Source organism: Myotis daubentonii, chromosome 9 (assembly GCF_963259705.1).
Source record: "Myotis daubentonii chromosome 9, mMyoDau2.1, whole genome shotgun sequence".
NCBI lineage: Eukaryota > Metazoa > Chordata > Mammalia > Chiroptera > Vespertilionidae > Myotis > Myotis daubentonii.
The window spans coordinates 41,023,227-41,311,584 of record NC_081848.1 but is presented as its reverse complement, the minus strand read 5'-3'; the positions used below and the strand labels follow the sequence as shown (position 1 = coordinate 41,311,584).

At 45.3% G+C, this 288,358-nt stretch overlaps 6 protein-coding genes, 1 non-coding gene and 1 pseudogene across 10 annotated transcripts; 5 read left to right on the top strand and 3 right to left on the bottom strand.

The window, feature by feature from the left end:
- Window positions 1-33,300: 33,300 nt before the first annotated feature.
- CHRDL2 (chordin like 2) lies at window positions 33,301-66,185 on the bottom strand. Of its 2 annotated transcripts, XM_059710992.1 has the most exons (12): window positions 65,463-66,185; window positions 53,915-54,027; window positions 49,727-49,820; window positions 47,503-47,645; window positions 44,784-44,877; window positions 43,820-43,875; window positions 42,010-42,178; window positions 40,943-41,137; window positions 38,608-38,781; window positions 37,707-37,761; window positions 34,140-34,232; window positions 33,301-33,449 (listed from the first exon to the last, which is right to left on the bottom strand). In XM_059710992.1, the coding sequence occupies exons 1-12, from the start codon at window positions 66,112-66,114 to the stop codon at window positions 33,359-33,361; spliced, it is 1,929 nt and encodes a 642-aa protein (XP_059566975.1). In that variant the 5' UTR covers window positions 66,115-66,185; the 3' UTR covers window positions 33,301-33,358. The 2 variants fall into 2 exon arrangements, with proteins under 2 accessions (XP_059566975.1, XP_059566976.1); XM_059710993.1 differs by lacking the exon at window positions 37,707-37,761 and having other exon boundaries at window positions 65,463-66,183.
- Window positions 66,186-81,937: 15,752 nt separating this feature from the next.
- RNF169 (ring finger protein 169) lies at window positions 81,938-140,185 on the top strand. Its single transcript, XM_059708441.1, has 6 exons — window positions 81,938-82,465; window positions 100,201-100,274; window positions 117,522-117,668; window positions 123,203-123,321; window positions 132,999-133,092; window positions 135,209-140,185. Exons 1-6 carry the CDS (start codon window positions 81,973-81,975, stop codon window positions 136,385-136,387), a joined length of 2,106 nt encoding a protein of 701 aa, XP_059564424.1. The 5' UTR covers window positions 81,938-81,972; the 3' UTR covers window positions 136,388-140,185.
- A 7,369-nt stretch (window positions 140,186-147,554) lies between these two features.
- XRRA1 (X-ray radiation resistance associated 1) lies at window positions 147,555-202,091 on the bottom strand. The gene is made up of 19 exons (XM_059708438.1): window positions 201,999-202,091; window positions 199,728-199,783; window positions 198,237-198,334; window positions 192,117-192,298; window positions 188,872-188,943; window positions 187,818-187,890; window positions 184,973-185,070; window positions 179,638-179,771; window positions 173,399-173,527; window positions 172,253-172,470; window positions 169,941-169,981; window positions 168,498-168,623; window positions 156,423-156,516; window positions 155,573-155,688; window positions 152,267-152,608; window positions 149,770-149,971; window positions 148,941-149,056; window positions 148,628-148,727; window positions 147,555-148,205 (listed from the first exon to the last, which is right to left on the bottom strand). Exons 3-19 carry the CDS (start codon window positions 198,328-198,330, stop codon window positions 147,964-147,966), a joined length of 2,379 nt encoding a protein of 792 aa, XP_059564421.1. The 5' UTR covers window positions 198,331-198,334; window positions 199,728-199,783; window positions 201,999-202,091; the 3' UTR covers window positions 147,555-147,963.
- Window positions 201,712-202,121, top strand: LOC132240796 (large ribosomal subunit protein eL32-like; annotated as a pseudogene).
- A 1,391-nt stretch (window positions 202,122-203,512) lies between these two features.
- SPCS2 (signal peptidase complex subunit 2) lies at window positions 203,513-222,506 on the top strand. 2 transcript variants are annotated; one of them, XM_059708439.1, is made up of 5 exons: window positions 203,513-203,660; window positions 208,197-208,324; window positions 208,852-208,903; window positions 213,330-213,413; window positions 213,984-215,705. In XM_059708439.1, exons 1-5 carry the CDS (start codon window positions 203,550-203,552, stop codon window positions 214,176-214,178), a joined length of 570 nt encoding a protein of 189 aa, XP_059564422.1. In that variant the 5' UTR covers window positions 203,513-203,549; the 3' UTR covers window positions 214,179-215,705. The 2 variants fall into 2 exon arrangements, with proteins under 2 accessions (XP_059564422.1, XP_059564423.1); XM_059708440.1 differs by lacking the exons at window positions 208,197-208,324; window positions 208,852-208,903 and adding an exon at window positions 221,764-222,506 and having other exon boundaries at window positions 203,528-203,660; window positions 213,984-214,144; window positions 215,571-215,705.
- A 5,636-nt stretch (window positions 222,507-228,142) lies between these two features.
- NEU3 (neuraminidase 3) lies at window positions 228,143-247,484 on the top strand. Of its 2 annotated transcripts, XM_059708435.1 has the most exons (4): window positions 228,143-228,261; window positions 228,578-228,702; window positions 233,961-234,172; window positions 242,393-247,484. In XM_059708435.1, the coding sequence occupies exons 3-4, from the start codon at window positions 233,966-233,968 to the stop codon at window positions 243,467-243,469; spliced, it is 1,284 nt and encodes a 427-aa protein (XP_059564418.1). In that variant the 5' UTR covers window positions 228,143-228,261; window positions 228,578-228,702; window positions 233,961-233,965; the 3' UTR covers window positions 243,470-247,484. The 2 variants fall into 2 exon arrangements, with proteins under 2 accessions (XP_059564418.1, XP_059564420.1); XM_059708437.1 differs by lacking the exon at window positions 228,143-228,261 and having other exon boundaries at window positions 228,304-228,702.
- Window positions 234,627-234,736, top strand: LOC132242362 (U6 spliceosomal RNA). The gene has a single exon (XR_009454567.1). It is a non-coding gene; the product is annotated as a U6 spliceosomal RNA (small nuclear RNA).
- Window positions 247,485-275,385: 27,901 nt separating the features above from the next.
- Window positions 275,386-276,350, bottom strand: LOC132242073 (olfactory receptor 2AT4). The gene is given in 2 exon segments (XM_059710991.1): window positions 275,386-275,486; window positions 275,489-276,350. Coding segments are annotated over 2 exon segments (963 nt in total).
- Between the last annotated feature and the right edge of the window lie 12,008 nt (window positions 276,351-288,358).

The following is a 288,358-nucleotide window of genomic DNA, read 5'->3' as shown; positions in this document are numbered from 1 at the left end:
ACAGACTGATGAATCTCTGAGGGATGGGGGCAGGGGGAGGGCAGGAAGAGATTAACCAAAGACCATATATGCATACTAGAGGCCTGGTGCACAGATTTGTGCACCGGTGAGGTTCCTCAGCCTGGCCTGTGGGGATAGAGCCCAAACTGGCAGTCCAACATCCCCTGAGGGGTCCTGAATTGCGAGAGGGCACAATCTGTGCACCAGGCCTCTAGTATTCATATGATGGACTACAACTCGGCAATAAAAAGAAATGAACTCTACCAAACACTTAAAGAAAATTTACTACCAATTCTTCACAAACTCTTCCACAAATTATAAGAGGAAAAAACACTTTAACTCATTTTATGAGGTTATTGTTACCCTGATACCAGACAAAGACTTCAGAAGAAAAGAAAACTACAGATTAATATCTCTTGTAAATATAGATGCAAAAATTATCAACACAATATTACCAAACGGAATCCAGCAACACATAAAAAGGATTATGCACCATGGCCAAGTGAAATTTATTCCTAGGAACGTATGATTGGTTTAACACCTGAAAATTACTTAATGTAACACACCTAAGCCACAGAACAAAGGACAAACCCATATGATCAGCTCATTAGAGTCAGGAAAAGCACCTGACAAAATTCAACACCGTTTTATGACTTTTAAGAACCCACTAAAAAAAATTAAGAATAGGAGGGAACTTTCTCAACCTGATAAAGGGCATCTATGAAAACCCACAACTAACATCATACTTAATGGTAAAAAACTGAAAGCTTTCCACATATGTTCAAGAACAAGAAAAGGGTATATGTGTTTACCACTTCTATTTAACATTGTACTGCAAGTTCTAGGAAGGGCAATTAGTCAAGAAAAAGCAATAAAAGGGGCCTATATTGGAAAGGAAAAGGTAAAACTATATCTATAGTCAGATGACATGATCTATATAGAAAATCCTAAGGAATCCACTAAAAAAACTATATGACCTACTAAACAAGTTCAGCATGATTTAGGATACAAGGTCAATATACAAAATCCACTTATATTTCTATAAACTAGCAATGAACAATTTGAGAATGAAATTAGAAAACAGTTCCATTTAGAATAGTATCAAAAAGAACAAATTACTCAGAAATGAATTTAATAAACGTACAAAAATTATATGCTGAAACACACAAAACATTGTTGAAAGAAATTAAAGAAGACCTAAATAAATGAAAAGACATCTCATGTTCATGAATCAAAAAACTTAATGGTATTGTTAATATGGTGATAGTTACTACATTGAACTACAGATTCAATGCAACATCTATCAAAATCTCAACTGGCTTTTTTTTTTTTGCAAAAATTGACAAGTTAATCCTGAAATTCATACAGATCCAGTGGTTCTCAACCTGTGGGTCGCGGCCCCTTTGGCGGTCAAACGACCCTTTCACAGGGGTCGCCTAAGACCATCCTGCAGATCAGATATTTACATTACAATTCATAACAGTAGCAACATTACAGTTATGAAGTAGCAACAAAAATAATTTTATGGTTGGGTCACAACATGAGGAACTGTATTTAAAGGGCCAGAAGGTTGAGAACCACTGATATGCAAAGGAACAAAATTTGTCAAAACAATCTTAAAAGGAAGAACAAAATCGGATTACTTATACTTTTCGTTTTCAAAATTTACTGCAAAGATACAGTGATCAAGACAGTCTGATACCAGCATATGGATGGACATACAGATCAATGGGACAGAGTTGATAGTCGAGAATTAAACTCTTATATTTATAGTCAATTGCTGTTCAACAAGAATGCCAAGACAATTCATGGGAAAAGAATAGTTTTTTTCAATAATGATAGTGGAACAACTGGATTTTCACATGCAAGGGAATAAAGTTGGCCCCTTTCTTATATTATACATAAAAATTAGCTCAACAGGGCCTGAGGGTAAAAGGAAATGGGGAGTTCTTCGAGTATCCAGTTTCAATTTCGCAAGATTAAAAGTTCTGGAGATTGGTTGCATAACAATATAAATGTGCTTAACACTACTGAACTTTAACATTGTTAAGATGGTGGATTTTAGGTTATATTTTACCATTAATTAAAAATTTTAATAAAAATATTTAACTCAAAATGGATCGTAGGAAAAAAACGGGTAAATCTTTGTGATGTTGGGTTAGACAAAGCCTTCTTAAACATCAAAATCATAAGTGACCAAAGGAAAAATAATTAAACTGGACTTCAAAGACAGCCTCAAAAATGAAAAGACCACCTATAGAATGGGAGAAAACATTTACAAATCATTTATCTAACAAGGGAATTGTATCCAGAATATATAAAGAACTATTACAGCCCAACTGAGAAACAGGCAAAGGATCTGAACAGACATTTCTCTAAATAATATATACAGCCCTAGCCGGCTTGGCTCAGTGACCCTTGGACCGAAGGGTCCCAGGTTCCATTACAGTTAAGGTCATGTATCTGGGTTGCAGGCTTGAACCCTGGCCCCAATAGGAGTGCATGCTGCATGCGGGAGGCAACCCTTTGGTGTGTCTCTCTCACATAGGTGTGTCTCTCTCTCCCTGTTTCTACCCCTCCCTTCTACTCTCTCTAAAAATCAATGGGAAAAATATCCTCGGGTGAGGATTAACACACACACACACACACACACACACAAATGGCCAATAAACACATGAAAAAATGCTCAGTATCATTAGTTATTAGGGAAATGCAAATGAAAATTACATTGAGAAACCACTTTCTACCTGCTGAAATGGCTACAGTAAAAAAGGCAGACAATAACAAATGCTGAGGAGGACATGGATAAATTGGAACCCTCATATCTTGCTGGTGGGAATGTAAAATGGTGCAGCCATTTGGAAAACTATTTGGAAGTTCCTCAAAATGTTAAATCTGTAATTACCATGGGGCCCAGAGAGTCTACTCCTAGGTATATACTTAAAAGAAATAAAGCATATGTCCACTCAAAAACCTGTACACAAATTTCCATAACAGCATTATGCATAAGAGCCAAAAAATAGAAACAACCCAATGTCCATCAACTGATGAGAAGATATATAAAATGTGGTATATCCATACAATGGAAGGTTATTCAGCCATAAAAAGGGGTGAAGTACTGGTGCGTGCTACAAGATGAATGAACCTTAAAACATCACACTAAGTAAAAGAAGCCAGACACACAAGACTACATATGATGCTGCAGTGGGAGGCAGAGTAGACCGGCACGGTAGAGCATACAATCAGTATGTGCTGGATGAGTAAGTGACTTAAATAAAATGCCCAGGACTTGGCCAACTGGATTAAAAAGGTGTAGGAGAAACGAAACTAAGGTAATGCTGAGTTCTCCAAGCTGGATGAGTGAAGGGCAGGAGGGAACATTCAAGAGGCCTAGAGAAGCAGGGTAGAACCCAAAGCTCTCAGGTCCCAGGGGGAAGCGCAGATGGAAGTCATTGGCTTAGAGGTGATTTCAGTTCACCAAGGGGACAAGTTCAGAAATGGAAAGAGCAGAGTCAGGGCCAGCTGAGCCCTCTGCCCTTTCGTGTTTTTAGAAGAAGGCGGCTGAGACCCTGGGCATTTCAGTGACACGAGGGGTGCGTGGGGCAGGGGAGAGAACCGAGGCCTTGAGTCAGATGGCCCAGGTTCGTTGCTTTAGCTTCATTCTGCTGCATCACCTCGGGCAGCGGATCTTCCTGAGTGAGTGAGGCTTACTGTCCTCACCTGTAATACGGGTGATAATGCCAGCCCTCCCTCCCAAAACTGTGACATGGAACCAAAGGGAGAATGCATAAGAAAGTGCTTTGTAAACTGTAAAGACTCATCAAATGTACGGGATTATTATTACTGCAGTGGGAAATTCAGAAGGCCAATAAAGTGGATTTGGTTGCAGTAAGCACAGGGCTTACTTTCTGTTTCTAAAAAAATAAAAATAAAAAAAGGAAAGAAAAGAAAACCCAGCAGCAGCGGCAAGTACTGCCAGGTGCACAGGGTAGTTTTTCCAACTTTGAAAAGCAAATAACAGCGGGGCCAACTGGCTCATCCCGGGAGGCCTGTCTTCACCAATTGAATCTGAAATCGTGACCCGGGGAATGGCTGCAGGCACAAGCCCAGGACAGCAGGCCCTGTCCTGGCAGGGTGGGACCCAGGGAGTGTGGGGCCAACAGAGGTTGTCCTTGGACCCCTGCAGCTTGGAGCTTCCCCCCAGCCCCCAGCCAGATGCACTCCTTGGAGTCCCGGGTGGCCCATGAAGGGAGCTGCCCAGCCCTCGGGCCACGTTCAGGAGCATCGCCTCAGGGTCTGGTGGTTTCAAAACAGGCCAGGCTGGGTTTCTGTGGCTCTCCAGGTGGCCAGGCTCAGTAGACCCGAGGGCCACATGGGCCTGCCAAACTGTGGGATAAGGTCCAGCGCAGGAGGCTTGGGGAAGCTGCTTCTAGTTCTTTCCAGGCCCAGAGACACATCCCCCCAATGCGTGGCTAGATGTGAGCCCCTGCAATGTGTGCCAGCCCGGAGGCAGGCCTCTCGGAGGCAGCCGCACACTTCTCAAACCTGCTTGGCCAGGACTAGAGAGGATCTTGACCTTCTAGTCCAGCCCGCCCACCCCCATTTTCAGGTAAAGAATCTGAGGCCCGGAGAGTCAAGAACTTCCTGAAAGGTCAGATCAGGGGAGATTCTCTGAAGCCGAACAACGCACTGAGAGCAGAAATCAGGCCCCCGGCCTCCCAGCTGTCCATCCCTGCCCTCCCTCCTTTCCCCATTACTGGTATTTTCCAGTCTCTGGCCCTTGGGGCCGCTGCCCTCTCACCTCTCTCTGAGCTTCCTGGCCAGCCCTGCCACCCGAGGTCTCCACCTGAGGCTCAGATTCTGCCTCCCGCATCTGCTCTGCCCTGGCCAGCTCACTGCTGCCCTGCGCTGCCCCAGGGACGCTCCCGGGACATAGGGGCTGGAGCACAGGGGAGGTCAAGGTGAGGTCAGGCACTGGAACACCAGGTCCGGCTCTGCCACTAACGAGTATGAGCAGGCAGAGAAAGAATGTCACCCTTTGAAAAACGACTCTTCCATTAAGACCCTGTGTTGGATGGAGCTTCAACTATCCCTCCTTCGGCCACCTCCCAGAGCATCCGTTTTCCCCTTCAACATGCATTCTTCATTCCCTGAAACCTTGCTGGGAACGTAGACTCAGCGCCCTGCACAGCTCAGGGCACCTGGACACAGACAGCACTTACCGGCTCAGTCCTGCCCTCGGTGGACCCAGTCAGGTGGGGGAGACCGCAGCATGGGCCTTTGCAACCCGTGTGACCAGCAGACGATAGCAGGAAGCGCAGGGCCCAGAGGCCCGCCTCTCTACCCCAGCTGTGGCCGCTCAGAGCAGGCCTGGAGCTCCAGTGGGTCTTGAGAAGACATGTCCTAGGCAAACAAGGTGGGGGAAGGGTCCAGGGAAGCCCACACTGAAGGGAGAAGGGGGGGAGGATGACAGAGCCAGGAGACAGTGCTAGCTTGGGTGGTTTGAACCGCAGGCTGTGCAGGAGTCAGGGCGGGTGAGGCGGGGGGTCGCAGAGGCCACGTGGGAAGGGTGCTGAAGGTAGGTCCCAGTGCGTTTTCCACCACCGAGCAATTAACTGAATGCTGACGCTGCAATAGCATCAGATGCCACAGGTGAAGGGCTCAGTCCTACAACACTGCCCCCACCTGTGCTTCTGACCTTGCAGACATTGTGGTTTTGGTTCCCGAGGCCCCGCCTAAAGGGAGTCGTAATCTTTTTGCCGGTGGAGGGTCTGGCCTGCAATCTGTAGAAACGCAACACCTGTGCAGCGCATAAAGCGAAGCACAAGGAAATGAGGTGTGTTTGGAAATAAACTGGAGGGTCCCATGACCTCCTCCCTGGGCTCAATTAATTGGCTAGAGTGGCTCGCAGAATGCAGAGAAGCGTTTACTTACATTTGCCTGTTTATTATAAAGGATATTATAAAAGAAACAGATGAAGAGACAAATAAAGAGGTTCAAAGAGTGATGTCAGATCCAACCCTCCCTTTTCCCTCTTGCCCTGGGCCTCCTGAGAGATGCCCATCAGGGCCAGTGAGCCCGCAATTTTGTGTGGCGCGCCAGGCCTGGTATTTCGTTTCCTTACCGAGCCCTACGCTTCCCATCCAGCCATGGAACTTTCTAAATGACAAACGCATGGGCCCCATCCCACCTTCCTAAGTCATCCTTTCATTCCACAAATATGTGTCAAGCCCACACGATGTGCTGCATGCAGTTCTAGGCAGTAGGGATACAGCACTGGGCAAAGCCCCCACCCTGCCCTCCTGGAGCTTACACTCAGAAGCTCTGGGAGCCAGACATCTGTATCTAGAAAAGCTCCCCTGGTGATTTTAAAGTCCAGTGTTTTAGGATGAATTGTGTCCTCCTCAAAATTCATATATTGAAGTCCCACCACTGGACCTCAGAATGTGACTGTATTTGAACGAAGTCTGGGGGGGAGCCTAATCCACTATGACTGGTGCTCTTATAAGAAGAAGAGGTTAGGCCCTAACCCATTTGGCTCAGTGGATAGAGCGTCGGCCTGCAGACTGAAGGGTCCCAGGTTCGATTCCAGTCAAGGGCATGTACCTTGGTTGCAAGCACATCCCCAATGGGGGGTGTGCAGGAGGCGGCTGATCGATGTTACTGTGTCATTGATGTTTCTAACTCTCTATTCCTCTCCCTTCCTCTCTGTAAAAAAAAAAATCAATAAAATATATTTTTTAAAAAAGAAGAAGAGATTAGGACACAGACACAGAGGCAAGACCAGGTGAAGACACAGGGAGAAGGCTGCCATCTACAAGCCAAAAAGAGAGGCCTCAGAGGAAACCAACCCTTGCCAACACTTTGATTTTAGACTTCTATCCTCTAAAACTGTGAGAAAATAAGTGACTGTTGTTGAAGCAACCCAGGCTATGGTACTCAATAATGGTCGCCCTAGCAAACTAGTACACCCAGCCTCGCCCAGTAACTACTGCTTAAAAGAACTGGCAAAGGATGAAGAATGCAAAGGGAGGCACATCTGGCCTTTGTGAGCCCAGTTACGCTAAGTTTCAAGATATCTCTGTAACTGAAACCAAGGTTCTGTTGCCTGCTGCCACGAAAACTGGCGAGACCGGTGCTGGTGGAAAAGGAAAGAGTCAGCCACCGAGAAGATGGGGGTCTCTTGTCCAAAGCCCATCTCTCCATCTCAGGGCAGGCAGAGGTTTTTATAAGGAGGAAAAGGCAAAGCAGAACAAAGAGATCAAGTGTGTGTGTGTGTGTGTGTGTGTGTGTGTGTGTGTGTGTATGAAAAGCTCTCTATGTGCAGACCAGCACAGTCCATTCTGATAAGGACCTTGAAACTGGCCAAGTCTGCTGTGGGTCATCCTGGCCTCCGTCATCCTGGTTCTATGGTTAAAGGTCAGCAATTCTCCTAGAGCTGGATGACGGCAGGTCAGAGTCTCTATCTTCTAAAGTTAGTTCCTAGGATTCTCATGCAAGCTACCTGTTAGTCAGGGGCAGCTTTTACAGAAACAATGGCAAAAGAATGGTGGGGTGGGTTACAATTGCCCACTGTTACATCTCTATAGGTTGGACCCTCATCCAAGGGAATGACCAGAAGGGCCCCAAGGTTCTTGCCCTCCACAAAGAGGCTCCAGTGGGAGCAGCTCTCAGGAATGGCACCAAGAACCCATGCTGCCCAGAGAGACCCAGAATGGACAAGGACCTGGCCTGCGGTCACACAGCATCCAAGCTGGACTCTTACCCCTTTCTGGTCCCAGCTGCTTTGTCCTCCAGCCTTGGCATCTTGCCCAAACCTGCTGCCACCCACTCTGTTTTCCCACCCTCTCCTCCCCACAGCTCAGCCTCTGACTAAGGCCAGGAGCATGGTTTCAGAATGAGGAAACACGCTCCTGAGGTCATGCCGGCCTCTTTGCAGTGGCTGTAATTTTGCACGGCCCCATCTCCCAACCCTACCCCCTGGTAGGCTGGGGAAGCTGCCAGGCCTTTGGCACATGTCTGGGGGAAATGAGACAACCAGAAGATATCACTTTAAGCCAGCCTGAGAGGATTTGCACATTACGAACCATCTCCTGACCCATCGCTGGTCTGAGAGATACACAGACCGATAACATGATCTTATGCTCACGTCATGCCTTCGCCTATCATCCCACTTAATCCTCACAGCATCCTCTTTACACTCAGGCTTTCCAATTAATACTCCAAGCTACTTGTCCCTCTGTCCCCACGCTGTGCTGACCTACACCTCTGGGGTCTGGCTTCTGCTGTGTCCTCTGCCTGAACTGTTCTTTCCTCCTTTCCCCTGTCCCCTTGTCTGCTTTGCCTGGCGATTCCTACTCATCCCTTAAGGCCCAGCTCTGGTTCACCTTTTCCAGGAAGCCTTACTGGCCATCTCCCCACCCCCAGCATGTGGCCTATACCTCTCTCTGCACACTCATAATAACCTATCTCTGTGTTCATCCTGAGCTTAAATTACCTGCTGACACGGCTGCCTGTATCCCTATCCAGAATGGAAGTGTCTCAAGAGCAGGGATGGGGTTGGGACTAAGTCTAAAAATCACACAGTCATATCGATTGACGCAGAAAAAGCATTTGACAAAATCCAACACCCTTTCAAAACTCTCAGCCAGGCGGGAATAGAAGGGTCATGCCTCAACATAATAAAAGCCATGTATCACAAACCTACAGCCAACATCATACTCAACGGGCAAAAACTAAAAGCATTTCCCCTAAGAACAGGAACAAGACAGGGATGCCCACTCTCACCACTCCTGTTCGACATAGGACTGGAAGTGCTAGCCATTGCGATCAGACAAGAAGAAGAAATAAAAGGCATCCAGATTGGAAAAGAAGAAGTCAAACTGTCCTTATTTGCAGATGACATGATACTGTACATAGAAAACCCTAAAGACTCCATCAAAAACTGTCCTGTCTGGAGCAAGGAGCACCTGAGCAGGGATACGAGAGGGTGCGTGAGGGCCTGGCAGCTGCATCTTTTCAGGAGAGATCAGAGCTGGTGAGGTCTCAGCGATCATCCAGAGTCCACTCCTTCCAGGCAGGAGGAAGGTAGAGCTCAGAGAGACGGGGCTTTGACCAGGGTAACACGCACAGCCTGTGGCTTTAAGTCGACTGACTCAGTGTCTGCCCACACCAGCATGCCGCGGGGGGAGCAGGAAACCCATGGGCCAGGGGAGAGCTGGCCTCCCCTCCCCTGCTCATGTTTCCCCTGTTTCTAGTTTTCTGAGACACCTTGCTCTCTTCCTCCCCTCCCAGCTCTCCCCCTCCTCAGCGCCCTCTCCCCATCCTTTATGTGCTCAGGATGGGGAGGAGCAGGGGGAGATATCCTGGTGGGAAAGGGTGTGAACAGGTGTGGGTGGGAAGGAACAGGCCTGCTTAGGCCCCGGAAGGAGTGAGACCTGTCTGGCTGATGGTTCTGAGGTCATCCTGCAAAAAGTCTTGAATACTAGGTGAAGAATTTGATCTTTACCCAAAGGCTGCTGTGGGATGCAGGCAGTCAAGAGACAGGATGGAGGCTCAGCTCCATCATTTATCAGCTGAATGACCTTGGGCAAGTCACTAAACTGCTCTGAGCCTCCATATCTGCATTTGTAAAATTGGATGACAATAATATTTAATGTGCAGATTAAATAAGATAATTCAGGGCGGGTACCCAGCACAGAGCCTGGCGCACATCTAGCTACAGGAAATAGCAGCTGCATGACTATCGCAGACGCCCAGGGCTCATACTGGACCGCTGCTGCTAAGACCTTGAGCTGCATGCAATTCCTTAGACCTTGCTAAGGCCCCCACCAAGGACTTGATCCCATAGAGCAGTGGTTCTCAACCTTCTGGCCCTTTAAACACAGTTCCTCATGTTGTGACCCAACCATATAATTATTTTCGTTGCTACCTCATAACTGTAATGCTGCTACTGTTATAAATCGTAATGTAAATATCTGATCTGCAGGATGGTCTTAGGCGACCCCTGTGAAAGGGTCGTTCGACCGCCAAAGGGGTCACGACCCACAGGTTGAGAACCGCTGCCATAGAGCGACAAAGGTGAGGGGGATTCATTGCAAACGTAGGGCTCACAGTCTTTCCTGGAAGCTGGCTGTGTGCACACAGGAGCTGCAATTCTTGCAGGTGAAGGGTCAGACGTGCTAGGGAAGGGGTGGGTACACTGGGAGGTGAGGGTCTGAGAGGCAGTTCTGGCCACACCATGTATTCTTCAGAGGTAAAAGCTCAGGGCTGTGCTGTAGATGTCAGTGCCCAGCACAGGGCCAGGCAAGAGCAGACTTCGGGAGTGACAGTGGGCAGCCCTTCCCGGTGCACCCAGATCCCACTCCACAGCATCCCCAGGCAGCCAGGGATGCGGCAAAGACCCCGGCCTCAGAGGTCGCTCCTCCTGGGCTCCGGCCCAGTGCCACTCACTGTGTGATGCTGCACCAGCCTCCCCAGCAGCTCACTGAACCTCAGGTTCCTCCTGTCAGACTGAGGCCAGTAGCTCCCACCTGATGGGATGTCTATTCAATGGCATGTCATGTAGAGAGTACGCTGCACCGCACTGGCATAGCGTAGGTGCTTCTGAGAATGGCAGCGATTATGCTCCGTGTGAACCTCATCTTCCCAGACAGACTGTGATGCGAGCCCTTGGAGGTATTTTTCTCTTGTGCTCCCCAGACCCAAGTGGTGCCAGGCACCCAAGTGGGGCTTTTTCTGTATTCACGGACCAAGTGGCTGAATAATATGCCAACCTAGGCCGGGGGTGGGGGTGGGGGTGGGGAAGGCGGGAGAGAGAAGGCGAGGATTTGCCATTTGGTGTTTTCAAGCTGGTGAGGTCATAAATGATGAATCACATGTAACTGGATGCTGAGTCTTGGTGTGGCTTCCAATTTGTGATCTCATTTCATTCGTACAACCCCTCCCCCTGCCAACATCATGTCTAGTGGGAGGATATGGACAGACTGGGATTGGTCTCCCCAATGTCCAGATGAGAAAATTGAGCTTGGGAGAGGCTGAGTGACCTGTCTGGGCCACCCGGCAGTTGATGCCATGGTTGGGGCTCCTCCCTTCCAGCTCAGGGGTTTTTGCAGGAGTCCCTCGGGTAAGTTTCTATTGCTCAGGTTGCAAGGAACAGGGACGCACCGAGGCACTGTGAGGGCACGTGGGGACGGCGAGGGAGCACAGAAGGACTTCTCTGGTGGCACAGCCTTTTCGATATCAGTACGTAAATGCAGCTCAGCTGGCCCAGCCTCCCCTCCAGCGCCCTCCGGGGGTGCATTCTCAGCTCCAACCTTAGCCACTCTTGGTCCCATGACTCTGGGCCTCCCATTTAAACCTCCTGAGAGGCAGAATCTATCAGCTAGACAAGCATTTTGGTTGAAAGAAGCACAGGCTCTCTCTCAGGCCATCTTAGGAATCCTTTCTGGGGGGGAGGGAGGGCACATGGTCTGAAACTGGGAAGGGCTTAAACAATAAGACAGCCCTCCACACACTCCATCCTCCTCCACTTTCACCTGCCCATTGCTTCGGTGGGCCTCAGTCCGGACCCCTGGAGGGAGCGTCCAGATAGGCTGAGCTATTCACCACTGGCGAGCTTATCACCTCACTGTGCCGACTCTGCCCAGAGGCCACCTTGGGAACTGTGAGCTGGTGCTCTCCCTACCTCCGGTCCCATCAGTGACCTTCCCTGGGCGAGCACCTGCCCATCACTGCTTCCTTAAAAGAGGGTGAGGCCCCAGCTGGTGTGGCTCAGTGGTTGAGCGTCAACATTTGAACCAGGAGGGCACGGCTCAATTCCCATTCAGGGCCTATGCCAGGGTTGTGGGCTCAATCCCCAGTAGGGGGCATGCAGGAAGTACCTGATCAATGATTCTATCTCATCACTGATGTTTCTTTTTTTAAAAAATATATTTTTTTATTGATTTCAGAGAGGAAGGGAGAGGGAGAGATAGAAACATCAATGATGAGAGAAAATCATTGATCGGCTGTCTTCTGCACGCTCCCCACTGGGAATTGAGCCTGCAACCCCAGCATGTGCCTTTGACTGAAATCGAACCTTGGACACCCTCAGTCCGCAGGCTGACGCTCCATCCACTGAGCCAAACCGGCAAGGGCACATGCTGGGGTTGCAGGCACATTGATGTTTCTATCTTCCTCTCCCTCTCCCTTCCTCTCTGAAATCAATAAAAAATATGTATTTTTTTAAAAAAGAGGGTATGGCAGTATAGTTGCCAGAATGAAATGTTGGCCAGGGAAGGCACATCCTTAGTGCCTTCAGATTGGGTTTGCTGCTACTTACCCTGGAGTGCCCTAGGGGGCAGCATTCCAGAGCGAGGCCATCTATAGAGCACCACTCTCTCTTAGGTCCAGCCCAGAGATGGGCGCCTTTGTTCTAGGTGTGGCTGGGGTGGAAGGGGGGATAGAACTCAAAACTGGCAATGTATGTGTCTAGACCAGCCATTTTGATCAGACAATGCTGTGTGGGTAGCAGACTCTCTGAGGCAGGGGATGCCTCGCTAGTATAAGCGGATCCCAGCCAGTTATCACCTGGGTCCATCCATGGTCAGGGCCCTGTCAACCCACAAGGTGTGTAATAGATGGGGACTCAAGGAGAGCACTGCAGCATGGTGTTCTGGAAAGTTCTAGGCAGCAAGTGGGAAGGTGCACATGTAAGAATGTGCCCCTGTGGGTGTGGGGGAGTGGTTGGAGTGAATGGCAGGCCTCAGATGAGCTCACCCAGAATGAGCCCATTGCAGAGTAGAATTCACTGTGGCATCAAAAGAGAAAGAAATGTACACAGGTCCCCACCCCGGGTGAGCCTAGGGATCTAGAGACCACAGGGGGGCAGTGGCCAGGGGCTGTTGTGAAGGACCCAGCACAGCAAGTCCCTTCCCCACCCGCGCCCCCCCCCACCCACCACCCGCCCCGCGAGAGAGGTCACATGCCTTCACATCTCCTGACCGCCCACCATAGAACCCGAGTGAGGCCTGTGTGAAGACCAGGAAGCTTACAGCTCTGACTCCACTTTCCCGTCCCAGGAATGGGCATTTGTGTCTGGTTGGATTGATCCAGGGGAGGGCTTGGGAGAGCAGGTAGCACGGCCCAGTAGGGAGCAGCCAGGCTTCCCAAGAGCTCTATGAGGGCCAGGAGCTACCTATGTAATGTGTCCAGGGGAAGTCACTGAATCCAGCCAGAAGCGATCTGTGCGGCGATCTGGTCACGGGGCCTCCCAGTGCCTCTTACCCTCATCCATGGGGGCAGCCAGGGCAGGAGGCTTCCAGGAGCCAGTGCTGGCCTCCTACAGGCCGTCCTCACTGGTTTAGCAGGAACCCGAGGCCCCGGAGGCAACTCGAGGAAGCTGTAGTCCCAGCGTTACTGGGTGACCTTGGACAAGTGACTGGCTGAGCCTGAGCCCGAGTGTCCTCGACTGTAGCCTGGGAAACACAGTGTATATTCTGTTGTGGGAGTTTAGGGGAAAGCACCTGGAGCCAGCAGAGCGCTGTGCACACCTGAGCAGTTCTTGACATGCGATTGTAACGGAACGTACCAGAAATCAGAAGCCTGTCTGTCCAGTTCACTTTCGTGTACCCAGTATCTAGCACACAATAGATGCTCAGAAAATCTTTTCTCAAGAAACCAACAATTTTGGGGCATTTTGAGACTCATTATTAATGACGACCATTCCATCAGCCAGCAGCGAGCGAGACCGAGGGGCCTGCTGGAATGGGCACTGGGCCAGCAGACCCAAGTCCCGGCCCCGTCCGGCCACTGGCTTGCTGGGGTGCCTGGGGCAAGTCATCGCCAGTCGGGCCTCACTTCATCATTTGTTCAATGACAGGCTTGGGTGAGAGGAGCGCTCAGCTAGCTTCTTGGCTGTCTGGTCCGGAGGATGTACCCTCCCCTGTCTGGGTCCATGATGGCCATGGACCCACTCTCCTGGCCCGCCTCCCTCCCTTCGTGTTTTCTTTCTTCATCCTCTTGGTATTTTTTTTTTTTTTTACTCTGATTGGGCTATTTTCATTTTCAGGAGTTTAAACCCTCTTTTGGTCTTTTTGTACATGTGGCTCCTACCCCCACCCCTACCCTATCTAGGGAGTTCCCTATGGGCAATGTTTTCTTCCCCCTCAGCCTGTACATCCCAGGCCCTCTTCGGATGGGGACAATCCTCATCTTCTCTCTGGGTCTCTCCTCTGGACTGGACTCATGGCTGTGACCGCCCTCATGATGGGTGGGGGGAAGGCAGGGTGACACACTTGCTGACAGACTAAGGCGGCGCTCTGAGGGGACCAGGCCAGCAGCCGCAAAGGTGCAGCCTGTGCCAGGTGGGTCTTGCCAGCGGAGCTATTTTTAGAAGCCATGTTTGCAAATTTTGTGTTAATAGTGTCTCTGTCCAAGCTCTGGCTCTCAGGGCTTAGGGAGGGAGAGAGTCTGAGAAATGCTCCCTCCTTGTTCTCCTCCTTCGAGTTCTCCTCACAGGTGGCTGGGATTAGTGGGAGATCCCATCCAGGCCCGATCCCTTCCCAGCTATCAGCCTGCAGACAGGGAACATAGCGGGTGGGGAGTGGGGGCAGAGGAAGCTGGAGAGGCTGAGAGCGCAGGTTGCTGGAGGCCCAGTGTCAGAGGGGCGGCAGGACATGCAGCCACAGACATCTCAGCATTCACGTCACTGGATGAGAGAGGGCCTGGTCTGTCACTGCCTTAGGCAGTGAAATGGGTCCCCAACCAAGGTTCTGTATCTCTGTGATGATGCCCACCCTCACCCCAAGTCCCCCAGCCAGGCCTTAACTGAGCCTATTCCAACCAGAGGAAATACTTCCCAATGCATCTTCCCCGCCCAATTCATCAAGAGGGTACTGGTGGCAAAGGTGAGCAAGACCCAGACAGAGGCCCAAGCCTGGCAGGGAAGGCTCCAACCTTGAACAGATCACTACCACTGCAACAGCTACTCCCGAGGTCGAATGGTGGGTGCTGAGAGGAGTCTAGCCTGTTCTGAGCTGACAGCTGCAGCGTGAGTAGAAGGCAGGTGAGAAGTGGGTGGGAGAGAGATTCACACGGCAGGAGCAGGTTCTGCTCAGGGAGTGTAAGGCCCGGAGCCAGAGCCTAAATGATTCCATGACCATGGAGGTCAGGGGATCCCACCGACCATGGGAGCGCCCAAGGAGGAGGCTCCTGTCTTTCCCTGGCTCCCATCATCCTGGCAGACCTGCACCCCACCCACCTCACCCCACCCCACCCCCAACTCCCATGCAGCCGAAGATGCAGGGCAGTGCCACTGTGGTTAGCCCGGGATCCTGAAGACCTGGGCTGAAGGGACCTCCGTGAACCATGGCTAGTTGTGTTTAGGGTATTGCTTGAATACCCCAGCGCTGGGGAGCTCACCCCAATGAGCAGCTTGATAGGTAATGAGCAGACTGTGATCAGTAACATTTTTCTGCTGAAACCCACCTTCCTGTGTGCCCCCCGCTGGCCCTCGCCTGCTAGAACTCTGCTAAGAGTCAGCCCCTTGTAGTTACTGAAGTGATGGTCTTGGAAGCCTCAGACGGTCAAACCTCAGACGGAAGGCAGGGGAGGGTGGGGGGAAGGGGGGAGAGATCGACCAAAGGACTTGTCTGCATGCATATAAGCCTAGCCAATGGACACAGACACCAGGGGGGTGAGGGCATGATTGGGGGGGGTCTGGGGGGGGGAGGGTAATGAGGGATAAGGACACATATGCAATACCTTAATCAATAAAGAAATTTAAAAAAAAAAGAAAGAACTGTGACCTTGGGCAAGGCACTCAACCTCTCTGGCCTTCAGCTCTAAAACGGGATAGTAAGAGTTGGGAGGACGAAATACAAGGAAGTGGGAAAAGCCTTAGCCCAGGACATAGGCTACAGCGAGCGCTCAATAAATATCACCTTTTGGTAATACTATTAGGTTGCCATCATTACCATGTAATACGCAGGGAAACTGAGGCCCCGCGTGGGAAGGGACCAGCCCAAGGGCGCCGGGGTGGGCGAGGGCAGCTGAGCCGGGAGCAGCGCGCAGCCGGCCGGGCGGAGGCGGACAGCCGTGGCCTCAGGGGCCCTCTCCCGGCTCGGCCCCCTTCGCCACCCGGGCACCGCTCGGCTGCTGCGCTTTACGAGCAAAAACAAACACGTCCCACAAGCGGCCCCTGTGCCGCGCGGCCCCGCGCCCGCCAGCGCCGCCGCCGCCCGCTCAAAGCCGGCTTTGTGCCCGCCCCGCCGCCCCCGCGGCCCAGGCGATTTTAATTAGCGTCTGGGTCTGCGCCGGGAGATGCGAATCAAAGCCCCCGTTCTTCCAGCGCCCCCGCCCCGACCCCCGCCTCCCGCCCCGGGTCCCGGGGCTCCGCGTACCCCTGCCGGCAGCCGCGGGAAGTGGCGTCCTCCCGGAGCCGCCGCCTCGGGTTCGAATCTCGCCGTGCACAGCGCACGGACCCGGGGCGCGCTGTGGACGCGCTGAGCCTCAGTTTCCTCGTATTATTCCCTCGTCATAGCACCGAGCTGAGGCAACCAGCCCTTCAAATGTCCCTGGAGGGTTGATGAGGTCTGACTTCAGCCGAGGCAGCCCCCCCCCCCCCCCAGGAATGGGGAGGGGGAGAAGGTGTTGGGACCGTAGGCTGCATCACGGGCAGCGCAACGGCCCAGATGTTGACCCTTATGCTCTGGAGGGTGTCCGAAAGGGTAGCCTGGCCCCCCCTAGTCCGCTCGGGGTGCTTGTTTAAAATGCCACGCCTGCCCAGTCAGAACCTTTGGGTTTCGGGCCCCAGAATGGACATTGCAAACAATCCCCATGTTGATCCTGGTGCAAAGGATGAATGAGCCATAGTCTGTAGGAAAAAAATATATATATATAATCTCTGGTCCCCATTCCCCCAGTACCATGACTGAAACGGGACATTTGACTCCCACTACTGAGCCTCATTCCCCTCATAAAGCATGATGTCTTTCGATGGACCTCAGTGTGCTTGCCCATAAAATGGGCACAGCCTTGCTCATCCACCCTCCCTCTTGGGGCTCTGGGAGAACCAACGGTGCCCTTGAATGGCCTTTGGAGGCAGAAAAACTCTGTTAACAGTCCCCTCTCCCACACCTGATATTAACTCAAAAGGCCTTTTTGTGTATGGCTGCTGCTGCTGCTGCTGCTGCTCAACATCCTTCTGTGGCTCCCAATTGCCTTCAAAATAAAGTTCTGGCTCTTTATTCTGGGGCCCACCAAAGGTCATCACCACCAATTTGACACCAACAGGAGGGCCCGATTTGGAGTGGGGTGAGTGGGGAGACTATTCAGTGAAAACAGCTCAATCAAGGAAGAGCACAACTGTGACCCAGCCCGGTGGATGTTGCAGCTGCGCCCAAAGAAACAGTCTTCAATGGAAACTGAAAATATGCTCCCTTGTGGAAGAGGGGAGCTGGCTTGATAGAGAAGAAAGGCTGCATCTGGTCCCTGATTGTCCCATTTCTATGCAAATGAGGGTTCCGAGTCCTCACAGCTTGATTGGTCCAAATAGCACCATCCCATTGGGCTGTGAGGATGCAAATGAAGATATAGCTGCACAGCTCCTGTTGCACAGGGAAAGTCTCAGTCTTATTGTTCGAATTTTGATCCTAGGAGGGGACTTACAAAGGTGGACAGATACTGGCGCCCAGTGCAGGTGGCTGGGCAACCCCTCTGTGGCTTTTCCCTGAGTTGCAGCCTGCCTGAGGAAATGTAGCCTGTGGGAGGAACCTCTGTAAACAATGTTTGCTAGATTCTGGTTATGAATCTGAGCCAAATTAACCATGAGGAGTCCTATGGGGCAGACAGCTTCTTCTCAGGGTCAACACTAGTGTTCCAAATTGGGTCCAGGTCATAGCTACAGCCTCCTTTCTCACAGTCCCCCATCCTGGTCTGAAACGAACTTCCTTCCCCACCCCATCCCAAACACGTGTGCTCTTCTGCTTCCTTGCCTTTGCCCAAGCTGTCCCCTCCTTGGATATATACCTTCTCCCCCCCCCCCCCCCACACACCCCATTTTCAATAGCCAGGTTCTGTTCTTTCTTTATGAACCTGTTGAAAGGCTACCTCCTCCGTTCCTGCCCACCTGCCCCCCTAGGCATGTTCTCTGTGTCCTATGAACTCCGTCAGCACGCCATTCCTCTGTTAAAGAACTGATGACTTTCTATACTGGTTAAAATCTTGGGTTTGCGAGTTTGTTAAACCTGATGTGTTGTCCTGACGCTGCCACTGTGAGACCTTGGGCAAGTCCCTTAACCTCTGTGAGCCTCCCTTTCCGCCTCACGATTATTGAGGGGAACATACACATGGGAACGGACGTGGGGCAGTGTGTAGTCAGTGCAGGCTCACAGTTAAGAGAGCAGTTCTGGACTAGAGTGCACGGGCTTGAAACCATAGTCTACCTCTTCTCATTAGAGGATGGCTTGGGGTAGGATCACTAAACCTCCTTTGCCTCAGCTTCTTCAACTCTACCATACGGGTAATAATAGTGTGGCCCCCTGAAGTTCATGCCCTGTATAATCCCTCTCTTTGAGTGAGGGGGGGCCTGTGCTTTGTTTCTGGCCAGTGGAATATGGCAAAAATGAAGTGATTTTTCAGATGTAACTAAGGTCCCAAATCAGTTGATTTGAGTTACTTTAAAAGAAGATTATCCTGAGTATGGATTTAATACTGTAAAGCGCTGAAAAAAGGAATTGGACCTTCCCTGGAGTCAGAGATTCCCTGTTTCTGACTTTGAGGAAGTAAACAGTTACGTTGTGAGAGGGCCTAGGAAAAGACCAAAGACCGTACGGTGGTGTCTAGGAACCAGAACACCAGCTAGCAAGAAAACAGGGACCTCGTTCTCTCTGGAAGCACAGGACACGAGTTTTGCCAATAACCCAAGGGAGTTTGGAAGTGGATCTTTCCCCCAGTTGAGACTCTGATGACCTACACCCCTGCTTATACCTAGACTGTGGGCTGGTGAGACCCTAAATTAAAGAAACCAGCTAAACTGTGCCCAGACTTCCGACCTATATAAACCGTGAAATAATCAATGTGTTTTAAGCTGCTAAATTTGTGGTTGTTTACTGTGTTGTTCCTCAGCATAGAACACTAATATAAGTAGTATCCACCTTATATGGTTGGTATCCACCATATATGGTACAGATTAAAGGAAGTCACTGAGGTAAAGCCTTAGCCTGGTGCTTGGCTCATGGGAGATGCTCTCAGTAATTGGAGGTAATTAACTGACATTGTTATTATGTTTAGAATCTGGCCCTTGACATAAATGCTTTTAATCATCAGCTTGTTAAGTAGCATGCTTAAAAGAACCATAGGTTTTGCAGGCAGGAAAAGCTACCTTTGGGCGAACTTCACCTTATTCTGCTATGTCTGTGAGGATGCTTTAGGCTGCACGTACAGAAACCCTGACTAGTGGTGGCTGTCTCGGGCTGGGATTCCTAGAAGCAGAACCTGAGATGAGGAGTCACGTGAGAGTGATGTCTTAGGAAGTGTTTCCGAGACACACCAGTCGTAGGGAAGTGGGGAAGTGGGACTGGGCGGGGGAGCATGATATCAAGCCAAGTCCCATGAAGGGGAACTTTGGCTCCATCCTACAGAGAAGGCCTAGGGACAGTGCGGACCGCTCCTCAGAGCTGTGCAGACCAGCGCAAGGCAGCTGGAGGACTCACATCTCCATCTCTGTGATTGGTGAAGGGGCACCTTTGGGGGGGGGGGGGCGTAAATTCCCAGGCCCTTCTGGGTTTCCGTGCTCACAGGCAAAGTGGGATCCAGCAGCTCGAGGGTGGTCCTCTGACAAAGAGAAGCAGGTGCTGGCTGTGGGGAGTGGAAGCACGCGGGGACTGGGAGCCGGTGTGTATTGAAATGTTAAAGTGATGAGAGGGTCGTTGGCAGTGCCTCCACGGTGGCATAGCTATAAGGACATCTGTTGTTTTCTTATCAAGAAACGTCAGGTTGGCCCCTGACCAGTGTGGCTCAGTTGGTTGGAGCCTCATCCTGTCCAGCGCACCAGAAGGCGGAGGTCCAATTACCAGTGAGGGCATATCCCTAGGTTGTGGGTTTGGTTCCCACTCGGGGCGTGTGCAGGACGCAACGGACTGATGTGTCTCTCCCACATCTCTCTCTCTCTCTCTCTCTCTCTCTCTCTCTCTCTCTCTCTCTCTCTCTCTCTCTCTCTCCCTCTCTCTCTCTCTCTCTCTCTCTCTAAACAACAGCAGCAAAAATAAAAATAAAAAAACCACAGCTGGTACCCAGACTGGTTATTAACGTCATTGAGAACTCAACCCCTTACAGCCTTCTGCCAGCATTACTGGCTTTCATAATCCTCAGCCTCATGGCCACAAGATGGCTGTCAGAGCTCCATGTCTCATGCCCTTAATCTAAAGTAGGAAGAACCAGGACCCGGGCAATGTGGCTCAGTGGTTGACCATTGACCTATGAACCAGGAGGTTCCAGTTTGATTCCCGGTCAGAGCACATGCCCAGGTTGTGAGCTCAATCCCCAGTGTGGGGCGTGCAGGAGGCAGCCAATCAGTGATTCTCTCTCATCATTGATGTTTCTATCTCTCTCTCTCTCCCTCTCCCTTCCTCTCGAAAATCAATAAAAATATATTTTAAAAAATAAAGTAGGAAGAGCAGAGAGGGCAGCAGAAAACAGGTTTTCTCTTCATGTGACTCCCTCCTATGAGGAGGAATAGCTCCTTCTCATCAACGCCTCACCAGAACTGGAGTCTGTACCCGGCCCTGGACCAGTCACCAGCAGAGGAGAGCTGTCACTAGCAAAGGGTAGCTTTGGTCAGTCATGGTTCGCCCCAAGTGCTGAACACTATTCAACTAGGATTCCATCAGCAAAGAGGAGGCAGGGAAGGACTCCTGGGTGGGCAGGCAACAATGTTGGCCACGAGACATCCCCTTTTATCACTTGTGAAGCAGGAATATTGCATTTGCCTCTGCGACTCGTGATGAGGATTAAACAAGCTGAGTTTAGTTGCCATGTGTGTCCATGCTGTCTCTTGTTGCACTGGGAGCTCACTGAAGGCCGAGGCCATGTCTGACTCCTCCGGGCTTCTGTTGATTCTACCCTCTCAATAGCGCTTAACCACCTCCACGTCTCCCCATCGCTGTTGCCACAACTTGGTCCAGACGGCCATCATCTCATGGAGAGCTGCTGTAATGTATGTATCACTCTGCATCCATTCTTGGCTCCCTCCAAGCCTTTCTCTCACAGAGACCTGAAAATTTTTGTAAAAAATCACAAATGTGTTGACTCACATACCTGCTTTAAAAAAACCACAAAAACTTCCAGCCCTAACTGGTTTGGCTCAGTGGATAGAGCGTCGGCCTGCGGACTGAAAGGTCCCAGGTTCGATTCCGGTCAAGGGCATGTATCTTGGTTGTGGGCACATCCCCAGTAGGAGGTGTGCAGGAGGCAGCTGATCGATGTTTCTCTCTCATCGATGTTTCTAACTCTCTATCCTGCTCCCTTCCTCTCTGTAAAAAGTCAACAAAATATATTTTAAAAAAACACAAAAACTTCCAGGTTCAAAAAAAATAGGGGTAATATTCAGAAAAACTACTGGTTTGGAACAGGCCCTGGGCAATCAGAAGAGGTGCCGGTATTGACAGCCATGCCAGTGCACCCTCTCTCAGCTTCACCCCTGCTCTGAGGCCCTGGAAGAGCTGTTTCTGCCCACCTCTCCAGGCTTCTCCCTGCTGCCTGCCCACCCACCTCCACTTCCCAGTTTGGCTCTCTGGCCCTGCTGTCCTGCTTGCACTTCCTCAAATGGACCGCTCTTACTTGTCACCAAGCCTCTGCACACGCCACTTCCTAGAACTGGAATAAGATTTCTCCACTCTTTCTGGTTACTTCCTTAAAGTCTCCATTTGGGTGTCCCCTCTCCCAGAATGCTTTCTCCGACACCCCTTCCCCCCACCATGGTCTCTCACAGCCGCCCTCTGCTTTCTCTACCAGAGTGTTTGTCACTCTCCATTTTTATTATGTACCTTTCTTCCTCACTGGACTGTTTGCTGTTGTCGTCATTTGTTTCATTTTTTGGTTAATCCTCACCTGAGGATATTTTTTCCATTAATTTTTAGAGAGAGTAGTAGAGGATGGATGGGAGAGAAAGAGAGAAACATCAATGTGAGAGAGACACACATTGACTGGCTGCCTCCCACACGTGCCCCAACTGGGGCCTGGATGGAAGCTGTAACCCCCTACATGCCCTTGACCAGGAATCGAACCCAAGACCCTTTGGTGCACAGGCTGATGCTCTAACCACTGAGCTACACAATCCAGGGCTAGACTGTGTTTTGAAGGCCCAGTGGACACAGGGGACAGCTGCATCACTGTGCCTGTAGCAATAGGTGATGATAGCGGTGGTGCTGACAGTGGAGAGCAGGACCACTCCGATCCAGGGAAGAGGGACCCCTACCCTGCATCTCAATCTGACTTGCTTTCAACTGCATCCCTACCCATAGCACAAGGAATCTGTGGGATCAATTGGATGTGTTCCCCTACCCCCCTATTCTAGACCAGGGAACCCAGGATCCTGGAATTCTCTGTCCAAGCAGCCCAAGCCGGCTTCCAGGATTGCACACTCTTCTTCCCCAGATCTGTTCTCTAAACTTGAAGAGTAGTTTGTAGGTGGCAGAGGTGCTTGGATGAAATTGGACATCGTTCCAGTTACTATCACTACCTAATTACTACAAAATTTAGCAGCTTCGAATAGCTATCTTGTAATGTTCATGACTCCTGCGGGTGAGGAACTTGGACAGGGCCCCCTGGGGATGGTTGGTCTCTGACCCGCAATGTCTGGGGCCTCCGCTGGGAAGACTCAGTGGAGGGGCCTTGATCCACATAGCTGAAGGGTGATGCCGATAGCTGGCTGGGAGCTCAGCTGGGGCCATAGACTGGAGCATCTCTGTGAGGCCTCTGTGTGCTCTGGGCTTCCTCACAATATGGCGGCCCCAGAGTTGTTAGACTTCTTACATAGTTGCCCAGGGTGCCAAGAGTAGTATCTCAGTAAACAGAGCAGTAGCTGCATTGCCTTTCCTGGCCTTGGAAGTCACCTAGCATATTTTCTGCTTCATTCCATTGGTTACCAATGACTTACAGCACAGCTAGTTTTAAGAGGAAGGGACATGAGCCATACCTCTCAAGGAAAGGAGATAAAAGCATTCATAGATATGTTTTAAAACCACCAAAGACATGCAGTCTGGTGTGTTTACAGTTGTGCCCCTCACAGTACAGGGCAGAGATGGAATGAGGGGAGAGTTGGGCCAAGAGCTGAAAGCCAGGGCCAAGGGTTGTCTCCCTGTGCCTCCATGTTTTAAAAAGAATTCAGAGAAGTGTGAAAATTTCAAATTTGGATTTGGCCTTCGAGGTTATTAAGAAGGTATATTTGTCAAGATAAGAAGATAGAACATATTTATTTAATAGTTTGGTTTATAACTTTTAAAAATATTTAGGCTATGATAGGTAGACTCCATTTATATTCCTACCTGGGCCCTGCAAATGTAAAGGGTGGTTCTGGTGGTGAAGGTGGCAGTAATGGTGGTGGTGGCAGTGGTAATGGCAGTGACAATGGTTGATCATTCAAGGGCTCAACAACTGCTTAGTGAGCACCTACTATATGTCAGTCAACTACATCTCACCTTGGTTGTATTCACCATCAATGTCACTCTTCCATCCCTCATTTCCTTCTTCACTAAGCATATATTGAATGCCTCCTGTGGGCTAGGAGCCATGCTAGAGGATGAAAATACAAGGATGACCACCCTGACTCAAGAAGCTTACTGTCGCCCTAACCGGTTTGGCTCAGTGGACAGAGCGTCGGCCTGCAGACTGAAGGGTCCCAGGTTCGATTCTGGTCAAGGGCATGTACCTGGGTTGCGGGCACATCCCCGGTAGGAGATGTGCAGGAGGCAGCTGATCCATGTTTCTCTCTCATTGATGTTTCTAACTCTCTATCCCTCTCCCTTCCTCTCTGTAAAAAAATCAATAAAAATATTTTTTTTTAAAAAAAAAAAAAGAAGAAGCTTACTGTCCCCTGGGAGCAAGGCTTAGGAACAGATCATTGCAGCACAAAAGGGTAAGTTTGATTACAGAAGAGCATACAACGTTGGGGTGGCAGAGAGGTCCAGGGAGGGCTTTTCTGAGGAGGGGGTGCTATAGGTAGAGAATAGGGAAAGGCATTCCAGAAAGTGGGAACGCTGGTTTAAGAGGACACTTGTTTAAGAAATGGTCTGAAGTTGTAGCTATGGCAGCCTGGGAACAGGGATCCCTTTCATGATCATCTATTTCTTGCTCATCCCCTTATTTGGGGTAACATCTCTCCCCCCGCCCCACACCCGCCACTCCAATCACATGATTCTAGTACCTCATCCCTGACCACTGAAGACTGATTGTGATGGGTTGATGGACTGATTAGAGTTAATCTTTCCACTGGAAGTGGAAGGGCAGATTCTTTATACCTCGTCTGACTGAGGTCTGTTAAGGCACTTGCTAAGCAGTGCATGATGTCTTGTCTGCCCTTTGAAAGAGTAGTTTGGAAAGAAAGTGCTGATATGCAGGGGGCAACAGAGCGAATGTCCTGAGGGTGTCAGTCTGTGATTCAGGTCTTCTTGGAGCCCAGATGCATTCCATCTTGGTCAGAGAGCAGCACACTGGCCCCTGCAGTGCTGCTGGGAGAGGTGGTGAGGGAGTTAGGGCTGAAGAGACAATGGGAGCCAAACCCTAAAGGGCCAGGAGAGGGAGCGTTGATGTTATCCTGAGGGCAGAGGGAAAGCATTAAAGGGGGGCCTTAATGAAGGAGAGACAGGGTAAGATTGATATTTTTGAAAGATTATTCTGGATTGTTAGGCAAGACTTTCTGGGAAGGGGAACAGGAAGGGGAGGAGGGGGAAGGCTGGCAGCAGGGCTGCTGGTGAGAAGGCTGATCTCATCCTCGGCCCAGGCATCGTGGGGTAAAGACAGGGGGCAAACTTGAGAGTCAGACCCTGCAGGTCCCAGTCCAGGCCCAACGTTTGCTGTTTGACTTTGGGCAAGTTCCATGAGCTCTGTGCGGCGGTGGGCAGAGGTGGGACTGGGGTGAGACAGCACATGTCATGTGTCCATTCAAACAGCCTTGAGCTGTGGGCCAGAGATCCAGGCCCTAATTCCCATTCTAGACGGTCTGAGATGATTCCCTGAACATAGATACTCATGCCACCCTTCCCCCTTCCAACCTCAGCCAACTTCCCACAACACTTTCTATTCATCTTCCATGTCTGACCTTGCGTGAAGAGCAGGCAGGAGGAGGTGGCTTCCAGGGACCAGGTGGGAGGAAGGAGGTGTCCGGACCTGCCCTGGAGATGCTATTGTGTCTGGTGGGGCCTCGGGCCTTCCCTCACCCCCAGGCCAGCCGTAAACCACAGGCCCTATCCGACTTCTCAGAAACACCACCATTTCCCAGAGCCCAGGGTTTGTGGGGGGACAGAGGGAGGTGGCCTCACAGCTGCTGGAGAAAGAGGAGGAAGCCTCCCCAGGAAACCTGGAGGCCAGGCTTGGCATTAAATAAGATGATCAAGGTTCGGGCCAGGAAGCTCCTTGGGAAGGTGAAGTGCAACAGAGGCTCTGAGCCTAGGTCCCAGGACCTGGCCCCGAGGCTCTGAGACCCATCAGAACTCCAAATCCCAGACCTTAGCTAGAATCCAACCTCTCTATTTACTAGCGTGTGGTCTTCATTAGATCTCGTCCTCTCCCTGAGCCTTAGTTTTCTCATTAAAAATCAAACATATTTTTTTTGATTTCAGACAGGAAGGGAGAGAGACAGAAACATCAATGATAAAGGAGAATCATTGATCAGCTGCCTCCTGCACACCCCTTCTGGGGATCGAGCCTGCAATCCAGGCATGCGCCTTGACCGGGAATCAAACCATGATCTCCTGATCCATAGGTCGACACTCAATCACTGAGCAACATGGGCCGGTTAGTTTTCTCATCTCTTAATGCAACAATCCCCACCTCACTGGGTTGTCTCAGGGATGAGATAACAGATTTCAATGTGCTTTGTTAACTAATGGCCTGGCACATGGGAGGGGACATGACTACTTCCTCCAGAGCCTGGTCACCAAGCAGGACAGTGGATCCCACAGGACTCCCTGCTGGAGTCTCAGGACGCCCCATCTGTGGAAAGCTGGGCCGCCCTGGGAGACCACCCTTTTCCTCTCCCTCCTCATATTCAGGGGAGACCCACAGCGAGTTAGTGGCTGAGGAAAAATGGATTTTAACTTGTCCCTTCTCTTCCTCCATCCTCATCCTGTTTCTTCTACTTTTCCCCTTTCTGTGAGGCCTCCTCATCCTCAACACCTGTTTGATTCAACCTAAAACTTGCTATTTTTAGCCTGCTTTAATCTCCTCTGCCTGAAAAGCCCTCTTCTTCCATCCCATGTCCCCTGCCAGCCATTGCCCTGCTTCTCTCCCCTTTACCACCAAAGTTCTTCAAAGACTTGTCTGTTTCCTCACCTCCCAAACACTGCCTCACCCCCAAACCTGCCCCTGCTCCCAGCTCTCTTGACAGCATCCACTGCCGCAGGCACCAGAAGCCCCTTGTCCTCAGACACTTGACCCTTTCCAGGCCTCATCCTTTTGGCTCTTGGCTATCGCACTCTCCTGGCTTCTCTCTGGCACACACGGTGGTGTCTTTGCTGGGTTCTGTCCTAGGGCCCCTTTTTACTCTACAGTCTCTCCCAGGCCAATGTCTACCATCTTCTCATTTTAGTTGCCACCCGCAGGTCAACAGCTCCCAAATCCCGATCTCTGGCCCAGCATTGTCTCCAGACCCATAACATACCGGAGGGTGCCTCTTGAGACTCACTGGGTGCTCAGCTGGACCTGTGGGCTCTCCCCAGTTACCACATGAGACACCAGCTACACACCAGACTCCTCCCTCTCCCTCAGCCCTACGTCCGGTCTGCCATGAGCTCTGCCTTCCCTTCAATCCCATCGCCTCTCCTGCCCAGGCCATTGCCATCCCATAGATTCCCAAGCAGCTTCCGACCTGGTCTGTACCTCACTCCACCACACCGATCTCCCCGCAGCAGGCAGAGCCAGCTTTCTAAACCTCAAATCTGACCCTTCCCAGGCTCCATGCTGCCCTCAGGATGAAGCCAAAGCTTCTTGGCTGGGTATCAGCCTCACCTCCTTTGCTTCTTGTCTCAAACTTTCTTATCCAGCAACACCACGCTGTTTGATTTGACCTATAACATGCTATTTTTCATCTTCCATGCATCTGTCTCTTCCTATGTCATCACCCACTCTCTTCCCTCCCTCCATCTTTTCTTCTAAGGCCTGCTCATCCTTCACAGCCTGCTGACATGGACTCAGCTGAGCAGGGCCGTGCTCCCCATGGCCCTGCTGTCACAGGCCTGAGCACTCTGGTGTTGTGATGCTTTCTCTCAGTCTCCAGTTAAGACTTGGCTCCCTAAGGACAGGCAGGGCCTATTGGTTCCTTACACTGTCGGTGGCCTAGCATATGTCCTACCCCAGAGTAGCTTGGAGAGTGTTTTATGAATGAATACATGGAAGAGACAACAACTCAGGTGTAACACCAGGGAGAGCTGCTTAGAGATTCCCAAGGCAAGCCTGTGTTTACGCCCTCAGAAAGGTCTGGACCAGAGTGAGGAGGTGCTGATGTGCTAAACGTGCCTCCCCTGGTGGAGGAGGTTTGGGAAGAATACCACAGGGTTCGGACGAGCCCATCAGAGAAACCAGGAAGGCAGCTGGCCTGCAACACCAGGAAAAGTATACAGGGAAGTCCGTTCCTGTCCTGAGGCCCCAGAGCTGCCTTTGATTACAGAGCCCTGCCTCCAACCTCATTCTCCAGCAGAGGGGAGGGGCCACTGTGCAGGGGGCAGGGGTGGGATGGGGGTGGCAGGGACGCCTTCAAGAGAAGAAGACATCTGAGCGAGGCTGAAGGATGACCAGAGTTCACCATGTGAATGGCCGAGTTTTCAGATTCCTACATTTTAAATGCAAGAACATATTCCCAGAGTTCCAAGTTAACCCCAGGTGGTGAGCAAGCAAGGCAGGGATGGTGTCTTCTCTAGGAGAGGCAGGCAGAGCCTGTGAGGAGGCTCTTCTAACTCAGAGAACGAGGGGAAGATTCAGCTATGTCCCTCAGACCCTAGACTCAAAGCAGCCCCTTGGATGGTTCGGGGAGGGTGACACCCGCCCCTGCTCAGTGAGGGCAGTACTGGTAGGATGCCTAGTATACTTCCCAGACCTCAGACACCCACATACAAGATCAGGCCCCAGAGACAGTAGCCAGGGCACCCGAAGTGGTGCCCGTGGCAGAACGCCAGCCAACCGGCCACTTTACGCCATCTTTCCATGGCTTCATCAGGCTTGGGGGTGGGGGGTGCGGCTGTACTGGGAGAGGCAGGGTTCTGGTAGTGAGTAGACCTGGCTTTAGTCCCGGCCTCACCATTCATCCCTGTGAGGCTTTGGGTAAGACACGGGCTGATCCTGGGCCTCTGTTCTCTAAAATGAGGGTCAGGGAGGCCCAAGATGGTGGCAGCTTCCGAAAGGAAGGCACTAAACTCGCCCCTCCCACGGGCAAACTCAAATACACACAGGTGTAGGGAGCAGGTATTCCTGAGAGACGACCGAGGGCCGGATGAACAGCTCTGACCAACAAACAAGAGAAAGAGACGGGATTGAGGAGGCTGGGAACCCCGGGAGCCTTCCAAGAGCTGCAAGAAGTCTCTGGCCAGAGGAGCCCTGGAGCACCACTGTTTACAGCCATTTCTGTAGGGCAGCTGGGAGCTCACTGGGTGCCTCACTGTGTGACTCCGGCCTACCTGCAAGGTCACCGCAGGCTGTTCTCAGCTACGATGCTGAGCTTTTTGCCTCTGAACCAAGGGAGCAAGCACAAAGGCAAAGCAGTGCCCCGGGCGCTGTAACCACCTGCTCAGCTCCAACCGGCTTCCCCAAACTGCCCAGCACAGAAAGCCTACACGGAGGCTGCCTCTACTCGGGACCAATTTGGTAACAAACAAGAGAGAGAATGTACAGCGGAGGCTGGAGAGCTGTGGGAGCTCTCTGAGAGCCGGGGAATTAGGCACGAGAGGCAAGTAAGAACCATTGTTTACGACCCCCTCCACCTCCATAGGGTGGGCAGAGGGCTCTATCCAGGTGCTCTAGCCTACCTGCAGGGTCGCTTCAGCTTCTTCTGGCCACAGGGGCCAAGCCCATTTTGGCCCCAAGCTTAAAGAGCAAGCGCAATCAATCAACAGGACACACCTGGCCTCCCCACCTGGAACTGCTCCAGCTTGGTAAGGCAATGCCCTGAATGCCTTAAAGCACCCGCTTGGCTCCTACAACCAGCCAAAACCACTGGCACACAACAGCCTACAGAGAGGCTGCTTCTACATAAGGCCACCTTATCAAGGTTGAGAGAGAGAGTTATTTTGTCTAATTCATATAAACAAATATAGAAAGTCAAACAAAATGAGAAGATGAAATAATTCCTCTCAAATAGAGGAACAAGAAAAATCCCCAGAAAAACCTAAGGAAACGGAAATAAGTAATTTACCTTATAAAAGACTGAAACAGCCATAGGGTGCTCACCAAACTTGAGAGTGGAATAGCAGAATTTAGGGAGAACTTCCACAAAGAGTTAGAAAGTAAATGTAGAACTAAGCATAACTGAAGAATACAATAACTAAAATGAAAAACACATTAGAAACAATCAACAGAAGATTAGCTAACACAGAAGAATGGAAAACAGACTAGTGGAAATCAACCAATCACAACAGCAAAAAGAAAAAAAAATTTTTTTTAATGAAGACAGTTTGAAGGACCTCTGGGATAACATGATGAGCTCAAACATTCACATTATAAGGATCCCAGAAGAAAATAGAGAAAGAGAAACTTTATTTAAAGAAATAATGGCTGAAAACTTTCCTAACCTGGGAAAAGAAATAGACATCCAGGTCCAAGAAGCAGAGAGAGTTCCAAAGAAGATGAACCCAAAGGGACCCACACCAAGACATATTGTAATTAAAATGGAAAAAAAGTTAAAGATAAAGAGACAATCTTGAAGGAAGAAAAGGAAAACATCAAATTATATACAAAAGAAACACCATAACACCTTCAGCTGATTTCTCAGCAGCTACTCTACTAGTATAGGACATCTTTAAAGTGCTGAAAGACAGGAACCTACAAGCTAGAATAATTTATCCAGCAAGGTTATTATTCAGAATTGAGGGAGAGATAGTTTCCTGGATAAGCAAAAACTAAAGGAGTTCTTCACCAGGTTTATAAGAAATTAAACCAGTTTTTCAAGAAAAGTTAAAGGGTCTTCTTTAAGCAGAAAAAGAAAGGCCATAACTATCACCTTAAATAGACAACTATAGGTATAGGATAATATACATAAACTCCATAGTAACCATCAATCAAAACCCTTAAAAAGATATATAAAGAACAAAGAGAAAGGAATCCAAACAAAACACCAAAAACAAACAAAAAAGCCCAGCAGAAGATGGTGGCATAGGTAAACGCCTATACTCGCCACCTCCCACAACCACATCAAAACTACAACCAAAACACAGAACCACCACCATCCAGAACCACTGGAGAGCTGGCTGAATGGAAGTCCTACAACTAGAGAAGTACAGAAGAAAGCACACTGAGACCGGTAGGAGGTGCAGAGGTGTAGGACGGGCTGGACGGCACCCACGTGTGCCACTTTTTCAATTGGGAGGGAGATCATCTCTGCGAAGGCCTCCCATGAAGAGCAAGGAGTCCCAACCCTACACCAGACCCCCAGCCCAGGGTCCAAGAGCTGGGAAAAGAAGTCCCTCTGGGCAGTAAGAACTACGGGCTATAAAATCCAGTGCGGATTGGGGCTCAGTGACACAGAGGCTGCTGGAGACTCAGCTGCTCCTCTTAAAAGGCCAGTACCACAAACTGAACTTACAAGGTCCTGCTTCCTTTGAGCTCCAGCACCAGGGTGAGGCTCTGGGGAACACAGACATGTATGAGGAGGAACTGGATTGTCTGGCACCAGGGCAGGAACTCGGTGGGAGGTTTTCTCCCAGACAGAGGTGCTCACTGGGATCATTGTTCCTATGCTGGGACCTTCCCAGTTGTAGGGCTGACTGGCAGCCATTTTTGTTTGCTCTGCCCTGGTGATTCCCTAAAACCCCGCCTCATCCAATTTACAATCCCACCCAAGATGGGATCCCACCATTGCATATGAATAGCCTGTCCTTGCTCAGGCTAAAATTTCTCAACAAACTGTAGCTGGGTCAGGGAGTCCCAACTATCAATAAAAGGCCCAAGACCCAGCACCAGCACCAGCCTGCCTTGCTTCATAATTGGGCCTCATCTGGGCACTTTCAAACCTGATACAAAGAGGAGGAATCTGCAGATCTCTCTGTAGCTCCTGCTGGATGGCCCCAGGTAGTGGCTGACTTTGCACCTCCCTGGAGACCCAAGAGCCAGTGTACCCAGTGGTCAGTGCCAGACCATACCAGATTATAACTCTACATCCATAAGTGACACATTCAAGGGGCAGACACTGTGAGCACCAAAGCCCCACTGAAGCAAGTCCTGCTCCATAGGGTATCTCCTGCATAGCAGCTCTCCCACTGTAGTCCCAGCTGGTCCTCACAGCCAATTGGTCTGGAGGTCAATTCCTCCCAGTGACACCAACAGTAATCAAGTCTCAACTACAACAAGATTGTGCTCACAGCCCTCAAAGGGGTGCACCTAGGTGCCCCGCTCAGGTGACTGGGGAGGCTGAGCCACTGGGCCCTATAGGACTCCTACTACACGAGGCCACTCTACCAATTCCAGGAGACATAACAGCTCTACCCAATACATAGAACAAACACAGGGAAGCAGCCAAAATGCTTAGACAAAGAAACATGTCACAAATGGAAGAAAGCAAACTACTGGAAATAGAGTTCAAAACCATGGTTATAAGGTTACTCAAGAAGCGTCTAGAAACTTCAAAAAAAAAAAAATGGAAAAGGACCAGTCAGAAATTAAGCATACACTGACTGAAATAAACAATAATATACAGGGATTCAACAGTAGAGTAAAGGATTCTAAGAATCAAATCAATGATTTGAAATACGAAGGAGCAAAAAATACCCAACCAGAAGAGCAAAAAGAAAAAAAAAATCCAAAAATATGAGGATAGTGTAAGGAGCCTCTGAGACAACTTCAAGCGTACCAACATTTGCATTATGGGGGTGCCAGAAGAAGAGAGAGAGCAAGATATTGAAAACCTATTTAAAGAAATGATAGAAAACTTCCCCTACCTAGTGAAAGAAATAGACTTACAGTCCAGGAAGCGCAGAGAGTCCCAAATAAGAGGAACCCAAAGAGGACCACACCAAGACACATCATAATTAAAATGTCAAGGGCTAAAGACAAAGAGAGAATCTTAAAAGCAGCAAGAGAAAAGCAGTTAGTTACCTACAAGGGAGTGCCCATACGACTGTCAGCTGATTTCTCAACAGAAACTATGTAGGCCAGAAGGGAGTGACAAGAAATATTCAATGTGATGAATAGCAAGAACCTACAACTAAGATTACTCTACCCAGCAAGGCTATCATATGGAATTGAAGGTCAGATAAGGATCTTCACAGACAAGAAAAAGCTAAAGGAGTTCATCACCACCAAACCAGTATTATATGAAATGTTGAAGGGTATTCTTAAGAAGAGGAAGAAGAAAAAAAGAGAAAACGATACAAAATATCAACAACAAAATGGCAACAAATACATACCTATCGACAATTGAATCTAAAAATCAAAAAAACAAATAAGTAATCTAATGAACAGAATAAACTGGTGAATAAAATAGTATCAGAAGCAAGGAAATGGAACAGACTGATGATTCTCAGAGGGAAGGGGGTAGGGGTAGGGAAGAGATTAAACAAGGATCTTATATGCATATATGCATGACCTATGGACACAGATAATAGGGTGCCGGAGGCCTGGGGCGGGGCGGGAACCGGGTGAAGGGAGTCAATGGGGGGAGGGGTGAAATGGGACATCTGTAAGAATCTTAACCATAAAGATTAACAAAAAAAAAAAAAAAAAAAAAAAAAAAGCTCAGCAAACTACAAGAGATCAAGAGAAGAAAGAAACAGAGAACCAACAATTAACAAAATGGCAATAATGGCATAGTTATCTATAATCACTTTAAATGTAAATGGATTACCAGGTCTGTCTTGCACTCACTGTGCCAACACAAACTCAGCAGGCAGGATTGAAGGGTAATGCAACTTATTTATTAATATATAACAACAAAAATAATAAAGCTCATATCTGCAACAGTTTAGGTCTTTGTTATAAGGTCTTGGTCCCTTTGTCCAGACTCGCCATGACCTTCAGCTCCGGCGTCTGGGCTAGAAAGACGTTCCAGTGACCTGCATGGAGGAAAGCAGAAGAGTTGTGTGTGTAGGTGTGTGTGTGCTGGGGAATGTGGTGTGTGTGTGTGTGTGTGTGTGTGTGTGTGTGTGTGTGGCTGTTGGCTAGTGGCTGGTAGAGAAAAAACAGGGCAAGGAGAACTGTGTGGACCTGGGTTTGGAACCCACAGTGAGGAAGGAGGTGGTATGTCCAACATAACCCCCATATCCAGATCAGTTCTGGCACATGACCCCACCTTCAACCAACCAACAATTGGGGGCTGGGCTTGTTTCCTGACACTTCCTGGTGACACTGCCATCTGTGACTTCCCCACCACCTGAAGCCCAGCTGGGCCCAGTCTTCTTCAGTGCCGTGTAGAGCGAATTCAGGGCATCAGAAGGATGTGGTTAAGAGACTCCAGTAGAGAGGGAAGAGGCAGCAAAAGGGTTTGAGGCTCAGACCTCCCTCATCTCCAGCCCTGTGTCCCCCATCCCAAGACCAAACTCAGCAAGGCTCTGCTTTGTCCTCCAGCTCCTCAGCACTGGAGTTGAGAAATCTCTGGCGCAGACACCCACTGGATTCCTGTGCCGGGAACTGACGTCTGTGGCTCACAACCCCCCTCCCGGCACCAGCAGCCTGAAACTCCCCGAGAGGCCCTGGCCTCTAGCCAGGCTCTCTTCCCAGGCCCCAGTCTCAGCCCCAGGGCCCACCTTCGTGGGTGCCGGTGAGCAGCCGGAAGTTCTGTGCTTCTCTCTGGAAGTCTTGCTTCCTGACTTTCTTGATCTGAATCAAGTGGAAGATTCCTGAGGGCAGAAACAAGGGCATGAGCAGGCAAGGCAGGGCTGTGGATCAGGGAAACGGGGTGACTTAGACTTGGGATGGACCCTGTCACCTCCCTCCCCTCCCCTATTCTGATCAGAACCCCAAATCATGTGGACTAAATTTCCTAAGTATTTGGAGTCTGTTCTCCTGTCCTCACTGTCTCTCTCCCCATTCAGACCCCCTCATGTCTTGCTTGAGTCACTGCACTAGATTTCTGACCACTTTTACTCCCCCTCTAACCTATGATCCTACCTGCGGTCATTCAAAAATACAGTTTCCCTGTCATTCCCCTTCCCTGACCTCCTGTCGCCTCTCTGCTGGTCCTGCTCTGGTTTCCATCACCCTCCTGCTCTCATACCACTCACATGTCCACGATACAGAAGGGAGGGCTGAAGGAGGGAGGGAGCAAGGGAGGGAGGAAGGAAGGAAGGAAGGAAGGAAGGAAGGAAGGAAGGAAGGAAGGAAGGAAGGAAGATAAAAATCAGGACCCCTTCTACTCAAAACACTAACAAGTGTCAGGATTGTAGGCCCCCTTTCAGTGCAGTTCACCAGACCCCCCGAGTGGCATTGCCTGTGCTCCTGCCCTAACCAACTACTTGAAGACCCCCGAGGGCCAAGCGTTTACATGTGCCACCCTACCTGTTGGAGCTCCTTCTCCTATTGCCACCAAGGGCACTCCTTTCTACTCATCCTCCAAGCCTTAGCTGGGAAGTCTTCCTTCACCCCCCACCCCCAGGTAGTTACAACTTCCTTCTGCCATTGTCTATTCTTTTTTAAAAGTATATTTTTATTGATTTCAGAGAGGAAGAGAGATAGAAATATCAATGATGAGAGAGAATCATTGATTGGCTGCCTCCTGCACAGCCCATACCAGGAACTGAGCCTGCAACCCAGGCATGTGCCCTGACTGGGAATCGAACCTCCCAGTTCATAGGTCGATGCTCATTGTGTCACAATTGGAGCACAGACAAGGCCACGCCGGCCAGGCTCATTGTGTCTATTCTTGCCTCCCTACCAGTCTGGGAACTTCTGGAAGGCTTTCCTCTCTGGGTCCCCTAAGTCTGGCCCACATTAGGCATGTAGAATGAATGAATGAATGAATGAATGGAGGGAAGGAGAGAGGGAGGGATCAGCAAATACATGTGTACTCATTCTAGGCCAGGCCCTGAAGGAAGATGAGGTCTTATTCTGGCTCTCCTACTGTTTGCATTCCTTGGGGAGCTGGCCACTGGCACCACACATGGTGCTGAAGCCCTGCGTACATGGGCTGTGAGGTCGCACCAGCTGTTACCACCAGGGTCAGTGGCCAGAAAGAACAGATGCGACAGCAAGGCCTCTGGTAGGCCAATACCACCCTCAAGGAAACCAAGAACTGGCCTTGCTTATGGGAATCGGAGTGGGATCTCACCAAGGGCAATGGACAGCACAGACTCTGAGATTAAGGTCTAGGAAGCCAGAATGGCCTTGGGAACCCGAGCCCAGATGTCAAGGACCGGGATGTGGGAGAGGCTGACTCCAAAGGCCCAGGCTACATCGTGAGCATGAGATGGGGATGGGTCTTTGTGCTCCAGGCCTGCCACTGCACCCCCCCCCCCCCACACACACACACAAAAAACAACAACAACAAAAAATAACAAAACGACAAATTGGAGAGGAGGTAACAGGGACATAGGCGGGTCTGGAGGTGGGTGGGCGTGTGTGTAGTAGAGACCATCAGAGAGACCACAGGGGGACTTCCCTCCTAGGTCGGGGAAGGAACTGGGACCCCTTCTACTCTGGAACCCCAGAATATAAAAGGCCCTTAACCCTAAGCCAACTCTGTTCAGCTTCTGGAGCCTGGGTCTCTCCACGGTGGTGTGGCCACACTTAGCCCAGGTTTCAACATCTACCTGCTCACTTTGTCTCCAGGCCAACCCTCCCCTCCCTCTCCCAGCCTCCAAGGCCCACAGCTTCCAGGCTTCTGCATGAGAGAACAGTGCGTTGCCCACTGACAGTCACACCTGGGGAGTGTTTGACTCCCATGGTCAGGGATAGGGAGGCAGGGATAGGGAGGTGGATGGGGCACGTGGGCCACCCAGGAGGTCAGGAGATGAGGAGGGGGAGGCTTGTTAGTGACAGCATGGTAGGGCCTGGCACTGTGAAGTTGAAAAGCCTCTCCCCCGCCCCTACCCCACCCCCCACCCGCACCATTCCACCTTGTTTTTTTCTGAGAGGCCTGGTGGTAATGAGATTGGCCTGGAGCTACAATGTCTCCCTCTGCACCATTCTGGGCACCCCTTGCCCTTCCTCAGACACCTCCCTCGAAGCATTAGTTCATCTCTGTGGAGGCAGCCCTGGGGACAGTCAGACCTGAGTTTGAGTCTTTACTGCTTAAACTGTATGCCTTTGAGCAAGTTATTTTACTTCTGAGACTCAGTTTTCTTATCTGCAAAATGGGGCATTAATACATACCCCTCAGGTCTCTTATGTGGATTAAATGAAGCACATTATACATAGTGCCTGCTACTCACCAATCATAGGGCATACAAGTGTGGGCTTTGCAGCCGTCGCCAACCTTTCGGACCTCACGGACCACCGGTTGGCAACCGTGGCTCTAAAGCCAGAGTTTAAGGCCATTGCTACCACCCTGCCTGCCATGTGCCTTTCTAAATCCCATCCAGCCCCAGGCCCATCTCCCACGAAGCCTTCCTTGGTCAGCTCAGCTCCCAGTGAGCTCTTGCTGCACCCAAGTCGCCGAAAGACTATTCTCTGTGGTCCCAGCATTTGGTGGGCTGAGGGAAGTCCCAGAATAAACATACAGCCAGCACCTGACCTGTCCAGGGACCGATGGAATCTCACGGTACAAAAGAATTGCAAGGGGTACTCGCCAGCTGCTGGCAGAATCCCCACCCAGCCCTTGCCCCATTCTGAGGCTCTGTGAATGGAGCTTGCTCCCTCCCTTCATTACAGGAAGGCTCTAAGCACGAGAAAGTGCTTTCTCTATTGGCTGAAACCTGCTTCACCGCAATGCTGACCGAGTCAATAAGGTACGAGGAGAAGGATAGCGACATGGTTAGCACCTACTATAGGCCAGAGGCTGTACCTATGTTATTTCATTAATCCTCCATACGCCCTCCTCCCCAATTAACAGAAGAGAAAACTGAGGCCCAGAGAGGTCAAGTGAATGGCCCAGGCTACACAGCTAAGAAATGGTAGGAACGGGATTTAAGCCCAGGTCTGATTCTAAAGCCCCTGCTTGTTGACCCTTGCGGTCAGTCAGAACACAGCTGCTCCCTCTGCCTGGAGCAGTCCTTCAGAGCCATGAAGCCAGTGGTCCTGTCCCCCTGAGTCTTCTCTTCTCCAGGCTGAACGGCTCCGCTTTCTTCGTCCATTCCTCCTACGACAGGGGGCAGAGTAGAGCAGGGAAAGAGCCGCATCTGACGTCACAAGACATGGGCTCTAGCTCCTCCACTTACTGGCTGTGTGGCCTGGAGCCAGGTACTTCACCTCTCTGAGCCTCAGTTTCCTCATCTGTAAAATGGGGATAATAATACCTAACTCTCAGGATCGCTGAGCATCAAATGAGATAATGAACGTGAAAGCACCTTGTAAATTCTAAAGTGCTACACACATTGGTTATTATCATGTCATTATTTTTGTTATCCCCTTCCTGTCCCCTTCTTATTGTCCCCTCTTTTTCCACCCCCCAACCCCCAGGCAAACCCATCAGTAGTGAAAAGTGACCTTAGAACTAATTCACAATTAAAGGGTTTAGTTTGTTTTACTCTACCCAGGGGATTTATTTTTCTCAAGAGAGTCAGAAAACAGAACTTTCAGCAATTTCCTTATGAAAACGTCTCTTGACCTTCATTTGGTGACATGAGTAGCCTGTTGAATAGGGTGAGTTGCTCACAGAATGAGAACTATATTCTGATTTTAATTTACTGTGGAGTGATAGAACCTACCATATAGAAGAGGCTGGATGAGACCAGCCTCTCTGAGGACGCTGGGTGGGCCCTCCTGCCTGAAAAGACGCTGGAATTCTACTTATATCTCTTTCATCAGGGTAGGCATTACTCTGCCCTGACTCCTTGCAAGGTGCAACAACCCCTTCTCCCCAGGAGAGGGAGCACTTCCAGGCCCTGGCATCTCAGAGTTGGGGAGCTTATCAGAACTGTCAGAGAATCAGACAGAAGCAGCGTCTCCCTTTATCTTGGAATCAGGGACTCAAACCTGGAAGGCCTGCCATAGGCAGGTCTTCCTGGGCCAAAGGCACTTGGTCAACAAAACATGCCCAGAACGCCCCTCAGGGGCCTAGGAGCCCAGGAAAGAGGACAGATTTGAGGTCTGCCCGGCTGGGAGGACGCCGATGCTCACCTTTCACCAGCTTCCAGAGGTAGATGTCCACCTGCTCAGAGGCCTCACGCTCCAGGGCAAAGCGGCGCAGGTTGTCTGGACTTGGGGATACGGACGTGTGCACAAGGACCCGGCCCGGCGCCTTCGGACACCGGGTGGCGCTGATCTCACGGTGGCCGGGCTCTGCCTTGTCCTCTGGGAGACACAAGCAGCGTGTGAATGCTCTGTCTCCCCACCCCTGTCGGCTCAAAGAGAGGGGCCACTGGTCTGAATCCCCCTCAGGGTCTCCTGGTCCTGGCGAAACTTCTGGTGCCCTGGGAGGAGAAGGTCTCTGGGGAAGAGAGGGGCATCTCCCCCTGTCACCCCCAGTGATTAGCATATCAGAAAACTTCCCGCCATTCAGGGCCCAGCTCATCTTCCACCTCCTCCAGGCAGCCCATCGTTTCCTCCCACTCACAGCTTTTAAAACGCTTCATGACTTCCCGGGACTCCCACTCGTGCCCTTAACCCCACTTTGCCTTGTAATTGTTTCACTCGGGCGTGTTTTCTCCTTAAAAGAGAAAGGTGAAGGGCGGGAACCATGTCTTTCAAGTCTCTTGAGTCGCTCACACCAAGCACAGGCTCTCCGTGGACACACACAGAATGGAAGGTGTGAGAGGGCTAAGTGATGATGGCGGTGATGACGATGATGGTTGTGGTGGTGGAAGAGAGGACGATGATGGTGACGGTAGTGGCGGAAGTGGGAGGGTGTGGGGGTGAGGATGAGATGGTGGGGATGGTGGTAATTTTTTTTGTTGTTGTGCCGAATTGGATACAGTCTTAAAGTTTTGACATGTTGGAATTCCAAGAACATTCTCCGGAGCTCTCCATGTACCAACATCCCCTGACTATTTTTCAGGGCCCGAAGGACTAAGTCCCCAGATATACTAGACTTACTAGTTACGAAGCCCTTAGAGATGTCCAGCTAAGAGCTGTTACAGTCTCAATATTTTTAAAAGGAGATAGACTGGATGCTGATGGCGGGGCCCAAGACCAGGTCTGTTTGTGACGGAGCTCAGAGCGAGCCTCAGCCCATCTCAGAGAGGATTCAAGTTGAACCCCCACCCCTCGTGTTCCGGGCACCATCCTGTCATGCTCCCCCGCTGAGCCTGTCCCAACAGCATATTATTCTGATAAACAATAGTTATTCCTTATGTTTGGGTTTGATTTACAGTTCATAAAGCATTGTCATCAACGCTGTGTCTGAAGCTCAGAAAGGGAAAGTAACTTGTCCAAGCTCACAACAGTAAGTTGGGCAAGTAAAGAAGCCAGTAAGCAAGCTAACGTAAACGCAAATATCCTGATGTTAAGTGCGGGGGGGGGGGGGGGGGGGTAGGCGGAGACTTAGGGCAATTGTAGCCACCCCCCTATCTCATTTGTGAAGTAACTGAGTTGTGAGAATTAAACGAAACGTGTGAAACCCCCTGGTGCGAGCAGGTTCTTGATGCATGTTTCCTTCCTCTTCTTCTCCTCCGTTCCTCTCCTTTCAGCTTTTCCAACCCAGCCCTCCAGCCAGATGCGGTCAGGGCACAACCTCACCGTGCACTTTCTAGGCTGCAGGGAACAGGCCTGCCCCTCACATCAGCTACTGCTGACACGCACAGGCTGTGCTTCTCAATGACACACTCCGGCCCAAGTTCCCTTCGGCACACTCATCAATCCTCGGGCCACAGGGCATTGTTGAAAGAACTCAGCCGGCAGGTCTGGAAGCCTGAGTTCTCGTTCAGCTCCACTACTACTTCGCTGTGTGACAGGGAAGTCCCTTCTCTTCTCTGGGTCTCAGTTTTCCCGTACGTACTAGTGGATGAGGGTTGAAGGAAGACAACAGAGGCCAAAAGTATGGTCTTTGGAGTAAAGACAGATGAGGGTTCAAATCCCAGCTCTGTCACTGAGTCAGTTGTGTGACCTGGGACAGGTATTTATCTCCTCGTTCTGTAAAACAGGGATACCTGCCTTGTCCGCTGTGGTGAGGGTTCCACGAATCCATGCATGCAAAATACCTGCCTGGCACATGGTAAGTGCTCAATAAACATTGGCTATTTCTCTTAAAAGTCCTAATACCCTAAGATGTGATGACTTCACAGAGTTGGGAACACTATTTGATTCTACGTATACATGTTGGAAGCCTCTGACTGTCTCTGTAACAGTAGCTGGTTCTACAGATAATACATTACAAGTCTGGCATTTGCTGCTGCTGAGCTTCCAGCACTCTGTGCACCTAAAACCCTGCATCCTGTGGCCCTGCGCCCACACCCCGTCCACGTCAGAGCTGTTCACTCTGGCTGGTGCCCTCCCTGCCCCCAGCATCTCTTTGTACCTGGGCAGATCTTGCAGCACTTTCCCGCCACTTTCTCCGGGTGATGGCAGGGGTACTCAGCGGGGCAGGTCACCCGCTGGCAGTCCTGGCGGCCGTCCTGACAGGTGCACAGGATGCAGGGCAGGGGTCCAAAGGAGCGAAAGGCTGGATGCCACACCTCCCCGTGTGAGTACGTCCTTCCACCGTGCACGCAGGCTGGGCCAAGGAGGGCAGAGAGAGGAGGGTCAGTGCCTTGGACTCCAGCCAGAGTCAAGTCATCGGTGGGGGTGGGGCCTTGGAGAGCCCCTGCTCCACAGTCTGGCTCAGCCACATGGACTACAAAGTGCAGGCCAGGATACAAAACCGGCCCCACATCCCCGACACCACCCCCTGAGCACTCAGGGCTGTGACATGCTCAGTAAGGACTTGCTGAAGATGGAGACTCCTCCTCCCACCCTCACGGGCCCCTGTGGTGGAGCAAGGAGGGCGACGGCTCACAGTGGGAGATATGACATCCAGTTCTGTCACTGCCTTGCTGTGCAAGCTCTGGCAGGTCCCTCCCCCTTCCTCAGCCTCAGTGTCCCATCCGTACAGGAAAGGGCTGGGACAGACGCCTCATCGGGTGCCTCCCCACTCTGCTGCCATGGCTGCCCAGGGGCCTCCTTCCCAGTCCGTCCTGACTGTCCTCCTGCAGCCCAGCTCTGCTCGCTCCTTTTGTTGTCAAGAACTTTCCCTTAGCACTTCCTTAAGTTAGAGTCATTGATTGACATGTCTGGAGCCCCTCAAGGACAGGGACCATTTTTCATCTCTCTCTGTTCTGTGTTCCTCAATTCCCAGCAAAGACATGGCAGATGCTGGTTCTACCCCTAACTCAATACTCTGAACCTCAGTGTCCTCATCTGTCAAAGGGGGGAATCAGACCTTACGTCCTTTAAGGACACCTTCATTTTGGTGTTCTAGGCATCGATAAGCTCAGAGCCAAATTGAGATTGGAGAACCACTGTGTCAGGGTATAGGACTGGGAGGCAGGAGCAGTTGGAGGCCCCCCCTTTCCCACCTCAGGGGTTGGAGGAGGTTCCCATCCCCACCTTTCTTATGTTTCTCCTTCAGGACGATCTTGACTGTGGTGCTGCCTGCCCCCTTCGGTCGGAAGTGGCGAGGGATGAAGCCCAGAGGGGAGCTGAGCCCAGTGGGGGCTGGGGTGTCCGGGCCTCTCTTTCTCCCACCGTCCCCTGAGCACGGATCCTGGGAATGTCTCTGCAAATGGCAGGAAGGATCAAGATCACCGATAGGCCGCTGCCAGTGAGGGAGTAGCAAGGCCCAGGCTGCAGCGAGTGGCCTGAGGGTAGACGCCCGCATGATTTCCCAGGGAAGAGAGGGCTGGGCTAGGGACAGGAAGATCTGGATGGGGTCCAGGATGTTCTCAGACAGTGGATCTTTGAAAACTTGGAAGGTAGTGCTTTGGGCTGCCTTCCAAACAAGCCCTTCTTAGACCTGTCAGAGCCAGGGCCCTGGCACTGTGTGGGCAGAAGAGTTTGGGTCTTTATCTGGGTGACATAAGTGATCAGGGACCTGGAGAACTTAATGCTTAAGAAATAGAAGGTGAGAATGCAGGGAGGGTGAATGTCAGGAAACCCTTCTTTGAGGAGATTGAGGTGATGGGACAAGGAGACAGTCTCTGAAGGTCCCACCAGCACCCATGGGGCAGGAAGATGAGGAGCCGGCCCCATCCGGGCACAGAGGGACTCCAGAGCTCCAGCCCCGCCCTCCCTTCCTGAGCCCCTGGAATCCAAGATCCCAAGACCCTCAGCTCCAGACCAGATGGGAAGGGTGGCAGGGATAGCAAAAGGTGTGTGTGAGGGCAGCGTAACGGGGCAGGAGCTTTGCATAGTTTGGGGACTGGCAGCTCTAGGACACGGGAGAGGAGCCAGTGGCCTGGGGCAAGTGGCCGAGCTTTAACCTACCTCACCGACCCTACTCACTCCCATTCCTTCCTCTATAGCCCCTTCCTCTCTGCACAGTCTCAGCTAGTCCTTTGATGGCTGGACTGAGCCCACAGGAGCTCCCAAAGCAGAAACCCTATCTAAGGCCCCAACACAGGCCCAAGCCCCTAGGAGGCCCCTAGGAAATGCTTGTCAAATGGAATAGAGCAGCGGTTCTCAAGCTGTGAGTCGCAACCCCTTTGGGGGTCGAACGACCCCTTCACAGGGGTCGCCTAAAACCATCGGAAAACACATATATAATTACATGTTGTTTTCGTGATTAATCACTATGCTTTAATTATGTTCACTTGGTAACAATGAAAATACATCCTGCATATCAGATATTTACATTACGATTCATAACAGTAGCAAAATTACAGTTATGAAGTAGCAACGAAAATAATTTTATGGTTGAGGGTCACCACAACATGAGGAACTGTATTAAAGGGTCGCGGCATTAAGAAGGTTGAGAACCACTGCTCTAGATCAAGACTGAAAGGGGCCAAGACAGAGGGGGAACACAGAGTGGTAGCCCCCAGACAAAGAACCAGCATCTCAGGAGCCAGGTGGGGAAGGCTGACCAAAATGAGAGGCCACGCCCTCAGGGAACATGCTGCTCCGAGGTGGCCTGAGTAAGGACAGACACGGGCTCTGGATGGAATAGTATCAAAGGGGTTCCCAGGAGGGAAATCGGTAAGCTTGGGGCCTGCATCTGCATGTTTGGTGCTTTTTCCTGGCCCATCAGCCCTGATGGGAGGCTAAGGAGAGGGGCTGGACGTGGTGGGGCTCATGGAGCTGACCCAGGGGACAAATGAGAAATGAGGGTTACTTGCTCCACAGTCATGGAGACTTGAGCCCTGGATACCAGCTCACCGCACCTCCTCTCCCCACCCTGTCGGTGCATCTGTGTACTCACCGCCCCACGGTGTGACTGCGCAGTGTCCTCTTCAGCTGACTTCTCACTTGACCCATCTGGAAACCAAAGGGAAGTCCGATCAGCCTCTGCCTCCTCAGCCTTGCTGCCTGGACCGCAGGCCTCCCCCTCAGGCTCTGCCCCTCCAGGGCCTGGTGCTATCTCTGCAGCCCCCAAACCCCAGCAAGTCCCTTTGTCCCAGTGGGGCCTTATTCCCACTGCTCATCATAGCGTCTCCTCACATCTGGGTTGCTGCCCCAGTTTTCACACACTGACCTCCTGGTCACCATTAGGACTGAGCTGCTTGGCTGGGCCAGAGCTCTTGGTCAGTGCCCATCATGGACGGCCCAGAATCCCATCCCTGCGGGCTCAGTCCCAGTCCCCTGGGCAGCCACTAGACCAGGGGTGGGCAAACTTTTTGACTCGAGGGCCATAATGGGTTCTTAAACTGGACCGGAGAATCGGAACAAAAGCATGGATGGAGTGTTTGTGTGAACTAATATAAATTCAAACTAAACATCATTACATAAAAGGGTACGGTCTTTTTTTTTTTATTTCAATAGAACAGCCAAATGGGCCAGATCTGGCCCACGGGCCGTAGTTTGCCCACGGCTGCACTAGACCAATGGAAGCTAGCGGCTGGGGGACAACCTCTTCCTCTTCCTCTACAACCCCAGGCTTTCCTGAGAAGCAGAAGACGATGTAGAATATAGGTGACACTTGATATTAAGCAGAGGCAGCTGCCCAAGGCATCCTTACATTGTTTCTCCCTCCTTCCTGCTCCCTGGGGTGGCAATAAAAACACACAGCAGCCCTCAGCCTTCTGCTGGGCTAAGCCCCCACCCATGAGGAAGGAATGGTGTGCTACATGCTGAGTGTCTCGGGGGTTCCCCCTGCTCTAACAGTCCATGTCTGGGTCCGGGGGGGTGAGGTGGGTGGGCACTGCCATTTCTAGGGGCAGACTCACTTTTGCAGGCCTGGCAGCAGGAGCTGGGCAGTGGGAGGGGTGTAGGGCAGCCTGGTTCCGGGCAGGTCATGAGGCCACAGTAGATCTGGCCCTCCTGACAGACAGAGCAAAGGGGAGTTGGGAGATGAGCTCTGATGAGGACCAGCCCCTGCCCTGGGAGCATATCGCCTTGAGGTCTCCCCTGAGGTGGGAGAGGGAGGGAGCAGCAGCGTGGTGTGGGCAAGGCCCAGCCAATACAGAAGAAGGGTCCTCTGTACCCCCCCACTCCCACTCCAGGCCCTGAAGTAGCATCATCCTCCGGCTTCTAAAGCGTTTTCACACCCCGTCTCTCCGTAGGCTCTCACAGCCACTGGGTGAGGTGGGACCCTTCCCACCTACAGATGGGGAGAGCCTGCAGGGGCGCCTAGCCTGCTAAGTCAGAGACACGGCCGGACAGAATGGACTAGAGCCCAGTCTTCGGGCTTTTCCTACTGAAATCAATGTCCTCTCCCCTGGCCTGGAAAGGGGGACCCAGCATTAGGGAGGGACATTAGTGGGGGATACCTTGGGCTCACCATGCTCTCACGAAAAACCCTACATCTGAAACTTTGGGACTCAGCCCAGAAAGGCAACACTGCAGGGGAAAGGGCCTTCTGGGAATCAGGCGGTCAGATAACCTTTGATGAGTCACTTCTCTTCTCTGGGCCTCAGTTTCCTCCTCTGGGAAATGGGGGCACACCCATCTGGGCTGTGAAGATCAAGTGAGGGGACAGTTGTGAAAAATCCTTTTTAAAATGTAAGGCATTTTTAAAATGGAGGAAGTGATATTACCTCAAGTCCTTTCCTTATTAGTATCTTTTCCAGTGAGTCTGTAAAGCAGTGGTTCTCAACCTGTGGGTCGCGACCCCTTTGGGGGGCGAACGACCCTTTCACAGGGGTCGCCTAAGACCATCGGAAAACACATATATAATCACATATTGTTTTGTGATTAATCACTATGCTTTAATTATGTTCAATTTGTCACAATGAAATTGGGGGTCACCACAACCTGAGGAATTGTATTAAAGGGTCGCGGCATTAGGAAGGTTGAGACCCACTGCTCTAAAGGATTCTGTTCCCTCAGACAAGGCCAGAAGTCAGACCCATATAAACAGGCATGAGAAGAAGTAAGGGGGGGGACCCAAGTATTCAGGGAGAAGGGAAAGAAATCACAAGAATGCTTTCGCCACCCCACCATCATCATGTCTGTCCTTTCCTGCAGCCCCCCTACACCAGGCCCTTGTCACCTCATAGGAAGCAGATGCAGGAAAAGGAACGTGGGTTTTGGAGTTATGTGGCCCTGGGTCTGCATTCTGGCTCTGCCACTTGACTAGCTGGGTGACTTTGGGGAAGTTGCTTAACTGCTCTGAGATTCAATTTCTTCATTTGAGATCCTTCTCCTAGAGCAGTGGTTCTCAACCTTCTGGCCCTTTAAATACAGTTCCTCATGTTGTGACCCAACCCATAAAATTATTTTCGTTGCTACTTCATAACTGTAATGTTGCTACTGTTATGCATCGTAATGTAAATATCTGATCTGCAGGATGGTCTTAGGCGACCCCTGTGAAAGGGTCGTTCGACCGCCAAAGGGGTCACGACCCACAGGTTGAGAACCGCTGTCCTAGAGTCTTTGGGAGCTTGTATATAAACATGAGACATTTCTATGAATCTAGTAGGTACCATGGAGGACTACAGAGTAATATTGGCCCTGCAAAAATAATCACTCTCTGGGTTGACTTATAAGTAGTCACCCTCATTTGTAAGTGGTTTGCTCGGCAGCACGGATACTTTAAGGGTCAGAGCCCTACTGAGGGGATGGAGAAGGAGGCTGAGAGAAGTGACTCATCAAGGTCACACAGGGAACCATGGAAGAGCTAGAGCTCCAACAGGGGTGTCCAGCACTAGTCTAGACCTCCTCCCCTTGCGCCACTGCTAAATCTGATGATTATTTTACACAGAGAGGACACTGGTCAGACTCCATATGTGTGCAAAGGAACTGGGGCCCAGAGAAGTTTGGTGACCAGATAGTAAGGAAACCTGGAGAGCAGGAGTTTCTCCTGACAAGGCCCAGGCAAGCAGCTGAGTGACAGGCTGAAAACCTCTGCACACCTGTGGCAGGGCCATACCTACAACCCCCAAATGAGGAGGGTGAAGGCTTTCCAGATCAGACCTTGTTTGGCTTCAGTCTCGGTACCCTGCAACACTGCAGAGTCAGCCTTGCCTGTTCCTAGGCTCAACTGACTACATACAACGGGGGAGTTTAGGCAGCTTCAGGTTAAATTCCATTTGCTACAATCTGGCCCTGTCTCTGTGCCCCAGAGCTGATAACTGATTATTCACTCACTCATTCATTCATTCATTCATTCACTCGACAAACATTAAAGGCATCCTCTGTATGCCAGGCCCTGGGCCAGGAGCAGTGGAAGATAAAGAAACGAATTGGGTATGGCCCCTCCCCTCCAGGAGTACAAAGTCTACTGGAGAAAACAAAAACAAGCCAATGTCAGTGCCAGGTGACCCGGCTGTAACAGGCAGCGCAGGAGGGTGCAGAAGCCCAGAGAAGGGCAGGTGCTCCTGAGCCCATTCACTGTCGCTTTGCTTTGACCAGGGAGAACCGCCTCCCTCCCTCCCAGCCCACACCACCAAGCTTTTCAGGCCCAGACCGCGGGCCTGGGCTAAAGTGAAGGCAGGAGCTTCTTACGGTACAGCTGCAGAGGACACACTGGTTGGGCAGGCGGGAAGGGAACAGCTCATGGGCACTGAACATCTCTCCGTGCTGGTACAGGGTCCCGTTGTGCTGGCAGGACTTTGGGGGGGCCCGGAGCCCAGAGGGCGTGTGAGGTTCTGCGGGTGGGGAGGGGCAGGAGGAAAGAAAAATGAGGTTCCACGTGGATCTCAGAACTTTGCCAGAATTAACTGGGCCACTTTTCTGAAGATTTTGGATTTTAGCATCTCTTGGCATTTAAACTGAGTTCTGGCCTTCTTCTTCCCAGACAGTCCCCCTATCAGCTAACCAAGAAGAGGTCCTGCTGACACCTCCATCTGACCTTGTCACTCCCTCCCATGGCTCCTCACCATGGCCTTTCAGCCCCCCAGTGTCTGAGCTGGTCCCGACCAGAGCCAGAGGCCAGGCCAGAAACCTCAGGTCCACTGCGCCCCACTCAGTGGGGACCTGGATCAGTCGGTGAGCGTCCATGGGGCACCTCCTAGTGCTAGGCACTGCTCTAGGTGCTGGGGACACAGTAGGAACAGAACAAAGTCCCTCATGGGGTGACATCCTAGTGCAGTCAGCTGGGATGATCGAGACCAGTGATGGCGAACCTATGACACGCGTGTCAGAGGTGACACGCAAACTCACTTTTTTGGTTGATTTTTCTTTGTTAAATGGCATTTAAATATATAAAATAAATATCAAAAATATAAGTCTTTGTTTTACTATGGTTGCAAATACCAAAAAATTTCTATATGTGACACGGCACCAGAATTAAGTTAGGGTTTTTCAAAATGCTGACACGCCGAGCTCAAAAGGTTCACCATCACTGATCTAGACTGTCCCTGTGTTCGGGGTAAGCTCCTGTCATTCACTGGTCACCAGAGCCTCCCTCCCCATCACCTACCGATTAGCCAGTGTTCATCCTGCCAGGTAGAGGGGCAAGCCTCTAAGGCTCCCATCCTGAGAGGACCTACTCATCCTCTCAGACACCTTTACTAAACACCTCTGTACCAGGCACTGTGCTAGGCATTGGGAATGGAGTGCTGACAAGACTCAGCCCCGCCCATCAAGAAACTCACAATCTGATTGGCAAAGAGACATTCCATAAGCGGTGATGCTGTCGCATGGTAAGGGCTGGGGCACCGAGGGGTAGCCACTAACTCGGCCAGCACATGTGGGTGGGGTAGTCAGGGAATGATGTCTGAGCTGAGTCATGAAGAACATGTAGAGCCAGGCAGGCAAAGTGGCAGGAGAGAGAGAGAAAGAGAGAGAGAGAGAGAAAGAGAGAGAGAGAGAGAGAGAGGTGCATGTGAGGAAGAAGGGGCCTGGGCCAAGGCATAGTCAGCAAGGAGTGGTCAGGATTCCTGGAGTCAACCTCAGTCAGAAGGAGGCATGATGCCCCCTCACTAGGCAGGACGAGGCTCCGAGCTCCTGCCCCCTGAGGGAATCCCGAGCCAAGAATCTCCGTGACCCAAGGCAGAGCCACGGTCAGATCCCACTGCAGTCCCACCTGGAAAGTGAGCCCCTCTAATTCCACTCCACACAAGTGCCTAGCTTCCCAGGAGAGCCCTGGCTTCAGAGCCGAGACGGAGCCGTAATGTGGAGCCTCCCGAAGCCCCTTCCTGATGCTTCTAAGGATGGATTCTCCTCTCAACATCTCCCACCCACCCTCTTCCAAACCGGCCTCCCACTAGCTGCCTCTCATTGGCCACTTGCTTATGCCAGTTTCTTTGCAGGCTACCTCTCCTCCCTCTTACCTTTACTTCCTGGAATCGCGATCTTAGAGGCTCTTATAGTCTTAAACTCATGGAATCATAGACATTTAGCATCAAGTTACAGAAAGTCCCTGAACCACAGTGCTGGGAAGAACCTCGGAATACACAGACTCCAACTCCTTTGGTCATTCCCAGGCCCAGAGCTGTAATCATGGGGCTCCCTGCAGGGCCTCCAGCCCCAGATCACTCACCTCCACTGGGACAGGCAGGTCCACTCCCTTGGCTCTGGCCAGCCAGAGACTGGAGGCCACGTGTGCCATCAACAGGCCAAGCACGCCCTATTTCCCTCAGCTACTCTCCAGTCTCTCCCCGCTCCTGCTAAGCACCTCTCACCAGAGAGACTGCCCCTCTCATTCCAGGGGCCTCCCTCTGCCAGAGGCTTGCATCGGAGGTGAGATAAGGGTCAGGGGGTACAAGGGATGAACGAGGCTACTTACCCACACACCGGGGACAGCACTGCTGTGGCTCAGTCACAGGCTGGGGGCAGTGGACAGGCGGGCAGTGGAGGCGGTAACAATTCACATGGGCATTCTGAAGGGGACACAGCGGTCGGTCCTGGTTCCAAAGAGCCATTGCCTCCCGCCTGAACCCGTCCTCTCCCAAAACCCACTCACTTTAAGCCTGAGATGGGATAAAAACAATAAACTCGTGTGTCCAGTCTCGCCCCTTCCCTTGCTCTCGTGTGGCTCGCCCTTCCATGTTCCTCCCTGACCACGGCGGAAGGCACAGTGAACATGGGCTTGAGCAGACCTTGTGTCCCCTTCATGGTGTTTGAGACACACAAGTTAAAGCCTTGAGTTACTTCTACACTGATCTGACTGTGTTATTTTAACGCCAGGGCTTTGTTCTTTGACCTCTGAGCCTAAACTTCATGGTTAGAGAGGAGTGTGACACATGAGGACAGGTGACAGGGATGGAAACAAGACTAGAAACCTGATGTGGAGCAGGCCCAGGGCTTTGGGACTCACTCCCTCAATCCCTGGGAGGTCTGGTGACCTTGGCACCAGAGAAGGAAGAGCCCGAAGTTCTTATGCTTTTTCAAGTTCAGCAAATGAAAGAGAAGGGAGCAGAGAAACAGGACAGAGAGAGATGAGGAGCTGGAGAGAGAGAGGCCACCACACTCTTGTCGGTTTTCCCATTCCTAGGCTTTCCACACCTTATCTCCCCTGTTGTGAGGGTCATTGCGCTGTGCTGTAATGAACCATGTACAACCGTGTCATCTATTCACCATGAATTCCCAGGAACAAGGACCAAGTCTCATTCCATTCATCTCTGAATTGTCAGCATAGGGCCTGGCTCCAGGCTAGTACCTGCTACAGTTTGAATGAATTAGAGCCAGGAACGGAGGAATAGATGGTCTCTCTCTTAGAGAAATGGAGCCAACTTTGTTCAAATTTTGAAGTTGGCAAGTTTGTTTCCTGTTTCCTTGCACAACTGAGTGCCCAACAGCACTTCTCCCAGAGGCAGCCTCTTACCCCACGGAAAACCCAGGCCCAGGCCCTAGTCCCTCTGGAGTCACTGCTTCCCAAGGAGTAATCTGGGCTGAGGCATCATAGAGTCCACAGAATTGGTCTGAGCTCCATAAGGGGCCTTCAAGAGGCCTGGCACACAAATGCCCAGAGGGTGAATGGAGCCCTCAGGTGAGAAGGTAGGGTGGAGTGCCAGGAACTGTGTGGTCTGAAGAGGCAGAATCTCTCTCGATTCTGTCCTTGAAGGATCCCAGGGATGAAGATGATCAGCGACATGCAGCAGGAAGTGAGATGGAGAAAGGCCAGGGTTGAAAGGGCAGGGGGCCTTGCAGCCAAAGGTGCCTCTCGGGAAAATCATAACTACTGTGTACTGAGTGACTACTAGGTAGGGGCTTTATGTTAAACAAACAGAAATGTATTATCTCACCTCATCTTCTCAAGAACCCTAGAGGTGGATACTATTGTCCACACTTTCAAAATGAGAAAAGAGCTTCTGAGAGGTTATGTTGCCCGAGATGCCACAGCAGGTTAACACACCTCCAGGGCCATGCACTTTCCATGATGCTGAGCTGTCTCTGGTGGACGGAGTGGGGACTCATGCATTTACTCAGTGACTACTGTGAGCCAGGGACTTAGCAGTGAATGAGACAGACAAGGTTTCTGCTCTCATGGAGCTTACATCCTTACAGGGGAGACAGACCATAAAAAACAAGCAAGAAGGAACAAGATCATTTCATGCCTGGCCAGTGTGGTTCAGTGGTTGAGCATCGACCTATGCACCAGGAGGTCACAGTTCGATTCCCAGTAAGGGCATGTGCGTGAGTTGCAGGCTCCGTCCCTAGTTGGGGGCATGCAGGAGTCAGCCAATCAATGATTCTTTCTCATCATTTATGTTTCTATCTGTCTCTTCCTCCCTCTTCCTCTCTGAAGTCAATAACAATATCTATATATATAAAAAGGCAGTGGCTGTAATGCTGTAATGACCCAGGACCGGTCACCAGGAGGTGCATTGATAGGTCCTGCAGCAGCGGGCGGGACTCTGGGTCCGGTGGCAGTGGACAGGGTTCTGGGTCCTGTAGTTCGCAAGGTGGGGGCCCATGGCTTGCACGGTGGCTTGTGGCAGCGGGCTACTCTAGCACAATTTTCTGTGCACTGGGCCTCTAGTATATATATACTTAAAAGATCATTTCATATGTTAAATTTATGATAATAACCACATAGGGTAATGTGATTGCGTTAACAAGGTTAGACTATTTTAGAAACAGAAGTCCGGGAAAGCCTCATAAGGAGGTGACACTTATGTTATGAACTGTGAGATGAGAAGGAACCATTTGTGAGAAGATCCAGGGGAAGAACATTCCAGGAGGAGGAACAAGTAGGAGTGAGTTTGGACTGTTGGTGTGGGTAGGAAATGAGTTTGGAGAAATAAGGCGAAAGTCAGATCACACAGAGACACTGTAGGGGGTTTGAATTTTACTTTAGGTGCACCCAAAAGCTACTGGAGGGTTTCAGGGACTTTGGAATGACATGATCAGTTTCATGTTCAGCAAAGATCCTTCTAGCTCCTATGTGAGGTATGGGTTTAGAGAAGGGACAGGGAGGCCCATCGGAAGCCTTGCATAGCATCCAGGTGAGAGATGCAGATGCTTAGATTAGGGGAAGCAGGATGGTGAGAGAAGTGAAGGGATTCAGGGTATATTTTAGGGGTATTGGCTATAGCTCTTTGGATTGAGAAAACTGTGTATGTAAACTCTGGGGAGGGAGAAATGAATTAGCTTCCGTGGATCACAAAACTTGGACTTTGTCAACTGGACCACATAATATGTCTGGAATTTTCTGTTTGGGTTTCCTTCCTGTTCTTTGGCTGTATTTCATAAAGTTCTTTTTGAAAAGCTGATTGGCCTCAGATGTGCTAAGGAAAAGCAAGGGGAGGCAGTTGTGGGGAGTTGTGCCCCTGTTGGCAGCAGAGTTCCACCTGGGCCAACATGGTAGAAGCAGCAGGGAGTCAGAGGGAACGGCCCCAGGAGGAGGGAGACCCCAGTGATCAGAGTCAGGAGAGGGGCTGGCCCACAGACAGCCTACTTGCCAGGGTCCCCTCAGATGCTCTTCTCTGCTCCCGCCCTGAGCTGAGGATTGTTTAACAAGGGAGGCTCTTACTGGCCTTCTGCACTCGGCCCGTGGCTTTTGAAGGCAGAGAGAGGGCCTAGGGTACTGGCTCCAGCTGGGAGCTAGGTACACCCTCCCTCCAAACACCGGCAGCAGACAGAGATTGGTGAGGACATCATGCCAATCAGGCTGGCCTCCAAGCAACTAAACTAAACCAAGGGAAGTTTCAGGCCTCCTAAATCATTCCCTCCTTCCCTACCCTTCCAACCTTATACCTGGCCTGAGGATTCTGGACCACACGGAGGTCTCATTTATTCCACCCAGCTGATTGTACAAGGCCCTGTGAAGGCTGCTGGGTTGGAGATGGGTGGCAGGAGAGAAGAGGTGAACAAACAGACAGGGTCCTGTCCCAATCTGTTCAGCCTTCGGCAGGACACTGACGTAGACATAAGCGAAATCCCAGGAAAACCTGCTCTCAGGCTCCATCCAGGAGGGGCAGTAACTGACAGACAGATAATTACTATACCTGGCCAACAGTGACCAGGATAAAGGGACCGAGAAACTTATGTGGGACCCAGAAGAAGAAAATGCTTGTAGGTGAGGGATCAAGTGAGGCTATTGGTAGAGGTGGCATTTGGCCAAAGCCTTGAAGAACAACCCTTTGGACCAGTGGAATTGGGGGGATGCATCCTAACGTGGGGTGGCAAGAGAGGGCTGGAGGAAACAGCATGAGGAAAGGAAGGAATGGGAGCCCTGGCCAGAAAGGCTCTTTTGTGTCACACAGGAAGCAGGGAGGTTGGCACCAGCAGAGGGGGAAAGAAGGCTGGGATGAGAGATGGGAGACCCGAGTCCCGGCCCAGCCCAGCTGCTGACCCGTTGTGTGACATCTCTGAAAGGGGTGCAGTAGTGGTGGCAGGTACTGTGTACTCCCAAGTTCCTAGGGAGCCTGGTGCCAGAGCGTTCCTGACCTCCAGAGTCCCTGACCTTGACTTCTCTCAGGGTCGCCCAGACATACCTGACAGAGGCGGCCAGGTGGCCAGAGGGACCTACCTCTGAACACGTGCAGCGAAGGCAGTACATCAGGCCCTGTGGCTCCAAGTAGGGGTGCCAGCTCTCGCCCAGGGAGTATTTCTTCCCATGGAAAAGGCAGAACATGTCTGGGCCTGGGAAACCAAACAGTGCTTTGTCAGTCCAGGGAGGCTCCAACCAAAGACCCTGCCTCGTCCCTCCTTCTTCTGGTTCTAAGAAGAACGTCATCTGGACCACTCAGGCAAAAGAGAACCCACTGGACATGCTCTCCCGGTCGGGGGGCCAGAACATCTGAGTTTGAATCTCAGCTTGACCGCTCACTTGCTGGGTGACTTCAGGCATGTCACTGCCCCTCTCTGAACTTTAACACTTCTCTCAGGGGTGAGTTAAGGGATGAAGCAGAGTAAGTGCTTTAGAGATTCAAATTGTGGTATAAATGCTAGTGATGATTGGATGGATAGTTTGAAGCCCAGAGAGGATAAATTACACTCCTAAGGTCACCCAGCAAGCCACTCACCAAGCAGGCATGGCAGCCTAAGCCTGCTGGCTCCTTCTGCCCTCAGGATCACACTCACTGCCTTTTCCTTTGTCTCATTTTGCTTATTTGTTTACTATATCTCTATCCTCCCCTCCCTTGCCCTCTGCTGCTCCCCTTCATTCTCTCTCTGACCTCCCTTTTGAATAAAGCCGCTCACAGCAGTTTCCTTGCTTTCATACAATACTGTGTCCCTATATCTCAACCAGCCATGATGGATGGTGCTTGAATTGGGAAAATAAAGTACTGCCTAGTGCAGTGACGGCGAACCTATGACACGCGTGTCAGAGGTGACACGTGAACTCATTTTTTTGGTTGATTTTTCTTTGTTAAATGGCATTTAAATATATAAAATAAATATCAAAAATATACATCTTTGTTTTACTATGGTTGCAAATATCAAAAAAATTCTATATGTGACACGGCACCAGAGTTAAGTTAGGGTTTTTCAAAATGCTGACACGCCGAGCTCAAAACGTTCGCCATCACTGGTCTAGTGAAAGGTTAGAAAACTGACTTTAATATCCTTAAAAATAGTCATCGGTACTATCGCACTGTCAACTGATTATTGTGTGCATGATTGCACATCAATTATTTTTGTCATCTGCATATTCGTTGTCAATATGGAGATGAATGCTTCTAAGAATGTTAGCAATAGTTAGTTACATCATGTCTGCTAGCTCTCCTGCAATCCTGTTTTCCTTCTTTCTTTCTTTATATTTTCTTTATTGACTAAGGTATTACATATGTGTCCTTATCCCCCCATTGCCCCCCCACTCCCACTCATGCCCTCACCCCCCTGTTGTCTGTGTCCATTGGCTAGGCTTATATGCATGCATACAAGTCCTTTGGTTGATCTCTCCCCCTTCCCCCCACCCTCCCCTACCTTCCCGCTGAGGTTTGACGGTCTGATCGATGCTTCTCTGTCTCTGGATCTGTTTTTGTTCATCAGTTTATGTTGTTCATTATATTCCACAAATGAGTGAGATCATGTGATATTTATCTTTCTCCGACTGGCTTATTTCACTTAGCATAATGCTCTCCAGTTCCATCCGTGCTGTTGCAATCCTGTTTTCTTGAAACGTCCACCTTTCTCTCACCTCCCGTAGCCAACCATTCCCGCGGTCCTTTAGGCTCTTTCCAGAACCCACCAGCCCTCACCTCTTACCCTCTCACTGCCTAGCAGCAGGTCAGGGCTCCAGGTCAGGTTGAAGCTGTTGGCCCCACTCCTCTGCCTCTTGCCCAATCCTTCCAACTCTCCTCCACTCAGGTACCTGCTGACTTTTACATCCCGAAGAGATGCTATCGTTCCTATAGGAAAGCTCGCCATCATCTTAAGTCTAATCTGAGTTCTTTTAGGGAGGCACCAGGAGCCGCAGTGCAAGCGAAACGTCCACAAAGGCTTGTTGAGTTAAATAAGATTGAAATACAGAGAAAGGAACCAACATTTATTAACTATCTTCTCTTTACATAAATGACTTACCTCATTAACATTTCTGTTAATGGTGGAAAGAAGGCTGGGAGAGATGGGAGACCTGAGTGTGACCCATCTCTCATCCCCTTCTTTCCACCACTACTGGGTTAGTGCTTGTAAAGTGCTTACTTGGCTCAGTTTCTGACTTATGATCATCACGGTGACAATGACCCTGCAGGACGGACATTATCATCTTGAACAGACATTTAAACTTACGGAATCACTGGAGCAGGACACTGTAGGGGGCGCTCACACACAATGCCCCAATTCCCTCAGGGCAGGGTGGGCTGGCGCTCAGCCCCAGGCACAACAGCTCCAGAGGCTAGGCGCTCAAGGGCCATTCCCAACCTTTAGAAAACGTCCTTTGTAAGAGGCTGAAACCGGCTTCCCTCTGGCTCACCGCACTGCTCTTGCTCGGCCTCCTGGGCCTCCCAGAACCAGGGTCTGAGGCCACGGTCATGATGCGATGGCCATTGGGGACTGAGGAACACAGGGCTTAGTTCCTTCCTTACCCTCTTCAGTCCCCCAAAGTAGAAGAGGGGATCAGACAGCAGATCCGGTTCCCAGCAAGGCCCCGGCTGGCCCGTATCAAATGAGGAGTGTTTATCTCTCAGCCTCCGCTGGCAGAGAGGGCGGGACACGGGCCCAGCTGGGGTCCTTGTCGGAGCCAGCCCAACTCTCCAAGGATTGAATAATGTCTTTCTTCCTCAGTCCCCTCCTCCAGCAGGGAGGGGCGATTGCAACACTCCCACGGCCTTAGATCTCAGCCGTGTTGCTGAAGAAACCTTGTCCCACCTTCTTTGGGGCAGCCCTGTAGCCTGACTCCTGTGCCAATTGGCACCCCCTCCCCTCACCGCCTGCACCGAGCATGAAGACAGAGAGAATGTCTCAGCCCATGGCCAGGCCAGGAGGCCCTTTCCCCCACCTACAGACCTGGCAGCGGCTGAGAATGTGGGGGGCCTGGCAGGCCGTCCCTCAACCCCAGGAGGCCAACTGCAACCACAGTCCCCACCTCACCAAGCCCTCCTAGGTGAGAGGCACAAGGAAGGGTGACAGTACCTGGAGCTCCCTCTTCCTCTAAGGAGGTGAGTACCCAGGGCCATGTCAAAACCAGGCAGGAGGGTTAACTGCCGGGCAGGGGTGGTCTCTGCTCTGTCCCTGCAGTCCTGGCACCAGCCCCAGCCCTTGCACATGGCTGATGGAAGGAGCGATAGGTCCTCATGCTGCCAGTGCACTGGGACATTGAGGAAGACTCTTCCCTTCTCTGATTCTGTTTCCCATCTGAGACTAAGTGTGTGTGTGTGTGTGTGTGTGTGTGTGTGTGTGTGTGTGTGTGTGTGTTCAACAGTTTTCTGCACAGATAGTTTATAAATCCATGATTTCAAAATTCTAAGACTCCAAGGTTCTAGGTGTCTAAGATTCAAGATCTGAAAATTCCTTGTTTCTAAGAGCCTGCATTTCATTAGAATGTGAAGCCTCTAGAATTGTACAATTTTGTGGTTCTAACGTTCTATCTTTTTTAAGCTTCCATAAGCTGGCATGTGTTTATGATCCCATACACCCAGACTCTCAGGGGCTCCAAGGGGAGGTAGGACCAGGTTCAGGGAGCCAGTAGGGCGTATCCTGAGTGACATGGAGAAGGCAAAGTCTGTCTCTCACATCCCCTCCCTTCTACTCCCTTTAGTCCTCTGTGGCCTCCCACTCCTGCCCTGACCTTGGGGCTCCCTGCTTTCTCCATACCCCACCACAAATCCCATCCCAACCACCTGTACCACGTCTTTCTCCAGTCAGAGGGCCAAGTGGGCCTTTTGGAGTAAATGGCCCCTGGCTGTGATGTCTAACCAGGGAAAAGACTGCTAGTGGGGGAAGTTTTTGTTTGACAAGAGTTATTGGCCCTGTTTTAGGCTTTATAGAGACAGCGAAGAATTAAAGTTAAAGAGGTCTCATCCCCTTCAAAACCCCTCACTCAGTGAACTCTGGCTTTGGAGTCAGATAGGCCAGAGTTCAAATTGGATTTTGCTTTCATTTGCAGCCTGAGTTTAGACAAGTTACTTAACCATTCCAGGCCTCAGTTTCCACTAGGAGTAATAGTCTCTACTTTTTGGGGTTATTGTAGAATTAAATCAGATAATATATGTAATATGCCTAGTGCCTGATACATATTAGATGCTCAATTAAATGGTAGGTAAGAATTTGCTCCCCCAAATTTCTGACAGTCTGTTTCTTACGGTATTTCTTTGATTCCCAGGATTCTATGAGTAGCCCCGGGCACCTATTAGGGCATGAATATCATGGAACCTGCCATCTAAGTCAAGTCTCCTTTTCAGCCTCACCAACCTTGTTTCTGGTGGCTGCTGGTATTCTCCTAGCCCCGTGGTCTGCAAACTGCGGCTCGCGAGCCACATGCGGCTCTTTGGCCCCTTGAGTGCGGCTCTTCCACAAAATACCACGTACGGGCGTGCATGTATAGTGAGACTGAAACTTCGTGGCCCATGCGCAGAAGTCAGTATTTTGTGGAAGAGCCACACTCACGGGGCCAAAGAGCCGCCGTTTGCCATGCCGCCGTTTGCCAACCACTATGGCTAGCCCAACTCACAAGCCAGGCTCTCGACCCCACCTGGTGTCTACACAGACCTCGGACCTTGGGATGAGACACAAGATGAAAGTGGACCAGGAAACTTAGAGGAGAGAGTGGAACAGCAGGAGTGAGAGACCAGAGATCAGGCTGGAGAGAGAGGCAGGGACCCAGACAGGCCTTGACAGCCTGAGGGCAAAGGAAAGCCACAGAAAAGCTTTCAACCAGGGCATGCCAGTGACCAGGTTTGCATGTTAGAAGCATCACTGTGGCCGCAGGAATGGAGAGTGGACTGGAGGACAAGACTCGAGGCAGAGCGGCCAGGGGGAGGCTGTTGCAGTCATCTGTTTTGAGATCATGTGGGCCTGGGCCAAGAAAGAAGCAGCGCCCACGGGCGAAAGTGCAGATCTGAGGAACACTGAGTAGTCCCAGTGGGCAGGCTTGGGGACAGACTGGATATGGGTGGGGAGGGTGAAGGAGCAGCCAGGATGGGATTGAGCGTTCAGGGCTGAGCAAGTAGGTGAACGGGGGTACTTGGCACAATAAGCAGCACATGCTGTTATCATCAGGAACAGTGACATTACTCCCTGCTATTCACTTAGTGAGCTTTTGATGTATCAAGTTTTAGACAGGCCCATGGGCGGGGTACATGACAGTAAGACACAATGCCCACGCTCAAGGAGCTCACAGTCTATAGGACTGTGTGCACTCTGGCCAACGCTACGGCAGTGGAAGCAGCGGCTCTTCAGGGAAGGCCGCCCTGAGAAGACGCCTGAGCCTTCAGGAGCGAAGAAGGTGCAGATGGGCAGGAGCAGCTTTGTGCAAAGGCACCGAGGTGGGGCGACCATGGTCCCTGCAGGCCACTGCAGGCGACGGGGTGTCCGGGTGCTAGTGCCCCTTCCCGTAGGAAGCCATCCACTTGGATGAGCCGCGGCCAAAGCTCTTTCTCTAGCTTGACACTGACTTAAAGTGACTGGACTTAGTTGACCTAATCTGAATTCAGGGCAGCAATGTTTACCGGACAGCATCCAAATGTTATCAGGCCGCCCCAGTCTGTCATAACCTGGCTCTCTCTTGCTTTTCCTGAAAAAAAAAAAAAAAACGCTCTGGGATAGCCCTACCAGCGTTTTCAGCCTCGTCGCCTCTTGCTGAATCTCTCACTCTTCCACCCCCACCCCCTACCCTAGGCTCCTTCACCCTTCTGTGTCTCCCCACATGTGATTCCCCCCTCCAATGTTTGTCCAACTCCTTCTCATTCTCAAAAGCCTGCTCAGGTGCCACCCTTTCTGTCAAGCTGCCCCAACCTCCCAGGCCACTGGCCAGTCCTTCTCCGGGCTCCACAGAACTGAGTCCAGCCCTCTACTACTACTCCCATCACACTGGGCTAGAAGTATTTATTGAATGGGTTCTTCTTCCTTACTCAGCTGTGAGCTTCTTGAGAACAAGGAGCAGATCTTCCCGGCTGGCGTGGCTCAGTGGTTGAACGTTGACCTATGAACCAAGAGGTCATGGTTCAATTCCTGGTCAGGGCACAAGCCTGGGTTGCGGGCTCGAACCCTAGTAGGGAGTGTGCAGGAGGCAGCTGATCAATGATTCTCTCTCATTGATGTTTCTCTCTCTCTCTCTCTCTCTCTCTCCTTTCCTCTCTGAAATTAATAAAAATGTATTTTTTAAAAAAGGAGCAGATCTCAATGACTACTTCCAGTGCTCCGTGCAGAGCTACACAGAGGGGATGCCTCGTAAGTGAATGTGTGATGAAAGAATGGAGTCAATGGAGGGGGGAGGTTCTGGAAGAAGAGGTGATTGGTGGCCAGTATTCCTTAAAACCGCTTTCTTTAACAAGAAGAGAACTTCATTATGTGATAGGAGAGCCAACTCTCTCTCAGCACTTTGGCTTTGCCACCTAACAGAAATTAGCCTTTGACCTCCCCTTTCCAGGTCTCCCCATCTGAACTACCAAACCACCTACCAAACCAAACACCATGTACAAAAAGGTCAAGAGCCTGGGCAGGTAGGGGATGAATGAGTCCATGATATTCACATGTAAGTCAAAATTTCCAAACTGTCTTCTCCATGGTCATCCCACACTCTGCCTCGAAACTCTCATGCTAAGATAAAGGGCTCGTAGTGGGTAGTGTGGTTGGGAATTCTTCCACTAGGAAGCAGAAGAGACAACCAGGAAGATGCTTCTGAGCTACACGGGAGGCTGGAGGGGATCAGGAAGGGCTGGGGTATGAAGAGAGAGGCCTGGAACTGGGGCTGGTCTGTCCCCAGCCGGCAAGAACTCAGGAGACCTGCATGAACCAGGCTCCACAGGAGTGTGAGAACATTTACGTCTTATCCCTCGTGCCCACATGGTCATACTCTATTTACTTATAGTCCCCTTTCTGCCCAAACAAACTGCTCCCCTCCAAGACATAAGCTCTGCTATGAGCACTGGTACCCAATGTGGGAGGCCTCCTAAAGGAATCGGAAGTGAGAACCTCAGTTCCTCAGTGGTGGGGCTCTAGGGGAAGGGCCCTCGCTTCTCTGAACCTGACTCCTCTCATCTGGCCCATGACAGATGTTCAGAAGTATAGACTAACCTCAATGGAGAGGATCGTCAAATCAGGAAAGGGTCACGGGCAGAGACGAGACTGTTTATGTTCTATTCTGCCTTGGACATGTAACTCTTAAATTCACAGAATCTTAAAACAATGTGGGGACTGAGAGATGCCGTCCAATCCTCCAACAGATGTGGAAATTAAGTCTCAGAGAGGAACCAGGACTTGCCCAAGGTCATCAATTTATGCCAGCACGAACTCCAAAGCCAGTCTTCAGATCCGAGGGAGGTGCTTATAGAAATACCCATCCCCTGAGGAACAGGACCAGAAAAAAATGGCTTTAAATTGCAAACGAAAGAATTCAGGTGAGACATAGTAAGATCCCGGGTAGAAGAATGAGTAACCGAAGAAAATTGTGGAACAGCCTTCGGATGGGATCCTGCCCAGAGGCAGGGGATGCCTGAGTCATCTCCTCACCTCCCAGGGGCACCCTTCTCACAACAGTCCTTTTATTGGGGAGTCCAAAAGACTCAAGGTCCCTCTCCCAGAGCCAGGCGCCATGGCCAGTCGCTAGGGGAATTTGAGAGGCCAGTCCTAGAACAGGTGCAACAGCTGGCACAACTGCGCAGCTGTTGCCGGACTCTGGCTCAGCAGTATGCAAGCGAGTGAGTGAGACAGAGCCCTCTACTGGTGGGAGAGAGGCGGTGCAGAACTGCCCAGACAGACCTACAGAGGGCCTGCCTGGGCCAGATGTCAGGCCTTCACTCAGGCACCCCTCCCCCCTCCTGTACATCTGGACAGGTGGATGCGGATGTGACTAAGCTGAACAGAAAGGCAGGGTCCCCACTGGTGAGTCTCCCTCTACACCCCCTGTCCCATACTCTCTAGGTACTCTCTGAGGGTACCTACTCTTCCCTGGCAGGGCAGGAGTACCAGGCTACAGACCCCCCCCCCCCCCCTGCCCCGTCCTCACCAAAACTCCCTTCTCCCAAGGTCTGAGAAGACTCAGAATCAAGGCAACGGCATCTTTGGATCTTAGAGTCTAAGAACCACAGGATGTTAAAGCCAGAATGGTCCTCAGTGATGATCTGTTTGGGCCCAACCATCTAGCTTTATAGTTGGGGAAACGGAGGGGCAGAGAAAGGGAACTTGCCCTGTGTCACAATCTGAATTGGTGGTAGAGCCAGAGCTGGAGCCCTGACCTTCTGATTCCATAGAAGCCCCCTTGCCACCCCATCTCTGCTTCTGGGGTTTGGGATTCTGTCACCTGGGAACAGAAGCTTCAAGTCCCGTAGAACAATAACCCATGGAGAAAGGATAGAGAGATCAATGTGTCTACTTCATAACTGACTCTCCTGAAAGCAGGATTGAATTGAGAGAGAAGAGAAGCATGCTGAACACCTTAAGGGGAGGGGCAATTTAGTGAGGGAGGGCACAAAAGAGAGGAGCTGATGGGGCGGGGGGGGGGGGGAGCATTGGAGAGGGAGTCAAGATTAGACAGGTTCTCATTCTGTCGAGAGATGAGTGCCCATCGTGACCAATACGCGTGCAGGTGACTCCACCTGGGCCTGGAATCAGCACTGCTCAGCGATCAAGTCAGGGATATGGAATTGGGGTTCAATCTGTGGCCAAGGTTTGAGACTCCCTCTGGGTTGGGGAAAGGACTCCATCTGTGGCTGGGGAACAGAGCGAAGGCTAGAATGACCTTCGTTTGAATAGCTGCCACATGCGCTCACTGGCCCTCAGCATTTGCAGGGCTGGGCCACTTCAAGAGTCGGCAGACTTGAGGATTGCCATCTGTTGGCACCACTTCTGAAAGCACCTGAGATGTCACCAAGAGGTTTCTTACCCACCACAGGCCTGAGATCTGACTTAAACGAAGACAGGGGCCTCATAAGAGGCTTCATAGACACTGACGAACGACGACAGAGTTGCTTCTAGATTTACAAATTCTCACCGGTAGACAAAATTAGGCTCAGAGAAGTGAAGTGATTTGTCCCAATTCATACAACCAGTAAGTGACAAGTCAGACACTACAAGCTAGGTCTCTATTCTTCCCTTTAATAACGTTGCTGTGTGGCTGTGGGCAAGTCACTGAACCTATTTGGGCTTAGTTTAACTCTAAGGATAGGAAAATTGAGGGGTAGAAGCAGATGGTTTTCAAAGGCTGTTCCACCTCTGACATCCCAGAATCTTAACACCTCACCTAACTCAATAAATCTGCTGTTATTTCCTGTGTGTCTGGAGCTAAGTTCCGGGCTGTAGCAGAGAATGAATACTTGTAGGTCCCAGCGAGAGGTACGGACCTGAAGGCCAGTGGAAGCACAGGGAAAGGAGAGCGGAGTGGATCAGGTGGCCAGGGAAGGTTTGCTGAAAGAGGTATGCCTACGCAAGGTGAAGGGCTGACAAGATATGGAAGGCAAGGAGGAGTGCTGCGGGTTGGACGTGAGCAATCCTGGAAAAGGATCTGATTCTAGGGCATCTTTCCAAGATACAATAAGGGCAACAATATCTGGAGAAAAACCCTGGGGGCTAAGGAGGCTGTGCCAAGTGGGAGAGGCAGGCAAGGAGGGCATCCTCTGCTAAATCCCTCTTAAGAAACAACAGGCAAGTGTTCGGAGGAAACCTCCAGGGCTCAGGAATGGGGAGGAGACATCCGCTGAGCACTAGGCATTGTCCTGCGCACTTGAACACAGGCACCTTCTCCCATCCCCTCAAGAGCCCTTTGGGCTCCAGGTGCGCATGTGTCTTGGGCAGGTGAAGAGACTGAGTCTCAGAGAAGTTGTGATGTAGGAAAAGCCACACCACCGCCAAGGGGCAGAGCCAGGACTCGAACCCAACACTGAGCTCTTTCCAGTTGTTACTGAGGACTGCTGGAAATCTCATGCCGCTGGCAGCCCAGGGGCCACCAGACACGCAGCCTGCCTTCAGGAGCAGAGACAAGAACGAAACAAAATCCAGCCCCACTGGCTCCAAAGAGTCACCTGCAACAGACAGGTGGAGGCGGGGAGCTGGGCTGTGGAGAGGAAGGGGCACGAGGCGGGGACCTGGGGTCTTCACCCCAGGCTCTGCCCTGCCTCACCTGGAGTGATCGCTGCCCCTCCTGGGCCTCTGCTTCTTTTCTGGGTACTTCAGGGCTTGAACTAAGTTCCTTCTTTCTTATTCAGAGAATCTTTGGTTTGGTTATAGATCGTCACAGCATTCTGAGAGATTGGCCGGGGGGGGGGGGGGGGGTCGGTCCACCCGCCTATTTGGGGACAGCGAGGAAACTGAGGTTCAGAGATCATATAAACTGGGTGAGGTTACGCTGTGTCTAAGTGGAAAAGCATGAACTGGGGGACTGATACACGTAAAGAAACTACCATATGCCAACAAGTTGCTTTACATGTTTTGTGGGGTGTTTTTTTCCTAATTAAATCCTCTCATCAGTTCTGGGTTTTTTTTAACTCCCATTTTATAGATTAAGAAACTGAGGTGCAGAGAGATGCCCTCCATGCCCGCCTCCCACCAGCTGGTATTCAACATATCTGGGATAATGAAGACTGGCTTCTCTCACCGTGCCTGCTGCCTCCCAGACTCTCACAAGTCCAAATCAGGGCTCCTCCCAGACCCCGTAGGGCAGGGAAAAGCACAGGATTTGGAATCGTAGAGTTCTGGCTTCGGGTGGCTTACTAGCTCCGTAAACTTGAGCAAGTTTCTTTTCCCAGCCTTAGTTTTCTCATCTGTAAAATGCAAATGATACCCACCTCCCGTGAGTGTTGTGAGGATCAGAAGAGAGAACGGGAGGGGAAGGTTATCCTAGTTAGCTCTTCTTTCTCTCCACCAGCTCTCTATTTTATTTTTTAAAATATATTTGTATTGATTTCAGAGAGGAAGGAAGAGGGAGAGAGGTAGAAACATCAATGATGAGAGAGAATCATTGAGTGGCTGCCTCCTGCACGCCCCCTACTGGGGTTCGAGTCTGCAATCCCGGAATCTAACCTGGGACCCTTCAGTCCGCAGGCTGATGCTCTGAGTCTACCCACTGAGCCAAACCGGCTAGAGCCCACCAGCTCTCTTTAAAATGCAGTAGCCGTTTCCTCTTCATCACACCCTGGCAGCCAAACACAAGGGACTCTGCTAGGAATACGTGTCCCCCACCTCCATCCTCAGAACACAACGGCCAGCCCTCTCTCAGGCTGCCCGCAGCCTTCCATCCTCAGATCCAGGACAGCAGCCCCCTTGGCTCTGAATCTTGCCACGTTCCCCCCCCCCCGACCCCCCCCCCCCCTTCCCCGTCACCGGCCCATACCTGCCCGCTGAGGAGCGCCACCCTTCAGGCACAGGTGCTGCCTGGGTGCCAGGCAGAACACGTTGGGGTCCCTAGTCCTGGCGCTTTCCCCGCACATCCCGGGGGCTCGCATCCCTCCTCTGCCCACCCAGGGCCCCCACCCGCTACTTACGAGCTCGAGCGTGGGAGTCCAGGGGGAACCAGAGCAGCGCGAGTCCCAACAAGGAAGAGAGGACCCTTCCCGCGGGAATCATCCTTCCTTCCCCCCGGGCCAGGCCGCCAGGTGCCGAGCCGGGACGGGCGTGGGAGGTGGGGGATGAGCGGGACACTGAGGCAGCGGGGCGCAAAGCGGTCCACAGACCCAGGGCGGGCTGCTGCTCCGGTGGGGAGGCAGAGAAGGGTGGAGGCGCCGGTGAGGACCGCAAGGGATGCCTAAGGTGGGAAGAGGAGGAAGGCGAAGAGAGAACACGAGGAAAGGAGGGAGAAGGCGGGGAGACGGGCAAGGTATGCCAAAGGGGAAGCGCAGTCCCAGCAAAGGGGAAGGTGAGAGGGAGAGGCTGCGAAGAAAGGCGGCAGCGGACAGGGGTCTGCCGAGCGCGCAGCGTTGGGCGAGGCGCGCGGGACCGGGGGGCTGTGCTGGGCGCGCGGGTTAGAAGCGGCCCCGGCTCCGGCTCCGGCTCCGTGGGCTCGAGGTCGGGCCGCGGGGTCCTGGGTCCCGGCGGGGCGGCGGTCCCGGCGGCGGAGACGGCGCGGCGGCCGCGGGGGGAGGTTGCGCGGGGCCGGCTGTGCACGCCAAGGGCGCCAGGCGCCGCGCTCGGGCGCATTTGTACTTTGCCGCGGGAAGCAGGCAGCCCGGCCTGGCGCTGGCCTAGCGCTGGCGCCTCCTCTGGGCACCGCGGGCTCGGTGGATTGGCCACCCGAGGAACAGGCCCACTTTTCCCCCTCCTCTCCCGTGCAGGTCTCCCGGACGGACGCGCCAGGCACGGCGCCGAGAGGAGGCGAGGGGGCTGGGGAGGGGGAAGGGGCCACCGGGGCCAGGGGTTTTAACCCCTGACTTCCCGCGGCGCCCAGAGTGCAGGAGGGCGGAACGCACTCGGGCTTCTGGTGTAACTTTCGGGTGAGAGGGGAAGCCGGCTGCTGCGGAGCCTAGAGGCGCTCAGGTGGGCGAGCTGGGCGGTGCGTGCACGGAGCTCGGGCTCTGCGTGCAATCAGTACACTTGTTCTTAATTATGTTTGCAGTATTGTCCGCTCCACCGCAGAGCCTGTTTTCCCATCTCTCAACTGGGAATCTTAATATCGTTAATATTATCTTCCCACAATTGTTTTGCTCCCACTTACCAATGCCAACTACCCTACTTTCCCAACGAAATGAACGTCATAGCACTGACGTCTGAAAAAGTAAAGGTCCTGGTTCCAGGCGCCTAGAATACCCTACCAGCTTCCCCCTCCCTACACAAGCCCTGGCCAGGCTGAAACCAGCACAGCTGGGTCCTTGCCACCCCCTCTGGCAGTCTTCCTCCCTGTCCCTCTTCCATTCCCAAAGCAGGACGGTCTCCCATAGCCTCTGCAGGGAAGGCCTGCACCTCCCCGAGAGCGTTGGCCATGCTCAGTCCCCTTCAGTAAGGGCTGGTGGTCTAAAGTGCGGCCTTGCACCCCCCCAGCCCGTGCCTGGTGCTGTATACCTTGTGTTGAATGAGTACTTGAATTAGTAGGATCCTAGGAAGAGACCAACCAGCTCTGTCCAGACAAGGAACACTCAGGCTCTGAAATCTAAAGGGCAGGATCCTTACCTGGGCTCTCTCCCGAGCTTGCTGGGACATTTGGGGTAAGTACATCCGTTCCTGCTTTGGACATCAACTTCCTGCCCAGCTCCTCTTGCAGAGCTGCTGGAAACTGCAGGCGAACACGGAGAGGAGCAAGAAGGGATATGGGATGTTGAACCACAACCCACTCGGGCAGGGAATCACATTTCCAGGTTGAAACACTTCTGACTGGTTGTCGGTAAAGATATCTTCCTGGTTCGAGGCCTGGCTCCCCCCTCAGAACAGCGAGGAGGATGCCAGTCTGGCCCCTCCAGAACAGGGGGCACTGGGAGCAACCAGTGACCCCAGAAACAGAGCTTCCTCAGGGCTCTCAGGACCAGGGGCAACATGCTCTGTCTCCCCAGTGCCCTTCAGGCTTCACTTATCCTGTTCCAATCTGGCCAGTCTCTTCCTCTCCGTTGAGTACACGGTGTATGCCATCAAGCTTCCTTTTTTGTCTTGGCTTTCAGGGAGTTCAAGAGTTAAATTTAGCCCTGACCCGGGATGCTCCCTGGGGAGGGCAACAGCCTGCACAAGGAAGGGTCACAGCTGGATTCCAGGTAAAGGGCATGTACCTGCTTTCCAGGTTCCATCCAGCATATGGGAGGCAACCAACAGATGTGTCTCTCTCACATCAATGTTAACCTCTCTCTCTCCCTCCCTTTTTGTCCTCCCTCCCTCCCATCCACTCTCTCTAAAAATCAACAGAAACAATGTTCTCAGGTGAGGATTAACAACAAAAGAGTTAAATTTAGTGCTTAATTGCAGAAATAATGTCACCCCAAGGATCTGGGACACATCTTTTCCTTTCTCCAGGTTGTTTAAAATCGGCTGTTGCCGAAACCGGTTTGGCTCAGTGGATAGAGCGTCGGCCTGGCCTGCGGACTGAAAGGTCCCAGGTTCGATTCCGGTCAAGGGCATGTACCTGGGTTGAGGGCACATCCCCAGTAGGAGATGTGCAGGAGGCAGCTGATCGATGTTTCTCTCTCATCGATGTTTCTAGCTCTCTATCTCTTTCCCTTCCTCTCTGTAAAAAATCAATAAAATATATTTAAAAAATAAATAAATAAATAAAATAAAATCGGCTGTTGTCGTATATTCACTTCTTAGATGTAAGAGGTGGATTCAGATTGGCCTCCCCTACATCCTTCTCATTCTACTGCAGGAAAGGTCTCTACCATGAGACCAAAAAGGTCTCAACCCTCCTCTCCATCCTTACTATCCTAGAGTTCAGGCCATCATCATCCCTTACTGGACTTTCCCAACAGCCTTTTAACAAGTCTTCTGCCCCCTAGTCTCGGCCCCTCCAATCTATTTTTCTCGCACCTGCCGTAAAAATTGTTGATCATTTCCACAGACAAATCTGATCACATCACTTTTCCATCATTGGAAATAAAAAGTAAATAATATTAAATGCAATGTGGTATCCTGATTAGATTCTGGGACAGTGAAAGGACATCAGTGGAAAAACTGGTGAGTGAAGTCTGTATTTTAGTTAATAGTAATGTTCCAATGCAGGTTTTTCAGGCTTGACACATGTGCCATGGCTATGCAAGATGTAAACTCTGGGGGAAGCAGGTGAAAGATATACAGGGTGGAACAAAAGTAGGTTTTCAGTTGTTCGTATGGAATATAATACAGTAATTAACAAATAACGCAAGAATAAACTGTTTTGCGTACTCACAACCGTAAACCTACTTTTACCCCTCCCTGTATGGTTCTTGGATAAGAACTCCGTACTATCTTTGCAACTTTCTGTCAATCTAAAACTCTTCCAAAAATAAAAATGTTAAGTGAATAAATAACAGAAAAAAACATCATTGGCCTCCTAGGACTTCCTGGCCATCCATGTGGCTCAGCTGGTTGGAGCATCTTCCCATGCACCAGAAGGTTTTGGGTTTGATTCCAGGTCAGGGCACATACCCAGATTGCCCTGGTCAGGGCAAGTGTGGGAGGCAACCGATTGATTGATGTGTTCTCTCTCTCTCTCTCTCTCTCTCTCTCTCTCTCTCTCTCTCTCTCTCTCGTCAATAAAAGCATGTAAAAAAAAGCTAACAAACAAATCATTAGCCTTGGGTTAAAAACCAGGCACATTTTGGCTCCTCTTTACCATCACCACCCACCCTACACTTCACCTCCCTAAACGGCATTTCATTTTCACGCCTCCATAGCTTTCTATGTTTTCCTTCTGCCTGACTTTCTCCTCCTTCATTAAGTGAATCCCTTTTTACTTTTCAAAGTCAATTCTCTTCATCCTCCTCCACCCTCCTCCTATTCCAGTCTGGTAAAGGGAGCCTAGACTTTGGGTGGTGAGCACACAATAGGGTATACTGATGTTGTGTTATACAATTGTACAACTGAAACATATAATGCTGTTAATCAATGTTATCCCAATAAATTTAATAATTTTAAAAAGTCAGCTCTGAGTCACTTCCTCTCTGAGGCCTTCTCTGAATCCCCTTAGCAAAGTGAATTTTTGGTAGCACTTTGTATTGTAGCTATTGGAGTGTAAATATTTATTTGCATTTCTACCCTGCACTGTGAGGGCAGGGGTCTTTTTTCATTTCTATCTATATTTCCAGCAATTAGCAAAGTCCCTGATACACAAAGATACTGAATAAATAATTGCTTCATGAATGAGTGTAGATAGACCTCAGTGATTTGAAAGTTATTATTCTATCATGGGAGGGCTTCCAGCACCCCTGTTGCCTTCAGTTTTAATTAATGATTGACATAAACAAGCACTTTAGTGTGCCTTCTGTAGAACTGCTGTTGAAGATGGTTGTCCACATATCATCTCATAGCCTTTAAGCAGTGAGATTTGAGAAATTCTTCCCCCCAAATCATATCTATGCATAGCAACTTGTTGCACCAGGTTTGTCTGGGACCTGCTCGCTTTCCTCCTGGGGAACTCACTCGTTGCCTTCCAAGGCAGCCCATTGCACTGTTGGACAGCTCTGTTAGAATGGTAACTGAAATCCGATTCTCTTGGACCCCCTGCGTTTGCTCCTAGCTCTGTCCCCAGGGCTGCACAGAGCAGGCCAACTCCTCTGTCTTTTGAGAGTTCTACAGAGATTTGAGGCAGAGAACCCCGCTTCCGTACTCTCATCCTTTCCAGTTCTAGCCCTTGGACCCTTCATGCCACATTAAATTCTCTTCCTTGAAATGTGCTGAGCTCTTTTGCCTGCGCTCGCCGAAAGTGAGTTCCTTGAGAACAGAGACTACTATTTATCTAGTATCTTCCCTAGTCTTCAGCACACAGCTTTGCACACAGTAGCTATTAACTAAAGGTTTGTTGAAAAAATGTCCTTGTTCCTTCAAATAGTCCTCTTGTGACATGTTATTTGTGGGTAATAGGCTTGATTATGTAAAATTTACATGGCAATAGGCTATAGAGATCAGTGTCGAGGAAAAGATTTCTTAACCCAGCCCTCTTAATTCTGAAAGGTTCTAACAGCAGATGCACCGCCCGGCCAGTGTGGCTCAGTGGTTGAGCATCGACCTATGAACCAGGAGGTCACGGTTAGATTCCTGGTCAGGGCATATGCTCGGGTTGTGTGCGCTTGGTCCCCAGTGTGGGGCATGTGGGAGGCAGCTGATTAATAACTCTGTCATCACTGAAGTTTCTATCTCTCCCTCTCCCTTCCTCTCTAAAATCAATTTTAAAATATTTAAAAATATAAAAATAAAAGCAGATGTGCCACAAAAGAGTTAATCTAATACTACATAATAGAGACTCTCCATCAGTGGTATGTTTATCAACCAGCTTTCTAAGGGGAAAAAAGCCCTTGTTTTATAGCAGTTGCCAATTTCCATGGTATAAATACTCCCACCATGGCCAATTTCAAGCTACCAATGTGACATCATTGAATGTGAAGTTGAGAAGAGATGTACAGTAGGACACCGTTATGTAGTATTTTCATCATACAGGTACAACAGATATAAACAATTTCAAGAACATTGATATTAAAATGTAGTTAAATAATTAGGAGGTGATGAGTTTGACTGTTTTGACTTATGTTTATATAATTTAATGTTTAGTAATGATCGTGTTTAACAACCAGCTTGAAAAATTCCTGAAAATTTAACATTCAACTGTCCTGAGCCTTTACAAGCCAGTTTTGGCTACTTTTTTTAAAGATAAAATTGAGGCCTAATTAACATAACATTATATTAGTTCACATGTAATATATATATATATATATACTAGAGGCCTGGTGCACAAAAATTTGTGCACTTGGGGGGGAAGGGAGGGGTCCCTCAGCCTGGCCTGTGCCCTCTCGCAGTCTGGGACCCCTCAGGAGAAAACGCCCTGCTGGTTTAGGCCTGCTCCCGGGTGGCAGAGGGCAGGCCCAATCCCTAGGTGCAGCCCCTGGTCGGGCTCAGAGCAGGGCCGATTGGGGAGTTGGGGCGCCGCCCCCTGTCATGCACAGAGCAGGGTGGATTGGGTGGTTGCGATGCCACCCTCAGTCACGCTCAGGGTAGGGCCGATTGGGGGGTTGGGGCACCGCCCCCGGTCACACTCAAGGCAGGGTCGATGGGGAGGTTGCGGCGCCATACCCTGTCATGCACAGAGCAGGGCCTTGCAGCTCCGCTGATCCCGGTGCTGGGAGGCATATTACCCTTTTACTATATAGGATAGAGGCCTGGTGCATGGGTGGGGCTGGCTGGTTTGCCCTGAAGGGTGTCCTGGATCAGGGTGGGGGTCCCCACTGGGGTGCATGGCCAGTCTGGGTGAGGGGCTGAGGGCTGTTTTCAGGCTGGCGGGTGACTGAAGCTCCCAACCGCTCCTTTTTTGCTTTTTTTTTTTATTCTGGGCCAGCTTTAGCTCTGAGGCTCCAGCTCTGAGATCCCGGCTCGCTGAAAGTAGGTTTCTGGGGTTTTGTTTAGCTTCTATATTTGTTACAATGTTTCAAACTGTAGGCTCAGAGGCCGGCAAGGCAGGCGGGGAATGTTGGTTTCCTCCGTCACTGAAGCAAGCAAGCCTCATGTTAGTTTCAAGCTGCCTGGCTCTCGGCCGCCATCTTGGCTAGCAGTTAATTTGCATATCTCACTGATTAGCCAATGGGAAGGGTAGTGGTCGTATGCCAATTACCATGTTTCTCTTTTATTAGATAGGATATATATATATATATATATATATATATAGAGAGAGAGAGAGAGAGAGAGAGAGAGAGAGAAATGATCAGCACAATAAGTCTAACATTTGTTACCATAGTTACAGAATTTTTGTGTATGTGATAACTTTATATTTTATTTTTTAATCCTTGACTGAGGATATGATTTTTATATTGATTTTAGAGAGAGGAAGGAGGAACGAGATAGAGATAGAAATGTGAGAGAGAGAAATATTGATCGGTTGCCTCTGTAGGCGCCCCAACCAGGGATCTAACCTGCAACCTGGGTATGTGTCCTGACCAGGAATTGAGCTCGCCACCTTTTGGTGTGTAAGATGAGGCTCCAACCAACTGAGCCACTGTGGTCAGGGCTCTTGTGATAACTTTTAAGATCTAATCTCTTAGCAACTTTCAAATATGCAATACACTATTATTAACTATAGGTGTCATATACTGCCTTTACTTGATGATGTCCTGAAAGGGAAGACTCTTAGAGCTGGCTCCAATTTAGATACATTAGGAGGAAAGTTTTATTTAAAGGAGCTGTCAGAGTTACTTTATTTGTAAAGTGAACAATCTCCATTCTATTCCCAACCTTCAGCCAGGTCAGAGTTACTAAGCCCTGTAACAAATATCTATCGATATAAAACCCTAAGCAACCGGTCAACCATAGACCGGTCAACCATTTGGCTGGTTGCTATGATGAGCACTGACCACCAGGGAAAAGATGCTCAATGCAGGAGCTGCCCCCTGGTGGTCAGTGTGCTCCCATAGCAGGAGCACGCTCAGCTGACCAACAGGTGCCAGACTCTGGGCTCAGGGCTGGTGAGCGCAGCTGCACCAAGTGATCCTCTCCCTCCTCCTAGTGTCTGGTGGCAGCAGGCGCAATGGGGCCAGGATGAGCAGGAGCAACAAGGCACCCAGCCAGTGCTTGGCTCCTTCCCGGCTGCCTTAGCTTCCCACACTACTACATCCCCCGAGGGATCCGCATTGCGAGAGGGCACAAGCCAAGTAGAGGGATCCCACCAGTGCAGAATGCACTGGGCCTCTAGTTTACTTAAAACTACTATTATTTTAGAACATCTTCCTTGGGATCTCCAGATATTGTGCATATAGTTGGCCTAAATAAATGTCTGTAGAATGGTGAATGAACCTCAACACCCCCAAGTAATGCCTGGTAAATCGTGGGTACTCAATACCTGTATGAATAACTTAATGGATTTTCTTAAAGCAAGGTTCACTGTAAGAAGATCCTGTATTGACTTGTATGGGTTCTTATGTGACTATGTGAATATTCCCAAGTCTTTTTTCTCTCTCAGTGGGCCCTCTTGCCAGGACAAACTGCACACAGAATTCTGATGGAGGAGGTGTCGGGACCCAGGAGGAAGGAACACATAGCCCTCAGCTCCACAGAGCCCCGGTGAGGGAAGCTGCGTGGGCATGAAGTGTCCTCAGTGGAAGACACGGAGTGAGATCATCCCTCACCCAGGCCCTACGCTCTGCCACCAACCGGAGGGCTCCTCTCCTGCAGGTGTCACCACGAACCAAGCACCGAGAATAGAACGTGTGCTCCTGCCTCCTCCACGCTCAGGGGGACTTCGAAAGCAGTTTGTCCTCAGAGACGTCTTCCCACCGGTCTGTGAAGATGGAGACAGAGAGCCAGAGGACAGTGCCAAATGACGTGGGTCCCACAGCCGTCCACCCAAAGGCGGGAAAGAGAAGCCGCCAGAGTCCGCTTTAAAAATGCAATCAGGTCATGTCACTCCCTTACTTAAAACTCCTCCATTGCACTTGGAATAAAATCCAACCCTTCCTACCACATTTTGTAAAGCCGTCCGTGACCTGACCTCTGCCTACCCTCGGACTTTGGCCGTTCTCCTGGTGCCTGCGCTGCTCTAGCACGCCAGCCTGCTTTCTGGTACACCACGCTGTGTGGCTCCTTTGCAAGGGTCTCTGCTCCTGAGGTTTCTCCTGCTTGCAACGTTCTTCCCTCAGCCTTTCCCCTGACTGACACTCCATTCAGCTCAAATGCCACGTCCTTGGTGAGGTTTCGCTGGCCCAACCCATCTCATAGTGTCCCCATCATTTTCTACCATACTGCCTTGTGCTTTTTAAAAAGGATTTTTAAAAATTCATTGATTTTTTTTTTTAGAGGGACAGGGAGAGAGAGCAGGGATAGAATTGGAAAACTTGGCATATGGGGATGACACTCTAATCACCTGAGCTACCCAGCCAGGACGTGTTGCCTTGTTTGATTCCCTTTGTGTCACTTATCATGATTAGAAGTGTATTTCTTCACTTGTATATTCCCTGCCTTTCCCTTGAGCATGAAAGCTCCATGACAGCTTGGGCCTTAATTCTTGATCACTGCTATACTGCTAGTTCCTAGAATAGTGCCTAGCACATAGTAGAGGCTTACTATTTTTAACATAAATGAAAAGAAACAGAGGATAGAATATTTACCCGGATTATCTGATTTATGTGAGGAATAAACCTTAAACTCAAGACTCCAAATCCTTGGAAATCAATCACAGTAGTATTTTTATAGTTATTATTACTACCTTCATTTTTATTCATCTCACAACCGTCATTACCAACAACAGTGCTACACGGCACATGGGGGTACTTACTATTGAGTGAACGAATGGACATCAACTTTATCGCTGACCTCAAACTTCCTTATTCACTACTCCCTTCCCAATCCAACTTCTTGCCCATACGAGGCACTAGTGACACAAAAGCAATCATTTTCACCTCATACACCATGTTCTCGTGTCTCTGTGTTTTGACTTATTCTGCTATTCCTTCTATTTGGAATTCCCATGCCTTCTCTGCTGAGTTCTCATTCTTCCTTTAGGACCCAGTTTTGTATCCAGATAGACAGACACTTCCTCTTCTGTGCTTCCATACTGCTTTGCCTGCGCCACTGTAAAAAAAAAACCACCTCATCTCCTGAATTATAGCTGCTCGTTGACCTATCTGTTTACTCCCCTAGATAGTAATCTCCCCGAGGGCAGGGACAGTACATTTCCATCTATGTGTTCTCAGGAACTGTCTCCGGGCTATCCACTTAGCAGTTTCACAATATTTGTTGAAATCCTCCATCTGGTATTAGAGCCAGCCATGTGCTAGGTGCCGGAGAAGATGTACGAGTCAAAGCATGATCCCTGGTCCAGAGGACTTACAATCTAATTGTAGCGAGAAGTCTATTACATAGGGAAGTACCGTTAAAAACCAGTGTATTCTAAAATTAAATATGAGACAGCAGTAGCTAGGTGTGCTGGAACATGTAGAGGACTGGGGAAGGCTGAAGACTTGGTTTCTAGTTCCTACTACGCAACTTTGACAAATTATTTCCCTCCTGTAGCCCTCGTTTTTGTGTTTTTCTCTGTAAATGACGAGGTTTGATTAGAAGCCTTTGGAAAATTTCTAAAGCCGGTTCCAGCTCTGACATTCTGAGTCTGGCTCCATGGAAACTGTGTAGAAGAGACCGTCGGGAGAGCTCAGTAGTGTTAGCCTGCCCCCTGGTGGTCGCTCAGAGACATCACAGTCCTGGGAGCGGCCCATAGGCTTTTGTCAGGAATGGATATGGCCGAGCCTGGAGCCCAGGAAACAAAAGGAACTGTGGGACAATGACCGCCTTGGAAGAGACCCAATCAGGTTTCTCACTGGCCACTTGGTATAGAACCCTGTCTTCCTGCAGGACGAAGGGACTTGGGAGGCCATGCTCTCTGTTCTCAGTCTCCAGCAGAATCCACCTTGTATCTATTTCCAAACTAGAGGAAGTCAATCGTTGGGAGGCTGTTTTGTGACACCCCACCCTCCCCCACCCCAACTTGTTCTTCTGATTCCATCACAGTGCTCTCATCTGAGGCCAATTCTTCATTCTGGTCAATGTAAATATCTATTTAATTAAGACAAAGTGGGGGTTTTCTCCCTCCCCCTTTTTCCTGGAGTAGGGTCATGAGCCCTTTCTTCTGGGGCACTTGGTCAGCAAACTCATTAGTCAACAGAGCCAAATATCAACAGGACAACGATTGAAATTTCTTTTCAGAGCCAAATTTTTTAAACTTAAACTACATAGGTAGGTACATTGTTATTAACTTAATTAGGGTACTGCTAAGGCTTAGGAAGAGCCACACTCAAGGGGCCAAAGAGCCACGTGTGGCTCGCGAGCCGCAGTTTGCCGACCACGGGCAAAGTGAAGGTAAGAGGAGTTCTTTGATGAGATGGTAAAAAGGGGTAGACTCCACTAGAATGAGGCATGTTCTGTACATTGTAACAGGTGGTCAGACTAGCAGAGACAGGTTTGTTTTTTGGCTGTTTCTCTGAAGTGGGCTTAGGGACGACCATTTGCCCATATATTTCCTCAATCGCTGTATGTTGAACTTCAAGGACTTTTTTTTTTTCTTTTGTAAGTATGCTCTTTGAGAACTTAACGACTTCTTAAAGTTACCTCTATTCCTTAAAAAAAAAAAAAAAAGAATCACTAAGTCAAAGAAGAAATTGGTTGCTTGAAACACTAGGCCAGAGCCTTGAGGAGGAAGGATAGAGCCTCTGAGGGTAGGGAAGAGAGGAGGGATAACCAAGGGGGTGGGAGGGAGGTGCAGAGAGACAGATTCTAGACCAGGGGTGGGCAAACTTTTTGACTCGAGGGCCACAATGGGTTCTTAAACTGGACTCAGAAGAAGGAGCTGCGGCCGTGTTTCCCGACGTTGCCATGTTAACACTGCTGCTGGTGAAGGAGCGGAGGGGAGAGCAAGAGAACCCTCCGCTCTTTGGGCTCCGCGGGCCGGATGGAACAGCCGAACGGGCCGGATCCGGCCCGCGGGCCGTAGTTTGCCCACGGCTGTTCTAGGTGGATATATCGTTATCTAGAGGGGAAATTTAAAGAAATTAAAGAACTATTTTTCTCCACTAATGTGCTTGTTACACAGAATTTTTTCTTTTTGGCAATGCGCTGTACTTTGAACCTTGCTAGACATTAAAGGCATAACTAAGGAGTTAACGTTCATTCATTCCACAGCAACTGGAATGTGCCAAATACTGTACTTCAAGCTGGGCTCAGCTTCTATACCTTGCCTGCTATGTTCACTGCTAGTTCTCAGCACCTGCCTTATTCTGCAACATGGTAGGTGCTCGATAAATAGTTGTTAAGTAAGTGACTCTTAGCTGCACTATGCTTTTTCCAATGATATCTCAACTCCGTGGGGTGGGATGACGTCTGCTTAGATTATTTTTATTCCTCACTAATAATTATAAGATTGAGAGTTATTCTTATAAAATTCAAATTCATATGTAACACTCCCCTGGTCCAAATATGAACCCTTTTAATGTCCCTCAATATCCTGAGTTTATTTCTCTATAAAATGGAAATAATTTATCAACCTTACGGGGTTATTTTTGGTTTAAATTAGATGTATTATTGCTTAGCAGGCGCTAGCACATGGTAGCTGCTCAATATATTCTAGTTTCTTTTCCTCCTCAATTTTCTAGCCTCATGTCCAACTCATGTAGCCACACTGAACTCCTTACCAGTCCCACACAGATCCTGAACGGTTTTCCCTCTGCCTGGAATGCCTTCCCCTGTCTTCCTGGTGAACTCCTGCTCATCTTTCAAAACAGAGCCCAGATGTCCTCTCCTCTGTGAACCTTTTCCAACCCCCTCCCCAATTGTGTTCTCTGCTTCCACAGCACCTTATCTGTGTCTTAGTTCTAGAGCTTGCAATTCTGATACAATTCTTTTTTTTTCCTGTTACAATTATTTATTAACGCTTTTGCCTCTCTGTTAGACTGTGCTCCTAAGGGGGCCAGGGATCAAGACTTATTCGTACTTTTAGAGTGTTTGGAAAGAATCTGGAGGAGGCTGGAAAGAGACGGCTAGAAGGTTTAGCATTGCAAAAAAGCACTACTTCTTCCTCTGAAGCAAAAGGGAAGGAACTGAAGATGAGTAATAGTGTAGCAAGAATCTTTAAAGCAGAAGGGAAGGGGCCGACTCTCAAGGGGGAATCTGGCTTGAGGAAGAAAGAGGACAGGAAGAAGATGCCACCAGAGGAGATGGGGAAGGTAAAGGAGAGGTGGTGCTGGTGCGGTCGGAGGGACTGAGCCTCCTCCTTCCTCATGTGTGAGGGCTCAGGATGGGCTCAGTGCCTGGGGAGCAAGAAGGGGTTCTTGGGTCTGAGACGGGAGAACAGCCTGTCTTCAACTTAGGAGTTGTTTTTTTCTCAGTCCAGCAGGGAGAAGCTGGCGCCCCCAGCTGGAGGGAAGCGGGAAGGTCTGTAGTGCTGTGAATGAGGAGTGCTGAAGGGACAGTGGTGGTATGGACCACCGACAGCTATCTGGGAAGACACTATGCGAAGGGTGGCAGGGAGTTCTGGCAGCAAAGCAATCCTCAGAAAGTATGCCCGGAGGGGCAGAGCAAAAGCAGCTGGAGAGGACGCGCTGGCGGGCGTGGCCGCACTGCTGTCTGTCCCAGCGGGCATCCTGGATGGCAGCATTAAAGGGAGGCTGGGAACCCTTCGTCCCATGGTCTGTGGTGCAGGTGCAGGCTCAGGGACTCAGCTTGCTCTATTGGAGGCGGTCAGCCCAAGCTTCTCGGATTGTTTCATCATGTACAAAGCAGCCTTGGCAAGCATTTTCAGGTGACACCTCAAAAACAACAAACCAATGTCTCGGTCAGGGTTCTTGGATGCAAACAACAGACAGAATTTGTAACCGAAGAAAAGGGGAAATTGACGGAAAGGATACAAACTGTTGACGGGAAGGCTGGGGAGCTGAAGATGGGAAATGGGTAATAACCCAGACAGGCCAGGCACTCTGACCCGGCCACCGTCCGTGGTAGGAACACCAGCCTCCACGGGACCCACTGTATCCGCACACTTGCTGCCTCTGTGGCTCTGAAGAGTTCTAAATTTGTCCACGTGTCTTTGCAGCATTCTCTGAAGATTCCAAGCTCAGCGAGGAGTGGCCAGGTGGCTGAGCGTAGGTCAGCTGTCCTGTTCTGGCTGCTGCGGGACCGGGAGAAGAATCTCTCCCGGCTCCAGCTTCCCGGGTCTCCGCAGTACTGCACAGCATGGGGCGTTCTCCCAAACGGAAAGGAGGCTGAGGTGCTGGTGGCAATCGGAACTGGACAAAACGTCGACCACGTCCTCGTTTCTCTAGACTGCCTTTCCTTTTTTTGTCAGTTGTCATTCATGATCATAACCTCAGGCTCCTGGGCTTGACGTGTTAGAACCATCCCCGTCTCCCTCATTCCACACACAGCGAGCAACTCTCCAGATTTCTTCTATTTGCCTTGTCTTCGTTCACTGCTCCTGCCATAGTAAGACTCCTCGGGCAGCAGCAATGGAGGAGAGAAGGGACTGGGACTTGGAAGTCAGACTTCTAGAATGTCAGAACTAGAAGAGAGCTTTGAATTGATCTGTTGGTGGTCTCAGTAGATCTGAGGTGGGACTTTGGCGTGTGTGTGTGTGTGTGTGTGTGTGTGTGTGTGAATATGTGTGTGTGTGTGTGTGTGTGTGTGTCTTTGTGAGGTGCACCACAGTTGAGAACTGCTGAATTCCAACAGCCTTCCTTTACAGATGAGGAGGCTGAGGCCCAGAGTAAAAAAAAAGTTACCTGTTTGAAATGACACACAATGAGTCCATGAAAGGGGTGATGGGGTCAGGACCCACCCCAGATCTCCTGGCTTTTGATAGAGTGCTGTTCAGACCTCTTGCCTTTTCCCTCTGTAAAGTGACATTTCCTGTCTTTATTTGTATCCAAGAAAGCCATGCTACACTTCTGTGGCTCAGCTCCTCCAACAGCAAACAGGCTTCAGATTAAGAGCCCCAGACTGTCAAGAGCGAACAGCCCACTCCAAGGGCCCTGTTTCTCATGGTGGTTGGCTTGATCCCTGGACCACAGGCCTCCCTTGTCAGAATCTGGGCACAGAGGCCTCAAGGACTGCAAGTGGGGCGTGAAGTGAGGGGGACCCCTGGACAAAGGACAGTGCAGCTGAGGCCACACTTCTGTGTTTGGCAGGATTCTGACTGTCTGGGCCTCTGTAAACACAAGCCCTGTTTCAATTACTCACTGACCCTTCTTCAGTTCTTGACTGTTCTTTAGCCATCTGGTTCTCATCTTGGGAATCCACTTCTTCCTTTTTCTCTGCTCTCTGCCTTGGGTTGGTTTACCACCACCTCAGGCGCTGTTTCCGGACAATCTCATGGAAACCCAGGGCCTCTGATGCCTTTCATTGCGTTGCTTCTTTGGACTTTGCTCTCCTTACAACACTCGTGTTTTCTTACAAAGATTCCCAAAAGGAAATGTCATTTTCCTAATGCCTTCCTGCTCCAAAACTGCCTTAGTGCAAAAACACAAACAACAACAGCGGAAAAAATAAAAATAACGCAAAAAACAAAGGATGGGAGAATTGCTAGAGCAGAGCTGTATCAGAGGGGAGCCATTCTTTCTCCCATACTCTCTGCACCCAGAAAGGGGGCTGGCATCCAATTCTGAGCACCTCACCCAGTGCCTAGCCCAGCCAGGGCTGACATGGTCCGAGCTGGCTTTTAGAAAGCAACTCTATGAGCTGTGGACGACGGATTGGAGGAAGGGAGGCCTTGGGCAGGAAGACAAACTATCGAAACGACTGCCATCGTCTAGGTGAGAGGTGAAGAGACCCGAATGGAGCAGTGGGAGAGGCATAAAGAGAGGATAGGTGAGAAAATAGCCGTGATGGTGGGAGAACAGACAGAACTAGGAAACTGACAGGTGTGGGAGATGATGGAAAAGTAAAGGTGACGGGGTTTGGAGCTTGAGGAATTGGGAGGATAGTCCTTTAGAAGTGGTTCTCAACCTTCTGGCCCTTTAAATACAGTTCCTCATGTTGTGACCCAACCATAACATTATTTTCGTTGCTACTTCATAACTGTCATGTTGCTACTGTTATGAATCGTAATGTAAATATCTGATCTGCAGGATGGTCTTAGGCGACCCCTGTGAAAGGGTCATTCGACCACCAAAGGGGTGGCTACCCACAGGTTGAGAACCTCAATGAGGAAAAGAAGAAGAGCTGTTTTGGAAGGAGGGTGGGGAAAACAACAACAAAGCAGTGACTTCAGCTTTGTAGTCAGCGATGCAGCCATCCAAGATGACATCTCCATCAGGAGTTTCAGCTGGAAGAAAGTGTGCGCAGGAGGTGGGGGGCGGGCAGAGCGGCCAGAGGCTGAGGGAATGAGAAACACCGGGAACGTGTTTTTCCAGCCAAAGGAGGGGAGCCCCAGGAAGGACCTGGAGAAGGATATGGAGATGAGGACGGACAAGAAGCTGTTATTTTTGGCCCTTAGCTTCTTGGCCACAGCAGGCCTGCTGTCGGCCACAAAGGCTACCCTCCTGCCAAAGGCAGCCCGGAGAGAGACGGGGTTCTGGATAATTTACATGCTCCCCAGGCACTTTAGCGTCAGGTAGGAGGCTCCTGCAGGATCAATGAGTGCAATTACTTCATAAAGTTTAATGTCACTCAGGACTCCCAACAAACCCCTCAGTTCTCACCTTCATTTGGTTGCATAAAAGGAAATTGCAAAGACTGCCGATGGAGGCTGGAGACCGGCTACAGAAACTGTAACGGGTACTAATGAAGTCTCACCTACCACCAACCACGGCCAGGCAGAACCTTCTCCGGCCCCGCCCCCTCATGAATATGCAGATGAGCGGCCGCCGCTCACGGCTCGCCCTCCACTCCTCTCCCTCGCAACGGACTCGCCCTCAAACGGGAAACAAGATGGCGGCGGCAGGTCCGAGCACTCGGGCCTCCTCCGCGGCGGCCGCGGCGGCGCTGAGTCGGCGGAGCCGGCGGGGCCGCTGTGACGAGATGGCGGCGGCCAAGGCTGGGGCGCCGGGCCGGGCCTCGGGCCCCACGCTGCTGGTGCTGCCGCAGACGTTGCTACAGCCCCCGCCGCGGTCGGAGGAGCCGGGCTGCGCCGGCTGCTTGGAGACCCCGGGGGAAGCGGCGGCCCTGCCTGGCGGCCACTCGCTGTGCCGAGGCTGCGCCCCACGCGCCGCCGACGCCGCGGGCCCCGCTTGCCCGCGCTGCCGCGCCCGAGGCCCGGGTTGGGCCCGCCGTCGGACCCGCGACGACGGCCAGGCCCGCGCGGAGGTGCCGGGCGAGCGCGCCCGCCGCCAGCCGGAGCGCTGCCGCCCGCGCCGGGACGGGGGCGCGGCCGCCTCGGGGCCCAGGCCGGAGCCGGAGCCGCGCGCCGCGCCCGCGGAACCAGGTGGAGCCCCCCCTCCTGTCCTTGGGGTCCGGGGCGAGGCCGAGCGCGCCCAGCGCCCCAGCCCGGCCTGGTGCGCGGGTGGAGGGTCCCAGGCCCGCGGGAGCGGGTGCGGAGCGTCCTTTCCCCTGCGGTTGGAACAGGGCTTGGCCCGTGGGCATGATCTGGTTCTGAAGGTTGAACTTCGGAAAAAGTAGGGGCTTGATGGACGTGGAGGGGCTCCTGCGCCCCGCGTGAGTCAGAAGTTTGGAGGGCGCCCTCGCGTTCTTGCAACAAGTCGGGGCCAGGTTGGGACCGCCGTGCCGGAGGGCCCGGGGGTGCTGGTTCGTGTGGGGTGCAGAGCTAGGGGGCGGCTTGCTGGTGGGGTGCCTGGAGTTGGGGAACAGGTTGCATGTGAGGATGCGATGGGAGCTTTCAGCCTGGAGATCAGAGTGCGTGAAGGGAATGCGCCCTGTTGTGCATGGTTAGCACAGCCTGGCCCATAGCGAGGAAACGGTAAGCGACAGGGTTTGATGCTTAAATAATAACACTGTTACCGAGCGCCAGGGGTAGGTACCCCAGGAAGAAAAGAAGCCGGGGGTGGGGGGCGGGAGGGGGCGGGGGTGTAAGAGCTTGGGAAGCAGATGGGTTTACGGGGGCCGCTTTTCTCCCCGCGCCAGGGTAGGTTTCCTCCGATCATCCTGGCAATTGAAAAGTTTCGGTCAAGGCTGCCGCCGTCAACTTTGCCTTTCTGAGCGCCTGCACCCGGCCGCTCTTGACAGGGTGCCCCGCGGAAACACAAAACTGTGGCGATGGCTTCGTTTAGGACCCCGAGACACACCCAGCCAACACATCTGCTTTGATTAAAAAAAAAAAAAAAAAAAAAAAAAAAAAAAAAAAAAAACCTTGCCTAGGAGGTCTTCAGGAGACATAACCGGGAAAGGCTGGATAGTTGCGCCTTTTTCGTTGGGAATTCTGCCAGGTGTGATTTTCGGCGGCGTAGAGGAGGCAGTGCCTGTGCAGGAAAGTGCAGTGCCTGGAAACTACAGCTCCCAGAATGCCGCCTGTTTTGATTGGAGCCGTCAGACACCTGCCGCGGTCCTAGGGCATCTTTTCCTTCCGCGTCTTGCCTTCCTGTGCTTCCTCTTTTAAACCTCACAACATCCTCAGGAGATAGGTACTGTGATTTCCATTTTACAGATGGAGTGGAGGCCCAGGGAAGTTAAGTAACTTGCCTAAGAATGAAAACCATATCCACCTGATTTCCTGCTCAAATGAGGGATGAAGGACTCCTCAAATGTCATCTCATTTGGGGATGCTGTGTGATGTTCTCATATGCTGTTTAATTTGCTTCCAAGTCTGAGATGATGTCCAAATGATAAGACGGCATTTCTCCGGTCCCCTTGTTAGTACTCTTGATTATATATGGTCAGATAGGATAGAAATTTCTATTTTTGTTTCTAAAACCTGGACTCCCTTGTGAAATACCCTGTCTGAAATTTGAATCAATGGGGAGGGAGGAAGATGGCTTAATGATTTATGCAAACTTTTTCCCTTGAAGAATTTTACCCAAGTGTATCAGTGATTAAGGAAATTATATAAAACGAGGTTCCAAATTAGGATCTATTGAGTCACTTAGTATCCATTCAGTATCCAATTACTTCATATGTTTATGAGTACCACAATGAAAAGTATTTTTTCCTCAAATTTTCTTGTTGGATCATTAAGTGTATATAATTACATGCTTATTAAGTCAATGCATTATAGAAAAATATTGCTGGACAGGAAATTACCTTCTAGCTTCAGTAGGTTGTCTGGACCTCTTTAGGTTATATATAATATTTTTTTAATTTAAAAATTTAATAGGCAGTGCATTCACATAATTCAAACAATGTAAGAAAGTACACAATAAAAGGTTCCTCCTACCCCCATCTTCATTTCCTACTTCCATCAAAAATTTTTGTTTATTCTTTCACAATTTCTTTATACATGAAAATTAAAATATATTTTATATTTTTATCTTTTTACACTAAAGGTTATATATTATGCACACGGTTCTGTGACTTGCTTTTATCATGTAACAATGGAAATTTTTTCATATTAGTACATAGACGGTTTCTTCATTCTACTCACAGTTGCAAGGAATTTCATTGAATGGGTATAACAGTTTACTTAACTGTCTATTGGTGGACATTGAGGTTGTTTCCAGTTTCTCCCCATTATAAATAATTGCTTATAAAATTTTTACATAAGTGCATATGTGCATTTTTATGGAGAGGTAGCTTTCCTCAGATTCTCAAGTGTTTGCAAAGAGAAGGTTAAAAGAATCATTGCTTTAACTCAGGTCTCTCATTCTACAGAAAAGAGAAATGAGGCCTAGAAAAGAGATCAGCTACAGGTCATGTGAGTTAGTAACAAATAAACAAGGGCTGAAAGGGTCTAATTCACAGTTAAGTGCTCATAATGGCTTTTAATAGGGAAAACTAAAAATACCAGTTTCACAAATATTTACATTATACTTTTAGGAGTGGGAAACAAACAGAATTAGCAATTTCAGGTGTATTCAGAAGTATTGCTTTTAGAATTCTTTTGGCATAGTTAAGTCAATTGCTAGAAGAAAGGTCAGGCCTGCTTTGTATTACTGGAAATGAAATTTTGTAGTAAATACACTGGTGTTAAGTGAAATTCTTACAATTTAAAAATGTTGAAGCTTCATGGCTCTTTTGTATTTGTATCATCTATTTCAAAAAAAAAAAAAGGAAAAGAAGAGTTTGATTGTTGAAAATGTTAGTTGTACAGGTGACATTTTTTTTTTTTGCCAGCTTCTTGGCAAGCTTTGAAGTTCAGAACCTTAATGATTCCTGTGTAAAATTTTTTATTTTATTCTTATATATATTGTCAATTTGCTTTTAGATATAATATCAGTTGATTTGCACAACACTGTGTGTGAAGGCTAAGTCAGTGATCGTTTTAAGATGAACCCAGACTTCAACTTTATGTTCTTTGAGCATCTGCACTCATTGTATATATTGACATACAAAGCATTTGTACCATCTGGAGCAATGTCCAGCAAGTATGTAATGAGTGCCTACTCTTTGCCAGGCACTGTTCTAGGTCTTTGGGAGACATCGAAGGTTGAAATATTCAAATATCTCTCCCTTTTTGAGCTTATATTCTAAATTTAGAGACAGTCCTAATCCATTGATTTTTAAAAAAGAAAATTTATCACACAGGTGTACATAGGTAGGTTTGCAACTATGTACAACAGTAACAGACCCCATTGTTAATAATTAATGAATATTAAGAATTCATTTAGCCTTGTGATTTGAAATCAAGCATGCTCATTTTAAATTATACTGCCTTTGAACTTGAAACTAAGACATTTTTAGGACAGTTCTTTTTCTTTTACCATGGGTAATCATTAAAGAGAAAAGCTAGACAAAGGATGATGAATTTTTTTAATTGGCAGTTTAAAATTTGTAACTATTTGTAGTATTAAAAGTGCATTTCAAAAATTGAATAGATTAAAAAAATTGAATTTCTTTCCCTTTATCCCACCCCAAACTCCTTGTTCACTTCAGATTAGCATTTATACATTTAAGCATTTTTCTCTTTCTGTGAAAAACAAGTAGTTCTCGTTTATTACTCAGTTGGCAGACAATGTTTGCTATGTGTGCAGCCTAAATTGCATTTAGGACTAATGAATAATTAAGTCATGTGATTGTAGTGTAAAAGAACAGGAATTTCCCTGGCCTGTATGGATTTGTTTTAAAATGTATAAAAATGACTCAACTTCTTATCCTTACTGACTCATTCCAGAATTTGAGAGTGTCCTTATGTGTTATACTAATGCAGGAAATATTTGCCATGTACTATGTGCTTTTTAAAACTCAGAATGAGATCACCTCACCAACTAAGCATTAATCACCATAGAAGGATTCAGGATTGAGCAGCAGGAATTTGGGAGGTATTCATTTTTGTTCATTCATATTTCTTGTCTAACTTCCAGTTAATCTTGGAAGAGTTGCCTACCTTGAATTTGTTTATATCTGAGTTTACTTGCATATAGGATGTGGGATATGTTTATCAAATTTCATTTCACTAATTCAATGAGCATTTTGAATCTTACATTTATCCTGTGTAAGATAATACAATAAAAAGATGATGCATAAGATATGGTCCCTGTTCTTTAAGATTCCACAGTCTGGTTGGGGAAACACACCTTATCAAATAACAATACAAAGTGGTACGTGAGGTAAATGCACGGTGCCAACAGAGTATAGCAGCAAATTTCAACCCTTTTCATCTCATGGCACACATAAATTAGTTATTAAAATTCTGCAGCACACCAAAAAATATATTTTTTGCTAATCTGACAAAAAAAAATGGGTATAATTTTGATTCATTCACACTGGATGGCTTTGGTTGTGTTGGCTTTTTTTTTTTTTTTTTTTTTTAACCATTTAAGGGAAAAGAGGTCAGTGCCCCTGACTAAATAGTCAGGTGTTGCATGTTTTAAAATTCTATGGCACACCAGTTGAAAATTGCCAAGAGTATATGAATGGGACAGTTGACAGTCAGGAGGAAACCTGATGAAGGCATTTGAGCTGAATGTTCAAAAAAGAGTAAGAATTCACCAAGTTAGGGAGGAAGGGATGGCCACGCCAGGCAGAAGAACCTGCATGTGCAGGCATACGGTACTTGACATATTCAGACCGACAAGAAATTAAATATAGATGGAATGGGGAAGAAGAGAGATTTTTCCTTCTACCATGAAGTTAGGACATGAAGGGCTTGGCATATCATGCTAAAAGAATTTGGGACTTTATCCTATAGAAAGAGTTGAGCTCTTAAAGATTTTTAAGTGGTGGAATTACATAATCATACATGTGCTTTAGAAAGATAATATTGGTTGGAATGTGAAGGAAAGATGTGAGTAGAAAGTGGAGGAAGGGAGTCCAGTTCGGGGGCTATTTTAGTACTGCAGGCCAGAGATGAAGAGGGGCTGGACTGGAGTAAAGCAGTGGCTGTGGGGATGTTTCCTTTAGTCATTAATTTAGTGACCATTTGAGGGCCTTTTGTGTGCTCGGCATGAAGCTACAAATAGAAGCATGATTCTCTCAAACTCGGTGTAGTTGGGAGGTTTGTATATGAACATGCAACTGAAATGTGTTGTAATAAATGCAATTATAACTATAATGCAAGATATAATTGTAGAAGGGAGTATAATATAAATAGAGAGAGACTGCCTGTGTTCAAATTCCAGCTCTGCGATTTATAACTATGTGTCATTGCTTAACCTCTCTGTACCTTAGTTTCCTTATTATGAAAATGGTGATAGTAATAGTAGCAAAATTGAAAGGTTAATTTTAAGACTGAATTATTAGAATGCTTAGCTCAAATGTTAGCTATTTTCACAAAAAGAGAACCCAGCTGAAGTGAAAGGCAGACACTTGACTGAATATTGGGTAAATGGATGATGGCAGGATAAGGATGAGGGAAAACAGTACTACATTTAAAAGCATAGGAGTATGAAACAAGGAATTTTAGGGATTGTAAGGAGGAGTGGTTGAAGTATAGAGTACTTGAGGGAGAGTGGAAGGAAGTGGAATTGGCAGAAATAAGTAGTTACTGGATAATAGTGGACTTTGGATGCCGTGCTAAGGAGTGAGGACCCCCCAAGAGTTTTAAAGAGGAGTTCATCTTTGCATTTAGAGAGATCACAACTATGGGTGTAATGTAACAAATGCATCGATGAGCCCAAATTCTCTTTTAGCAAGATGGCTGAGATAAGCTGAAGCCTCTTCTGCTACAAATACCAAACAAAAAGCTGGGTGATACAACACAACAATTCTTTAAAATATGTTCCTGAGCGTGTAGGAAAGATAGGAAAATCTCCAGGTTCCAGAAACAAAAATGAAACGAAAACCCCAAATTTTAGTAAGCTCTGAACTCATGCCGTGTTGCCCTGGAGCAGGGTGAAGGAGTGGAGTGAGGGGTTATTTCTCGTTTTCTATTTCTAGCTGATTGCGTATTAACCATTCGGAAGAAGGAACCAAAACGAAGACTTCTGCATATATCTGGGATCTGATGTGCTGCATCCTAGGAGACAGGGTGGGCTAGAGAAAAATCTCCCCACTGACTCAAGTCAATCAAAAGAAATCTGTCTTGATTTGCCTGCACTTTATGCAAAGAGAAAATGGAAAAAAAGCTTACCTGAGAAGTTGAAGCATGAAACCTATGCCTCACTCAAATTTGGGATCTGAATTTATATTATATGGGTCAGGTATCCCCATGTTGAGAAATTAATATAAAAGCTGGCTCCACGCCCATGGCTCTGTGGTTGACCTATGAACCAGGACGTCATGGTCCCATTCCTGGTCAGGGCACATGCCCAGGTTGTGGGCTCGATCCTCAGTGTGTGGGGTGTGCGGGAGGCAACCAATTTGTGATACTCTCTCATCAGTGATGTTTCTATCTCTCCCTCTTCCTTCCTCTCTGAAATCGATAAAAATGTATTTAAAAAAATAAAAAGCTGACTCCAAGCTCGTGATAATCCTGGGTCACCCAGAGAACAGAAAAACAAGACTTCAGGGGAACTCCCATATCTCTGGCCACAAGGGATTCTCACAGAAGAAATAAGCCCAACTGGAGATGAATTTATAATTTAAAATTACGCACAAGAACAACAGTTTTCTCCCACAAATAAGAGTCAGCAGATATAAAAAAATGATTATAGCTCCAAGAATTGGGATCATAGAATGGCAGTTTGAAAGATAATTTAAATGAGCATATTTTAAGTGACTGAAGATATTAAAGGATTAATTGGCATCCAAAGAAATGAATAAGACTTTATGAAACAGGCACATTTGAAAAAGAATTAAACAATGAAAAATGTAGGTTAAAAGGTCAGTGAATTAATTAAGCATTAGTCTACATAGATGAGAAAATCAGTAACCTTGGAGGCAGATAGGAGGAAATCCTGAGAACGCAAAACAGTAAGAAGAGGAAAGATATAAAAGGTCACGAAGACCCAACATCTAATATTAATTCCAGAAGGAGAAAAATAGAATGAAGGAGATGTGGAATGTAAAGAGATGGTGACTTGAAAATATTTTGCAATTAATAAAAAGATGAATTCTTAGGTGTAAGACTCATGATTCCCTAGCAGAATTTAGATGAGCAAAACAAAACCTTACAGCTAAACACATTGCAATGAACCAAAGACACTATTAAAAACCCAGAAAGGAGCAACAGACTGTGAGCAGACCTCTCTTAACAAGACAGGCCTGAAAAAAATGGAAGAATATCTTCCAAGTGTTGAGAGAAATCTGAGTTTCATACTCAGTTAAGTTATTCAAGAGAGGGCAAAATAAAAATAGTTTTAGATAAAAATATAGAGAATTTATCACACTTTCTGAAAGAACTATTATACTAAACAGTGTACTTGAGGAAGAAAGAAATGTAACTTAGGAGATAGAGTAGGATACAAGAAGTCCTGGTGAACAAAAATTGGTAGGTAAACTTAGCCAACATTGACTACATAAAACAAAAATAATTATGACAATTTGTGGGAGCTAAAACCGAAGTGGAACTAAAATACCAGGCAAGGATAAAATGTAAGCTGGGGACTGATCAGCATTAAAGAGTTCTAATGTTCTATATATAGTTCAGGAGGAGGACAGAGATATTGATTAACTTTAGGCTTTCAGTCAGATGCATATTAAAAATTTAAGGGTTACCACTAAAAGAAAAGAAATATGATATATAACTTGATCTACTGTACACACATAGAACGATACACCTCCCAAATTAGAGAATATATATCCTTTTTAAACAAATGTGGGACATTTACATAATTAGGCACAAAGAAAGTTTCAACAAATACTCAAGATTGATATATAAACCATGTTATCTGACTCAATACAATAACATTAGAAATTAATAACACATATAATCAATTTTCCCTGCCTACAAGTCCTTGTTTGAAAATTAAAAAGCAAACCCCAAAACTAAAGTACAAATGAAAAACAAAATCATGGGAATTGGAAAACATTTAGAATTTAATACAGCTGAAACCATACTTAGGAAAATTTAAGCGCCTATATCATATTTCATTGAATCTTAAGGTGCCCTGGCTTATAAGATGAGCTATTATTTTCCAAATACAATGCTTTCCTACAACTTAGACTTTTAACTTTATACTTATGAAAGAGCTCAAATTTATTTAGATGTAGATTTAATGTATCACTTATGTACATATTTATAAAAGAAAATGAATAAATTCATTGTTTCCCAATGAATACTCCTGTGACTTCCTCATATTCAGCATTTGATTCTTCTAAATCAATTTTTGACTGAATCATAGAGGTTTTTGTTTTTCTACATAGTATTGCTCAACCATTGAGCCACTCTGGTCAGGTGATACAGCATTTCTTAAAAGTACTCCACAACTATCTCCAGCATTTTCTTTCAAACTTCTGGCTCCCATAAAGTTTTGATGCTAATGCTTTATTGAGCTTGCCAGAAGGTAACCACAAAAGTTTTTTAGATGAGACCCAGCTCTTCCTCAGATGGTCTGTAAAAGTTTTATTGGTTAACATTGAGAGGTTACAATTGTCCAATCATGCCATCAGGATTAATCGGCAAATCACTATACAGTTTTTGTAAGCTGCTTCTTTAATTATCTTATGTTCATACCTATGTAAGCAATGAGAGTGGCATCACTGCTGCTGGCTGGCAGTGATTATAAGATTCCAATTGTAGGAAACATCCCAATTTCAGAGATGTTAATATGGAAAAATGTATGTCCTAGAATCTGTAAGGTACTTGAAGACCGAAAACTATTAAGTGGCTAACTGAAGAAGTTAGAAAACTCACAGCAGATTAAACTTAAAGGAAGTAAAAGATCAGAAAAATAACAAATTACTGAATAGAAAACAAGATAATCAAAACCAAATCTAGTTGAGGAATTAACATTAAATCTATATTATAGCCAAGTCTCTGGCAAAATTGGTCAAGGAAAAATAAAAAGCAAGAAGGCATATAAAACGTTAGGAGTGAAACAGGTAATACATCTCTAGATAAAGATTTTTAAAAGCTCATTAACTGTAGAATATGGCAAACTTTATGCCCATGGATTTGAAAAATTATATAAAATAGTCAGTTTCTTAAAAAATATAACCTGACTCAGAAATAAGTGGAAAATGTGAATAGAAATGAACTAAAAAACCAAATTGAGTAAATAGCAAAATCTACCCACTAAGTAATACATGGATACAATGAGCTAAATTCGGTTTATGCAAACTACAAATGGCTCATTTTCTTCTACAAATATGTGAAGAAGAAAAAGCAATAGAAGGGAAATCTGCAGTTTAAGTGTATGAACTTATTTGGATCCTGATTTGAAAAACTATAAAAACATTTGATTGGAATTGAATACAGGTTGGATTTTCTCTTTCTTTTTTTTTTGTATTAAAGGTATTAAGTTTTTAGTGTGACAGTAGTTTTCTGGTTACATGTTTTAAAAGCATCCTTTAAGAGAGATGCTAAAATGTTTCTGGGTAAGATGATATGATATCTGGAATTTGTTTCAAAATCATTCAAAGGGAGAGGGGGCAGGTAATGATTATGGGAATAGATTTAATAAGATTGGCAAATAATTAATTTTTCGGACTCTTTAAATTATTTAACACTGGTTATTCAACTATGCTGACACCAATACCTGTTTTAATTAATATTTATAATAGTTTAATATTTGATAAACAATGTGTTCCGAAATTATGTTAACTGTTCTTAGTCACGAGTCATCCTTATTGATAAGTTCCACTTTAAAAATAGTTCCTTTCTGCCCTAGCTGATTTTGGAACACATTGATTATCAAAAATTAAACTATTATAAATATTAATTAAAACAGGTACTGGTGTCAGCATAGTTGAATAACCAGTGTTAAATAATTAAAGAGTCCAAAAAAAAAAAAAAAGTAGACTCCAGTAACATGCTGTCATATATTTGAATTTGGTAGATGACAGGTGGCATTATAAATCATTTGTGGACGTTAAATTTGTATATTATTATAGCAGAGAGGGAGAGAAATCAATGGTGCTGGAGAGAGTGGAGAAAACTGAATGAGCTACGTTCATGAAGAAGTGCGAGAAAATGAGATCTGGAACGCCAGGGGGAGATTGATCTTACACTGGAATAGGGGATACTTCTCCCATTCTGGTGACTAGGTACTTATTACTCTCTTATTTTTGGACAATTTTAATTGTTTAAAAGTTAAGTTTTCTAGTGAATCAAAATCTGCTTCCCCAGTTTCAGTGTTCTAGTATTTATTTATTTTTAATATAATTTTATTGATTTCAGAGAGAAAGAGAAACATCAATGATAAGAAAGAATCACTGATCGGCTGCCTCCTGCACGCTCGGTACTGAGGATTGAGCCCACAACCCAGGCATGTGCCCTGACCTGGAATGGAACGGGTGACCTGCTGGTTCATAGGTCGACACTCAACCACTGACCCACACTGGCCTGGCCAGTGTTCAAGTATTTAAAGTCCATGATTATTTCTGCCTAAATTTTTAGGTTAAAGTTCTCAAATTCATCTCTTTGGTCCTCTTCCTTCCTATCTCAAGATTGTGGTCAGACCACATAGAGTTCTTGGAATATAGTATGCTTTTTGAAACCTTTTTGACCTTTTGTCACCTATGATTATTCTACTTATGATACTCCTTCTTCTTATCCTCCTGTCAAAATATTCATCTTTTAAACCCAGGTGAAACAAGTGCTCTGTGAAATTTTTTCTCACTCAAATATGAGTCACACCATCCTTTGTGCCACCACGTATATGCATGTAGTATATGCATCTACATGTCAGTGGATTTTAGTTCTATGTGTGTCTGTTTCCGGTAGTACAGACAAACTCTTTGAGGTCAGGGATTATGTCTTTGTGTAGTCAGCACTTAATGTGGTACCTAGAATGTATTAGGTACTCAGTAAATGTTTAATGAAGGGAAAAGATTCCTAAAAAAGACCTTAAAGTTTTTGGTCCTATGTCATAATTTCTTTTTTTATGTCATAATTTCTTTACCCTTCTGGTCATCTCAGAACTGACCCTTATACTTTAAATAATGGCTGACTAATACAAAGTATAATGCAGCTTACTGTCTCTTCATCTGGATGCTAAATTCGTATTAATACTACCAAAAATTACATTGGCCTTGCTCATACTGAATTTGTAGAAACAAAATTGCTTTCCCCTTCCTCCCACATGAACTGCTATTAAGCCAGTTTTTCTCATTACATGTATGTATAATTAAATTTTTAAGCCTGAAGATAACATATCCAATTTTGGTTTTTATTTTTCTGAATAACAGTGAACTTATTTTCCCTTTATTTCCTTCAATTTTGTCATTTCCCTTGTGCTTGTCTAGTGTTTCGTTCTATAAAATCTATAATAATAAAAGTGTAATCTGTTAATTAGACCAGACAGCTGAACGACCTTCCAAACATCCTTCTGGATGACCTTCTGGACGAAGCTGCGGCTCTGAGGACCTAGCCCAGCCATGGGCAAACTACGGCCCGCGGGCCGGATCTGGCCTGTTTGAAATGAATAAAACTAAAAAAAAAAAAGACCGTACCCTTTTATGTAATGATGTTTACTTTGAATTTATATTAGTTCACACAAACACTCCATCCATGCTTTTGTTCCGGCCCTCCGGTCTAGTTTAAGAACCCATTGAGTCAAAAAGTTTGCCCATCCCTGACCTAGCCCTTTGCACGAATTTTGTGCATTGGGCCTCTGGTTATTATAAAAAAACTGCAAGCCCTGGCTGGTGTGGCTTAGTTGGCTGGAGCGTCGTCCCGTACACTGAAGGGTATAGTGGTTCATTTCCCTGTCCAGGAACATACCTGGGTTGTGGGTTAGATCACTGGGCAACCAATCCCTTTTTCTCTCAAGGTGATGTTTTTTTTTCTCTCTCTCTCCCCCTACCCCTGCTCCCACCCCTACTTACCCTCTGAGATTTGTCAGTCTGTTTCATGTTTCTATGTCCCTGGATCTATTTTGTTCATTAGATTCCACATATGAGTGAGATCATGTGATACTTGTCTCTCTCTGACTGTCTTATTTTGCTTAGTATAGTACTCTCCAGTCCCTCCATGCTGAAAGGGTAAAAGATCCTTTTATATAGCTGCATAGTATTCCATGGTATAAATGTACCACAACTTTTTTATCCACTCATCTACTGATGGGCACTGGGCTGTTTCCCAATTTTACTAGTAGCTGTTGTAAATGGTGCTGCTATGAACATAGGGGTGCATACATTCTTTCTGATTGATGTTGCAGGTTTCTTAGGATCTATTCCCAGAAGTGGGATCACTGAGTCAAATGGCAGTTCCATTTTTAATTTTTTGAGGAAACTCCATACTGCTTTTTATAGTGGCTGCACAAGTCTCATTCCCACTAGCAGTGCGTGAGGATTCCCTTTTCTCCACATCCTCGCCAGCACTTGTCATTTGTTGATGATAGCCATTCTGACAGGTGTGAGGTGTACCTCATTGTTGTTTTAATTTGCATCTCTCTGATGATTAGTGACTGAGCATTTTTTTCATGTCTCTTGGCTATCCTTATGTCCACTTTGGAGAAGTGTCTACAAACGTTTGATAAGTTTTTTTTTGTATGTAGGCTATATTTTGATTAGTTCTTTGCCAAAGGATAGTTTTATTTTTTAAATTTATATCTACCGTTGAAAGTATTACAGATGCCCCCCTTTCCCCCATTGACTCCTTCTAGCCCGCCCTCACCCCCTACCCCAGGCCTTTACTACACTATTGTCTGTGCTCATGGATTATGCATCTATGCACATAAATTAATCTCTCCCCCCCACCTCCCCCAGTCCCCCCTCCCCCCACCTTCTCTCTGAGATTCCACAGTTTGTTCCATGCATCTATCTCTGGAGCCAAAGGATAGTTTTAAAACACAAATAGTGTAAGTTAATGCAGTAGTTATCTGTGTTGTTTGTTATGGTACTTAAGTAATTAGTCTTAACATTTGATGTTAATATTTTATTAGCTTTTAACTTTTTCTCTGTGTACTTACTCTTCTTCCCAGGTAAACACTCTTTATATTACCAACTGTAAATTGTTACTTGTCTTGGGCAAGTGGGTAAATGAGCAGTTGTATTAGTTGGTACTTGGCTGTCATCTGTACTCTTGAAGAGTTAGGGATAAACCAAAAATTAGTAAATAAAATAGAAACGACTTTACTTTGATTTTAAAACACATTTGTGGTTCACTCCCTGTGTTTCTACCTTTTTACTTCTTCTGGATGCTTGATTTAACATTCAGATTTCTCTTTTTGCGTATTCCATTTGACAGTGGTTGCTTGGAAGATTAGTGAGTAGTATAAGCAGGTAACCTTGAGGTTAATACAGATAATGGCCCCTTGTTTCCTGTGTATCCCTGCACTTACATATGTTTTGCTGTCTCTTGGTGTTCTGTGCAGCACTTGGGCATTTAGTTTTACAACTCTTTGACATTCTATAGTTGTTTCACTCAAATATATTTTTCATTCCCTCGTAAGGTTGTAAGTTTCTTTAGGACTTGGACCATTTATGTTCGACCTTTATTATATGCCTTTCTTGACTTTCTTAAAGGAATAGTCTCTACTTTTGTCTTCTTCCTCATTGCTCATTCCTCTTTAGTAATGGTGTCTGTTTTCATGATGAGAATTTTATATTCTCCACTGCTTATGAAGAACGTAGATTTTGCTGCTTGCTGTGATGGAACAGATTGAAGCAGACCAAAACTACTGCTGAGAATAATTAGAAAAGCCTGATTTAGAAAAAAATCTATATGAAGGCATTGGTAAGTTGCCAAGGCAGCCAGGACCTTCAGACATTTGTGGATTCTTGGCAAAGGGAGAGTGCAGCTATTAAGAAGCAGAAAAGCCAGCAGAGCTTTCTTCATGGAGCTAGAGATTTAAAAAAAAAAAAAATATAGTTCAGGGCTGCCAAGGCAACCAGAACTTGAGAGGCCAGATACCAGAGAGAAAGGAGGTACATCCCCCTCCCTCTGCCCCCTCCACCTGCTTTTTTCTCTTGAGGCGTTTGCTGAGTCTTAAGCTGTGCAGAGTAAAAGGCTAAGAGGTTTCACAGAAAGATACGGTAAAGCAAAGCATTTTTTAGCAATTCCTCAGTGTTGAGGAGAAAAAGTTAGGACCTTCTAAGGAAGGTAGGCTTGGTAAACACCCCAGACTCATTTGGACCCTCGAAGGGCTACAGACCAGGGTAGAATGAGCTTTACAAGCTTTGCAAAGATTGCAGCCTGCCTTGAATCAGCTCATGTCCCGCCCCCATTCTAACTGCCTATCAGAGAACATGGTGAATTCTCTCTAGGAATATAATATCATCCAGAACCTCTACAGTTTTTTATATATGTACAGTGAATGACTTTCTAAGAAAATTACCAGGTAAACCAAGAAACCATGCCAGGCATATAAATAGATAGGATAGAAATATATTCATAGCCTTCCAGTTATCTGATAATTTACTCAATCAGTCTCTAGTTGAAGGACAGGTTGTTTACAGTCTTCAGTATTGAGTGATTTGCAGTGAACATTCTTATATGTACATCTTTGTACATCTGTATGATATTTATCTTTAAGATAAAGGATGCCCTTGCTAACTCTTGCCTTCATCAAACACTTTTTTATCTTTGCCTATCTGATACATAAAAGCATTTTGGTTTAAAAGGTTTTAATCTCTTGAAATATTAATGAAATTGAACAGATTTTAATATGTTTATAAATCTAAAATGTCCTTTGCTCATTTTATATGGCTTTAAAAATTATTAAAGAGGTGTTTAGGCTTTTAAAAAATTATTAAAGAGGTAATAAAACGTAGTGAGCTAGATTGCCTGGGTGTAAGTCATATAGCTCTTTCCCTTACAGCATTGTAGCCTTGGGCAAATTAAGGGCTCTGTGCCTCGGTTTCCTCATTTGTAAACTGGGATAATAGTATCTCCCCATTAGATCATTATGAAGATTAAGTGAGTTAATTATACAGTCCTTAGAAATGGGCTTGGTATAATGTGATACATAACTGCCGGCTATCATATGATGCTGCTGGTGGTGACAGAGATGGAGATTAGCTAAAGAGATTTTTTTATTGGCCCAAGGGCAGATAGCTAGTAAGCGGGAGTATTCAGTCATTCTGCTGCACTGATAAGTTGAACCTACAGAGTAAGAAACTCAAACATAGTAGGCAGCGTAGCATCTTCCCAGTAAAGTTCAGTGAGGTTCTTTTTCTAATTTTGTATTGAGCGTGGGTGCTTTGACAATGAATGACATTGCATTCCTGAGGGTTTGGTGTAATTAGCAAAATGTCTTGTAGTTTGTTTTGTTTGTTTGCCTCTATTAATATCCAGTAACCACGCCCCAGAGAAAATTCTTTTTAGGAAGGACCTTCAAGGAAGTGTAGCTGCTCCTACAGTTTATGTTACACTGAATGCAATAGTCGGCTTAGGTTACTAGCCACAGGTCTGTGTCATTCTTAAGGCATCATGTTGTTAGAGTTCCCCTTCCTGTTAAACATAATAGTCAGAGGACAGACATCCAGAAAGTACTTGAACCAAAGGATTCATTTACAAATACCAAAATATTCAGCATCTCCACGTCACCTAAAGTCCTTGCTCGCACTTCTCTGTGAGATGAAGGGAGGGTGAGTGGTTGCTTCTGTGCGACGGAAACACTTGAAAACCCCCATAGAAGCTGGTGGAGCGATTGGTGAGATTGGGACTAACTCCTCTGGACTAAGGTTCTTTTCTGGTTCTTTTGGCGTCTTGTTGCTCTGCTTATTATTATTTTTTTTTAAATAATTTGGGGGGTTTTTTTAGAGCAGTTTTAGTTTCACAACGAAATTGAGAGAACGGTAGAGAGATTTCCCATATACTCCCTGCTCCCATACATACATAGCTTCCCCCATTATCAGTATCAGGATGGTAGACTTGTTACCAAGGGTAAACCTACAATGACGTAAGCACCTAAAGTTCATTAAATTCACTTTGAAATATTTATTTAGAAATAAGTTCATAAATAAGGCCAAGTAGGTACTCCACATACTGACTGGAATCTTACTCTGCCTTGACTTATCTGAGAGGAACAAAACTGGGCAGGGGTCGGGGAGGAGTACCAATTTACAGTCACCAAATACTGCCAGGGTGGACGGGATGGGCGGCACACAGAGAAGTACTCTGTGCAGTATTCTAATGATGGACATATGTCACTGTACATTTGTCAAAATCCACAGAACGTACACCACCAACGTATAGTGGATGAAGGTGAGGGAATGTTTTATCTCCCATACCGAGGGTCTAACAATTCTCTAGTACTTGGTGGACCTTTAAGTTACTCCAATTCTACATCTGCATTAGATGCAATGTTTCTAAGTATCTTCCACTCTTCTCAGATGTACTAAATAAGAGTCTTTGTAAAATAGTTGAGACAACTGAAAAATGACAAAGTCAACTTTTCTGCAACAAGTATTTATCAACCTCAATGGGATGTAAAGTTATTAAAAAGTCAAAATAAATACTGTTTCAATCACTGATTATACATCGGGGTCTTTAGAAGTGTCATGTACACTTACGGAGTTTATGTGTACTTTCCCCCTCCTTTTTGACAACATTTACAACTTATCTTTTATTCCTGTTCTTAACTTGGATTTAATCATCTATTTATATAACCAACATATATTGTGTGCCTCTTATGGCCTGACTATCTCGGATTCAGAATTTTAGCTAAAAACACAGCAGAACAGATTACAACATATATATTGTAACTAGGCTCAAGAGACACAGTGCTTTAGAAAGATGGTTATGTGCAGTCTCTGGAGAACCTTGAATGACATGTTGAAGAGTTTTTACTTGATTTGGCAGATCAAAACCACTGAAGTCTTTGAGGATAAAAAATAATCTGGTTCTATACTGGAAATATTTACAGCTTGTGTACAGGAAAACAATCTGGTGACAGCATTTAAAAAGAAATAGAAAAATATAGTATTATTAACAAAACTTTAGCTCATTTAAAATGTTACTTGGTAACACTGAACTAAGACCTTTAAATAAAGTTTTTCCTTAAAGTCTTTTAATATGTTAACTTTACCAGTCAGGCCCTTCCAGACCACTCTATATAATCTTTTTCTTCCATTTTACATTTATTTTCCTCCATAGCACTTAGCGCCATCAGTTGTATTATATACACTCATATATTCGTTTATTGTCTGTTTCCCTTCACAGATTGTAAACTCCATGAGAGCTAGGATCTTATTTGTTACTGCTTCTCTACAGTGCTTAGAACTGTGCCTGGTTTACACCCTTAATAATTATTTGTTAAATGAATGAATGAATATTCAAGTTAAGATGACCACACTTTTAATGTAGTTGATAATGTGGGGACAGCTGTAGGATGAGGTGTTGGTTGGTTCCTTCCTAGGATGTCCTATTAAAAAGCATGTTCTTGCCCTGCCGGCGTGGCTCAGTGGTTGAGCTTCCGCCCTATGAACCAGGAGATCACGGTTTGATTCCTGGTCAAGGTACATGCCCGGATTGTGGATTCAATCCCCAGTGTGGGGCATGCAGGAGGCAGCTGATCAATGATTTTCTCTCATCATTGATGTTTCTATCTCTCTTCCCCTCTTTCTTCCTCTCTGAAGTCAATAAAAATATATATTTTTAAAAATCTTCTTTTCCCTTTCTTCCAGAGTTTATATTCAGAACACCAATCAAATTAAGCATGCCTGGGGAACTTCGTGAGGAATATGAAAGCCTGAGAAAGGTATAGTATACATGTTATCATGCCATTCATTTTTAAAAAGTAAATTAAAATAATGGCATTAAAGAATGCTTAGTGAGAGTTTTGGTTTGCCTAGGGGTTTTTTAAATTTACAATTCAGAGCCTGTCTTTCTACACATTACATTATACCAGCATAGTTAGATTGTAGCTATAATGGGAGTAGAGTAAATCTTAACTAAGAACCCCCTTCTAAGCTGTCCTTTCAAAGATAAAAGTGTAGCTCATAGCGCCTGTCACATACCTGCTGCAATAACTGGCCACCAAGAGGTATTCTTGGCATTTAAATGTTAGTTAAACGCTAACATTCAAGCTTTAATAATAATAGCTTTTACTATTTTTCCTTACCTTGCAAGGTTCTAATTGCATGTAACTGATATTATCCTTTATTGCTTTTACTCTGTTAAATACTCCAGAATAACTGTAACTTAGGCCAGTAAGAAGGTAATGAAATAATTTCCTAGAGAACCTTTACCCTTGGGAAAGCTTTTACCTGTGTCCACATCATCTTATTTGGAATGTTTTCAAGCTAATTGTCTGGGAATCACTGAGAGAATTAAGACTTTAAAAAGGCTAGTAATAAGAAGTATGTTACAAAATCTGTATCATCCTTCTCCAGCCCTCTTCCTGTAGCACCGTCTCTTAACCCACATTCATAAATGATTAGATAATCATTCTACCTGTGGATATTTAATATTTTATAAAGATGAGTAATCCACTTAATCTGAATCAGACATCTTCAAAAGCAGAGGCGAGGCAGTAACATTATTTGTAGAATTTTATATTGAATAAAAAAATCAGTATTAACAAGGCCATGTTAAAGAGATAATAGAAAACTGTTCTTAATTACTATACATTCTTTGACCCTTTTAAAAATGAGGATGTCATATGCTGAGTTGAGCTGTCATTCTCCTTTAATATTGCTATTGTGAGTTTCTTATTTGTATTCTGTGTTTTTAAAAAATCACTTACTAAGCTTTGTCTACACGGTAAGAAATTATTCTCAGGGGCCACATCAAAAGAACCACAGATTCCTCTTAAATAAAATTCTAGAATATGCAGATAATTAGCTCTAATGTTCCTTTTCAAAAAACATGGCCCTGGCATTGACTCAGTGGTTAGAGCATTGGCCTGCTGACCAAAGGGTCTGGGCTTGATTCCTGGTCAAGGGCATGTACCTGGGTTGCAGGGATCCTGGAGAATATGCTTTAAAGCTATCAGCTTGAAGATAAAGAGAAAACAAGGAGTTGGAGATAGAAAAGGGAGTTAAAGCAGAAGGCATGGTAAGAGTAGAAGTTTTTATAAGCCTTGAGAGAAGAAACCTTGACTTACTTGTGTTCCTCTTAGGAGGGAGGTGCAGGAAGATGGTTTTAAAAGGACTGATGGTGTAATGCTGAAGGAGGCTAGGACATTCTCATCATGTAAAGTGAATTGTGTTTGAAAAACACCTGTGTTATTTGGATTAAATAAAAGTTAACTATAGGTTCTTCTCCCGTGGGATCTGTGCCCAAATACCCAAGCTATCCTGCATTCTTTGTACAACCTGGAAAATGAAAATTCAAGTCATAAAATCAAAAGTCACTACTGGCACATCCATACAATGGAATACTATTCAGCAATAAAAAGGAATGAATCAGTGGTACATGCTACCACATGGATGAACCCCAAAAAGATGCTAAGTGAAAGAAGCCAGATACAAGAGGCCATGTATTATATAATTCCATTATAGAAGATGTTCAGAATAGACAAATGTATAGAGAAAAACAGATTAATGGTTGATTGGAGTAGGGATAGGAATGGTAATTAACAATAAATGGGTGTGAGTGATTTTATTATAGTAGTGAACATTTCTAAAGCTGATTTATGGTGTGTTCCCCAACTTGAGAAATTTACTAAAAATCATTAAGTTATACACTTGACATGGGTAAGTTATATAATATGTAAAATATGCCTCAATAAAGTTGTAAAAAAATTTAAAAGGCACTAGACATTTTATGGAGAACTTGATGGAGAAAAAGATGCCTCAGAGTGCATATTTTCTGAAACAAAAGAAATATATAGTTATCTAGGTGAATCTCTAGGGGAGGAATGTCTTTAAAAACTGGTCCTGAGCAAGGGATGGTAAGTGGAAATGAACTCTATAGGACTCCCCATTACTAATTTGATGTATAACATATTATTAATACATTTTTATTTAGTATACTTTATTATTTTGTGTAAGGGGCAGTAAAAACCTTTATACGGGCTATAAAAAGTTAACAAGAAAGTTTATTCCCCTAATTCTGGTTCTTTTAAAAGATGTTTCCTTAATAATCATAGATTATTAGACCCATGGGATAGTGTTATGCCTACTGAGGTTACTATGGATTTATAAATTTTATGATTCTATAAATCAGTTTATATTTCTAAGTATGTTTAAAATTTTCTTCCTGCCATATGTCAAAATTGTCTTTTTTTAAAAAAAATTAAAAAATAATGCAGGAATATGCAGAGCGAAAGGTGAATGTTTCTCTTTTCCTTATTTTCCAGTCTCTTCCTAGGCCCTTACACACACACACACACACACACACACACGCGCGTGCGCACACACACATGCACACGCATGTACACACTTTAATCTTTTTCAGTATAAATGAAATCATGGTGTGTATTCATTTATTCACCGTGTCCCTACTATATGCCAGGTATTGGGTATACAAGTGGTGAATATGATAACCTGAGGTCTGAGGTGCTTGCCCTTAGTGAGATTCCATCCTCGTGCGGAAGATAGACAGTAAATAAACACACACACACACACACACACACACACACACACACGTATGCAAAGCAGGATAAGAAAAGTTAAGGGGAGTGGAAAGGACTGTTTTATTTTTGAATTTTTTTTGTGTGTGGACATAGCTAGTCAGTAGAAGGGACTCTTTTAGATAAGCGTGATCAGAGGAGGCCTTTCAGAGAAGGCACCATTTAAGTTGAAGCCTGAAAGAAGAGAGGGAGCAAACCAAGTTAAGGTGTGAGGAAAGTGCATTCCGGGCAAAGGGAGCAGCGAATGCAAAGGCCCTGAGACAGAAACAAGTTTGGCTTGTTTGAGGAACAGTGTGGCCAGAGCTGAATGGAAGGATGGTGTGGGGATTTGGAAGGAGATGAGCTGGGAGAGATAGAAGAGCCAGATCAAAGAAGGCCTAGTTTACCTGGTAAGGAACCTAAATTTATTTAAAATGTGATGGAAAGATAGTGAAGTAATCCGGTTTATACTTTTAAAAGTTTTCTGGTTGCTTTGTGGGGAATAAGCTGTAATGGGCCTAAGAGTTAGGAATTGTATTTACTGTGAATACTAGAGTCCACAAAATAATGATTCAAACTAATTACAAGTTTTATTTTTATTAAGTAACAAAAAACTGTAGGTAGGCAGTCTAGGACTGATATGGCAGCTCCATGACATCAGGGATTCAAGTTCCTTTTGTCTTTCTGTCTCGACATCTTCAAGTGTACCTATCTCATTGTGGTGTAAGTGGCAGATCCTTCTCTAGAATCACATCTATACAGAAGGCAGATGCCAGGTGACTTGGATCCTTTTAAAGAGCCTTCTCCAAAGCTCCACCAGTGACTTCACTTTTATTTTATACTTAGAGGCCTGGTGCATGAAATTCGTGCACTTGAGGGGGGGTCCCTCAGCCCAGCCTGTGCCCTCTCACAGTCCAGAAGCTCTTGGGGGATGTCCAACTGCCAGCTTAAGCCTTAGCGCCGCCATGGAGGTGGGAGAGGCTCCCGCCACCGCTGCTGCGTTCACCAGCAGTGAGCCTGGCTTCTGGCTGAGCAGCGTTCCCCTGTGGGAGCACACTGATCACCAGGAGGCAGCTCCTGCGTTGAGTGTCTGCCCCCTGGTGGTCGGTCAGTGCACATTATAGTGACTGGTCGTTCTGCTGTTTGGTCAGTTTGCATATTAGCCTTTTGCCATATAGGATTCTAGTGCCGCAGGCTTCCTGTAGTTGCCAGGGGGCTCGGAAGCATAGAGTGTTTACCTGGGTGTGTTAGCTTCCTAAATGGAATCAGGGTTCTCTTATTGAGGAAGGAGAGAATGGATATTGAGTAGGCATCTAGCAGCTCTTCCTCATGGATCAAGAATGGAGACAAGACCAGTTAGGACACATTTGGAATAAGGAATATGTTGAGTTAATCAAGGTTAGGGTTCTGCCAGAAGTATGTTGGAGGGAGAGATGTAGTGTACTATAAGGTGTATACAAGGAAGTTGTTATAGTTTTTGGACCATGGTTATTTAAGGAGGGAATTGAGATACATGATGGACAGTGAAAGAGCCATACGATCCATGGACTGAAAGTTTTAATGGTGGTAAAGAATTGTAACTAAGGCTATTAGCATACAAGTAAAGCTGGAAAGCTAGGAAGTGATGGGAGGCTTAAAAGTGAGACTGGGAAGAGATTTAGTTATTGGACATGACAAGGTTTAGGTTATGAGCATGGGGGTATGTAACTGAAGTAGGAGGGAAGAAAAGATTTATTTAGGAGGTGAAGGAACTGAGAGAGTATACTGATACTGAAATCTTCAGGAATGATCACTGAAGTAGTTGGAGAGAAACTTAGATGATAAGTTTTTCTGTGAATTAGGGGATAGAGAGATAGGTAGGCGACTACCATAAAGAGGGGTCTTGGGTGTGTCAGTCTGATGGTAAATACTTGAAAGAAGCTTGGATTTTTGATGAATAATATGATCCATTGCTTTTTTCACTAACAATATGATTTTTATTTTGGGGGGGAGGACTTTTATATAGATACTTTTTCATCTTGAATATTTCATAGTAGAGATGAGGCATAATTCACTTATCATTCCATTATTATTGGTCATTTAAATTGTTTCTTATTTCCCTCAATTTAAAAGTTATTGAACTGCACTGAACACACATGAACATATATGAGCAAATACTTCTGTTAGGTTAGATTGCTAGAAGTGAAAGGCAGATTTGAAGGGTCTATACCAGGGGTGGGCAAACTTATTGACTCGAGGGCCACAATGGGTTCTTAAACTGGACCGGAGGGCCGGAACAAAAGCATGGATGGAGTGTTTGTGTGAACTAATATAAATTCAAAGTAAACATCATTACATAAAAGGGTACGATTTTTTTTTTTTTAGTTTTATTCATTTCAAACGGGCCAGATCCGGCCTGCGGGCCGTAGTTTGCACACGGCTGGTCTATACACTTTGTATTTTGGTGGATATCAACAAATCACCCTTTATTTATTTATTTTTTAAATATACTTTATTATTTTTTACAGAGAGGAAGGGAGAGGGATAGAGAGTTAGAAACATCGATGAGAGAGAAACATCGATCAGCTGCCTCCTGCACACCTCCTACTGGGGATGTGTCTGCAACCAAGGTACATGCCCTTGACCGGAATCGAACCTGGAACCCTTGAGTCCCAGGCGGACGCTCCATCCACTGAGCCAAACCGGTCAGGGCAACAAATCACCCTTTAAAAAGACTTTTTCAGCTTACTCTCTCACCAACAATAAATGAGAGCCTCCCTTTTTTTCAAATCCGTGCTCTAAACTGTTATCATTCCTTTTAATATTTTGCTTTCTGCTGGATAAAATCTCTCATTGCTTTAATTTACATTTTTCTGATTACTAGAGAGTAGGAGCACCTTATGCTTACTGGCCATTTATGTGTTATTTGTGAATTGCTTGTTTATAATCTTTACTGAAAACCATTTCCATCTTTTGGGTATTTGCGTCTTGACTGCCAATAACATGATTTTTTTTTTGTTGCTTTTCTGTGCTTTTATAGATGTAGTGTATTAAAAAGAAGTTTTATGGCATTTTATGGTATTTTAAGTGGAGGGAGATTATTAGCATGTGGCCAGTCGTCCATCTTGGTATTGTTTGAGGAATTATTCATTCTTGAAAAAAATACATGTGTATATATATGTATACACACACATGTTCTTGTTATATTGTTGTCTGCAGTCAATATGTTGAAATGAAAATATAATTTGCAGTGAGAAATTATTTTAATATTGATTTCATTTTATGTTTCCATTCTATATGAGATTGTTAGGCATTTTTATCTTTTGAAATAATTGACTCCATCTCTTTAAATTCTATTTATTTGTTGTATTAAGCTTCTTATTTACACCATTAGTAATTCTGTTTATGCAGTATGTAAGGTGCTCAACTTTGACCACGTGGTTAAATAATTGTTGCTTTATGTTAGAGTTGGGAAACATGTGATCCAGCATGCTCTAGTTTGTCTTTGAATCATTGGACTCTGGAAGGTTGAAGGTAGGGGAAAAACAGCGTTTGCTTAGAGTGCTTATCTCCCTGGTTTCTGTAGTGGGAAAGATGAACTGCTTTCGATAATTCTGTGGATCACATGAGTGGTTTAGGCTTTCTCTGAATTGGTTTACTGACCTATCCATTTTCTTTTTCTCCTCCCCGCTGGTTCTTTTTTGAGGAGTATTTTCTCCCCATTGCTGGCTAAATTATTCAAGTAGTAAGCATGCAGTTCTTAGTTCTTAGCCAGAGTGCAGAGTAATCAGATATGGTCAATGAGTTACTGAAGTGAATAATGTCTCTATAATGCAGACATTGACTTTTGTGAAGGAATTTTTTTAAAGGTAAGTAAACTTTTAGGACCTAATTATCTTTGAACTTAGGTATCTTTAACGTCTCTTGTGTTATCTTTCTGCCATGAACTGTAAAATATAATGTACTTGATTAAAACTTGAACATTTCACTTAAACCTATATGGCTATGTAATGAATCATTAGCTGAATGTTTAACTGGCCTTACCGCTGACCCCTCCATTTAAAAAAAATTTTTACTTATTTTAAAAGAAGCTAATATTTACCTGGTAAATTTAAAATATGTTTTGTCACACTGCAGAAGCAGCAGGTTATTTGCTTGTTTAAAAATATTTTTTTCCTATTAGATTGTGAAATCTTTCAAGTTGGATCTGTTTGTTTAGTCTCTTTAACTCTCCACTAACTCTCCACTGCACCTAATATAATGTCTTGCACATAGGTAGTCATCAAATGCTGATTGAATTTAATTGTTGATTAAATAGTTTCAGAGCCACTTCTTTTAAGAGAATAAACTTGTGTAAGGATGTATAGCTGGCTCATGATAAAACTAATGGTATTTTAAGATTTCTAGAGTTCTTTTTGCTACATTTTTTTCTTCCTCTGAAACGTTATGTAATCTTTGAGGAAATGCTTACTTATGGCATGTGCTGAAATTATCTCTCTCCGGAACCAGAAAACAGATACTGAATCTTCTACATCTTTAAGAGCAGGTAAGTTGTGTAGTACCAGGAAGGGAAAACGCAAAATAATAAGTTTTAATTTTGACTGCAGGAGGAAAGAACAGTTGTTTTGTAGGATGCTCAAAATCTAAAAATGTTAAACATGGTTGTTTTTTCCTTTTGCTACTTACAACTACCCAGATAAGGAAAAACAATTTTATAAAGTAATGTGCTTTTTAAAGAAAATAACACATTTGGGAAATTAAAAGCATGATTAAATTTAATTAGAATAGTAGGTTATTTAGGCTATTTCTGCAATGTGCTGTCTTTCCTTATCTCTTTTATTTATGAGAGGAGAGGATCAGTAGTTATACGATTACTGTATTAGTATAATAGTTTTTATGGCTTAGAGAAGTTTCAAATCATTGCAATGCGAGTTGCAAGTCAAACTAGAGAATTTTCTAGAGCAGTTGCACCTCTTCTATCTCTAGCATAAAATAAAATATCTTGTTAAAACATTTGATTAGGGAGAGTTTTTGTAAATTAAAATAGCTTTATTTTTCCTGTTTATATCAAAGCAGAATTCTAAAATTCTGTGAAAGAATAAAGTTAAGATCGTTAAAAAAAATTGACATTTTAACTATTTTAAGTGTAAAATTCAGTAGCCTTAAGTACATTCACAGTGTTATGCAACCATCACTGCTATCTTTTTCCAAAAGTTTTTGATCACTCCAAACAGGAACTCTGTACCCTTGAATCAATATCTTCCCACTCCGCCTCCCCCCCAGCCCATGATAACCTCTAACCTATTTTTTTATTTCTATAAATTTGTCTATTCTAAATATATAAGTGAAATCATACAACATTTGTCCTTTTGTGTCTGGCTTATTTCACTTGGCATACTATTTCCAAGATTCATCCATACGGTAGCATATTTTAGTAATTCATTCTTTTTTATGGGGCTGAATAATACTCCATACAATGTTGTTTATCCATTCATCTCTTGATGGACACTTAGGTTGTTTTCACTTTTTGGCTATTGTGAATAATGCTACAATGAGCATTGGCATGCAACTGTCTGTCTGAGTCCCTGCTTTCAATTATTTTAGTGTATCGAAGAGTGGAATTGCTGGGTTATACAATAATTGTGTTTACTTTTTTGAGAAGTCATCAAACTGTTTTCTACAGCAGCTGCACCTACCAGCAATGTATGAGGTTCAGTTTTTCCACATTCTGGTGGGGCACTTGTTATTTTTAAAAAATATATATTTTATTGATTTTTTACAGAGAAGAAGGAAGAGGGACAGAGAGTTAGAAACATCGATGAGAGAGATCGATCAGCTGCCTCCTGCACATCCCCCACTGGGGATGTGCCCGCAATCAAGGTACATGCCCCTGACTGGAATCGAACCTGGTACCCTTGAGTCCACAGGCCGATGCTCTATCCACTGAGCCAAACCGGTTTGGCTTTTTTTTTTTTTTTTTTTTAAATAGTCATCCAGTGGGTATCTCATTATGGTTTTGGTTTATATTTCCCTAATGAACAGTGATGGTGAGCATCTTTTATGTGCTATTGAGCATTTGTATTTCTTCTTTGGAGATGTGTCTATTCAAGTCCTTTGCTCAGTTTTGAATTGGGTTGTCTTTATGGTGAATTGTTAAGAGTTCTTTATGTAGTATGGATATTAAATCTTTATCAGATGTATATATGATTTGCAGATATTTTCTTATATTCTGTGGGTCGTCTTTTCATTTTTTGTTAAGGCTCTGTGCACAAAAGTTTTTTAGTTTTTATGAAGTCCAATTTATCTCTCTTTTATATTGTGATGTTGCTTATGCTTTTCTATTTGGCTTTTTCACTCAGCCATAATTATTTTGAAATTCATTCACTTTGTTGCATCTATCAATGGTTTAGTCTTTTTTATTGATGAATAGTATTTCACTGTCTGGTTTTGTCAGTTTGTTTCTCTATTTGCCTGTTGATAGGCATTTGGGTTGTTTTCAGTTCTTGACTATTATAAATAAAGCTTCCTATGAACATTCCTGTACAAGTCCTTGTATAGATATGTAATTTGTTTTCTCTTAGGTAAATACTTAGGTGTAAAATCATTAAATTATATGTTAGGTGTAAGTTTCATTTTTTTAAAGAAACTGCCAAACTTTTCCAAAATGATTTTCTTTTTTAAAGAAACTGCCAAACTTTTCCAAAGTGTATGAAAGTTCTGGTTTCTCTCATCGCCAATATTTGTTATGGTCAGTCTTTTTAATTGTAGCAATTCTAATTGGTGTGTAGTGGTATCTCATTCTGGTTTAACTTTACATTTTCCTAATGTCTAATGATGTTGAACATCTTTCATGTGTTTGCCTTCTGTATATTTTCTTTGGTTTAATGTTCGTTCATACCTTTTGCTCTTTTCTTAAAAAGTGGATTGTGTATTTTGAGAGATCTTTATATATTCTGGATACAAGTCTTTTATCAGGGATATGCTTTGCAAATGTTTTTCTCCCAGTGTCAGTCATTTCATTCTCTTGTAGTCTTTTGAAGAGCAGAAGTTTTTAACTTTCAGAATTAGAGTGCATAAGTTTATAAATTTTTTTCTAAGAATGCTTTGTCCAGCTCAAAACCACAAAGATTTTCTCCTATGTTTTCCTCTAGAAGTTTCAGAGTTTGAGGCTTTATGTTTAGGTCCATAATTCATTTTAACTTAATTCTGATATCTGGCCTGGGGAATAGATCCAATTTCCTTTTTGTGCATATGGATGTCTTAGTTGTTCCAGCACCATTTGTTGAAAAGACTCCTTTCTCGTCTGGATTTTCTTTTCACCTTTGTTAAAAACCAGTCATCCATATATTTGTGAGTTTAAGCTCTATATTCTGTTTGTACCATTGATCTGTTTATTTTTACACCAGTACTATGCTGTTTTGACTATTGTAGCTTTATAATAAGTCTTGAAATCTGGTAGTGTTAATCCTCTTTGTTCTTCTTTTTCAAAGTTATTTTGCTTATTCTTGGTTCTCTGTATATCCATCTGAACTTTAGTATTGACTTGCCAATTTGTACAAAAATGCCTGCTGGGATTTTGATTGTAATTATATTGAATCAACAGATCAATTTGGGGAGAATTGACATCTCAATAATATTGAATCTTCAGACCCACTAACATGGTATATATATCCTTTTATTTATTTAGGGCTCCTTTAATTTCTTTTTTTTTTTTTTTTTTTTTAAATATATTTTATTGATTTTTTACAGAGAGGAAGGGAGAGAGATAGAGAGTTAGAAACATCGATGAGAGAGAAACATCGATCAGCTGCCTCCTGCACATCTCCTACTGGGGATATGCCCGCAACCCAGGTACATGCCCTTGACCGGAATCGAACCTGGGACCTTTCAGTCCGCAGGCCGACGCTCTATCCACTGAGCCAAACCGGTTTTGGCAGGGCTCCTTTAATTTCAATGTTTTGTGGTTTTCAGTTTCCATATCTTCTGTCAGATTTATCTTAAGTGTTCCATATTTTCAATGTTACTATAAATGGCATTTAAAATTTTTAATTGTTCATCCAAGTATATAAATACAGTTGATTTTTATATTTTATCCTACTGCCTTGCTAAACTCATTTAGTGGTTTTAGTAGCCTTTTGTAGGTTCTAGTAGATTTTCTACATGGATTATGTTGTCTGTGAATTGTGACTGTGTTTTTGGAGGACTTTACTACCAGATTTCAAGACACATATAATGCTAGTCATTGAGACAGTATGATATTGGCATAAGGAAAAGACATATAGGTCAGCGGAACAGAATATAGTTCTGTCACAATGCATTGCTGGTGACAGTAAACACGCATAACTCATTTTATTGCACTACGCTTTATTGTGCTTTACAGATATTGCATTTTTTTTAATTGAAGGCAAGACTCTCCACCAGCAAAAACATTACAACTTGCTTTATTGTGATACTCACTTTATTGTGGTGGTCTGGAACCAAACCTGCAGTATCTCTGAGGTATGCCAGTAAAGTGGTATATCCACCATGGGAAACATTTTGGCAGTTGCTTTATAAATTTAAACATATACTTACTGTGCGATCTAGCAATTTCACTTGTAGATATTTAGCCAAGCAAAATAGAAACATCTGTCCACAAGACATGAATGTTCATAGCAACTTTATTCATAGTAACCCAAAATTAAATGTAACCCACATGTCCAAAACTTGAATGGATAAACAAATTGTGGTACATTTATACAATGGAATATAACTCATCCACAAAAGGAATGTCTTAATAATAAATTCAGTATTGTGGATGAATCTTAAAGATATGCTGAGTGAATAAAACCTGATACAAAGGAATATATGCTGTGTGATTTTATAATAGGCAAAACTAATCTGTAGTCATAGTCATCAGATTAGGGGTGCCTAGGGTTGAATGAGGTGGGAGATTGATTGCTAGTTGGTTTGAAGGAACTTTCTTGTGTGGTAAAAATGTTCTATAGTGCCCAGCCGGTGTGGCTCAGTGGTTGAACATCAACCTATGAACCAGAAGGTCACAGTTCGATTCCTGGTCAGGCCACATGCCCAGATTGTGGACTTAATCCCCAGTGAGGGCTGAGCAGGAGGCAGCTGATCAATGATTCTCTCTCATCATTGACGTTTCTATCTCTGTCTACTTCTCCCTTCTTCGCTGAAATCAATAAAAAAAAATTAAAATTTTTTTTAAATGTTCTATATCTTGATTAGGGAGATGGTTACATAGATACATTCATTTGTCAAAACTCATTGAGGTATATACATTCTGTAAGTGTTCATTTTATTATATGTAGAGTATGCCTTAGCATAGTTGATTTAAAAAAATTAATTCTAAGTAGATTGTAGATTTAAATGTGAAAGTTCAAATAATAAGCTCCTTAAAGATAACATAGGAGACTTTCTTAAAGAGGATATAAAAACACTAATGTTAAACTTCATTAAGACCTGGAACTTGGTGTCTTCAAAAGATACTACTAAGAGAGTAAAAAAGGCAAGCTACTGTATGAGGGGGAAAAGGTATATGAACACACACATACATAAATACATACATTTCTTTTGTATAATGGTACCCCTTACTTGTGGAGGATATGTTCCAAGACCCCCCCCCCCAGTGGACGCCTGAAACAGCATATAGTACTGAACCTTACATATACTATATTTTTTTCTATGTATACACACCTATGAAAAAGTTTAATTCATAAATTGGGCACAGTAAGAGATTAACAGCAATAACTAGTGTTAAAATAGAGCAATTATAATAAAACTAGTGACCCAGTGCACAAAATTCATGCACATTAAAAGGGAATTGGAGGAAATATTTTAATATTGCTATTTGCCCTTTATAATAGAAGTGTCAGAGATGAAAGAAAATTAGTAAAATGTATATGAAAATCTCCCTCCTGTCAGAGTCTGGGGTGTGCCACGGGACCCAGAGTCAAGTCCCTGCCCACCCGCGCGAGCCTTGAAATCGTGCGAGACCCAGACCCAGCCGGCCTCACCCCTGTCAAGCACCGCAGGGTGGGGGCGCGCAGCCTCAGGTCCCCTGTCAAGCCCCACCAGGCGGGGGGGCGCAGCCTCATGTCCCCCAGCCTGGCGCTGGGTGGGGGACATTGCCTCAGGTCCTCCGGCCCCGGCGTGACAGTGTGATGGTGTGATGGCATGATGACCATTTGCATGTTAGCTCTTTATTAGACAGGATAAGGGTTACTTGAACACAAACACCATGATAGCATGACAGTGGATCTGAAAACCAAGATGGTAGCTACTAGGTGACCAACGGCGGGGAGCATGTACAATGTGGATCTGCTGGACGAAGGGATGATTCACGTCTTGGGATGGGATGGAGCAGGAAAGTGTGAGATTTCATTGTGCTGCTCAGCACCACACAACATTTAAAACTTATGAATTGTTTCTGGAATTTTCCATTTAATATTTTTAGACCATTGTTGACTGCAGGTAACTAAAGCTGCAGAAAGTGAACTGAAGATAAGGGTCCAAAAATATATAAATAGCTCCTACAAATTACTAGGGGGGAACCCAAATATGCAAAAGAAAAAAGGGCAACAATGTAAATAGGCACAGTGTGAAAGAGGATTTCCAAACAGTAAACATATGAAAAACTCTACATCTTTAGAAGAGAAATGCAAATTGAATTCATAATGCAGTAATATATATACTTATTGGAATGTCTGAAATAGACAAATAGGCTGAGAGCAACTGTCATTCTGCTACTTTGGAGGGTAAGAGTGTAATTTGTGCCAGATTGGACAACCATGGCAGCATACCCATACCTGATGAGTAAATAGTATCTGTTCTAGAATATACCCCACAGAACAGTATGTGTATCAGGATAGATATTCAAAAATGTCATAGCGGTTTAAGTGTTAATAGCCAAAAACTAGTAATTACTCAAATATACATTAACAGTAGAATAGTTAATTGTTTTGTAGGCAAACAATAGAATACTATAAAACAATGAGAAAGAACAAACTATATGTACCTTACATGGATGAATCTTACAAACAGTATGTTGACTGAAGAAAGACAGAAATAATGCATATATGATTCCACTTATGTAAAATTCAGAAATAGGTAAAACGATTTTTTTATTTTATTTTTTTTTGGTGTTGGAAGCTGGGATTGTGGTTACTTTTGGGTGAGGAGTAGGCACAAGAGGTACTGGTAATATACCATTTCTTGATCTGGGTGATGGTTATGTGGATATGCTTATTTTATATAATTTACCACGCCTTACATTTATGATTTGTATACTTTTCTGTGTACTGTATAATACTTTGATTTGTTAAAGTTTATTTTTAAATGTAAGGGCAAAGTGAAGCCATTTTCAGGAAAATTTTCATGGTATTCTTAGTAGTGTGACTGGGGATGAGATTAATGTACAAAAGTCAATAGTTTTTCTCTAGTAATTAGCATCTAAAAAAGGAAGCAATAAAAATCATTCCACTTACAGAAGTAGGCAGCTTCTCTTTGGTGCAACCTGAGATCTTGTTCAGGGGCCAGCTGCTAGCTTCCTGCTTTTAGCTCTAGGGCTTTTCTCTTGTAGGCGCTGTGGTACCTACCTTGGGAACGTAAGCTGTACAAGCCAATGTGAGGGGTGTTTAACACTGTGGAGCAAACTTTGGTTATTGGGAGGTGGGAGTCAATAGATACATGTTTTCCTTTTTCTCACTTCAGACTGACAGTTTTGAGATACAGTTGATAGCGTTTCTCATTTTGTCCTCGGTAGCCAATGATTGGGCCAGTATTCATGCATAAACCTTCTTATGAGACTCCGCTCAATCCCCCCGCCCATAGCAGAGAGTTATCTAACCCCAAATGCCAGTCATGCTGTGGTTGAGACTCCCTGGTATCTGAAACCAGGGGTTTACTATAAAATTCAAGTTCTTCAATATTCAATCATGGTGACGTTGGGAAATACTGAGTATTACTTATTTGTGTCTATGAAATGATAATGATATATACAAACAGAGCCCTTAAAGATTAAATGAGGTAAGCTCTATAAACGTAATACCTGGAACATAGAAGAGTTTAATAAACAACAGCTATTGATATGTCTTACTCAAGTTTATATGCTGCTTTCTGACACTCCAGAGTCATTTTCCGTGAGTATAAAAATTCTTTCCTAGAGACTAAGTTCTCAAGTCCTTATAAATAACCACCAAAAGGACAAAAAAATAACTTCTACAGAACCCAGCATAGAGAAAACGCCAACATGATCTTGTGAAGATTTAAATGGGTATATGGGTTTTTCAACTGTGTAAATTTTTAGTTTTGCTAAGACAAGGAATGCTGTGTTAGCAGAGACTCAGCACTGCATTGAAAAGGTGGTTTTGCCAGCAACACAAGGCTGTTATCAAAAACTTTGAGAGAAGAGATAAACATTGTTAGGAGCCATAAGGATACATTCTAAAACACATATTTAAAGCTGTAGGCGGGCATAGTATGTAAATACCATTACACACTAAACACATTAACACTAAAACATATTAAAGGAAATTTAATACTTAGTTTTTAAAAAATTGTAACTTCTGTGTATGTATATATTATTGGGGGCTATCGTGTGCATTTAGGATGTTTAGTAGCAGCCTTTGGCCTCAAGACACTAGATGACAGTAGCACACACGCTCCACCCCTAAGTTGTAACCAAAGTGTCTCCAGACATTGCCAGGTGTGCCTTGAGAGGTAAAATCATTGGTTGAGAACCACTGAGATAAACCTAGATTTGAATTCCAGCTCTAGGGCTATGACTGTGAATTTGAACACATTACCAACTCTTAAACCTTAGTTTTCTTAAGTGAGGAAGCTCAGCACCTGCCACGTAGAGTTCAGTAAATGATAATTATTATGATGCTAAAACCTGTTCTCTTTTGCGCCAGTCTACCTCTTTATCCTCTTAAAGTAAAATGCCCCTGTGGGTAGCCTGTGGTCAAATTGTTGAACAAGAATTTCTCATATAAGATCATCAACATTGATCATTCACATGGGCAGTTAGCATTGCTTATGATTGCTTTCTCCCTGGATATGGATTTGCTTCTCTTCCTCGTGTGTTCTTGTTTGACTTTGGAAGAGTTGGGAGTACATTATTTCATTCGAATCTCCTGATACAACATTGTGTATGGTGTTCTTTTAATATTTATCACCTTGAATTAGACTCAGTGTGTTAAAGACTAGTTCAGACTTGTAGGAATCAGACCTAAAGAAATTAGGAAGATAAAACTAAATCTTTATTGTTTTTTTAACACTGAGGTAACAGCCAATGAAAAATATTTATTCTTTAGTTTTATATATTTTTTGCAAGTATGATTAAAAATATTAGTACCCTGTAATTGCTTTGATATACATTGTCATTTAAATCTTATTAAAACCCTGGGCAGCGAAAATAGAATAAAAAGGAGATTAGGGAAGGAATCTCTTGATGTACTCTAAGTACACAGCAAGACACAACATTAAGTACTTTATTCTCATCTACTTCTTCAAACTATATCTGCAAAGTAAGTAACATCTGTTTTTTTAAGAGGATATTTTTCCATTGATTTTTAGAGAGAGTGGATGAGAGATGTAGAAACACAGAGAGAGGGAAATAGATGTGAGAGAGATACATCAATTGGTTGCTTCCTGCACAAACTCCAACCTGGGCTGGGGATTGAGCCTGCAACCGAGGGGCATGCCCTTGACTGGAATTAAACCTACAACCTTCAGTCTGTGTGCCGATGCTCTAACCACTGAAAAAAACCGGCCAGGGCAGCATTATCTGTTATGCAGGTGAGAATATGATGGTTCATTTGCCAAAGATCATCTAGCTGGTAAATAAGTGGCAGAACCATTAGAACCCATGTTATCCCAAAGCCCATCTTATTTTCATAATGCCAAGCTACCTCTCCCAAATGAGGAGCAGATACCTCTGCCTTAAATTTCTTTGTAAGTCATGTGTCTTGACCTATTCTCTGAACTGCAAGGTTAATAGCACAAATTGTAGGACATTGGAACTGTGACAAAGTCATTTTTCCTGTTGCTACTAGGCCTAAAGACCCATCTTGCCTTGCCCAGCTTCTCTGACCCTCTGTGGCCTATTTCTCTGTTGTTCTCCTGGTCCAGTACACTTCCATCTGGTTTATGGGAATAAGAAGGTTTTTATATTCAGCCTCTTTTAACTAAATGAATAAACTTTATTTTTTGATTGTGTACTAGCTTGTATGGTTTCATATTGCTCAAGAATGCAGAGCAGTTAAATCTTAAGCCATGAAGTGTATGCTTGGCAAGAGTCAAGTAAAAACTAACTTAATTAAAAATTAAGAGGGTTTTATATCCAATAAGGAAAATAGTCTCAAAACTGCCATGTGATGTTTGTTCTAATAGACTACTGAGGAAAAGATATTTTTAAGTTTATAGTTGCCTAAAATTCTACTGTCTCAGTGTGATTTGTATTTTTAGCTAAAAGAAGAAAAGTTACAAGAGGAGAAAACTTCCGAAGATAAAATCCACAAGCTGTTACCAGAGGACACAGAAACAGGGAAAAGGAAAATGGACGAACAGAAAAAAAGAGAGGAGCCATTGGTACTGAAAACCAATCCGGAGCTTGTAAGTAGATCACTGTTTTGATGGACATCTGCCTCAACATCAGCAATTAGCGCAGGTGACAGGGATCTGAAAGGCCTGTGCTGGTGAACTAATAGTCTCTGGCTGTGCAGTTTACGTGTTGTGAGAATTTGGTGTCCAGACAAGAGCTGGAGAAGGTAATTTATGAATGGGACAACGACACTTGTGTAGAAAGATTAAGCGGACGGCGGGAGAAAATGGAGAAAGGGAAAACCTAGTGCAGTAGACTACTTGTGGTAAATTTTGTACATATTTTGACTTGTGTTGCTTCATATTTGAGTTTTGTATGTCTTATATCTTCTACTAGATTTCGTTAAAACTTGAATTTCCCTGTATTCTTTATTCTAAACAGCACAGTACTAGGAATAAGGTATTAGATTACATAGTTTAAATTTAACCTAATTAGACTTTTAATTGAGCTAAATCTTGCCTGAAATTTTTTCATTACTTATTTACCAAGCAAATTACTGGAAAAGGTTATAAGTGGTATATTTAAAGTACTTTTGCAGGGTCCACTGATTAGCTCAAATGGGTAATTATAATTGAGTTTTTTCTTTAATAAGTTTTATTGGATTGGACATCTTTTATTGCTTTCTGTATGTGCTTAACATATCTATAGAGTCATATCTTTTAAACTATTTTATGATTCAGGCTTGTTAGTATTTTCGTTATCTTTCTAATTAACCAGAATTAATAGAGCTTTACCATATATATAGAGACAGACAATATAGCAGAATAGAGGTGAAAAAATCTCTGCTTCAGAAGTCTGCCTCTTGAACAGGTCTCAGCATTAAAACAGACTATAACTTTGGCCAGGTTACTTAATTTATCTGTGCTTTTGATATACTCTTTGCAAAGACATTGTTCCTGAATTTCAAAAAATTCAATTATTTAAGCTTTCTTGGATTGATAGTATTTGCTGATTGTCAACAGGCATGTGGGGCTTTTTGAATCCAGTTATAATAATAATAATTTTTATTATTTAGTTGTTATTAAAAACAACTATTTGCATTTTATAGGGTTTAAGCCTTCTAAAAGATTCAGTTTAACAAACACAAAATGCTATGTACTCTTAATGCTCTGTTTATTGGGAACTACAAAAGGAAAAAGACTGCTATCAGAGAGGCTAGGAATGAAATATATGATAGTCTTGTGCATATAGTATGTCTTCTGACTAATGGCCTGTGGTCCAAAGACTGCAGTTCTGCCTGTGACTTCACCCCAGCAGGACAGTCCATTAGGGCCGCAGGCGAAACAGCGCAGAAGCTCGCTTTCCTCTGCTGTGGTCTTTGGATGGGAAGATTACCTGCTGCTGCTTTGGCCTTGCCAGATCCAGATTTTCTCCAGGAAATGATCTCTAGTATTAATTCATGTCAAGACTGGGAAATTGCTCTAAGATTTTTTTTTCTTTTTCCATTATCATCTTTGAAATAGAAATCAATTGCATAAAACTACTTTTAATCTTAAAAGGAGTCAAGAAGTACACATTCTCAGACCTTTTTTTATTGGTAATAGCCAGTTATGAAAATTTTGTGTGCAAAAACACATTGAATAAAATATGACCTATGAACACTTCAAGTATTAGAGTTTTGTGATTTTTACCATTTTTCTGTATGCTTTTATATTTTTGAGGCCTTTTAAGTGGCTCTAATTTTGCTTTAAATATGTGTTAAGAATTTTTGGTGTTGAATGGATAATTTCATTTAGTTTAGTCAAGGCTACATTCAAATTGAGACCAAAGAGAAGCTCAAGTAGATTTTAGAGGGAAGCCAGATGAAGGATTAAATTTCATATAGAAAGTGTTATGATTAGAGTTGGACTGATTATTTCACTCCTGTCCCACAAACTTCAGGAACTCTGTATTTCCTGAGAAATTAAGTGAGAACTCTTCACTCCAACATTCAGGTCCTTGGTATTATTTTAGCTTGTATTTCCATCCTTGCTTACATCCCAAAACTCTAAGAAATGGAGCTATTTGCTTTCCCCCAAGTATATACTCTGTATTTTCCCTCCTTAGAGTCTTTGCTCTCACATCTTCATCTCACTGAAATGTCACCCAACTTACCTGTTGACAGGCTATTCATCTTTCAGTGTCCAGTTCAAAAGTTGTCATCTTCCTGGAACCTATAGGGATTTCCCACTTCCCTCTACTCCATTCTGCCCTCCCAGCACCCCTCCCTCTACTTTGTAACTTTTATAGGACTTATTTCATTCTCCCTTATCTTATGCTTATTTGCGTGTTTGTGTTTCTTTACTAGATTTGTAAGTTTCTTGAGTATAGGAATGTCTTAAACTAATTTAATATTTCCTACACTACCTTGCATATTGCAAGTGTTTGATGCAGGTTTGTCAAGTTGAATTCAAATGGAGGAAGGAAAGTGCTTATTCCAGAATCAGAAATTATCATCTGTTATTTGCTCAGAATGGAAATAAAATTGGCAGTGTTTATTTTATTATTTTTATGGTACAGTTGATATCAATAATAATGTGAATTGTTGGAAAACAATTTGGTATAGCAATTATAGTCATACCAAAGATTATAAAGCAGAAAGTGAAAAATTGCTTGTCATCCCACAACCTAGAGATAACTTATATAAACATTTTAGTAAATGTCTTGCCAAACTTCTTTTCTAAGTGCATATATACTAAATATATATATATATTATTTTTAGAAAATGGAATCCAGTGTGCATACTCTCTTAAACCTTTTCTTATAAACTATTAAATTATGGATGTTTTTCCATGTAAATAAAGAATCCTACACCCTTATTTAGTGGTCTCTTGATATTCTTTACAGTAGAATTAATTTAATTAATTAACCTCCTATTGATATTTTGCTACCTTAAACCACCATTCTGATTAGTTCCTTCGAATAAATAAATTATCAGAAGTGGAATGACCAGGTCAAGAGGAGTGTCCCTTTTAAGACTTTTGGTACTTATTATTAATTTGACCTCCAGAAAGTTTGGATATAGGTATACTCCCACTGGTAGTTTAAGAAAGTACTAAACTAATTTCCTCACATCCTGCCAACTCTAGATATTATTCTTTTAAATTTTTTATGTAAATTAAAAAATATCATTTTGGGATTTTATTATGCATGTTTTATACCATTTTAGGAATTTGTAGTGCAATAGGCTTATTTTTACCTAAAGGGAAAGATGAGAGGTAAATATTTCCCTCTCATGGTTCTAGGTTTTTTGGGAATGGAAATATAGAGAGATGGGGGGAGGTACCGTCTATCTATATAATCATTTATAATAATGTAAATGTATTTTTCAGTAATTAAAACTAACCTAGTGATATCTATTATAATGCTAAAGTTTTTTTCTTAAAAGATTAATAGTATTTAATTTGATAAAAATATATCTTTTGTTGAGCACTTACTACTTGTTAATATACTAACTCCTTTTAACAGTAGGTGGAGCAATCTTTATTTTATAGATGAGAAAACTGAAGCTCAGAAAGATAAACAACTAACCTACAGTGACCATGATAGTTAAGAAATAGAGCTGGGATTTGAACATTCTTTTATTCGGTAGTGAATTGATTATGTGGAAACACCTAAATAGAAATTGCCATTATTTATTCCCTGTTGAGTCTATAGATGTCAAAGCTTTTTTTCTCTCTCAGAGTTGAAAAGAAAATATTATATAAAATTTTATAATGGGTTAGTACTGTTTAAAAGTTTCTCCAGTGAACAGTTTGTACAACAGAGTTCTCTAAGGAGTTGTACCCTACAAAATCTGAAAAGCTTCCCTGTAATCCTGTTTCTCAAAGACTATTAGGAAACATAGCTTATTGTATGTATTATGTATTTGTCAGCCTAGAGAATAACAAAGCATTTCAGGAATGCAGGGCACTCTGAGCCATAAGATGATGTCTTGCATGCCTCTGTCTGTAACTCTCATTTTGGTAGTCATTTGACCATTAGATAACTGGTTAATCATTAAATGATTACATATGTTTTGTTTACCTGCTCTATAATGGCATTGAGATTCTTAAAGAAAAGATGGTCACTTGTCTCACAGAGTTTATTGTCTGAAGCAGAAGACAGACTCTTAAATAAGAAACTAGACTTCAGTGAGATTATTTTCTCCCTCTAAAAAGACTTTCATATTGAGTAACAAGGCAAATAATACTCACTATATATTGAATGCAAAAGGCACATATAAAAGAAACTTCAAATGTAAATTGAAAAGACTAAAAAAAAAAAAAGATTCCAAAATAAAACAAAGGTAAATGAATGAATTTCAACAAGGTGGAAAAGGCTGACTCTAGGGATATTTGGAAGCCCTTTCAGAGAAAGTGACATTTAAGATACCTCTGAAAGGCCAATGAGTATTTTAGAAGCAGACAATGTGGAAGAGGAATATTAGGCAGAGGGAATAGCATGTCCAAAAGAATAGAGGTTTTGAAAGACTATAATGGTACATGTGAAGAGCAGAAAGTAGTTTGGTTGTACTAGAATTCAAGGAGTTCTCTGTGTGGGAACTGGTTTGAGAAAAACGATGAAAGAAAGTTGAGTCTAGTTTTGAAGATTATTGAATTATGCTGAGGTGTTTAGACTCTATCCTGAAGTTACCAGTAGTTAAGCAGGATTCTGTGTGTTTGACAGTATGAAGGGAATTAGAAGGAAGGAAGGCCGAAGAGAGTGAGACCAGTAGTAGATATTGCAATAGTCCAGGCAGAAGATGATGAGAATCTAAGGAAAGGCAATGACAATTGAGTATACATGGGAAGAGTTAGATGAGAGACATTTTAGCACAGTGGTTCTCAACCTTGGCTGCACATTAGAATCACCTGGGAATCTTTTAAAAATCCTGATTTCTGGGCCTCATCCTCCGGAAATTCTGTTTCTTTGTTACTAATGTTGTGGCCCCACCCCATAACAATGAAACAGAATTTCCGGAGGATGAGGCCCAGAAATCAGGATTTTTAAAAGATTCCCAGGTGATTCTAATGTGCAGCCAAGGTTGAGAACCACTGTTAAGCAGTAGAATGGAGTAGAGTAGAAATAGCATGAAGGTAGTTTGGAGACAAATGTTCTGGATTTAAGAACCAGTGTCAGCTACTTATTAACTCTACAATCCCAGGCAAATCAACTGCTCTGAGCCTCAGTTTTCCATCTGTAAAATACAGCTAATAATCCCTTCTCAATAGAGTTGATATAAACAGTAAATGAAACAATATTTAGAAATGTTGGGGTACTCAAAACCTCTATATAATTTATTATTTCCTCAAAGAAAGGGAAAGAAAAGAGTCATAGACGACATTGAGGCTTCCAGTTGGGTTGGTAGTGTGGCTTAAAGAAGATAGATAGTTTGATTTTGGATATATTAAGTTTGAGCTACATTTGGGATATCCAGATTGGGATCTCCAGGAGGCAGTTGGAAACACAAACATAGATTGGAGCTCAGGTAGAAGTGACATAATGGAGAGATTTGAAACAGTAGCTATGGGAGAATCAATGGGAACCCCAAATGGACACTGTTATCTCCCTTCTCTCCTGCCAGTGCCCTGCGCGTCTCTCAGATTCAGAGAATGAAGAACCTTCCCGAGGCAAGATGACACAGACACATCGCTCTGCGTTTGTTTCTAAGAACAGCTCCTACTCCTTAGCTTTCCTGGCAGGGTAAGAGGCTGATGCTGAATTCAGTCAGGGTTCTTTCATTTTGGGGTATGGGGCAAAAGGGACTGGGGGAGCAAAAGTATTTGTGGTAGCCACTTTGGGGGAGGTGGGAGTGGGGAAAAGAGGTGGGAACTGGTTTTCAAATATGGTTGAGGGACAAGGGGCTGACCTGAATTTTTAAAGAAAATGAATCTCACCCATTTCTGGTATCCTCAAGATAAGACTGTGCTAACTGCTCTGCTGCAAAGTGTGAACTTTCCATCCTGGAAGAAACAATGCAGCCTTCCTCAGCTGATGGTGTCCTATATTCTCTCTGTGGACTTTTTTCTCTTAGTAGGAAGACCAGAGTTGATTTTATTTTCAATGCTTAGAACTAAAATATATCGTGATAGGTTTCAAGAGGGAAAACTGCTGGAGAGTTTTTAAGACCTTGCCAAAGGAACCTCTTGATCCTTTAGATTTTGCAGGCCCGTGGGAGGAAAAGAGGGAGTAATTGAATTGGATGTTGGATGATTGGGGAAAAATGCCGGTTTGGATGGATGGAGGAAGAAAGGAAGGGAGGGAGGGAGGGAGGGAGGGAGGGAGAGAGGGAGGGAGGGAGGGAGGGAGGAACAAATGGAGGAATCATTCATTTGTGAGCAGCTACTACATGCCATGATTTGTTTTAATATAAAGATGATAAAGACAATCATTACTTATTTTGTAATCTCTTTTTTTTGTTTAAAGCTGGCATTGCTCACCTTTATTTCTACCCTTCCTCCCTTCCTTCCCAGCAGCACTGTGCAGTAGATCTCTCTTGCTGCCCCTATGGACATACACCTGGACCCTTTTATTTGAAGGCTTTTTATAGCTAGTCACTAATAAATAGGACCTAAAAAGTGACCATATTTAAGAATGTTATTAAATATGTACTATTGTGATTGCTGATGTAGTTTTTGTATCTGAATCCTATTCTAATATATAAAAAGCCAGGGGCCGTCACGACCGAAACAACCGGACGGACAACCGAACAGCAGGCTGCGTGGGGCGACCAGGCCTGCGGGAGGGGGGGGGGGAGGGGGGGCAGTTGGGGGCAACCAGGCCAGCAGGTGGGGCAGTTAGGGGTGATCAGGCTGGCAGAGCAGGGCAGTTGGGGGTGACCAGGCTGGCAGGGGAGTAGTTAGGGGTGATCAGACCAGCAGGCAGAGGTGGTTAGGGGTGATCAGGTTGGCGGGGGGGGGGGGGGGGGCGGGCAGTTAGGAGCTAGAGGTCCTAGATCAGCCGTGGGCAAACTACGGCCCGCGGGCCGGATCCAGCCCATTTGAAATGAATAAAACGATTGAAAAAAAAGACCCTGCCCTTTTATGTAATGATGTTTACTTTGAATTTATATTAGTTCACGCAAACACTCCATCCATGCTTTTGTTCCAGCCCTCCGGTCCAGTTTAAGAACCCATTGTGGCCCTTGAGTCAAAAAGTTTGCCCACCCCTGGCCTAGATTGTGAGAGGGATGTCTGACTGCCGGTTTAGGCCCAATCCCTGGCAGTCAGACATCCCCTGAGGTTGGTCCCGGATTGGAGAGGGTGTAGGCTGGGCTGAGGGGACCAACCCCCCACCCCACCCCACCCCCGTCCCCCCACCCCCGCACGAATTTCATGCACCGGGCCGCTAGCTTGTATATATTTTTTAGAATAGTCTGATTTCCTGTTATTTCTGAGAATAAAAGTCACTTCCCCTTCCCCTTCCCTTAAATGCCTTCCCTTCTCTCGTAATGGTAACTCTTTGTTCCAGGAAGGCCCTTTCCTAGAATATTTATTCCCTCACTTACTTGTTGAATGGACACTGTATTGTTGTCACTTAGGCTGGACTGATGTCATTAGGACCCAATGGGTAGGATGTGAGATGTAAGCCACTGTACTTTACACTTATGATGAAGATGAAACGTGTGCTTTGTGTATATGAGTTAACTATAGATCCCCCTAAAGTTAAAGATTGCTTGACTAAGAATTGTCAGCTGCTGATTGTGTATATGGACCCCCCCCCCCCCATTCATAGCAGGCATATTTTACTGATTATAAGGGGGATCTACTGAAAAGAGATAAAGGTCATGTCATTCTTCCAATCAAGTCACAATAAATACTTCCTGAAACAAATAAATGTTGCTTTAGCCAATCTGTGATTAATCTGTATCTCACAATTTAGAATGACTTGGAAATGTTTTTATTAATATCCAAATATGATGCCAAGGCCAAATTGCCCCAATTAATTGGAGTGACTATTAGACAGATGAATTATTTATCATCAGTTCCAGTGTCTACCCTTATAATTAATTATTTTAAAGCTAGTTGCAGGTTAATATGTCAATACCTAGAAATGCCTATCAAGGAACTTAGAAAATTCTTCTCTAAAGGGCAAAACAAAGCCTTAATGGTGTGGTGTGCTTTTGATTATGTGTGGCTCTGGATTATCTGTACCATATCTTCTTTTCCTGCTCTTTGGCCCATCCTTATCCTTATCCTATATCATTGAGCCACAATGGGTCTAATTTATAGGAATATATTCACTTAAAATTTACTGTTAAGGAATGTTTGTGATCAGTATTTCACATTTCTGGATTTCAGTATTCATTTTCTAACAATATCCAAGGTTGTGGGCTGAGTTCAGTTATTAGTATAGTTATTAAAACAGTTGGATTTGATTGTTAGGAAATAGTTTACTGATGTCATGGAAACCTTAGGTTGGAAAATCTATTATGGTAATACTGTGGATTGCATCTCTTATTTAGTCAACATGCTTTTTTCCTTAAGAAAATACTGAGTTCCAGTTGCAAATGTTATTTGGGAAAACAATATAGGGTTGTTAGTGCTGACAATGAGTTGAAGCATCTGGATATATTGAAAAAGAATTAGCTTGGTGGTGGTTGCACAACAATGTGACTGTAAACTTAAAATGGTTAAAATGGTAACTTTTATGTTACAAACTAGAGGCCTGGTGCATGAAATGTGTGCACTCCAGGGGATCCCTCACCCTGGCCTGTGCCTTCTCGCAGTCCAGGAGCCCTTGGGGGATGTCTGTCAGTCGGACATCCTTAGTACTGCCGCAGAGGTGGGAGAGGCTCCCACCACCACTGCTGCACTTGCCAGCTGTGAGCCCGGCTTCTGGCTGAGCAGCGCTCCCCTTGTGGGAGCACACTGACCACCAGGGGGCAACTCCTGCATTGAGCGTCTGCCCCCTCGTGGTCAGTGAGCATCATAGCAACTGGTCGTTCCACTGTTGGACCGAAACTGGCTCTCCAACATCTCCTGAGGGGTCCCGAATTGTGAGAGGGCGCAGGCCAGGCGGCGGGACCCACTGGTGCATTATCAGGGCCAGGGAGGGATGTGGGAGGTTGGCCAGCCATGGAGGCTCCAGGGCATGTTCAACCCGTCTCGCTCAGTCCTGATCAGCCGGACCCCAGCAGCAAGCTAACCTACCGGTTGGAGCATCTTACCCCTGGTGGTCAGTGCACGTCATAGCAACTGTTCAACCGGTCTACTGTCTGCCCCCTCGTGGTCAGTGCACATCATAGCAACTGTTCAACTGGTCTACTGCGTGCCCCCTGGTGGTCAGTGCACATTATACTGACTGGTCAACTGCCCCCTGGTGGTCAGTGCACGTCATAGCGAGCAGCTGAGTGGCCTTAGCATATCATTAGCATATTACGCTTTGATTGGTTGAATGGCCAACCAGATGACTGGACACTTAGCATATTAGGCTTTTATTATATAGGATATTTTACCACAATTTTAAAAAATGAAGAATTAGCATCGTTAACAGTTTTTGGATATTTCAACTGCACTTTTTCTGTCTGTCAAGCAACAACAAAAGTTTTTCTCTGAAAGTTCTTTTCCTAAAGAGTATTCATATGTAAAAGCTTTTAAAGTTTTTACAACTGTATTTAAATCAAATAAGTCTGCATTTGTTTTACTTATCTACTTTATAAACTTTTCTTTCTTGAGCCCAAAAGCATGAAGGAGGTAAGCGTGAGTAGGTCTGATAGGATGGTTATTTTAGAAGGAATCCATCAACAGATTCTGGCTGAGTCTTGCCAACAGCTCGGTCTATTTTCATTTAAGAAATTAAAAGCCTTTGCAGCACTATTAATGAAGTTCTATAGCCCTTCGAAAATGAAACTTCTTCTAAATAGGCAGACAGAATAACAGTTAAACCTAGGTCACTTCTAAGTTAATCACAAAATATATGTTAATTGAAAAAAATTAACTTGATATACAATTGTAAAGTTAAATTTTATTTTAAATATCTAAAAAACTGGTTTGTTTGCTTTTAAATTTTATTTTTTACTCCTAATGACCTTCTCTACTAGATCAAACAAACAAAAACTGGTTGTCCCCATGACCTTCTTATAGATCCCTATGCTGTTAAAAGTAATGGAATATGGCTAGAAAGTGAAAACAACTTAAGGAGAAGTGATGTGGAACTTAAGAAGAATGGCAGGTTTTAGAGGTGTCAGTAATATCTCTGATATAATAGGATAGAAATATCCTGATAGTTTTCAGGAGGGCTGGCCAGATGGTGAGGGAGCTAGCTTTTTCCCAGTGCTTCCTGCCTTGTTGAATGCTTTACCTCATTTCATTTAGTTCTCACATTAAGCCTACAAGATATGTAATATTATTCTCATTTTACAGCTAAGAAAAATGAAGTTCAAGGAAGTTAAATAACTCACCCAAGAATGTATCACCTTTGTGGAGTGACAGATGGAATTGGAACTCAGGTCTCTCTTGACTGTAAATCAATGCTCTTTCTATCAAACCATTCTCAGAACCCTGTGCTGAAAGGCTCTGTGCTTGGATCTTTGCCTTGAAATGATCTACCTTTGCAGCAGAAAGCTCCCTTTCTTCTCTTTGCTGGATAACTTATACCCTGCCTGTTCTAAAAAGATACCAGGCTGCTACAGAGATCTGAGAAGCTGTCCAGTTATCATGCTGTTTGAGGAGACTCAAATCCTTTCGCATTATGCTGTGGAAACAGTGTTTTTGTCCATCTGCAAATGAATACTAGTGTATGTTCACAACAGGCAAATATGTAGAGACAAAGTGGACCAGTGGTTGCTAAGGGCTGGAGGAGAAGGGTGGGGTTTGGGAGTATTAGTTAAAGGGTATGAGGTGATGGAGTTGTTCTAAATTGATTGTGGTGATGCTTAGTAACTGAGTATACTAAAAATGTAATTGTAAGCTTTTTAAAAAAGAAAGAACACTGTTATGTACAAGCCCGATAACCCAGATCATAAATACACAAGGGAAGGATTGTAACAAAATTTCACCCATTTCTAGTTGTATGGCAGCTACAGCTAGGCCTAAGGAAGTTGCTGGTGTCATTCAAATATGTGTGTATGTTGTGGGGTTGGGATCGGTGAAGGGAGATCACACACCCGGGCCAGGGGCTGGAAGGAGGGTCTTCTCCAGCCTTTAGCTTCTCGGTGGTACTCAGCTCTGTCAGACCTGAGAATCTGATTAAAAGAAACGCATGTGGTCTGGGTGAGAGTGATGAGTGAGCAATTGAGAGTATGCGCTGTCTGATGTTTTATACCATGCATTAACATTTGAAAACTTTTTAAGCAGTGTTTCATAAGGATTAAAACTTCTAGCTTTCCAGCTGCATGTTTATACTGGCTGTCCCTCCTTTTTTTTGTTTGTAAGTCATTGTGGTTATGGGCATTTTGAGCCTAACTAGACATCCCAGAAACCATCTATCTGGCTTCTTGGCAGTGGAAATTTTAAACCAGTTGCCTTTCAGACAATGCTGCTTCCTCTTGTTTATGATTTGATTTTGTGTTTGGAGAGAGAGCTTCCTAGACTTGCTAGTTTTGTTCTATGACCGAGTAGAGTAGACTGTGAGATCAGTATGCTGCAGTAGAAAGAGCTCAGACCTGGGATCATAAGAGATACAGGGTGAAGTCTTGGCTTCAGCTGTATTACCTGGGAAAGATAACTTCCCTCAGTTCTTCATAAATTGAGGAGGGTGATAACTATCTCATAGGGTTTCTGTATTAAATGAGATACACTATATTTAAAACACTTAGCAGTGCCTGACAGATAATAGATTTCTAATAAATGTTAAAGTTTTCTTTCCTTAAAGAAAAGAGACATTTCTATACATATTTTTATTCATTTACAAGAAACTTACTGACTGTATCCACTATGTGCCCAGCACTGTGTTAGGGTGTGGGGATACAGAAACTGATGTATACAAAGGTGGGAGGATAGTTACTTCCCTGTTTTTAGTGGAGGTATTGTTTGAGCTCTTTCAGGCCTAAGAATAATATCAAGTTTACTGCTCGTGACTATTTTCAGCCAGCATTTTGAAGCTTCTTAAGGTGACCAAATACTACAATAATAATATCTGTATATTATGTTTATTGTTTATACAATATTTTCACATTCATGATTTTTGTGATTCTTTGTGTGCCTGTAACAACACAATGAGGGGATAGAGTTATATATAGGATCAAAATTTTTGTGTGCTATTGAAGTTGAGTTCATAGTAATTTGAAATAGATTGTTATAAATTAAGATGTTAATTGTAATCCCCAGGGTGACCACTAAGAAAATAACCTTAAACTTACACAACATTATAATATAGTAGGTTTCCAGTTGTTTGTATGGAAAATAATACAATTAATAAATAATAATACAAGAATAAACTGTGTTTCATGTACTCAAAACTGTATACCTACTTTTGCTCCACCCTGTATATATCAGTTATATCTCAGTAAAGTTGAGAAAAAAGAAGCATCTAGATTGCAAAGAAAGAAGTAAAATTACTCTATTTACAAGTGACCTGATGTTATTCATAGGAAATCCTAAAGAATTCATGAAAAACTATTAGAACTAATAAACTAGCAAAGTTGCAGGATACAAAAATCAGTTGAATTTCTATTCACTAATAGTGAACAATCTGAAAATATAATTAGGAAAGCAATTCCATTTACAATAGCATCAACAAGAATAGAATAGTTATGAATAAGTTTAACCCTAAAGGTGTAAAACTTGACACTGGAAACTACAAAACACTGTTGAAAGAAATTAAAGAGGACCTAGATAAAAGGAAACACCACTGTGCTTATGGATTAGAAGACTTAATATTATGATGCCAGTATTTCCCGACTGGTTTCACAGGTTCATTGCAATACCTATTAAAATGCCAATCTCCTTTTTTTGCAGAAATGAAAAGCTGATACTAAAATTCACATATGGAATTATAAAGGATCTCAAATAGCCAAAACAATCTTGAAAAAGAACAGAAGTGGAGACTCACACTTTTCTAACTTCAAAACTTACTGCAAAGCTACAGCCATTGAAGGAGTGTAGTACTGAAATAAGGGTAGAGATATCAATCTTTGGAATAGAATTGAGAGTCCTGAAATAAACTCATTCATCTGTGGTCAGCTGGTTTTCAATAAGGGTGCCAAGACCACTTGACAGGGGAAAGAATAGTCTGTTCACATATGGTACTGGGACAAGCTGGATATCCACATGCCAAAGAATAAAGTTACAGAAGACCCCAACCTCACACCATACATAAAAATTAAGTCAAATTGGACCAGACACCTAAATGTAAGAGCTAAAACTATAAAACTCTTAGAAGATAACTTTAGAGAGTTTAGCAGTATATAAATACTGCTTTCCTATAGTGCTGTCATTCTCTGGTGCGGTGGACTTCAGTGACTGGACGCGCTTGCTGGTCAAGGTTACCTTTTTGTCAGTCCGTTTCTAGTGCTTTGCACAGAGTTGGCGCTCAGTAAAGTCTGCTGACCAAATGAATGGAAGAAGCAATGACAATTTCAGTTATACTGAGGCTTACCCAAAAGATTTTAAATGATCAGAAACTGCTTTGGGTGTCTTTCTGTGTGCTTGAGTGATGCAAATGTAGCTTTCCTTCCTGGGCCTTTTTATTATTTTTACCACAAATCGCATTTAGTGTGTATATAAGGAGGTTCTCCTTACCACCAGGTACTTGTCATTTGTACCTCTGATAACTTGGGCATGTAGTCAGTGTCTTTAAATTTGACTCTGTTACTGCTGATGAAATGGATTTATAAACACTTTTTAAAAATATATTAAGCTAATTCTTAATTATGGAATGTTTGGACCTTAAAGTATAGGTGTAGCCTCAGTTTGAACACCTAATGACACAGAGCTCAGTACCTCCTAGGGCTGTCACTGAACTGCTCTGACTATTGAAAGTTACCAAGTTCTTTCTTAGGTTGATTAATGTTTAAGTGTCTACTTCTTTCTCCAATGAAATCATGCCAAACAAGTCATATATTTGAAATAATAATGCTGTCTTTTTCAGCTCTGTATCCATTCCATTCCCCCTGACCCAAAGTACATGGTATTCACTGCGACATTTTAATCTGCAATCCAATTTACTTCTGGGTGGCTTACAAGACTGACAGTTTGTGTACGTTCTGGGAGTACAAATGGATTTCAGTATTGGTCTAGGTAAAATACACACCAAGCTGACTTCTAAGCTGCCTTTTAGGGGGATGTTGAAGTTTGCTACCTGTTCCAAAATAAATCTCACACTAGAAGGTACAACTCTCACATTGTTTAGGTTCATTGTTGAATTTTCTTGAAGTGCAGACATGTAATGCAGGTTGGCCACCACTTTCTCCTGTTGACAACATAGCATAGATTTGTTCATCAGATTGAACATCTAGCAAGGTGATGTGGGCATGAGACATAGGATGAGAAGTTTTGAATGGGAGGAATAACACAGAAATGCTGGGATGGAAGTCATAGGTAGGACAGGCCTTTGCTAGAGATGTAGGAAGAGGAGAGGTGCCCTGAAAATATACCTCATTAACACCTTTATAAATTTTCTCTGACATAGTAAAACTTTAAAAGTAAGTCGTTTGCTACAAAAAAAGTAGATATGATGTGTTCCATTCCAAAGCTAAGTAAAACTATTTAAGGAAATAATTTCTGTTTGGAATAATCTGCATGACTGTGTGTCCATCTTGACTTTTGGCTTTTCCAGCCCTGCTCTCACTCCATCCCAAGTAACTAATAACCCCCTCTTTTATGCTAGTCTGTCTTTTAGGCACACTTTTTTGTTGTACCATTTCACTGTATGGTATTGAACTGTTTATTTGTATACCTCACTGGACTCTGATTCCTTGAAGACTTAGACGATAACTTATTCTTCTCTGTGTTTTCACTGCCCAGATAATGCTCATCAGTGAATGGAATTTTGTAGGTACTTACATATTTGTAGGTACTTAAATGTTTGTTTCATGGCTGATTTAGATTGTTTGTGGAGACATTTGAAGGGGGGAAATCTATTGTTTGCAAAGGTGATTGAACAGTGTGTCCACTCTATTAAGGAAGGTGAAGTAGCCCTGTCTCTCTCAAAGCATGAGCAAAACAGCCATTAGTCTTGTGTTATTGAAGCAGTTCTAGTTTGGAAAGAAAAGCTTAAACCAAATGTCCTCTCTGGAGAACTCTTCTTCTTTTGACAGGATTTGTTCTTTGAATGTGTTTTGTTACTAAATTAACTCATTTCCCATTGCAGTTGCCAAAAGGAATTGTCTTTCTTGGTGGGTGGCTTTGAAAAGACAGAAGAGATTTTCATTTTTTTTTCCCCTTAGCCAGTATTATGGGCTACGCCTGACTATTTGTCTTTTATTTATTCTTTTTTAGGAACCTAAAGGTAGAAAGGAGTCAGAGCTGCAGTGACACTGCTCAGAACAGAACGAGGAGCAGACTCCGAGCAGCCCCAACCAGCAAAGCCAAGGTACACCTCAGACACAGGCCCTGGCATCCAGTCCGTCTGCTACCGACTGTCCATGGCCAGGAAAGAAACCATTCCATGAGAAGAGGCACAAGGGTCCTGGGCAGACTGGTTATGTTGGGGAACTTTATAAATAGCTATGATGGGAAGACAGTTTGAATTGGTAGCCAGATGGTTGGCATGAGGGTTGACAGACGAACATTTTTAGAAGTTCTAGATGACTTTTTTTCCTATAGATTTTTATTTTATTTATTTTTATTTTTTTTATTTTTTATTTTTTTTATTGCTTAAAGTATTACAAAGGGTATTACATATGTGTCCTTTTTTTCCCCCCCCGCCCTTGACAGTCCCCTAGCCTCCCCTATCCCCCAGTGTCTTATGTCCATTGGTTATGCTTATATGCATGCATACAAGTCCTTTGGTTGGTCTCTTACCCCCCTCCCTCCTGCCCCCCAACCCTCTCCGGCCTTCCCGCTGCAGTTTGACAATCTGTTTGAGGCAGCTCTGCCTCTGTATCTATTATTGTTCAAAAGTTTATAATGGTCTCTATTATCCATGAATGAGTGAGATCATGTGGTATTTTTCCTTCATTGACTGGCTTATTTCACTTAGCACAATGCTCTCCAATTCCATCCATGCTGTTGCAAATGGTAAGAGTTCCTTCCTTTTTACAGCAGCATAGTATTCCATCGTGTAGATGTACCACAGTTTTCTAATCCATTCATCTACTGATGGGCACTTAGGCTGTTTCCAGATCTTAGCTATGGTGAATTGTGCTGCTATGAACATAGGAGTGCATATATCCTTTCTGATTGGTGTTTCTGGTTTCTTGGGATATATTCCTAGAAGTGGGATCACAGGGTCAAATGGGAGTTCCATTTTCAGTTTTTTGAGGAAACTCCATACTATCTTCCATAGTGGCTGCACCAGTCTGCATTCCCACCAGCAGTGCACAGGTGTTCCTTTTTCTCCACATCCTCTCCAGCACTTGTCGTTTGTTGATTTGTTGATGATAGCCAGTCTGACAGGTGTGAGATGGTACCTCATTGTTATTTTGATTTGCATCTCTCGGATGATTAGTGACTTTGAGCATGTTTTCATATGTCTCTTGGCTTTCTGAATGTCCTCTTTTGAAAGGTGTCTATTTAGGTCCTTTGCCCATTTTTTGATTGGATTGTTTATCTTCCTTTTGTTAAGTTGTATGAGTTCCCTATAAATTTTGGAGATTAGGCCCTTATCAGATATGACATTGGCAAATATGTTTTCCCACACAGTGGGTTTTCTCGTTGTTTTGTTGATGGTTTCTTTTGCTGTGCAGAAGCTTTTTACTTTGATGTAGTACCATTTGTTCATTTTCTCTTTAGTTTCAAGTGCCCTAGGAGCTATATCAGTGAAGAAATTGCTTCGGCATATGTCTGAGATTTTGTTGCCTTTGGATTCTTCTAGAATTTTTATGGTTTCCTGTCATACATTTAAGTCCTTTATCCATTTTGAGTTTATTTTTGTGTATGGTGTGAGTTGGTGGTCTAGTTTCATTTTCTTGCATATATCTGTCCAATTTTCCCAACACCATTTATTGAAGAGACTATCTTGGCTCCATTGTATGTTCTTGCCTCCTTTGTCAAAATATTAATTGAGCATATTGGTTCGGGCTGATTTCTGGGCTCTCTATTCTATTCCATTGATCTATATGACTGTTCTTGTGCCAGTACCAGGCAGTTTTGAGAACAGTGGCTTTGTAATACAGCTTGATATCTGGTATTGAGATCCCACCTACTTTGTTCTTTTTCAGGATTGCTGCAGCTATTCGGGGTCTTTTTTTATTCCAGATGAATTTTTGGAGATTTCGTTCTAGATCTGTGAAGTATGCCGTTGGTATTTTAATGGGAAGTGCGTTGAATTTCCCTATAGATTTTTAATTGTATTGTTTCAAGTTTGTAGGAATTTCTGAAAATGTTGTACATCCTAGGTTAGGGATTTTCCCCTTTTCTTAGGCTTATATCACTCTTTATCCCTTTTCTTATCCTTTCCCTCCCTATCTCTCTACCATTATGAAGGAATTATGAAGAAAAACACACATGTATATATATGTATGTATAATCTTTTTAACCTCTTTCAGGTCACAACTATAACCCCAACCTCCAACCCCATCATCGGTGTCCTCTTGTCCACTCAGAACAACCGCTGCCTCTCCGCCCCTGACCTGACCATTGAAAAGCGTCTGCCCTTCAGCTCCCTCTCATCCTTGGCCTCCCTGCATAAGCCCGAGCGCTCCATCAGCCCTGAGAGCAATGACAGCATCTCCGAAGAGCTCAACCATTTCAAGCCCATCGTCTGCTCACCATGTACGCCTCCCAAGAGACTCCCCGATGGCCGTGTGCTGAGCCCCCTCATCATCAAATCAACACCCCGCAACCTAAACAGAAGCCTACAGAAGCAGACTTCTTATGAGGCCAGTCCACGGATCCTCAAAAAGTGGGAGCAGATCTTCCAGGAGCGGCAGATCAAAAAAACCCTTTCGAAAGCCACCCTCACCTCCTTGGCTCCAGAAACAGGGGACGGCATGCTCGTTTCTGAAGTTATCCATTCTAGCAAGGAGAGGCCGCGTCTGGCTTTAAATACAAGACTGTCCAGGGGGCATGTGCTCTCTGAGTGTATTGGACCCACCCCCGCTGACCCGGATTATTTCCCCTCTGGTAGCCAAACAAAAGCACAACAGGGCAGTGACAGTAAAAGGAGCACTGAGATCCCACTGGAAACCTGCTGTTCTTCAGAATTCAGAGCGGGAGCCAGTGGGTCTTTGAGAGAAAAGTTTGAAGGGTCAGGGTCAACCGCAGATGCCAAGTTAGACAAAACTTGTATAAGCACAGCCATGAAAACCTCGGCGATTAATTCACTGCTGCCCAAAAACACTGTTTCAGGTGGGGTCCTCAAAACAAAGAAACAGCTGCAGACAGTGAATCATTTTGATCTGCCCAATGGTGTCCTGGCAGACAACCTAGGTGAGGAACCACTTCCTGCCTTGCGTCGGGGCCGGAAAAGACACTGTAAGACCAAGCACTTGGAACAAAATGGGTCCCTTAAGAAACGGCGACAGAGCAGTGGTGAGTTGGGTCTGGCTCCAGCAGACCCAGTTCTGCGAGAGATGGAGCAGAAGTTGCAGCAAGAGGAAGAAGACAGGCAGCTGGCTCTGCAATTGCAGCGCATGTTTGACAATGAGAGACGGACTGTGAGTCGGCGAAAAGGAAGCGTGGATCAGTATCTCTTACGGTCCAGCAACATGGCCGGGGCCAAGTAGCACCTCATGAACAGTGTTACCTACTTTTAAGAGGTCTTTGTTTTGGGCTTGGTCATTTATACTGAAGAGCAGAGTGTTCTGACTTGGGGTTTTTCTTCATGGCAAAACACCCCGATGTGGTTCTGAGAGGTTCCAGAGCCTTTGTAGTCTATATCCAAGGGAACTGTTTGTCTGCTTCCCTGTGACCCAGGCCAGAAGCACCCCGCCCCTAGGTGGCCCAGGCCTGAGGGCTTCGCTCCAAATCTGGCAGCACCCACTTGGAATGAGATTGAGGAGCACAATGGCCAGAGTTAGAAATGGTAGCGGAAAGAGGGGATACCTTCTCAACCGATAGATCTCCTGACTTCTTTTAACAGAGTGTATTTTCAAATCGGCCTTGCAGATAAAAATAAGTTCCATCTTTTTCAAAGAAGTGGAACAGTATAGTTCTTTGGCAGATTCCGAAAGGTCATGTTAGCCCTTCTCCCGACCCTAGCCACAAGTAAATATTCCTAATGAGACCAGTGAGTTTATGCTTCTACAAAAGCTAATTAACATTCCCTGTTAAAAAGTAACATTTGATTAATGCTATATAGTTGACAGACCAATCAGTCATTGTTGAACTTGGTCTTACCAGGAGACCTAACGTGTAAGTGGGACTAACCCCATTTTTAGATGATGAAACTGCAGTGCAGGTGTTCAGGTTCTCTCAGCTAAGTGGCTTATCCCAGACTGACCACTGGGTCTCCCGACAACAAATCCCATGGATTTTCCACACTCACAGGTTGTTACATGGACTACGACCCAAGGTCATGGCTGGGGAGCCTGGGGAAAGCTGGCTAGGCATTGCGTACCCATTTTGCAAGATCCACATGCAGATACTTGAGGTTGACGGGAACTATAAACCTTACTGTGCAATTAGTCCCACCCCCACAGTTTACAGCCTCCTTTTTTCCAGGCTGTGAGATAAAAGACAGTTGGACATCTTTATTACTCTCCACGTGGCCAAGGGTTATCTGCAATGTTGATCTAAAGTCCAAAAACTTTGCCCAGAAGTCAGGCAAGAACAATGCTGAAACTCCATACTATGGAAAGGTATCTGGCTGGATGCAGCTGGTAAATTCAGTCCCATGGACCTTTGGGGTTTATTTTCCTTAGCAGCTGACACCATGTGTCTTTTGCATCCCTGGTGGTGCTTGGTGCTTCTGCCCATCTGGGCTCATTGAGAATAGGGATTAAGATGTGATTTTAGGGAATCTCAGATGGGCTGGCATTCCCTGTGCATGTATGAGCTGTTACTATAAAGTCACATGACTGGCATTTAACAAAGCTTTCAGAGCTTATATATCCCAATGTATGTTGTCCCCTTTGAGTGGTCCCAACAGGATACTGCATCGTTTTTCCAATGATGTTGGTGAAAACATGTCTGGAACTGTCTTCAAAGTCTAGAAACATCTGGAAACATAGACTCCTAAAATGTTAGAACTGGAAGGGACTTTAATGGTTAAATATTCCAACTTCTTCCTTTTATTCAGGCAGAAGCTAAGATCCAGAACAATGACTCACTGATCAGGGTCACTAGGGATTTACTCTATCCCCTTATTTTGCTTCTTCTCAGGAGTCTTGTCTCCCTTCTCTGAGAAAATCTGTAATCTTTTAGGGATCTAGGAGAGAAAATTTTAAATTTCAAACTAGTCAGAAGCTATTGAAACCTCTGGAAGAGAAGGTGGGATAACAAGGAGGTTTGGAATCACAAATGAGGTGCACCTTTAAAGTCACCAGAGCCATTTTGTGTGCAGCTCACAAGCAGTTCCCAGAGATAAGTTCCAGAGATGTCGTGAGCATTTTGGTGATCATTGTGATATGTGGAACCTCCTCAGTGACTGCTTTGGTGGGGAGTATCACTCACCTGAATGTATGTATCCTGTGTTCTCTGTGCGTACACACATGCAGATGTGTGTTTAAAAAACACATCAGTCTCATTACTTTATATTCACACCACTTCAGTTCTAGGTCCTACCAGCAACATATGCCCTCCAAAGGCTGCTGGAGGGCACATTGGTGCCCAGGATAGAAGAGCTGGCACTGGTCTGCAGAAGACAGAGAGGGTGACTTACTAAATGCCCACAGAGAAAACACCAGTTACTGCCATTTCAGTTAGTTCCTTTTTGATCTTAGTATTATTGAGAGGCTAATCTCATTGACAGTAGGAAAGACTTATTTTTCCACCTGCCACTTTTTTCTATATCTCCAATAATTCGAAAAATACTTTTCAGTTGGAACTGATTTTTGTTTTTGGAAAAAAAGATAAATATTTTTAATAGAAAAAATATATATATTTTAAATATTTCCCCAGAGTAATAACAAGTTTTAGCTTCAGGTGCAGAGTGAAAAGCTACTTGTTGGTAAGAGAATATTCCAAATTATGGATCCAGCTTACTGACTTTCCCCCTTAGCCCTGCTGTGGTGCCTACAATGGTATTGACAGTTGTTGTTTCCCATACTTCCAGCTGAGCAGTAGTACTTCAAATATATGCAAAGCAGTTTAGGATAGGGAGGGATGAGGCTTACTTTTTAATCTGCTTGGCTTTGAAGGAGGCAAAAACCACTAAGGTATTATCTGTATTTTAAGGTTCTTCCCATACTTAATAACTAAAACCTGAACACTTCTTCTTTCTGAAAAATTTCCCCTCTCCTGTTGCTTGGTTGTGAAGTTGATCACATATGGAGTTGTTGACATGGATTCTTTGGAGAAAAAGAAAGACAAGGTAGGGAAATAGAATAATGGGGAGGGTTTATCAGCTAGAATGAGAGATGCACTATTTCACAAAGCAAACATATTTATCACAAATCATTGGAATCTGATTCACCATACAAATTTCTCATGTTCTACTATCTTTGTTTCGTGTGTATATGCACTCTTTGTTTCTTCTTATTAAAGGGGAAGTCATGAAGGATGGAGGTCATTCTGATGGGAAATCTAAGCAATGTGGTGCCCTGAGAAGGGGGCTCTTAGCCCTTTTCCTTGGAGTGGGAATGACACTTGGGAACACGTCCCTGACTCTGTTGATTGTATCTGTTGGAAGAAGTCATCTGGGCCTGTTGGGTTGGTGTCAAATCAGGGTAGTATGTATCCAGCCCTTGGCCCCTTTCATGTAATTGCCTCTTTTTAAAAGGTTAGTTCTTTTTGACTGAGGCTTCCCAGGAAAACCTTTTGTAAGTGGCTTCATTTATTTTGTAAATTTAATTTTAAAATTTTTGCCTGGAGAGAGCACTGGTGATGAATGCCTTCTCTCTGTGCTTTTTGTTCATTTTCCCTAAAAAGCCCTTAAGAGATTAAAGCTGCTTAATGAATTGCTGTATGATTACAAACTGACTAAAATCGGAAGCTGCCACTGTGCTTGACTGGTGAAGCTGTGACCGCAGGCTGTGCTGCTGTCCATCCTTTCTGTCCCATTTGATGACATCGGCTGAGCTTCGAACTTGTGCCCACTTGTGCTGGGCGTGGAGATGCAAGATGGGAAGGACAGCCGCTGCTCTCGTGGAGCTCGTGTCTGATGGAATGCATCTGAATGTATATGTGGCTGGAGAGTTTGTTAATGGCCTCATGAAAGGCCCCTTCTTTCGTAGAGATGGTCTTGGATGGTGCCATTCAAGACACTGTCTGGCACCAAGCAGGCTGCCTTGAACATTTCAGACATTCCCATCAGTATTCGTGAATGTGATTGCAACACTGCTTCCCACTTCCTAAGTAATTTTGCCAGAAGAGAATGAATGTTATCCTCCAGTGATCATAGGACAATAAAGATCTCTTCAGAAGCTGCTTTTAGCATAAGCATCTATGGCAGCGGTTCTCAACCTGTGGGTCGCGACCCCTTTGGGGGTCCAACAGCCCTTTCACAGGGGTCACCTAAGACCACCAGAAAACACATATAATGACATATTGTTTTTGTGATTAATCACTATGCTTTAATTACGTTCAATTTGTAACAATGAAACTGGGGGTCACCACAACATGAGGAACTGTATTAAAGGGTCGCGGCGTTAGGAAGGTTGAGAACCACTGGTCTATGGCCACATCTCAACTTAGTAACCTCCTAACGTCTTCCCCAATCAGAACCGCTCAGCTGGAGCTGGCAGCAACGTGGGATTCCTTTCCTTTTTCTTGCCTGGCTTTTCCTTCAGATGGAGGGCCAGCAGGAGAGGAAGGAAAGAAAAATTGAAGCTGGAGCATAACCATAAAATACCATGCAGCTGGAATAGGCAGGCATGGAAATCATCCAAGTCAAACTCTCCCCCTTGCCATCCCTCTTCTTTTTTATGAAATTAGGAACTTGATGTCCAGCACCCTGTGTCCTATTTTATATTATAGTTTTCTAGGGTCTGAATAAATCATCCTTTAAGTTACACACACACACACACACACACACACACACACACACAATATTTGATAATGAGGGGGACAACCAAATGATTTAGGAGGATTTTTTAACAGTTTTTCTTCCTAATTTTTTAAGTTAGATTTAAAAGGTACCTATATCTCCTGAATATATACCCAGGTAGGGAAAATCCCCATAGTGTAAGGTGGATATGGAACCGTGGGAAGTGATATGTTTATTGGAACAGTCATTTTAACTACCAAGGGTTAAAACCCAGCCAGTCCTTCATTTTTCTTTAAAAATCAAGAACTTAGGGACTTAAATCTCTCTCACCAGCCTTTTCCTTCAACCCATAGAGGGGTCTTTGGGCCTGGTTTTTAGAACTAGTATAGCTGCTTATAAATTCTTGGGACTCAAAGAGAAAGCAGGTCTGCTTAGGGGAAGGTGGAGTGGGGGGCACAGTGGGATTCTAGGGAAAGGGGTTGCTGCATAGATTTTCCTCCAGAGAGGATCCAGAAATGTATCCTTATACATCAGTGTTATCCACTGTAACTTTCTTAAGAGGACTGTTCTACAGAAAAAGATACTTCAAGATATACAGAGGTCACCAGTTTAGAGGTTGATTAAACTGGATGAAGGAAAGTGCCATGACTGTATGTGCACATTGTTCTATGTATTATCAGTATTTTTTTTCTTCCTAAGAAAAATATTTACACACTTCGCTTTGAGTGAGTAAATGCTTCCTTAATGCCTTGTGAGTAAATGTGGGAGGCAACCTCAAACTTGGAGCAGGCTGCCTCTCTACCTTTTCTGGTGTCTTAAATCAAGAACTGGTTGAACAAAGCCAAGGTAAGGTCAGGCTTGCTCACCTTCCTTTTCTCTAATTCAAGAAGGGGTAAAAACAGGCAGTGACTCCTCAAAGATCAAGCTGTTACAGCTTAAGTAGCTTTTGGGCCCTGGCTACAGAAGGCAACAGTCAGATTCTCCTGTTCATCCTCCAAGCTGTGCCACCAGTGGGAGCAGGTGGGGTGAACCCTTAGCCTCCAGCAGAACACTTCAAGTCCTGAGGAGAGAATGGGTAACTGCAAGGAAAATAACCCTATCTAATAAAAGGGTAATATGCAAATTAACCATCACTCCATCACACAGATGGCGGTGCCCATAGCCACAAGATGGCAGCGCCCAGTCCTCTCAGCCCCACCGGAGTCCCCCAGTCCTGTGGGGGGGCGGCCACTGAGAGTGGGCAGTGTGAGCGGCCTGGTGGAATGCTTGCTTCGTCGCTGTGGCAACAAGGCACACAGATGGCGGTGCCCATAGCCACAAGATGGCAGCGCCCAGTCCGCTCAGCCCCACCAGAGTCCCCCAGTCCTGGGGGGGGGGGGCGCGGCCACTGAGAGTGGGCAGTGTGAGCGGCCTGGTGGAATGCTTGCTTTGTCGCTGTGGCAACAAGGCAAGCGTTCCACCCTGGCTGCAGAGGGCCTCTGGGCAGCAGGCACGGAGTGGCCAGGGGACGGGGGAATGCTTGCGTCATCGCCCCAGTGACGGGGCAAGTGTTCCGCACCTGGCTGTGGAGGGCTTCTGGCCAGGCCGAGCATGGAACACTTGTGTCATTACAGGCTGGGCTGAGGGCCCCCCCCCCCTCAGTGCACAAATTTCATGCACCAGGCCTCTAGTGGTTATCATAAATGCCTGTGTGTGTGTGTGTGTGTTTATACAAACACAGTTGTCCTTAGGGCCTTTCCCCCTCCCACCTAGAAATAGAAAATGGGTTGATTTTACTCAATCTGCTGTGTGCGTTAGAATTGGACAAGGGGTCTAGATCAGGGGTCCTCAAACTACAGCCCGCGGGCCACATGCAAATACAAATATTGTATTTGTTCCCATTTTGTTTTTTTACTTCAAAATAAGATATGTGCAGTGTGCATAGGAATCTGTTCATAGGTTTTTTTTAAACTATAGTCAGGCCCTCCAACGGTCTGAGGGACAGTGAACTGGCCCCCTGTTTAAAAAGTTTGAGGACCCCTGGTCTAGATCCTTGTGGACTGCCACTGCTGGCCACCTCTCACACGCATAAAGAATATTTTGACAGATAGAGGACTTAGAACAGTTCATGCCCTGACAAGGATGCTTCTGCCAACAAGGAAATGGCACAGAATCAAATGGGATGATGTGCTGTTTATTTAATACCACAGTGCATTCTTCAATGGATGTCTACCTTCTCGAGGAGAAGCACAAGCGGAGACGATAGTAAAGCAAACTCATGAAAGTAAATATTCTGTTTCTAGGCAAAAATCTGATCTCTGGAGAGCAATCTCAGGCAAATCCGGGCTAAGCCCAGACTGTGTGATTTTTAAAAATATATATACTGTATTTTTATTGATTTGGGAGAGGAAGGGAGAGCGAGACATAGAATCATCAGTGATGAGAATCATTGATTGGCTGCTTCCTGCACATTCCACACTGGATATTGAGCCATAACCAGGAATCAAACCATGACCTCCTGGTTCATAGGTTGACGCTCAACCACTGAGCCACACTGGCTGGGTGACACTGATTTTTGATGCTACTTTTGCTTGGGGAGATGCCCCATGTTGGAATGTCTGCCTTGGCATTCAGAATTATGGGGAAATTAGGTAAGATGGAGCTTCTGTAGTGTACAACTATGTCTTCTGAGTTCTAAGGTACTTCCAATTTACAACTGTTATTCTGATATTCAACCATTCTTCTAATGAACACACTAAAAAAGAACCCAAGTAAAGAACAAATGTATAGGATGACATTTTCCTTGCACATTAGGGCTTTACTCAGAACATCTGATATGTTTTTTTAATCCTCACCAGAGTACTTGTTCACTGATTTTAGAAAGAGAGGAAGGGAGGGAGGGAGAGAAACATCTATGTGAGAAAGAAATATTGATCTGCTGCCTCCCATATGTGCCCTGATCAGGGATCCAACCTGTAACCCAAGTTTTGTGCTCTGACCAGGAATCAAACCTTCAGCCTTTTGGTGTATAGGACAACACTCCAATCAACTGAGCCATCTGGCCAAGGCCAGAACATCTGATTTTTAAAAACACCCTCTGTTGAAATCACTGCTCAGGAACTCATCAAAATTGGCTTGGTGTCAGTTTCTCATCCAACAGAGAACAAATATATCCCTGTTTCATCTAAACTTGTCAAACCAATTTGAAGGACCGATATGTGAGTCAATGCCATACATGGTAAACCAGCACTTGAAGGACCTTTGAAATCGTCTGGCCCAACCTCTTCCAAAGAGGTTCGTTAAAATGATTTTCAAGAAACAATGCAGTTGGTCAGTATCTCTGATTGTCTCTTGGCTCCTAATGGTCTACATACCACACTCATTAATTACCTTATAGCCGGGTGGCCCTCATTGACGGATGGAACCGGCCCTGACATAGCCTGGAAGCTGGGTCCTCTGACTCCAAAGCCACTGATGGCTTTTTCTGGGTTGGCTTTCCTCCTGGACTGTGCCTCACAGGGCTAGAGAGATGAGTCTTCCTTCTGCGCCCACTGCAGGGGTGGGAGGTACCCTGAAGTAGCAAGTACGGTGAGACACAAACTGCAGCTAAATTGGTTCTCTCCCTCCTGTGGCCACCGTTGACCCTCCAGGGTACTCACTGGCACTTCGGATTAGTGCTTTGGAAAACAGATGGGCCTGATTTTGAAGAACTGGTGGGAGAAACGACTTCTTCTGTTTTGGTCATGTTTTGCTCTGATTAGAAGACTGGAGAAGGCTCAGAAGTGTGTGGCAGCCAGTCTCCCGTCTGCCTATGGAGGGGCTGTGGGTGAGAGCCAGCCCGGGGGGTGAAGAATCTAAGGATAGATCCGATGTGCTGGGGAGAGCGACGACCCTGACAATAGGGAGGGTGGCTACCACTGCAAAGGCCTTCTTGATTAGTCTCGAATGCTGGTTCATTGACAAATCTAGTCTGAGGCTTTATTCACTGGGATAGGACAAGGCCATCTCTTCAAAAGCACAAAACTCAGGAAACCAGGCAACTGAAATTTTCTCAGTGAAAAATCCTCCCTCAAAGAGTGTTTTTAACACCAGAAGAACCCATAGAGGTTGAAAACTCCATTGCTGTTATGGGTAAGGTTACATGAGCTGCCCTATGAGATACATCATATAAGAAGGTTAAACACTGAGCCCTGGTAATGTGACTAAGTCTGGATTACTCCTGAGATAGAAAAGAGTTGGACCCTAGTGGTAAGTGATCATATAGCCTCCAGAGATGCAGCAGCTCCCTATATGGGAAGGGGTGGTAGTCTGGTTCCCTGCCCTAGAAGAGCAGGCAGGTAGGAGTGCTGTGTTTTCTTGATCGTGGTAGTTTTCGGGGAAGTCCAAGGCAGTGCCTGTGGGAGCAAGTGCAGCACTGGCTTCCAGTGTCTTGCCATAGCTGTGTATAATCCCATTAAGATAGCCAGCCTGAGCTATTTTCCATTTCATCCACAATTCAATCTTACTGAGTATTTCCTGGATGCAGACCCTGGGCCTAGCACCAGAGGTATCATTTGGCACCATGCAGTGTGGTGCTCAGTGAGGTCATACTAGGTAAAAAAATAAATAAAGAGAAAAAAAAAAAGGAAAGCCCAGTTCAGCTTGGAAGGAGAGTTCAAGGACATACCTGAGCTGAGACTGAAAGGATGAATAAGGAACCTTAGCTCCCATGGGTCCTTATCTAGGTCTTCCTGGATGAGTAGTCGTCACTGCGTGCCTCCTAGTGGTGTCCTTCCTGGGAGTTCTACGTTGGCACGCTTTGGTCACATAGGAGGGAAAGGGGCCAGCTGTCTACACTCATTCTGTAAACAGCCTCCATGATGGCAAAGCTAATAATCAGGAATATACAATGATTCTGGCACCATGGAACTCTGGGCAGAGACTAAGATGAAGAAATGTAATAAATCTTCCATTAGATATCAAAGGTCAACTTCAAGTATAAAAAAGGGAAAGCAGTTCTGATATTAGTAGTCTGCTGATAAAGACTTAATAAAAGCCAAAGCAGGCCTGGCTGGTGTGGCTCAGTGGTTGAGTGTCGACCTATGAACCAGGAGGTCACCGTTTGATTCCTGGTCAGGGCACAAGCCCAGGTTGTGGGCTTGATCCTCAATTGGGAGGCCTTCAGGAGGCAGCTGATCAATGATTCTCATCATTGATGCTTCTGTCTCTCCCTCTCCCTTCCTCTCTGAAATCAAGAAAAATTTTTTTTAAATAATTAATTTAAAAAACCAAAGCAGCAATGCCATTGGTTTTAAGAGTGAGCAAAAGCCCTAGCTGGTTTGGCTCAGAGGATAGTGTTGGCCTGCAGACTGAATGGTCCCAGGTTCGATTCTGGTCAAGGGCACATGCCCGAGTTGCAGAGATCTCAATCCCCAGTAGGGGGCGTACAGGAGGCAGCCAATTGATGATTCTCTCACATCATTGACGTTTCTATTTCTCTCTCTTTCTCCCTTTCTCTCTGAAATCAATAAAAATATATTTTTTAAAAAAATAATAAGCAAAAGGCAAACTCTGTATAAAAATATACGATTCAGAAAAGGGATATACTTTTGGCCAAAAAAGCAGAGCTAGGACAACTGAGGGGCTTAGGCAGACAGCTTAGCCCAATGGCTAGAATTGTCCTATAGATTTCCCAACAAAGGAGATGATGAGCTCCCTGTCACTAGATGTGCAGGCAGGAGCTGAATGATCTGCGTGGTGTTTACAAAAGGCTTCCTGCCTTGAGGTTGGCTAGGATGCTCCCAGGAGCTGTTCAGGCCTGAGACCCTATGGTTTGATAGTGTTGCTGGCTGAAGGGAGCAGTCCAGTTCTCCAGAACTGGAACTTAGCCAGGTTTGGTGTGAATGATGGGGTGATTCTCCCTCCTGACATTAGAGGAAGGGCGGTTTTGGGCCCCAGGAGGTCTAAGGTGGTGAGTCAGCACATGTTCCTGCACAGGAGTGCTGCTATGGGTAACACCTGTATTACCTGTATCTGCCCAGGTGCCTGTGTGAATGAGGGAGATATGACTGACTTTGAACTTGACATGAGTGAGAATGTATCTGGTATGGTGAGACTGGTTGAGTATGACAGGATGCAAATATTCTATGTCCTAATAGAATCTCACACTTAAAATACAGCGTATACTCTGTGCTTCTCTTGTCAGCTGTGGCTACGAGACTATATTTCTATCATCACTGTAATTACAACTTAGGTTGTGGAAGTTTGTATCTCACTGAGGATCCTTAATTCTTGTGCCGCTGCTTCCTGGACCCCGGGAACTGCAGCCTGCTCTTCGGGTCTGAATTACAGGCACTTCCAGGGGAATAGCCTTGGGAGCAACGGTTGCCAGGTGGCACCCAGCATCTACCTCAAATGCACATCTCGGGAATGCAGCCCCAGTGGCCTTCTCCAGATCCTCCTCTGGAGCAGGCGCTGCCTGCTGGGCACTCACAAGAACAGGACAATCCCACCAGCTGCGCTGGCCAGAACTAGTTTACTTACATGAGCCCCGGTTGACCTTGCACAGCCCTAGGGTCCCTTTTAGAGCCGCAGCCCGTCCTGCTTACATAGGGGCCTTCAGTCTGTGTCCTAGATTAGAGTACCTCTCCTACGCTTGTCCCAGTTTTATGGCCCGGCTTGTCCCAATCCCATAAGGGAAATTCCCGGCCCTCCTTCCCCCCTTCCCCACGTTTACCCTCACAGTAGAAAAAGCTGCCCAACAGAAAAAGTACCATTTCTGGAGCTTGATGGCCTCAACTTTTCCCCCACCGCCATGCCCCCCAACACACTTTATTGGCTGTGGGTGAGTTAACTTCTCAGAGCATTCGATTCTGTGCTACTTCTCTGCTCCATCAACTCCATTTCCTAGCCTCGCGGTCCACGAAGCTCTGTTGGACACGTGTGACACGTGTGACAGGATCTTTCCCCCGTGTGACAGCCAGGCACAGGCTCCAAGAAAGAACGTGGCCTGCCTTGCTCTGGCACCCAGTCTTTATTGCTGCTGGGCCAGGCGCCGGGTCCTGCCGGGCCTGGGAAGGGGAGCTCCGCCCTCGGCAGCCAACCAGCCAGCAAGGCTGGGCTTAGCTCTGAGGCCGGTGCCCAGCCAAGCAGGCCCCAAGGTTCCAGCCCCATCAAGGGAGCGGAGCCCTCAGGGAGGGCAAGAGGCGCGGGGTGAGGGGCACAGGCCAGGTGGCGCACATGGCCCTATATGCAGCTCTAGCCTTTTGAGTCACTGGCTGTGGGCTCCGGGTAGAACTCATCCACGAACTGGAGGAAGCGGCTTAACTTAGGGCCACTAAGGGCCGGGTGGGCCAGGGCCGGGGTCCTGAACACCGACTTCAGTGAGCAGCGCACCATCTCCCGGTAGCGCGCCTGAAACTCCTTCAGCAGCCGCTTGGCCTCCAGGTACTGCTTCTGGTTCACCAGCCGCCGCTCTGTCCGCTGGCGCAGGACAGCTCCTGAAGGAGGGGAGCCAGGAGGGGCAGCAGGCTCACTCTGGGTCTCACCCAGTCCAAGGTGGGGGTGGGGGTGAGGTGGAAGGGGACTGGATCCAGAGTTCCCAGAAAGTGGGAGGGGGAAAGAGAAGGGTGTTCAGGGGACTAACTGAAAATAGCCTCTCCAGCTTGGGGCATTAGGAAGCCAGCAGTGTCCCCTCCGGATTCTATCTCAAGCCTTAATTCTAGTCTGTGTCATGCTGTGTGACTTCAGGCAACTCCCTGCCTCACTCAGGCTTGTTTTCCATCTGCACCTGGGAAGGACTGGGGCAGATGCTCCTAAGGGCTCTTCCCGCCCGACACAAGCCCTTTGCCTTAGACCAGCAGATGAGGAAACCTCTAGCTCTCGGGTTATAGCAGCTGAGGCCTGGGGGCCAGAGTCATACCGAGTGGAGCCTCTGTGATGTTCCGGGAGTCCCGTATGCGAGTGAGGATGTCATCCAGCATCTGGGCTCGAGTCTTCCGTGGGAGTGGAACAGGCATCCTCTGGGTTTGACAAAAGGTGAGGGACGAGAGTGTTATCCCAGTCTTATGCTCAGACTTCCCTGGCCTCACCTCCTCACAACATCACAGCCACAGGCAGGGAAGCAGTCGGGGGCTCTGGGGAAGCATGGCCCTTAGCAGGCCTGGAGGGGACAGCCACTGTGTGCCTGTGGGGGCCTGAGGGGGGTTTGTGTGCTCAGTGCAGTGCAGGTTTACCCGTTTCTCCTTGGGAACGTAGTGTTTCTGCGGAGTCCCCAGCTTGGGCCTCGAGGAGGCATAGAGGAGTGGGTGCTTCAGCATGTGCTGCAGGGCCTGTGCATTCTTCTGGATTCCTAGGGCAGGAAGGCAAGGTGGAGTCCAGGCACTGCCCCCTCCTCCTACATGCCTCCCCCAATGTTTTCATTCCCCATAGAACAGCGGCCCTGGGTAAAAGGATGTGAAGCCCCACATTTCTCCCTGGTCTGCTGCAGTGTCCATCATTCACTCAGTGAATGCCAGTCCCCTATGAGCAAAGATCCCAATGGGACAGCAGCATTGGGCTGGGGAGAGGGGCTGGCCCCGTGTAACCGCCTTAACCGCAGAGGGCTTACACTGCAGGGACTGACACCCAAGAGAGCACAGCCGAGTGCCACTTCCTTTGACAGTGCCAAGACTATCAATGCATCAGTCTGAAACAAGGGGCTCCCTTGCCTCAAACCAAATAGGGAGGATTTTGGATGTTCAATTTGGGGTTTAACTGGGAATCTGGCCAGTCTGAGTGTTTGTTCATCAAACCCTTCCTGGAGAGACTTTTCCAACCAGAGCTGGGCCCAGACTGGCTGGACGCTCTGAACAGCTGTGGCTCAGTTCAGAGCCTAGTAAAGCCCAGGCCAGGGGTCCTGACATGTGGGGCTCCAAACCAGGATACCCGCAGCCCCTTGACAGACATAAGACAGAAGACAGCACCCTGGTCTGGAAAAGAGTCTTGGCACCAGCCTTGGCCTTGCCCTGACTTGACTGGGGCTATGGAGAGGGCGCCTGTCTTGGAGGCATTCTCCTCACATACCCTTTGGCTCGATGAAGTCCGGGTCAGGCGTGGCTGTCAGCAGCTCCTCATAGCCACGGTACTTGCTGGAGTGTGTGGCAGGCGGAGGCCTCCTCTGAGTCTTTTTTACCTCTTTGGGAGTCGGGGATGATGGCGATGGTCTTTGGTCTTTATCCACCTCTGAATCATCCTTGTGGAGGAGGGAGTAAGACATCCCACTCACCTGTGTCCAAAAAGAAAAACACATTCATTCATTCCACTCACATTTATCATCAGCGCTGTGTGTCCCCATGCGGGGCCCTGTTAAGGACAAGAGCCAAGACGTGGGTGAGAGGACACAGACAGGAAAATAGAGAGTGATCATGTACCCTAGTAAATGCTGTAACCGAAGGGAGCACAAGGGCTCCAGGTGAGCCCACAGGAAGCCCTAACCCAGCCTGGGGTGACAAGCAGCTTCCTGGAGGAAGTGATGCCTTAGCCTGAACTAAGTCTTAAAGAACCAGGAGAGCCATTCCCTGGCAGGGTTGGACAGAGGTATGGGCTGAAAGAGATGAGAAAGAAGGACTGTTGCAAGCAAGGCACAGCATGATGTAATTATAGCAAGGTGCACAGGTAGGACAGCAAGGTGCATTAGGAGAAACTTAACATTGGTATAGTTGGAGTGCACCAGGAAGAGATAGGCAGCTGGGGCAATAATCAAGAAGGACTTTAAATGCCAAGCTGAGGGTGTTTGTTTTGTCTTTGTGGTTTTTTTATCCTCACTGTGATGAATGGCAATGCATTTGAAGGGGCTGAGTGAAACTGAATTCACATTTTAGCCTACCCCAATTGGTTTTATAAGAAACAACTTTATGAAACCTGTATTTCATCTAAGGATGTAGTTATACCCATTATTAAACTTATGACTACAGAAAATCTGAATAGACCTATAATAAGCAAAGAGATTGCATTAGTAATTTTAAAATTTCCCACAAAGAAAAACTGAGGACCAAATGGCTTCACTAGTGAATTCTACCAAGTACTTAAGGAAGAATGGACAAGGTAGCAGAAAACACCCCTTGCTCCTCACAGGCGGCCTGCGCAGAGATGATCTCCCTCCTGATTAAAAAACAACAGCAGCACACCTGGGTGTCGGACCAGCCCGTTCTGTGTCTCCGCCCCTCCTACCAGTCTCTTCTTTACTTCTCTAGTTGTAGGACTTCCATTCAGCCAGCTTTCAGGCGGTTCTGAATGATGGTTGTTCCGTATTTTAGTTGTAATTTTGATGTGGTTGTGGGAGTCAGCGAGTACAGGCATTTACCTACGCTGCCATCTTAGCTCCCTCTATTTTTTTTAATGCTTATTTGTTTATACTTTACTCCAAAAATGTTATTATAGTTCATAAAGATACTTTTATACTAGCCCAATCAATGTGGCTCAGCAGTTGAGCACTGACCCAGGAACCAAGAGTCACGGTTTAATTCTCCGTCAGAGCACATGACCGGGTTGCAGGCTCAATCCCCAGTAGGGAGCAGGCAGGAGGCAGCAGATTGATGATGTTTCTCTCTAATCGATGTGTCTATCTCTCTATCCTTCTCCCTTCCTCTCTCTCTCTGAAAATCAATAAAAAAATATTTTTAAAAATATACTTTTATACTGTATGAATATGTATGCTGCTACAAGTCCTCTGTGGAGTAAGAAATGGATGGATAGAGAATTAGACATAACCGTGTGGACAGGTGTTCATCTTGGAAAGATCTGGCAGGTTGGAGGGGCAAGACTAGAAGTGGGGAGGGCAATGGTACAATAATAAAGTTTAAGGGGGCCCTGCCAACTCTTCCAGCCACATATTTCCCCTTTCCTACAGGGAACCCTTCTGTTGCACTGCCACTGAGCCATTCGTGGCTCCTGTACATACCATTTTAATTTCCTTCCTCTGTATCCGGCTTCGTGCTGCCCTTGCTGCCCACGTCCTCACTATGTTAACTCCTACTCAGCTTGCAAAGCTCATCTCATTTGAACCTCTTCTGGGAAGCCTGCCCCCCTGGTCTGGGACAGAGGCACCCCTCTTCCTCTAGGCTTCCAGCTCCTGGGTTCCTCACTCTCAACATTGATTGTGTGCATTGTTCCTGTCCATCTCCCCCATTAGACTAAGGGCATCTCAAGGGCAGGACCATGTCTCATCTATTTGTATTCTCAGGATTCAGAGGCATCAGAAGTGAGGTGACCTTAAGCAGATAGGGCAGAGGCAGCAGCAGCCCTTCCTAAAAACTGTTCAGAACCGCATCCTAACCAGACCCCAGGTGCTGTCTCTACCACAATACTGTGATTGTCCCCACAGTACCATGACTTGTCCCACGGGTGTCCCTACCAGTAGCCATGGATTAGTCACTGGCAGGCCCTGCTAGATGTTGCCTTCTGGTTTCCAGACCCGCCATGTGCTTGCTTCCAGCTGCCTATAGCGGTCCAGCCATTGAAGGGCTGCCCAGGAACCTGTGGGAACTGGGAACGAGTGGCAGGGGCAGGTGGATCCAGGCACCTGCGTCAGGAAGATGGACTCTGTGCTCTTGGTATCCTCATCTGAGGGGTGCTCTGGGCTGATGTGGCCAGCAGTGTCACTCGGGCGAGACGTGGTCTCTTCAGTGTGCACGGTGGAGTCAGAGCAGATGGGAGGAAGTGGCACGAAGGGCCGGCGGTGCAGGGAAAGGCCCTCCATGCCCTCAATGGCCATCGCCGGCTTCACAGGAGAGTCTTTGGCAATCGGCAGGCCTTCGAGCAGCTGTAACTCCAACGTATCCTCTGAGGGAGACTCCATGGTGCTATCAGGTGGCTGATGGAGCACCAGCGGCTGCTTTGGCACCTTTGGAAGCTGGGTTTGCACCTGTCATGGGAGAAGGGCTGTATTGGTTTGCTGTCTAATTGGAATCTCTCCCATGGGCCTCACCAGCCTAAGACCACTTGGTGCCATGATCGGAGCACTGGATGGGGGCTCACAGGGGGAGGGCAGGAGCAAATCACACTTACTGGGCACCTACGATGTGCCCTCTGCCTGACATACCTCACAACCACCCAGCGAATATTTATCCTCATTTTATAGATGAGGAAATGGGCTCAGAGAGGTAAAGTGACTTCCAGCATCACAGAGTTATTCGGGGCAGAGCTTGCTCTGGGCGCCAGGCCTCATTATAAACCCCTGACCACACCACTATGGCCTTCAGGAGCCTTAGCTTCTGTCCAAGGTTTAACATAGTTCCCTTGACTTTCCTCAGGGACTCTTAGGAGGGCAAGGGGGAGATGGTCCTCCTTTTCTGGAAGTCAGAAGCACCAGGCCTGTTCAGGATGCTGCTCCCTGCACCTTATATAAAGATCCATAAGGTAGCCCAGCTGGCGTGGCTCAGCGGTTCACCTATGAAGCAGGAGGTCACGGTTCAATTCCCGGTCAGGGCACATGCCGATCAATGATTCTCTCTCATCATTGATGTTCCTATCTCTCTCTCCCTCTCCCTTCCTCTCTGAAATCAATAAAAAATATATTTATAAATAAAAAAGATCCATAAGGCAAATCTCGCTAGGGTTCAGGACCAAGGAAATAACGTCTTTTCTGCTGAACTGCTCAGCTTCCTTCATTAGCAAAAGCCCGTCATCCTCCCTCCCTCCTCCTCCACCTCAGCTGCCAGGAGGGAGCCATGTGCTCCATTTCCCTCCGCGGGGCTTAGTTCTTCCTCCCCTCCCAAGTTATATGAGGGGTTGATTTTACTTTTAGTCGAAGGCATTTGGTCCACTTAGATCTGCACTTTGACAGACAAGGCAGGGGAATGGGAAGATCCTAAGCACTGTGTTTAGAACAACATGGGTTGGATGCAGTCCTAGCCTTTGAGCTTCCAGCTCCTCCTTGTGAAATGGGAGAACAGTCCCCGCCCTACCTGTGTTGCAAAGTTAGCCCAAATGAGATGACGTATGCAAGCGTACCAACAAACTACGAAGTGTGAGGACAGTGTTTAAAAAACAATGTTTCCTTTTTGAAAACATGTAAAACTTTAGTGTTTAGACTTGAAGCCTAAGGACCTGGGGTCTTTTTTCAGAGCCCCTGCTGCAGCGCCCACCACACCCAGGGTCAACATGTGCTGCTGGCAGGAAAGGGGCAGCAGGCATCCCCGTCTCACAGGTCTGTGCCGGGTGGCGGGGTGGGAGTAGGGGGAGAGACGCTCTTTGTCTGGCAGCCACCACTTTCCCAAATCCTTCTAGAGGAAAGACCGGATAATGTCATTGGTCAGAGGTTGACAGTCACTGGACCCTATGTCCCTGGTGAGCTGGATTGGCCGAGGGCAGGCTGTTTTGTCTTCCACTGGTGTCTCACATGCCAAGAGCTCATACAGCGTCTTGGTTACATGTTGGGTGGGCCTGGGCCTGCTCATTTCCCCCAGTTCTGTCCATGCCTAGCCCCGAGGGAGCGCCAGCAGTCTTTGTCCATGGAACTGATTGAGTAAAAGGCCTGGAGTCTGCTGTGTACATCAGCCCATCTCTGTGAGCACATTGGGGCATACAGGCATCTCCAATCCAGCTAAAGGCCTAGCCACACCCTCCAGGCTTGTCTGCACTGGAAGTTAGATGGTGCTTGCACAGTTTTACAAAGCACTGATTTGCTTCTCATTTGGCCACTGGATTTGTGTTTATTCTCTATCAGTCGGAACCTTAGAGGTTCCTCTGGACCTGAACACTCACTTAACAAGTATATTATTTCACCTCTCCGAGCCTGCTTCCCTGTGTGCTGGGAGGATTATGGGACGGCACACGTGGGAGTGCTCAGCAGAGTTCTGGGCGTGGGTGCTCTGTACATGGGAGAGAGGACTGTGTAGTTAGCATTGGGCTCCCTCTGACTCTGCCTGTCCCCAGCTGCTGATGGGGAAGGAGGCAGTACGATCCTTTGAGGAGGCAACGGACAAGGGTAAGGTGATAGAAACCCTTTGAATTCCTTTTTCTAGTTTTAAATGTTACTCTGGTCCGATGAAGGCTCCAGACAAGAAAGAGCTTGGCTGAACAGAGGCAGGCTGTAGCGCGGTGGCAATGGTAAAACTGTACTTAACTTTTGGTACCAGCAACCCCTAGTCCAGCTTTCGGCTATAGGAAGACGCAAGTTCAAGGACGGAGGAGCATTTCACAGAAATCTCTGAAATCCATCAGATGAAAGAGGGATTTAGTTTACTTTATGGCATCCCAGAAGGCAAGTCTAAGACCACCGGCTGGGGAAAGTACAGAAGGAGCCGACTGCTCTCAGCATAAGGAAATGCTTCTTAACATGCAGGCAGGAGGTGTGTGTTCTGGGCCTGGCACAGCCTTCATGACTGCCACAGGTGTCTGTAGCTTGCATTGGTATGGGGTTGGGAGTTTATCATGTATTTTCGTATCTGTTGCTTCATCCAGTCCCCTCAGCAGCTCTGAGAGGTTTTAGAGTTGAGAAGCTGAAGCTCAGAGAGTGAAACTCTTGCCCAAGTTCAGACAGCGATGGGAAGTGATGGGGCCAGGCTCATACCTGGGTCTTCTGATTCTCCCCACATCGTCACAGCTCCTTCTCTGGGCCTCAGTTTCTCTGTAAAATTAGGGGGCCAGATTCAATGACCTGCAAGGCTCCTCCTGACTCTGCCTTTGGGTCTCTCTGACTCTCACTCCTCCTGGGTTTATCTGTATTAATAGAGCAAGGAAAGGAGAAGGCACTGCTGCTGCTACAAACCTGAGGGAGGGGCTCCGGGCATTGCGGGGAGTGCAGCTCTATTGCCAGGTTAGTCCGCGTACACTGACATAGGCTCCTCTCCCTCTGGGGTAGGGGGTCCCACCTTGGAAGCCTTACCTTCCTTGAGGCCTTCCGAGGCATAAAAATATGATGTCTAGCCTTTGTTGTCTTCCTTCGAATTAAGTGGATTCCCAGCCGCTCCTGGAGGAAGCTTTTTAGCAGAGGAGGGACCCCTGGGCCATGATGGGAAAATAAGACCACAGTTAGCTAACCTTTACTGGGGCTTGCTATGTGCCAGGCACTGTTCAAATGGCTGTACATATATTCACTTATTTAATTCTCACACCAACCCTAGGAGGCAGGTACCCATATTATTTCCATTCGATAGGTGAGGAAACTGAGGCACAGAGAGGTTAAGGAATTTGCCCAAAGCAACAAAGATAGTGTGGAGCAAGGATTAGAACTCCACTGTTGTCACTCCAGGGCCCAGGATTCCAAAATGCCTTCAGCTGCCTCAATGTGGACAGTGCATTCCACTGCTGACACAGCATCCACTGCATTCAGTGTGCTCTGGGAGCGGACAGCCCAGGACCTGCACCCTCCCCAACTGGTAGATGAAGTCACAACAGACCTGTTCCACAAAGCAGGGTGTTGCTTAAATAGCTCATGCCAGATCTAGATAATTCTGCAACCCATTCCCAACTATGCCTCTTTCAAGCTGTGTGACCTTGGGTAGGTCATGAACCTCTCTGATTCTCAGTTTCCTCCACTGTGCACAGGGACAGTAATGCCTGCCTCACAGGGTTGCTGTCAGGATGACAGGTACTCAGCAGTGTCTGATGTTTTCTCCATCCCTCTGTCCACCCATGATGGAGAGCAGAGCCCGGGGCTTGGCATCAATGAGGTGGGAATGAGGGTGCCCACTATGCTTCCAACAGGTTGGAGGGAAGCTTTGCATCCACCATACCTCGTCTGCGGGCCACCAGAGGGTTGTTATGAAAGACGAGCTCACAGAGAGATGGGAAGAGAGCTACTGGCAGGATGGCATCTTCCTTTGCAATCTGTGAGGCATGCAGGAGAGAGCATCAGATCAACACCATCCCTCACCTCTGCCAAGTGCCTCCCGGCCCACACTGCAGGGTTACATGCTTGCTAGGATTGGGGTGCGGACGGGGTGATGCTGCTATAGATGGAACTCATGCTGAGCAGCCTCTGATCCCTGTAATTTCACCTGCTCACACCCAGAACACCTTGCCCCTTCTGTCCAAAACTCATCATCACTGTTTTATGGTTGAAAGTTAAGAATTTTTCTCCCTTCTCCAATCTGGTTATGTAGCCTAGACCAAATATTGAGGATGTTGGTGACAAAATAATAACAAACACATATAGCACTTGTCTTGCAAGGAATCTGAAAGGTAGGCAGGGCATTGACTTTGACTTCAGTATACAATTTGTCTGACATTTCATCTTCCTCAAAGCTACCTCTACACGCCCTCTTAACAGCAATCCTGATGGCATTTTTCACTGAGGCCTGTTCTGGGTACTAATTTGTGGAGGGAGGTCAGGGAACCCATCCATCTAAGGGATAAGCAGAGCCCATGGTAAGGGAGACCTCCTGGCTGTCTGAGCCCAGAGGCCGCTCCATTGCTATGAGGCCAGCCTCTGAAGGGCAAAAAATACACAATTCTTGTTGAGCAGTGTCTGGAACATCTGGGGATAACCGTAGGGAGGCATCTATTAGCAATAGAACAGTATCAGAGCCATCAGTATCACAGGGCCCAGGAGTGGGGTCATGACCTTTCAGATGCCTGGATACACCGAAAGCTGTTAGGTCAGATTTGGGACCCACAGAAGGTGCTAAGGTCTAAGGGCTGTAAGGAGGAGGGCACTTCAGTTTGGCTTCCTCTGTAGCTTCATTGGGTAGCACTACATACCCAATGGGCAACTAAACCAGTCATTGTCTTTCATTTTTGTTCACTCAGTCAAATATTTACTGAATGCATACATGTGCCAAGCACTGGGTTGGGAATGAGTAAAAGAGAAATAACTCCTGTCATCATGGGGGACTGCCTAGTGGGAAGCAAGCATGGAAGAACCAGTAACATAAAACAGAGGAGACTTATAATTCTGATTAGTGCCATAAAAGAGAAGCATATGAAGTGCTAGGGTGATGTGACCTAGTGACTAGTGAGGGAGATACGGTGGTCCTGAGATCTGAAGGGTGGGTAGAAGGTAATTAGTGAACACAGGGGGGGATAAAGTATGTGGCAGAGAAACCTCTGTGTTAACAAAAATCATTTCCTCTACTTTCTGGGCACACAACTAGACTGTGCATTTTCTTGCCTCCCAGGCAGCCAGATGTGGTCATATGACTCAGTTCTAGCCAATGCACTCTCGGTGGAAGTGATAAATGCCACTTCCAGGTATGGACTGTTCAAAACCCCCTGCTTGTCCTCTATACCTCTCAATCACCTATCCACCAGATGCCTAGGATCCAATAAAATACGGGATGCCAGAGTCAGAGCCAGAGCCGAGGGACCTGGTCTCTGAATGATCACCAGCCAGCCAGGAATATCCACAGTGGAGTTTGTAAAAGCAAGAAAGAAACTTTTATTGTGTTCAGTCATTGAGATTTTAAAAAGTTTGTTGCAGCAGCTGGTATTACTTACTCTGATTAATGCAGAAAGGAAGTGCTCCATGCAAAGAGAACAATGTGTAAAAGGCCTAATAGCAAGGAAGAGAAATGCCTTTGGGGGGATTTAAAGAAAGTAGTGTGACTAAAGCAGAGAAAAGGGTGCTTCTGCAAAATGAGGCCAATGATGCAAGTATGAGCCAGACTGAAGCTATTTAAGGAGTTTGGGCCTTGGGGAACCCATTAAATGAATTTTTAGAAATATGAGGACCTAAATTTGACAAGACTTGGTAATGGAGGAGATATGGTAGGGAGGAGCGATGTAAAGGAGAGAGAAGTATAAGGATGACAACCAGGTTTTGGCTTGAGTAATGGGGAGGATGGTGGAGCTATTCCTTAAGATATGGAATAACGAAAGAACATCAGATTTGAAGGGAAAGATCATCAATGCATTTGGATACATGTACTTTGGAGGTACCTTTGAGACCTCCAAGTAGATATTCATGTAGGCAGTGGATACCCTGGTTTGGAGTACAGAGGAATGGTCCATATGGGAGTTATAAATTTGTGAGTTAATGAGCCAATGGGTATGTGAAGCCACCCCTAGGAAGAGAGTACTGAGTGAGAGAAGAAAAGGAACTAGGGGTTGGCTTTGATCATCTAGACCAGTGGTTCTCAACCTTCTGGCCCTTTAAATACAGTTCCTCATGTTGTGACCCAACCATAAAATTATTTTCGTTGCTACTTCATAACTGTAATGTTGCTACTGTTATGAATTGTAATGTAAATATCTGATATGCAGGATGGTTTTAGGCGACCCCTGTGAAAGGGTTGTTTGACCACCAAAGGGATCGCGACGCACAGGTTCAGAACTGTTAATCTTGACCATGGATGGCAAACCTTTTCAGTCAAGAGCCAAGCAATCAATGTTTTAGGCTTTGCAGGTCATAACTATTCATCTTTGCTGTTGTAGCACTAAAGCAGCCATTGACAATTAATAAACAAATAAGTGTGTGACTCTTCCAACAAAACTGTACTGATATACTCTAAAATTTGAACTTTATATAATTTTAATGTCATGAAGTATTATCCTTCTTTTGATTTTCACAATCATTTAAAAATGTAAGAATCACTTTTAGTTGAAACTAATATAATATTGTATGTCAAGCTGTAATTATTTAAAGTAAAAAAGTTGAAAGTGATTATTTTATTTTTGACACAAAAATTACTAGATTTCTGAGTGAATGTTATGAGCACAAGTTTCCATTTGAAGGCAAAATTGGTTTTAAAATTTGTATCTTCAGCATGTTGAATGTTAATTTCAACCCAGGTAGCTCAGTATTCTTTGGTATGATCAAAACAACATTAATTCATCTAACAAACTTACTGAGTATCTATCATGTATCAGGTGCTATTCTAGATGATGGGGATATGGTTGTAAGTAAAACAAAGTTTTAGATCTAAAAAAAAACCCCACCAAAACCACCCTGCTCTACATTCTGGCAGTAGACAACTGGTAGTAGACAAAAATATATGTATGTTAGGTTGTTACTGCATAAAGGAAAATATCAATTAAAATCTCAAGTGAGAAAAAAACACCTGAATAACTTACATCATAAGTTTTCTTGAGTCCAACAGAGAGCTAAGGTCTCAGGGCGATCAAATGGCCAGAAATCTAAAGTTAGATGGGCAACTTGAAGGAGAGATGGGACATAGACAATGGCTTACTTGCAGCAGAATACGAGAGTCATACAAGCATTTAAGAAGAAATCAGCTAGAGCTGCACGCAGCCCGCACCCATCCGAGGAGTGGAAGCCACGTGAGCAGCCCACCCCCATCGGAGGAACAGCAGCCCTGCAAGCAACCTGCCCCGTCCAAGGAGCTGCAGCTGCGCGGAGTCTGCCCCTGTCCAAGGAGCTGCAGCTGCGCGGAGTCTGCCCCTGTCCAAGGAGCTGCAGCTGCGCAGAGTCTGCTCCTGTCCGAGGAGCAGCAGCCGCGCGGAGTCTGCTCCTGTCCGAGGAGCCGCAGCTGTGCGAGCAGCCTGACCCCATTTGAGGAGCAGCAGTCGCACAAGCAGCCTGCCCCTGTATGAGGAGGAGCAGCTGAGCGAGCAGCCCACCCCCATCCAAAAAGCAGCAGCCACATGTAGTTCGCCCCTGTCCAAGAAGCAGCAGCCTTGTGAGCAGCCCGCCCCCATGTGGGGAGCAGCAGCTGTGTAAGCAGCCTGCCCCTACCAGCCAGAGGAGTCACCATTACTGTGAGCAGCGCCCACCAGAGGAGCTGCCGCCAACTGAGGAGCAGCCACAGCTATGACCACCTGAGGAGCAGCCACTGCCCGAGGAGCAGCCTCTGCATGACTCAACACCTAGATCCTCCAGTGAAAGCAAAAGTGGGGAGACAAATAAACCCCCAAAGGAAAGAAAAGGAGAAAATGTCAGAAAAGCAGCAAAGTGAAACAAAGGCATGCAATATGTCAGAAAAAGAATTCAGAATAAGTGTCATACAGTTCATAAACTGGATGGATAAAACAAATCAACAACTTATGTAAGAATCAAGAAGAAATCAAGAGTGATATAGCTGCAATAAAAAAGACCATGGAAAGTTTCAACAGTAGACTAGGAGAAGCAGAGGACCGAATTAGCGAATTAGAAGACAAGGAAGCAAAACACACCCAAACTGTACTGCAATTGGAGAAAAAAATTAAAAGACAGGAGGAGAGCCTAAGGGAGCTTTGGGGCAACATGAAACGAAGCAACATACAGATAATAGGGGTGCCAGAATGACAGGAAGAGGAACAAGGGTTAGAAAATCTATTTGAAGAAATAATGTCAGAAAACTTCCCTGATATGGGGAAGAAAAAAGTCACACAGCACGGAGAGTCCCAACAAGATGAACCCAAAAAGACCCACACCAAGACACATCGTAATTATGATGGCAAATGTTCAGGACAAAGAGAGAATCTTAAAGGCTGCAAAAGAGAGACAGAAAGTTACATACAAGAATCTCCCATTAGATTATCAAATGATTTCTCAACAGAAACACATCAGGCCAGAAAGGAATGGAAGGAAATTTACAAAGTGATGCAAAGCAAGGGACTGAATCCAAGACTACTCTATCCAGCAAGGCTATCATTCAAAATTGAAGGGGAAATAAGGAGCTTCACAGACAAAAAAAAAAAAAAAAAAGGCTACGGGAGTTTATCACTACCAGCAATGCAGGAAATGCTAAAGAAACTGGTATAAAAAGAAGAAATAAAAAGGGAAGAAGGAACAGGCACAAAAATATAAAAATGGCTACAAACAAGTCCCTCTCAGTAATAACTTTAAACGTAAATGGACTAAATGCTCCAATCAAAAGACATTGAGTGGCTGAATGAATAAAAAAATATGACCCATATATATGCTGTCTACAAGAGATCCAAATCAGAACAAGGGACTCACAAAGACTGAAAGTGAAGGGATGGAAAAATATCTGTCAGGCAAATGGAAATGAAAAAAAAAAAAAAAAAGCTGGGGTAGCAATACTTATATCTGACAAAAATAGACCTCAAAGTGAAGGCCATAACAAGAGATAAAGAAGGCCACTTCATAATACTAAAGGGATCGATACAACAAGAGGATATTACCCTGATAAACATATGCACCCAATGCAGGAGCACCCAAATACATAAAAAAATTACTGGAAGATATCAAGGGAGAGATCAACAACAAAACAATCATAGTAGGGGACTTTAATAGCCCACTGACATCACTGGATAAATCCTCGACAAAAAATCAGCAAAGAAACAGCAATCCTAAATGACTCACTAGATCAGGTGGACTTAATTGACATCTTCAGAGCATTTCACCCCAAAGTCAAGGAATATACATTCTTCTCAAGTGCACATGGGACATTTTCAAAGACAGACCACATATTGGGTCACAAGCAAAGTTTCTCCAAATTCAAAATTGAAATCATATCAATTATCTTCTAAGACCACAATGGCCTAATATTAGAAATAAACTACTATAAAAACAATCAAAAAAATTAAAACACTTGGAAGCTGAATAGCATGCTATTAAACAGTGACTGGGTTACCAAAGAGATCAAAGAAGAAATTAAAAACATCCTGGAAATGAATGACAATGAAAACACAACAATCCAAAATCTATGGGAAACAGTGAAAGCAGTCCTGAGAGGGAAATTTATAGCTCTACAGGTCTACCTCAAAAACAAACAAACAAACAAAAAAACCAAACAAAGAAGAAAAATGGTAATAAATCATCTAACTCTACAACTTAAAGAATTAGAAAGAGAGCAACGAGAAAAGCCCAGAGTGAGCAGAAGGAAGGAGGTATTAAAGATCAGAGCAGAAATAAATAACACAGAGACCAAAAACACAATACAAAAGATCAATGAAACCAAGAGCTGGTTCTTTGAAAGGATAAACAAGATTGATGAACCTCTAGCCAGGCTCACCATGAAGCAAAGAGAAAGGACCCAAATAAACCAAATCAGAAATAAAAGAGGTGAAGTAACAATCAATCCCACAGAAATACAAAGGATTGTTAAAAAATACTATGAACAACTCTATTCCAACAAACTGGACAACCTAGAGGAAATGGATATATTCCTAGAAAAATACAACCTTCCAAAACTCAATTAGGAGGAATCTAAAAATCTCAATAGGCTGATAACTACGGGGGAAATTGAAGCAATCATCGAAAAACTTCCAACAAACAAAAGCCTGGGGCCAGATGGCTTCACAGGGGAGTTTTACCAAACAGTCAAAGAAGAACTAAAACCTATCCTCCTCAGACTATTCAAAAAATTCAAGAGGAAGGAACACTTCCAAGCTCATTCTATGAAGGCAGCATTACCCTAATACCAAAACCAGACAAATATGACACAATGAAAGAGAATTACAGGCCAATATCCCTCATGAACATACATGCCAAGATCCTCAACAAAATTCTAGCAAATCGGATCCAGCATTATATCAGAAAGATCATGCACCATGACCAAGTAGGATTTATCTCGGGGATGCAAGGATGGTACAATATCCGCAAATCAACAAATGTGATACATCACATAAACAAATTGAGAGATAAAAATCACATAATCATATCAATTGATGCAAAAAAAGCATTTGACAAAATCCGACACCCTTTCTTGATAAAAACCCTCAGCAAAATGGGAGTAGAGGGATCATATCTCAACATAATAAAAGCCTTATATGACAAACTTACAGCCAACATCATATTCAATGGGCAAAAACTAAAACCATTTCACCTAAGAACAGGACAAGACAAGGATGCCCACTTTCACCACTCCTGTTCAACAAAGTACTGGGAAGTGCTAGCAATAGCAATTAGTCAAGAAGAAGAAATAAAAGGCATCCACATTGGAAAAGAAGACATAAAACTGTCATTCCCAGATGACATGCTACTGTACATAGAAAACGCTTAAGACTCCATCAAAAAATTATTAGACTTAATAAATGAACTCGGCAATGTAGCAGGATACAAAATTAACGCCAAGAAATCTATGGCATTTTTATATACCAATAGTGAACTTACAGAAAGAGAGATTAAAAAACAATCCCATATACCATCACACCAAAAAAATTAAGATGCCTAGGAATAAACTTAACTAAGGAGGTAAAAGACCTGTACTCGGAAAACTATAAGACACTGAAAAAAGAGATAGAAGTAGATATAAATAGATGGAAGAACATACCGTGTTCATGGATTGGTAGAATCAACATCATTAAAATGTCCATACTACCCAAAGCAATCTATAGATTCAATGCACTCCCCATTAAAATACCAATGGCATATTTCACAGACCTAGAACAAACTCTCCAAAAATTCATCTGGAATTAAAAAAAGACCCCAAATAGCTGCAGCAATCCTGAGAAAGAAGAACAAAAGTAGGTGAGATCTCAATACCAGATATCAAGCTGTATTACAAAACCACTGTTCTCAAAACTGCCTGGTACTGGCACAAGAACAGACTTATAGACCAATGGAATAGAATAGAGAGCCCAGAAATTGACCCAAACCTCTATGCTCAATTAATATTTGACAAAGGAGGCAAGAACATACAATGGAGTCAAGACAGCCTCTTCAATAAATGGTGTTGGGAAAATTGAACAGATACATGCAAAAAAAATGAAACTAGACCACCAACTTACACCATACACAAAAATAAACTCAAAATGGATAACGGGCTTAAACCTAAGATGGGAAACCATAAAAATATTAGAGGAATCCACAGGCAACGAAATTGCAAACATATGCCGAAGCAGTATCTTCACCGATATAGTCCTAGGGCAATGGAAACTAAAGAGAAAATAAACAAATGGGACTACATCAAAATAAAAAGCTTCTGTATAGCAAAAGAAACCATCAACAAAACAACAAGAAAACCCACGGCATGGGAGAACATATTTGCCAATGATATCTCTGATAAATGTTTAATCTCCAACATTAACAGGGAACTCATACAACTTAACAAAAGAAAGATAAACAACCCAATCAAAAAAATGGGCAACATACCTAAATAGATACTTTTCAAAAGAGGACATAAGGAAGGCCAAGAGACATATGAAACATGATCAAAGTCATTAATCATCTGAGAGATGCAAATCAAAATGACAATGTGGTACCATTGCACACCTGTCAGAATGGCTATCATCAACAAATCAACAAATGACAAGTGCTGGTGAGGATGTGGAGAAAAAGGAACCCTCATGCACTGCTGGTGGGAATGCAGACTGGTGCAGCCACTGTGGAGAACACTATGGAGTTTCCTCAAAAAACTAAAAATGGAACTCCCATTTGACCCAGTGATACCACTTCTAGGAATAGTAGTATATCCCAAGAAACTAGAAACACCAATCAGAAAGGATATATACACCCCTATGTTCATAGCAGCACAATTCACCATAGCTAAGATTTGGAAACAGCCTAAGTGCCAATCAGCAGATGAGTAGATTAGAAAACTGTGGTACATCTACACAATGGAATACTTCGCTGCGGTAAAAAAGAAGGAATTCTTACCATTTGCAACAGCATGGATAGAACTGGAATGCTAAGCGAAATAAGCCAGTCAGAGAAAGATAAATATCATATTTTCTCACTCATTTGTGGAATATAATGAACAACATAAACTGATGAACAAAAACAGATCCAGAGACAGAGAAGCATCGATCAGGTGCTCAAAACTCAAAGGGAAGGTAAGGGAGGGTGGGGGTAAGAGGGAGAGATCAACCAAAGGACTTGTATGAATGCATTTAAGCCTAATCAATGGACACAGACACCAGGGGGTTGAGGGCATGAGTAGGAGGTGGGGGGAGGTAATGGGGGGATAAGGACACATATGTAATACCTTAATCAATAAAGAAAATAAATAAATAAGAAAACAAAGCAAAAAAAAAAAAAGAAATCAGCTAAAATTTTTAATGACTTGCTAAAGGCCAAGTGTGGGCTAGAGTAAGAGAACAGGCTACAGACACAAGGGGGGTTCACACCCATTTGTGTGTGAAAGAGTGGACACCGGAAGGGAGGCTGGAGAATGCCTTCCTCAGGGTGTAGGCCTGGAGGAGTTGAGCAGCTGCCACTGCAGGAAAGGCAGGAATTAGAGGTCTGCTACAGCTGAGAGAGGGGTAGGACTACGAGAAAGGCCCATTCTTAAGACATAGGGACTCAGGGCGTACTTAAGACTGGGGTTGTACCCTTCCTTTGGCCACGTTACACCTGCTACCGCCAGACCAGCCAGCACTAAGTAATAAGGAAAACCAGTCTATTGATGGGGAAGGAACAAATGTGTGGATATAAACCCCTCAGGTGTAGGCACCCAGGGAAGGCTGCAAGCTGAGGCCAGAGTGGGAACATAGAAAAAGGCTCTGGCACTCCAGCGAAAACCAGCTATATGCTGTCTCAAAGAGAAGTGCTTTAAATATAAAACTATAGTTTGGTTGATAGTAAAAGGATAGAAAGAGATATACTATGCCAATAGTAAGAGTATGCTGTGTATCTCTATTAAAATCAGACAAAATGTACACCAAGACAAGGATGTTAGTAGACAGTCACAATAATGAAAGGATCAACATATACAGGTATATATAATCATTCTAAATGTATATATACCTGATAGTAGAGCTTCAAAACACATGCAGCAAAGCTGACAAAACTAAAGGGAGAATAAAAACCAAATACACAATCATGACTAGAGATTTTAACACACAGCTCTCCATAACCAATAGAACAACTAGACAAAAAATGGCACAGAAAAGCTCTGAGTACACTACCAACCACCTTAACTTTATATATATATGAAGAGAGAGAGAGAGAGAGAGAGAGAGAGAGAGAGAGAGAGAGAACACTGCCCCCCAAAACTGCAGAATACACATTTTTTCCTAAATTAACATGGAATGTCCATGAAGATAGAATATAGGGTGGACCATAAAACAAGCTTAAACAGATTTCAGGAGAATAAAATCATACAGCTTATGTTATCTAGCACAACAGAATTAAATTAGAAACAAACAAATATAAGACATATAAAAGAGCTCCATATATTTGGAAATTGATTCACTTCTACACAACCCATGAGTCAAAGAAGAACTCACAACAAAACTTTAAAATATTTTAATTGAATGAAAATAAAAACATGCCCTAGCCAGTTTGGCCTGCGGACTGAAGGATCCCGGCACATGCCTGGATTGCAGGCTTGATTCCCAGTAGGGGGCGTGCAGGAGGTCTGATCAATGATTCTCTCTCATCATTGATGTTTCTATCTCTCCCTCTCCCTTCCTCTCTGAAGTCAATACAAATATATTTAAAATAAAATAAAAACACAAATCACAATTTGTAAGATGCAGCTAAATCAATGCTTAAATTAAAAAAAAAAAGAAAGGTCTGCTCGGCTGGTATGGCTCCATGGTTAAGCGTAAATCTCTGAACCAAGAGGTCACTGGTTCGATTCCTGGTCAGGGCACATGCTCCTGTTGTGGGCTTGATCCCCAGTAGATGATGTTCAGGAGGCAGCCATTCGATGATGCTTTCTCCTATCAATATTTCTATCTCTATATCCATTTCCCTTCCTCTCTCTCTCTAAACATCAATAAAAACATTTTTAAAAAAAGAAGAAAGGTCTAAATCAATGGCCTAAAATTATGCTACTTGGGAAATAAGAGATCAACTAAAGGACTTGTATGCATGCATATAAGCATAACCAATGGACATAAGACACTGGGTGATAGGGGAGGCTAGGGGACTGTCTAGGGCGGGGGGATAAAATGGATACATATGTAATACCCTTTGTAATACTTTAAGCAATAAAAAAAAAGAGCAAATTAAATTCACTGAGTAGTACAAAATAAAACTTTGAGCAGCAATTAATAAAATGGAAAACAGACAAATAATAGAGAAATACAGTGAAACCAGCAGGTAGTTTAATAATAAAACATTCAATAAAAGGGCTAACTTCTAACTATCTTGGATCAATAAAATAAGACACAAATTACCAATTTCAAAAATGAAAGAGGAATCCATAACACACTTATGGTCCACTTTGTACAGGGTGAGATGATCACTCAGTGGGGAAAGAATAGTCTTTTCAATGCATGATGTTGAGAAAACCTCTATTTCACACCACATACAAAGATTAACTCAAAATAGATCAAAGACCTAAATGCCAAAGCTAAAATGATAAAACCCTTGGAAGAAAACACTTGGGGGGTTTAGCTGATTGCCTTAGAATGAATGTAAGCAGAGTACCTTAAAAGTTGTCTGTATTTCAGACTTGAGAAGGGCTCTGTTAGTGGGGTTTATAGGAATTAAAACAGGACATGGATATTGGCAACACATATTAACGTAAAACATGTTAAGGAAACACATGCTAAATCTGTCCCATGGACTTTATATCTGCTGTCCCTTAGGGCTAGAACATTTCTCTATACTCTACCCTTACTTTTCACCTAATTAAATTCATTGATTCAGATCTCAACTTAAATACCACTCTCTCCAGAATCTTCCCTAATCCCATAGGGATTAGGTTAGACACCCTTCCTCATCCCCGTCATATACTTCATAGCACTATCGATTTCTGTATAACACTAAACATGCTAATATTGTGATTATTTGTCCAGTATTAGTCTTCTCTATAGTGACGAGCCCCGTAAGGGCAGGGCCCAATCTTTCTTTACACAGCTGTATACCCAAGTCTAAAACAGAGCCTGATACATGACAATTGCTAAATAAATATCTGTGACTGAATGGATGGACTCCTGCCTTGGCCTAAACTCCCTCCACTTCCTCTACCCTGAGAATTCCTGAGCCCCAGACCTATAATGCAGGGAATTAGAGGGCTGGCCACCCTCCCATCTGTGCCCCTGAGGAAATCGGTCGAGAAGTAAAAAGTCACCTTGTTGTAGGCCAGGCTAAGGCACCTCAGCTCTGGGAAGGGTGGGGCCAGCGTCTGGTTCCTGGCCTTCAGTGACTTCACGGGAAGAATCTCAAATATGGGAGGAAGTGCACACACCTTGTTTGTCTTGGAAGGAAAAAAAGAGTCCAAGTCAAAGTGCCTTGATGATAAAGAAGCTGAAAGCCATGAGGGCCAGCATGACCTTCCTATGGTGTGGTGAAAAGAATAGCCACTGTAGAGAAGCTTGGATAGAAGCTACATCTGGGGTCATAAAGGAAGATGTCTCCAAGGGCCCAAAGTTCTGGTTCCAAGTTCTCTGAGCTCACATGTGAGCTAATTCCCTAGCACCCAAAGTTCCCATTTCAAGTTCTCTGAGGCCAAAGGCTAGTAGCACTGGTGTAGACATCAGAGGTTCTTTGTCCCCTCCTCCCAAACTGTCCTACAGCCCTTATCCTGAACTGGACCCTCCTTCTACATAACTGGGCTAAAATTTCTCCAGAGGACAAAGGGGAGTTGCTTGCATTGTTAAGGGGACTTTTCCTAGTGGGGAGACGGAGAAGAGTGACCTGAACCTTGACCACCTGACTGATGGGTTAGCTCAGGTCCTACAGTGGAGGCTCTTCATGGCAGGATGGAACAACAGCTAAGTCCTGAATCGCTTCAGGCAGGCTGTGGGGCCTGAACGTGGCCCAGTGTGCACCTGGGTAACTTGCAGGGTCTTGGCCTCTCAGCACAACCCAACTTGCCGAGGGTCAACATGTTTGATCAAACAGAAAATTGAAAAGAGCTGGGTTAAGCATGCCTAACTCAGTTCACTCACTGGTTCCTGAGTTGGATGGAAGCCGAGGAAACTACAAGGTAGATGTTGGGCTACTGACTGGGTTCAAATGAACAAGATTCTCTTCCAAGCTCCATTAGCTAATGTGCAGTTGTACTTCATATTGTAAAATAAATCAATACTTAGTTGGTGCATCAATCTTCGTGAGCTTGGGTAGTAAGTGTTTACCTTGAGAGGAAACCAGTATTCTGGGCTAACAAAAATAAAGTGTCTAAGCCAGTGGCATGACCCTGCATTGGAATAACTGGCAAGGACCACTCGCTTTGGGGGACTCTCGTTAGGAGCTAAATGAAATCCATCTGGTGGCAGCTTTACTTCAATGCCAGCTTCATCACTGGGGGCAGCAACCTCCACTTACTGAGTAGCATCTGAGCCCAGTGAATGCGGCCCATGCGCTGTGTGAGGCCCAGGACCTGCCTGTCTAGTCTACCAATCACTGCATCTCCATAGGCCAGCACAGGTACAGGGGAAATATTTGTTCAACGAATCAGTTTCTTCAATGTCATATGTATAAATGTCTCTCCAAATGGCTCCAATAACTCACTTTTGTTTATTAAAATTAATGTTCTAACTCAAGGATGCAAATATAAAGAAATAGTGCTTACTTCTGAGGTTGAGAATCCAGGGTAAGGTGAGAACACAACCTCTGAAACAAAAGAGAAATAGAACGAAGGTTGGAGAGAGCATGGAGTGACTCCAGAGAGGCCAGGGTCTGGGCCAGCCACCCACTGTGTACAGCAGAGTTCCTCCCAGAGGGGTCCTCACCCAATGCTAAATGGGAAGAGGAGCTGGCGGTGACATCTGTCAGGTAATAAGCCCTTTGCACTTAAAATAAAATCCAAACTCCTTGGCAAGGCCTTTGAGGTCCTGCCTGACCTGCCCCTGCCTACTTTTCCAATCTTATCTCATGCTACCCTGCACCCCTCACTTACTAAACTGACCTTCTTTTTGACTTTGCAACATACAAGCTCTTTCTAGCCTCAGAACTACTGGGCAGTAAGTACTGATCAGAAGACAAACCAATGTGTCTTAGAAGAGAGAAATGTAGATAAAAGATATTCTGTCAGAGGATTTTAAAATACTATCTGTTATATTAGTAGAAATGGAATGTGTTAAGACAGTGAACTCAGGAGAAAGGCTAAGAATAACCAGCAGCACTGTGAGAGGCCGCAGAGTGATGTCATTTTGAGACCAGCAGAAAGAGATGAGCCAATAAACAGTTGTGTTCAACCTAATAAATCAGAGCACTGACTGGGACTACATCCTGTGCAAGCACCACTCAACTTTGCTCCAGCTAATGAGACCCTTTTCATGTGTTAATGACATACTGTAAAAGGTTCCATGAAATAACACAAACCATGATGGGGTGGAATACCACATGGCATAAATAACTTCTGTGACTTGGGCTGGAAAGGAGTCTGGGAAAGGTTTGTGCAAGGAACAAAGTAGGAATTAGCAGGAGGAAGGGCTGTGGTCACAGGTGTGGGTGCTGAGGAGCAATCCTCTGGGGAGGCAGAGAGCCCCCCCCCCCCCCACATCTAGAAAATGAGCTGCAGCATAACCTGAATGCACATCCTGCTCTTCTCCACACTCAGGAAGCAGCCCAGACATCACAACCTGCATCCTCGGGTTCTGATTGGGAATTGTTCAACAAAAAGATGGACAATTAAGAATCTCCTTGTATTTTAGGAAAATTAACACTATGAAACAAAGTCATTAAATATGAAAAATAGGAGAACTAGCATCTGAAAGAAACACCACAAGAGAGTTTAGTTAACAAAAAGAAAACTTTAAAATAGAATAATTGTATCCTCTGAGACATTTGAAAGGCTATTTCATTCCTAAAACAAAAGCAGGGAAGAGAAGCTATTAACAATTCTGTGAATTTAAAATAGGGTAATCAAACAAAAGACTAATAAATGTGCTGGATAAATGAGCAGACCCAACTGAAGAGCTAATTCATAAAACGAAAGACTAAGCTGACTCTCAGGATGCAGTGCAAAAAGGCAAAGAAATATAACAGGAAAGAGGACTAGAAGGTAGATCCAGCTTTAAGCAAATTATGGAATTTCAGATGGAGATGACAAAGAGAATGGAAAGGGGAAAAGAAAGGAAATTTCTCCAAGGTGATGAAAACCACATGTCTCTGATTGAAAGAACCTTTAAAGTACCTCACAGGATAAACAAAAAGAGTTGTACATGAAGATGCACCCTAGTAAAAATCCCAAAGGATAAGAGGAAGATATTAAATTCCGGAAAGCAAAAATAGATTTCCTACAGAGATGAGAATCGGATTGCATCATTGGCAACAACGGATCTAGAGGGCAATGGAGTAATATCATCCAAGTTTTAAGGGAAAACTATTTTAAAGCTATTCAACCAAACTAGCATTCCAATATAAAGGTGATTTTGAATATTTAGAAACTCAGAAAAGTCTACTACATGTAAACCCTCTTTGAAAGAATAATTTAAACAGCAAAATGAAAAGCAACACACGAAAGGAAACCGTCTTTGTTGCCATCTGGCTTTGTTGGCACTTGAGGGCCATCTTGAGACTCACCAGGGATCAACCTACAGAGACAGCAAGCTGGCCAAGGACGGCAGAAAAGAGGCGGGAAAGAACCTGAGCCCTTTGAGAACATCAGTGCACCCCAGAATTAACCATCTCCGGAAAGCCTTACCTCTGAGTTTCTTGTTCAGGTTTTTTTAAAAATCTACTTTTAATTAGATTTTAGAAGCATCTTAACTGAGAACTAGTTAGAAAGTCACTGAAATAATTCATGTGAGACCTCCACCTCCCCAGGCCCAATAGCTGAAGTGCAGCGGCTCCCCAGGGAGCCCGACTTTCAGAATACACTCTCAGAAGCTTCCTCTCAACCATGGGGCGAGAGTCTCTGGAACGAGGGGCATCACTCACCTGTCCGGTCATCATCCTTTTTCATGGGCAGTATGGTATAATTCGGATGTTCATCTGAGGCCTCAAATATCCAGGATTTGGGCTGCAGAATGGATGGGGGCCCTCTCCGAGGACTCCCACTGTCTCCAACCCATTCCCCCGACCCGTTGCGGAGCTGAACCTGCTGTAGGTACGGGATCCGGAAAATCTTGTTTTGGTCCAGGCTTAACTTCTTCAGTCTTCAATTAAGGAAAGTGAATACAGAATCTCGGCAATATTATACCTCAGGGACACATACCAAGCAACTTTAGGGAAGAATCTGGACTCAGTCTTGGACACTTACTCTTCTTGTGTGACCTTGAGCCAGTGACTTAGCCTCTCTGGGCCTCAATATCCCTATCTCTAAAATGGGAATAATATTTATTAACCTTTCAAGGTTCTTGTGAAGATTAAATGAGGTAACATAAATGGTTTACTGAACAAAGTCGTGTTCAGTAAATGGTAGCTGAATCCAAAGTAAAATTTCCAGGGATCTAAAACTTAACCATTTAGCCCTAACCGGTTTGGCTCAGTGGATAGAGCGTCGGCCTGCAGACTGAAGGGTCCCAGGTTCAATTCCAGTCAAGGGCATGTACCTTGGTTGCGGGCACATCCCCAGTGTGTGCAGGGGTGTGCAGGAAGCAGCTGATCGATGTTTCTCTCTCATTGATGTTTCTAACTCTCTATCCCTCTCCCTTCCTCTCTGTAAAAAAATCAATAAAATATATTTTTTTAAAAATAAAACTTAACCATTTAAGTGCCAGCATTTTCTTTACTTCAACCAAAAAAGCGTTAAATTTATCTTTCTGATTCTGGCTCTTTTTTCTTTTTTTCTGTCTCCTCTCTCAGGGTCAGGATCCTGTCTCTGGTAATATCTCCCCTTTCCTGCCTTTCTCTTTGTGGCTTCTAATCCAGTCACATGATCAGAAGTGCCTTTACTGATGACTTGCTTTTACCGCTGGGTTAAAGCTCAGAGGGGGAGAAATGACTTACCCAGGGCCACACAGCAGAGATAAGTGGTGGAGTTGGAATTGAAACCCAGGCCTTTTGGCTTCCAGAGTGGCATTCAGGGTGTGAGCTAGGCTGGAGGTTATAGGGGGCCCTGCAGAGAGAGGCTTGTGGCCTTACCTCCTGAGCCCGGCCAGGCTGGCAAAGCAATTGGGGTTGGAGAGTTTGTTGTCATCCAGCATCAGCGTCTCCAGTGCTGGGAACCTCAGGGTGTACCTCTTGCTTGTCAGCGATGTTACAGATGTCTCCCTGTGCGTGAAAAGATCTTGGTTAATGAGCAAGGGCAGGGGACCAACTCCACCATCCCCAGGAAGAAATGGAGGATAAGGAATCAATCAAGAGGTCTAACCGACTTGGAAACTTCTCTAGTGGCCCAGAGATGTCCCTCAGAGAAGGGCCAGAACATGTCGCTCCCTTCCCCAACCTCACTCATACATAGTCTTCTGTATGGAGAAAGGTTCCATCCATTCACTGATAGGCTCTGTGAGACTCGGTTGTGGCAAGATTGGGGGAAAGGGGCACCTGTATTTCTCATGGAAAATACCAGAGTGACTGAGGCATAACTGAGTTGGGGAAAGTGTTCTGCAGGGAGAACACTGCAGATTTGGGGGTCGGGACAGACACCCGGGTATGCTGTATCACCCCAAGGATGCTCACCAGGAGAGCACCAGGAGACAATGCCCTCGACATGGACCACAGCCTTGCCACTGAGTAGGTGGGGTAAGGTAGGCTGGTTGCGGTAAGGCTAACGTGCCTTCATAAAATGCACACATCAGTGAAAAACCAAGAAGTCTCTTTTTAAACTTAAACCCTTGGAGGATTCCCAGAAACACCCAAAAGTGGGATTTAACAGGCTGAGGTCCTGAGTCACACAGATGGGGCAGGAAGTAGTGGCCTTTTAGGTACTACCATTAATGTGACCTCAATTTTGTCCCCAGGTGGATGAGGTCTAGGTAACTCTTTCTAAGTACACAAAGGCAGATGACTCAAGTCATGTTCTCATTCCATCTCCTCCATACACTCATAAACGCACACACTGACATTCAGTCACAAATACATATAGATGCATATAAGCCACAAATAGCCAAGAAGGCAGGGTAACATTTCTTCAGAGCTTACTGCATTCCTGGCATCGTTTTGGGTGTTTTTTTGTTGTTAATTGCACCCCGACTGGGTCTGAGATTGAACCTGCAATGAAGGTGAAGGTATGTCCCCTTAACTGGAATGGAACCTGAGACTCTTCAGTCCGAGGGCTGACACTAACCACTGAGCAAAATCGGCAAGGGCTGTGTTAGGTGTTTTAGATATGTCCTCTCAGAACGGCACTATGGAAGACAAGTGTTATCTCCTTTTCAGATGAGGAAACTCAAACTCAGAGTGACTTGCCTATAGTCTCAAAGCTAGAAAGTGGTAGAGCTCAAACTTGACTCGAAACCCCAGGCCCTGTCCTGCAGCCCTCACTTCTCACATCACATCTTCAAGTCCCGTGTGGATTACTAGTAAAGGGTGGGGAGATGGAAGGGTAGTTATTGCCTGTGCCAGAGAGAGCTTGATAAAGATAGGTAGTGAGTTCAAAAGTCCAAAAGGACTATAAGAGGACACTAGAGTCAGGAATATTTCAAAGGTGAATTTAGAGAGGGTACAATAGTCATTCACTCATCCATTCACACTCACGAATTTCTTTTACAAACATTTATGGAGCTGGGCACTGAGAATACAAAGAGGAAAAGAACAAATGCATTCTCTCCCTCAAGAGGCTTACAGTCTTGTGGAAGAGGTGGACACACTGCTCGCAGTGGGACAAAGGCTATAACAGAGGTGCAGAGCAGGTGGGAGTTACCCACTCTGTGAGAAAGGCCCAAGGAAGGCAACATTTAAGTTTCACCATGAAACACGGAGAGGGAATTTGCTGTGCTCTTAACCACAGTGATAGAGGGAAAGGAACAGGGAGGAAAGGAGCTCTTGGTGGCTGAACTGTCATGTATTTAGAAGCTGTGGGCAGTCATGTTTCCCACCACGGGGCCTAGACAGACACAGGCAGCTCACCTGTACAGAAAAATGAGGAAAGTCAGAGAGGAGCAGGTGTGAAAGCTGACAGACCTGCCTGGCTCCCCCATTATGCCTAGGACCTACATTTAGTGTGGTCCTAAGGCATGGCTGTGAGATTCCCAGTGCTCTAGTTACAACCATGACAGTTCTGACTAGAAAGGGACCCAGTCAGATATGGTTTCAGAAAGAGCCCTGGCAGTGTGGAGGGAAATGGGCTTGACATCCAAAGACCAGAGACAACAGAGAAGGAAAGAAGCCTTTGTTCATGAATTTCAAGGTCACAGATGACTTTTTTCCTTTCTGAAAGGACCAACTTTTCTACATTGAATTTTAAATTTCTACCAGTACCTGAGAGAATTACAGGAGGGTGCACAGCAACTCTGTTGATTTATAATTAATTGGCCAACCTTTATTTTACTCCAGTGAAATACTAAACAGCTAAGAAATAAGCTTTCAAAGAAATTCCTCTTAGACCCCATAATGGAGAAGAAGCTGGCCCTGTCCTGTCTCGTGACAAGTTACAGTGCTTTGCCTTTTAAAAGTGTCACCCTAATGATAACATAGAAAAGTCTGTCTTAAAATAGGGGGACAGTCAGTAGGTGGGTGAGGAGGACAAGATGCATGACTTCGGAAGAAAGCCTCAGGCTCTCCCACTAAGCCCTTCCCAGGGCAATCCCGGGAGAAGAGCTCTTAGAAGTGGTAGGCGTCTGTTAGTAGTGGAGAGGCCGAGGTTTCCAGCTGTTCAGAGTGGTGCTATTTTTATAATACCTTCTCTTGGCCAAAGGAATTAACGGCATTTAAAATCTGACAGGTTTAACTTAATTTTTGTGTGTCTCTTTAGACGCAGCATGGGAATGGGGATCAGGAGCCCTGAGCTCTGACTCTCGGGCTGCTGCTGCTTTGCTTGCTGTCAGTTCTCGGTGGTGTCAAGCATCTCTGTATGGTGAAAGGGGTTTTCTTTTATTTTACATTGCAAGACTTTGGCTAAAATTACCGTTCAACTGACTGAACCAAGGGCTGTGGCAAACAAGATGAAATTTAGCAAGCTCTAAGGTATGTTCAAATGTCAGATCAGTGCTGTGGTAAGACACAGAAAACGCACCAGGCCAAACACAGGATGAGGGAGGCATGGATTAACAGTTTACTTGAGTAGAAGAGGACTTATGATGTGGCTGCTACAAAGCTAGTGCTCTCTTAGGTGGTGCTGGGAACACAGTGATTAGAAAAAGGGAGGTAACAATCCCCTCTGATCTGTGCTGGTCAAGCCTGAGAGAGCCGACTCGTGTGGTCCAGTGGGGAAAGGGAATAGGCCTCGTGGGAGAGCTCAAGTATCAGCTGTCGGTCCAAACAAGTATGAGAGCTGTCAAAAGATGGAGTCGGTCAAATATGATTCCCTTCATGCACCCAGAGATAATAATGTGATCTATCCAGAAATGGAGATGCAAATAATTCACAATAGATGAGGTATATGCTGAAATGGAGAAAGGTGAAGAGAAAAGAGGATGGAGAAGTAGGTAGAGTCAATTCATGAAGCCTTACAATCAATGTTAATGGAGTTTATCTAGCACAGTGAGGAGTTGCTGAAGGACTGTAAGCAGGGAGGTGGTAGAATCAGATGTGCATTTTATTTATTTATTTATATTTATTTTTTTTTCCTCCTCTGATCTTCAATTTTCTGATGGGTATGGTGTGAATCTATTTTAATTTTAATGAGCTTAAGCTCCTTTTGACTCTGAGAAAGGAGTGTGGAAACCTGTGACATTGGAGGTAGCTGGCAGGTACCTGTCATGTGATTCTGGAGAAGTTCCTCAATCCTTTGGGGTCACTTTTCTCATCAGATGTGCATTTTAGAAACATCACTTTGGCTGATGGTAAGGAGGATGGGTTAGGAGGTAAGAAACTGGAAACTGAGACCAAACAGAAACGGCAGGTTTGAGAAAAAGTTAGGAAGTACAATTCAAAGCATCTGATGACTGGATAGATGGGTGAGGGAGGGAAGAATTCAGGCATATGTCCAGGTTTCTAGCATGGAGAGCAGTGCCCACCACTGAGCCCCACTTGGCATGGCATGTCTATGAGTTTGGTATGATAAATAGGATCTATGGGATTATAGCTCAAAAGTTAGAAGTGAGGCAGAGAAATAACAGACTGAACAAGATGAGAACATTAAGAAAGAGCATAAAGATTAAGAAAAATAGCAGGCTAAGAGAGGACAACTGGGGATCACCAACATTTAAGAGGTTGATCCACAGAGCATACTGGGAGTGGACAGATGAGTGGGAAGAAAATGACAATAATATTTGTCCAGAGCCTCACAGGCTTTAAAGCACAATTATTTCAATTGTTACTCTGATGTAAGTAGGGGTGCATTTATTCTCCTGAGCTTATATGTAAGGAAATAGAAGTGTAGAGTAGTGAAGACTTGCTTTACTTTACGTAACAAGACATTTCGCTGAAATTGGAATAATGAATAAAATATAAAAACAAAAAAAGACCTATCATTTAAAAACATGTAAGGAAATATTATGCCAAAATCGAAAAATCCAGAGACAGGAACTGAGCACAAGAAGCCACTTGCCTTGAGGACATTTGCTGGTCTTGTTGAAACAGAAGGAGGGGCCTGTACTTGCAGACCCCCTATATGAATCTGCGATCCTAAAGGGATATACCCTTGGGAGAGAGTGGACCAGAACTACCTCCCTTCCCCTCATCCCATGGCCAGGGGAAGGCTGCCTTGGAGTGAACAGGAAAGGGCAATGGAGAGGCAGACTGGTACTCTCACAAAACTGTAGCCCAAATTTGTATCATCAGAGTGATTCAGAAAATATCCAGCTAGTTTAATGTCGTTTACAATGGCTCCATATTTGAGTGCCCCTAGGAACTTGGCCAAAATAAATGGAAAAGTTCACCGTATTGCAAACTAAATAATGAGTATAAATTAGAAAATAAAGGCCCAAATACATATATGTGTTAAAAAAAAAACAATCTGCTTTAAGGCTTCTTGGAATTAACCACCCAAAATTGGGGAGGTTAATATTTGGAAGAAGAGATGCAAAGGGGTTCATGCAATATTCAGGTGCACTTTTGCACTAGGGGTGCTGACTCCAGAAGTGGCAGAGAGGCTGAGAAAGCCTCACAACCAGAATAGAGGATCTAGGAATGAATGAATGAAAATGAGAGCTGCTCCTCTTAGCAGTATACCTAACACTCCATATGCAGCATCTTTGCTTCTCATCCTGCAACTCTGAGCTCTTCTGAGTTAGAGGTCTTAGTTTCCTAAGGAGGAATACTTTTACAGGGGACACAAGCACAGTTCCACTTAACCAGAGATTGAGTTTGCTAGTGGCCACTTGGCTTCTCTGTTCCATTGAACCAATCGGCAGGAAAAGAGGGGCTTATTATATTGGCTGGGTGGTTGGCACTAATTATCAAAAGTAGATATGATTGTTGGTATACCTTGAGGGCAAAAAGGAATATGATTGGAATCCAGGGAGTTATCTGGCATTCTTCTTAGAAGTGTCTGATTCAGTAGTCAGTTATTGCAATTTTTGGAAGATGAAAGGAGTTCTGTAGAGGGATGGTGGTGATGGTTGCACAACAATTTGGATGTACTTAATGCCATGGAAGCGTACACTTAAAAATGGTTAAGATGGGAAGGCTTCTGATAGGGAAAGGAGGAGGGTCTGCGCTAACCCTTGGACTATATACAAAATCTACGTAAGAGGAGGATATAATGGTCTTAAGTGTGGTCTCTGTAGTCAGATGGACCTGGCTCTGCCACTTACTGGCTTTGTAACTCTAGCTGAGTTATTTATCCTAGCTATGCTTCAATTTCCTTGTCTATAAAATGGGGGTGATAATAGGACACCTACTCATAGGTGTGAGGATTAAATGAGTTAATATGTGTTAAGTACTACATGTGTATTATTATCATTATTAAGAGAGGAAGAACCAGCACATTCTGGCCAAAAGGCATGGCCTCAGCAAATGTGCGGGATGGGAATATGCAAAAGTTATTTAGAGGGTTCATGAAGAATAGTCTGGCAAGAGCAATAGCCACAATTTACCAGTGACCAATCAGAAGCAAGTAGAGCAACTTGCCAGACACCTGTGTCTCTCCTAATACCACAGAGGAGAGGGGACGCCCATCGAAGCCTCCCTATCCTTGGGGTCCTGCTCCCATGGTTGCCTTCCCTGGGGGCCTGTCTTTATAAGGCTTCTGAACTGCTTTGGACTGTTTCCTGGGTTCCTTTACTCAGATGAAGGTTCACGAAGGAACACCTAGATGGAGTCTCGGCCGTAGAACTTACTGCTCTGTGACAGCCAAATTCATTGGCAGAAAGGTGAGCCCGTTGCCTGTGAGGAGCAGGACACGGAGGCGTGGCAGAATCCCGAGATCACAGATGGCCTCCGGGCTCAGGCTGTTGAAGGAAAGGTCCAGGAACTACGGTGCAAAGACAAAAGAAGGGGAGACCTAAGTACTAGGCAGGACAATTAATTTTCATACATGAGGTGGGAGCTAGCTACTTTTTGTTTTTAACTTCTGGGGGAGGGGTATCACCCACGGGCTAAAACAATCCTGAGTCTCTGGATTAATATTTAAGGTCTATCAGAGTCAGTTCCCAACCTCTTTGTCGGCCTAAGCTCCCACTGCAAACCTTCATTTATCCTTTGGTGCTGGCCAAAGTGACCCCCTACCATTCCTTGCCTCGCTTTACCTAAGGTCTTCGCTTTAGCTTTATCACTCAACCAGGAACGCCCTTTCTCCATGTATCTCAATCTAAGCCCCAAAGACCAGGTCAGAGCTGCCTCCTATAAAACCTTTCCTAACTCTCTGGCTAGATGGAATCTCTCTCGCTCTCCTCTGACTTTGAGTGCTTTATCTGGACTGCTCTGGGGCATCTTTCTCACAGTAGGCTGGGTATCTGCTATAGCTGGATATATGTCTGAGGAATAAGGATGTGGGTACATGGATGTGCCTAGCAGAGTCCTGGAACACAGTAGTGGACTAGACCATAAACTCGCCGAGGTCAAGGGCCATGCCACAGTATCTCTGTATCCTTGTAACCTAGCTCAGGACCTGGCACTCAGTAGGTGCACATAAAAAATCAGCTGAAATGAACTGGCTTATCCAGGTGGCTTATACAGATAATGACCCCACTTGTCGCCCCATCATTAACCACCTTTTAACTGTCCACCAGATTAATGAGATACTTGACTAGGGTCAGGAGGCCACTCAGGAAACTGAGTTTCTCTCAACAAGACAAAGGCAGTTGGTATAAATGATGTCAGTTCAGTCTTTGTTTTCTCTTTTCTGAGCCTCTCTAAACACCCACTTTAGCTCTTATGTAGGAGTCTGCTTTCTCCCTTCCCTTCCGCTCCACCTCCACACACCCATTGGAGCCTGTCGAATGGGGCCAGTTTCAGCATCTTACCCAGTTGGTGCAGGAGCAAGGTCTTTGGTTGGTGGCTTAAGGATTACATAGTCTGCCAGACACGTGCAACTTACTGCAGGTCACTGCCAGAGGAGGACTGGGTTTGGTCTGACTCCATTTAGTAATTAATTGGCCTCTGTCGACCTGGGTTTAAATCCTGGCTAACTGTGTGATCTTGGGCAAATTACCTAACCTGAGTTTCCTTCCCTACGAAGTGGAAATACTAATGGGCTCTTATGAGGAATTATATAGGTAAAGCCTTTACCATGGAGTCTAGTACACAGGCAATGCTTACTGATGTTGACTGTCATCATCACCGTCCCTTCATTCAAGGCCCCTACACTGACGGTTTACTTTGGACCAGTTCCTGCCCTCTGCAAGTTCACCACCCAGCAGGCAGCTAGATACATATATGTGTATCAAGTAGCAATGCTACTGGGATAGATGTCTGAAGCATAAAGGAAGGAATGGTCAGCTCTACCAGGAGTCCAGATAAGCTTCACAGAGCAGGGGACACCTAAGCTGTCCTCAGAGACTAGTCGGTGTTCACCAAATTGTTAAAAAAAAAAACAAAACAACAACAAAAACATGCAGTGCAGCAAGTGGCACGTATAGGAGCCAGGAGGCAGGAGACAGCCTTGCTTGTTCCGATAGCTATAAACTGTCTGGCTATCATAAGAGTCCGTGTTATTAAGAGAGAGCTTGATAAGACTAGGCAGGCCATAACAGGTGCCAAGCACCCAACGAGAGCCAAGTTTATGCCTTCAGCAGCAAATTCCAAGGTGTGAGAATTCACACAAAGGGGCGATCCCACTTGGCAGAGAAGCAAGCCTTCGAGGAGGAAGACCTGGAAAGCTAGCTCGATAAGCACAGGTAAAGGTGGGGAAAATTCTTCCCTCATATCCATAAGTGGGTAGTCAACAGACCATGGATTCTACCTCCTTAATATCTCTCAAACTTATTCCCTCTGACCCATTTTTCATACAGAAGCCATAGCGTTTTTCCACACTGCAGTCCTGATCCGATTACTCCTGCCCAACCCCCTCAGTGGATCCTGGTCTCCAGAGGAGAAGGTTCAAACTCCTTAGCAAGACTTCCCAGGTTCTCCACCGTTTCTCTCCTGTTACCTCTCCAGGCTCATCTATCCGCACTCTGCCATTTCTCACCCTCCATTCCAACCATCCCGGGCTGTTTCACCAGTGTTCCAGCTCAGGGCTTGGCACACTAAGGCCTGTGAGCCAAATCCAACCTGCTGACTGTTTTGCTTGGCCTGTGAGGTAAGAATGATTTTTATATTTTTATTTTATATTTTTCAATTACATTTATTGGGGTGACATTGGTCAACATGATCATATAGGTTTCAGGCATGGGTTTCTATGTTACAAGATATTGTAACATTGTATATTGTATATTGTACCATGTGCCCATCACCCAAAGTCAAATCTTCTCCTGTCACTATATTTTTAAATGGTTGGAAAAAAATCAACAGAATAACAACATTGTGTGAAAATTATGTGAAATTCAAATTTCAGCCTCATAAAGTTGTAGTGGAACACAGCCCTCCTCATTTGTTTTTGTGTTGTCTATGGTTTCTTCCTTCTACAACAGCACAGTTGACTAAGTATGACCATATGGGCCACAAAGCCTAAAGTATTTACTGTCTGGCTTCTTACAAAAAAGTTTGCTGACCCTTGTCCTAGCTGCTTTAGCCATTTAATGTTGGGTCTGAATTTGCTTTCCACAGAATTAAGGGCGGCTCGAAGACATGAATAGTCTTAGAATCGCAGGTCAGAATTGCACAGCTGGCCCAGAATTTACAGAGGAGGAAACATAAGTCCCAGATTATTTGGCCAAGGAGGTATGCCAAAGTAATGGCAGGACCAAGACTAGAAACAAGTTCTCCTGACTCTCAGGGCAGGGCTCCAGCTGACCCTTTTTCAGATCCGGTTGCAGAGAATCAAATTACGACAAAATTAATTTTTTCTAAATTGACCTGAAGAATTTTACTCTGGGTGGCAGCCTTTCTGGCAAACAAGATTCCTAACCTGGCTACTATATCTTCTGAGTCATATCACGTTTTATCACACATCAAAATATTCATTACTGTGAGCTGTAAACTCAGGACATTTGACAGGTTTATTCTTTTTCTTAGAGAGCCCTTGCAATTCCAAGAGAGATGAAATTAAATGACTGGCCAAGAGGTTTGGTCTTTTCATTTACACTCTGCATCATGACTTTGGTCTGCTCCATTATGCAAATAAATTACCTTGGGTAAGGTTGGGTCTGCTGGATAAATACAATCCATCAGAAGCTATCTATAATAATAAAAGGGTAATGTGCTAATTAGACCAGATGTCTTCCGGACATCTTTCCGGACATCCTTCCTGAAGAAGCCGGGGCCTGGAGGAAGCCAGCCCGGGTCCCAGGTGCCTGCCGGCGGCCAAAGGAGGAAAGCCCGGGTCCCGAGCGCCAGAGGGCAGCCAGTGCTGGCAGATGGGGGAAGAAAGGCTTACTCTTGCATGAATTTTTGTGCATCGGACCTCTAGTCAAACTATAAAGTAGAGCCTCCAAGAAGTCAGTCATGATCAACCCATAGAGCCAAGCTAGTCAGCTGTGGGGTCAGAGCCCATAGTCATGTCCCCTCCCCATGGCCCATTGGCACTTGAAATAGGGGTTTAAAATAGTAGGTGTAAGGAAACGAAGATGCCTGGCACCATGCATGACTTGAAGGAGCTCAGTAACGACCTTTTTAGAAGTAAAATCATGAATAAATGGAAGTTCATAAGAAGCTCACGGGCCTGCAGGTCAGGGTAATGGTTCCCTGTATCTCTGGAGCACCTGGGACCTGTCTCCCACGATCTATACTAAAGTCCAGTGTACGGTGTTTCTCACACGGCACACATAACGGCATCAGTTGTTGTGAACTTGCTCTCTCTGTTTTATTGGACTTTTAGGCTAAGTCTGAGGACCACTCCTGTTCTCAATCATAGAAATCCCTGTTATCCTCAGGATAACTTGGAAACGCAGAGAGGAGGTACCAGTACAGTCAGTATGGCATGCTTTAAGAATGCAAGGCTATAACTGTATATAATCCACTTTAGGAGGACTGCCATCCCAAACAGCCAAAACTTTAACATATAAAGGACATCAACTTCTTAAATATTCACTCTGTGGAAGGTCTTTTCTTGCTGCCACCCCACCCCTTCCCCAGATTAAGTGGGGGCTTTTGTGAAGAAAGACTAACCACGGATGTTTGCAGATTAAATAATTTAAGTTACCAAGTATTTGGGGTCAACCCCAAGGCTCATGACATACAGACATTCTGCTGAGGTGTGAATCGGAAACACTTCTGCTACGAGGCCAGCATGCGGGGAAGAGTCCACTATTCAGCAAGGGAGCCTGGCCAGATGCCCAGCCCCGCACCTTGCTCCAGCTCTCCAAGTATACACTGAGTCTCAGGCAGTGACAAAAGCTCTGTTTCTTTGTGAAAAGTGGCACTAAGTTTTCATGAAGTTGAAGAGATGATCAACTTGAAGTATAAGAACACACATAGAAAATGCACGACTACAGGAAATTTAATTTAGGAGAAAGCCAAGAATGCAAGCTAATTTTTCTGTATTTTTGAATCTGGAGTTTAGAGAACAGCTGTGGATGTTCAAGTGTAAAGAGCCTGCTATAGAACTGATAAAAGTCCTATTTTGCTTCATGTGGACTAGACCTATAGCCAGCCTTATCTAAGTCTGATGGAACCAATCTGGCTCACTCACACCAGGGTGGTCTGTGGTATCGTCCACTTGCCTCTAGTTCAGCTGGTCCAATCTGCTGTACCTAGTACTTAACCCCCACTGGATCCAGGACCCCCCTCAAGCTCTCCTTCCTTTAATACTCTGTTTAAACTCACTTTTCTGCAGACCCCTTTGGATCTGACCTTTGGCAATTATTTTCCAGGGCCCTGCACCATGGCCACAGGAATAATATATTCTCATCTATTTGCAACTGCTGCCACCACCACCACCACCACCAATCCCATTACCCCCATCACTACCATCAACCCCACTACCCTCCCCAGAGGACTGCCCTGAACCAGGGGTCTGACTTTCAAGGCCCAGAAAGCCCCTTCCCAACAGTTGTAAGCAGGCAAGAGAGACCGCTACACCCATTCCTTACAGGGAGACAGGTGGGCACCAAAAACTCCCTACCTCCAACTTACTTCCAAGAACTTAAAGTCTCCATGTTTCACGTGGATTGTTTTGACTCTGTTAAACGCAAGCTCCAGTTCCCTTAAGGCTGGAAACGTGTGAAATGCCTCTATAAGGGGTGGAGGAGAAAGAGGATCTTCAGCTGGTGAAGGACATAAGATAACGATATTAACAGTGGTCGTTTACTGGGTTCCCCAGGGGTTGGGCCAGGAGCTGGGTACGGTGCTTTACATGCATGACCTCTAAGTCTCTAACAATCCTGAAAACTAGCTGAAGAATGAGAGGCTCAGCTAGGCTAAGTGATTTGCTAAAATAGAATTTCTGGTAAGTAAAGGGCCAAAAGTTGACTCTAAGACTGCCTAACTCCAAAGCCCATTTTAAACATTATAATAAAATATAAAATAAAAATAATAATTTCTGATCATACAAGTAAAACATGTCCACCAAAAAAGTAAAAAACACAGAAAATAATAGTCTCCTTTAATCTCAATACCGAGAAAACTATTGAAAGTTTCATGTATATATTCCAGAGTTTTTCTCATGTGTCTACTGAAACACACACATTCTTTTTTACAGAAATGGAATTATACCATTCACACTGTACTATGACTTGCTGTTTTCCCCCTTAACAATATGACTTAAGGATTACTCCATGTCAAAACTATAGATCTGCATAATGTCTAAATTATGTTCTACAATATAGACATGCCCTAGTTTATTTAACCATTCCCCTACTGACAGCTTTTAGGCTACCTGGATAAAAGGTAAAAACACTTCCCCTTCTGCATGACAACTGGACCTTGGGTTAACTTTCTAGTCTGTGCCCCTGTAACCTGGAACAACTGGTATGATAACCATGTTGCTGAGCAATATCGCTGTGATAAAAATCACATCTGGACTAAGAGAAACTATAAATGGGCAATAAATACCTGGTGGCGACACTAAACTTTGGGCTTCCCTGTGTGTGGTGACTCCTATACTTGGACATGTCCTTTGCAGAAACTCTAAGAGCTATGTCCACGGAGTATTACAGTGGCTATTTGTTCCAGTGGGAAATGACCTTTTTAAGCCAGAATGGCTCCTATATCCACCCACTGAGAGTTTCATTGTCTTGGACCTGACCTGGTGGCCACAGATGATTCACAGATGGTTACATAGACTGCTACACGAAATGCTATGAGGCCTTCACTGAAGAGGAACTGGTGATGTGTGTAGCTATGTGGAATTACTTAGCTCCTTCTAAGTGAACCCAGTGTCAAGTGTGGCCTATGGTGGTCTTTTAAGTCAGAATGTTCAGTAAAGCCTAAATTTTAAAAAGTAGATATTTCGGGATATTTCCAACGAACATCCTGTACAAGTGTGTTTCTGTAGAATAAATTCCTGGAAGTGGAGCAACTAGATGAAAGGCAATGACTGTTTTCAGAAAAACTGTCAAATTGCCTTCCGAAGACGTTGCACCAATTTATTACACTTCTGCCTGTTGAATTCGAGAGTACGGTACCCATTTCCCTACTGATGTGGTCCACCTGCCATCAGTCCTCATTTTTTTGCCAGCATTTGATAAGTAGAAAATAGTATTTTGATGCTGTTTTAATTATTAGTGAGGTTGGGCATCTTTTCATATGCCTGGTGGCCTTTGTATTCAAGCCCATGTTCCTGACAGACTACACTGCTTCCTCAGGGCAGGGACTTCATCAAACGCTTCTTCAAAAACACTCCTCAAACAACGCATTCAGACGGAACTCATCCTATTTCTTCCCAGACCTGCCTCTCCTCTAGTGCTCTGTGTCTCAGTGAATGCTCTTGATCCTCCCTCTCTCCAGATGCCCACTAGTTACCAAGTCCTGGTATCTCTGCCTCCTCCTGAATCTTATCTTAACCCCTATTATCCTTAATGCCATGGCCCTGATTCAGGTCTCCCCTCCCCGCCCTTGGAAAAATAAAACCACCTCCCAGGTTTCCCCATCTCCACCTTCTTCTTTTCTTATAATCCGCCCTCCTCAGAACCACCACTGAGCCTCTCTGTTTAAAAGCCGTTCAAGGCTCTCCCTGCCTGCAGGATTAAGTCCAAGCCACTCAGGGCCCTTGATAATCTCCTCCCTACCAAGCGTTCTAGTTTCTATTCTCTACTACCTGCATCCCTTGCAGACATACAAAGCTTCCTCAGGGACCCTGATCAGGTATTGCCATCCACATCTGCTCAGTCAACCTTACCTTCTAATTCCTGAGTCTCTTCTATTCATTTTTTTTTAGCTCTCAGTTAGGTGCTCCTCTTCTCAGAAGTATCTCCAGACACTTTGGCCTTTGATGTCTTGCTTATATTCTCGCATAGCCTTTTGTGATTCCCTCTATCACTGCATTTACTGTATTCTGCTATAACTGTGTCTGAGCCCATCTCTACCATTAAACTAAGACTCAGCAAAATAGAACTTGGCTGCATTCATTTCTAAAAGCCAAGCATTCACACAGTCCTGACATCCAGCAGGGGTCGCTGTGGATTGGCTAAATAAATAAGAAGGCTTTATGCTCCAATAGGAGCTCTTACTGGCTCAAAAACATCTTTATATACCCATCTCATCTGAGCCTACCAGGCATCTTGTCTCGGAGAGGAAAAAGGAAGCAAATTATCTCCATTTACACATAGAGAAGCAACAGCTCACAGAAAAATGTTCTCAGTGGTAGTGCCTACTCTGGGTTACAATCCAGATCTGTGCGTTCTCCAGCACCCAGCTTACTGTACTACAAAAAAATAGATGAGTGGCCAGTCACAGATGGACTGACAGGCAGGTTCTAACTTGAGTGACTGGCTGTGCCGGCCAAGAGGCAGAAGACAGTTTTCAGGAAGAAAAAGCTCACCTAGAGGTAGCAAGTTTTCTGAGGCATTGATATAAATCACGGAATTAAAATTCTTGAAGTCCTTTTCCTTAGCCTGCAGAAAGGCATTTCAAAAGAATGTTCAGAAAAGTACAGTGAATGATACTCTGAAGACCCATGTAACCACTATCCAGCTTTAATAAATCTGAATATTTTGCTGTCTTTGCTTCAAATTTCTTTAAAGAAAAACATTTCAGAGTTGCCCCTCCCTTCTTATCCCTCCTGATCACATTCTTCTCCCCCCCCTCCCACAAATGGCAGCTATCCTAAATTGGTGATTATCATTCCCATACTTGTATTACAAATTACATATGTATCCATAAACTATATATAGTATTATTTACCTGTTTTTAAAACTATATTGAATGCAATCTTACTGTAGATATTCTGTAACCTGCCTTTCTTGCTCAATACTATGTTTTTGAGATTTACTTGTGTTGCTACATGTAGTTCTAGTTCATTCATTTTAATTGCTGTATAGTATTATATAAGCAATCTCTCTTTGTATGCCATGGAAGACCTACAAACAGAAATGCATGCCATAATATCCTGCATATACATTGGCTAATGGTAGGCCACACATTTGGCTCTGAGATACCTATTAGCCAATGCAAAGAAAGAAACAGGATTCATTACGTGAGTCACAGTATCTGTAAGTTAAGAACAAACCGGCATTTTGAGAGAAACATTACCACTTCTGGCACTGAAACCTGACAGAAACTTCTCCTGTAGGCTCTTTTGATGGGAACGCTGTCACACAATGAATCATGCCCCAACAAAATTCTATGGCCAATTCAAACACACTTCTACAAGGCTATTTCCTTTCATTCACCTCACATGGGACATGATAAGACCAAATTTAGAACCAAAGATTGTGTCTTAATGTTGTTTCCACCCACGAGTCCTTGTCGGATCCTCCCCTTCCCTTGTGACCAGATCCCCATGCCCCAGGGACTCAGGAGGTCCAACGGGCAAATAGCCAGGAGCCACCTCAGGAGTGGCTCACCCCAATTACATCCCTGCTGGCGGGCCTCACCTTAGAGAACTTCAGGCCGCTCACGTTAATGGTGCACAGTTCTGACGGGCTCCTCACACAGTGGTGCTTCAGCTGGAACACAGTGCAGAGAGTCAACTCTTAAGGTCCCAACAAAGTTTATCTAATTGGCCAGGGCAACAAATGGCTTCCTGCTGAGGAAGGCAGCCTGGGACAGTGGCAAGAGCATGGGCTTTGAAGTTGTTCAGAACGAAGCTGCCATCTCAGCTTTTCTACCTCTCAGTTTCCCATCTGTAAGATGGGGAGAGTAACATTAACTTTATGGGGTTTTTAGGAGGATTCCTTCCTCTCTGTTCCTTCTCTGTCTTTTTGGCCTTATTTTCTCTACCTAGTTCTAAAAAAAAATCTATATTTCTGGGGCTTTACCAATCCTATCTAATAAAAGAGAAAAATGGTAATTGGCGTACGACGATACCCTTTTCATTGGCTAATCAGGGCTATATGCAAATTAACTGCCAACTATGATTGGCAGTTAACTGCCAACTATGATTGACAGTTAACTGCCAACTAAGATTGGCAGTTAACTGCCAACAAGATGGCGGTTAATTTGCATATGTAGGCACAATGCAGGGAGGCGAAAGGGAAAGCAGGAAGAAGCCCCCTGCCACTGACAGTGATCGGAAACCCAGGGGGGAGCTAAGAGCTGGGGGGCAGGGCAAAGGCGGCCCTGGGGCCGCCTTTGCCCTGCCCCCCAGCCATGATCGGAGAATCAGGTGCCTTTGCCGCCCTGGCCAGTGATAGCAGGAAGTAGGGGTGGAGCCAGCGATGGGAGCTGGGCACGGTCGAAGCTGGCAGTCCCGGGAGCTAGGGGTCCCTTGCCTGGGCCTAAAGCGGAGCCCACGATCGCGGGGCCGCTACAGCTGTGGGTCCCCGCTGCCCGGGCCGGACGCCTAGGCCAGAGGCCTCAGGCCTGGTCAAGGGGCCGATCCGGTGATTGGTGATCGGAGGGTGATGAGGGTCAACTCCTCTGGCCGAGGCATCAGGCCTGGGTGGGGGGCGGAGCCGGGGATTGGGGGGATATGATGGTCCCCTTGCCCAGGCCTGAAGCCTGGGTCAGAGATGTCAGGCTTGGGCGGGGGGTGGAGCAAGCGATCAGAGGGAGATGGGGGTCCCCTGCCCAGGCATGATTCCTGGGCCAGAGGCCTCAGGCCTGGGCGGGGGCCAGAGCCAGTGATCAGGGGGAGATGGGGGTCCCCTGTCCAAGCCTGACACCTCTGTCAGAGGCGTCAGGCCTGGGCAAGGGGTCGATCAGGCGATCGGAGGGTGATGGGGGTCTACACCTCTGGCCGAGGCATCAGGCCTGGGTAAGGGGCCGATCCTGCGATTGGAGGGTGATGGGGGTCAACGCCTGAGGGCTCCCAGTATGTGAGAGGGGGCAGGCTGGGTTGAGGGACACTCCCCCCCACACACACCCAGTGCACGAATTTCGTGCACCGGGCCCCTAGTATTATATAGTTGTCATAATTTATTCATTTGTTCATTCATTCATTCATCCATCCATCCATTCATTCACTGAATATTTATTAAACACTATGTTGGGCCATGCATTATGCTAAATATATCAACAAACTTTCTTTTAATCTTAACTATTATTATACCCCTTTTAAAATGAGAAAAATAAGACTAAGAGCTAGTGAGAAATCTATGATTTAAACCCAAATCTGTCATCACTAAACTTTGTGCTTTTTTTGACTACCATATGTTGCCCCTCAACACTAAAAGGTTGGAAGAAAAGTTCAACTTTGGAGCTTCTATTTCTGTTTAACTGAGCATTATTCCTTTTTTCTGTTAATCATTTATTTATGATGTCTTTTATGTTTAGACATGGAACTAGGCACTGGGAAGATAATAAAGGAAAAACAGAAATATTCCATGTCTTCATGCAACTTTCAAGTGCATGGAAGCCAAATAGCAAGAAAGTTTTTATGTGATAAATATTTTAAATGAGAAATTCAAGAAGCTAAGGGAAACAATTATAGGAGGTGGAAGTGAGGCCATATTTACTGAAGGAAGTAATAGTTCAACTGAGACCTAAGAGCTAAGTAGGAGTTGGTCCCATGAAAGTGGGTGGCAGGGGCTGTGAACGCTATCAAGACAGGAAAAAGCAAGGTGCTTGTGAGAGGAAGAAAAACCAGAGAAGGCTAGGGAGGCAGTCACTAGATGCTATCCAGAGTGGCAACATGGATAAGAAGCCATCTCGATTAATGCGGACCTTACATGTTGCTGGAAACAAAGGGGAAAAGACCACCATGAGAAGTGTTTCTGCCCTTCCTCAGTACTGCTGTTTCAGTCCTTCCCACCCTCAATGAGAAGTGAACAAAATCATGAAAGATATTCCACAGGACTCTGTGGAAAGCTTACACCTCACCACTTGAGGTGAGATTCAACTACCTATCCCCTCAAAGCTCTCTTTTAACATCTGACCTGTGCAGAAACCCATCTCTTGAGATCCACAAGAGAGCCTAGAACAAAGCAGGCTGCCAGAGAGTTCTTCGCAGGGAGCTCTGAGCACTGGACTGTGCTTTAATATTGAGCACAGCCCAGTTCTCATAGCTCCCTCTCTAAGCACCGAGGCATTGCACAGAGCAGGCGTGACATCACCTGCTGGTCTGCAGCACAGCGACCCAGCCCTCTTTGGAAAGCCTGCCCCAGGCACTGGGTGACATCTGGTCGTCAGCCAGACACTACACCCATAGGACAGAGGTTGAGGAGTGTAGATAGAGCTCCCCAAGGCCCCCTGCTCCTAGAGAGATCGCCCCAGAGCAGAGCAGGAATCGCTACACCCTACTAGGTACTGGAATGGGATTTTCAATTTACTGTTCCCCTTGATTTACTCACTTGCCTCCCCAACTCAATTAAGAATTTTTACCTGATAGAATGGACAGGCACAGGTTTCAGAGTCATGAACCAGAGTTCTAACCCTGAGCAGCTCTGATCCTGAGCAGACCTGAGTTCCAATTACTAGCCATACTTGATCTTGGCCAAGGCAAATTAGCCCCCAGGGCCTCGGGTTTCCCATCTGCACAAAGGCAACAACACAACGGGGACAAACCTCACAAGGTGTAAAGAAAGCGTTACACATAAAGCTTCGGGTCCCTTCATCATCCTGGCTGTACTCATTTTGCCCCTCTAAAAGCCTGGGGTGGACTGGGGTAGGTGTAGAGGGGAGCAGCCAGGACGGCCACCAGCTGATATTGCCAGCCATTCCAGGATGCAGTTACTCTCACCAGAAAATCCTGGTCCAGCACGTGTTCAGGAATGTCTGCTTGGTTTTTCCTTTGAGACTTTTTCTTCCCTTTGGTCTCAAAAGAAACCTTCTGGCTTTTCTGACCTTCAGGCGGTGCCTCAACCGCACTTCCCTTGGGCTTCTTCTTGAGGTTTTTTCGAGCCACTAACCAATGTCCTCGGCCTGTTGAGAAGATCAGAACAGTGAGGAGCAAACTCTTTCAAAGCCACAGCTAGTGCACTTACAGGTTATTTATCTAAAATACTAAAACCAAAAAGGCTTCTCATTACCTAATATGCACCAGATACTGTACTGCTACTGGCGATGGGGGTTAGGGAGAAGATGTCTACATAATTATCTCAATGAATTGGCCCCCAAACCCAGTGAAGATATGGCACTGCCCCATTTCACAGATGAAAAGGTGAAGACTCAAAGAGATGAAATGATTTGCTTAATTCCTTCCTCCACATGTTTGCCTTTAAACTCTAATTGTTCTTCAAGACCCCAGATCAAGTATTTCCTGTTCTGTAAAACCCTTACGGGCTCCCCTCAGCAGAGCTGATCATTCTTTCCTATGCCAGCTAGTTACTGGCCCATTTGTCATCTCTTGGGTAAAGCTCAATGTGTGGCATCGTTTAACGAGCTCCATCTTCCCACACGTTACCCAGGACCCCATCATTGTAGAGGAAAATGCTTCAGAGGCTCAGGATAAGAAAATGATAGAACAGTTGTCATTAAAACACACACACACACACACACACCAATAACACAAGTTCACCACAGAAAGAACTAGAAAATGGATGTTTAAAAAAAGAAGAAGAACATAAAATGAATAAATGTGAGAAGGAGGAGGAGGAGGAGGAGGAGGAGGAGGAGGAGGAGGAGGAGGAGGAGGAGAGGTTTACTAGTAAACTCACTTAAAAATCATGCCCCGGCCCATTTACTCAGTGGTTGGAGCGTCGGCCCATGGATCAAAGGGTGGTGGGTTCAATTCCCAGTCAAGGGTGTGGCTGGGGCACATGCAGGAGGCAACCAATAGACATGTCTCTCTCACATTGATGTTTTTCTCTCTCTCTCTTTCCCCCACCTACGGTGCCTTCCTTCCTAAAGATCAATGAAAAAAATATCCTTGGGTGAGGATTAAAAAAAATCATGACAACATTCTAGAATCTATTCTCTCCATCAGCAATTTTTTTTTTACTGCAAGACATTCATGGCAATCTGTAATTATTTTATTTGTTCACTTATTTATTGTCTTTCTTGCTCTCTAGAGAGGTAGTTCCACAGAGTATAGACTTTACTTATTCATGTCAATATTCCCAAGGTCTGCAACAAGCTTACCACACTGTGAGTGTTGCTGAATGAACCATGAGCCACAACCCCCACCCATAATCATCCATTCAGACTTTTCCTGAGCATCTACTTTGTGCTGGGAGCTGGGGCTATGGAGATGAATAAGATAGAGGCCCTGACTCAAAGTAACTAGTATCTATCTATCTATCTATCTATCTATCTATCTATCTATCTATCTATCTATCTATCTATAGTTACGGAAGCCCAAAGATGGGAGCTACCAGCCCAAGGTATGAGCTACATCTAGTAAGTTGAAAGCTGACTGGGTGGAGATGAAAAAGCCAGGCAGTCTGGGCAAAGGGAGGAGCACAAGCACCCAGAGGTATAAAAAATTGGGACCAGACCTAGTCGGTTTGGCTCAGTGGGTAGAGTGTTGGCCTGCGAACTGAAAGGTCCCAGGTTCCATTCCAGTCAAGGGCACATGCCCAGGTTGTGGGCTTGATCCCCAGTGGGGGGCTTGCAGGAGGCAACCAATCGATGATTCTCTCTCATCATTGATGTTTCTATCTCTCTCTCCCTCTTCTTTCCTCTCTGAAATCAATAAATCATTTTTTTTTAAATGATTGGGACCACACAGAAGAACAGCATGGAGCAACGGGAACCAGCTTGATGCCTTTGACCACCAGCTCCCTACCCGGGGGGTTGCCCTAGCACAGTGGTCGGCAAACTGCGGCTCGTGAGCCACATGCGGCTCTTTGGCCCCTTGAGTGTGGCTCTTCCACAAAATACCGACTTCTGCACATAGGCCACGAGGTTTCAATCACACTGTACATGTGCGCCCACACATGGTATTTTGTGGAAGAGCCACACTCAAGGGGCCAAAGAGCCGCATGTGGCTCGCGAGCCGCAGTTTGCTGACCACTGCCCTAGCTCAATGCTGCCAATCCTGCCTCTTGGATGCAGCTCCTGACCCATGGCTGGTGTGAGCCAGTTCCCATTCCCATTCTGGGCCTGAAAGTTCAAGCACTCCATTTCCCAAAGCTGTCCCCATTGAGGCATGGACCGTTGTCCTTTATCCCAATAGCCCTGACTCCTGGAGACTCCAGTCTGAGTTGATGCCAAAACGCCCAACACAGCTAGGAAGGAAGGCCCAGAGTGTGTCAGGAGATAAACATGAGGGAAGAAAGATGAGGCTGGGAGGTGAGTAGAGTCAGATCAGAAAGGGTCTTGAGAACTAGAAAAAGAGCTTGGGTAATAACGGGTACGCTTAGGGCAGAAATAGTATCTATGGGAAGGTTTTTTTTCCCCCTCATCATTTTTCATTTTGAGATAATTTTAGACTCCCAGAAAGTTGTAAAAATAGTACAAAGTTCCTGTACAGCTTTCATCCAGTTTCGCTAACGTCATATTGAGTCATAATACAATGATTGAAACCAAGAAATTAACACTGGTATAATATTAGTAACTAATCTTAATAACCCTTCTTTGAATTTCGCCAGTTTTCTCACTGATGTCCTCTTTCTGTTCCAGGATTCAATCTAGAATCTCATATTTCATTTAGTTGTTATGTCTCCTTAGTTTTCCCCAATTTTGTGACAGTTCTTCTGTCTTTATTTTCCCTTGAGTGATTTTGACCCTTCTGAAGAATACCAGTCAATTATTTTGTGACATGTCCCTCAATTTGAATTTGTTTGATGCGTTCCCATAATGAGACTAAGGCTTTTGCACTTTGACAAAACTACCACCGAAGTGATGCTGTGCCCTTGTCAGCACATCAGAAGAGGGAGTACATGATGTTACTATGTCTTATGAATGGTGATGTTAATATTGATCACTTGGATAAGATGGTGTCAGCATAGTTTCTCTACTGAAAAATTACTATTTTTCTCTTTGCAATTAATAAAGATAGCTTGAGACTAGGCAAATATCTGTTTCTCATCAAATTTTTTGACCGCCTAATTCTAGCATCTGTGATGGTTAATTTTATGTTTCAACTTGGCTAGGGTATAGTAAGAAGTTATTCAATCAAACACTAATCTAGGTATTGCTGTGAAGGTATTTTGTAGATGTGGCTACCATCTACAATCAGTTGACTTTAAGTAAAGGAGACCATCCTTGATAATGTGCATGGGCCTCAACCAATCAGCTGAAAGAACATAAAAGCAAAAGCTGAGGTTTCCCAGAGGAAAAAGAATTTTGCCTTAAGACTGCAGCATCAGCTCTTCCTGAAGTTTCAGCCTGCCTGCCCTATAGATTTCAGACTTGCCAGTCCATCATTTTATAAGTCTATTCCTTTAAATATGTAATGTGTATATATGTGTGTATGCCTATAATGAACATCGCTATGATGCACACTGACCACCAGAGGCCCAGTGCAGGCCAGGCCAAGGGACCCCACCAGTGCACAATTGGGGCCAGGGAAGGACCATGGGAAGGCTCTAGGGCATGTCCAGCCTATCTCGCCCAGTCCCAATTGACCAGACCCCAGCAGCAAGCTAACCTACTGGTCGGAGCGTCTGCCCCTCTGGTGGTCAGTGTGCATCACAGCGACTGGTCGAACAGTCGAACACTTAGCATATTAGGCTTTTATTATGTAAGAATATATATATGTATGATGTGTGTGTGTATGTATACATACATATATGTGTATACTAGTATATACATCCTATATAATAAAAGCCTAATATGCTAAGTGCCTGGTCAGCCATTCAACCAATCAAAGCATAATATGCTAATGATATGCTAAGGCCGCTCAACCACTTGCTATGCCTTGCACTGACCACCAGGGAACAGGCAGTCCACCAGTCTCTATGATGTGCAATGACCACCAGAGGGCAGATGCTCCGACCAGTAGGTTAGCTTGCTGCTGGGGTCCGGACAATTGGGACTGAGCAAGATGGGCCAGATATGCTCTCCCATGATCCCTCCCTGGCTGGCCAACCTCCCATGTCCCTCCCCGGCCCCCATCGTGTACTGGTAGGGTCCCTTGGCCTGGCCTGCACCCTCTTGCAACCCGGGACCCCTTGGGGGATGTCGCAAAGCCAGTTTCAGCCTGACAGCAGAACGACAGGCCGCTATGATGCGCACTGACCACCAGGGAGCAGATGCTCAATGCAGGAGCTGCCCCCTGGGGGTTAGTTCGCTCCCACAGGGGGAGCACCGCTCAGCAGCAGTGGCGGAAGCCTCTCCTGCCTCCACAGCATTTGGACATGCCCCAAGGGCTCCCGGACTGTGCACAAATTTTGTGCACCAGGCCTCTAGTATATATATAAAATTATGGGCTGATGGATATTTATTCAATGGTTTATAACTCAAACCTACCTTTATCTATTTTGTTGCTCAGAATGTCCCAGCTTTGGCTATTGGAAACTCCTTTAAGTTGGCTCTTATATCCTTTTGACATGAACCTATCGCTTTTCTGACCACTTCTTTACTTTCTGGCACCACATGATGTTCTAGGCTCAATTTGTATTTTCCCTGCCCCAGCCCTAGAACAACTTGTTCTCTGAGGAGCCCTGGCTTCTTTTATTGGAGAATAGTATTTAGAAACCACAATGTAGGTACCAGTACGCACTTCATGACTGAGGTATCACTGCTCTCAGTGGACTAGGAAATATACACACATATACTAACACATGCAGATACATCTGACTATATTTACTTCTCTATCTGTCCATCTCTCTCTGTGTGTGTGTGAGGGGGTATGGGTATAAAACCACAATTTCATACTGGGAATCCCATGGGAGGGTTTTAAACAGGTAAGAGCCAGAGAAGGTCTCTATGTGAAAAATGAAATCACTCTAGAGAAGTGGGGAGGACAGACAGGAGAAGATGGTTCTTCTAAAATGCAATGCACAGAGTGACCAGCAAGTCACTTCACGTGGAGTAAATTAGAGGTACTCCTCCTTGCTCTACTCTTTCAGAGCAACAAATCCAGCCCAGTGAAGCCACACTTCTTTGGCAGTGTTCCACCTGCATGGCTCTGCTCGTGTTGTGAGGAGTCTCTGCTACAGAGGTGTTTTTAACTAGATAAACATTTGAAAAACTACTTAGCAGAGTCGAGTTTAAGCCATTTTACTTAGGAGCTTGGCAGAATACAATTAATCATTAAACAGGAAACAGAGAGAGGAAGATGGCTCGCCAGAGAGGGTGGGCACTGTGGGAGCTACATGTGGGAGAAGTGGGAGAAGAGCTGGGCTTTGTGGATGGGGAGAATTTGGATAACTGGAATGAGGGCTGGAACATCCTGGGCAAATAAAAAAAAAGCTATGTGGCCCTGACCGGTTTGGCTCAGTGGATAGAGCGTCGGTCTGCGGACTGAAAGGTCCCAGGTTCGATTCCGATCAAGGGCATGTACCTTGGTTGCGGGCACATCCCCAGTAGGGGGTGTGCAGGAGGCAGCTGATCGATGTTTCTCTCTCATCGATGTTTCTAACTCTCTATCCCTCTCCCTTCCTCTCTGTAAAAAAAAAAATCAATAAAATACATATTTTTTAAAAAAGCTACGTGAAATGAGAACACTATGGAATAGGGCATAAGTAAAGGAATGGGGCTGGACAAAGGATAATGGGAGGTTAGACTCTGAAGACAAAACAGCAGGTGCAGGAGCCAGCAGTGGGAAGTCACTGAACAGAAGGGAACTCAATGGTAAGACATGCACTTTAGGAGGCTCCCGGAGGCTGCTGGGGACGATGGACTGGAAGGGATGGGAATAGGTGGGGCAGGGAACAGAAGTCAAGGGGCAGGAGAGAAAGAAACAGACATGAGAGACATTCTAAAGCGGGAGCTGGCTGTGAGGCAAAGGTAGCAATTGGAGAAGTCACCTGACCTTCCTCTGGTTTCCGAAGCAGATTTTTGGCTGGAAAGCAGTTGTTCAGGTAAGGCTTCCCATCATCCAGCTTGTAGATTCCTGAGGAGGCCATCGCCCTGAGAGCGAAGCAAGGAAAAAGAGGAAGTAGAAGAGTGAGAAGGCGCAGCATTGCTCTCTCATCCCAGCGCGGCCTGTGAGCCCCGCAGGGCCACCACACAGTATCACCCCCCATCTCTGAGGGCCTGGAGGCCACTGCCCTGCTTCAGAAATGGGCGTTAAATGAAGAGGGAGACAAAGCCTTGGGGGTTTTTTGTTTGTTTGGTTGGTTGGTTTGTTGTTGTTTTTTTAGTTCAGATCAATCCTAACCCAGCAAGAGCGTCACCTTTGGACTCAGGCAGACCTGGTTTGAATACTGGCTGTGATTTTCCTCGCTCCATGAGTGGGAAAGTTACTCTATCCCTCTAAGCCTGTTCCTCACCTGCAAAATGGGGGTAATAACACCTACCTTAATAGAAAGGGAAAAGGATCAAGTTAGAAAGGTAGTGCCTGGTACACGTTAAGTGCTCGCTAGAGATGTTCTCTGTTTTAACAGAGTTCAGGGGAGAGGGGAGATGATGGGCAAATAATGGGATTTGAACTGGATAAGTAAGATTTGAGGGATGCATTGAGTTTATTGATAGAAAGATAAGCATTCTAAACAGAAAAGCCACATGACTGAGGACATGGTGGCCGGCATTCCTGGTGCAATAAAGAAACAATCTGACCCAGGAAGAGGATGTGTGTTTGCAAGTCTTGGACAACAAGGCTAGGCAGGAAGGGTGGTGTCTGCTCCCCAAGGGCCTTCAGTGCCAGCCCAGGAGCTCAGGATCCAAGGGTTTTTATACATATTTCTGAGCTCCCTAAGCTCCTCCAGAGGAAGGACAGCATCTATGATATGCATCTCTTTACCCCCAGCACCTAACACAGCACCTGGCACATAACAAATTCCGTAATTATTTGTGGAATGAATGAGTGATGCTGTATCTTCTTTGGTCCACCACAAGGCACTCCGAATTTCCTGATTCTTGACCACCCCCAAAAGGACTGGAGGCCCCTCCTATGTGTCCCCACGACAACCCATACTTCTAGTGTAGTACTTATTACTTCGTTATAATTGTTTGCTGCCCTTACCAACTTCCCACCTGCTATGGAGCCTGTGATACCTTATCACCTATGTAATCCCAAAGCCCAGCACAGAGCCTAGAACTCACTAAAAATGTGTTGGGAAGATGAATGGGTAGATGGGGGAAAGATCAACAGTAATTCACTCAATCTCTCTTTTAGGAAATCTCTCTTGTGACCAACTACACCTATCTGCAGATAGATGGATGGATGGATGGATGAATGAATGAATGAATGAATGAATGAATGAATAGCTGGCTGGGAAATGTTAGAGATGATGACTGTTGGAGAAGGCTCAAGTAACTTATAGAACATAAGAACCTTGCTTCTGATCTGCATAGTACTTACTTGATTTTTGATCTTCGGAAAAGTCTCTTGGCTTCCCTTTTTTTGTGTTTCTTCACCTGTAAAATAGACATTACACTCCTTTTTAGCCTGCCATTCAGAACTCTTGACCTTGCTCCTTAATTATATTCTTCTATTACTCTTCTGCTCCAAAATGTGTCTCACCTAGGGCCTAGAAAAATACCATAGACTAAAAAACTCAGAAGTAGGTTGGTACATATGTAGGGATACAGAGACACAGATGGGAAGGTGGAACAGAAGAATAATTGTATGACAATGGGATGTGGCTAGAGTGCTTAAATAAGCTGTGCAAATCACAAATTAGTAAGGAAAGAATCAGTTTATGGGATCGTTTACACAAAATAAATTTATGCACAGCAACAGTAGCAAAGACAACGTTGAAAGATACAATCTGGGAAAAGATATTTGCTATGCACATAACACAAAGAATGAACCAGACTCATGCTCATGGGGGATGTACAGACCTGCATACAACGAATCATAGACATTCCAATTCCCTAGGTGGAACACTAGGTGAGAAGGTGTGGATTTACAGCTAATGACCTAGAAAGGGCACATAACCCCCAGGTCACATAGTCTAGAAAGTAACCCAAAGAGAAACAGGAACTTTATCTGCATGATGGAAAAAATAAAGTTCAAGTTCCAGATTTAGAGGCTACCTGCCTAGTTAGCTTCAGCTACTAGTACTTCTGGTCTCATCTGAAGGAGCAAATATCAGTCTAATTGTAGTGCCTCTCCTCTACACACACACACACACACACACACACACACACACACACATGCTTTTCATCTGCATACATTTGCTTGTCTTAATCCTTTGGCCTGTCACACATTGCCCCTCTTTGCCTGGCTCATGCAGATGTCTTCTCCTCAGGTTGCTCCTCCTCTGTGCTACCATCTAAGGCCTGCCTCTTAATGGAGGCACATTGCCCCATTAAGTATATTATAATGGTCTGCTTAACTGCCTGGTCCCCACTCCAAACAACGCCCCCCGCCCCACAACCCCAGGCTGTGAGCCGCTCTAAGGCCAGGCCTGGATCCTACATATTTCTCTATCACCAGCACCTCATACAGCCCATTGAAGAGGCTCAATGACTGTTCACTGAAATAAACGGAACCATGACCACAATGCTACGGAGCACTCCATTCTATCTGGAGGAAGGAAGAGGGAAGGATCGGGGAAGGTGTCACAGAGCAGGTGACATTAGAGCTGGGTCATGAGAAATGAGGAGTTATAAAAGATAAACAACAAAAAGCTACAGGGGCATCTTCACAGAGATGAGGAAATCTCACCTAATATTACTTAGTGATAATTACCAGAGGAACGTTAGCTTTGCCAAGACAGGTATTTTGTCAGTTCTATTCAACAAAATATCCCCAGTGACTGTTACATAGTAAGCCCTCAATAAATATATGTTCAGTCATTTGGACACTTAGGGGTTTATGGAAATAAAAAAAACACACGAGCGATGCAATGTAACAGAGCACAGTATAGTACAAGCCTGTTATGTGATAACTCTGGGTCGCTAGAATAGGAATTCTACGAGAGTAGGAAACAGATTCGTCTTGATCCCCCTGTACCCCTTAGTATATAGTTCTGGGCAATGTTGCTTCTCAAAAACTTTTGTGGGGAAAAAAAAGTCAATTAATAAACATCTAGAATACTATTACATCCTAAAATTATACAAGCAGAGCAGCAGAGGGGACATACCATGCGTTTCGATGTTAAACAACACCTGGCTTCTAAGTCAGGTTCTGATACATGCTATGTGGCCTTGGGTAAGCGCCTTACCCTCCTCACCTGACAGGGCTGTCAGGGAACAAAACGGATATAAAGAAGGCGCACGTGTACGTGCACACACACACACACACACACACAGTGGAGTATTATTCAGCAATAAAAAAAGAATGAGCTGTCTTCTTCAGAGCTGCCTACAGAGGTGGCAGCCACTTCCTATTCTGCCTCATGGCAGCCCTCAGAACCCTCATGAAACCCATGATCAATCATCAGAAAGAGGACCAAGAAGGTCATCTACCACCCGTCGGGCAGATACGTCAAAATTAAGCGGAACTGGTGGACACCCAGAGGCATGCACAGTAGGGTGCACAGGAGAGTTAAGGGCCAGACCTTGATGTCCAACACTGCGTATGGGAGCAACAAGAAAACAAAGCCCGTGCTGCCCAGTGGCTATTGAGCGTTCCTGGCCCAGTGTCAGGGAGCTTGGAGTGCTGCTGACGTCCAGAAAATCTTACTTTGCGGAGATTGATCCCAACGTGTCCTCTCACAGCTGCAAAGCCATTGTGAAAAGAGCGGCCCAGCTGGCCACCAAGGTCACCAGTCCCAACGCCAGGCTGCACAGAGAAGAAAATGAATAGACAGCTTATGTCACATTGTATTTGAGTTTAATAAAACCATAAAATTCTTCCATCTGGCATTTAAAAAATATTTATACTAGGGGCCCGGTGCACAAAATTGGTGCATGGGGGGGGGATTCCTTCAGCCTGGCCTGTGCTCTTTCGCAGTCTGGGATCCCTCAGGGGATGGGGAATGTCGCCTGCTGGCAGTGAGACATCCCTCTCACAGTGGAGGACCCCTCACTCTTTACTCCCACCCTGCAGCAGAGTCAAGAGAAGCTCCCGCCACTGCCACTGCCCCCGCCAGCTGTGAGCTCAGCTTCTGGCTGAGTGGTGCTCCCCCTGTGTGTGCCTTCTTTAACTCCTGCATTGAGTGTCTGCCCCTTGGTGGTCAGTGTGCATCATAGTGACCAGTCATTCTGCCATTTGGTCAATTTGTATATTAGGGTTTTATTATATAGGACATATATATTAAATAAAAAATTAAATCTTGCCATTTGCATCATGAATGGACCTAGGTGCTAAGTAAGTCAGAGACAGATACAGTATGACTTCACTTACATGTGTAATCTAAAACAAAACAAAACAAAACAAAACAAAAAAACGAACAAAACAAAAACAGATTCATAGACATGAAACTGATGGCTGCCAGCGGGGAGGGTTGGGGGGATAGGTGAAAAAGGCGAAGGGGCATATAGCCAATAATATTGTGACAACTTTGCACAGTGACAGATGATTACTAGACTGTATGGTGATCACATTGTCAGGTATGTAAATGTCGAACCGCTATCTTATACGCCGGAAACTAACATACTATTATATTCCGACTATCCTTACGTAGGAAAAAACAAGCCAATGCGCATAGGACACTGCCTGGCGGACAGTAGTCAGTGAATGAGTTCCCTACAAGTCTCCGACAGCACACACGAAAACATACTAACGGCTAAGAGGGCAGCCGCCAGGGAGAATAACTGGTGCTAACAGGCCTCGGAAAGGATGAAGCCCGAGCTCCCGCCGGCCCTTCGGAAACACTGCCTTTGGGACAGGGGAGGCTAACCCCTCCCGCGAGCTAAGCTTCAAGCCGCACCGGCCTCCGGCGTCGCTTCCGCCTCCGAGGCGTTCGAGGGGGCGACCCCCCGGTCAGGCGGGATGCGCGCCTGCGAGTCTCACGGGGATCTCGGAGCCGCTCCACGGTGGCTCCGGCCACGACCTTCTCTTCTCCTTAGTAACCGCGACGCGGCGGCCAACCCTCTGGGCAGCAACCCGCAGCCGGCGCGTCTAACTACTACAAATCCCAGCAAGCCCCGCGGCCACTTCTGAGGGCAACCTCGCGTCAGCCAGCCGCGAACTACGGATCCCGATGGGCTCCGCGCGGCACGTCACGCCGTGGGCTCCAGCCAATCGGCTTCGGACAAGTAGGAGTGGGAGGGAGACGCCGAGGCACACAAGATGGCGGCGGCTGGACAGGGCGGGAGATCTGGTGGCGGCGGAGGCAGTAGTGGAGCTGGCGGTGGCTCGAGCTGCGGGACAGGCAGCGGCCGCAGCGGCTTGTTGGACAAGGTGAGGAGACAGCTCTGGGGGACGGTCCAGGCCAGCGGAGGCCTGGGGGGCGGCGAGCCCACCTCCCCATCCCCGCCCCCCTTTTCTTCAGAGGTTTCTCGGGGGAGTACGGGTCTGGCTCACCATGGGCACCCGACGGGCGCTTACGCCCGCTCCCTCCCCACGTCAGACCCGGGCTCTTTCCTCGTTAGGTCTTCTTTCCTTCTCGGACGCGCTCCTGGTCCTTTAATGCTGGCCACCACCGCTTCTCAGGGTAGATGACCCCATTATCCCCACGTTTCCACGCGGCCGTCGCTCTCCCTCGGCGGTGCTGGGGCTCCTGCTCGATGCGCCCATTTCACCGACGGGGGAAGCGGAAGCCCGAGGGAATGAGAGCGTCCGCTGGAAGGCGAGAGTCCCTGAGCTCCCCACCACGACTGCCACCCTTGCGTATCGCTAGGGGTTCACGTTTCTGGGCGTTTTGTCACGGACACCCCGAATACTGCACTTAATTGAGTACTGACTTCCCCTGCTGGACCCCCAGGAAGCCTTTAAAATTTATCTTTTCTCTCGGCCCCCATTTCCCTCCCTTTCTGCCTCCAAGTGCTCTAGTCTAGGTGATCGAATTCGCGAGTTCGCTGCTTGTTCCTGCTTTGCCTCTTCCCCCCTCGCCCAGCCACGTTTTTAAAAACTACGGTCCTGGCAACAAGGGTTGAAAAGAAAAGGAAAAGGAAAACTCCGTTCTTGGTTTGTGCCTTCTTGTCCTTTGCAGAGCATAGCATCTTGGACGGAACGGTTGCCTAGAGATCTGCGTCCCAGTCCTGGTTCTGCCTCCAATTAATGACTGTGTGACCTTGAATGATGCTCATTCTTCCTGTGTGTTTGCTCAGCTGGAAGGAGGGTTTCGCCTTCAGGCTCCTTTCAGTTCTCATTGTAGGGCCCTGGGCCAGTTTGATGGGAAATGTTAGGTGTGGGTCTTTTGATAGAGTCGGTAGTCAGTATTTTTTACTTTAATTGAAAACAGCTTTGGGACTTCCCTGTGCCTGACACATGGTAGGTGCTGGAGAAATGAGTAGGTATCCCATGGAGGGGTCCTGGTCTTTTTGCTTCTCTTTTGGTGTCGTCGGTTTTGAATGAGATAATTCTCACACTCTGAGCCCTTCTTCAGGGACAGAATGTGTCCTGGGGGCTGGGTTCAGAGCACATTGCCCTCAAACATGCGAAAATGTTGGGACTTGATGGTCATTTTATTGCACAAATACTGCCTTCCTGCCGGGTGAGCACCTCACAGCCTGTGCTCACCCTATTGGCTTCCTTTCCCTCTGGTTGGATTACCACCAGCAAACATTAAGCTGGGCATTCTTTCTGCTAAGGTAGTGATCACTGAAAAGTGTATGGCACCCTGGTGTTATTGAAAGAACCTGGATTTGGGAATCATAACATGTGGGCTTTGAAGTAGCTACCTTCAGACTGTATGAATGCGTTGTTAACCTCACTACGCCTCCCTTTCTTCATCTGAAGTGTTAGGGTTTGGGGGAGAATCAAATGAGATGACACGTATTAATGATCTCCATAACCTGTAGTGTCTAATACACATGTGTGATGGCCTAGGAATAAATCAAGAATCTTATTGTCAGAAAGTACTCAGTATTGCTGAGTATAGGACCTGGGATACGCAGGATATTAAACATAGATGTTTTTGGTGTATTCAGTTGTGTACTTTTTACAGAAGTTCAAATGAGAGAGAGAAAATGATCCCCGAGTTCTGATTGGTAAGGGGGTAAGGCCCCAGGGGATGACCTCTTGTCTGAAGTGGAGCGGGGACTTTTTTGGGGGGGAGCGAGGGAAGGCATATACCAGTTAATGTCCTTGAGCAAAGTTACACAGATGGTGCCTGATGTTTCTTAGGTAGTGAGTTGATTGGACTGTTCTGTAAGAAACCTGTAGTGATGGGATTGAAGAGGGCATGGGCCCTAACTGGTTTGGCTCAGTGGATAGAGTATCAGCCTGCAGAGTGAAGGGTCCTGGGTTCGATTCCGGCCAAGGGCACATGCCCGGGTTGTGAGCTCGATCTCCAGTAGGGGGGCGTGCAGGAGGCAGCCAGTCAGCGACTCTCTTGTCATTGATGTTTCAGTCTTTTTCCCTCTCCTTTCCTCTCTGAAATCAAAGATAGATAGATAGATAAGTAAATAAATAAATAAATAAATAAATAAATAAATAAATAAATTTAAAAAAAGAGGGCATGGATTGCTTGAAGTAGCAGGAAGCTGTTGAAGGTTTTTGAGATTAAAGTGGGTTTAGGAAAATTATTCAGATCGTTTGGAGAGGTAAAAATTAAAAGCCTTCTGGTAAGGCCTTATACCAGTGGTTCTCAACCTTCCTAATGCCGCGACCCTTTAATACAGTTCCTCATGTTGTGGTGACCCCCCATTTCATTGTTACAAATTGAACATAATTAAAAGCATAGTGATTAATCACAAAAACAATATGTAATTATATATGTGTTTTCTGCTGGTCTTAGGTGACCCCTGTGAAAGGGTCATTTGACTCCCAAAGGGGTCGCGACCCACAGGTTGAGAACTGCTGCCTTATACCATAGTAGTTTATAGGGATTAATGTAAAAAGAAAGACAAGTTTAAGTTCTAGTGTAGCATGTTAAAAGCTGCATGGCTTTGGATAAGTTACTTGGTATTCCTGAATTTAAATTTTCTTATGTAAATATTGTGGATGCTCATCCTCCTATATAATAAAAGCCTAATATGCAAATTGTCCCCTTGGGCGGTCGTTTGACCAGGAGTTGGACCAGGAGACTGGGAGTTCCACCACTTGCTGTGATGTGCGCCGACCACCAGGGAGCAGCACGGAACACAGCAGGCATTGGTGACTCTCTGTGACCTCTCCCAGGCTACCTGGGGGTGGGGGTGATAGGGACAGAGGTGCAGTGAGAATGCGGGGGTTTCTCACTCCTGCTGCTACCCTCCCCCAGGACGCCAGGGAAGCCCCACGCTCAGGTGCCAGGCGCCTGCAAGGAGCCCATCCCGCCTCGTACCAGAGTGGCCTCTGGCCTCTTCTGGGTGAGCTGGGCAGCAGCCACCAGGACCGCAGGGGCTGGTCGGGCTCCTGTGGATTTGCACAGGAGCCAGTCTGGGAAGAAGGCCAGGGGAGAGCATGCTGCCCACCTGGCTTCTGTGTGGCAACCCTGGGCGGCCCAGAGACCCACACTACGCCCAGCCTGCATCTCCTCATGGGGACTCGGGCGGGGGGCGGGGGTGCTGCCCAGGGCCCAGAGGTCAGCTGGGACCTGCCCTTCCATGCCAGACGCTCTTGCTTCGATCGCCGGCCAGGCCCAGGGACTGCACCCATGCATGAATTTCTTGCACCAGGCCTCTAGTATATACATATTATTATAGGCTTGTTGTACATATTAAATTGTATAATATTGGTAAATGTTCTTTGTAAAGGGCTATAAAAATAGAATGACAAGGTGATGAGAACTCCCAACTTGAATAACAGAAATAGACGAAAATAGACAAAGGAACGCTTGGCAGAATTAACCAAGAAGTGACACAGAAATAAGTCAGGAGCTGTTTAGGCACTTTTGGAAAACTTCTTTTCTGCCCTACATTGAGTTATTCCCCTTCTGAATTCTCTAGCATTCATGGCACATGGGAATGAAAAAATTAAGTCAGGAGTTGTTTAGGTACTTCCTTTTGGAAAACTTCATTGCTGCCTTACATTGAATTGTTCCCCTTCTGAATTCTCTAGCATTTATGGCACATGGGTATTAAGCTGTCACTTAATGTGACATACTGTCTTGTATTGTTATACCAATTTGTATTTGTCCATTTTCCCATGAGGGGTTCTGGAATAAGTACTTGCAGTATTGAATTAGGCAGAGAAAAAAACTTCCGATCTGCCACTTCAGTCTTCAGAAACAGTCTTAGAAGATGGTGCCTCAAGTTGTCTGAAAACTGAGGGTACTGTGGAAGAGAACGTAGGAAAAAATATTCTCAAATGGAACAAGATCTGAATGAATAGAGAAACTTTTGCTCTGTGGGCATGAGAGGCTTACAGTATTTTTAATTTGATTTGTCTTGATTTTTTTGGAGGGTTTTTATTTTATATCCTCCAGCTGTAATTTCACTTGCCAAACACAAATGTAATAAAGCGATGCAAATGTACTTATAGCTTTCCCTCAGCAGATGTGAATTTCTGTTCCAGGGAACATGACTTTAAGAACAAAACACTTCTAGTTTCCTGGTCTTAAAAATAAGCATGCAAATATAATCTTCTAAACTCCATCACTAAATAACTTAGATCATTGCAATAAGTTATTTTGCCCAAAATACACCAAAGCACTTTGTTCTACCTAGTAGGCTATAAAGAAAAATTGCTTGCTTAATTTGTTTTGGCTATTAAAATTAATATGTTGCATTAAATCATTCTTTCCAGAAACTAAATCCTTTCTGTCTCCTGATGGGATTTGTTGTGGCTGTTAAACTGTGGTATTAAACCATGCTTTCTAGAAGCTATATCCAGACCCTTTGAACCTTATAGGTGGATTTCTGTCTCCTGGTTGGACTATCAAGCTTAATCTTAAAGTCCAGCTTTTGTATCTTAGTAATTGAGAACACAGGCTCTGGAGCCAGGCCATCTGTCTTTGAATCCTGCCTGCCACTTACCAGGTATGTTCTTGGGCAAGTTAGTAAATCTGTTTGTATCCGTTTCTTCATCTGCAACTTGGGGATAATTATAGCATTTACCTTAAAAGGTGGTGTCTGGCACATAATAAGTACTCAACAAAATACATGTAGCTACTGCTAACTAGCAGTTATTCTGGGTATATTAGCTTTCTTAAAATATTTTTCATAACATGATATGGAGACTATCTACATCAGACCCCCTTGGAATCCTGGTTAAAAATACAGATTTCTGGACCTCATTCCAGACCTGAGTCAGATTCTCTAGATGTGGGGCCTGGACATCTGCGTGTTTTCACACATAGCTATTTATTTCCTCTACGTTTTAACAATTACTTCTGGGTTGAGAACTACTGTCCTAGATGACTTTTTAAATCTCTTCTGGTTCTGACATCTTAAGTTTTTTTTTTTATTTGTTTATTAACTATTCTCTTTAATCAATAGTATTTTCTCTAAAATGCTTTAATGAAGAGATCTTGAAGCTCATCTGTTCCAACCTCCTCATTTTGTAGACATGGATACAGTTGGAGAGGGGAAAAGAAGCAACTTGCCCAAGACCACACAGTGAGTTAGTGTCAGTCTAGAACAGCGGTTCTCAACCTGTGGGTCGCGACCCCTTTGGTGGTCGAACAACCCTTTCACAGGGGTCGCCTAAGACCATCCTACATATCAGATATTTACATTACGATTCATAACAGTAGCAACATTACAGTTATGAAGTAGCAACGAAAATAATTTTATGGTTGGGTCACAGCATGAGGAACTGTATTTAAAGGGCCAGAAGGTTGAGAACCACTGATCTAGAACCTGGCTTCCCCAGTTAATCAGTTCTCTTACCTAAGTAAGAGAACTTAGTTGCCTGTCATTCTGGAGCAGGCCATGTGCTAGCTAATGTAGTAGTGGAAAGAACATCTGTTTTGAGATTGGAAGTCCTGGGCTTAAGCCTTGGCTTTGTCACCTACCAACCATGTTTCTCCATTCACTCTCAGTGATGGAATCTTGGTTTGTCAGGCTTCTGGATGGTATGCTTGTATCCTGACCCAGCTCTGACAAAGACAACGAACAGTTTTATGGCATTACTATAAGTGTGTGTGTGTTTAAAGAAACAAGGTGCTGCTTTGGTCTGTTTTGCTCAGTGGTTAGCTCATTGGCCTGCACACACTAAAGGGTCAAGGTTCAATTCCCAGTCAAGAGCACATACCTGGGGTTGTAGGTTTTACCCCTGGACCCGGTCAGGAAGGCACCAATTGATGTGTCTCTCTCCCATCAATGCCTCTCTCTCCCTCCTGCCTCCCTTTTACTCTCTCTGAAAATCAATGGAAAACATATCCTCAGGTGAGAATTAAAAACAAAACAAGAAATAAGGTGCTGGATTTTTTAACATTGTGTTGCAAACTAAACTTTAATAGTATCTCAAAACTCCTTGTTTTTACTTTAAATTTAAAAACATTTTTGTGTCAAAGGACACTATCAAGAAAGTGAAAAGACAATTTACAGAATGAGAAAATATTTGCAAATCATATATCTAGTGCAGTGATGGTGAACCTATGACATGCGTGTTAGAGGTGACACGTGAACTCATTTTTTTGGTTGATTTTTCTTTGTTAAATGGCATTTAAATATATAAAATAAATATCAAAAAATTTCTGTATGTGATATGGCATCAGAGTTAAGTTAGGGTTTTTCAAAATGCTGACATGCTGAGCTCAAAAGGTTCGCCATCACTGGTCTAGTGTCTAGACCAGTGGTTCTCAACCTGTGGGTCGAGACCCCTTTGGCGGTCGAGCGACCCTTTCACAGGGGTCACCTAAGACCATCTTGTATATCAGATATTTACAATTCATAACAGTAGCAACATTACAGTTATGAAGTAGCAACGAAAATAATTTTATGGTTGGGTCACAACATGAGGAACTGTATTTAAAGGGCCAGAAGGTTGAGAACCACTGGTCTAGACTATATAATCTTATATAACTCAATTAAAATCCCAATTTTAAAAAGAATAAAAGAATACATGAATAGTTCCACAGAAGATCTATAGATGGCTAATAAGCACATGAAAAGAAGCTCAACATATTAGTCATTAGAGAAATTCAAATCGAAACCACAATGAGATACCACTTCACACCCACTGGACTGACTATAATAAAAAATAAAAAAAATATTGTTGCTGAGGAGGATGTGGAGAAATTGGAACCCTTTTACATTGCTGGTGGGAATGTAAAGTGATGCAGCTACTTTGGAAAACAGCATATCAGTTCCTCAGAGACTTAAACATAGCATTAACATATGACTCGGCATATTCCACTTCTAGGTATAAACCCAAAAGAATTGAAAATGTAAGTCTTGCATGAAAACAGGTATGCAATTATAATAGCAGCATTCTTCACAATAGCCAAAAGGTAGCTACAACCCAAGTATTCCCCAAGTATTTGTTGATAGATGTATGTATAAACAAAATATTATATATCCATGCAATAGAATATTTGGCTATACAAAGGAATAAAGTACTGATAGTTATTACAACCCGGATGAACCTTCAATACATTATGTTGAGTGAGAGAAACCAGTCTCAAAAGGCTGCATATTGTATGATTCCATTTAGTATATAAAATGTCTAGAAAGGGCAGATCCATGCAGACAAAAAGTAGATTAGTGGTTGCCAGGGCTGAAGGGAGGCTGGGATGGGAGTGACTGCTTATGGCAGCGGTTCTCAACCTGTGGGTCGTGACCCCTTTGCCGGTCGAACGACCCTTTCACAGGGGTTGCCTAAGACCATTGGAAAACACATATATAATTACATATTGTTTTTGTGATTAATCACTATGCTTTAATTATGTTCAATTTGTAACAATGAAATGGGGGGTCACCACAACATGAGGAACTGTATTAAAGGGTTGCGGCATTAGGAAAGTTGAGAACCACTGGCTTATGGGTATGAGGTTTCTTTTTTGGGTGATGAATGTATTCTGAAATTAGGTAGTGGTGATAGTCGCACAACCTTGTGAGAATAATTTAAATTTAAAAAACAACTGAATTGTACATTTTAAAATGGCAAGTTTTACAGTATGTGAATTTTAAATTAAACTTAAAATTTCTATAGTGCTTATTGAGTAACGTATGAAGCTTCAAATTATTGATATTATTATTAACTTCGTATTCACCATTTTGTAGCTCAGTTATATCACAGAAGTTAATAACTTCCATTTGCCCAGGTCCCTTTTTTGGCTATTGTCTGCACCATTTCTCTCCTGTGGTCTCCCTCTTATGAAATCTCAATAGTAGTTTTTCATATTACTCACTCAACATTTCAGTAATATTTCACTCATTGATCACTTCCTTCTTGAAATATTTTCTTTATGTGGCTTCAAGAACACTTTTTTTTAAAAAATTGTATTTTATTGATTTTTTTTACAGAGAGGAAGGGAGAGGGATAGAGAGCCAGAAACATCGATGAGAGAGAAACATCGATCAGCTGCCTCCTGCACACTCCCCACTGGGGATGTGCCCGCAACCAAGGTACATGCCCTCGACCAGAATCGAACCCAGGACCCCTGAGTCCGCAGGCTGACACTCTGTCCACTGAGCCAAATCGGCCAGGGCCAAGAACACTTCTTGCTCTTGCTTTTCTTCCTCCTTCACTGGTCTCTCTGTTATTTATTTATTTGTTTGTTTGTTTATTTGTTTGTTTATTTAATTTATTTAGTCTGTCTTCTTCCTGGCCTGTAAATATTGGCAAGTCTCTGGCCCTCTTCTCTATCTACATTCATTCCAGTGTCATGGCTTAAATATAATCTGTAAGTTGATGACTTCCACATTTCTATTTCCAACCTGGACCTCTCCTCTGATCCCTAGACTTATATATCCAACTGCCTACTTGCCATCTCTGTTTAAATGGTCTAATATATATTTCTATTTTATATGTGATAACTATATAATAATATTACTGCTATAAATACTGCTATGTTTATAGCCTTGTATATTATTTCATGTTGATGTGGATATGGAAAAATGCCAGAAGTGGGAACTTGAATCCAAGGTGCTAAGTTGTCTTCTATAGGTGTTGTACCATTTTGAATTTCTGCCAACAATGTGTGAGAGAATCACTTGCCTATAAGTTGCACACTGTTTGGTAACCTTTTTCAGCCTCTGCAGATGAGGGAAATTGAAGCAGGGTTTGTCCAAAAGTCACAACTCACTGGTGATATAACTTGGTTTTTAATTCAAAATGTTCTTTCTAACAGATTACACTGGATTTGCTGTTTTCCTATAGTTAAAACATGCTGGTAAAACATAAAAGTTGTTTGCTGATGAAGATACTAGTATATTAAAGGAGACCTTCCTTATTTTATTAGTGTCTGAAAGTTCATAGATATATATTTCCCGAATTTTGTGGTCACAAATGAGAGGATAACCAAGTGGAGATCTTTTCTGTACTCACATTTGGGCAGAACAGGAATGGGATATGTGAGTTCACTGTAGTCTCTAGCCCAGTGATGGCGAACCTTTTGAGCTCGGCGTGTCAGCATTTTGAAAAACCCTAACTTAACTCTGGTGCCGTGTCACATATAGAAATTTTTGGATATTTGCAACCATAGTAAAACAAAGACTTATATTTTTGATATTTATTTTATATATTTAAATGCCATTTAACAAAGAAAAATCAACCCAAAAAAATGAGTTCGCGTGTCACCTCTGACACGCGTGTCATAGGTTCGCCATCACTGCTCTAGCCCATGTAAGCGTTGTGGTTTTGGGCTTACAGATTTTTGACTTCTCAGCATGGAGTCTGGCCACATCCTGAGCACCACCTGATTCTAGTGACACTAGACTCCTTCACCTTCATTTCTAAGTGTTCTGTCTTTTAGATGTCCAACATCAGAAGAGAAAGAATAAATGGTACTATACTTAAGAATGCCCTTAAGGAAGGAGTTCATTTTACTTTCAGTAAGATGCCATATTTCTTGATGTACAACTCTTTATTTTACAGTGGAAGATTGATGATAAGCCTGTGAAAATTGACAAATGGGATGGATCAGCTGTGAAAAATTCTTTGGATGATTCTGCCAAAAAGGTACTTTCTTGAGGTGGGGGTCTATTAGTGTGTGTATAGCTGATGGTTCATCTGCAAGATCTTTTTCGTCTATCACTTGGAATGACCTTAGTTTTCCAGTGTTAGGAATTGAGCCAGAAAGCAGTTTCTAAAATCCTTATAGTGTATGTGCGGGAGCGTGTGTAAAAATATAAATATTAGCTACCTAACACCCCTCTTCAAGTTCTCTAACGTTTCAGTTTCAGAAAGCTGTTAATCTGTTGTTTTTAGGTTGATTAGCTAAGAGCCAAGAAGGTTGAGGGAATATAACACATTGATCCATGATTGGTCATCTCTCTAATTATTTTAGTTTCATCCAAGGGAATAAGTTGAGGATTTTTAAAACTATATGAGAAGTTGATGAACTTTTTCTCTGGGATCTGTTATAAACAGCTTGATTCCTTTTGCTTGGAATGATAAAATTCTGATTAGAAAGAACTACCATGTAATTTATATGATTCCAATATAGCTTTTATCATGGAAATTAAGAATAAAAGCAGGTTCTAGGAAGGAAGCATTCCTGTTAGCCTGATTCCTTGTTCTTCTCACTAGGTACTTCTGGAAAAGTACAAGTATGTGGAGAATTTTGGTCTAATTGACGGTCGCCTCACCATCTGTACCATCTCCTGTTTCTTTGCCATAGTGGCTTTGATTTGGGATTATATGCACCCTTTTCCAGAGTCCAAGCCTGTTTTGGCGTTGTGTGTCATATCATATCCTTTATTTATACTCAGGTTTGTTTTCTAGTGACTATTTTAAAATCTTTACTGTTAACCTCCCTGTTTCCTACAAAAAACAAACTTTGATCTGGGGGTCTGCCAATGTTAGAATTTAATATTATCAGCTATGGAAATCTGTAAATTTATCTAGTAATTATCACTGACATTTTAGATTTAATATGTTTATTTTATCTTTAATTCTATTTAGTTATTAATAGAGGTCATAATCCAGGTGTGAGTACCTGATAGCAAAACACAATTATGATGACCTAGCTCTTCTTATTTCTAGTCTAGAACTTCTCCCATTAGACCAGGTTGCTTCAAGCCACTCATACCAGGATATTAGGAAAGGATCAGATATTGAAGGTTAGATCTGTGTCAGGTTTCCTTGAAGCTGGGGGGCTGGACTGGGAGTTACTGAGCATGAGGTATATAGGTGTGGCTTGTGTAACAGTGGGAATAAGAACCTATTGTGGAACTAGAGAAACGTGGGTTCGAAATCCAGGTGGTTTTGTGATCTTGTGCTAATAAGAACTCTTTTTTGGAACTGTTTGAATGTTGCTCATTTGTAAATATGGGTAATATACACTCAGAATTATCATTTTGGTAGGCAGTTTACTTTTCTTAACAGTGTTACCACAATCTGAAATATTTCTAAAGTCTTCACTTTGGGAATTTCTCTTCAAAGGTATTTTGCAAGCCATTTAATAAATCACGTTCTGGTCAAAAATGCTATTATCCAAATTGATCCCAAATCATAGTCCCCAGACGTGGCATCTACAAATCATCTCATTATGAAATTTTTCACTATACTTTCCTGCCTCTCACTGTCATACAATTTAAATTATACAGTGTATACAAAGCTCTTATGCCAATTTCTGGCACATAATAGGTTCTCAAAATAGTAGTTAATACTGTCAAAAACTGAATATAATAAGTTCCATGTATATGAAGTAATTGTTCTTATAGTAAGTTAATCTGAAGTCACTTCTCTTTTAATGACTCATGAAATTGGTTGAGTTTGGTTAAGTTCACTGTGATTATTAGGTTTGTATTTTATAGAGAAATAAGCCCAAGTCTTGACAAACTAGGTAACAGGATCTTCTTATACATGTTACTATTGAACAGAAAAAATGAGAGCCGGTTTATGCCCTTCCCTTTTGAATTTCCCCTTTGAACACAAAAGGTAAGAGCTGGTTTTCTTTCTTTCCCTTTGAAGTTCCCCTTTGAAGTATTCTAACCTAAGAGCCTTGCTTCTCTTGGTACATAGACATAAGAATGAAAATGAAATGGCTAAATATTCAGTGTTTTTACAGCAAGACAGAAATCTTTAGTGGTGTTTGTAGCCCTTGCTTGTCAATATGTGTTAGTTCTCTTTTGTGAGTATGTTTGTGTGTTTTCCCCTTAACCTTATTCGAACCTATTTTGTGATGATGGGGATCCTGACCATTTATACCTCATATAAGGAGAAGAGCATCTTTCTCGTGGCCCACAGGAAAGATCCTACAGGGATGGATCCTGATGATATTTGGCAACTGTCCTCCAGTCTCAAAAGGTATGACTATCCTCATAGACTCTTAAATCCTGGTGTTGGCTTTTCCCTGGGTGTTGAGTCATTTTCAGCAACAGACTATTGTATGCCTACTCTACGCAGATCATACTAGTCATGTAAAATGAAGAAAGGATTATGAATGATCTATAAAGTTTTTCTTAGCATTGCAGCTCTGATCTTGCATTATCACAGATATGCTCTGAGGATTAACTCTGGGAGAAAGTACTTCGGTGGAAAATGAAGAATTATTCTCTTTTTCCTGTGGCTAATTAACTGAGTTAATTAGGGTGCAGACTTACAAAGGCCAAAGGTGTAAAGTCAGTTATCTTTGAAGAATCCCATTAGCTTCCATTTCTTCTTTGCAATCAGGAATCTCTGAAGCAATGTACCAGGCAACTCAGAGGACAATTCAGCCTGTTTCTGACCAGCAGTAGGTATAACTTTGTCCAGCTGACAGCTGAGATCTTTCTAGATATCTAGAATAGGGTTCAAATTCCAGCTCATCTATTTCCAGCTGTGTGACTTCTGGTATGTCATGTAAACTATTTGAGCTTTAGGAGGGTCAAAAATGACTTGTAGCATTGTTCAGAAGACGAGTTACTAGTTATAATAATAGCAAATTTCTATTGAGTGTATAGTGGTTATTGTGCTAAGTGCATTATCTCATATAAACCTTAGAACAACTCCTTTTTTAAATAAGAACACAGGCCCAAAGAGTCCAGTTAATTCTTTCAGGGTCATACAGCTCAAAAGTGAATTCCACCAGATATTCCAGCACACACCTGAGTCAAGAATTCATGCTCTTTTTTTTAAGATTTTTTTAAATTGATTATTTTTTTAGAGATGAAGGAGGGGTCGGGGGAGAAACATCAATGTGAGAGCAGAACATCAATTGACTACTTCCTGCACGCCCCCTACCAGGGATCGAATCACAACCCAGGCATGTGCCCTGATCGGGAATCAAACTGGCAACCTTTTGGTGCACAGGGTAATATCCAACCAACTGAGCCACATCAGCCAGGGTAGAATTCATGCTCTTAGTCATAATCCTAAAAACATAGTACAGTTTCTAGCATGTAGTAGGCTCTCATATTACAAGTACAGTTATTCACAAATAGAAGGTAAGTACAGCATCAGTGTAAAAAAGCTGCTCATTACCAACTTGAGATGCCTGTGAAGAGAAGCAGACCTTCCTTCTGAGTTGCAGCTGAGTTCTTATCTCCTCCTGGCAGTGCTCCTAGCTGCCCTTTTGGCCTGTGCCAGGGCACTGAAACATAGCTGCAGAATTCTAGACCCTATATCATCTTGATTTCATTATTTTCATTCTGACTTGTCTTTCTTAAGCAGCTTTATTGAATTATAATTCACCTACCATACAGTTTACCCATTTAAAGTGTATACAGTTCAGTAGTTGCTAGTGTATTTACAGATATTTACAGTTGTCACCACAATCAATTTTAGAACATTTTCTTCACCTCACAAAGAAAGCTATATCCTATCCTCCCATTCCACACAACCTTAAGTAACCACTGTTCTACTTTCTGTCACTATAGACTTTCTTGTTTTGGATATTTCATATGAATGAATCTTATAACATGTGTTTTCTTTTGTAACAAGCTTCTTTCACTTAGCCTAATGTTCTCAAGGTTCATCTGTGGTGTAGCATGTGTCAATATTTCATTCCTTTTTATGCTGAATAATGCAATACACAGCATGTATATATTGCATTTTGCTTACCCATTTATTAGTTGGTGGACATTTGAGTTGTTTCCATCTTTTGGCTGTTATGAATAATGGTGCTCTAAACATTTATGTACATTTTTGTGTGGATATGCATTGTCCTTTTTTGGGTAATATACCTAGGAGAGGAATTGCTGGATCCAATTTTAACTCTTTTTAAATTGGTTGAGGAAATGCCAGATTGTTTTCCAAAACAGCTGCACCATTTTACAATCTGACTAGCTTTGTATGAGGGTTCTGATTTTTCCATATTTCCTTCCGATTTTTACCAATTGCCACATTATTGATGTCTCTGGAGAGGAAATAATGCCACCTCTTTTCCTTCTGATTGCAGTTAAATATAGACCCACTTCTCTTTACTTGAAGAAAGCTTCTGGTTCATTGATACTCTCTCTAACATAGCTCTTTCCAGAAATCTTAGTGGATGATGATTCTAGTACTTCAGCCTCTCAGTTTTACTTTCTCTTTTCTGGTTGGTTATCTTGTTTTCTACCAAGTCTTACCCCCTATCCCCCCCCCCTCCCCCCCACCGCCCAGAGAGGGAGGGAGAGATAGAAACATCAATGAAGAGAGAGAATCATTGATTAGCTGCCCCCCTGCATGCTCCACACTGGGAATCGAGCCCCGCAACCCAGGCATATGCCCTGACCGGGAGTCGAATTGCGACTTTCTGGTTCATAGGTCGATGTTCAACCACTGAGCTACGCCGGTTGGGCTCTTCCAAGTCTTAAGCACTTATTTCCCTGGTCATATACTAGACCTTGCTATTACTGATAGGCAAGTACCTTCAATAATTTCAGTTTTAAGTATCCCACTCTCTGGCCACTACTTGGTATTTTTCTAGTCTATCTCCTTGTAGTTTTCTTGTCCTAACAGTTCTTCAGCTCCATTGGCTTCCATTGAGCCTACCACCTTTTCACTTTACTGTCCCTCTTCCCCTCACTTTCTCCTTACCCAGCTTAGATTCCATGGCATTTCTGTAGTCCAGTTACTCTCTCACTGTCTAGGATCTTTCATACCTTCTCTATCTTCAAACCTCCTCCTCTCCTCCTGCACCTTTACTCTCAGTCTCTTTTGTTCCTGAGAAGATAGAAGCAACAGGAAGTCTCGCATCATTACGGGCTCATCATATTCCGCCTTTATAAGTTCCTATCTGATGCTGCCTCTCCATTTGTCCACTAGATTCTTACCCCTTCTCATCCACTTGATGTTTCTCCTGCTGAATTATTCTTTCTAACATGCAAACACGCTGTCATTTCATTTCTTCCAACTAAAAAAAGTGGTTTTCTTTCTCCTTACTCTCCTCGCACAGTGTTCCCATTTCTCTGTCCCCTTGTCCTCTTCTCCCATTTTATCTTCTGATCTGCTCCTCTTTACTTCTCTTTCCTCATTGTACTTGACCTATCAGCAGCATTTGACACAGTGGATCACTCTCCCCTTGTTACACTTTCTTTTTTTTTAAAACAGGCTTCGAGGATACCATAATCTTCTAATTTTCTTCTTACTGTAATGTCGGTTTCTTAGTCCTATAATTCTTCATTATTCCCTTTCTCTAAATTTGAGATACGACCAGTGGTTGTTCCCAGCACCTCTTCTCTATATTCACTCATTAAGTGTAAACTTACTAGACTTTCAAGACTTTAAATGCCATCTATATCAGGGGTCCTCAAACTTTTTAAACAGGGGGCCAGTTCACTGTCCCTCAGACTGTTGGAGGGCCAGACTATAGTTTAAAAAAAAAACTATGAACAAATTCCTATGCACACTGCACATATCTTATTTTGAAGTAAAAAAACAAAACGGGAACAAATACAATATTTGTATTTGCATGTGGCCTGCGGGCCATAGTTTGAGGACCCCTGATATGATGAAGTTCTTTAAATCTGAGTTTTCATCCTAGCCCTTTACTCTGAATTATCCCAGCTTTCTATTCAACACTGGATCCTAATGAGCATCTCAAAACGAACACATCTAAAACATAACTCTGCTATCCCTCATTTAAACCTGCCTTGGTAAATGGCAACTACATCCTTCTAATTACTTAGGTCAGAACTCTGACTTCACTTCTCTCTCTCAGTTCTTCCAACAAATCCTGTCAGCCCTGCCTTCTAAGTATATTCATTCTGACCACTAAACATCTCCACTGCTACCATCATCTCTCAATTAGGCTACTGTAATAATGTCCTAAGGGACCTCTACAGCTGCTCTCCCTGCCCATAGTTTATTCCCAGTACAACAGGCAGAGTGATCATTTTAAAACTTAAGGCAGATCAACTCAATCCCCTGCTCAAAACTCTTACTCATAGGAAAAAAAACAAAAACTGAAAAATTAAGCATAGCTTGGAAATCCATACTTATTTATTTTCTGCACCCCATACACATGCACACACACCCCTCATCTCTTGTGGCTTTTAGCCTCCTACTCTGTTATGTTCTTTCTCATTGGTCTCTTTTCTGTTCTTCACGCATTCCAGGCATGTTCTTGTCTCAGGACCTTTGCATTTGCTGTTTCCTCTGCCTGGGGTAGTCTTTTTTCAGGTAGCTTTATTATTCCTACTTTAGGGCTCTGCTCAAGCATCGTATTTTTTACTTTATTGTTGGTTTCCTTACACACACTAAAGTTCTCAAAGACAGGTTTGTCCTTGTGTTTACTGCTCTATGTCCTTAGCATGTAATACTGCCTGACATGCATAGTTGGGGCTGAATAAAATTTATTGAATTAGTGATTAACTATTTCTAAAATGCATTAGATCACAACTCATCAGATCATGTTCTGCCATCAAAGCCATGGAACTGCCAATGGAACTGGATCCAAAAGTCCAAATATTGGTGTGATATCAGCAGTAGTTGGTCTTCACTCCTAGCTCTCCAGGTCTGACAAATAACTGGCTAGATGACAGTGATTAAGTTATGATTTTTTTTTCAACACTGGTTAATGATAGGCACTGTTTTAACCATGGCAGTGATCCTGAAAAGTAGGTGGTAGTTTTCCTATTTTAAATGCATAGGAACAGGCTAAAACAGCTGCTTCCTTTAAAGGTAATTCCAGCCTGACAGTCCATTGAATCTGTCCTAATTAAATGGAGGCAGAAACAGGTGGCAATAGGGGAAGACTGTGAGCCCGCGAGAGGTTGATGTTATAAACCTTTCTAAATGGATGGAGATAGTAAAGGCCTTCAAGATTCCTTAAGGTGTAGCTAAGGAATCTCTAGAGTTCATGGAGCAAAAGACATCCCTTACCTAGCATCAGGGTAGAACATGGAGCTAGATTGATTACAGGGTCTAAGGATTGAGCAGCCTAGAATTGGGAAGCACCTATGAAAACAAAGGTTCTTCATTTACTTATAAAAATGTGATTGCCCAGCAAGTGCCAAGCTAAGAATAGAATACAAACAAGACAAACATTTTTCCCTTAAGAATCTCTGAGTCCAGTGAAGAATGCAAATACAAAAAAAAAAAAAAAGAATACAAATACATAAACATTATTTCTATAGGTAATTTCATTGATAGCATGGGAGCCTGTCATTGAACTTGGCATATGATAGGCACTCAGTATTTGACTATTGATTGATGGTGCTGTGGAAGACAAGGGGGAGACATCTGACCTAATTTGGGAAAGCTTTCTCAGAGAAGTTTAAGACCTGATATTAACAAACTAGAGGCCCAGTGCACGACATTTGTGCACAGGGGCGCGGGGAGGAGGGGGAAAAGTTCCTCAGCCCGACCTGCACCCTCTTGGGGGAGCTGCTGGCAGGCGGACATCCCCCAAGGGGTTCTTAGCGCTGCCTGGGAGGTGGGAGAGGCTCCCACCACTGCCACTGTGCTTGCCAGCCGCGAGCCCAGCTTCTAGCTGAGTGGTGCTCCCCCCTGTGGAAGCGCACTGATCACCAGGGGGCAGCTCCTGCATTGAGCGTCTGCTCCCTGGTGGTCAGTGCGTGTCATAGCGAGTGGTCGTTCTGCTGTTCAGTCAATTTGCATATTAGCTTTTTACTATATAGGATGGGAACCAGTCAGTTGAGATTGGAGAGAAGTGGCTACTAGGAAGACGCTTCTAGCACAACAAGTAATAAAGTCCAGAGGTGAGAGAAGATGTTCCATATGGCTTAACAGTTTATGACAAGATAAAGGAGGTACACAGCAATTAAATGAGGAACACAAAGCAACACCTATGAATCAACATTTGTATCTTGAAGGCAGTTTTCTGAGAGAAATCTTTGTGTAGGCTTCTCACCTCTATTCTTCGAAAATACTTGGTGCTCTGCCTTTACTGGGTAAATCTCTTCCTTTGGTTTTTTATGGTTTTTGATTTATTTTTGCTTAGGTTTGATGACAAATACACTCTGAAGCTGACCTTCATCAGTGGAAGAACAAAGCAGCAGCGGGAAGCTGAGTTCACCAGGTCCATTGCTAAGTTTTTTGACCACAGCGGGACACTGGTCATGGATGCATATGAGCCTGAAATATCAAGACTCCATGACAGTCTTGCCACAGAAAGAAAAATAAAATAGCCAATTCTAAAAGCAGCCATCTTTTTGCGAGATCATGCAAAATTATGGGGTGAAAAGGAAAGAAGCAATGTAAAAAATGTTAAATGTTACTGTTTTGTCCTGAAATTCAGTCCATTCTGGATAAATAGGATTTTCTATCTGAGATATGAGAAATTATAGCTCTGATAACTAGCTGTAGCTTCCTTGGTCTGCTGATTACACTGTTTTCATTTGCTTTTCTGGAGAAGCATTTTTGCTAAAAACTGAACAGACTTTCTCCTTCATATCTAGCAGAATAGTATAGCTTTGTGCCATGCAGAGTATTAAGACTAAGTTTTTAAAATTGTCCATCTGTTGCTGACTTTATTGTGTTAATTCCTGTTTCAATAGCTGTTTTAATTGTATCCTTAACTAAGGATACAATTACTTGTATACATCTTCACACACCATTTTTTGTGGTGTGTATATATCTGACAAGGCGAATTGGGGAAAAACCCAGCTTTTTAATTTGTTTAAAATAGACCCTCTGCCTGTTACATTTTGTGTGTGCTTAACCGATTAAAGAAGCCAATGACATTTTTAGTTTTATATTGTCTATGCTTTCCACTAGTATATCCCTGTTGATTTGCTGATTTGTGTCCTTTATTAACTGCCATTTTCTAAAATTTTTTTCAATAAAAAGAAGATTTGAAAAACTGGAGTTTTTGATGGTTAGTTTTGATGGAAGGAACAGAGCAGCAAGTGTTAACAGCCTTACTCTACCATAGGTTTCTTTCATTCTAGGCTGTTTTATTGGTCAGAGACCCCTAAGAACCTGTAGTGAAGAACTGGTAACTTTCCAGTGATAACAATGACATTCAGTACTTACTTTGTGTCAGGTAGTGTACAGGTATTAACTCAGTAATGCTCACAATGATCCTAAGAAATAGGTATTATTATTATTATTATTATCCCCATTTTATAGCCTGAGGGAAATGAGACACAAAAAGTTAGTGATAGAACTGGGATTTAAACCTGGGCAGTCTGGCTCCAAAATTGTGAACATCTTCTTTTCCAGTATTTTCCTGTGGTAGAGAAGAACTCAGCACTTGCCTAGATCCTGTGAACTATAGGATATTGTCCCTCTATCCTTACAAAAGTAAAGTCTCGCTGAACCTAGTTCCTAAAACCATATTCACTGTATAAAACATCATGCTTATCACGTTTTGCTCTTTGACTTGGGAATGTTGCCCCCTATCTAGTGTCACACCGAGGGGTGTGGAACATCAACAGGTGGGAGTTTTATTCCTGTCAAGCTGGGTAAGTCATGTAATTCTCTGAGCTTCTAGGGCCCTCTACTCCCACAACCCTTTTTAGATGATAGTTCTATTCTGTAAGCTGTTCTGTCAGCTTTTGAAAGAGTGTAATTGGATAATTGTATTTTCACAATGAATGAGTTAGAGTTACTGTCAGACACGGGGGGTCCCAAGACTTGTGTTTGTAGATAGGTAATAACCCTCTCCAAGATGATTTCTTGGAGTCTTGCATACTTGGGTATACCTTTTTCTTTACATATATAAACATGCTATCTTCACTTTTTTTTTAACTTTTACTTTTTATTGAAGGAAATGAGAAAATTACAGAGACAGTGGATGATGCTTGGAAGAATGGCAACTATTGGTTTGTCTCATAGCCAACCCCATCCTATATTCTATCATGTCAACCTTAGATCCATTTAGAGACGAGTAAATGTCTCAGAATTTTTTTGCAATGGGCCTTGGCTGCTGTAAGGGAGCTTGACCCTTTGGGGGAGAGTTCCCTTTGACAGACTCTTGTAGGAACCATTGATGAGTATTGAATAATACTCTGCCTGGATTTGGTTTATAATGCTATTGAAGGTGACCCACTGAAGAATGAGAAACTGCTGGGAGGGGCAATCTGTCACGAGCCCCGAGTATTCCACTTGGAAGACTACAGAGTGTCAAAACAAAGACACTCTTCTTCGGGGCCACAAACTACAAATGAATTATTGCTGTTAATTCAACTGTCAGGGTCACTCACGCAGATGCCCTCAGTGGGGGGCCGTTATTTGACGAGACCAACTGGGATCAAGCTGTTGCTGATGGAGCCCGTACTACTCAGATTGCCACCATTGCTGCCTGGATCCATCATCAGACGTATTACACCCACCATAGTAGCCTAAGCACAAAGTAAAACACTTATGTTTCTGATGCAGAGGCGACTGCTGCATGCCAGACTGTGACTCCTTTCAAAAGTCCTGTTTGTCTAGCCTTGAGTGAGACCACATAGCACAAGGCATGGCCGTCACCCGCTCTGGGCTATTTTACTGTATCAGACCTCTGGCTCCCTCTGGGGGTTATCAGTAGTACCTCACCACTGTTGACATGTTTTTCAGGTTAGTGTTGCTTTTCTAGTTCAGTCAACTCCAACCACATTATTTTGGTCTTCAAACTAATCTGTCTCATGTTTTTGGTTATCTTGACCACATGCAGTCAAACAGTGGTGCAACTGTTATTGCAAAAGCCACTTAATGGTGGGCTGACAGTCCAGGTATTTGATGGACCTTTAACTCTTCCATCCAGAGGAATTTAGTATTGTTGACTGTTGGAACAGCCTATTTAAAAAATGTACTCAAAAGATTTCTGACCCTACCTCTCTAACCCCATCCTGGTCAATATTTAGTAAGGCAGTTTGGTCACTAAATATGGCTGTCCACTGAAAGCAATCACTTCCTCTTGACGGCTATATTAGAGTTCTCTGAAGAAACAGAACAAATAGGATATGTGTGTGCATATATAAAGAGCTGTATTATAAGGAATGGGCTCATGATTATGGAGTTGGAGAAGTCCCATAATCTGCTTCTGTAAGCTGGAGAACCAGGAGACCCAATGATATCATTCCAGGTTGAGTCAGAAGGCCTGCAAACCAGGAGTAAGTTCTAGTCCAGAAGCAGAAGACTGATGTCCTAGCTTGCAAACAGGCAGAGTGAATTCTACCTTACCCTGACTTTTGTTCTATTCTGGCCTCCAACAGATTGGATGAAAGCCCACCAACATCTCAGAGGGCAGTCTGCTTTACTGAGAGCACTGATTCAAATGGTAATCTCATCCGGAAACACTCTCAGACATATCCAGAATAATGCTTAACCAAATATTTGGGCGTCTCGTGTTCCAGTCAAGTTAAGACATAAAATTAATTATAGTTGCTTACTGAGTAATGATCAGAATGAGGGGTTGGGGAGTGTTGTATAGATTTATTTTGAAAATTCAGTATTCTGATGCCCTGACTGGTGCTGGGTATGTTTTCTTTGCCCTAACAGCATCCCCGGGCCAACCTGGTTGCCACACCCTTCAGGTGGCACCTTAGCCAAAGGGAGGCCTTAAGTATTCACATTTAATTCTGGTTTAGCCATCTGGATTCTTTTGTTGGTTTGACATGGTCGTAGATATAACATTTGAAAAAGGAGTCATTCTTGGAGCCTTCCTCTCAGAGGAGAATGGCATAGTAAAACTCCCCCAAACTGTTGTAAGCTCCCTAAACTTGACTGATTGCTGGTTTTGCCATCCCTACTAGGTGACTCTGATCGCAATTTGATAACCATCTCCCTTATTGTACTGAGAAGTCTATTGGAAAAATCAGTACTTTCAGCTCCTATACTTCCATGCAAAACATGTCACAACTTCCAGAACCTCCCACCTCCCTTGTAGCTATTAGTCATCCTATGGGGAGGACAAACGCCACCTGGCTGGTTGTGTAGGCATGTTGGACAGATTGGACTAATTGCCATTAGACAGTCTTTTCAAAATAAGGACTGGTTTCAAGTATTCTAAGTGAACTGAGAGCTCTGAGGCCTACCATGTGGCCATGAGGCCACATTAGGGACCGTCAACCTGTATTCCCTGAGAGATGTAAGTGCCATTTGGGAGGCCCCAACAATTGTAAACAGGGCATCATATATGCTCCCAGGATATCCCTGTGTGGAAGCCAGGCACAAACTTGCCCTTCTCCCTGAAAACATGGTGCCTTGCACCATAGGGAGGGTCTTAAGCAACTTTCAGGTGTTTAGGGAAGCATCACCAATAGACCAAGTAGCCATCAGATAACTGTGGAGATTGCTCCAAAACAAGGGTATCCTTGGGTACAGGGGGAGCTTCCTGGAGGGGTGCTGACTCATTTATGCACACTCGACAGGAGGTTATCCCTGTCTTAAGGCTCATTCTACTAGAAACGTCGCTATGGAATTTGTTCCTGACTTTAGCTGAAGCCACCAGTGATACCACTTTAGCCCTGGAATACATTCAGGTGACCCTCAACTCACTGGCCAGTATGGTTATGGATGATAGAATTGTTCTCAACTTCCTTGTGGGCCAAGAGAATCTGTAATAGCCGATGTATCCTGTGTACCAGAATTAATACCTAGGCCAGGTACAAGGCCAATAAAGAAAGTAGAGAATACCATCTGGCTTTCTAAGGTAGACCATGATGACTTACTGATGGCTTATGGTTGTTGGTTTTGGGGGATGTTTTGTTTCTGTGCGTTTTTTGTTGTTTGTATTTCCAGCTGGTTTGGTCAAGATCCTTGGGTATGATAGAGGTCAAGTCTGCAGATTGATTTCATCCTGTTTCTTGGAGTTCAGTTGACAGTATCCTTAATTAAATGCTGTATGAGACCATTAGAATGGATTTGGTCCCCATTTTTGACAGATTAATCAGAGTAAGTGATGGTGGGGCATACTCAGAATTCCTTAGAGGCCATCCATACGAAGTGCTGCAGAGGCTTGAATAGGAGTAACTATTTTAGCATGGAGGACTGAGGGGTCCTTATACAGGAAGTGAAACCTGTCTGATTTGCATCATGAAGTAGATCGTGAATAGGTCATATGTGTCCATTTTACAGATGAAGAACCTGAGGCATAGAAATTAAATAACTTGCTAATGTCACTCAGCTAGGAAATGGGAAATCAGAATTGGAGCCAAGATCTCTTCTCTTCCAAATCTAGAGATTTCTACTAAACCTCATTGCCTCAAGCATAAGACTGAGACCATCAGCCAAAGAAGAATTGAGAGAAATATGGCATTAGTTTTAGGTATTTTTCTAAAATTGGCTTGGTGGTCTATGAAAGGGCGAGGACTACGCCCTCCACCTTGCCCCAGGGTGAGGGCTACGCCCTCCATCTTGCCCCAGGGTAAGGGCTACGCCCTCCATCTTGCCCCAGGGTAAGGGCTATGCCCTCCATCTTACCTTGGCCATGTGCTCAGCAAGGCTTCTTCCCGGAAGCCAAGCCTCTACTAGCCACACCCAGGACTTCTTTAAACTAACCAATGACAATCAAGGGAAGTCGCCATAGATATGACCACATCCTGTGTAACAAGACACCGACTTCCGCCTGGCCAATTGGCAGGGCCCACAGTCCTTTCTCCTCCCCTTACCCCAACCCCCTATAAAACCTCTCTCCACACAGAGTTTTCTCTCTCGGCCACTGGGCTTACCGTTGCGTCAGTGAGTGTGGTCGGGGAGCCGAACTAGTTTGAAATGAAGGACTCTTTGCTTTTGCATCGGACTGGCTGGCTCCCTGGTGGGCCCTTGGGAATCTTGAAATCTGGGCACAACAGTCTACAGAGTTGGCTGTGAGTTTGGGGAAGTCTGGTGTAGAACCCTAGCATTTTGTATAGGCTCATCTTTAAAAATGAGATATTTCAGACATAATACGGTGTTTTTTACATATATCTTTTTATTGACTTCAGAGAGGAAGGGAGAGGGGGAGAGAGAAACATCAATGATGAGAGAGAATCATCAATGGGCTGCCTCCTGCACACCCCCATTGGGTGGGGATTGAGCCTGCAACCCAGGCTTGTGCCCTGACGGGAATGGAACCCTTACCTCCTGGTTCATGGGTCGACACCAAACTACCAAGACACACTGGCTGGGCTTCAATTACTCATATAATGGGCTCAGTTTTACTTTATTCAGTGAATTATAATCTAATACTATTCATATATATATATATATATATATATATATATATATATATATATATATATATATATAATTTACAGACACATATAACATATAATTTTATTTTTTGAGTAGGGGTGGCCCAGTACTCTGGCGCTCTGGCCCTTTTTGTGGAGTCCCCTCTGAGCTCTGAGGTCCGGAACCTTTGCTTGCCTCTCAGGCTGCCCAGGGAAGTTTTAGGCGGTGATACCTCCCAACCAACAGAGCGGGGATAGAAAGCTGAAGAGGGGTGGGGGCAGGAAATGGAGGGGTGGGGCGGAGCCCGGGAGCTGCGCAGCCTTTGGGAGACGTGGCAGAACTGAGCTTGGCCCTGCGGGTAGGTGGTCAAAGAGGAAGGGTCAGGTTCTTCCCGCCCGGGCTGGGACTGGGCCGGAGACTGAAGGGAGGAGGGACGTCGGAGGCCGGGCAGCGAGGGGGCGGGGCCTCGGCTGCCCGGTCCGAGGGGGCGGGGCTGACTCCGGGCCTCTGCTAACCAGCGGTCCCAACGGCTGTGGCCTCTGCGGCCCCGCGCCCCCCTCTCCGCCCCCCCCGCCCCCCCGCTGTCCGTTTCCTGGGCCCCGCCGCCTCCCGGCCCCTGGATGTCTCCGTCCCCCTCTCTGTTCACTTTTGGGGGTTTGTTTTCGTGTCCGCAGCCGCGCTTTCTCCTGCCTCCGTCTCCCCAGCCTCGGTCATCTCCCAGGCTCTGGTGCCCGAGACCCGAGGGCCTGTCTCCGCGCCCCCGCAGCCTGGAGACAGCGGGAGCCGAGGGCCGACGCAGGTGAGCGGGCCTGGGAGGCGGAGGGGGGGAGTATGGGGGGGCCGGGAAGTGGGGCCGAGTTCGCAGCACCATCTGGGCTTCGGAATCCAGTCCTGGGAGGAGAGTGAGTCAGCCACCCAGTCGCTGGCATCTCAGACTGGCCCGGGCTGTTCCTGGCTGGTTCTAGTTTTCCTTCCGCGGAAGCCACGCGGAAACCCGAGAATGCGCGCTTTCGGGAGGAGGCGGGGAAGCCCTGCTCAGGAGAGGGATCTGCGGCCGCAGAGAGCCCCGAGCGGGACTTGCCAGGGAAGGAAGACCGGGCCCGGGCCCAGGTTTTGCTTCTGATCACTGAGCGGCCTCACTGGTATTCCGGGGCCTCGGCTTTCCCTTCGGTGCCGCGAGCAGAGTTTGGACCACACGCAGTGGTTCTCAACCTCCTGGCTCTTTAAATACAGTTCCTCATGTTGTGACCCAACCATAAAATGATTTTCGTTGCCACTTCATAACTGTAATGTTGCTGCTGTTATGAATCGTAATGTAAATATCTGATCTGCAGGATGGTCTTAGGCGACCCCTGTGAAAGGGTCGTTAGATGGCCAAAGGGGTCGCGGCCCACAGGTTGAGAACCGCTGGTACAGGATCTGCAGAAGCCTGACATAGGATGGGTGCTCCTTACCTACTCGTTTTTTAAGAGGGAATGAATGAGATAGGGAGGTCTCCTAGGCGTCACTGGAGGCTGACGGCTGATGGGATTAGTTGGGCATCTGTGGAATTACATAGTTTCTACAGCCTGAGAAATAGGTGGTCTTACCTCCATTGCCAGTGAGGAAATAGGCCCAAAAGGAAAGCAATTTGCTACTAAGACTCAAAGCCAAGTGCCGCCTCAAAGTCCATGCTACACTTACCCTCTCTCCCAGTAAGAGGGTTTCATTGAAAGGTGTTCCTATGGAGCCGCAATTAATTATATGCGTCCTCTGCTGAAACGAACATCTCTGACGCAGAACTGCATCAGATTCTTCTCTGCCTGTAGTTCCCAGCCTAGGTTTGTGTGAAATAGTTTGGGTGTCAATGCCAGAGCCACCATCTATGTTAACACTGTCATCAACAGGATCAGCCTAAACCACAAGAAAAACGAATGATAGTGGCGATACTTGCTGGAGTGATAGCAAAGCCATAAGTGAAATTGTGAGAACATCAAAATTTATAATAAAGACTTTTCTTTATGGTGTTTTAAAGTTTATAAAGCACTTTGCAGTGGTTCTTCATATTGATCATCTTGGTAGGTATTATTATTTTTTTTAATATATATATATATATATTTTATTGATTTTTTTACAGAGAGGAAGGAAGGGGAAAAGAGAGTTAGAAACATAGATGAGAGAGAAACATTGATCAGCTGCCTCCTGCACACCCCCTACTGGGGATGTGCCCGCAACCAAGGTACATGCCCTTGACCGGAATCGAAACTGGGACCCTTCAGTCCCCAGGCCGACGCTCTATCCACTGAGCCAAACCAGTTAGGGCGGTAGGTATTATTATTATCCATATTTTACAAGCAAAGAATCCAAGACCTAGAGAGATTAAGTGACTGGCACAAAGTCTCACAATAAAGACATAGACTGTGCTTCTCCTTTGGAGCTCTCTCCATTTCCTCTCCCTTTCCTTTGTCCTCGTCCTTCCTCCTACCTTGTGCCTTTCCTGTGTTCCATTCTTATCACGTAGAGAATTCTTGTTTCAATGTTAACTAATAATCATGTGTTGGCTGTTGATTATTAGTGTTAGTATTAACTCAGAATTGAAATGTTAACTTATAAGAGTTTAAAATATCTCTCCCAGAGGTGCAGAGGGATTTAAATACTTTTAAGAAGGGGAGTTGTAATTGTGGATATTATTACCATCATCATCCACAGATTTCAAGGAATAAAATTAGAATATGCAATGATTGACAATCTAAAAATAATAACTGTCGTATATTGAACTCATACTATGTCATGGGCTCCATAACAGCCACTTAAATTTTTTTACTTAATTCGCTCAACCACTGTATTGAATTTTATAAATGAGTGTCCTGAGGCATAAAGAAGTTAAATAACATGCTCGAAGTCGTGCAGTCGTAGCCTGGTCCAATTCCTGTGTTCTTAATCTTTCTACCAGCTCAGTCAGGGGCTGATTTTTACTTAAAATAAAGCCTGCCTCTCCCTGGCAGAAGACCCTAAGTTGGGGGGAAACAGAGAGGCTCTAGTATTGTGGGAAGAAGACAATTCACCCAGGCCTTTCAGTTGTGCTATTGAGAGCTCAGAATTGGAGTGAGGAGGGAGGCTTTTCTTCTGGACTCAGGAGACCACCTCCCCACTTCTCTCATGATAGTGAGCCATGGTTCTCTTTAGAAATAGTGACTAAATGAATCTTTCATAAACTATTGATGAAAGTTTTTCTTGATTGACACTACGAGGATACAGCCAAAAGCAGTGTAACTTTCCTCTTCAGTTCATTGGCCACAAGGCTACCTGAGACATTGATCTAAAATGTGTACTTGATCATGCCATTCCTCTGCCAAAAACTCTTAAGTGGCTCTCTGTCTGTGGGATAAACACCTTAATAAGGCATCAGGGCCTCCCAGGATCTGGGCTCTGCTGACCCCTTCAGTCCCATCTCTGCTCACAGCTTTTGACCAGGATAGTCATACGGGACTACTGAGATTCCCCACAGCTCACTGTGTTTTCTGTCACATCCACTTTTATAGACTTTTCACATCCACTCTCTCTGCCCTCTTCCTTTTTACCCTTCAATTGGCTAAATCACTATTTATCCTTTAAGATCCAGCTCAGCCATTCATTCAGTCATTCAACAAATACCTATTAATTACCAAGTATGGTTCTAGGTGTAGAAGTGTAGCAGAGAATAAAACACATATTCTTGCTGCCCAGCTGGTGTGGCTCAGTGGTTGAGTGTTGACCTATAAACCAGGAGGTCACAGTTTGATTCCTGGTCAGGGCACATGCCCAGGTTGTAGGCTCAATCCCCAGTGTAGGACTTGCAGGAGGCAGCTAATCCATGATTCTCACCATTGATGTTTTTATCTCTCTCTTCCTCTCTGAAATCAATAAAAAATATTTGTAAGAACCCCACATATTCCTGCCCTTTACAATGAGTCTATTTTGTAGTATATATAAACAAGTATAATGTATGGATAAGTGGCATGGAACCAGAACAGGAAAAGAGGATAAGGAGCTCAAGGGAGTTGTGAGGGAAGGCCTGGCTGATTGGATGACATTAGAACAGAGTTGAAGGAGGTGAGGGAGTGAGGTATGTGGCTATCTGAAAAAAGAATATTCCAGACACAGAGTATCCAATATAATAAAAGGGTAATACGCAAATAGACTGAACGGCAGAACAACCAACCAGCCAATCAAAGCATAATATGCTAATGATATGCTAAGGCTGCTCAACCACTCGCTATGGCGTGCACTGACCACAAGGGGGCAGATACTCCAACTGGTAGATTAGCTTGCTGTTGGGGTCCAGCTGATCTGGACTGAGCGAGATGGGCTGGACACACCATGGAGCCCTCCTGTGGTCCCTGCCTGGCCCTGATCGTGCACCGGTGGGGTCCCTCAGCCTGGCCTGCACCCTCTCACAATCCAGGGCCCTTTGGGAGATGTTGCAGAGCCGGTTTCAGCCTGATCCTGCAGGCCACTCCTCTTGGGAGGGCGCCAGACTCAGGGCTCATGGCTGGCAAGCGCTGCTCTGGCAGTGCGAGCCTCTCCCCGATTGGGACTGGTTGGGCGTGGCAGGCACAGTGGGGCCGGGATGAGTGGGATCGGCAGGTAGGAGCTGCAGGCAGCGTTGGACTGTGGGTTTCTGCCCAATCACTGCAGGCCACCCAGAGGGACCCCACCCATGTACGAATTCATGCACTGGGCCTCTAGTAAGGATATATGAGACAGGAGCTACCTTGGCTCAGTTGTTAGCTCTCCAGAAATACTCTGCAGTCTCGATGTGGACAGCTACCATATGGCCTAACTTAGAGTAGGTACACAGAAATATTTATTAAATAAATGAATGAATGTGATCTTACAGGCCTGTTCTTACAGCCTGATAATTTTTATAAATTATTTATAAGCTAGGGCATGGATGACAGGTGAGAGAGAGAGAGAAAAAATGTTAAGCCTGGTTCTGTGTAACTAGCTTAATTCACTTTTTGGGCCTCTGAAAAGTAGAACTCCTGATTTTCTTTGAGAAATGTAGCTAGAGACTTCCATTTTCAGGATTATGGCCAACTATATAACCTGTATAATGGTGGATAAACTATAAAAAATATGGCTGAATTTGCAAGAAAGGAAGAGAAATCCCCAGGGGCCTAAAAACCAAGAGTAAACTGAAAACCAGAGTAGTTACTCCCTTAACCTGACCTCAGCAGTCCTGGATGCTTGCTGGTCTTACCTAGAAGCTTGGCTTTAATAGACATGTTGTTACCATGAATGAAACTATGGGCCTGCATGGTCTAGACCAGCAGTTCTCAACCTGTGGGTTGCGACCCCTTTGGCGGTTGAATGACCCTTTCACAGGGGTTGCCTAAGACCATCCTGCATATCAGATATTTACATTACGATTCATGATAGTAGCAACATTGCAGTTATGAAGTAGCAACGAAAATAATTTTATGGTTGGGCCACAACATGAGGAACTGTATTTAAAGGGCCAGGAGGTTGAGAATCACTGGTCTAGACTTTGGTTGAAACTGAGATCCTTGCATGAAGTCACGTCCCTTGAAAATCTACACCTGATTGGGTGGATGGACTAGGAAAAAAATTGCTACTGATGCAGAAATGACAAAGAAGATTGCCTTTTATCCAATTTCAAAGAGAGGGAAAAAGTTGCCCCAAAGAATTCTTAAACAGGCATTTCTTGATATGGATTTGGGTTTACATATATGTTGCCCAAATGGCCTAAAAACTCCAAGCCAAGAAATTGGTATTAGAAGCCATCTGGGTTGGTAATATCCCTGGATGCTTGGCAGAAGTATATGCAGAATCTCTGGAGAGACCCACATGGCACAGGCTATATAGAATTCCCACACAGTCAGGGGGATGGATGTGTTAAACAAGAATGCGTATTGCTTGCTTTGTGCATTTGGGACCATAATGTTATTTTTATATTAAGAAAAATAAACATCTCTGGCTCTCAGTGATCTCCAGAAATGGAATGATAGAACAGAACTTGTATACAAGCCAGCATTTGGCTATGGATACACATTGAGCTGCCTCCTATTCTTGCAGAGGTCATGGAAGAAGTGACATCGTGCTCCTTCAACAACCCTCTGTTCCAGCAGGAAGACAAGGGAGGGGTCACCTACCGGATCCCAGCCCTGCTCTACATACCCCCCACCCACACCTTCCTGGCCTTCGCAGAGAAGCGCTCTACAAGCAGGGATGAGGACGCGCTCCACCTGGTGCTGAGGCGAGGGCTGAGGACGGGGCACTTTGTACAGGTGACTCCTCCCTGACCTGGGCCTGGGCCTCAGTTTCTCTCCACATTTGCTCTGTTCCTTTTCCCACCAGCTCAGGGACAACCCTGTGCAGGAGTTGAAGAGGAAAAGACAATAAGAGCAGTGCCTCTCACGGAGCACTGACTGTGTGCCAGGGGCACATTGATCCTCTCGGCCACTCCGCGACGTAGGAATTGTTGTCAGTCACATTTTACGGATGAGGAAACAGGCTCAGAGAGCTTGCCACATTGCTCAAGGTCACACAGCCACAATAAAGGAGTAGAAGCAGGCTTCGGACTTGATCTCTAAAGGCCTCCGTGGTTCATATGTACTTTTCACTCACATTCTCTTTTCTCTTTCTAAGTCACTGAAAAAAAGTAGACATTGTTAGTCCAGGGTTGCTGATGAGGGATCCTGGTGCTCTGAGAGGTAGGTAGCTTGTTTAAGACCACAACTAGTGCTCACTTTGGCAGCACATATACTAAAATTGGAACGATACAGAGAAGATTAGCATGGCTCCTGTGCAAGGATAACACGCAAATAACACGTGAAGCGTTCCATATTTTTTTAGAGGAAAAAAAGAGGGAAAAAAAAAGACCACAACTAGCAGATAATGAATTGGAGGGTATATGGTAACAACAATCATTCTCTACTACTACTGTTCTTCTTACCTCATGCTTTATTCATTTTTATTCTCTGATTAACTCAGTTGTAGAATCTTGAAATTAGAAGTCATAAGCCCAACTTCTTTTCCAGTATAGAAATCTTCTGTATTCCATTGGTAGCTACTAATAGCTTAGTGGTTAAGAGCATGGCTTTGTAGTCAGGCAAGACCTACTATTTATTGGCCCTGTGACCAAGGATACTTGATTCTTTTCTGTTTCATCATCTGCAAAATGTGATTAATAATAGCAATTGCATAGTAGGAACTCAACATTAGTCATCTTCTATAAAGGTTCTGCTTACTCCTCAAGTAAGGAATTCATCCTGTGGCTGCTGTTAACTTTTTTTGGAGGATGAGGCGATCCACACTCCTCTATAATTACCCATTGGTCTTGTTCTGCCTTCTGGGGTTCTGGGGTTTTCAATCTATACATGATACAGTCCCTTCTGCTGAGACTGCTCTTTGATATACCTGAAAGTGGGTGTTCATGCCCACTGAGTTTTCTGTTTTGGGGACTCACAACTTGAGTTCTTTAGTGTCTTCTTAGGTCACAGTCTGGATTTGGTTTCTGGGCCCTTGAAAACTGATTACTCTGGGATGTTAGAGTCCTTTTTAAGAGAATGGTACTCAGAATTGAACTTAGGACCCCAAAGATAGAGCCACCCCACCAATGAGATGGCTATCCCATCTTGTATCCTTTTCACGCATCCTAAGGTAAAGTAGCATTTACTTTTTGATCCTGCATAACACAGCTGACTAATAAATATTAAGTAGACGGTCAGCTAAAACTTACAAGTCTTCTTCACATTTGTTGTTTTTTAAAAAAACACAAAACTTTTAATTGTAGTAAAATACACCTAACAAAATTTTCCATCTTAATCATTTTAAGTGTACATTATGGTATTTACTGTATGCACATTATTGTGCAACAGATCTTTTTATTTTTTTTAACAGAATCTTTTTTCCTTTATTGATTTTTTTTTTTATTTTTGCTACCCTGTTTTTTAATTTTAAAGAGCTTCTCATCTATTGCTTCTTTTTATTTTTTTTAATATATTTTATTGATTTTTTTTACAGAGAGGAAAGGAGAGGGATAGAGAGTTAGAAACATCGATGAGAGAGAAACATTGATCAGCTGCCTCCTGCACACCCCCTACTGGGGATGTGCCCGAAACCAAGGTACATGCCCTTGGCCGGAATCGAGCCTGGGACCCTTTAGTCCACAGGCCGACGCTCTATCCACTGAGCCAAACTGGTTAGGGCAACAGATCTTTTTAAAACTTTGTCATTGTGCATGGCAGCAGTTCTGTACACATTGAACAACTCATTCCCGCGCCCCTCCACCCAGTCTCTAATAGCCATTATACTACTTTGTTTCTATGAGTTTGATTATTTTAGGTATCTCATATGTAATATTTGTTCTTTCTATGATGGCTTATTTCATTTAGAGCAGTGATTTTCAAAAATTCAAGCAGTGAATTTTTAAAGCATGTAATACCTGACTATTTAGTCAGGGGCACTGACCTCTTTGCCCGTACATTGTCAAATTTAAAAAATGACAATAGCAAACCCAACACTAGTTGTCTGATGAGAATGAATCAAAATTAAGCCTGTTTTTGTCAGATTGGCAAAAAGTATATTTTTCTGTGTACCGCAGAATTTTAGTAATTAGCTTATGTGTGCCATGGGATGAAAAAGGTTGAAAATCACTGATTTAGAATAATATCCTCAAGGTTCATCTTATAGTTCATTGTAAATTATGTTTATTCATTGGTTTATCCATTTTGTTTATCCATTCTTCTGTTGATGTACACTTGGGTTACTCCCACCTTTTGGCTATTGTGAATAATGCTCTATGAACATGGTGTGCAAATATATATTTGAGACGTTGCTTTCAATTCTTAGGATCTATACCTACAAGTAGAATTGCTGGGTCATATGGTAATTCTATTTTTAATTTATTGAAGTTCCTCCATATTGTTTTCCACATCAACAGTGCACAAGGCATCCAGTTTCTCTATATCCTTGCCAACACTTATTTTGTGTGTGTTTTTTGGTAGTAGTTATCTTAATGGATATGAGGTGATATCTCATTGTAGTTTTTATTTTCACTTTCCTAATTATTAATAATGTTTAGTATTTTTTCATAATCATGTTTCTCCATCCAGACTTTTAAACCCAAGACTCATTTTACATTTCTGTCAAGCCTCAGCTTGCTTATATTCCATTGCTGCCGCTGGATGATATAATTTGGATTCTAGTGCTTTCATCTTTAGTTTACTGTTTCTTCTAGCTTTATATAAACTTTATTTTAGACATATCTGGTCCAAATCATTTTCTCCTCTCAGCTACTAAGGATGGCTATGCTTCTGACTTCCCAATGACTAGCTTGCCCAGTACAGTAATTTCCTCCACTCTCCTATTCCTAAAGGGAGTAGCAGTGCTGATGGATTTCTTATATCTGTCTCAAGGTTCTTGATCTGAGCAATATTAATTATTCAAATGACTGTGCAGCAGATGAGTTATTTTTCATTGGAAACACGTTCAGTGCTATTCATAAAGTGTGTCCACACGGTGCTGAAGAGACAGGGGTTCTATCTTCAGAGCGACAGTAGGGAATTAAATCTGCTCCCCAGGGCTGTTCTAGGCATTTGGGAGGGAGAGGAGCCTCTGGGCATTGTTTATATAGAGTATTGTTTCTATCTGAGAGCATTTCTATAATCCTTCCCTTCACTCTTCCCTTATATTCTCCTCCTCTCCTTCCCTTCTCCCCCCCCCCCCCCCCTCCATTCCTCCCTCCTTTCCTTCTCTATCCTTTCCTTCTTTATTGAGCACCTAAATATACCAAGCATTAAGTCAAGGGGGATGTGGGAGGGAGGCAATACAAAAGTTGACAGATTCAGGCCTCTTTTTGTGAAGAATTTGCACAACTAAATTGCATAGAGAAAGCAGAACTGGGCACAGATGTAACTGTCCAAAACTCCCATACACAATCCATGAAGTGTCACAAGGCAGGTCCACTCAGAGTGGGGAATTTCCTTAGAAGAGGGAGTGCAGATGCATTTGAGGATCAGAGAAGTTATTGTGTGGCCACAGCATTAAAGCTGATTCTCAAAGTGAGTGGGTCAAAGGTGAGCAGAATCAAAGGTTTCTCCCTGGATTCTCCACATGCAGATATGGTCTTTTCCTCCTCTGATACCCATGGTGCCCTTTCTCCTTTCTCTGATGGTATCTGCGATCCTGGAGTCTGCTCTGTGGGTGCCTTTCCCCTCCTCAAGGCAGGAAGGCTGCACCCTCCCACTGGTGGCCTCCTGGACCTTGATTCCTTGAGAATCACAGAGAACTGAGGTCCTTCCTCCAGGGGTTTACAATGCAGTCAGATATCGATGTGAACTTTTTTTTTTTTTTAATATATATATTCTATTGGTTTTTTACAGAGAGGAAGGGAGAGGGATAGAGAGTCAGAAACATCGATGAGAGAGAAACATCGATTCAGCGGCCTCCTGCACACTCCCCACCGGGGATATGCCCGCAATCAAGGCACATGCCCTTGACCGGAATCGAACCTGGGACCCCTGAGTCCGCAGGCCGACGCTCTATCCACTGAGCCAAGCCATTTAGGGCTCAGTGTGAACTTCTTATGCATAGAGAGTTTCCAGAGAGTAACATGCCATTTGGGAGGATTTAGGAAGCAGTCTTCAATTAGTTAGCAATCTGGGGGAACTTTGTAGAGGAAGGAGGGCTTCTGTCCAATAATTACATTGACTTTGGCACATATATTTGAAGTGTTTACAGTGCACAAGGCACTTGCTGTAGAATGGGTTGCTCCAGTACAGGGATAGTGAGTTCCCTGTCCTTAGTCTAGTTCAGGGAGGGACTGAATGATCTTTAACTAGAAAACTTAGAAGAGAATCTTCTGTAAGACAGGTGTTAGCACTAGGTCCTTATGATTTTGAGAATCTGTGAACTGAGCTTTGCTTAATATTTCTTGCCCATTCACATAGGAATTAAATTTTTAAAACTTATTTTTTGTTTTGGCTAGTTAATCTAATCTAATAATAGACAAACAGGGTAATTGACCGTACCTTCTCTATGCCTCCCTTTGGCTAATCAGCATGATATGCAAATTAACTGCCAACAAAGATGGCGGTTAATTTGCATACGTAGGCTCCAAGTGGTGGAGCGAAGACTGAAGGTGAGCCAGAGCCACGAAGACGGAGGATGGAAGGTGGCTCCGGCCGGAGCGAAGGCCTGGGTCCCGGGTGCCGGAAGAAAACGGGTGCCGGCAGCCAGGAGAAGGGAAGGCCTATTGCACGAATCTCTTTGTGCAACAGGCCTCTAGTTAATTTATATGGCTGAAAAATAAAAACAGTATAAAGAGGTATACATCCCATTCCTAGTCTTACCTCCTATAGGCAATCACTGTTGTTTCTTATGTATCTTTCTAGTGCTTCTTCATAAAGAAACAAATACAAGTATATATCCTTAACTAGAAGCCTCGTGAATGAAATTCTTGCACTCAGGGGGGTCCCTCAGCCCGGCCTGCACCCTCTCGCAGTCTGGGAGCCCTTGGGGGGGAGTGGGCCTAAGCTGGCAGTCAGACATCCTTAGTGCTGCCACAGAGGCGGAAGAGGCTCCCACCATCACCATTGAGCCCGGCTTCTGGCTGAGCAGCACTCCCCCTGTGGGAGCACACTGACCATCAGGGGGCAGACCCTGCATTGAGCATCTGTCCCCTGGTGGACCGTGCACATCATAGTGACTGGTCATTCCACTGTCATGCCGAAACCAGCTCTCCGACATCCCCCAAGGGGTCCCGGATTGTGAGAGGGTGCAGGCCAGGCCAAGGACCCCACCGGTGCACGATAGGGGCTGGGGAGGGACACAGAAGGTTGACCAGCTGAAGAGGGACCGTGGGAGGGCTCCAGGGTGTGTCCAGCCCATTTTGCTCAGTCCCGATCGGCCGGACTCCAGCAGCAAGCTAACCTACCAGTCAGAGTGTCTGCCCCCTGGTGGTCAGTGCATATCATAGCGAGCAGTTGAGCAGCCTTAGCATATCATTAGCATATTATGCTTTGATTGGTTGAATGGCGGACCGGACACTTAGCATATTAGGCTTTTATTATATAGAATATGCTGACTTCCCAATGACTAGCAAACTTTTTCCCCCAATAACTTTTCTTATGCCTTTTAAAACATTTAAATGTGAAGTGATAACACACATATAGAAAACATAAGACAAAACATAAATGTCAGCTCTGAATTGATAGAGCCAAACCTTGTGAATTTATCACTTAAGGAAAAAATTAGGATGTTACCCTAGAACAGTGATGGCGAACCTTTTGAGCTCGGCGTGTCAGCATTTTGAAAAACTCTAACTTAACTCTGGTGCCGTGTCACATATAGAAATTTTTTGATATTTGCAACCATAGTAAAACATTTATATTTTTGATATTTTATATATTTAAATGCCATTTAACAAAGAAAAATCAACCAAATGAGTTCGTGTGTCACCTCTGACATGCGTGTCATAGGTTCGCCATCATGGCCCTAGAAGCTTCTTATGTCTCCTCTCTCCTTCCCAGAGGTAATTATTATCCTGATGCATAGCTCGTGATTTTAGTTTTGCTTGTTTTTAATCATTTCTAAATTTTTAGTTTTTTAAATTACAGTTTACATGCAGTATTATTTTGTATTGGTTTCAGGTGTACAGCATAGTGTTTAGACAATCTTATACTCTATGTATCCTTTATGTTTGGCTTCTTTTGTTCAGTATTCTCGAGGTTTATCCAAATTAGGTGTACAGCTGTGATTTGTTCATTTTCATTGTTACATAGTGCTCTGGGCCAGATGTTAAGCTCCTCTTCCTGGCACTGGTGCTTCAGAATAGGGTACCTAGCATGGAGTTGAGACCCCTTGTTCCTCAGGGGGTACCTTTGCAGCTGAGATATTCCTCCTGATTCACAACCACCACATGTGGTTGCAGGGCCAGCCCTTTTTGTGTCTCCACCCTACCTACCAGTCTTGATGTGGCTTCTATAAATATTTGGTTATAAGACTTTAGCTATTCAGGTTGGTTATTCAGGTTAATTGTTCTATAATTTACTTGTAATTTGATTTGGTCCTGAGAGGAGGTTAGTGTCACTTCCACTTACTTCACCACCATCTTGGATCTCCCCCACAGTGAGTAACATATATACTTAATTTGATGAACAGATATATCTTGATAATTTCCCAAAATTGGGCATGCTCGGAAAGGCTACGTGCATGTGTAATTTTGATAGGTCCTACATAAATGTTAAACCATGTTACACTCCAATTCGTACTTGAGAATGTCTGTTTCTTCACATTTTTTTGCCAACAGAAAAGTATTGTTAAAGTTTATATGTTACCAGTTCATTAGATGAAAAATACTATCTTACCCAGCCGGAGTGGCTTAGTGGTTGAGTGTCAGCCTATGAACCAGGAGGTTGAGGTTCATTCCCTGGTCCAGCACATGCTGTGTTGCCAGCTCAATTCCTGGTGGGGGTGTGTGCAGAAGGCAGCCGATTGATGATTCTCTCTCATCATTGATGTTTCTATCTCTATCTCTTCCTCTCTGAAATCAATAAAAGTATTTTTTAAATACTACCTTAATTTTAACTTGCTCTTCTCTTTTATATGTGAGGTTGAACATATTTTCATTTTTTCTCTCTTTCTGTGAGTTGTCTGATCTTGCTCTTTGTCCATTTCTCTTTTGAACTTATCAATTTCTAATATTGTTTTAAAAGTATATTAAGGTGGTTAGACCTCTCTTTGTGATATGTCTGATTAGACATTATCTTATTTTATCCTTGCAATAACAACTCTCTGAGCATGTTATTACATCCTCCATTTAACTGATGTAACTGAAGCAAAGGAAGATTAAATAACTTGCCCCAGGTCGCATATGTGATGAAAGCAGGGTTAAATTAGGTGTCTCTGACTCCATGCTTGAGTTTTTAATGACAATGTTATGAATTGCCTCCCCAGGATAGTAGAGGAAAGAAATAAAACCTTTATCTTAAATTTCCTTTTATATGCCTAAAATTTCCATGTCTGTCTGTCTTGCTTTGTATTTCTTACCTTCCTTCTTTTTCTTTTGGAGGCGAGTCCTTTCTTTCTTTTTAAAAATATTTATGTAGCTCCTATCATGTACTGAGCACTGGAGATAGAAAATTAGAACAATTTGGTTTCTACTCTAAAAAGATTCATAGTTTAGAGAGGGAGTGGGTCACATAAAAATATAATATAATGTTATATAATAATTGCTATAAGTCTTTTGTATATACAAAGAGAAAGCCTTTGGTATAAGACAGGAGGTGAGTTTTGATACCATTTATTTGAGCATCTAGACAAAGTGAGGAAGAATGTTTTGGACAGAGGGGATAGCATGAGAATTAAGTGAATAGTTGACCCTTCCCAATTTTATAGATTTTAATACCATTTATTTATTTTCCCTGAAAAGTTCCAATGCTTTTAATGAGCCTCATGTCTTCTTATTAGTCTTTCACTCCTGCTCGCTCTCCCTTCTTGTCTAGTGGGGACCAGTAACACCACTGATGGAAGCCGTGTTACCTGGGCATCGGACCATGAACCCCTGTCCTGTATGGGAGCGAAACACTGGCTGTGTGTACCTGTTCTTCATTTGTGTGCAGGGCCATGTCACCGAGCATCAACAGATTATGACAGGCAGGAATGCTGCTCGCCTCTGCTTCATCTGCAGTCGAGATTCTGGCTATTCGTGGAGCAACGTGAGGGACCTGACTGAGGAGGTCATTGGCCCAGAAGTGAAGCGTTGGGCCACATTTGCTGTGGGCCCAGGTCATGGCATCCAGCTGCAGTCTGGGAGGCTCATCATCCCTGCATACACCTACTACATCCCTTACTGGTTCTTTTGCTTCCGGCTACCATGTAAAGCCAGGCCTCATTCCCTGATGATCTACAGTGATGACCTAGGGACCACATGGCACCATGGCAGGCTCATTAAGCCCATGGCGACAGTGGAGTGCGAAGTGGCAGAGGTGACTGGGAAGGCCGGCCATCCTGTGCTGTATTGCAGTGCCCGAACACCAAACAGATGCCGGGCAGAGGCTCTGAGCACTGACCATGGTGAATGTTTTCAGAGACCAGCCCTGAGCCAACAGCTCTGTGAGCCCCCACGTGGCTGCCAAGGCAGTGTGGTGAGTTTCCGGCCCCTGGAGATTCCAAATGAATGCCAGGACCCTAATGGCAAAGATGCTCCTACCGCTCAGCAGAGCCCTCTGCTGGGCAGTTCTGTGAGGCCAGAGCAGGAAGCTGGAACACGGTCAGAATCATGGCTCTTGTACTCACACCCAACCAGTAAGAAACGGAGGGTTAACCTAGGCATCTACCTCAACCGGACCCCCTTGGAGGCTGCCTGCTGGTCCTCCCCCTGGATCTTGCACTGCGGGCCCTGTGGCTACTCCGATTTGGCTGCTGTGGAGGAGGGCTTGTTTGCGTGTTTGTTTGAGTGTGGGATCAGGCGGGAGTGTGAGCAGATTGCCTTCCGCTTGTTCACAGACCAAGAGATTCTGGGCCATGTGCAAGGTGACTACACCAGCCCTGGTAGGAACTCTGACCCAATTCAAAACTAATTGGCTTAGGATCCAACTTTCCATAGAAGGGAAACCATTAGAAGGCAACCATAGCCAGGATCATGGAGGCCAGGATAGCAGAGCTTACAGAAGCCTACAGGGAATCCCAAAATGCAATATTCTGCTCCCTACCTTTTTCACCTCTCAAAGATAAAATGACAAATTTGCCATAGCTACTGTAGCCGAAGTAGCACTGAACTGTGTGAATTGGGAGACCATGATATGATCTTGGGTCTGCCATGCTGGCTCTGGGACCTTAAACTCTCTTTGCCTCAGGTCTCCATCTGTAAAATGAGAGGATTGGTCTGTGATTCCTCTTCTTCCTATCCCCAGGGAAGGCAGAGGGCTTGCTTGCTGCATGATCAGCAAGTCCTGGCTGCACATAGGACTCTGGTATCAAAATGAAAATCATAGGACTCGTCTTTTCCAATGACTGAGGTTCCAAGCAGATGTCATGTCATGAAGAAGGATCTGGATGATTTGTTCAGTAATAGATGAGCTCTATAGGCTATCCAAGAGGAGTTGGGCAAAACAGAAACATGGGGTCACCTCCCTTCTTTAGCTTTGCAACTTTGCGCAACCTGCCCTTACGCATCCAGAAAGCATTATTTCCTAGGGAGAGACTGAGAGGCTCAATACCAGTAGTCCATATTGTTTCTGATGGCATTATTTCTATGAAAGAGAACCTGAAGTTCATTTATTAGGATGGTTCCTGATGAGAAAAAGACATGACTTACGGTTTTAAAACATTGGACAAAACTTCCCACAGTCTCTGCCCTCAAGGAGCTCACAGTTTATGAGGCTAGAAGAGGGAGAAAATTTTTAAAAAAATGCAGTTGGTGGGATAGTTAGTAGATGTTGGGCTCTAAGTTGCATAACTGAAGCTCATCATCTTAGTTGCATCTTTATTGTGCCTGGAGTCATCTGCCCCGGGGCTTGTCCAGGCTGCTAGGTTTCCCCTAAGTTTGTTTTTCTTAGACTATTGTCCTGGTCCAGCCACTCTATTTGCCAGTGGAGAAACTCTTCACCCTTAGGAAGGTCTTGGACCCTCCAAACCGCTGAGTCTGGCCTGCTTGGACCTACGGAAATCACTGTTTGCGAAGTGAGATGACCCTTGTCTAATAGTTTTGGGGCTGAACTAATACTGGGTCTCTCAGATGATACCAGATTGGTTGCTCTTATTTTAGGTTGTTTCCCCCATAGCCTGTTACTTTGAGGGAAATTCTATCATGAGAGATTTCTTTTTTGTCCCTCTTAAATCGGTATATCAGCTATATACAGGGTGGGACAAAAGTAGATTTACAGTTGTTCACATGGAAAATAATACAATAATTAATAAATAATAGTACAAGAATAAACTGTGTTTCATGTACTCAGAACTTTGTCCTACCCTGTTTATATGGCGCTAGGTAATGGCCCAGAGAGCAAGTCTTAGTGGTAGAGCATAGCCTAGGATGCACCCGTCAGATGGGGGAGGAGTCCTGTGGGAGGAAAGTAGGGATTAACTTCACCTACTTCAGCATGTAGCTTAAGCCAATGTCTTAGGGTGGCCTGTCATATATTCGTCGTCATCTTCTCAGTAGTCAGCTATGATCATTCACTCATTTATACTTTTATGTAGCTATTTCTTGAGTGCCTGTGCATAATAATGTAAGGTGTTTTCTGTTGCCATTTCCTGGTTGAAAATAATTTGTGGCTCCTCATTGCCTATTAAAGGCTACAATTAGCCTGGCATGTAGGATGAAATAATGACTACTTATCTCTACTTCTTTATGTGAAGGCCACTGTCAAGCCTATTGTCAGGTTGGCACATGGAGGCAGGTGGGGTGAGGTGGACAAGAGTGGTGGTGTAGGGGGAAGATTGAAAGGGCATCCCCCTCCTGAGTTCTTGTTCAGCAAAGCTTTCCAGAGCACTGCACTCTAAATGGATAGAAATAGGCAAGATGGCTAAGCTCTACATCAGGGCTAAAGGGTGAAGAGAGTGAGAATATCAGGACTTCTTTGGGACTATCCAAGAAGGGAGGGACGTCAGTCCCATGCCAGTGTGAACCACAGATGTCCAGTATGAGTACTCCTAAAGACTTACCCAGCTCTAAATTGCCCTGCCCTTTCTCCTTCCCCTTTGCCTCATGTTTACTTCTCCTTAGAGAGAAATTCCCTTAATAGGCAATGAATTTCCTTAATAGGCAAAGGGCCTATGTGCACATTTTGGGAGTAGCAAGAAAAGAGGTTTGGGGACAGGCATAATCCAGAATGAGGATTAGCGGGAGGAACAGATGGGTGATGGCAGCTGTGAAGAAAAAGAATAGCAGGTAGGAGTCCTGGCACTTGGAGATAGAAAGGACAGACATGAGGCCTAAGCTGGAGAGATGGTGTAGGTGGTAGTGCTGTGAAGAAGAAATGATAACTGGCTGGCACTGTTCCCTGAAACGAGTGGGAACAGACAAAGGACTGCACAGGCAGCAGGAAAATTCCTCCCAGCCGTGTAATTTTAAGCTGGCTCTACTTGATGAACAAAAACCACCATAGGCACTCAACTCTGTGTCAGTTAGCCAGGTCTTCAGGGCCCTGGGACCGACACCGTGATGCTGGTATCCTAACTAAGCCCACTTCAGCCACTTTCAGGTTGGTAGAATGAAAAGATAGGGCAGGTGATGGCAGCTGTGAAGAAAAGAGGAAAGACTGAAGGCCTCTGATATAGAGACATGAAGAAAGGACTGCATAGGTTGTGGTCCTTTGCTCCCAGATGCCCCATCCTGTCCTTGAACCCTTAGTATCCATCTAGCAAAGGTGGCCCCCCATGGGAAGTGCAAGAATGCGCCGGTAGTGAGTGGCCTCCTGCTGGTATGTACCCTCATTCAATCTGCTGGTCCTGCTCATGCTCCCTAACTCTTGGTTCCTCACTCCTAGGCTCCTAATGTTTACCTCAGGCCTTTGTTATTTGGCCCTTGTTATCTGGATCAGTTTTTCCTGGTCACCAGTCTCCCCGCAGATATCCACAAGGTAGCAGATATCCACAGGGTAGCAGATATCCACAGGGTATCGTGTAACTACAGCCATAGGGAAGAGACCTTGCAGCACGCCTGTGGGGTAGCCTGAGGGACCCACAGAGGCCACCCTGAGGCTGCACAGCCTCTGCCCCAGGACAGTGGGATTCAGTACTTCCACTTGGACCAGATGAAATTGCTCAGGCTTCCTCAGGAGGCCGCGAATGTTTCCCACTGCGTTATTCAGTAGGTGTTGTGTCCTCCTGTGCTGCCACAGTGCACAGTCTGAGCCTCCCTTCCGTCCTTACCACAGGCTGCCCTGTGTTATTGTCTGCTGTGCCCTCTAGGCCTCTGCTAGTCTGTGAACTCCTTGAGGGCTAAGTCTGACTCCTCACTGTATCCTCTTCACTTTGAATCACAATGCCTTGTTATATCATATGCTAGAACAAATGCTTTTTCTACCATATTTTGATTTCCCTGTTGAGGACTCTGAGTCCTCTCTGTACTCTGCACCCAACACAGGGCCTGGTGCAGAATAGACAACAGAGAAGCTATGCTGAATTAATAAAGGAGTTAAAGACCCTTGGCCTTGGAAGCTAACTGAGAAGGGTAGGGTGAGTTCCCTCAGGGAGGAGCATGTCGCATCCCTCTGGGTTCACAGCACTCTAAGGTGCTGAACACGCATCCTACATGAGTCTCCCGTGTGCTGGCCTGCTTCCACGTCAGTCACAGGATTTCCTGGGAATGAGCTTTTCTCTGGCTGCCTGGATATCCCAAGGATCATAGCCCAAGCCCAAAGCAAAGCCTTGATTTGGGGTTCTCATTTCACTGGTAACCCCCTCCCCCCACCTCATTGGATTTTCTGTAGCTACCGCTCCTCCAGGACTCAGAGGGAGATGCCGGGGCTCGGCATGTTCCACGCCTGTCTTGGTTCTGTGATACTAGGAGCCACAAATGCTCTCTGTACTATGAAAACCACCATGACTCTTTGAAACAAGGAAGATGAATAAAAAGCATAATTCCGGCGACTACTGGTTTTGTTATTGTTAAGGAAACTGAGATCATAATCATTCTAATACTTACATTTAGTTTATACCCAGCTTTTTTTTTGGATTCGAGGCATTTTCTTGCTTTTCATAAGAACTTTAACTTTCAGAAAACATTATCATAATAATCCTTCGCCCTTTTACATACTGTTACTGGAACATAGTTAGCGACTGAGGGCAGCAGGGCAGAGGGGACCATGGCTGGTTTGATGACACATTAGCTGTAAGTGGAGGCGCCTGGGTGCGCAGAGTCCCCCTCTGGCACCAGCCTCGGTGCTGTCAGACCACGTCTAATTTTTTTTTTTTAATATATTTTATTGATTTTTTTTACAGAGAGGAAGGGAGAGAGAGAGTTAGAAACATCGATGGGAGAGAAACATCGATCAGCCGCCTCCTGCACATCTCCCACTGGGGATGTGCCCGCAGCCCAGGTACATGCCCTTGACCGGAATCGAACCTGGGACCCCTCAGTCCGCAGGCCGACGCTCTATCCACTGAGCCAAACCGGTTTCGGCTAATTTCTTTTTTTGAAAATACCTTGAGATTACTCTCAACGTGCAGTTGGAGAGGTCACAGATAGCTGCCTCAGTGAAGTGGGGTGATAGCTTTTTGCTTGACTTTCTCTTTGTTACATTGGGGTGCTTAAGGCACTACTGATTCCGCCTCATTTCGGCATAACTACTCCAGTCCTGTCACTAGGTCAGCTGCCTTTAAAAACACACACACACACACACACACACACACACAAATTGACTATTGAAAAAGTTTCAAATAGACATATCTTTTGTGCTACCACGGCGAGTCATATAATGATGAAAGAATGAAGTTGAGAGAACTGCAAATTTGCCTCTAAAAATAGTTTTACAATAATTCTAGAATCATATTTTAAAATCCAATGATCTTTTTTGTGTGTTTTGTTAGATTGCTTAATGTCTGAGGGACCTCTGGGTTTGAGAGGAATATGCACCTCTACGTAAATTTTAGTGCTCCATTTACTAAACTCATTGTCAGTATAACATTGACAATCTCTTGTGTATTTAAACAATAACATTTGATTGAACTGCCTTAAACATAAATACCAGTTACAAATTTAGTATAGCTGATCCTTTTGAACCATTCAAACACCCTACATAGTAGATAAAACATAAATACATCCAGTGCTTATAAAACACAAGCTTACATCAAAATGGAGCTGAAAGAGTTGATGCTATGGAGTTAACTCTGTTCCTTATTATCCTTACGCCTTTCAGGACTTTTAGCTTTTAAACTCTAGAGTTTTGGTGTCTTTACCAGATTTCCCCCTCTACTCTCCCGGGGGTTTAGTAATAGCAGATCCAAAGGAAAGAGAACGCCATTTCAGACAAGCTCTCTCCAAGGGCGCATTAAACTGGGAGGTTGGAGACCTGGAAGCAAAGACCGCCACCTTGTCCCCGGTGGCAGAGATGCCTGTGTGCAGCAGAAGCCTGAAAGAATGGAGCCAGGCAGAAACAGCCCTTATGATATCCACTGGGGTCCTCCCGCGTATGGGAAACTACAAACCCCAACCATTACTTAATGTTTATTTCTTAAGCTAGTTTGAGTTGGCTATATATAGAAAGAAGATACACATTTTTACAGAAGATTTGGTTAATTAGTACTACAGTCTGTTAGTCATGATGTGGAGCAGCACAACAACCACGAAAGATTAACTTTTAATTCAGTCTACTGAAGTTCAATCAACTATTATCTAAAGCAGTGGTTCTCAACTTCCCTGATGCCGCGACCCTTTAATACAGTTCCTCATGTTGTGGTGACCCCCAACCATAAAATTATTTTCGTTGCTACTTCATAACTGTAATTTTGCTACTGTTATGAATCGTAATGTAAATATCTGATGTGCAGGATGTATTTTCATTGTTACAAATTGAACATAATTAAAGCATAGTGATTAATCACAAAAACAATATGTAATTATATATGTGTTTTCCGATGGTCTTAGGCGACCCCTGTGAAAGGGTCATTCAACCCCCAAAGGGGTCGCGACCCACAGGTTGAGAACCGCTGCTCTAAAGGCTACATTAACAGGAGAGACATTGGGATCAAATGGAGAAAGGACTGGACTGGGAGGAGTCAGGAGTCCAGGGTCCTTGTCCTAGAGTAGTGATGGCGAACCTATGACACGCGTGTCAGAGCTGACACACGAACTCATTTTTTTGGTTGATTTTTCTTCGTTAAATGGCTTTTAAATATATAAAATAAATATCAAAAATATACATCTTTGTTTTACTATGGTTGCAAATATCAAAAAATTTCTATATGTGACACGGCACCAGAGTTAAGTTAGGGTTTTTCAAAATGCTGACACGCCGAGCTCAAAAGGTTCGCCATCACTGTCCTAGAGCTTGCCACCGGTATGATGGGCGACTTTGTGCCAGTGACTGGCCCTCTCTGGGAGCCCATTTATTCAGCTCTGGCAGGAGCATGATCCTTGCCCTGCCCCTCAACAGGGAGTGGTGTGGATTTGATGAGCTAGTGAGTTCTCAAAAGGGTTTAGGAAACAGTGCAGTGTAATGTAGATAGCAGATAAATTACCTTTCACCCATTGAACTCCATTCATTATCCATCAGCATTGGCAACATTTGACAGTTGAATGCTGAAAATAAGGATGATGGATAGAAAGGAGAGCAGGAAGGCAGAGCCCCCTGAGGAGGGCAGTCCACATTTGGAAAGCCACCTCGCCTCGCCTCCATCATGTCCTTAGCAAACTGCAGGCCTTATGATCTTGCGCAGCCTTCTGACTTTGCCCCATACCTTTTAATCCCTTACTGTAAGGAACGACCCAGCCTGGGTATAAAGGAAGGGAATTTTAGCCCCAAGTATGAAGGGACTTGGTCTGAGTCACCTGTTCTCTGTGCCCACCATACAGCCACGCATACATAGCAGAGTATAGGAAAGAAGACTGCAAGGGGAGTAACATTTTATTATTTATTTTTTTAATCTATTTTTTAAAATATATTTTTATTGATTTCAGAGAGAAGGGGAGAGGGAGAGAGAGAGAAACTTCGATGAGAGACACACATCGATCGGTTGCCTCCTGCACACCCAACACGGGATCAAGCTTGCAACTCAGGCATGTGTCCTGACCAGGAATCGGACCCGGGACCTCTTGGTCCATGGGACGATGCTCAATCCACTGAGCCACTCCAGCTGGGCAAGGGGAGTAACATTTTAAAAGTACCGACTTGTGAGTTGTATGTACTGTTATTTAATTCAGCTCATTTTAGAGAGGGGAAAGTTGAGACTCAACAAGGTTACATGCCATGTTCCCAGTGTCACACACCTGTAAGTGATGAAGCCTGATATGATTCCAAACCTATATCTTTGTCCTAACCCGCTAAGAGACAGACTAAGGGTAAGACCTTGTAGATCGATGAGGCAAAGTTGGTGCCTAAGTCCTTGCACCTTGGTGGGTGTTCAGCAGCTGGTGAGAGACTGGTGATCACCCTATAGTAACACGTCTCACAGCTGCACTGGGTGGCCTCTCAAACCAAAGATCTTCCCCTTCTATTTCATCCACGAGAAGTGGTTTCTCTTCCTTGGGAGCCCAGCTCTAGCTGGAGATTACTTCCCAGTACCCCCGACCTTCAGGGCATTTTCCTTCCAAGACCCAGAGTTATCCTAAACATAGGTTTTGTTATCATCAACTAGGAATAGAATCAGAAATGAGAGCACAGATTCCCTTGGGAGGTAAACAGAGAACTTGGTAGCAGGTGAAGCTGCTTCGTGCTAAGTGAGAAGGTCAGAGGCTGCAGGCCCTGGGCAGGTCTCTGATCGAGCCACAGGTCAGAGACAGCAACTCTGCCTCTGCCTGTGAGCAATGCGGATGGTCCTCCACACCCTGTTCACAGACCGCACAACAGCCAGGGACGTGAGCCACCATTGCCCCTAACCTACAGACGAGGGAACGGAGCCTTGGGAAGGTTAAATAACTTGGGCAGGTATCTTAACTATCATTTCTTCATCTGTAAAATCTAGGACAAGAAAAGTATCTCATGGGGTTGTTGTGAAGGTTATAGGAGATAATGTATTAAAATTAGATACAAATTTAAAAATATCTGGCACATAATAGACAGTAAAAAATGGCAACTGCCATAATTGTTATTTTTCCCTGTAGTAATCATATTAGCCCATCACAAGCCACCCAGCCAGGGCATGGTTATTTTGTTTTGTTTTAATTGCAATTAAATGATGGTTATAGGCCATGGAGTTTGGGGTAAGGCCATGGTTATAGGCCATAGCGTTTGAGGGGGGGGTATTATTTTATCCCCTAGCAAGTAGGTACTTAATAATACAGGGTGGGGCAAAGTAGGTTTGCAGTTGTGAGTACGTGAAACGCAGTTCATTCTTGTATTATTTATTAATTATTACATTTTTCCATATGAACAACTGTAAACCTACTTTTGCCCCACCAAGTATTTTTGAATTAATCAATGGCCACTCCAGTTTCTTAGGCAGATAGGCCACTCCTGCTTTTCCCAACCTCACTTCTTTTTTTCTTTTTTAAAATATATTTTATTGATTTTTTACAGAGAGGAAGGGAGAGGAGGGATCAAGAGTTAGAAACATCGATGAGAGAGAAACATCGATTGGCTGTCTCCTGCACACCTCCTACTAGAGATGTGCCCGAAACCAAGGTACATGCCCTTGACCGGAATCGAACCTGGGACCTTTCAGTCCGCAGGCCAATGCTCTATCCACTGAGCCAAACCAGTTAGGGCAGCAACCTCTCTTCTTTAGTTTGAAACTTCATAGCATCCCAGTGATCCAAAGCGTGAGCCCTGGTAGCCCGAGTTAAAGTGAACCCTGGACTCGGGGGTGCCAGTAAGAGGATTCCAGGCTTGAGCTGAGGAACGCCTTTGCCATTCAGTAATCCCGGTTCATACCACATCCTGCTGTTCCTCAAACGCCTTTCTTATAGCCTGCCCCGCACACTGGCTGGTGTGCACGGTGCTGTTGGCATTGAGGGGTGGTTGGGTAGCCACACTTGACCGGGGGCCCTGGAAATGGAGAGCCAGGTTCCCGAAGGCCATCCTGGTGGTGGCAGCAGGGATCCGTGAGTGAAGCTCCAAAGGGGAAGTTGAATCTTGAAGTGAGGTCAGAGCCTGGCGTGCCATCTACCTTCTACCTCTCAAGTGCAGATTCCCTCTTGTAGGAAAGTGGCTCTCAGGAGGGGAGGGTGGGGTTTGGGGTGGGGCTTCACATTTACTTTCCAGCCTGGTGGGGATCCCAGTGTTTCAGAGTTCGAGTGGGAGGGCACAGCCCAGAGTCAGGAGCTGGGGCAGATCCTCCTCAGACCTCCCTGAGCCCAGCAAGGCCTGACAAGGATCCACAGCTGCAAATGGAGTTACACTTGCTGGGGCGCTGAGGCCGATCCTGCCAGCCCGGGACAGATGGGTTCCAGACTCAGAGCTCAGGTAGGTGATGTGTGTAGGGAGGGCTACTCTCGGGTGTACCATACAAAATGCCTGGCAAGGGACAACTGGGCCCCACACCCAGCCACATGGAGCTCCCCAAGCCATGCCTATAGGTGCCTAGAGAGCGCATCTTCTTCTCTTTAGTACAGATTAAAGCACGGGGAAGCTGGGGTTTGGGTGTCTGGGTGGGGCTAAGCTCTGGCCGGGGAGCTGGGGCCAAGGGCTGGCTCTCCTCCTCGCCATGCTTGAGGTTGTCCTGGGCCAGGGAGTTGCCTGCCTTGTATCTAAAGGTGGGCGCTCTGGACCCCTCTCAAGGAGGCCTTTGTACTTGACAGTGGGCTTGTGGGTTGGGGTAAGTAAAACATTTTTTCTTTGAAGACTCAGAAGTAGGGAGGGTAACACTTGGGTGCATATAGGAAAATGAAATTCATTGAATAGAGCAAAAATGATAGTAGACTAGGGTTATACTGGGCATTAAGAGGCAGCTTGGAGCAGGGCTAAAGTTCTTAGTCCTAATTAGATGCTGACTCTTTCATTTTTAGCCCTCCCTTACCTCTCTCCTTCCTTTCTTTCTAACAAAAACAAAAACAAAAACAAACCCTAAAATATCCAGCTGAGTGGGACTTTGGGCGATTTATTAAACTCTCTGAGCTGCCTTTGTTCTCTGTAACGCGGACACAATACACGAGGGCTCAGGGTGTGCTTATGTGATGCAATGGGACAGAGACGGCCAGCGCCTCCTCTCTCTCCCCACGGGGGCCCCACCACGTCTCGTCAGGGTTGCCTAATCCCTCCTCGCTGCTCCTCCAGGACAGGAGTGATCACCTGCTTTGTACACAGAGGAAGTGGAGGCTTAGACCGGCCAGGTGCCTTGCTGAAGGTCACACAACAACTTAGTGGTGGACTGAAGCTGGAACCAGGAGGTCCAGAGACCGTCTGAGCCGAATTTCAATTTTCTGAACTTCTGGAACCCCAGGAGCTGTGTGGGTGTGGGCTAAGAACAGCTCCCCACACAGAGAGTGACAATGCTAGGGGGGCCAGTGAGGGAGCCCCGAGGAGCGGGATCTGTGAGTGCCTCCCCCGCCCTCTGTCTCCGGGGCTGACCCCGGAACTCAGAGGGCCTGCCCAAGACAAGGAACATCAGTGCAATTGTCTAGTTTAGGGCTCACTGTCGCCCTGCGAGGTTGGCATACTTGTCTCACGTTTGAGAGGAGAAATGTGAGGCTCAAAGAGTGGCAGTGTCTTGCCCAAGTTTATTCAATTGAAGTCAGGCTTGGGGTTTCCAATACAGTGGGGCCTTGACTTACGAGTGTCCCGACTAACGAGTGTTTTGAGATACCAGCTGTCTCTCCACCGATTTTTTGCATGGAGTTAACAGAGTACTTTGAGTTAACGAGCTCCTTAACGAGCTGGGTCTCAGAACGAATTAAACTAGTAAGTCAAGGCCCCACTGTACCAGTTTCGCCTGTAGCTCCATGGCACTGCCAACATTGACCACCAGGTGGCAATCTCCCCCAACGCCCTGCTGGCCACTGACAACCTGGAAGCTTAAACGGAAGTGCCTGGAGTTGGCGACAGAGTCGCAATCTGTGTCAGCCTTTCAATGCTGCCCGAGGCATCGTTTATTCATTTCGTTGTCCCCGAGGAGAAACTGATGCCAGAGAGGGGCCATGGCTTTCCAGAGGACAGAGTTCTGTGTGTGAGCATGAGCGCACCATCTGCTTCAGTCCGGTTCCAATTGAGACGGGTGGGCCTGCTGGCCACAGGCTGGCGGAGAGATGATGGGCAAGGTTTTCTTGGCACAGAATTCTTTCCCCTCCGCCCTCTCTGTTGCCAAGCCCGGCTCGCAGACGGCAGCTGAGTTTTCCTTTGTGTTTGTTCTCCTGCGTGCTCTTTGTGTGGAGCATGGGAACCGCCGTGACCTCACATGCCTGCCTGCATCCAGGAAAAACTGGGAGCACCTCCCCATGCTCCTTTCTCTGTTCCTGGCCGGAACGGACCCCCACCCCCACCACCCACCTCCCGGTGGGAGTCCTGCCGGCCCAGGCCCTGTGCTGCTCACTGGCAGCCCTAGGACATGCCCTGGGCTCCCAGCTCAGCAAGCTTTCTGCCTGGATGAGGGCGGTGCTCCTGGCTGGCACGCCCGGTCTATGAGGAGCTTGGGAGCACTCCCCACCCTCCGTCAGGGCAGTAACTTCTCAGCGTGAGCAGGGCACCCCTCACAAGGCCCCACTGACCTCTCCCCTTTCCCGCACACACCGTGTGTGTGTGTGTGTGTGTGTGTGTGTGTGTGTGTTCCTTGATATCTCGTACAGCCTGTGGTCTTAGAGCCTTTTGTCCTCAGTGGGGGCAGAAGGGCTCCCCTCCCTCTGGAGTTCTCCCCGTTCCCCTCCACAGGAAGTGGGCGGAGAGGGAACAAATATTTATGGAGGTCAGCATCGCACAGCCATTATCTCAAGGTTTCCAAGCTTTTCTTAGTCTCATTGCTTTCCCACCATTTTAACTAAATCCATGTATTATTCTTCATATTTTTCTTTAATGTATTTTATGTATACAGTGGGGCCTTGACTTACGAGTGTCCTGACTAACGAGTTTTTCGAGATACGAGCCGTCTCTCGGCTGATTTTTTGCTTTGATTTGCGAGCTAAAATTTGGGTTATGAGCCAGCTTCAGATACCCCACCGCTAGTTGGCGCAGCGAACGTCACAGTGAACGCCACAACATCAGCCCAGCATCACATGTCTCACTCGTTCACTTTATGATTTGACATACGAGTAATTTGAGTTATGAGCTCCGTCACGGAACGAATTAAACTCGTAAGTCAAGGCCCCACTGTATACCCAATGTCATTGTCTCTTAGGTAATAGTACTCATGAGATCACAGGCTTGATATCTTAGTTATATTTTTCCTAATATACATTAAAATAAATATGTAGGTATTTAAGAAATAGCAGAGACCACCGACAAACATCCTATGTACCACCAGTGAGGTGTATACCACACTTGGGTTATTTAATGTTTGTAAAACTATGAGATAAGCAATGTTATTTCTATTTTACAGGTGAAGAAATAGAAGCTCAGAGAGATGAACTGACTTGGCCGAGGTCGCACAGTCTTTCTGATCTTGGCCCCATTGCCTACGATAGGAGAGGGGAAGAGCAGAGTGTGTGCTCAGGGAGAGGATGGAGTGGGGGACGGAGGATGGGGGTGGGGCAGCTACCAATGAGAAATGAAAGAAGGCAGAGAAGATGGGGATTGATGGGGTTGGAGGAGGGGGCAGGCGAGACTCCACATCAAAAAGGCAAATGACCTGAGTCTCAATGTCCTATGCACAGTAATGGCCATGAAAATAGCTGCAGATTTGCCTGCATTTGTGTGACCAAGATTTATTGTGCCAGCTACTCCGGTAATTGGATGATGAGAGCACTGCAGCTGGGGCTGTTTGCCGGAGTTTGTTGGGGAGGAGGGGGACTGCCTGGATGATGTGGGCAGTGAAGACGGTCACCCATCCGGAGAGCAGGCGGGCAGACCTCAGAAATCAATGGACCCCTGCCCACGCGAGCTGAGACCCAGGGAGGGAGGCGACTGGCCCAGAGCCAAGCCTTTCCACAGCAGAGCTGGGTGAGAGCTCTCCTCTGAGTGCGGCTGGTTCCTGGGAAAGATGGGCAGCGACAGCCGCAGGGGGGCCTGGGCATTGAGTCCAGAGAGGAAATCTCTGAGCCTCGGTTTCCCAGCTATGAAATGGAAGTGGTGAGGATCGAAGGAGATTGTTGGGATCTACCTGTGTAGACTTGGGATCTACTGCTCAGATCTGGCCCCGACCCCCTGCCTGGGTCCTGTAAGCCCCCTCACTCCTCCCCAGAGCCCTAAAAAGTGATGCCCAGCCACTGTGGGCACTTCCTGTGTGAACGGCAAATGTCCCCAGTGGGATGGGCAACCCAAAAGGGACTAGGGGTTGGGGGGTCCCAAGGAGAGGCCCTGAGGGGAAGGCAGATCTAGGGACCCTTCCAGGTAGGAAAGCCTCTTGCTGGCAAGTATCACTCTCTCAGCAGGACTCTGGCTGGGTTTACAGGGGTTTGTCATTCCCTCTTTCAGAAGTAACAGGGTCTGAGGGTAAGAGCGGGAGGGGAGCGGGGGAGGGGGGGTGGGGAGGGGGGATAAAGAGAAGGGGGCCTGGCTTACTCGGGGCTAAGGGAGGAGTAGGTGTGTGCTCTGGAGAAAGAAGTCTCATGGATTCTAATTCTAACTCTGCCAAGGAGCCAGCTAGCTGTGTGTGACTTCGCAATTCATTTCCTATCTCAGCCGTAGTTTTCTCATCTACAAAATGGGATATACTAGTACTTTATTTGCAAATTAAAATGGGGATTTCTTTAGTTGCAAAGAACAGAAAATCACTTGAGTCCATTTAGAGTCTAAATTTTAGACGAAGGGGGGTTAGGGAAGGAGCCAGCTCTGGGGGCTGGAACTGGACCTAAACATTGAGAAGAACCGAGGCCACTTGGCAGCTGGCGCCTCTCCCCACCTCTCTGTCAGTGGGTCTCTCTTGCTCTCTGCTTACCTCCCACGACGACGCATGGCCTGTTTCCTGGTCTCTCCTCTCTGACTCTCAGCTTCTCCTTCCTCAGGGGCCCTGTACTCCCACAGCTTTTTTTAAAAAAATAAATTTATTATTATTAGTTTTTCTCGTTCTCTTTCCTCTTATCCATCCATCCGCTTTCTACTTCCTCTATACTGAACTGAGATCCTCCCCATATTCATCCAACTTTTAACCTTATCTTCTATATATAAGCTCAGCATCTACAGATTCTGCCCCCACCCTCTTTGCTGGGGGTTTGGTGTTTATATTTTTTTATTTTATTTTTATTATTACTATCATTTTTTGTTTGTTTTGTTTATGTATTGGTTCTGTGGTGTTTCCCCCTTCTTCTTTTCTCTCCTCCACAGCTTTTGTTTACACATGACCCCTTATGGCTACAACTCAAGTCCATGCTTCCTCCCGCTCAGCCACCTTGCAGTTCTCACGTCTTACTGCCAGATGCCCCAACATTCCCAATTCATCTGCGTGACAGGGAATCTGATGGGCCCTGTTCATTTGTCCTTCCCAACCTTGCCAGACATTGTAGAATCCTTTGTAGAATCTGCACCTGATCAGGGGGTCAGAAAGCCCTCCCAGGTCTGTGGGAGGGACAGGCCCCTGGACTTACTGACATGCCTGGTCCTGGATGGAGGTGGGGGTGGTTTGGGGGTTGGATGACTTCATGTACTGTTGCTGTTGCTCAGAAAAGTTTGACTGACTGAAGCTCAGTAACCCTCCTCCCACACCACAGACCTTTCTCCCGCCTCTTCCTCTTGCCTTCACCTTCATGAAGGCCTTGAGCCTTGGATCCCCTCACCTCTGGTACTTTTCTTGGCCTCTCTTCCTCTCCTGGCAGCCTGGAGAGCATCCCGTGAAGACCCCCTGCAGTGTCCAGCACTCACCACCCTACCCCCCAGCAACCCTCTCGCACTTACAGCTCCAAACCCCAGCTCTGCTCTTCCTCTTCCCAAGGTCTATGTCATTGGGAAGGAAGTAGGTGATAATTGCAAGTAGCTACCATTCATTGAACACCTATAAGTGCCTGGCTCTCACAATGCCCTGCAGATGGACTCTGAACAGATGAAGGAACTGAGGTTTGGCATGGTAAAATGGGGTGAACTCAGCTCTATCTCCAAAACTTGGCTCAAGAGCTAAGGTGTGAGCTTTGTCATCATTCCTACCTTCTAAGTGGAGTTTCCATAGGCCATGCTAATACTTCTCCCTTTCTATCGCTTTACAAGATGAGTTCGCTAACCGCTAATTTTGTTGACCACTAACAGCTGACTTTGATCAAGCACTTACTATGTGCCATGTACTGTCCTAAGCACTTTACATGTATCAACTCCTTTGATCTTTATAATAACTATATGGGATCAGTATTGTCAGTATCCCTGTCTTGGAATATTTAACCTCAGCCTGAGCTTAAGTAACTTGATTAAAACAACGCCACCCTGATGGAGATAGGTTTCAAACCAGATCATCTGCTACACACCCCAACCTCTTACTCACAATGCTATATAGTATGGCGGCCTCAAAGCCCACTCCAGTTTAGGCTCTGGAACCCACTTCCTGCAGGCACTGGTTCCACCAATCACTGCCTTGCCTCTTTAAGCTCTCTCTCTCCACTGGCTCTTTAGCATTCAACATTTTTATGACTTCCCCATCTCAAAAATGGCCTCCATCCCATGTAACTCTACAGCTACTCTTTCCTCACTGTCACAGCACAGTATATTTTTCTTGGGTTTTTCTACATGCTCTCTACACTTCCTCACCCCTGGCTTCCACTCCTCCCACTCCACCTAAACTCCATCCTAAGCATATGGAGATTATAGGAAAAAAATTGTATGCCCATCAACAGCCTAAAAAAACTGTCAATTAAGCATGAAATCAGCTATGTAAAGTGTAAAACATGTCACAGCGCTAGACAAAATTTTCATCAAGATTGAAAAGAGTTGCAAAGACAAACACTGAGTACTTTGGCATAACTCAATTGATGATGACACTGGAGCCAAGACTTCTCCTTCTAGCTCAAGTTTTGCTTTTCTGCTCACATGCATTCTAATATTATACCCAGCCAATGTGTCATTCAAGTGTAAAGGCAACAGCCCAAGTGTCTTTAAAAGCAACAGAACTGACACTTGGACTGATCGGTTTCCCTGGGTACACACAGTTCTTACTCTTCTTCACTTATTTAACATCCAGCCATGGTAGATCGTGGCTTCTTTCTTGTTAACTAAAATTATTAGAAAATAGCACTAAAAATAAAGTCCCCTTTTCTTTGTGGGTTCTCAGCTACCACACCTCCCTAACAGTTGTTATGCATTTCTCAGCCTTTCTCTCTTCCTCCTATAATCTGCTTGTTCCCTTCCCTTCACATCTTTGCTTCTCTTCCCAACACTGCTATTTTCCTCACCTGGCTTGGATTTCTGTGAGAGGTTGGATAAGAATCACTAGTGTGCCAGGGTCAAAAGACAACCCTTTGCTATCCAAAGCCTAGTCAGAGAGATGATTCAGGACCGTGGGCAGGGCAGGTATAGGCCCTGTCAACCATTTGGTTGCACTGTGCCCTTGAAAACTACTTTGCCAAGATCCCCAGTGACTGCTGCATGGAGCACTCACTGCCCTGCTGCCTGCTGGTCCCTAAACCAGTTTTTAGCTTTCATGTGACTGACCACTGGGCAGCACCAGGGACCACTTACTATTTGACCTTCCAGAAGCAATTCCATTCCTCCTGTGCTGACGTCACATAGCTTCACTCTAATTCCCTATCTATCTTCCTGTTGCTCCTCTTCTACGGGTTGGAATTCTCTGAAGTTCCAGCCTCAATCTTCCACTCACTGTACACACTCCCTCTAGTGACCTAGTCCATTCACACAACTGTGACTACCTGTTTGTGAATGATTCCCAAGTCTCTCTCCAGGCTAGGTCTTGGCCCTACATGCAGCTATTCATCTACCCTCTAATTCAGCCGGCCAAGACCACAGCCCCCTGCTGCCCCCAAACCTGCTCCTCCTCCTGTGCTCCCTCTGTCCATCTAGCCTCCCTGGTCGGAAGCCTTCATGGCTTTCTTGAATCCTCTCTGTCCTTTGCTTTCCACATCCAACCAATAGCAGAAATCAGATGGAGTTCACGCTCCCTTAGACTCTCTGGAAACTTTCTAGGGAGAAGAACACAGTAGAAGAGAATGGGCTTTAGGGTTAGACAGGCCTGGCTTGAAATCCTGCCTCTGTCACTTATTGCCTATATGACGTTTGGTGACTCCCTTAATTCACCCAGGGCTTAATCTCCTTCCCTACAAAATGGGGTGCTGACCACTTTGAAGAGTTGCTGTGAGGATTAGAAACAATGATGTACATTCCCAGCACTGTGCCTGTCCAATAGTAACCCTTAATAGTGGTATTCATCATCATCATCATAATTGTTATTATTTCTGGATTCACTGTTCTTGCTCTAATCTAGGACATCATCTTCTCTCTTCTAGACCATTACATCAGCCTCCTCACTGGACCCTCTGCCTTCATTCTCCATCACTATCCCCAAATCTGCTTTTCAGAGAGTATTTGAAGAGATGGTTTTTTTTAAATGCAAATATGATAATGACACTTACCTGCCTAAAACTCTTCTCTCCCCGATTCTGTCTGCCCTATGCCCCAGCCATACTCTCAGGTCTCCAAACACACGGTTGCTCCGCCTTCTGCCATGTTTTATTCAACTCCCTCTGCCTCTGCCTAGATGTCTCTTTCGTTCCGTTTACTCACACCCTACCTGGAAAATTCTCGCCCTTCATGCCCTGTGCCAACGCCTGTCCCTCACCCCATGGGGTGTCCCTTTACTTGGAGTTGGTGGCCAGCTCTTTGAGGACATGGAGCAGGTTGGATTCTTTTTTGTGGCCCCCACCTGGCTGCACAGGGCTTGGCACAGAGAAGGGCCTCACAAAATGTCTTCAGACACTTGCCCATGGTCACACAGTAGGTGAGCAGCAGGACCGAGGCTTGAACCCAGGTCCCTTGTCTTCTTGCCCAGGACTCCTTCCTTGCAGCAAAGAGCAGGAGCCCAGGGTTGGTGGCTTGGGGTGGAGAACCTCTCCACATGAGGGCAGCAGCCGACCTGAGGACATGACACACCTCATCTCAGTGCTGTGCCTGGGAAGTGGGGGAAGGATAAAATTATCCACTGCCCACGTCCTGCATCTTCCCGTCCGACATGGACTAGAGATGAAAAATGAACGACCCAAAATCCAATCTTCCTTGTTGCAAAGGCTGGCAGGGGTGCGTGGGGGTGGGACTGCTCCTGGCAGAGCACATCTCATATTTATTGGCTCATAATTGAAGGCAGCCTGGAGATGTCCCAGCACTGGCACCCAGCGAGACAGATGGGCACAGTGACTGTGAAGGAGGGAGTCAGGACACAGGCTGCCTCATGGGACGGCCGCCATGGAGGGGAGGCCAGAGAAGGGAAGGCAGCTAGCTGGCTGCTCTGGCCCCAGGCCTCTGACCCAGACCCAGGTCTTGCTTCTGCCACCCACTTGGGATGACCTCAATCAGACCCTTCCTTCTCCAAGCCCATAATTTCAGGCTCCTAGGTGTTGCTTTTTTAACACCAGGTTATGGGAGAGCTCTATTGGGGGTTGGGGGAATCTGGGCTACTAACTTGCTGTGTGACTTTAGGTGAATCCCTTTACTTCTCTCGGCTTTGTGCTTTCTCCTCGTAAAGAGGAGAGGATGACTCTTTCCTCTGTAGAAACACTGAGGGAGTTGGGTTGGCCTACAAGCAGCCAAATTGTGCATTTTAGCAACAACACTGGGAGGTTTCTGTTGGGGGAAGGGAAAAAAAAAAGAAAGAAAAGAAATACTGCCAAATATGAAGAACCTGCCGTGGCTCCCAATTGCTCATGGGAATGGTCCAAATTCACAGGCTTGGCATGCAAGGCTCTGTGAGACCTGCACGGTCCTACTGCTAGTTGTGCTACTGTGGGGGCTGGGCGCCAGGACGCCTGGGTCTGGACCAGTCTTACCGCTACCTCACTGTGTGACTTTGGACAGGGCCATCTCCAGGTCTCAGTTTCCCCATCTGTAAGATTTCTGCACAGGATCCCAGGCAATCAGGGTCCCTAAGAACCAGTCAGTGACGAAGTTCTGTTGTCTCTCCAAGTGTCCCCTAATCCATCCCTTTCCTCCAATCATGGCCATGCCTTCCCTCGGCACTCCTCTTTTCTCCCGGACCAGCAGCCTCTTTGCCGGTCTCATAGTAAAGGGTCTCCACCCACCCCTGTCCATACTCTAGTCAAAGCCGCCCGCTTCGCTGTGCCAAACCCTTCCTCAGTGACTCACTGACCTGTCAACCTCCTTAGACTGGTATTTAAGATCCCGCATGACCTGGCCCTGTCTTGTCTTTCTATCCACCCCCACTGTCTGCACCTTTCAGGCTGGCCTCTGCATCCCTCTTCCACACCTTTGCTCAGGCTGTTCTCCTACACCAGCGGTTCTTAACCTGTGGGTCGCGACCCTTTGGGGGTCGAACGACCCTTTCACAGGGGTTGCCTAAATACATCCTGCATATCAGATATTTACATTATGATTCATAACAGTAGCAAAATTACAGTTTGAAGTAGCAACGGAAATAATTTTATGGTTGGGTCACAACATGAGGAACTGTATTAAAGGGTCGCGGCATTAGGAAGGTTGAGAACCACTGTCCTACACCCTTCCCTGCCCTCTCTCCAGCTCCGACACCAGGCCTGGGCTTTCCCCAAACTGGCCAATAGGGGAAGGGCTGGCAGGTTCTTCCCAGGCCCCTCTCCACCTTCCAGGGAACCATTGTCTCAGGGCTGAAGTCACTGCTTTGCGTGAAAGGCTATTCTATGCAGGCCCAATGTGATGGCTGCAGTAAGTGACACCATTAGGGAGCTTTTCCAAATGTGAGGTTATTAGTTTCCTAGATGTAATTTCATAGGAAGAATATGGCCAGCAGCTGAAGCAGCCTAATCAAGATGCAAAATCAAATGTTACCTGCATAGCATGTCTGTCCGTGACATCAGGACCCTGTGCTCATTCTGCAAATAATGAGAGCACCGTGGGCGAGGCTGAGTGCCAGGCTTGGGGGGTCCACCGCCCATGCTTTCATTTCCTTTAGTTTTCATCATTTCATTTTGACATTTCGTTCTTTAACTCACTTAGGGTTTACGTGGGCATATGCTATAAAGTGAAACTCTAAAATGATTTCCCCAAGTTGGACTGTATACATGTGAACTGTAATCTAGGTCAGAATTTTCCAGAGTGTTTCTACAGAACACTGGTCCTATAAGATGTGCAGGAGTCGAAAAGATCTGTAGTCAAAAATTTTTAGGGACTGTTGCATCCCAGAGCCTTGTTAGAGAGTCACAAGGGACATGTACATAGTCAAGGCTCTGAGGAGTTCTGCAGGAAGTAAACCTTATGCCTTGTTTCCTAATTTTATTTGATGACAGAACCTGTTTTTAAATAATAGCCATGACACTATGCAGACATCCACTTTGGAGTAAAGACAATAGTAGAGTAGAACCAAGACTGAGGCCTCCTCTGCCTCTGATCCAGCTTCTCCTCACTTGTGGATCTGGGGTCTGGCCAGGATGAATGATACGCAAATGCCCAGTTCTGCTCCAGGGCCCACAGTGCTATCAGCTCTGCCTGGAGCCAGAAACAATGGGTGCCCCAGGGAAGACCAGGTGGCCTGTCTGGCAATCGGGCTAACACTTCATGGAGGAATGTTTGCTCTGGGCCTTGAAGGATGAGCAGAAATAGCTCTTGTGAGAACAAGATCTCTAGTAGTGACACCCAGCTTCTGTTGGGGGAAGGCAAAGAAAGAAAGAAAGAAAGAAAGAAAGAAAGAAAGAAAGAAAGAAAGAAAGAAAGAAAGAAAGGAAGGAAGGAAGGAAGGAAGGAAGGAAGGAAGGAAGGAAGGAAGGAAGGAAGGAAGGAAGGAAGGAAGGAAGAAAGAAAGGCTTCCAAATATGAAGAACCTGCCATGGCTCCCAATTGCTCATGAGAATTCACAGGCTTGAAATTCAAGGCTCTGTGAGACCTGCACGGTCCTATTGCTATTTGTACTATTGTGGGGGAAAGGTCAGGGGCTGGGAGCCAGGACACCTGGGCCTGACTACTACCTCACTGTGTGACTTTGGACAAGGCCATCTCCAGGTCTCAGTTTCCCCATCTGTAAGATTTCTGCACAGGATCGGTGAGGCAATCAGAGTCCCTAAGAACAAGACACGGCAGTGACACAGACCATGGCTCCAGAACCATGGGGTGGAAAGAGTTATAGGAACAGAGATGCTCAAATTAGATGCCCCTGGGGAAGCCAGGTGAGAATACACATGTCTATACCATGGGGCTAAGGTGGGTGTGGGCGTGCAGCTGGAACGGGTGCCGGGAAGGGAAGGATACTGAGCATTCACTTTCCAAGTTCTGGGTCTGCCTCGATTAGGCAGGTTCTCCTGGGGCCTCGTTATGACAGTCGGCACAGACCACACATGAGACCCTCCCACAGCTTCTCTTTCCTGGGGGAGTCTGCAACCTTCCTTTCTTGTCTGAAGCACATAACTGGGGAGTTGGAGTGGAATGAGAGGAGAATGTGGGGACCCAAATCCCTAGGAATTAATTAGGGCCTGTCAATGAGATCTGTTTCCTCTCTGGAGGCCAATTAGGATATCTGGAAACTTGGGTGGTGGGGAGGTATGTGTGTATGTGCTTGAGGCAGACCCATCTCTACTCTGCTGGGCTGGGTCCCTCTCGGGGGAGATTGGGCCTCAGGGGCACCCGGTCCACTTAGAGGAAACGTGCAAGTACAAAGATAATCACAGAACTGTTTCATCATCTAAGAACCGTATGAAGTGCATTGTCCTCACAGAAATCACTCTTCCCTCCATAGTACTGTCCTGTAATGGGCGCTCACTAGGGTCCAAGCCCTGGGCTAGTCCTTTACCTTCTTGATCCTCCAGCAATGCACAGGGTCCCAATTTCCCCACATCCTCACCAACACTTGTTGTTCTGTTTTTTTGATATTAGCCATCCTAATGGGTGTGCAGTGGTATTTTGTTGTGGTTTGATTTGCATTTTGATGGTTTTGAGCATCATTTTATGTACTTTTTGGTCATTTGTGTATGTTCTTTGGAGAACTGTGTATTAATTTGCCCACTTTTAAATTGGGTTGTTTTGTTTTGGTGGTGGTGGTGGGTTCTTTATATATTTTTGGAATTAATGCCTTATCAGATATTTTCTCCTATTCTGTGGGTTGCCTTTCTTACTCCATTGATAGCATCCTATGATGAAGGAAAGATTTTCATTTTTTGATGAAGCCCAATTTATCTATATATTTCTTTTTGTTGCCTATGCTTTTGTTGTCATATCAAAAAAATCATTGCCAAATCCAGTGTCATGAAGCTTTTCTTCAATGTTTTCTTCTAAGAGTTTTATACTTTTAGCTCTTGTGTGTAGGTCTTTGGGAGAGGCAGTTTTTAATCTTACTTCATTTAGTAAACATCTATGGAACACCTTCTAAATCAGTGGTTCTCAACCTTCTGGCCCTTTAAATACAGTTCCTCATGTTGTGACCCAATCATAAAATTATTTTTGTTGCTACTTCATAACTGTAATGTTGCTACTGTTATGAATCGTAATGTAAATATCTGATATGCAGGATGGTCTTAGGTGACCCCTGTGAAAGGGTCATTCGACCGCCAAAGGGGTCTCGACCGACAGGCTGTTCTAAATGGTGGATCCTGGTGCTTGAGAATACAATGATGAATACAACTTTTTAAGTCAGACATGTTTTGGATGAGGGATTTGAGGCTCAGAGAAATGAAGCAAACTGTTTAAGGCCACATAGCTAATAAGTGAAAGAAGCATGACCACTCTAGGTCTTTTGACACCAAATCTACTCTCCTGTGCCATTCCCTTTGCCTGTTTGCATGCCTCCTACAGTTCCTGAATGCCCAAGAACCAAGACCACACTCCTCAATAAGGCACACCAGGCTCTTCTCTGGGCCAGTCTGCCTTTCCAGTCTCATCTCTCCTGAACCACCTTTATGTGCCCCTGAGTCCTGATCCAGGACTCAGTTCAATGCCCCACGCTCTCTATTTCTTTCTTCTTCTTTTTCTCAAACCCACTCACATTCAAAGGCCCAGCTAACAACCCACTTACTCCAGAAAGACTTTCCTAACCTTTCAGCCCTCACTCATCTCTTCTCATTCCACAGAATATAAAATCGCAATATCGTACCTCTTTTCATCTCATCACAGTTGTCATATCTGAATCAGCATTAGATTTGGCTTCAGAGAAACCTGATCTTGAATCCTCTTTCTACGACTTCGTTTTTTGAAATATATTTTATTGATTTTTCACAGAGAGGAAGGGAGAGGGACAGAGGGTTAGAAACATCGATGAGAGAGAAACATCGATCAGCCGCCTCCTGCACAGCCCCCACTGGAGATGTGCCCGCAACCAAGGTACATGCCCTTGACCGAAATCGAACCCAGGACCCTTCAGCCCGAAGGCTGACACTCCATCCACCGAGCCAAACCGGCCGGGTCTTCCTGCTACTGTGTGACATCACATCATCTTTCAGGACCTCAGTGTCTTCCTCCGTAAAATGGGGACAGCAATGCTGACATGGCTGGTTTGCTGTGAGACTTAACAACGCCCCCAAACTCCGGCAAGTGCTCAGTGACATTTGTTATAGGTTCTCTCTCCTTCTTTCCCCGCCCATTCCCCCTTCCCTCTGTGTCCTGAATGAGCCTGCTCTCCTTAACCACAGCACGTGGGTGTTCCTGCCAACAACTGTGATTCCCTCACTCTCACAGCTGTGCAGCAGGAAAACCACCCTTGCTCATGCCCTCCCCTCGACCCCTTCCAGAAAAAGAAATAAGGCCCATGAGGGAAAGTGACCTACCTGAAGACACACCATTAGCTAGGCCTGCCGCCTATGTGTCTGATGGTTTGTTTTATTAATAGCATTACATAAGCTGTGATTATCTTGTTTATTTATTTACTTCTTGTCTGTGCTCTCACTTGAATGTGCACTATACAAGGATAAGAACTTTTTCTTGTTCATCTTTGTTTCCAATGCCTACCTATAGTCTTTCCTTTATAGATGTTTGTTGAATGTTACCAATTTTATCCAAAGGAAAAGGCAGTGAGGAAAGTAGTAAATTCAGAATGTCCACTGTAGGCAGCCCTTTTTAAAGCATTGAGATCCCCTGAACTAGAAGCAACTTTTAGCGTCTGAGAGGGTCTGACTCAGAAGGGCCCTTAGGATATCTTGGTCCAATCCCCTCATGTTCCAGAGAGAGAGGAGAGATGGGTAAGGACTTAGTGAGGGACACATAGCAAGGCTGTGACAAATGTAATTGGGACCCTGGTCTCCTGCTGTCCAGCATAATAACAAATGCCCAACACAGCAGCTTGAGTAAAACGTGGGTCTGTTGTGCCATGAAGCAGGAAGTCCAAGGGCATCGTTTGGCTTCTGGCGAGGCTGACCTAGGGATTCAGGTGATAACTTTGCTCTCTTTGCTCCGTCTCTCAAAGAATCTGCTGTCTGTTCTCCCCGCGGCGTTAAGAAGAAGGGCACTTCATGGATCAGCTGAATGGATCTCAGTGAGGAAACCGGGCTCTGGCTTTTCCTTTCATTTACTCCAAGTCCTTGGGAAATACACCCCCTCTCCCTGGCTGTGAGGACATCCATCTCCACAGCGTGGCATCTGATGAGATGATTGTTTAGAGAGTAGGAGGGAGCTACTTCTGAATGGCACCATGTGTCAAGGGCTGAGCCATTTGTTAAGCTGCTGCTGTGTGCCAGCCCTATGAGAGGTGCTGGGCATGCAGAGATAGGAAAGGCAGGCCCAGTGACAATCTCCATGTAGCTTGGCGTCTAATGAAGAATACATACAAGTAATAAAAAAGGAATTATAATTCACTGTGATAAGGGCTATGATTGCGAAGCTTTTATACTAGCTAGAAACTGTGTTCTTTTTCTAGCATAATAACCAGAACAAAAATTTTAATGCCTTTTACAGTAGTAATAAAGTTATAATGTCAAAAATGACTACCATGTTTGTTGAAAAAAAAATCTAGAAATTTAAAGGAAAGACATAAAAGAAGGTTTTATATACATCCTGGCCAAAATGGCTCAGTGGTTGAGTGTTGATCTATGAACTAGGAGGTCATGGTTTGATTCCTGGTCAGGATACATGCCCAGGTTGTGGGCATGCAGGAGGTAGCTGATTAATGATTCTCTCTCATCATTGATGTTTCTATCTCTCCCTCCCTCTGCCTTTCTCTCTGAAATCAATTAAAATATATTTAAATATGTATATGGTGAATCAGGTAGGTAAAAAGACATACTGCAAAGCTATAATAATAAAATAATATGGTACTGGTCTAGCCATAGGCAAATAGATAATAGAACTAAATAGCTCAGAAGTAGACAAGGTGTATAGGAATTTGAAATTAATAAAGATGGCACCCTACAACAATGAGGAAGAACGGATTTTTAAAGATAGATTGGGAAAAAAATAGCTTTCAGCATGAAGAAAAATAAAACAGAATTGCTACCTTACATGTTAAACCAACAGGAATTCCCCATAGATTCAAGTATACATGTGAAAGATAAAACTAGGAAGCTAATGAAAAGAAAATGTTGGGAAATATCCTGGTGAAATAGTTGTAAGAAAAGCTAAAACTCACATACCAAAAGGTAAAAAATGTGATGGAATTGAGTATATCAAAATTAAGAATGTCTGCTACATGAAGGACAGATCACAAATTTGAAAATATATTTGCAATATTTAAAGTTGCCAAGGAACAAACATAGAGAAGTCCTGAAGGCAATAAAATAATACAGGAATTCCAAGAAAAAATGAGCAAATGTTCTCAATAAGCAATTCACATAAGGGTAAATGCTAGTTGCTAACAAGTATTTACAGAGATGATGCATTAGTAATTAGAGAGATGCAGATTAAATGGAATGAGGTAGCACTTTAGCCTGATAAGGATGGCAAAAAATTAGAAAGTTGGATAATATCAAATGTTAGTGAGTATGTGGGAAGATGGGAACTACATAGTCCATTGTTGCTGGGAGTATAAATGGTACAACTATTCTAGGAAACAATATTAAAGTAAAGTCCATTCTCATTATTTGTGGTAGTTACATTCTATAAAGTAGCAGTGAACACTGAATTAGCAAATACTGAATCATTCTTCTAGGAAAAATACAGGGTTATTTTCTTGTGAGCCTTTGGCCACAACATCTTCATCAGCTGGTCAAATACATACCCTTGTTTCATGTGTGTTTCTATTTAAAGCACCTTAGTTAATATATTGTTGATTCATTAACATTGAACTCGGCCAATAGTACTGTAACTCATGCCTGAATGAAGCTTATCTAACACGTGTATTCTCTCTAGAAGGCACATCACACACTGTGCTTAGGAACACTAGACAGCACTTCAGCACTATGCTTGGGTACCATTTTAAATAGCAAAATTACTGCCCCTCTTCCAGCACAAAAAATGCAGAACAAAACCAAAAAACCATGGTCCTAAATAGACTATGAAAAGGACACTTGTATGCAGTGGGAGCTGAAGCAAGAAAGCAGAGTGTTGCCTTGTTAGACCTCAACTGGGAGCATGGATGTGGGCGGCTCAGATATTTTGCTGCTCTGGGCATGTCCGGTAGTGACCCTGAAAGTGCCATGAGTATTGGTTTTGGGTTTAGTGAGTAAGCAAATTTGCAAATACAGAATCTGCAAATAATGAGGAGAGACTATGTTTGGCTCAAGTTTATGCATAACCGATGACTAACCTGACTCCTTGTCCTATGTTCCAGGGAAAATCCTCCAGGGGCCCACGAAAGGACATACACAAGGACACTTACGAAGACATTGTAGCAGAGTTGGAGGTGGTTTCAGTGTCCCCCACGAGGAGAAGAGAGAAGTAAGATGTGAGGAAGTCATACTATGGAATATTATACATCAATTGGTGCCAATGAAGCTAGATGTATAAACAGCAACATAGGCAGATCTAAAACTTGGAACTGAATGCAAATGTAAGAAATAAACTGAGATGTGTAACATCACATATAAATTAAAAGTGTACATACATAGCACATGACATATTTTACAAAGATATGTTTATATGTATGGATGGACATCCAACACATCAGAACGGATGCTTAAGTGGGGAAAGGAGAATGGGATGGAAATTGGGGGGGTGGAGATAAAGAGGAAGATGAATAAAACAAGCAAGGAGCTTGCACAGGCTAATGGGTATAATGTGCTCAGAGCTCTCGTCTCCTAAGGTCCAGAAAAAAAAAAAAAGTGCCACCATGGGAGGGGGGGAATTATAAACTGCTGAGGGAGAACATGTGAATGGCACCCACCTCGCATTTCAGGGTGAGGTGCCAGGGCAGGCTCCCCTGAGAAGATGATGTTTCAGGAGAAGCCCAAGTAAGATGCCAGCTGACGTAGACAAAGAGGAAGAGGGCTTTGGGAAGAGAGAAGAGTCAGTCGTTGGTGAGAATGAGGACTTGGTGTGTTTGAAAAACTGAAGGAAGTTCAGAATTGCCATGAGAGAGGCAATGGTGAGATTTGCGGTCAAAGAGGTCGTTTCAGGCCACATTAGCGAGAGCCTTCCAGTTATGTGGAGGGTGGGAAGGTAACCAGACTTGTCTGTCAGAAAACCCATTCTGCCCACTTATGGAATGGAGGGCGGGCCCACAGGCGGAGGGACCAGTGAGGAGACGTTGTGCTCATTCAGGAGAGAGAAGGTGGTAACATCTGCCCCAGGGTCGATGATGTGGGGATGCAGAGGAGCGGATGCCGTCTCAAGATATTGGGGAGATGGCCGAGACCGGTTTGGCTCAGTGGATAGAGCGTCGGCCTGCGGACTGAGGGGTCCCGGGTTCGATTCCGGTCGGGGGCATGTGCCTTGGTTGCGGGCACTTCCCCAGTGTGGGGTGTGCGGGAGGCGGCTGGTTGATGTTTCTCTCTCATTGATGTTTCTGACTCTCTGTCCCTCTCCCTTCCTCTCTGTGAAAAATCAATAAAATATATTTTAAAAAAAAAAGATATTGGGGAGATGAAATTACCTGCTCTCACTCAGATCTTCACAACAGTCTCCTGATACAGATGGGGAAAGGACTCCCCTAAGTGCGGCAGGTGTCAAATGCCTTTCCTCCCACCCCACTTTTTAAGGCAAGCTGCTCCACGACTGTTTGTGTCCGTGTTAAACCATGTGATTGAACAACATACCTCCCTCTGGCCACAGCTTATGACCCAGGGGTGGGCATCTGACCAGGGGCAGGCAGGCCCCCGGCTACTCCAGGGCCTGGGACCTAGGGCCTGGTGAAACGGTGTTTTAAATATATTTTGATTGTGGCAAAATATACGTCATATAAAATTTACCATTTTTAAATGTAAGCTACAGGGACATTAAATCGATGCACAGTGTTGTGCAGCTATCACCACTGCCTCTTTCCGGAAGCGTTTCATCATTCCAAGTGGAAACTCCATAGACATCAAACAGGGACTCTCCCTTCCCCTCTCCACCCCCAGCTCCTGTAACTATTGTTTTCCTCTCAGTCTTTATGATTTGATTATCCCTCATGCCTCATGTAAGTGGAATCATGTGATGTGTCCTTTTGTGTCTGGCTTATTTCACTTAGCATAATGTCTTCGGGTTTTATCCATGTTGTGGCATGCATCAGAATTTTATTATTTTTTAAGCCTGAATTATATTCTATTGTATGTATATACCACATTTTGTTTATTTGTTCATCTGTTGATGGATAGCTGGTTATTGTTAATAAAGCCACTATAAACATAGGTTTACAGATATCTCTTAGGGCCCTGCTTTCAATTCTTTTGAATATATACCCAGAAGAGGAATTGATGGATCATTTGGTAATTCTATATTTATTTTGTTGTTTGTTTGTTTGTTTTTTGAGGAGTCTCCGTATTGTTTTCCACAGTGCCTGCACCATTTTTCCCCCAAAGGTTCCAATTTCTCCATATCCTCACCAATGCTTATTATTTTCTAACTAGGGGCCCGGTGCACAAAATTCGTGCACTGGGTGTGGGGCGGGGGAGTGTCCCTCAGCCCAGACTGCCCCCTCTCACATACTGGGAGCCCTCAGGCATTGACCCCCATCACCCTCCAATCGCAGGATCGGCCCCTTGCCCAGGCCTGACGCCTCTGACAGAGGTGTCAGGCCTGGGCAGGGGACCCTCATTTCCCCCCCATCACTGGTTCTGCCCCCAGCCCCCTCCGATTGCTGGCTCTGTCCCTTGCCCAGGCCTGATGCCTCAGCCAGAAGCGTAGACCCCCATCACCCTCTGATCACCTGATCGGCCCCTTGCCCAGGCCTGACGCCTCCGCCAGAGGTGTCAGGCTTGGACAGGGGACCCCCATCTCCCCCCGATCACTGGCTCTGGCCCCCGCCCAGGCCTGAGGCCTCTGGCCCAGGAATCATGCCTGGGCAGGGGACCCCCATCTCCCTCTGATCACTTGCTCCACCCCCCACCCAAGCCTGATGCCTCTGACCCAGGCTTCAGGCCTGGGCAAGGGGACCATCATATCCCCCCAATCCCCGGCTCAGCCCCCCGCCCAGGCCTGATGCCTCGGCCAGAGGAGTTGACCCTCATCACCCTCCGGTCACCAATCACCGGATCGGCCCCTTGACCAGGCCTGAGGCCTCCGGCAGAGGTGTCAGGCCTGGGCAGGGGACCCCCAGCTCCCCGCGGTTGCAGGCTCTGCCCCTGCCCAGGCCTAACGCCTCTGGCTGAAGCGTCCGGCTCGGGCAGCGGGGACCCGCAGCTGCAGCGGCCCTGCGATCGTGGGCTTCGCTTTAGGCCCAGGCAAGGGACCCCTAGCTCCCGGGACTGCCAGCTTCGACCGTGCCCAGCTCCCATCGCTGGCTCCACCCCTACTTCCTGCTATCACTGGCCAGGGCGGCAAAGGCGCCTGATTCTCCGATCATGGCTCGGGGGCAGGGCAAAGGCGGCCCCAGGGCCGCCTTTGCCTTGCCCCCCAGCTCTTAGCTCCCCCCTGGGTTTCCGATCACTGTCAGTGGCAGGGGGCTTCTTCCTGCTTTCCCTTTTGCCTCCCTGCATTGTGCCTACATATGCAAATTAACCGCCACCTTGTTGGCAGTTAACTGCCAATCATAGTTGGCAGTTAATTTGCATATAGCCCTGATTAGCCAATGAAAAGGGTATCGTCGTACACCAATTACTATTTTTCTCTTTTATTAGTGTAGATAGCCATCCTACTGGGTTCAAAGTGGGTATCTCATTATGGTTTTAATTTACCTGATGGCTGGTGATGTTGAGCATCTTCTCATGTTCCTATTGGACATTTGTATATCTGTTTTGTAAGAGTATCTATTCAAGCCTTTTGCCCATTTTTGGAGTTAGGTTGTTTGTTTTTTGTTGTTGTTGAGTTGTAGGAGTTCTTTATATATTCTGGATATTAATACTTTATCAGATATGTGATTTGCAAGAAAATATATTACATGTATTTTCTCCCTTTCTGTGTGTTGTCTTCTCACACTCTCTTGGTGGTATCCTTTGATGCATGAAGTTAAAACTGTTTTTTAAATTTGGAAATACAGAGGGACTTGCCAATTAGCAGATAAAGCTCCAGGTGAAAAACATTATTATTGTTGTCATTGTTATTTCATATCCACTCATGGAAAATGTGATGAGGAGCCACAATAGTGTGTGGGGGTGGAACTAGCCTGGGGATCCATGTTGCTCTGATCCACTCTTCATGTGATTAATTCATTGCTCCATCTAGAAAGGGAACTGAACATGAAAGGATGTCATGAGGCTCATCCAGGAAACCAAAGCCCTGAACTGAAATGGAAATAGATACCAGAAGAGAGTTGCATAAAGCAGGGCTTTAGTGGTGACATGAGGGTATTTTGAAGTTGTTTATTGGGTGGTAGTGGAGTAGAGAGAGAAACAATTTCTCTGCAAGCCCTTAGGTTAAATTCAGCAGGTCTTCAAGAGGAAATGAGGCATAGGGGAAGGGAACCAGGAGACGAGGCTAGCCACTAAGCCAGAAAGAGGAATTCGTAGGACAGTGTTTTGAAAAAGAGTAGAGGTCCTGGACCCAGGATCCTACTGATAAGGGCAAACTTCTCTACTGAGCTCCCCATTGTCATGGATGGGAAAACTATGGTGTGGCTGGGAACCAAAAGAACTGTAATGCTTTGGTGCCCACACAGGTTTGGTAAGGGGCACCACTTGCCTAAGCATAAGCTAGAGGAAAGGCCACTTTTGAATGACCCCATGAGAGTCTAGAGGTAAATATCTTGTGTGACTGGTGTTGAAATATTGGTAGTGGCAGTGAATTTTTAGGCAACAGGGATTGAAATGGTAGCAGTCAGACTTTAATCCCTGAAGGGGGTTTCTAAGGTGCTGTTCTAACAATAAGGGCAAGATGGATTCATGTCTAGATGTCAACAATCCTGGGGATGTTTAGAAATACTGAAAGAAGAGATACAAGGAAAAAGACTGAATTTATTGCTGGTAAAATACTTGGAGTCTCTGAGAATCAAAATACTTTGAATTAATGGAAATGTGACCACAATTGTATCCACAATCTTGTGAAGTTGGGATTCACAGCTTAAAAATTAAACAGAAAATTCCCATCCATTTTGTCTGTGAATTAAGGAAAGAAAATTATTATTTTATTACAGCAGAGGAATACTTAAGGCCATATTTTGAGAATTATTGTTCTAACTATCTGGTTGCTTCAATTGTCAACTTTTCCCTCTATTGTTATTGGTGTTTGTGAATAGGTCAAGTTATACCTACGAATCAGGGTTTCCCAGCATTCTTTAGGCCCTTGGGACATGCCATTTTGGTGATGGCTGCTTTGACATCCTTATTCCTCAGTGTGTAGATGAGAGGGTTGAGGAAGGTGTGAGAATAGCAAACACCACATTGCCCATAATGTGGAAGTCCAGGGGCAGGGTAGCTCTATAGGCCACATAGGCTATGGCAATAGAGGAGTAGTATGTGCCAACCACCAGGAGGTGGGAGCTGCAGGTGGAGAAGGCTTTTGAACGTCTTCCTCGGGAGCTGATGCGAAGAATGGAGGCCAGAATATGGGCCTAGGAGAGAAACACCGGCAGAAGGGGCAGGAAGGACACCCCCATGGCGATGCAGAAGCCCATGAGGGTCTGGCCCATGGTGTCAGAGCAGGAAGCCTGGACCACAGCCAAGTGGTCACAGAAGCAGTGGTAGACCTGGGCCACAGAACTAAAAGCCACGTGGGATGTCTGCACCACTGCTGGGATGGGCAGGGGGAGGGCCGTGAGCCAGGCACTGGCTGCTAGTGCCGCAATGGCCTGTGGGGTCATGAGGACTGGGTAGTGCAGTGGGCGGCAGATAGCCACATAGCGGTCATAGGCCATGACCACCAGGATGAAGGCTTCAGAGCAGGAGAAGCTGTGGAAGAGGTACGTCTGCAGGAAGCAGGCAGGGAAGCTGAGGAAGTGGTCCCCGAGCAGAAACAGGGACAGCATCTTGGGGACGGTGGTTGTGGTGAAAAGGATGTCCAAGGCAGAGAGATTGATCAGGAAAAAGTACATGGGCTTGTGCAGGCTGGGCTCTGCCACCACAGCCACCAGGATCAGGGTGTTACCTGCAACAATGAGCAGATAGAGGAGGAGAAAGACAAAGAAGATAGAAAGGAAGAGAGATTTCGGCAGAGAGGGGATGCCTGTTAGGTAGAAGATGGTCGAGGAATCCTCTGATCCATTACAGGCTGTGGTCTGCATGATGGGTTAAGCTGGATGCCCAGCAGGCGGGTAGTGAAAACGTGAGAACCAGGCACGTTACCTGGAAACCAGGATAAGCAGTGATTCTGGAATGAGAATTAAATAATGATCACTGTGAGCCCTAACCAGTTTGGCTCAGTGGATAGAGCGTCGGCCTGCAGACTCAAGGGTCCCAGGTTCGATTCCGGTCAAGGAAATGTACCTGGGTTGCGGGCCCATACCCAGTAGGGAGTGTGCAAGGAGGCAGCTGATCGATGTTTCTCTCTCATCGATGTTTCTAACTCTCCCTCTCCCTTCCTCTCTGTAAAAAATCAATAAAATATATTTAAAAAAATAATAATAATGATCACTGTGTAGTTAATAGAACCATATTTATTTACAGTGACTTTAAAAGAAACATGATGGGCCCTCTCTTCATCCTATCCCAGAATTCCCTGTTTTCTTTTTGAACCAAGTATGGAAAAAGCACCTATGATATACAAAACCATGTGTTATATGCTGGAACATATAACACATAGTTTTGTAGTAGACACATTGAACAAGACAGAGGTCTCCAACCTCATGGAGCTGAAATTCTAGCAGCAGAGAAACATTAAGCAATAAACCACACAATTATTTAACTGCAATTGTGTTAAGTGTTATGGAAGAACTTCCACTGGTCCTCTTTCCACATCCCATCTGATCATTTGGGAATATCAGATCTCTTAAACCAGGCCTCTACACTTCTTTATCTTTTGGCATTTACTTTAAGTTTTAAAAAAGGTGACATCTTGGTCACCGCGTTGCTAGGGAGGGCTGATTTCTCCAATGCTTACAGCAACATGCTGTCTTTCCACCATAGTTATTAACCAGGGAATGGCTCCTTTCTCTCTCGTTTGCTTGGTGCTATGGTTCTGCTTGTCTCCATCTAAGCTGAGTACGCTGTATCTTGTCTCTGGGTGTGGGGCCTTTGTCATGTTACAGTGAGGGGAATGACAATGAACATGCTCTCGGTGGGAAGAGTCATTTCTGATTAGAGTCTGAAGTCACAATGGGTTCTCCCGCAGTTGGGTAGCAACAGAGAATCCAAGACAATGTCTGTGTGGCTCCACTGAATACACCTCCCTACTGGCTGCTGCAGCCCAGCAGGTGCTCCTGTTTAACCATTGAGTGCCCACTGCCCAGCAGGCTTCCCAAGTCCCTGGTCAGAAGTTGTCATGTGGCCTGGGAAGGCTTGGGAGGCATGGTTGATAGGAACTGAAGATCTGCTCAAAGCCAAAGAACTCTTCTCAGAGGAATCAGAAGGGAGTGTCTTCAATCCACAGACCTGGGGGACTTGAGCTACAGGAAGCGCTGATCCACCCCCCTCCACTTTAGACTTGTCCCTCAGACTAAGCAACTACCCCACGCCCACCCCCGGCAAGTTCATGTTGACAGTGGTATCGCTGCCTCTTTGATCCTGGTGATTCCGTGAGCAGTGTCCCTGTGATTTTCCTGGAGTCACCTCTAATTTCTTTCTCTTCTCACAACACCTCTTATGCATAAAACCACCAATGTAAAAACTGGAAAAATCTTTTTTTATTTTTTATTTTCAAGGCCAACCACTTTCCCCTGAAGGCTAGGGGCTGAGCAGGGTGTTTCTTAGTTGCCACCTGCATTGGTTGCAGAGTCACCATCAGAACTCAGGTCTCTGATTCTTAGGACAGGACTCTTTCTTCTATGCCATTTTCCCCCCTGGAGAATCCAGAAGTTCAAGTTTACAGGGGAGAAAACATTAGGACCAAGGTTTTCTATTTCCCTTTCTGTTTTTTCCCCCCATGGATAACATGAGACAAATCTCTATTTCAGAATTTTATCTGAGTCTGCATATGGTAAGTACTAAGTTGAGAATAGGTACCTGACCATGGAAATCCCTGTTTGAAATAATGATCCAGAAGTCGGCCCCCCGCCTCCAGACCTAGCAAAAGAGTGAAGCTGTTTTGTCCCAAATTAAAAGGGTTATCCCTTAGTTAACCAAACCCCATCCAACAAGTTCATGACCAGGTTTTACTCACACCTGAAGGGTTACAAACTGCCCTGCCCTGGACAATTCTGTTCTCAGAGAGGCAGTCATGCTGACGGGTCCAGGTGAGGCAGAGTAGGGGATCTGAGGGGCAGAAACAAAGAGGGCCAAAGCCAGAGAAGTCCTAAGGGGCCATCTAGTCCAGCTCTGCCCCTCTCCCGCCTCCTCTGTCCCACTGCTTTATAGATGGAGCTAGGGGTGCTGAGACTGTGGTGGAGAGGTGGCACATGCTACTCACTGCAGGGTGGGGCTGGGCTATCCAGCAGGGAGAGCAGACATGTGCTGGGTCATCACAAGGCAGGGGCACCGAAAATACTTCCCGAAAGAATTTCACATTTGATATTTCCAAGCACCGTTCTTGTTTTATTTGAAATTACATACTGCACCCGAGTGATGCAGCCTGTGCTTAGGGCCGAAAAGATGCTGTTTCTGAGGGCACAGAACTTGCCCCAGCAGGTTCTCCGCGTCAGGATAGTCTGTGAGCCAGTTACGGTGCTGGTGGGGACAGAGGAGGACCGAACAACCCATCACCCGAGTGTGCACGTTACATACTTTATGTACATCATCACTTCTCATCCAGCCCTGCCAAGGTGTGGTTATACCCCTTCAACAGATGAGAAACTGGGGATTAGAAAAGGACAGGCGATTGCCCAAGGCCATGGCTGGTGAGAGGTTGTTCTGTAGCCGACCTGCTGTAAGAGACTGAGCCCCGCCTGTCAGCTGTGAGTCCTGGCTCCTGAGCCAGTTCTGCCGCTCACTGCTGTGACTTGGGGGCCCTGAGTCTCGGTGTTCTCATTGGTTCACTGAGGAGCTTAGAGGAAAAGCCCCCTAGTGAGCATCTGCTGCCAGTGGGATCTTTCCATTCGTTATGTCACGTGGACCTTTGTGCTTTGGTGTGTGGATTTGTGAGTCAGAAAGGACTGAACTGCAATCCCAGCTCCTGCCTTCAGCTGTGTGACCTTGGGCAAGCCACTCCCCTCTCAGCCCCTTTCCCTCATTGTGACCTGGGGTTGTTGTGAGTCTTTACAGAGAGAGTTCTGGACAAAGCTTACCCCAGAACCTGGAACCTGTAAGAGTGCAAAGTTTGCTAGTGTTTCCAATGGTTACTACTCTCCTTGCTTTCCTGTGGAAAGCTGTGGGCCAAGGTGATTTGAATCCCACCTGTGAGCACCCTCTCTTACCCAGACCTCCCAGAACATGTGGTCTAAGATCTCACAGCCCATGTATGCACAGCCATCCTGGATCCTAGTTGCCTGCCTTTTGTGTCCACCCAATAAGTCTTCTTGATCCCTGGTTTATAGGCTCTGGCCTCCCTGCCCCTGCCTCCCCACCCCAGTTTTCTCTGCCTGCCTCTGGGCACTCCATCCCTAGCTCTTCTCACCTGTTAAGCTGGTCCATACTGGTGTTTCCTGTGGTGTCTATGTGCAAGGCCTTGTTGAAGGCTGAGACATAGCCCATTCAACCCCCAGCCTCTCCTTTCAAGGAAGCCTCCTGGGGCACTTCCCTTAAGATGGTGCTCCTATGGGGCACTGCACCCCCTATTCCTCAGGGATGGACTCCCTCGCATCTCCTAACGAGAGGGGCAAGGATGTCCCCAGGCTTTGCTGATAATGAGGAGGACATCTTTAACAGCCCTCAGTGGCCCAGCACTTTACTCCAGTGGTGTAACCTTCATTCTCATTATGAGTCTGACTGATCTCCATGGGACAACCATCTTGTCTACCTGACTTTGCCTACTCTTGATGATGTTGGAAAGCTTTTTCTACCATGGATACCCTTTGGTAAATAGTTACATGGGACTCAAGTATCTTTACAATTTGTGCCCCTTCTGAGATCTAAGACCTTAACTCTTCTCCAGATTCCCTCTTTACGAATCCTCTCATCTTGTTCTTTCCAAATCCCTTCATGTTCCAGCCAAACCATTAGCCAATGCCCATAAATTTGTATAGATCCTTACTCTTTCCATTGCATCTTCTAAACCTACCAGGAAAAAAGGCAGATGCGCTGCCCAAGATTCTGCTCACTGACAGGATTTACCTTCTTGTTGATAGTTCAGGCCCTTCTGAATGGGGCCGTTATGCAGCAGCAGTCCACTTTTGGGTGGACTCAGCATATTTTGAAAAACTGTTTGTAAATCAGGCCTGAATTTTTTTTCTTCTTGAGGGAGTTGGTTATAGGACATTTTCCATGAGGATGTATGTTAGAGTTGATGGAAAGGTGTCAATGTAGCAAGATTGTGTGTCATGGGAGTCTAAGACAACTGCTCATGCAATTTACTTATGCCTTTGAGATCTGCTTGACCTAATATAACATTTATTATTTGCAATTGATGATGGGATATTTCTGTACATATCCAATTTTATATTTTGTTTGTTCAAATTCATATCCAAGACATAAGGGACAGCTTAGGGTCCCCTAGTCATTAAGTGTTCCCTGGTCAGGCATTCAATCTGCACCAGGAGCTATTTTTCAAAAGGAGAATAGCTGTCTACAGAAAAAAGTACAGGTTTGCTCTAAAATTCTAGGTCGAGCGCTGTGATTCTCCTATTACTAGCACATGTCACCTCAAAAATTCAAAGAGGACTTTAAAGTTTTGGCTATGACAGAATAGCTTGTTTTAAGCAACCTTCCTGGTGAAAACAACTAGAAAAGCTGGACGAGATATAAAACAATTGTTTGAAGGCTTCAGAGAACAACCAAGGTCTTGAAGAATTGCAGTCCTTGGAAGAAGGAAGGCTCATGAGGTGAGTTCCACAGGACTCCAGCCTTTTACCTGAGGGCATTTCCCAATTTGCAGGATTGGAGACTAGAGCTGAATTAGAAAAGGGAAGTCTCCCTTGACTGAGGAGATATGGAGTTGGAATTTGGGTAATCAAAGCGACTGACGCATGAGGGGCAAAATCCTAGAGAGCAGGGTACTTACAGAGAGAAAGAATATCACAATCTGTATGCAAATTCCCTGCAAGTCCTTGACCAACGCCTAAGGTGCATGTGTAGGGAAAGACCTGGAGAAACTAGGAGACTATAGCAGCTGGAGGGTACAAAGCTGCAGAAAGGTTTGAGCAGCCACATGATGTTGGAGAGTCAGAGGTTGGAACCCAAGCCCTATCCAAGTGGATGGACCTTGGTAAGTTCCCCAGGACTTCCGGTGCGACCCTGGAAATGCCAGGCTCTAGGAATAATGGCTAAACCTTAAATATAAGAACCAAATGAGAGTAGATGAGGCATCACATAGACTACAATCAAGCCACAACATGGATGGATGATCCATTGGTAATCAGTTTGCTAGTAGAATGCAACATTTCTTGGAGGAAGATAAATCATTTAGAGCTTTAAAACTTTTTCATCTTCAATGTCCAATTCCCAATAAAAAAATATGAGTCAAGGTTAAAAAAAATTATATCAGACCAAATGAGGAGAAATAAAAGAGTAGAAGCAAAGACACAGATGATTGAGGTATCGCAATTAGAAGACAGGGCCCCTGAATGAACTGTGATGAATATAGTCTTCCCCTCCACCATATAGAGGAAAAGATAGACAAAATGTAAGAAATGAGGAATTTCAAGAGAGAATTGGAATCTATAGAAAAGAATGAACGAACATTTCAGAACTGAAATATATAATATGTGAACTTAACTTTTTTGGACGGGTACACAAAGGAAAGGATCAATAAAAGGAAGACAGATGAATAGAAAATAACCAAAGTGAATCACAGAGGAAAAAATAATTAGAAATCTAAAAGAGCACAAATGATTGTGGCACCTGTTCAAAAGATCTAACACACATGCATTTTAAGTCCCCAAAGTAGGAGAGAAAAGAATGATGCAGAAACAATTTGTACAGAATAATGTCTGAGAAATCTCCAAAACTGGTAACAAATCAACCTACAGATTTAAGAAGCTCAGCAAATCCGAAGCCAAAAAAATAAACCAACAAAAAACCATAAAGGAACCACATTGCATCATAGCCAAACTTCTAAAAACCTATGTTAAAGGGAAAAACTAAAAAATAGCCACAGAAAGTAAGAAACTTTTCTTTTAATGTAGCAACAATAGGACTGAGAGCTGTCTTTTCAATAGGAACCCTGGAAGCCAACAGACTCTGGGATAACATCATTACAATGTTAACAGAAAAAGCCTCCTAGCCTAGAATTTTATACTCACCAAGATATCCGATTAGAATTCCAAAGTAGAGTTCATATTAAAGTCTCTCAGAAAAAATGGGAAATAGAAAAGAACATCCCCCGTTTAATAAAGGGCATATATGAAAAATCCACAGCTAGCATATTTAATGGTATAAAACTGAATGCCTTTTACTCTCAGATCAGGAGGTAGACAGCCTATCTTCTTTCACCACTTTTATTCAACATTGTGCTGGACGTCTGAGGCAGTGCAAAAAGGTAAGTAAAGAAATAAAAGGTATAGGTATCAGAAAGGAATAGATAAAAGTCGTTATTCATAAATGACATGATCATAGATGTTAAAAATCCTGCCCAGATGGAGTGGCTCAGTTGGTTGAGCGTTGTCTTGTGCACTGAAAGGTTGTCAGTTCCATTCGGGACACATACCTGGGTTGCTGGTTCAATCCCCGGTCAGGGCATGTACAGAAGGCAGCCAATCGAAGTTTCTTTCTCACATTGATGTTTCCCTCTCTCTCCCGCCCCAACCCCCTTCTCCTCTCTAAGCATATCTTCGGGTGAGGATTTTTTTTAAAAAAGAAGAATTTTTAAAAATCCCATGGAATCTAAATTAGTTACTGGAACATCAGCACATCTGGAAGTCAGATCAATCAAGGAAACATTAACTAGAACATGCATCCTTTTTCCTTCCAAGCTTGGATCTCAATCCTGACAGTTTCTTTGTGCCTGGAGTTTCATCGCACAACTAAGATGCCCAGGATAGTGAAGTGTCTAGTGAGCAATGGTTGAAAGAGCTGGTCCTGTCTGGTGAACCCCTGCAGGGCTGTCAAGGGCAGGAACACTTACAGAGAACTAGAGCCAGGATTAGCAGCTCCAGGGGCCCAGATGTGGATAAGTTTCTTATAATCAGAACTATCCCATTAAGCAAAAGAGTGGCTTCAAAATTAATGAATTCCATGTAACTAGAGATATGGAAGGCCGGAGTCTTTTTGACTGAAAGGTTACATAGGACGTTCAACATTTGGATAAGAGCCAAAGTAAAGACCTTTAAGCAACCTTCTAAACCTGGGTCCATTGATTCTTTTTTTCTTAAGTAACATAAATGAATCACATCAATCAGATTGTAGGTTTGGGGGGACAAATTTATTCTATCTGAGAGAAATATTCTTGAGAAGAATGTAAAAAATCAAGTTGCTTCTTTATTAGTCCATGTGTCTCCTTTAAGGATGTCGGATGTGGTAGCCTAGTTCCTGCTCCCACAGGTGGAGGAACACTCTGTGTGTGGTAATGTTGATGAACCACTTACCAGACTTTGTCCGCTCTCAGCACCCGAATCTTGACTGCTGTCCTTTGGCACAAGTCCAGGCTGTCCAGATATATCTACACAGCAGTTCCTGAATGGAGCTCTTTAACTTGAGGCCTTGTGAAGACACCAGGATGACTGGTTGAGAGTGATGAAGCTAAACCCAGGAGCGAAAGAAAACTCCTTGTACTTTAAGGTTCCGTTGACCCTACTTACGTACCTCTGAGCCTAGGTGATTGTCAGTGGCCTCTGATAAGGACTTTCAGCTCGTGAGCTCTCAGGCGCTGGTGGGACCCTTCTTCAGGGATGGCTGCAAGAACCAGCCTGTGCAGCTCTGGATTTAGTTCCTCTTCCGTGCCCCAGGCCGTCCTCATCCCGCTCCTCTGAGCTGGGGTGCTGTGCCTCTTGAATCAGTGTTCTTTGTCTCTACATTCCCATTCACTTGAGCGTTCCCATTCTGGGATATGATGTGGTGGTGCAGATAGGAGGGCCTCCTCCTCCATGGAGTTCACCAGGATGCTGTCTGCTTAACACTGAACGGGTTAAGCTGCTGCCGGGTTCTCTACCTGGCTCCGGCTAACCTGGTGCCCTGTGACCTGTGTCTGTATTCTGTCTCCTGGTCATATTTAGGGACTAACCATCCTGATCTGCCCAGAACTGCCTGGTTTTAGCCCTGGAAGCCCCGTGTTCCGGGAAATCACTCAGTCCGCAGCAGACCCGGGTATTGGTCACCCGGGGAGAGTCGCGGCATTGTGTGCGCCTTTGGCAGAAGGAGACATTTCCCAAATGGAGTCCAAATTGAAGGTGGATTCTCCTCCTAGTGGGAAAAAACAGACTCGAGGGCCCCTCCCGCGCCACTCCATGTCCTCTCTCCTCCCGACGGCGGCAGCTGGGCAGGTGTCACTATTTAGGCATTTCGTGCCCACACCCCGGAGTGGCCCCAGCCAGAGGGCACCACAGAGAACTGAAACGTCCCGGAACCAGTGTCAGGAGAGAAGACCAAGCACTCAGCAGTGAAGAAGTTCCCGCGCATCCTGGCAGCCCAAGACCTCCGAAGTGAGACTTTCCAGCCCACGGAGCTGAGCTGAGCTGAGCGGAGTGTGACTCATCCTTTACCTTGAAGGAGCGATCAGGGCCAGGTTGTGCTGACATTCAGATCCCCGCCTCTCCGCCCCCACGTACTCTGGAGCAGTTCTACTTGGTTTTCCAAAACCACCTCCAGTTTCTCCCCTTTCTAACATAACTCTTCTCAGGCCACAGAATATATATAACAGTGGAAAGGGCCCTGCAGACTGTTCAGGCCCTGAACCTTTCTTCACAAATGAAGACTCAGGGTGGGGATGGTCAGTGCCCGGTTGGTCCTGGAAACCAGGCCTCCTGGCTCTGGCCTTGGACTCTGCCCACCAAGCCAGGCCACCTGGAGGGCTCAGAAACTCTGCTTTCCACCTGGGCAAAAGTTAGAGCAAAGGTTTTCTTTTCTTCTCCCCATTTCTTCGGCTGATGTCAGAGACAACTATACATTTCTGTTTTTGTTCTGAGGGCATTTTCAAACAGTTTCAGATGGACTGATTACTAAATGGAGGTTCTCTATGGAAAAAACAAAGCCCTTTTTAACAAATGACGTAAAGAAGAGATGGACTGGGCACATCTGTGTGGACAGTGGTCATGGCCACCAGGCCCCGCGTCCCGAGCAGCAATGTTGCACACCGGCTGCCCCGGGAAACCCAGCTCACAACGGACCCTCAGCAAATATTTTTAAGTAAATCAATTAAGGAATAAATGGGTTAACCCGAGTTAAACTGAACTTTTCCCCATAGTGGACTAGTCAGAAGGCATTTTTATTTCCTTTTATTTTAGCATCTAAATGGACACAAACTGCCTTTCCCTGAGAGGTTGTTGCCTCTGCTCACTGGGCCCACGCAGCTGGTGGTGCAGGTTTTGCTGGGCAATCACAGTGTCAGAGCCAGAATTGTCCTTAACATGCAGGCAATGTCGTCCAATCCCCAGGTCCCCTATTTTTCAAATAAAAAGGGCTTGGAGAAGGGAGTGACTTGCTCAAGGTCACACTGGGAGTTGTTGGCAGAGCTGCACTAGAAGCCAGACTCCTGGCTCCTGCCCAGGGCTCCTGAGGGCCCACCGTGGGAGAGGCACTGAAGCAACCCCGTCTGGCAGCACAGATTATTCCGCGTGTTTCCCTCACCTGCCTGGGGGTTCTTGGGGCTGGAGGTTGGCTCTGACTCCTCCCCTATAAAACCGGAGTCGCAGCGGGGCGCCTCGCTTCTCAGGGTTTCCACAGGCGGAGACGGGAGCGTGGCTGTCCTGAGGTCCCAGGCCTTCCTCTCTAGCACCCTGCAGTCAGACAATACTTGACTTTATGGGGAGCTCCCGGTCCCGCTTCCTTGCTGTTGGTGACAGGGTGAGGGAGGCCCAGAGGGTGGCCATGACCTGGCCAACATCACAGTTAGCAAGACAGCAGCAGAGCCAGCCAGCCAGAACACTATCATTGGGGCAGAAATATTTCAGCCCATCTCCCTTCTCTTAGAGCTCCTATGATAGTGGTGTGAGGGCCCTTAACTGCCCCCCTAAACCCTGCTCTCCCAGAGCTCTGACCAGCTCCGGGCACTTTCTCAGTAGCTTTCATACCCAAGATCTCTGCAAGGTGGCCCAGCTCACCTGCAACCCAGGCCACTCCAGCTGCTCCCTCCTCTCCCCAAGCCAATGCAGCCTCAGTGGGGAGGACTGGACTGCGACTGAGCCAGGTCCCATTAAACCCCTAGGCCTTGCCCATCCTTAGCCTGCTGGGGCCCTGCCCATTGACGTCCCTTCTCCTGGGGCCCTGAGAAATGTTTTTCTGGGGATTCCCAAGTGGCTGATTAGCAGCTACCACTGGGCTTTGCTGATTTTAGGACAACAAGATAAATAACCCTCCCTGGGGCACAGAACTCTGTGGTCTAGGAAGCCTTTCCCACTTGTTGAGCCGCAATTGGTATCCCCATGTGACAGATGAGAAAACCGAGGCTCCGATGTGAAAGGAGTTACCCATGTCACAGCAAGCCCCGGACAAGGCAGGATCTGGTCTCAGATTTGCTAACTCTCAGTCTAGCTCTGAGCCAACTAACCAGACAAATGAGAAAAAATGTGAGTGGGAGAGGATTCTAGAAATAGGAAAACCCAGCTGAGAGCTGGATAGCAAGGAGAGGAACAGGGAGAAGTAATCATGATTCCGATAACAGAAGCCACTGCCCTTTCCTGAGTGCTTGCTTATGCTAATGACTGTGTCAGGTGGTCACATATTTCATGTCAGTCTATCTGAACAGTGGTTTTTATTACTCTTGCTTTGTAGATGAGGAAGCTCAGAGAGGTTAAGTAACTAAGCCTGCTTTGGTCCCTCCTCTGGGACAACAGTGAGTTGCTGTTAGAATCTTATCTCTTTCCAAGGCCTATGCCTCTTTTTTTTATTTTAATTTTTTTTTTATTGATTTTTTACAGAGAGGAAGGGAGAGGGACAGAGAGTCAGAAACACCGATGAGACAGAAACATCGATCAGCTGCCTCCTGCACACTCCCCACTGGGGATGCGCCCGCAACCAAGGCAACATGCCCTTGACCGGAATCAAACCTGAGACCCCTGAGTCCGTAGGCTGACGCTCTATCCACTGAGCCAAACCGGTCAGGGCAGGCCTATGCCTCTTAACTATCAAGGCTTAGAGAAATGTTTGAGGCAAAATAGTCAGAATTTGATAACTGCATGTGGAAGCATCCAAGATGATGCTCCGTGTTCTGGATTGGATGACAGGAGAGATGGCGGCGATACTGACTGAGAGAACATGGTGGCGGGTGATGGGCAGTGTAGATGGGAAGAAGACATTGAGTTTGTTTCTGGACATGTTGCATTTGAGGAGGCTGTGGGACAGCCAAGTGGGGATACCTGGTAGATATTGTGTGTGTTTATGTCTGGAGCTTAGGTGAGAACTGAATTGCATACAAAGACTTGGGAGGCCTATGCTCGGTGGAGCTTAGAGGGCGTGTAGAGTGAGAAGGACAGAACCTCATGCTTAAAGGAAACCAGCATGAGACTGGGGAAGGGCAAGAAGGGTATGCAAGAGATGCTGAGAAAAAAATGGTGGGAGGGCGTGAAGCAAAGCCAGGAGCGTATGTGCAGTAGCACAGAGGAGCTCCAAGGGGCACATGTGGCCAGTGGCAGTGAAAGCTGCTGATGTGACCAGAAGGGTGAGAAGTGATGAGTGTCCCAGGGATCCAGCAAGGAAGAGGTCACTGGTGAACAGGTGCAGTGGAAAGGTGGGTATGGAAGGTGAGGGAGTGAGTAGATAGAGAGAGAATAGATAACATTTTCAAGATGTTTGGCTGTGAGAAGTGAATGGTTGTAGGGCAATGAGGGGTCAGGGAGGATTTTGTTGTATTTTTTTAAAAATATATTTTATTGATTTTTCACAGAGAGGAAAGGAGAGGGATAGAGAGTTAGAAATATCGATGAGAGAGAAACATCGATTCAGCTGCCTCCTGCAC

What these genes read in the sequence shown, in the direction of transcription:
- CHRDL2 (XM_059710992.1), bottom strand. Translation starts at nt 66,114, where the DNA reads ATGCGCCCGAGCGCGGCGCCTGGCGCCCTTGGCGTGCACAGCCGGCCC. An exon ending in GGACTCCCACGCTCGAGCTC is followed by an intron (nt 54,028 to 65,462) that starts GTAAGTAGCGGG and finishes TTGGTTTCCCAG; the next exon opens with GCCCAGACATGTTCTGCCTT. An exon ending in TTCGCTGCACGTGTTCAGAG is followed by an intron (nt 49,821 to 53,914) that starts GTAGGTCCCTCT and finishes TGTCCCCTTCAG; the next exon opens with AATGCCCATGTGAATTGTTA.
- RNF169 (XM_059708441.1), top strand. Translation starts at nt 81,973, where the DNA reads ATGGCGGCGGCAGGTCCGAGCACTCGGGCCTCCTCCGCGGCGGCCGCG. An exon ending in AATATGAAAGCCTGAGAAAG is followed by an intron (nt 100,275 to 117,521) that starts GTATAGTATACA and finishes TTGTATTTTTAG; the next exon opens with CTAAAAGAAGAAAAGTTACA. An exon ending in TGAAAACCAATCCGGAGCTT is followed by an intron (nt 117,669 to 123,202) that starts GTAAGTAGATCA and finishes CTCTCCTGCCAG; the next exon opens with TGCCCTGCGCGTCTCTCAGA.
- XRRA1 (XM_059708438.1), bottom strand. Translation starts at nt 198,330, where the DNA reads ATGGCCTCCTCAGGAATCTACAAGCTGGATGATGGGAAGCCTTACCTG. An exon ending in GCTTCGGAAACCAGAGGAAG is followed by an intron (nt 192,299 to 198,236) that starts GTCAGGTGACTT and finishes TCTTCTCAACAG; the next exon opens with GCCGAGGACATTGGTTAGTG. An exon ending in AGTCCATCTTCCTGACGCAG is followed by an intron (nt 149,972 to 152,266) that starts GTGCCTGGATCC and finishes TTTTGGACACAG; the next exon opens with GTGAGTGGGATGTCTTACTC.
- SPCS2 (XM_059708440.1), top strand. Translation starts at nt 203,550, where the DNA reads ATGGCGGCGGCTGGACAGGGCGGGAGATCTGGTGGCGGCGGAGGCAGT. An exon ending in TGGATGATTCTGCCAAAAAG is followed by an intron (nt 213,414 to 213,983) that starts GTACTTTCTTGA and finishes TCTTCTCACTAG; the next exon opens with GTACTTCTGGAAAAGTACAA. An exon ending in TTGGCGTTGTGTGTCATATC is followed by an intron (nt 214,145 to 215,570) that starts ATATCCTTTATT and finishes CCTTATTCGAAC; the next exon opens with CTATTTTGTGATGATGGGGA.
- NEU3 (XM_059708435.1), top strand. Translation starts at nt 233,966, where the DNA reads ATGGAAGAAGTGACATCGTGCTCCTTCAACAACCCTCTGTTCCAGCAG. An exon ending in GGACGGGGCACTTTGTACAG is followed by an intron (nt 234,173 to 242,392) that starts GTGACTCCTCCC and finishes CTTCTTGTCTAG; the next exon opens with TGGGGACCAGTAACACCACT.